Source organism: Neofelis nebulosa, chromosome 1, assembly GCF_028018385.1.
Source record: "Neofelis nebulosa isolate mNeoNeb1 chromosome 1, mNeoNeb1.pri, whole genome shotgun sequence".
In the NCBI taxonomy this organism is placed as follows: domain Eukaryota; kingdom Metazoa; phylum Chordata; class Mammalia; order Carnivora; family Felidae; genus Neofelis; species Neofelis nebulosa.
Genome location: NC_080782.1, coordinates 21,710,188 through 21,998,545, shown reverse-complemented (window position 1 = coordinate 21,998,545; position 288,358 = coordinate 21,710,188). Strand labels below are relative to the sequence as shown.

The window sequence follows — 288,358 nt, the reverse complement described above, 5'->3', positions numbered from 1 at the left end:
ATGTTTTCCTATTTTTATTTATTTTGACTCAGCATCCTCAGGAACTTCTGCATCTTTTGGAAAAAATATATTTTATCACTTCCCCTGGAAAGATAGCTTTAATGGATTATGATCTAAAAATCTATCTTTATCACTGATCTTTTCTGTCATGAGAACTCTTCTCATTAACAATTGTCATCTGTATATAATTTTCCTTGTAGTGGCTCTGAATAATATTATTTTCATCTATTGTCTCATCCCATATAAGAAGTGGTTGTTTCTTTAGGAAAGATTTCCTTTCAATTAATTTGTAAACAAGAAACAGGCAAGCCTGCCAGGGGTCTTGTATATTGACAAACAATTCAAAAATTAGTTATGATGCTGTGCAGAGGAGGCATTTAAAAAAGCCTGAGTGGGCATGGGAAAGTTGAAAACCTGGACAGGGTAGTTTAAAAGTGTTAAAGAAGAAATATTCTTAAGAGTAATCCATACCCTATGCTACCCAACCTGCAATTCCATATCATTGCTAATATCTAAATGCATTGTCTTCTTAATAATATATTTAATTGGACATTCCACAGGTTGAATTGTTAATCTTCTGAAGATGTCTATGGTGGTTAGAAGCCATAAACCTTGCAAGGTTTCATTAATAAGCCAATTGTTACAGACTTAATTGTGTCTCCCAAATGATATGATGAACTTCCAACACCAATACCTAAGAATGTGATCTGATTTGGAACTAAAGTCATTGTAGATGTAATTAGTTAAGATGAGGTCATTTTGAATTAGGTTGGGCCCTTAATCCAATATAAGTGGAGTGCTTATAAGAAAAGAGACAGAGACAAAGACACAAAGAGAATTCCATGCAATAATGGAGTCTGAGATTGGAGTTGCACATATGTAAGGCAAGGAATGCCAAATATTTCATCACATGAGAAACTAAGAGCCAATCAGATTCCTCCCCCCCACCTCCCCATCCCTCTGAGACTTCAAACAGAACACTGCCTTGTGAACAACTTGATTTGGGACTTTTAGCCTTCAGAATGGTGGGAGAAAAAAAATTTCTGTTGTTTTAGGCCACACCGTTATGCCTTGTTACTGTAGCCCTAGGAAATGGATACAATAGTGAATAATAATTTCCCATCCAGCTTGAGTCACATCTTGCTGGGAGTTTGGGGGGCTACATTCCCCCAATATATCATAAACCCATTTGTATTGCATTTTTCCTACTTGTTTTCTGCTTTTGTTTTGGGAATACCGTAACCATATGTTAGTAATATAACACATAAATTTACCTTCATAGCCATCAATCTTGAAAAACTATTTATGGATAAATAAGATGTGATGTACACACACAATGGGATATTATTCAGCCATAAAAAATGAGATCTTGCTATTTGGAACAACATAGATGGACCTAGAGAGTATAAAACTATGTGATAGAAGTCAGACAAAGACAGATACTGTATGATTTTACTCATGTGTAGAGTTACACAACAACAACAAAACTGAACCAACAACAAAAAAGACAAACAAAAAAGCAGACTCTTAAATACACAGAACAAATTGGTGGTTGCAAGAAAGGAGGTGAGTGAGGGGATGGATGAAATAGGTGATGGGGATTAAGAACACACTTATCTAGATGAGCACTGAGTAAGGTGTAGAAACTTTGAATCATATTGCACAACTGAAACTAATGTAACACTGTACGTTAACTCTACTTGAATCAAAAAAAGAAAACCTACACTAACATGTAGAAAACTCAGCCAATGTGTAGCAATATAATTAACTAGGCAATGCCTAGTATGTTATGCAGAACAATTATTCTAATTGGCCAACACTTATTTCACACCTGTGTTTAAATATTTTGACTAGTACTCTTGGAACAAATCATTCAAATCTTCATTTTTGAAAATTAAGAATAATGCTAGATAGTTAATTGATTGTAAAATACTTAAGAAAAAAATGGGCTTCACAAAACCAAAAATAAAAACAAAAAACAATAAATTACAAAACGACCTCCTGGAGTGGAGTGTCAACTGATACCAGACTAACCTGAAGCATAACATTAACTGCAATGTGACTATTAATATTGGAAATGCCATCTGGGAAGCAGCTGGGTAGCTCAGTAGGTTAAGTGTCCAACTTTGGCTTAGGTCATGATCTCGCAGTTTGTGATTTCAAGCCCCACATCGGGCTCTGTGTTGACAGCTTGGAGCCTGGAGCCTGCTTTGAATTCTGTGTCTCCCTCTCTCTCTGCCCTCCCCCGCTCACAGTCTGTGTCTCTCTCTCAAAAAATAAACATTAAAAAAATATTTTTTTAAAAAAGGAAATGCCATTTGAGTTTTTATTGACATACACTTAAATATATGTGAAATCTTATAAATGTGCATCAGCAACAAAACAAAACAAAACAAAACAAAACTTCTATTCACTACAAAACAGGTTGTAACACCCATGACTACCAACTCTCGAGGAAATGATTTTCCACCATGTCTTGCTGAAAGGTGCAAATGGACCACAACAGAATAGTCAACTGGTAGTTAAAGTACTTCCTTGATATCTGAGGAATAAATTCTTTTAACGTGGTCTCTTTTATTTTATTGAAATGGTCATCTTTAGGTCTTTAAAATTACTTGAAAATTGTTTGAGGCTACTATTGGCTTGGGTTTCCTAGAAATGTTTGGAATTATGAGTTTACTCATAACAATATAAAGAAGTTTGGATTCTTAATTTTAAATGCCAGGGAAATTCTTTTTTGAGTCTCCTCACCCCTGTTATTTTCCTCCTGATTATGGCAGTTAGCTGTGCGCTAGAATGACTATCCTGCTGTGGTGTTAATCAGATGAGAAAAGACCCTGCTGGGAGATGTGGTAATTACACTGGGATAGTTCATCTCTTTCTGAACTCTCCCTAGGTCTTCATTTTTCCTAACAGCAACAGTGATACTAATTAAAAATGGATGTTAATTATAAAAGTTTAAAATATCCTTCCTTTACAAGTTAGTATAACCTTTTCCACCAATGAAAGAGAGAAGTTTTTACATTCTTGTAGCACTTTTGTCTGATGCTTCAAAATGAGTGAAAAAGAAGCATTTTGTAAATGATAAATGTTCCTTTATACAGAGTCATAGTTTTCACCTTCCTTTAGGTGCTATTTTAGTCCCTAAGTTCTTTTCATTTATTAATAAGTAAACCTTCTATTAAACTTTATGGCTTATAAAATTGGCATCCTGCTTACAAAAAGAGTAGGATGTTTATTGAGGCTTTGAAAATCAATCTTTATTTATAGAGGGTTTCTAAACATCAACTAGCTGATGTTTGTTTGTTTTTTTCTCAAGAATGACAAATGCAAATAGAATTTGATGTTAATGTATGTATATATCCATTGAGGTGTTTCATCTAAACCTGTTTTTTCCATTGAGATTCAATTCACGTAACCTGGTATTGCAAATGAATGTGAATAATATTTATTAATAAAACTGTGTCTCTGAAAAGAATAAAATCAGTCTAAAAAATCACAAGTGTATTAGGAACGTATATTGGTCATAGATAATGGAGAAAATTGGTAGTTAGATTGTCTTAAGGGGATATAAGTAGAGATATTATTGTAAAAAATCTCAGGCATTTATATGTTTAATTTAAACATAAAACAGTAATTCATAATTTGGAATTATCAGTTAACTTCAATTTAAATTTATTTTTTTTTACTTTGCATAGAAAGTATTAAAATGCCCAGAAAACATGCTTTAAAGAATAAACGCTTCTGACTCATAAGCACCCGATAAAGTTCTAGCAATTATTCTCTGAAATCTGGGACAAAGAAGCTAATTGAGTGTATTATTATAAAACTCTAGGGGGAGAAACAACAAGTTCAGCAGAACTGTCAAAGGTTTAGAATATTTCTACTCTTTATAGGATTAATCTCTCTGGAAGCACGAGATCTGAAGCAAAGTATGAAAGAAGCAATCACATTTTAAGTGCTAATGTGACTGAAGACATTGTCATTTTACGGATAACCAGAGCATCTTTAAATATTAGATACTCAAAAAAGTTAGGGTTTTCAATTTAGTCCTCCATCAAATTCTTTCAAAACACACTTACATATTTTTAATCAAATAGGTTAAATATTAATATCTCATTTAAAAACAAACCTTATTTCACAAAATTTGCATATTTGAATACTGTAAATAAATAATGCCCAGTACAGTATATTTTTTTAGAAATTTTTGATATCCAAATTTATTTAACTTTATGATACTTTTTGTTGAATCTGACATACTTTATTTCTAAAATTCAGAATATATATAGTTCATGTTAAGGATACATAATTCAAGTTTACTGTGTAAACACTGTCCCAACAATGAACCATTTATGAAGGCTGGATCTTCCAATTTTCTAACAGACTTCCAAAAAAAGGTTTTAATAGCCATAGACTTTATGTGGAACTAAAGAATCCCAATCAGTACAATTTGAAAAGCCTAAATAAATGAGCATAGTGCTAGCGAAATGATACAACATACAGAGAGTAGAAGAACAAACTAAAAAGCTTGGTTTTCAATTATTTAGCCATATGACTTTTAGGAAGTTAATTACTATATTTGAGTTGTAATTTCCTCATTTAATTTGTTATGAGAATTTAATGTTGTAACTGTATTAGGGATGCGATGTATTTATATGATCTAAAATAACATGTAGGAATCCTATACAAGGCTTATATCATTCTGAGTTCTTAAATATTTCCATATTTGATGTACTCATGGGAAATCTGAAGGCTCTTTGGAAAAAAAATCAATAATGTGGTTGCACTGGGAAATATACGGAAGAAATTATTTGGTAACTTGTTGCCTAAATCTATATGAACAGGTTATGATGGAGCTTTCCTATAGCACCTCTTGACCAACCAAGTTTTCAAAATTCCAGTTACAAAATCACACTGCTTTATGCAAGTGAAGTTATATTTATGGATTGCACCATTACAAAGTCATTAGTGATATACCCTTGCATAACTGTTGGATGCACATATTCAAAGCAAAATAAATGAATACTCCTAATATTGATGAAGCAACTCAATCTCTCATTCTGCTCATATTAATAAGAAATAATGTAACATTCTCTCCACAGTTACCATAATGGAGAGGAAAAACTTTACTGTAGATAGGTCCACATTGGAGGTATATCATGAACAATATGTGTCATAAATCCTGGGACTTTCCCAGTAGGGACATTGGTCCTCATATTCATAGATTCTGTATTTGTGAATTTACTAACATACTAAAATGAGTTTGTAACCCAAAATCAATACCATAGCACTTTTGTGCCCATTTGCAAACATCCATAGGCAGTGAAAAACTTGAGTCATTGAATGCTCACCTTTCCAGCTGAGACCGAACAAGATGTCTCTCTGCCTTCTTGTTTCAGCCCTCATACTGTACACAAGTGTCCTTTTTGGTCTGTCTAGTACCACAGTTTAGCATTTTTGTGGTTTTTTTTAATGGTGATTTCACTGTTTATAATGGGCTCAAGCTAGTCCTGAGCTACTATCTAGAGCCTAAGCTCAAGTAGACTGCAATTTGCCTTATGGAGAAAATATGTGCATCAGGAAAGGCCTCATTTAGACATGAGTTATAATATTGTTGAATGTGAGTTCAATGTTGACGAATCAACCGTGTGTGTGTGTGTATGTAGTATCTATACACAGAAACACACATAATAAAAGGTTATATATTGATTGGTTGGCACAAGTGTTATGACCAGAAGACCTAACTCTATATTTCCCCTAAGACCATTGATTCAGTATTCACTAATTCTGTGTTCTCTTAAACTTTATAGAAAACAACTGCTATGAATAATTACACTCGCCATATTTCCCTACCTTGATATTTTTTATTTATAGAAATATATTAATTTATTGCCTGGTATAAAAATTTTTCAGTTCTATCAATCATACTTGGTATTTATTTAAATGAGTTGGAAATTTACATCTGCACGAAAACCTGCACATGGAAGCTTTAGCTGTAATTGTCAAAGCTTGAAAACAACTGAGATGTCCCTTAATACTAAATGAATAAACAAACGGTACATCCAGACAATGGAATATTATTCAACGAAATAAAGAAAGGAGCTATCAAGCCATGAAAAGACACAGAGTGACCTTAAATACATAATGCTAAATGAAAAAACTCAATCTGAAAGTGCTACATATTATATGATTCCAACTGTATCTGGAAAAGATAAGACTATGAAGACAGTAAGAAATTCAGCGGTCAATTGGTTCAAAAGAAGGGAGAGAGGAATGAATAAGCAGAGCAGAGAGGACTTTTTAGAAGGGAAACTACTCTGCATGACACTATAATGTTGGATACATGTCATACATTTGTCAAAACTCATTGAATGTACAATACAAAGACTTAAACCTTGATGTAACCTATGAACTTGAGTTAGTGACACTGTATCAATATTGGTCTCTCAATTGTAACAAATGAACCATGCTAATTTAACATGTTAATGACCAGGCTGACTCTGGTGAGGACGGTGGGGATCAGGAGGATATGAGAACTCTATACTTTCTGCTCAAATTTTCTATAAATTTACAATTGCTCAAACAGTAGTCTATTCATTTGAAATAGAAAAAAAATGGATGTTAAGTCTCTTAGATTCAAGTGAGATAAGCCCAGTTTAGCTAATTTAGCAGAAATAAAATGGGGATTTAAGAGAATTGTGAGTTCAGGAGAAATAGGCATTGAGGCACCTTAAAATACTGGAAATTATAATACAGAATTATTGCAGCATCTGCAAGTAAAAAAACTATTCATTCTGCCGCCACCATAGCCGCCATTGGACATTGACTGCTATAACAAACATCAGCCTTGGTGCAATCCCAGCAAACTTGAATGTGTTGCCATAGATACTCCCCACACATTGGTTTTTCTGCTGTGACTTCTTTTTGTGTCACTATCTCCTGACGGAAAGTCTGTCACCATTTAGGCAATGAACTGAGTCTTGGTCTAGTGTTTCTATCCTAGTCGTTAAGGGAACTCTGCCTTCATCTAAGATGTTCAAGTTAAGAATTCTCCATGCATAGGAAGAAGGCTCAGATTCTGAGAAGCCATAAGGAATATTAACTGTTCACTGTAGTAACACAATGCATTAATAGAAGAGGTAATGTAAAGATATTGTCAACACAGCACGTTTATTCATTGTAAAAATTTACTTAATGAACTAGCAAGAAAGTTATGCTATTGAAAACTCAGACATCAAATCAGAATTTGATATACATTTAATTTTTTTTTTTTTTTAGATGACAACCTAAGGTCTAACTGATGCTTTTGAAGGAATGCTTCCATTCTCTTTTTTATTTCTCTAATACCAATCTGGGTAATTTCTTGTTTTACTCTGTTTACAAGTTACTTCAAAGAACATTTTACCTATGCTAGACTCCATCCACTGCATTCAGTTTTCTCTTCCTATAACTTCACTGCAATTGCTCTTATGAAGTTACCAATGCCTTCTAAAAATTTTTCTATTTTAAATTTCATTTAAAATAAAATTATAGGGGTGACTGGGTGGCTCAGTCTGTTAAGCGTCCGACTTCGGTTCAGGTCATGATCTCAGTTTGTGAGTTTGAGCCCCACGTCAGGCTCTGTGCTGACAGCTCAGGGCCTGGAGCCTACTTTGGATTCTGTGTCTCTGTCCGTCTCAGCCCCTCTCCTGCTCACACTTTGTCTATCTCTGTCTCTCCAAAATAAATAAACATTAAAAAAATTGTAATAAAATTGTAATTACATACACTGTTGAGGACTCCCACCTTGCAACACTCTACTTCTGTTCCATGAAATCACTTCTCTGTTTCTGCCTATTTCTTTGACTGTTAGCAATTTATTTAAGAACCCGTAAAACCTAGAGGGTCATGAGGCTTCCCTATAGACTCTCCCCTGGATGAACTCACCCAAGCCTACTGCTTTAAGCATCACTTATATACTCTTAATTCTTCCATCTAATCTCTGTATTTCCATTTTTCTTTAATGTAGACCCAAATTTCCCCAGTGTATCTAGAAATGTCCTCTTATATCTCATGATCCTCTCCAAATTAACACATCTTATAAGACTAAAATCTATTCCTCCATCTCTAGTCCTTTCCTAAATTAAACATTACTGCCACATTGTATCTAGTATACCTAACTGTATCTAGTATATTTAATTAAACATTATTGCCACACAGATAGGTTAAATCTTGTACATTGTTCTAAAATTTGCATTCTGACTTAGTCATCACAGGCAACCTGTCCCATAGTCCTATACTTTCTCCCACCTAAATAGAATGACCCTTTTTCTCTTTATTTCTATTTCCAATGTGTTGGTTAAACCTTTACTTTTTTTCCCCAAAGCTATTACATTTTGTATGTTGCTAACATTTTTACATTCTCAATCTCTTCCCTCACTAGTCCCTTTCACACAATGTGTATAGTGAGATTTAACATAAATAAACTTCTTTCAAATTCTTCAATGTTGTGACACAGCCTATAAAACAACATCCGTGCCTTAACTTTGCAGTCAGCCTTCACAACGTGGCTCCTACTACCTGTTCTTAACCCTGGGCTTTGTTTGTAATGTAAGCAGTGACTCGACTGTTTACATTTGCCTCTGTATGTCATCTTTGACAATTCTGTGTCAAGTTGGGAGGTGGAATGGTGTATATAAGGAGATGTGGCTAGGATTTAGATAAATCTGAGGATGAATCCAGGCTCTTCACCGTACCTATGACTTGAGAAATATCATTTCCCTGGGCTTCAGTGTCCTGATTTGTAAAACAGAAATACATACCTGACAAAGTAGTGATGAGTTGTAGACAATTTAATATAGCTCAAGAGTATGGAACCCTGTACAGACCTTTTGTAATCCACCATTTTATCCGTTCAAAAATCAATTATTGAGTAGTTACTATATGCCAGACAATACTCTGGAATGAGAGGTGTGCATATTTTTATGAACAAAACAACCATATTTCCATTGATTTCCTTTGTCCCTTTCTCTTTTTGCTTTTGACACTTCTGATCCATATATTTTTCTGATCTTACTCGTCTGATAAACGACATTTGCAGACACTGCAAAATTTCAAATGCATTTCTCCCCTCCCAACCTTGTGAAGTTTAGTGGAGCTTGTATGCACATCCATTATGGTATTTGTTACTTGATTTCAGTTTATTATTTGTTCTTACTGTCAGACAAAAACGTTTTGTACAGCAGAACTCGTATCTTATTATTTAAGTAGCTATCCATGGTAAATAGCATACAATGAATAAAAAGTCTTATTTTCAGATGTTTTAACCTAGGTGTTTACATTTCCGCAATTATATCTTTAAAGCTATAGGTCAAGCATAGTGGTAAAAAGATTGGAGATACAAAAGTATAGGAATTATTGCTAAAAGGTAATTTGAGCAGAAAACACACATCCGTGAAAAAAAAAAAAAGTTGAATTGAAACATAGTGCTCATGGTTTTTTTTTTTTTTTTTTTTTTTTTTTTTTTTTTTTTTTGGCTAATTAGTAGTTCAGGTAATAAATTCCTTAAGAGTTCAGGGTAGAGAAACATCACTGTGGATTACTCCAGTTAAGTGAAATTTCCATGGAGAATTCAACTTTAATGAGAGGAGAGAAAAGGCAAAGACATTCCAGGTGGTAGGAATGAAGTAAGCAATGGAACAGAGCCAGGGATTTGCCGCATTTTTTATGGGGAAAATATTAAATCAATTTTCTAAAGTAAAGAATTCACTTAGGGAGGTAGTGAGTGATGAATCTGGAGACACACAGACTGGCTATGAGAGATCTGAAGACCAGAGCTTTAGTGGGACTGTATGATTTAGGTAGAGAAGAGTTACGACAGTCGATTCAGAGATGGAAGCAGAAAGCATTGTCTCAGAACATTTGGTCTGGCTGTGAGATGCTCGATGGTTGGCCTTCAGGGTGCCTTTAGATCTGGAGAGATAGTTAAAAGCCAATGCTGATTATTTTTATGTGAATTAATTACGACCACGGCTAGCATTTGTGTATACTCTTTAGTCTTCTAGTAAATTTAATTCATTCTTGATGTCAAAGTGATGGCAACACTTCTAAATTAAATATGACAAGTTCTTCTGAAATACATAGTTTCCTTAATTGTTTTCAATTTTACTTATTTCCAAAAGATACCTAAAATAGGTTGTATTAAAATCATATGGATTCTGGAGTCATATATTATTTTAATAATAATTGAGATGACTAATATGTGTATTTCCTTTTTATTCATTGAAAATTTGAGTTATTATACTGTAGAGGAGAGAAAATAAGTGGAATAATTTCTGCTTTCACAATGTTTACAATCTATTATGGAGACAGTTGAATTCATCAGCATGATATAAAAAATCAGTGGTAGATATTGTAAGGGTTTATAAAAAACAAAAAGTCTCATGGAAGACAGTTCTGGCAGGCATAATTAGAGCAAATGCCACTGAAAGGCTTGCACATAAGCTCTGTTTTAAAGTATATGTGGAATTTGAACCACAGAGATGGATGAGTAAAGGCATGACTGTAAGAGTGTCAAACAAATAGAGACAGAGAAGAACACGTGTATGACATATTTGGAAATTGACATATTGACAGGAAATCACTGTGGTGTGAACAAAGGATAAAAACAATAGTATCCTGAGAAATAAAGAAGGTATAATTAATTGTGGTCATGCCACTGGAGTGTGTGTGTGTGTACGTGTGTGTGCATGCATGTTCATGAATGTGTGTGTGTGTTGGGGAAGCAGGGCTTTAAATATCATTATATTAATTTTTGATGTTATTTTCTGATAAAGTAGAGAGCCATGGGAGAAGTAGAAGGAGGACAGAGCAAGAGACTTCAACGGATGTGCTGGGGCCATAACACAGGCATAGGAAGGAATGTGGACTCATGTTGGCCTCAGTGAATCATTGGAGATTTGTGAGCAGAATAACAACATGGTTCCTAAGGTATCTGGTTTAGGGAAGTAGCTGTGCCAGTAATATATAAGAGTTGAGAAACGAGAGCTTGTGATAAACAAAGAGAACATTTAAAAGATTTCTGCAAAAGTTCAAGTAAGATGTAAATGTGCCCTGAAATGCTGCTTTCTATCCAACACGAGCAAGTACACATAGGGAAAAATAAACTGTATTCTAACAAGTAAAATTTAGTTATACAATCCATAACCAAATACTGTAATATATATTGAGGTAAAACTAAATTTTATAATAATAATTTTTCAGGTATAGAAAAAAACTAATTATATACACAACCAACATATTAAAAAAAGAGGTTTTCTTTATTTTGCCAAAATCATAAAAACTTCTAGAAGCCGTTATAGCAAAATGTTTCTTTTCTTTTAAAGTTATTTATTTTGAGAGGGAGGGAGAGAGAGAGAACATGCACATGTGTGCAAGACAGCACATGAGTGTGGGAGGGGCAGAGAGAGAGAAAGAGAGAGAGAGAGAGCGTGAGAATCCCAAGGAGGATCCATGGAGTCTGCACAGAGCCCAACATGGGGTTCAACCCCAGGAACCGTGAGATCAGAACCGAAGTGAAAATCAAGACTAGGGCACTTAACTGACTGAGCCACCCAGGTGCCCCTATAGCAAGGTATTTCTATTAAAAAGCTATATTCACTAATAAATCAGTCCAAATGTTTGATTTTTAGTATTTATAAAACATAACCTTAGAGATATTGGATATTTCAAAACCCTGAGAAGATTAAGACTTACTATCGTCAACTACACATATGGTCATTATTCTTTATAAAGATATATTCCTCTTGTGTAAATATAATCTCTTACTGGCCATGTATTGTTTCCAGTTCAACAAGAGAATATATTATAAGGAGTATATTTTGTTTTATTATACACATATAATACTTTGGAATTCTGAGCAAATTCAAAAAGCTCGAATCATCCACAAAGAACCAGCAGTTTATATATTAAAAGTGGTGATACTTTTATAAATAATACATTCTACAAAGTGTAGGAGTGGGCTATAAAAGGCAGGGGTTACAACATACCTTACCTATCTGCTATCGTTCCTGATGACGGGATGGTCATTATCAAATACCATGCCCTTGTCACTTAACTGATGGTAGACCAGGACCAGATCCGAGGACTTAACTGTTAGTCTAGGTTACCTTTCACCTTCCATGGAGTTCTTCTGTTGGAGAGTGCCATGATGTCACCAATATTAATATATTATAACTTTGCTTTAATTTGAAGCATTATTAACCTTAAAACAATATTTTATCCAGGCTTCCTCATTAGAAATAGTGTATGTTTTATAACTGAGTACATATTTTTAATTTATTATTAGTATGATGACATTTTAATTGGAAAGCTTTATTTTACCAGCACTTAAGAGTTTAAAAGTTTACAAAAATCATATAGCTTTCAACTTATTTTATTTGTCATAAAGTCAAATGTTGTGAAATGTTCTCTATAATCTTGATATTGTCTTCATTTAGCAAGTTAGCAAGTTACCTAATTTTAACTGACTTGTAAGATATTCCAGAGATTTCACCCTTCCATGTATTTATTTTTCTTATAATTAAGAAGAGTTTTATTTCATAATATAGTTCACAAAATATTTTGCGTGTATGTATGTCTTTGCTATACTTACAATATTTATTATGTAAAAATTAACTCCCATAGATTTCATTGCTATTCAGGAAAACTCCAACAATATTTTACATATTCCCTCCCCACCCCTGTGCAGAATATATGCAGAGACCTTTAAGCCTAGAAGTTTCCATGAATACTATAAGGACAACTATCATTTTTTTAATTTAAATTTAGCTCTTTGATTATTTTCTAAAATGTACATTGTCTTAATAACATTAAGTTACTAAGTGACCATTGAATTTTCACAGAAATATATGTACAATTTGATTAATAAGATAACTGGAAGAAAACTTCTTCAATCTCCTCTCTGATTTCCAAAGACTATAAATACCTTATGAGTTTCAAGGTTCTAAAGGAATATGGTAGAGGTTAGAATCTCAAAAGTTGCATGAAAACTACTAATATCTTTTTTTTTTTTTAATTTTTTTTTCAACGTTTTTTTTAATTTATTTATTTTTGGGACAGAGAGAGACAGAGCATGAACGGGGGAGGGGCAGAGAGAGAGGGAGACACAGAATCGGAAACAGGCTCCAGGCTCCGAGCCATCAGCCCAGAGCCCGACGTGGGGCTCGAACTCACGGACCGCGAGATCGTGACCTGGCTGAAGTCGGACGTTTAACCGACTGCGCCACCCAGGCGCCCCTAAAACTACTAATATCTTTATTTGGAGTAATGGATGTTTAAAATTGTATTTTGGTTTTCATCACCTTTTTAACTGATTTTAGTGTTCTTAACTCATTTTGTGTACTTTCTCTTTTGGGAAACACAAAACTGCATTATCTCAGAGCTGACTGGAGATGGATCCAACAACTGACTTCTTTCAGAAAGGCTGTCTGTGTTATGTTTTATGTATGTATGTGTGTGTGTGTGTATGTTTGTGTGTGCGTATGTATGTATGTATGTATGTATTTAAATAAGCAGAGTCAGATGATTCCTTTCCTGACTTTATTGTTGAGTTTATTCCATTTCATCTGTGTTATCCTTCCACTTTTTCTACTAGGAGTTTTTAGTTTTTATTTTTATTTTTTTTCTTCAACGTTTTTTTTAATTTATTTTGGGGACAGAGAGAGACAGAGCATGAACGGGGGAGGGGCAGAGAGAGAGGGAGACACAGAATCGGAAACAGGCTCCAGGCTCTGAGCCATCAGCCCAGAGCCCGACGCGGGGCTCGAACTCACGGACCGCGAGATCGTGACCTGGCTGAAGTCGGACGCTTAACCGACTGCGCCACCCAGGTGCCCAAGAGTTTTTAGTTTTTAAAGAAAGTTTTGTCATAGTTGTTGTGGTTTCTCTCCCCTTCCCTTCTGTACCTGTGCGATTTCAAAATTTGTTTTCTTTTCTCTCTGCTATGACCCTGACACTGAAAATGAAAATTATCTAAATATAGTAAGGTATAATATTTAAGAATGTTTTATCTGCTTTCCAAATCAGAACATGTATTAGTTTGCTAAGGCTGCCCTAACAAAATATCAAAGACTGTAGGGCTTGAACAACAGAAATTTGCTTTCTCTTAGTTCTAGAAGTTGCAAATCCAAAATCAAGGGGTCATCAGGTTGTTTTTCACCTTCTGTGACCTCTCTCCTTGGTTTGAAGATAGACCCTTTCCACGGTGTCCTCATGTGATCTTTCCTCACTGTGTGAACATCTCCAGTGTCTGTGAGTATAAATTTATGCTTATTAGGATACCAATCATGTTGGATTAGGATCCACCCTAAAAGTGTCATTTTAACTTAATTGCCTCTTTACAGGCTATATCTGAAAACAGGGTCACATTCTGAGGTACAAGGACTGAGGGCTTCAACATACGAATTTGGTCGGGGCAAAATTCATCCCATAACTCAACCCATTCAGAAAGTAATTTAAGGGTTAAGTCAGAGAGCATTAACCTTGAAGTCAGAAAATCTGTATTAAAAAAACTTTCATGCCATTTAATAAGCAATTCAACATCTCTGAAACCCAGTTTGTCATTGTTTGAGAATAATAATGCCCATTTCGAGGTAATTGTTCTATGCTTGCACATATAGAAAGCCTGCCATATTGCCGTATTCATATTCATAATACATTTACTGAATATGTATATTATATCAATGTCACCACACATTTTTATACATCCTAAGACTAAGGAGGTAATATGATAGAAATGCTGAAATTTAAATAGTGTTTTCATTTTGCCTTTGTAAGCAACACATTTTTTGTGAAGAATAAATTTGACCATAATATATTAAATGTGTCCTAAAATTATGAGAGCATTTTTGAGAAGCCAAATTGAAAGACTTTATTTCTATTTAGTCCTTCGTAATACTCTGGTTCATGCATCATTGATTTATAGACATTTGTCACAAACAAGATAGGCCCATATGTTAAAAGCACTTGCCATTTTTTTTTTTTTTGTGTGACTGCCTTCAATCAGATTGAACAGATTAATGATTGTAATAATCAGTCATCCTGATTTTCAACTACATGGTCTTAACTATTCTACGATTTCAGGTTGTCCTTTTATCTAAATCATTAAACTCTTTAGGATCTATTAAAGCCTCTTTTTAGGCATATTGATCTGCATTCAATTTGTACCTCTTTGGAATGCCCTTTTCCAGCATGAATTTTCATAGCAAAGTATTATTGTTGATTGATGTGTTCATGTGTTGTTATATTGCTTCACCTTAAGTACCTTTTTTCCCCCACCAAATCTCCTTGAGTCTACTATTTTAAATGCTTTAACCTCTTGTATGTCTTTGTAATGTCCTTCCATGTAAGATCAGGTACAGTGGGCTGACTGTATTTTCTAGTGCAAATTAAAAACCCATTTGTTCAGCTTGACTTCTGCTTAGTGACAGCTCTGTGTATTTTTATGCTTAGTGACAGCTCTGTGTATTCACATGCGATGTGAATACATGAAGGACACAGCACAAAATCTAACTGCATTATACTCCATCTGCATTGTGAGGTAAATGTGGAATAATTACTACTGTCTAAGTTTTTATTCATTTTTTCATTAAAGCTGTTATCATGTCAGGGACAAGGATAAATAATACCCAATACCTGGCTTTTATTAGTTTCTGTCTTTGTTAAATGTGAATGACGTGAAAGGCAATAAGTAAGGCTGTAAAAAATCATAAATAAAACATTAGCACATTTTTTTAATAGTGCAGGTGTAAATGTCACTAATGAAGTAAGAATAAATATGTTATGTTAATTACACTGGTTTGCCTTAGTGTAAAATGTGAAAGGAAATGTAGTGCTTGACAAGAATGAAAACAGGAAAACCAAATTTTTTTTTACCATAGGAAATACTCATTTATTTTAATATTTGCCATACAAGAGTAGGTTATATTACAGATTTGGCCATGTGCTAGACCTGTTTTACAGAGTGATATTCCAAGTGCAATAAGTCACTTATGGCTATAATAGTTTCACCGGGTGGCCCCAAACAGATATCTACTTATACAGACTGTGTCCTACAGTGTGTTTTTCTCTGTTTCTTCAGGGTCAAATAGCACATAGTACTTGCTTCTTTAATGCTTCGTATCCTTTTCTTCTGTAAATCCTCTCTTGCTATATAACAATTACTCTTTAATATGCAAAAATACAGGAAAGTCAAGTGTATTAGAATGTCATTTAACCAAGTCTAAGTAGATTAGGAATTGACACTTTAAAAGCCAACTAATAAAAGAAGTCCATGAACTATAAACAGTAATTAAAAATTATTTGTTTTGTTTATTTTGTGTGTTCCTCTGTTTAATCTAGAAAGAGCAAAAAATGTGTTGTCAAAGTTCATGGCTCACTTTTGAAGGTCTCATTGTATCTATTAGTGTGCGTTGGGAAGATAGACTATTACTTCATCCTTAGAGTAGAGAGCCACACAAAGATCAAATTTGACTAATTCTGCTAAGGTGTCAACTCCAAATTTCATTCATTCTTTGCTTATCAAATATCATTGTATCCAGCAAATCAAAAACAAAAAACCCTAAGGGTCATTCTGCTCTATTTTATAGGCAATGATGGTAAAATTGATCAGGCTTAGCACATATATAAATAAAAGTCCCCCTTTTAGAGATGAGTTATCTTTGGATCAGAAGGGATATTAAACTCTTACAATTGCACATAGCCACCAAGTCTCAAAATCAGAATTCAAATTAGAATCAACACAACATTTGCAACCAACCTGCAATGCTCATGTGTCCCAAAGGATTATCTCTAGCCCAGACCTATGTCCTGAGGATCATGTCCACTTACAAATCATAACATGGCTTCTCAACATATTCTTTTGGATGGTGCAAACACATCTTAATCCTAAATTACTAAAAGTCTGTCTTCTTCAATTTTTACTTATTTCAATGAATGATGCCACCTTGAAACCAATTTCTTAAGCCTGGAACCTAGCTTTCACTTTTCACAACTTCTCCCCTGAGAAGTTGTCACTTCTACATCCAGTATATCACTTGGCCCTGTCATCTTTGCCTGACAGATATGTCTTACATCCGTTGACATTCACTCATCACCAGTGACATCACTGATTACTGCAGAACACTTTCTTCCTCTCTTACACACCTGCCCAGATACTGCAGTGGGCTCCAAACAACTATCCAAAGACATCATCTTGTCTCTCTTCAATCATTTCTTCACATTGCTGTTAAATGATTTAAAGCCCGCTATACCACTGTTCCTTCATGTTATAACGTTTTTATCCTTGCTGTAGTTCAACCACTCTAGATTTCTTTAAGTTTCTCAAATATACCTTACCAATGCCTGCCACAGTGCCTTTGCATATGTTGTCCTACCTGGAAAGGTGTTTGCCACCAAAAACTTACTTAGCCCTTGTCTACATCTGTTCATCTTTCTTTTTTTTAATATTTATTTATTTTGGGGGAGAGAGAGAGAGAGAGAGAGCGAGCACGTTTGAGCAGGGGAGGGACAGAGAGAGAGGGAGAGAGAATCCTAAGCAGGCTCCACACTTAACAAGGAGCCTGATGTGGGGCTTGATCCCACAACTGAGAAATCATGATCTGAGCTGAAATCAAGAGTCAGAGGCTTGATTGGCTGAGCTACCCAGGTGCCCCCATCCTTCTTATTTAAGGTCAAATACAATTTGCCCAAAATATAATTAACTGAGCTTCATATTAATATGACCTCCATTTTGCATTGTTAACAATATTTTATGGCCTTTTTGTTTATAATTGAATATTTACTTGTGTGATTATTTAATGTCTTACCTACTATGTGTACTGATACACTTTCTGAAGGAAATGTACATGTCTTATTTTTCACGTTTTTATATTCTATAGGTTTAGCACAGTGCCCAGGACAAATTATACAATAATTAGAAATATGTTGAAGTACTAAAATCATGTTTCATGCTAAAGTTAATGTTATCTAATGATGTAAAAACATCACGCTAGAAATAGCATCTATTTTTCAACAGCTTATTGTGAAAGAGATCTCCTTGAATAAATTTTGAAGGCTTACGGTGGACATCAGTATAATCTTCACTACATTTCATTATTTTTTAACATTTTGCCATCCTTGCTTCATCTAGCTTTCTGTCTTTCTCCTTCTTTTCATTTTGCTTTTCTAATCACTTGAAAGAAAATTGTACACAGCATGACATGGAAACCTATTCCTAATTACATGAACATTGTATTTCTTAAGAACAACATTCTTATCCATATTGTACAGTACACACCATTTTCACATTCAAGATATACAAAAATGGAAGATTATAATGTCTTGAAGGTTATAATAAAATAATTCACATATATGTATATTTTATTATAAACCTGTTATATAAGATATATAATAGGCCTATCATTATATGTGTTACAATATGCTCAAAAATGAATTTGATAGGTTAGCTTTCTATAATTATTTTAAGTGTCAAAAAGAGGATTTAAACTGAGGTCTACAAAACTCCAAAGCTCATTACTATTCCACCATATTATCAAAAATCATGATCATGTTATTGACATTGTTTCCAGAATTAACTAGAAATTAGACAATATTTTGAGAGCTTAAATAGAATATGTCACATAGGAAGGCATACTATGTACATTTGAATGCCAACTGAAGAATAGGAGATATTCTCAGTTTTTAAAATATTTTCTTCTCTCGGGGCGCCTGGGTGGCTCAGTAGGTTAAGCGTCCGACACTAGCTCAGGTCACGATCTCGAGGTCCGTGAGTTTGAGTCCCGCGTCCGGCTCTGTGTTGACAGCTCAGAGCCTGGAGCCTGTTTCAGATTCTGTGTCTCCCTCTCTCTCTGACCCTCTCCCATTCATGCTCTGTCTTTCTCTGTCTCAAAAATAAATAAACGTTAAAAAAATAAAAATAAAATAAAATAAAATAAAATAAAATAAAATAAAATAAAAATTTTCTTCTTTGAAACTGGCTTTATTACTGTATGTGAATATATGATATTGTTCTGAGCCCATTATGGTATAAGAATCACTGATAGGTTCTAGAGTTGTGACTGAATTATTAAAATTTGTGAGAGTAACACTTCATTCAAGAAAAGAAGAAAGAAAGAAGAGTTAAATAAAATAGACTTTTAAAAAATAGAAAAGATCAATGAAACTAAGAGCTGATACTTTGAAAATATAAACAAATTTGTAAACCTTTAGCCAGACTCATCAAGAAAAAAAGACAGGACTTTAATAAATAAAATTAGAAAATAAAGAGAAGTAACAACTGACAAAACACAAATACAAAGGATTATAAAAGACTACTATGAAAAATTAAATGTCAACAAATTGGACAACCTAGAAGAAATAGGTACATTCCTGGAAGCATACAGTCTTCCAAAACGGAATCAGGAAGAAATAGAATATCTGAACAGATGGATTACCAACAATGTTATTGAGTTGATAATCAAAAAGACACTCAACAAACAAAAGTTCAGGACCTGGTGGATTCTAGTGAATTCTACCAAACATTTAAAGAAGAGTTATTTTTCTCAAACTATTCCAAAAAAATAGAAGAGGAAGGGAAGCTTCCAAATTCATTCTATGGGCCTCGCATTACCTCTATACCAAAAGTAGACAAAGACACTACCAAAAAAGAAAACTAAAGGCCAATATCCCTGCTGAACATAGATGCAAAAATCCTGAACAAAATATTGGCAAACCAAATTCAACAATACATTAAAAAGATTAGTCACCATAATCAAGTAAGGGGGATGTATTCTAGGAATGCAAGATTGGTTCTATATCCACAATTTGAAACATCATATTAAAATTTTTTTAAAAACCACATGATCATCTCAATACATGTAGGAAAAGCATTTGATAAAAATTCAACATCTGTTCATGATTAAAAACTCTCAACAAAGTGAGTTTAGAGGGAACATACTTCAGAATAATAAGGGTCATATATAACAAACCCTCAGATAACATCAAACAGACCAGAAACAAGACAAGAATGTCCACTTGCACCACTTTTATTCAAAATACTGGAAGTCCTAGACATAGCAATCAAACAGGAAAAAAAAGACTTCCAAATTAGTAAAGATAAAGGAAAACTGTCATTATTTGCAGATGACTAGACATAGAAAACCCGACTCCACCAAGAAAAACTACTAGAACTGAGAAATGAATTCAGTAAATTTGTAAGATATAAAAAATTAATATACAGAGATCTATTGCATTTCTATACACTAATAATGAAACAGAAAGAGATATTAAGAAAAAAATCCTATTTAAACTTGCAACAAAAATAATAAAATACCCATGAATCAATTTAGGCAAAGAGTTGAAAGATCTATACTCAGAATCATAAAACATGGATGAAAGAAACTGAAGACAACACAAAAACATGGAAAGATATAACATGCCTATGAATTGGAAGAATTAATGTATTTTTAAAATTTATTTAATTATTTTTATTTTTTTTTCAACGTTTTTTATTTATTTTTGGGACAGAGAGAGACAGAGCATGAACGGGGGAGGGGCAGAGAGAGAGGGAGACACAGAATCGGAAACAGCCTCCAGGCTCCGAGCCATCAGCCCAGAGCCTGACGCGGGGCTCGAACTCACGGACCGCAAGATCGTGGCCTGGCTGAAGTCGGACGCTCAACCGACTGCGCCACCCAGGCGCCCCTAAAATTTATTTAAATTCAAGTTAATTAACATATGGGGAATATGGTATTAGGACTACAATTTAGTGATTCATCACTTACATATAACACCCAGTGCTCATTTCAACAAGTGCCCTCTTTAATGTCCAGTATCCATTTAACCCATCCCCCACCCAACACCTCTCCAGGAACCCTCAGTTTATTCTGTATTTAAGTCTCTTATGATTTGATTCCCTCTCTGTTTTTATCTTATTTTTCCTTCCCTTCCCTCTATGTTCATCTGTTTTATTTCTTAAATCACACATATGAGTGAAATCATATGATATTTATCTTTCTCTGATTGACTCATTTCACTTAGCATTTACTGTCTAGTTCCATTCACGTTGTTGCAAATGGCAAGATTTCCATATTATCTAAAGCAATCCACAAATTCAATGTAATCTCTATAAAAATACCAATAGCATGTTTTCACAGAACTAGAAGAAATAATTCTAGAATTTTTATGAAACCACAAAATACCTCAAATAGCCAATGGAATTTTGAAAAAGAAGGAAAAAACAGGAGTCATAACAATTCCAGACTTCCAGATATAATTAAAAGCTATAATAATCAAAACAGTATGGTACTAGCACAAAAAATAGACACACTGATCAGAGGAACAAGTTAGAGAGCTGAGAACATTACCCATAGTTATGTAGTTAGTTAATCTATGACAAAAGTGGCAGGAATATACAATAGAGAAAAGACAGTCATTTCAATAAATGGTATTGATGAAAGTGGACAGCTACATGCAAAAGAATGAAATTGGGCCACTTTCTTACACCACACACAATAAATAAACTAGAAATTGATTGAAGACCTAAATGTGAGATCTGAAATCATAAAATTCCTACAAGAAAACATAGGCAGTAAATTTTTTGACATTAGTCTTAGCAATAAGTTTATGGATATGTCTCCTAAGCAAGGGAAACAAAAGCAAAAAATAAACTATTGGGGCTACATTGAAATAAAAAGCTTTTGCACAGAGAAGAAATCCATGAACAAAATGAAAAAGCAGCCTACTGAATGGGAGAAGATATTTGCAAATGATACCTGATAAGGAGTTAGTATCCAAAATATATTAAGAACTTATACACTTCAACACTAAAAAACACAACTAATCTTTTTAAAAAATGGGCAGAGGACCTGAATAGACATTTTTTCCAAAGAACATATACAGATGGCCAGTAAACACATGAAAAGATGCTCAACATTACTAGCCATCAGGGAAATACAAATCAAAATTACAATGAGATATCACCTTACAACTGTCAGAATGGCTACTATCAAAAGACAAGAAATGACAAGTACTGGTGAGAATGGGGTAAAAAGGAAATGCTCATGCACAGTTGATGGAAATATAAATTGATTCAACCACTCTCAATAATTGTACTGAAGTATCACAAAAAAATTAAAATAGAAATACCACAGGATCCAGTAATTCTACTGCTGGGTATTTACCTCGAAAAAATAAAAATATTACTTCACAGTAATACGTGCATTGTTATATCTATTCAAACATTATTTACAATAGCCATGATATAGAAGCAACATAAGTGTCCTCTGATAGATAAATGGGTAAAGAAAATGTGGTATCAGAGTACAATGGAATATTAGTCATAAAAAAAACCAATGAGATCCTGTCATTTGTGACAACATGGATAGACTTAGAGGGTATTATGCTAAGTGAAAAAATTCATACAGAGAAAGACAAATACCATATGATTTCACTTGTATGTGGAATCTAAAAAACAAAACAAACAAACAAACAAACAGAGATCATAAATACAGAGAACTGATGGTTGCTGGAGGGAATGGCGGTGGGAGAGGGGCAAAATCGATGAAGAGGATTAAGAGGTACAGACTACTAGTTATAAAATAAGTAAATCATAAGGATAAAAAGTACTGCATAGGGAATACAGCCAATGATATTTTCATAATATTGTATGATGACAAATGGTGACTGTACTTATCGTGATGAGCATAGCATAATGTATAGAATTGTTCAATCACTATATTGTATGCCTGAAACAAATGGAATGTTACGTGTCTACTATACATCAATAAAAAACATGTACTTAAAACACTATTCCTTGACCACATCTGGAAGAATATTGAGCAGAGTTGACCAGAAGACTCATTCTAGCAAAAACAGAGTACTGCATTTCAAGTCATAGCACTTGAAAGAATTGTTGTTCCTGCCATGGGAAACTGTCAGTTCCTAAACACCTTCATAAAAGGTATGGATCTCCACCAGAAAAAATCTCTCTCCAAACCCACATGTCCCTCACAGTGAATCTCTGACTGAGGAAGAAGTTGAAAATGTAAGGGTAATTTTTACCACACCATTTTTAGCAACCAGAGAATGGTCTCTAGTCATGAAAACAAACAAACAAAAAGCAGATAAACTGAAAAAGCAGAATGGAAAGGCTACTATGGAGGAACATCATAGAATTAGACCAAGAACTCATAAAGATATATGAATACAGAACTAAAGGGTGTTTCTGGCCAAACATACGATTTTCCAAGTGTGCCAGAAATTTTGTTTTCATAAATTTGTATTATGCTTCTTGAAGAAGGGTCCCTAAATTATATAAACCTCAGGCCCAACAAAAGTTCGTATTTCTATATGAGACTTTAAGAATATTAAGAGAGGAATTGAAAGAGTTATCATTACTGAACTTTGAATCAGTACTTTGAGACACAGCTCATAAAACAGCACATTTTAAAAAATAATGGAAACCACAGGTAAAAAGCAAAAGAGAGATACAGAGTACATATTCAGGATAACTAATATAAAAACATTAAGTTTTATGAAATGTCAGTTAAAAAACAACAGAATTAAAAGAATTATCACACTTACAATATAAGAAAGCTTTTTAACTTGTTGAAAATTTTTTCCCTATAGACAGAAAGTAGATAATGAGCACCAGCAATATTTAATTCACTAATTGAATGAAACCATATTGGGCATCTTCAATTAGTCAAGCAGAATTCTAAGCACTGGGGATTCAGCAGTAGGGAAAAGATGCCAGTCTTTTTCCTTTCACAGAGTTTAATGTAGTCAGGGGAGGCATCCATAAATGAGTAAGACTATATCATCACAGAAGATCATGTCAGGGCAGTATACATCCTGAAATATGAGAACATGGTATGAAATGGTAGTGAGTTGTTGGGTGTACAACTAATTATAACATTGAAATATATAATCACTAAGTATACAGAAAATATCTCAATATTTTCCAGTAAAAAAATATTTTTGTATTAAGAATTTCAATACAGAAACAGTGGGACATTAAACTATGCACAGAGTCTTTCTAAGGCAGTCTTGTGCCACTGCCCCATCCATAGGCCCATGAAGCTGGCCCCACCACTGCCTCCTAATGGCAGCGAGTTGGAAGGGAGCCTTGAAAAATGCTTTCCAGGAGTTAGCTTTACCGAAACAGAGAGGAGCAAAGTGAGGAAGGCTGCTGAGTGTGTCTGTAAGCAAACAGGCCAATGGCCAGCAAAACAGTCAATGAGTAAGCAAAACTTGCGATATTGACATTGGTGTGAAATATTAAATGGGACAAAAAGTATATGAAATGTACAGTTTACTGAAAATCTGTCTTTCAAAATTAGCAGAAAAAATTGTTTTACTCACTGAGCTATACTTTAGAGAAACTTCAAATGATACATAATTTTTATTTCATTAAAATTATTTTGGATTCAATAAATTAAAAAATTAGTTTAAACACTTAACATAAATTTATTAATGACATCTTACTGAGAATAGCTCAGAGTAAAAACATAACTCATTTGTATTTATGAAGCTTTCAGTAAAAGGTTGGGTTTCTCTTCATTTCTTGAGCTATTGATGCTATTTCAAAAGATCTACCATAATATATTTCAACTATATTTCATTTGAATCATGTATTTGTATGAAGACTTAATTTTTTCTTCCTCCCTGGAATGGTTCAGAATTTCTTTTATCTCTAATTCTATATCTTGTACATAAAAGCCCTTATTCTTTCTTCAAAGGCATTCTAGGATAGTATCTTAGATCACTTTAATCTAGTTGCAATATTTACTTTTTAGAGTTTTTTGATGTGCATCTGTCACATTTTAATTAAAAACAAATCTTACTTTATAACATTATTTTTTACCATAGTTGAATTAAGAACAAATCATGTTTTAGAAAGTAAGCATTTAAGGCAATACGTGCATTTACTAAGTGTTCACTAAAGTTTTAATTCATATTTATGTTAGAGAATTTGATGAACTTCCTGAAAATAAGATATAAAATTGTTACTCCACTGGCCATAATGAGCCAAGAATGGAATTGGTTTAAAAACCCTATTTGCAATAGTAACAGAAATCCATAAAATTACTTAGGTATAAAATTCACAAAAATAGATGAGTTATATATTAATAAAACTACTAAAATACTTAAAATATAATAAAATCCAGAATATAGGGAACAATTAATATTCCTGGAGATTATAATGTTGAAAGGAAATTTACTGCAAATTGCAATTTATTAATATATATTAACAAAATATAAAATGTTAGGATATGAAAATAATATTTATTTGTTAGGCTAGAATAAATTCTCAGAACTGAAGATATTCTTTGGAAATAGTAACTGAACTTGAGAAATATTTTGAATTGTGCAGTAGAATGGATTTTTATAGCGTACAGCCCAGCAATTCCACTTTGGTATAAAATGCAAATAAATTTTCACTGAAGGAACTATGAAAGAACACTTAAAACATAAGAATATATTTCTCTATAAGCAATATGTTAGAAACAAACTATGTTCATCAGCAACAAAATGAATAAATTGTGAGTATATCCATACAGTTAAATACTATGTATTGGTAGATATATATATAAATTAGATTACATTGATGAACATCATAAACCTGGTATTGAATGATGAAAAGTTTCCAAAAGAATACAATCAGTATATTATTTCCATAAAGTTTAAAAACTTGATAATCAATGCCATAAAATATTTATGTATATATTTAACCATGTATAATATAAAATAAACAAAAATGTATAATAATAAGAAACACCAAATTCAAGATAAACAATGAGTGCACAGGTGTCTGAAGCTGACTTGGTAATATTTTATATATATATATATCTAACTGGATGGTGGGTACATATAGGTTTTTGGAAATAGTTTCACAAAGTTCTAAAAGTCTTTAATGTTTTATAACATATTTTTATTTTTATTTATTTTTATTTATTATTTAAATTTTTTTTTGTTTTTGAGAGAGAGAGACAGAGCATGAATGTGGGAGGGGCAGAGAGAGAGGGAGACACAGAATCTGAAACAGGCTCTAGGCTCTCTACTGTCAACACAGAGTCAGATGCACGGCTTGAACTCACCGACGATGAGATCATGACCTGAGCCGAAGTCAGTACCTTAACTGACTAAGCCACCCAGGTGCCCTTATAACATATTTTTAAAGAGCAGATATCTTACTATACATTATTACCTTACATATCTTAAATCAAAATTTAATTTTCAAGAGATTGGTAAAACATTAAAACATTTCATTTATATCTATGCTTATTACTATTGTTGTTACTGTTATTGATAAGCAATTTGTATCATGAGTGTTTTGGGTTTTTCTTTATGTATATCTGTTTCACATTCTATAATCACATGTGTGATCAGAACACTTAATATTAGAAAGTATCAGATATAAAAATGTGCCTTCTTGAACTAGAAATATTAGCTATTACAGAACTATGGTACCAGTAGTATTACAAAATTTAATTTGTACTATGCATATCAAATAACAAACACAAAAGAGGACTAGGGTATGAGAAAGGCATTTTCCATCAGATGATAAATCTTTCTATAAACATCCAGTAATCAAAAGAGAATGGATTTGTACATAACCAAATAGCTGAAAGAGAAAAGGTTGATTCCAAAAGATGAAAGTACATATGAAGCCTTAAGCAACACAAATAATACAATTAGTAGTGTTGGTATTAATGGTATTAGTATATATGGAAAGTTTACCATGCCCAGACATTAATTGTTGAATGCAAATTAAAACATCAGGGAGTTATTTGGTGTTCACCAGGAATGGTGATCTTTTGGGCAACAGGTAACCTCATGCATTCTACTGTTAATGATCATTGTTAAAACTCATTTGGAAAAAATATAGGAGAATCTATTAATATTCAAAATATACATTTTTAAAAAGTGAAGTACAATATTTTGGACTCTTCTTACATAGAAATAAAAAAAACCAAAAAATTTTCCTAAATGAAAAGATGCAGGTTAATTGCTACCCAGAAAAGAAGTTTGTAATTGTCAAATGTGTATAACAAATTGAATGCTCATGATAGGAGAATTAAAGAGAATAGAGAACATAAAAACATTAAAGAAAATACAGAGAGGGTATAAGATATATCTATTTTAAAAATTTATGTTGCTCACTTTTGGCAAGGATATAGGTCAAAGATAGTTAACAGAGTAAATAAGTAAACATTTAAGTATACTTCTTAAAATAAAATAAACTGTGAGTATGCACGTGACTTTATATGTGTTTATGATCACAGAGAGAAGTGTAAAGGGTACGCATAAATCTATGTTCAACGGAAATCTGAAGAGTTTGCACCATAAGGAGAAATGAATACATAAGTGTTTCTATATATTATTACTTCCTTTGTTACTATTAGCATTTGTTATTTGTAGGAAAATATTTTAAAAAGTCAAACAGTATACAATGAAGACCCATGTTGTAATATACTTTTGTAGAAATCCTAAGTCAAGTACTTTAAAGGAAATCCATATGCTTTAGAACCAGAAGGATATAAAGTCAAATTTCTGTCCTAGTGTATTAGTATGCAATTTTTATCTCTGTAGAATATGCATATATTCCCTTTCAGAGTTATTTCTATAGGGTATACATATATTCCCAGTAGATTTTACATATATTCCTTTTTCTCTCATTTTTTATTTTGATGCTATGTGATGGTGATTAATATCTGGGAGTGGAGACTACTGAACCAGTAATTGGAAAACCAAAAGAAGCTTCCATTCCTTTGTCCAAATTAAGTCTTTTGATAATGATTGCAGACATGATGTGAAATGCTTATTGTTCATGAATTATAGTTGGCCTGAGAATATTTTGCTGCAAAAACCCTTCCTGATTCTCTTTTAATAAGCAATAGCTGTAAGAGAGTTCTGCCTGGCAAATCAGAAATCTGGAGTAGAGCAATATAACACTGGCTCTCCTGAGGCTGAACCCACTTGGTAATGTATTTAGTAAAACGGAGCCTAATGCAAAAAGTGCACAGGCTTGAATAAACAAAAAAATCTCCTTCATTTTATAAGCCTTTTAACAAAGTTGTGGATGAAAAGATAAATAATACAAGGATAGGAAATTATCTAGGTCTACAAAGGAGTAGGTTCATTGTTTGAGAACTAAAAAGGCTCTCAGTGGAAAGGCTCTCACATACTTGACACTTCCATATCACCTCATCCCATCAGTTTCCTCTTCTTGTGTCCACAATTGAAGTACATTTCCATTTCCATTTTAAGCAAAATCCTTGAAAGGGTATTTGAAGTTGTTGAGAAAGAGGGCTATGGGGGAGGTGGCAGAACCATTAAAGTTTCAAGGAATGAAAAGATGAAAATAGCTTCACAAACATAACAGGAATGATTTTAAACATCAGCATGTTTAGAAAATTGAAGAACCTGAACGAGTAATCTAAAAATAAAAGCAGAGAATGAAAGCCATGAGCACTGCTTTTCTATCTCAACTAGGTGTATCTTTACATTTTCCTAGGTGATGAAATTCCTTGCTGTAGCTCAAATCTTAGGGAGAAAAATGAAAAAAAAATAAAATAAATATTAGAGTTTATAGATTCCTTCAGTTATTGAGATAGAATCATTGGAAAGGAGCTTACATATGATTTAGTCAAATCCCTCAGGGAAACTGGGGCACAGAGAAGTGATTTACGCACATTTATGAGAGAAAAGTCAGTCATGATTGGAACAGGGATTAACATGTAGGATTGTTAGCTCTTGTTTGGTGATTTTTTGGTATATTAAAAAAAAAAAGAAATAATAAAGCACTTTATTTATCCAGTTGATAAACAAGTATTTATTGGGCACATCTTACTCATCAGGTATCTTCCCAGGACTGAGTATGGAGTTGAGAATAAGATATGTTCTTTTTTGGGACATAGTTTAAATTCTAATATGAGAGACATGTAATTAAAAAATGAAAACAAAAGATTCAACATGATAAATTCAAATGATTGTAGCATAACAAACAGAGAAAATGTGTGAATATAATTCAGGATTATTGCAAGGCACTGTTAGCCTTGAAAAGAGCAGTTTAATAGTAAAGGATGGAAGAAATGTTATATGAGATTATAGATGATGCTTGTACAAATAGGAAAGAATTGAAACACCTGAAGGAAAGACATTTGAGATGGATTGTTAATAGGTTTCATCTGGTTTGTACTAACTTCATGATTTGAGAAATTTCAATGGCATTTTCAATGAGGAAAACCTAATATAATTAACCTGAAAAATTCATCTAGGCAAAAAGGTTAACACTGGCAGAAATGAAAGTTAAATCATAACTGTTCAAGTGAAATAAATAGTCCTGCTTCACTGTATAAAATAATTGCCCCCAAAAGTGATGTACAAAGTTAGTCTGCTGGTTAGAGACAACATCACATGGCTGATTACATGATATGTAAAATTACCCAGTACTGTAGAATAATAGGTAACAGTCCTGCTTGATGTCGATTTTATTCTTCAATCCATTTTAAAAAGATATTGCTTTTCAATTTATTTTATTTTTTTGAAAGCTATCACTAGATGTTGGGACAAGCACATTTCTAAGACTTAATTCACTCCAGAAATAAAATAGACTGCAGGGTAATATTTTTTAGCCATTCCAGGTTATCCTTTAAATAAGTTACTTTCCCTGCACTAGACGCTCCCATGGTCAGTTCTGTAGCTGATTGCATAGTTCTTTCCTGATTAAAGATAGCTTTATAATGGGTGCCTGGGCGACTCAGTCAGTTAAGCGTCCAACTTAGGCTCAGGTCAGGATCTCACGGTCGGTGAGTCCGAGCCCCGCATCGGGCTCTATGCTGACAGCTCAGAATCTGGAGCCTGCTTCGGATTCTGTGCCTCCCTCTCTCTCTCTCTGCCCCTCCCTCACTTGCTCTCTCTCTCTTTCTCTCTTTCAAAAATAAATAAACATTAAAAAAAAGTTAGCTTTATTTCATTTGTTTAAACCATCATCCTGATTTGAGAATACAAATTGCTTCATTGTATTCAGAGAGTCTAAAAGGTACCCTCAAATAGGAATAAATAGGAATTGAAATTTATTCTGCAACTAAATATTACTGTTGGCTGGGGTAGGTGAAATTGAACTACTACAAACAAATAGAAAGTGGCTATTCGTAATGATTCGAGCTTACCTTGTAATAGAACTCCAACTTATTGTAGGAGATAGTTTTAATGAATAATTTGAATTTTTGATGCAATAACACCCCCACCCCCCGCCCATGACAGACATTCAGTTTTTGCATGTTAAGGAAATAAGGTCTTGAAGGGATGCTTATTCACGGACAACATACATCCCACCCCAAAATCCCCAGCATTACATAGTGTGATGCAAACGATTCTTAGAGATATCAAATTAATTAATTTGAATTTCTGCTCTTTTTGTTCCTGTTGGGTCTGGGGAGACAATTGTGAGATAGCTCTCAAAAAATGGGAGTAAGTATCATTCTGATTTATACCCTTGCTTTGTGGTCTTGAGAAAGACACACAATGAATATACTCACTTTAATAACGGTAGTTTGACTTCAAAACAATTGAGGGATTTTTTTCCCCTTAAAAGAAAGGCATATTTTCTAACATCCACTTTTACTGGAAGACCCCTTTTTAAGATCTTCAAATGGGTTTGTTATCTGTAACAAATGCATGAGTTAGGGCGTATGATTTTAGAATAGAAACCCATAAAGTTAAAAGCAGAGAACTGAAATACTACCCACTGAAAGGTAGAATCCAACTGTTCATAATTGCTTGTGAATGCAGAAAGTGAGAAAAAGAAAAAAAAAAGAGCCCTAATATTTCTGATTCATTTTCATGATCCATTGGCCAGCTGCTATGAGGAGAATCACTAATGAAGCATGGGGTTTCATGCTGTTTGGCCCCACAGCATGAGCCATGCTTCACCTTATGGTCACATTCTTTACTTGTTCCTAACACCAAAAAGGTCCATGTGTTCTGAACACATTAAAATAAGATATGTACATATTATTCAGCTTTCTTTGAAAACCACTGACAGCTACCATACCATTGGTGAGAGTGACAGTGTTCAGCAGAGCATTGTTCTGTGAAATAGAGTACAGAATCACATAGTGTGAAAGGAAAAATGTAAAATCAAAAGTTTTCCAGAAGCTATTATTTAGTATGGTTTTTGTTAAGGAGTTAATACTGTCATAGCTCACCTGTAATTTTTGTTTCTTCTTCAGAGAAAAATTGGGTTTCACAACGAATGAGATTGTAGTGTTTATTACATGTTTTTGATGTTCCCATCACTTATTAGTTTTGCGTTGCATTTCCTAGCACTGTAAAAATCTATGTGGTCTTTGACATTACAGTTTACAATTGAGTGCTGACAGCATAACAATGAGATTTTCTCATTTATTCTTACAAGTATTAAAAATAAAATTCTTAAATGGACTTTAAGTTCTGGCATGTCAAAAGTAAGCACCATTGTTTTTTCTTAAGCCACCTTCTGTTTATAAGAGATTGTTCAATTGATTTGATAAGTAAGTGGATATATGGAACTCTTTTTTTTTTCCTCTCTGCATCTTGTCCTGGTTTTGAAATTGAGATTGATTTTCAAATGTAACCAATTTGTAGAAATCCATCTGTGAATACTAGCTGTCATTAGAAGATAAGCATGTATCCTACATTAATCTACTGAAATATGCCCTAACTCAAAATGTTTAATCTAAGTTAGAAAAGCCATTAAGTGTGCTTTCTTACATTATTTAGTTCATTATATCATGAATTTGTTCTATGAATAATACATTATGTACATAAGGAAATTAGAGAAATTATAGTAACACAGAAGGCCCCTCTATGGCACTAGCTGAGTTAAAATTACAGCCAAAGCATTCTCCTAGATAGATATTGTGGATAAAACAGAAATTTGCTGTAGTTACGACTGTTATATAAAGCATAATGTGGGTTTTTTTAATCCTTAGAAATGTCATATTTTTGTTTTCTCTAAGAATGCCTCCTCCTGGATTCCCCAGAAAACAGGATCTGAAGACCTGAAATCAACAGGAAGGCAACCTGTGTAGACACATTCTCAGAAAGGTCACCTGTTGACGGGAGGCAAGGATTGGACAGGGCTGGGGAACAGGATTTGGATATTGTGGCAACAGAAGACTCAACCTGGATGAAGTTCAGCTTAGGATCTAGAATGGACTTTGAGACAAAGAGGCCAGGACCCTAAACTCCCGGAGAATTAGTCACTGGATATGGGCTCTGGGGAGAACAATACGTAGCCTTGGGCAAAGTGGTTCTCTTCCCCATAAGAACAACTCCCAGGGAGGGTCTCAGCTTTCACCATACTGTCAATTTGTATCTACCAACACTATTTTGCATGAACTTAGGCATGTTCAAAACTTCACCATATTATTTAAAGTTTAGCATTGTTTTCATAATTAATAATATATAATAGTGCCTCAAGGATTGGGAAGTATCAGAAAATTTTCATCCCTTTTAAATCATGAAAATGCTATTTGTTAATTTTTCTATGCTGCTGCTGATGTTGATGGCTCATAAATATGTATGTTGTTAAATCTGTGTATATTTGCCAAAAAAGCATTACCAAAGATATGAGTATGCCCTCATAATTTCTTGAGAAAACTTCCATATAAAATCGGTGAAATCGATTTTATCCTATCCTGTAACACGTATATGATAATGTTAGAGGAACACATAAATATCTGGTGACCTGAAGCTCCCCCCGCCCCCATATGTTGAGCTGTATAGTTACTTAAGAAATTCTACAAAAATAAACACCTATTATGTACTAAGGACAGATATACTGTTGGCCCTTACACAATGCAGGGGTTAGGAGTGCTGACTCCCCTGCAGTTGAAAATCTGTGAATAACTTTTAACTCCCCAAACACTAAGCTACTAATAGCTGGAATCCTTACCAATAACATAAACAGTCGATTAACACCTGTTCTGTATGTTATAGGTATTATATACTATATTTTTACAATAAAGGAAGCTAGAGCAAAAAAGTATATAATTAATAAGATCATAAGAAAGAGAAAATACATTTATAATACTGCATTGTGAAAAGTCTGTGTATACGTGGATGCATGCAGTTCAAACCCATGTTGTTCAAGGGCCACTTGTATAAAGTATCTTGCACTCATAGGAGCCAACTTCTGGAAATTAGGGATTCCTTTCTTTAATTAGATTCTCTTTATCTTTAAAAAACGCACTGGTGTAAAATAACATGTTTTTTTTTTTTGAAAGGGAGCTTTTTTCTTTTTTAAAAATCTCATAATAATTGCTAAGTTTTTATATATGCACTGTAACTTTAGGGATATCATTCAGTAAGCTGTAAAAAGTAACTATGAGTTTATAATTTAAAACATCTATTTGTGAGTGAATGCATAGTGACATTTTGTCTTTGCCTTATTGAAATCACTTTATTTCTTGGAGTCAGCTAACAATTGGCAGTGGTTATGTAGATAGTACTGTACCTCTTTCCAAAAGATACATTGTACATTCCTAGAGTGAAGTTCTTGTCTCTTAATACAAACTTAATTCTAGTGTAACTTCCAGTAGGACTTTATACAAGGCTTTCCCTCTGGCTTCTCCAAGTTTTTGAATTGAACAAGAAAAGTTACATAAAATGTTAATGTTTAGATATAAATTTCTGAATACAAAGTCATGTGAGAAAACTAGACATGATTTCGGGAACTTAATCATTGTCAAAATAGTAGAACACAGAATAAAGTTTAAATAATTTTTCAGATGTAATTTTTAGAGGGATAGGCCTAAAGTCTGAGGAAGTAAAAAAAGAAGAAATGTGTAGAATAGTATATATGTGTACAGAGAAAATTCTGTGTTTTCTAACATTTTATTTAAAATGTTCGAACATTGTGCAAAGGAGAAACGATTTACTGTGAATACCCATCACTTACCATTAACATTTTACTATAATATTTTACATTAATCTAGCTCTCTTCCACCCATGTTTCTTTTTTTGTTTTTAATGTTAGTCATATTATGATTTTAAATTATTAATCAAGATTCTCACAATAGTTATGCAGATTACTGCAAAAATACTTTCTCATTCAATCCTGCCCTAAACTATTCTATTTAAAACTGGAATCCTCCCAACAAAAACAAACACACATGCACATATGCACGCGGGTGTATGCACACACACACACACACACACACACACACACACACGCACACACTTGGGGTCCAAATTCCCATTGCACCCATCTACATTTTTACAAAACCTTAACACTTCCCAACTTGCTATGAGAATGTAAACACCATAAAGATGCTTATTTGGTGGCAGTTTCTGTCTTTTGCTTGATAATTTATTTCAAAATTTCAGAAAAGAGCATGGTTCATAATATGAACTCAATATATATTGTTTCTCTTTCATTGTACGTATAGGTGATGAAAAAAGATGTCTCACTGCACAGTATCCTTACATTTACACAATACTACTACAAGTTTCTATATGCAATTGTATAATTCAAAGATACCCATATAATTTCAAATTGATCCAAAAGCCCCTTCCCTATAATGTCCTCTATTAATTTATCTTTTTTTTCATTTTTTCCCTAAAGCTCTGTTTTTATGTAGATCTGGAGATCTAACTTCCATGGCATCATTTTAATTAAGAATAACTGCAAATAACCCCATTTTATCTTTAGTGTGCCTTACCATCACCATTGTCATTTTCTATTTGCTTATTCTGCCATTACGTATGGTTAAGTTTCTACCACTTGCTTCTACTTCATTTAGTTGTTTCTAGTACTTCTATATTAGCACAGATATCAAAATTAATAAGGGAACTGAAAGCCAGGGACACATAAACGGTCTCTCTTTCCTTCCTTTCTCTGTGTCTCTCTCTCTCTGTGTCTCTAAAATTATGTATGGAAGACCAATAAACTTTCTTTTTTTTAATTTTTTTTTATTTTTATTTTTGGGACAGAGAGAGACAGAGCATGAACGGGGGAGGAGCAGAGAGAGAGGGAGACACAGAATCGGAAACAGCCTCCAGGCTCCGAGCCATCAGCCCAGAGCCTGACGCGGGGCTCGAACTCACGGACCGCGAGATCGTGACCTGGCTGAAGTCGGACGCCCAACCGACTGTGCCACCCAGGCGCCCCTAAACTTTCATGATCAAAAGAGTAACCTTAGAATGACAAAGCAGTAAGTTGGGCTTTTAAGTGCCCCCCCCCCCCCAACCCGTCATACCCTGAAACTGACACAAAGCCAGCCTCCTAAGCTACTGGTTCTAAGCTGTGGAGCACTTTGCTGTTTTGACAATCTGTTTATTATGATGAGGTTTCAGCTTTGACTTAATCTTGACATCAGTTGGCTTTTTAGCTGAAAATCTGCAATTGAGATGGTGAAGCTGTCACTCTTGTTGACCTTTTAACAGCCTGGTAACAGAGAGTCATCTCCTTTTACTAGACTTTAGTTAACCAGAGACTCTGTGGGCCAGTTTAAACCAGAGATTTGGAAACACAAGCTAACAAACTGACAAATAGGATTAAAACATTCAATGTGTGAAAACATGGTTGTTATTCTAGCAGATGATAGAAGAATTTGGGGTTGGCTTGCATAAGCTGCTTTTCAAAGCACATGAGCCAAATTCAGCAGATAATTTTTCATTTCTCCCTTTGACTTTGCTTGCGTAGATTCCTCCTGAAAGTAAAACTATTCAATTCTAGAGAACTGAATATTTTAGACTGAAGTCTTTCCTCATAAAATTCAAGTGCAGTGTGGAAATTGGATATCACAAGTAAAAAAGAAAACTATAAAAGAGAGTGTTTACTATCTTCAATATAAAATATTTTTTATATATTGCAATGATAAATGTTTTAAAATTGTTAAAGCATAAAAAATCCATAACAGCCAATAATATTTTCAAACATATATAATAGATTGTTTATATAGTAATTTTCTAGTTACCTTAGTATAATCTAATCTTGAAATTCTGAAAATATTAAACTATTAATTAGTATTTATTCCTTAAGTTGAGGGACACAATTTTAAGAAAGAGTGCTTATGGGGGACACCTGGGTGACTCAGTCAGTTGAACGTCCAACTCTTGATTTCAGCTCAGGTCATGATCTTGGGGTTTGTGGGATGGAGCCCCGTGTGGTCAGTGTGGAGCCTGATTGGCATTTTCTCTCCCTCTCTCCCTGCCCCTCCCTCACTTGCACTCTCTGTCTTTCTCTCAAAATGAGTAAAAAAACATTAAAAACAAACAAAAAAACTTTAAAAAAAAAAGAGTGCTTATGGTATACATTTTATTTTTGTTAAAAATCTCACTCTTAAAATTCGTATGATTATCCTATGGTATTTTTAGAAAAAGCATTTTCATGATCCATATTTGGGATATTTCCTCTTCTTTCCTTACAATTTCCCCTTGCAATCCTTTTCCATTACATGCCTAATTCATATTAATCCTTTAATAGTAATTCTACTTCATCATTATAATAAATCATTTTAATGAGCATTTTTAAAAACACTTCTGACATTCTTATCAAGCATTTAATAGCGCAAATTAAGTAAATGGCAAATTATGATTTCATTTGTGTTCACTGTAATGTTATTCATCAGACATTATTTTGGCATTTGTATGAATGCAGCCCTCTATTTCCATGGAAATTTATTTTTATTTTGTTCTTAATTGAGTCAACTTGACTCATTGTTCTAGATGGTTTAGTTAGTAGGCTCAGAGTACCTAAGAAATAATTCAGGTACAAATGGGAGAAAAGAATCTCTACCCTTTTAACAAGTGTTTGTTTGGCCTATAATAATTAAACTTTTGGAAAATTTACATAGCTTACAGAATTTCTGCCTTATCCTCATAAAAGTGGTTAGGGGGTTGCAGGGATAAATTTTGCATTTACAGTGTGTTCTACAGTTTAAGGGCCATTTAACTTTCATATTGTGCTTGTTGCGCTAATTTTTAGTAGCTTCTTATCTCTTGCAGATCAATGAGACTGCATTGTCTACAACACAGACTTTCTTGAAGAGTACTGGGGACATCTTATCACTTTGTCACCTGTTTAGACTGTTTTGCCACGCATCAAAATTGGTTCTAATCTCAGTCTAGGTACAGGACCTTACATAACCAATACTGTTATCGGTAGACAAGTGATTAGGTAAAGTACAATTCATTAGGGTTTTAGTAAGCCAAGAAGGAAATACTTGTAATTGAATCAACCATTTGCCTGGACTAAGCTCTTGGTCTCGATTACAGGAAGGATACTCTCCCACCAGATGGATGTTGCGGAAAGTGGATTAGCTACTTGTGATTCCCTGTGTTCGTGATAATTGCTAGATCTCAGAAAAATGTTTGAATTGGGAAAATGTTATGTGTCCAGTTTGGTCACAGAAAACAAAAGTACTCTGTTTAGAAATGACTGTGTATCATGATAAAAATAATATAATAATGATGGTAAAAGTAAATTACAGTTATTGAATTGGTTTTGAAGGCATAGTCAGAAGAAAAAAATTTAAATATTCCAACTATTATAGTCATTGATGGTGACTGTTTTGTTTTGTTTTTCTTCCTTTCCACATTTCCTGACATTTTAAGAATCCAATGTGATGACATCTACATTGTGAATTATGCTTCACATTAGGAGGCAAAGTGATTACTCCTTTACGTTAGCTGTCATTGTACATTCTCTTTAGTCTTTTCAGATATGAGCGTGGGAGAGCCGGAATAGAATTAGCAGCCAGTACTGAAGCTGAAAGGAGAGAGAAGAGACTCTATTCTGGGGTAAATGGGAGGTGTCTGAACAGCCTCCATTGGAAACTGAACATGTACTGTTTTTGGGTCTCTCTGAAATTCTTCGGAGAGATGGAGGACAGAATGGGCTTCCAAACTACAGATCTTGAACTGAGATTGATATGAGAGACAGTGACATAAATTTGAAGGGGCCACGTCAGAAAAGAATCCAGACATTATTGTTACTAAATCAGAGCAGAAAGGAGAACTCAAGTGATTCCTTAAAATGAAATGTAATGGATAATGGTTGTAGAGATGGATCTTTTGTTCCTTGTCTGTTTGTAGCAGGATATTTTCAGACTCATTCATAGAGAAGGCACAAGCTGTTAAGGAAACCAAGCCAGTTCAGAAAAAAGAAAGAAAAAAAGACCTGGGACAGGCCAGGGTCTAAATAGTGAACTTTTGGTCTAATTAATTATGAGGAGTCTGCTTTGGCTCTGTTGCACGAGTATAATAATATTCTTTAAATCTGTTTTCCTAGGATTTGATAAAAAGAAGTGTATTTTTAGATAATGACTCTTAAAGCAAAACTACTCTTTTTGGAAATGACTGTGTATCATGATAAAAATAACATAATAATGATAGTAAAAGTAAATTACGATTTTTAAATAACTATTACGTTCAAGGCATTGTACTAAGCAGTATATGAACATATTTTCATTTACCCTCTTAAAATTGTTCCAATCACCGTATCCTAAAAACCAAATGTAATATTGGAAGCATTATGTCGTTTGATCAAGGTCCCTGAGTACTACAGAAAGCTAGAATACAGGCTGAGCGTGTCTGTCTCTCATCTTTTGAGCATTGATGTCTTCTACCACTATCTACCTAACCTCTATGTGTCTACTTTGAAGGTAGCTTTACTCTGTGGGTAACTTTTTGCAAGCCTTCATAGAGAAACCGGTTTATTTTTCTATAAAAAATCATTTTAAGGTCTTTTCATTTTAAGTATTCTCACTAAAATACCTTCACATGTATCAACTTAATGATTACATTTTACATGCACCAACTCAAGTCAAAATCAAAGACAAATATTAATAGAAGGCTTTCGAGCATTCACAATGGAGTATTAAGAGGAATTCAATACAAGGAAAATGAGTTTTCCTTTTCATCTTAAATAATTACTTGCTGACTGCCCAACTTTTGTGGGGAGGCAGATTCAGAAATTTCAGGCTCTGGATTTGGTATTTGTTCTAACTTACATAATTTAAAGCAAAGTAAGTTTTATTGTTGAAGCTTCCTATACAACAAAGGAACATTTTTAGGTTAGATGAAAATGCATGTATTCTGCTAGTCATGAAACTAGAATTATTTTCCTTCATGCTTAGTAAAATGCTTCTTAGAATATAAAATATTCTACCTTTAAGTAATAAATACTCAAATTTTTTCTTCGTTCCTTTTTAAACCTTTTGTATTACTTCTAGGTATTTCTAAATAGGCTTCTATTTGGAAAGAGACATCAGTATTTCTGTATTGTGGAAAGAAAGGTGTTTTATTTAACTTTGATTCCTTTCTTATTCTCTAGCTTATATTTGACTTTGGATATGAAGATAAGAAGCATGAATAGTTCAGGCCAGTAACTGCTAACACAGTTTTAACCACAAAGGAACTTAGTAGTTGGTGTCAAAGTGCCCAGGTATTTGTTAATTTGACTCTGGTAATATGACTGCATATCATGTCCTTACACTTTGGAGCAGAGATTTATAAGAAATCACGTATTTGAAAAAAATTTAAAAAAGGTGATGTTTATGCAATTAAAAAAAATAGTCCTCATCCTAAAGTTGGCTCATATCATTCATTCAAATTAACCTCCTGTCAACTCAGAAAGTCCTGTGAGAATCAAATAGCCCCAGGGACACCATAGTCCAGTCAATAACATGCCAATAAAGCCAGCGGTTCTTATACACAGTAAGGGCATGACCATTAATATCTGTACTTTTTCTGGACTTCTTTTTTTTAAATTTTTTTTTAACGTTTATTTATTTTTGAGACAGAGAGAGACAGAGCATGAACAGGGGAGGGGCAGAGAGAGAGGGAGACACAGAATCTGAAACAGGCTCCAGGCTCTGAGCTGCCAGCACAGAGCCCGACGCGGGGCTCGAACTCGCGGGGCTTGAACTCACGGACCTCGAGATCTTGACCTGAGCCGAAGTCGGCCGCTTAACCGACTGAGCCACCCAGGCGCCCCACTTTTTCTGGACTTCTAATCAGGATAGACTTAGGAACATCTCGTGTTAATTCTGCAATGCCTGGGGGGAATTTACAGTTTTGTTTTCTCAATAGACCAAACTGTTAGTACTTATCCAAGCTTATACCTCAAACTCTTAACCATGAATTTATCACCACTATTTTTTTTTCCATAAGTTGAAGTTTTTTGAGACATTATTTAAGTAGACTGGGGGCAAAACTAATCTATCTGATCCTAAGAGGGTGCCTGGATAGCTCAGTTGGTACAGCATTGGGCTCTTGATTTCGCCTCAGGTCATGATCCAAGGGTCCTGGGATCGAACCCTTTGTCAGTCTCTGCCCTGAGTGTGGAGCCTGCTTAAGATTCTCTGTCTCTCTCTCTGTCCCTCTCCCTTGCTTGCGTACATGTGCACACTCTCTGTCTCTCTCTGTATCTCGTAAGCAAAATAGAACTAATCTTAATATACAGTTATTTAAATGCTAAAATAGATCTAAAAGAAAAGTCAGCCCCAATATGGGGAAAATGATCTAGGTTATTCTAAATTCTCAAATTTATGCCATCATCTCTAGCTCTGAAAAATAAATCTAGTTTTCTTATCAGAATGGTGGCTGATTAGTTTTTAGCTAAATGTGTCATTAAAATTAAAATATCAAAGTAAAGATTACTGCAAATAAAAAACACCAAAGAATCACTTATCTATTGTGTTAAATTTGTTAGATTAATTTCAATGAAAAAAACTAAATAAAGAACTTTCCACATAAGAATAGCAAGTATGTTTATAAGGATGGAGGAATAAAGCCATTCATATAGCTAAAATTCTACCTCAAATTAAAAATAAAATGGAAAGCTTTACAAAATGAGGCTACATTGTGAGGATGAAAGCCTTACAGTTAGAATGAAAATATGGATTTCCTTATTACATATAGGAAGTGTTGGATGTCTACATACTGAAAGTGCATAAAAAGTCTCCAAGTATAAATATTTTTGCTCAAATAAACCATTTTATCAAGTCCCATTTGCTAGTATTCCCTAAGCACTACTGAGCATTGTACATTATCATTACACACATTAAGACCTTTTATATGCTTCAGTTATTTATGACTCATTGGTAGATTTTGTAAGTCAGAAAACAATGGCGATTGTGAAAATTAATATTCAATAATCATATTAGTTTACACAAATTATTAAAGGCAGTATTACTAATCTCTCCTTAAATGTAATTGGATTCAAAATACTATACTAAAAAGTAATTATTGATACTTTTTCTGTAACTAAGAAAAATCGTATTTTCATTAATGTTTCTACTTATAATTTTCAAATATTTAATTTAGAACAACTGAAAACAATATTTTCTAATAGGTAATAAATTAAACTATTACACTGTATAGCCAAAACTGTATTTATGATTTAGGGATGAGTTTTAGACTTTAAGTAAATAGTGAGAGCATTTATGTAAGGAAGTAAGAAATGTTGAGTTTGTATAGCTGAATTATTAGGGGCTGACATTTTTAATACTTCCAGATTATTCTACAGGTTAAATCTTTACAAAAAATGAGAAACAGAAATCTGAACTAGAAAATTTTTTTAATTGATATTGTACTTCTATTATTTATGCACTACGAAATTGGTACTTTTCTTGGACATTTGCACATTAAATATTAAATTTAGCACTTGGTTGAGAATAAGAGGCCACACAGTTCATCTTAAATATACAACTATGAAAAAGGGCAGGGAATTTTGCATGTTTAACAGAAATAGCTTCCCTTCACATCCATTTCTACCCAAAGCACGTCTATATCTGATACTCAAATCTACAATTAAAAGGAAGCAGTCATTGTACTTGGGGAAAAAAAAAGATAATACCACATGATTTGCTGCATATAAATAAAGGTAGATTGAACATAAAATAATGAGAAAGTAAAGACATACCATACAAGTATTAATTATAAGGAACACTGTAGTAACTCTAACAATATCAGGAAGAAAAAAGTAGACTACAAGAAACAGAATATTTTCATGGATAAAGATAACACTTCATCATGATGAAAGACTTAATCAAAAGAGATTGAAGCACTCTATCTCTTCATCATTAATGAAAAAGTAAAAATCAATGAAATATATACTGGACAAGCAATATAGAAAATCAATGAAATTAAAGATGGTTGTTTGAAAACCTCAGTAAAATCAATAAATCTCTAAGAAAATATAAATGGTACAAACTACTAATACCAATAATGAAAGAAGAGAAAGAAACTCTAATTTTATAAAGCCAGAATTACTGTTACACAAATCTAACCAAACTATCATGAGAGGAAAAACTGTGATCTTTTCAAGGAATGTAGAAAATTATTTCACCAAATTCAACACCCAGAAAACTAGGAATAAAGGAAAATTTCTTCTACCCGATGAAGGACAGTATGAAAAATCAGCACCAGTCACCATGGTTAATAGTGAGCATTCAGTGTTGTACGTAAGTGATGAGCCACGGGGATCTACCCCAAAAATCAAGAGCACACTTTACACACTCTATGTTAGCCAGTTTGACAATAAATTATATTAAAAAATAAATAAAATAAAATAAAATAAAATAAAATAAAATAAAATAAAATAAAACAAAATAAAATAGAAGCAAATCATACAGTCAAAAAACCCAAAAACAAAAACAAAAAAAAATAGTGAAAACTATAATATTTTCTCCTGATGAAACAATGATTTCCACTCATGCTCTCATTTAGTTTTTCATTGCAGGTTCCACCCAGTACATTAAGGCAAGGAAAAGGAAGAAAATGCATACAGATTATAAAATGTAAAACTCTCTTGAATCATAATAATCATATGTATTTAATATAAGTGAATATCCTAAATCTATAAAAACCTATTAGAAATAAGTAAATTAGCAAGGCCATAGGACATAAAATCAATATACAACAATTAAAAAAATTTTTAACATTTATTTATTATTAAGAGACAGAGAGAGACTGAGCATGAGCATGGGAGAGGCCAAGAGATGGGGAAACACAGAATCTGAAGCAGGCTCCAGGCTCTGAGCTGTCAGCATAGAGCCCAATGCCCGTCTCGAACACCCAGACCGAGAGATCAGGACCTGAGCCGAAGTCGGACGCTTAACCCAGACGCCACTCAATATACAACAATTAAATAAAAGACAAATATTTAGGGTTAAGTCTAAGAACCTAGAATTAAAAAAAGAAAGAAAGAAAGAAAGAAAGAAAGAAAGAAAGAAAGAAAGAACAAAGGTGGAGGGCCTAACTTAACCTGATTTCAAGATACACTATAAAGCCATAGCAATCAAGAGAACGTGACATCAATATAGACATAAACATCAACTGAACAGAACAGAAGGCCCACAAAGACATTCACACACACAATCATCTGAAACTCTATAAAGGTGCCAATATAATTCAATTGGGGAAAGATTCTTTCCCAAGAAAATAAAAAGGGTGCTGAACTTTGATATACTCGTAAGATAAAAACAGGAATCTTTATAGAATTATACACATCTTTCATATCCTGAGATACTCTTAAGCCATAAAAAAGAACAGACTACTGATCCACACAAAGCATTATGTGGAAGAGGTCAGATCCAAACATGGAACATTCTGGATTATCACATCTATGTAAAGTTCTAGAACAGTGAAAAAAAACTTTACATCAAACTGTATTCATCTGCAGCAAGAAATAAGTTTTGTTTAGGTAAATATCTCACTTTGGGTCTTTGATTTCCTGATTTTAATAAATCTTTATAAATCAATTCCTAAAAGAGGAAATCTAAGAGAATTCTTTGACCTGTGGTTAAATTAATTACATTACTTTTGTTCACTTTATTTAACTACTGGAGTCTCAAAAATGTCTGTATGTTGTGGTAGGTGGCACTTCTTATAATATTCATTTGGCTAAAAATTTTAGAACAAAAATAATGAAAAAATTGGTTGTGCTTTCAATTTGGTCAAAAACAAGCACCTCCAATTAGGACTTTTTATCTCGGGTGACATTAAAAATATCAAAAGTATAAGTGTATAAATATTGCCAAAATGTTTCTTTCCATTCCTCTCTTCTTTTTTGGTATTGCTTCAGATTTCAGTCTGGTGTTGCATTGGACAGGGAGTTACAGATTTGAAGAAATTAAAAAACAAAATTAAGAAACAAAAGGGGTAGTAAGCTTTGTATAGCTAGTGCTTGGAGAGAGAAAAAGATAAAGGAAGAGAAAGAATTAGGACATAGTAAGTGACTGGGAAAGGGTTTGGGAAATTATGGAAAATGAGAAATGAATAACAGAACTAACCTGAATGGAACATCAATCAGGAGGAAGATTTTAAAGAGATTTTGCTATATTTCCAATGTTATTATTTGGCTTTTTTTTTTCATTCTCAAGAGAAACTTAATATAAAGCTACATTAATTTATACTTTAAAAATCAGATTTAAGATTGTTTTTATCATTCTTATGCAGAGCTTTTCTTCAAATGGCTCAATTTCATTTGTATCCTTCATATATTCAGTTAGGATATGACATTACAAAATTTAGACATTTTGATGTCTTTAATGTTTATTCATCAGAATTCGTCCCTGTAATTCTTAGTTGTAACATTTTTTAAGTTTTGAAAATTGGGTATAGTTTCCAGTTAAATAGTTCTGTCAAAAAACAGACTCAAAATAGTAAATAATTAGAAATGAATCTCTTACAATAGGAAAATTGTTGATGGAATAAAGTTGGTTAAAAAAAAAAGGCCTATACACTGAACGCAAAGATTATAAAAATCGATAGCTATGATAATGTGGTTTTTACTATTTTGCAAGAAGTCATTGCCCAAACCTTAAATTAAAATTCCATCAAACATGCTACAATACAAAAACTTACATTCTGTTTTATTCTTTCCCCCCTAAATTTACAATTTTTTTTAATTCGGAAAGTAGAACAAACTCATCATAAGAAAATCAGAAAATATGGATATGACAAAAGAATATACAGAACAATCATGATCCCAATCATCCTATGTTGGGTTTGGTGTTTATCCTTCTATATTCCTTTACTTGTATATTATGATTAATAGTATTATTGCATAAGATATATTGTGCCTGCTATGCATAAATTTGCCATAATTGGTTGAACAAGTTCTCTGCATTGGGGCTGTAAGGTTTTGTGTGGTTGGTGTGAGATGAGTTAGTGACTAAGACTGAAAACAGTATTCACCAACTTGCCCTACATTCCTTTGGCCAGATTTTAGTCTCATGACTGTCGCCAGAGACATGGGGCATGAAAAATGTGATCCATCAGCACTAGTGGGCTTCTAGATCTTCCCAATGGTGAGTAGAGAGCAAGATATAGAAATAATTACCTAAAATTTAACATCTGTGAGGTATATCAATCAAATTGAAACAGAATAAACTTATTTAAAATACAGATCAGTACAAATGTCTCAAACTAGTATGTTAAAAGTGAAATGAGTGAGGGTAATCATTTTGACCAATCCTAATTATAAAAGACCTATTTGGATAAAGTATAATTTAATATATTCCTTAGATTTTTATTCTATCTATATTTATCCTATGCAGTTAAAAAAAAATCAAATGTACCCACTGAATTGCTTGTCTATATAAAGAATCGGGTTTTAAGAACTTAAAAATTAAACAAAAATATCATAAAAGATTTTTTTTAACTTCCAAAGAGCTCAGAAGTGAGGGGGAAAGATCCTTCAGTTTAAGCAGTGTCATATTCTGTCTGAAAATCAGTTTCTCCTTGATATGTTTTTCCTGCAGCAAAGTATTCTGACAGAGTCAAGTGTAGTTGAACAAAAAGTGAAATTACTTCCTTTTATACAAAGGATGCCACACAATATTTGAATTTATATGTAACCTTGAATTGTCATTTCCTTTTATATTCAAGGTATGCCTATTGATTAGCTTACACATTTTGTCACAAGTGTGACCCTGTCTTCATAGATAGTTACTGTTAAAAATACTATTGTGAAAAAATAAATAAATAAAAATACCATTGTGTCACACTTTCTATCTTGTCCTGATGGCAAATAAAATTAGAATTGGAATAGTTCAATCAGGATTGTGGCTTGGGTCAACATTAAAGTTAAAGATATGTTCACAAACCTAAGATCTATGAGGAGAAGCATTGTCATGTTCAAGGCCATATCCTTGGCACTTCTATATCCTATCACATAGTAAGTATTCAACAAATATTTGATAAGTTAGATAGTAAGGTTTTTTGTCCTTCTAGCTCTGAGATGTGTAAGCTTTTATTTGGGAAATAAATGACATATCTTTTTCTCTGGTTTTGCCATGTATAGAAGGAGGCAATGCTTATACGATGGTGATTATGGTTTATTATGAAGTTAGACTACCTGTGTTCAAATCTCTGTTCTGCCATTTATCAGTTGTATGATCTTGGGAAGGATGTTAACTTCTGTACAATAATTTCTCAGCTAGAAAAAGGGGAGATAATAATAACTCATATCTAATATGGCTGATGTGATAATCTAATGTGTTTACATCAGCTCTTGAGAGACCAAGCACTAAAAGGACACTGCTTAGCTCACTTAATGAAATTTGTAGCTAAATTGTGTGCCTACTTATGTCCACATTACAGTATAACTTGTTTTGTTTGATGCCAAATATGTAATACAAAATTGTTAGTGTCTTGTAAATTAAGCAGTAGTTGATCTTTTAAAATGCTTTTTAAAAAAATGTCTTAATAATGGTTTACATTTATAAAACATTTTGAAAATAATCAGTTACTCATGTTTTCCTCTTAGTACAAGAATTCTTCTAGGTGCTTTCTTATGTCAATCAAATAACAGCCATAAAAATACAGATAGATAAATAGATTTTAATGTCTCAGAAACTAGTGATATCAGTTATAAAACTTTTGCCCAAACACAAGGGTAAGGATATAATTTTCAGGGGGCTACATAATGAAAATATGAAGGATATGGATTACTTTCAATATAGTAGTATATTTTTAAACTCCACTTTCTTTAGAAATTATGAATAGATTCTATTTGGGCTTGTGTCAAAGTAATTTTCCGTGGTAGGAATCTTTCTGCTAGTCATTTTTATTCATTTTATTTGTTTGGATTCACTTTTTCAGTGAAAAATTACACATTGGTTTCAGGATTTTCTCTGTTGAATGAACATAGTAGACCCAATCCCCAAGCTGCTGAAGTGAAAAGGTAACTTAATGTCATCAGAACTAGGAATGTGAAGCTGAAATTGGTGACATATAAACAGTGCTAGTAATCATTTTCCATATAGAAATATTATTCAAGGGTCTCTAAAGAGTTTCTTTAGAAAGTAATAAAATGGTTTTCCATTATATAAACTAGCCATTTGTTAAAAAGAAAATGTAGCTAGCTGGTCATTTAGAAAGTTGGAAAATTGAATTTACTCTATAGTTGAGTGAGGAGGGTAAACAGTAGAGTGTGGGGTTCGTAATAACCCTCTTGAGGTCACATTATTATCATTCTCATTCTGGTGCTCTTAGACAAAGTTGATACAAAGATTTGGGGACTTTCCATGGTGCTTCAAAAGACTCCAAGAAAAGAAATCTGTCATATCTAAACTAAGAAGGCTCTTTCAATGAACGCATTCTATATAAATACATTCTTGCTGAACTGTTAGCCTTTTAGATAGAGTCTTATAAAATTAGCTCTTAATCTTTGTATTCCAAGATATCAATACAAAAATCAAACAGATTTGAGGAGATCTGCAATTCACTTTATTCCTTCTAGAATATTTACATCACACTTCATTGTGTCCACTTGAAAACACACAATTATTTGAGATCTCTAATGGATATTGTAATACTCAAACAATAACCAAATAAGCACAAGATAGTAGTATATACTTAGAAATGTGTTATGTGGATTACAAAAACAATCTTAAAGCAAAGAAAAAAACTGTCCAATGATTGGATAGTTAAAATAATTTCTGATAGAAAAGACTATGAATAGTGTAGTAAAGAACACAGATTTTTGAGCTACATAGATTTGGATTCATATCTTCAGTTTTGCCTATCAACCACCAGCAAACAGGTTTTTCCAAGTAATTTAGTCCCGCTATTTGTTTCTTGATCACTAAAATTAGAATAATGATATTGGAATGATATCAAGAAGTTATGAGATTTATATGAGATAATCATCTGGATTTAATGAGATTATAACTGACTAGTCCAGAGAAATCACTTTCTAATTCATAATCATGAAGATTTATCATAGAGGTATTTGCCTTTCACCTGCTTATTCTCATTTCCTGAAGTGGAGAAGATATTCTTACTTCCAGCATTGAGTTAGCTTTTAATGATAATCTAATAATTACTGAATCATCATGAAATGGGGTGATACTAAAACTTTTGTCACTGGTAAGATATTAGGCATAATCAAATAAAAATAGATGCCAGGTATGAACTGCCAGTAAGTAAGGACTAATACAAACCAAGTGAGTATCAGCCTAACAGAAAGCTAAATACAAAGAAAAAAAAATACATCATATTTACAAAATGGAGATAAACATGTTAGTAGTTAATATTGACAATGTGTCCTGTGACACCATGGTTTTTTTTGTTTTGTTTTTGTTAGGGGTTATACTTGGGTTTTTCTGCAAACCTAATATACTTTGTGATAGGTGATCTTGCTCAAGATGATAGCAAACAGTTTGTCAAATGAATGCACAGAAAACCATAATTTATTTTCATTTTTTTACAAATATATTGGTGTTATGTTACTAATAATTCAACCAAATTTACAGAAATTTATTCTTTCCTATAGTGAAGTCATTGTTATATGGGATTTCATACAAATTCTACTACCTTTCTCCAATTAAAAAATTTTAATTATTTAAAATCCATAATTTACATTAGGGTTCACTCTGGGCATTGTACACTTTATGAGTTTTGACAAATGTGTAATGACATGTATCCTCTGTTGTAGTATCATACAGTCCTCTGTGCTCTATTTATCCCTCTCGCCCCCAGAGCCCTTGGCAACCACTGCTCTTTTCACTGTCTCCATTGTTTTTGCTTCTTCCAAACTGTCATATAGTTGGAATCATACAGTATGTATCCTTTTCAGATAGACATCTTTCACTTGGTAATAAGCATTTAAAATTCCGCCATGTCTTTTAATGTCTTGGTAACACATTTATTTTTAGCACTGAATAATATTCCACTGTCTGTACATACCAACGTTTATCCACTTTTCTATTAAAGGACATCATGTTTGCTTCCAAGTTTTGGCAATTATGGATAAGGCTGCAATAAACATACATGTGCACATTTTTTTTATGGATATAGGTTTTCAACTCCTATGGGTAAAAATACCAAGGAGCAGAATTGATGGATCATATGGTAAGAATATGTTTAGTTTAGTAATAAAATGCCAACTGGCTACCAAAGTAGCCACACAACTTTGCATTTCCACCAACAATGAAGGAGAGTTTCTGTTGCTCCTCACCCTTGCCAGCATTGCTCATTTTTTTTTGGATTTTCACTATCCTAATAGGTGTGCACTTATCTCATTGTTTTAATGCACAATTCCCTAATGACATATGATCTTGAGTATCTTTTCATATGCTTGTCTTCTTTCTATATAGCTCTTTGGTGAGGTGTTTGCTTGAGACTTCTGCACATTTTTAATTTTTTTTGCTTAATGTTTATTTATATCTGAGAGAAAGACAGAGCAAGCACAAGTCAGGGAGTGGCAGAGAGAGACCAATAGAGAATCTGAAGCAGGCTCTAAGCTCTGAGCTGTCAGCACAGAGCCTGATGCGGGGCTTGAATTCACAAGCTGTGTGATCATGACCTGAGCCGAAGTCAATGCTTAACTGACTGAGCCACCCAGGAGCGCAGGAGACCCATTTTTGCTCATTTTTAAATTGTTCATTTTCTTATTTCTGAGTTTTAAGAGTTAGTTATATATTTTGGTTAACAGTCTTTAATCAAGTATATTTTTTTCTGCGAATATTTTGTCTTGGTATGTGGCTTGTCTTCATTTTCTCTTAACATAATCTTTCACGTAGTAAAAGTTTTTTTTTATTATTTTAATAAAGTCCAGCTTATTATTTTTTTTCTTTCATGGATTATACCTTTGGTATAGTGTCTAAAAAAGTCATCACCATAACCAAGGTCACCTAGATTTTCTCCTATGGTATTTCCTAGGAGTTTGATAGTTTTCCATTTCATCTTTAGGTCTATGATCCACTTTGAGTTAATTTTTGTGAAGGGTAGTAAGGTCTGTGTCTAGATTTATGTTTGTGCTTGTGGATGACCTGTTGTTCCAATACCTTTTGTTGAAAAGACCATCTTTTCTCCATTGTATTGTACTTTCTCCTTTGTCAAAGATAAGTTGAATGTATTTATGTGAGTCTATTTCTGATCTCTATACTGCTCCATTGATCTACTTGTCTATTTTTTTTGCCAATACCACACTGTCTGGAATACTGTAGTTTTATGTAAGTCTTGAATTTGAGCAGTTTCAGGTCTTTGATTTTGTTCCTCTTCTTTGTGTTGGAAAAAATAATTTAATAAAATCTAGACTGAGGATTATCTTGCAAGTATATCTCATATTCTAAAGAAATAATTGAGAAAATATTTTATAAAAGAGGCACTGTGTGTTATACACTTGCACACAACATCGTCTCAACTATTCAACTCTGCTGTTTCAAGTAAAACAGTCTTAAATAAAATATAAATGAATTAGAGTGGCTATGTTACAATACATCTTGATTTGCAAAAACAGATGCTGGGTCACAGGTGCTAAACCTGTTTTGTCTACTACCTTATAACTGGTATCAAACAAAGTCTCGGCAAATATCATGGATTTAGTAAGTGTATGGTGAAGAGACAAATAAAGAATATTTTTCCATTGGAAATATCTATTGATATTTTATTTTTAAGGTATTTATTTAAATTCCAGTTAGTTAACATACAGTATAATATTAGTTTTAGGTGTACAATATAGTGATTCAACACCACCCCGTGCTCCTCACAAGTGCACTTCTTAATCCCATCATCTACCCATTCCCCCCTCCCACCTCTCCTCTGGTGACCATCAGTTTGTTCTCTATAGTTAAGTGTCTGTTTCTTGGTTTGCTTCCTTCTCTCTCTCTCTCTCTTTTTTTTTTTGCTCCTCTGTTTTCTTTCTTAAATTCCACATATGAGTGAAATCATATGGTATCTGTCTTTCTCTGACTGACTTATTTCACTCAGCATAATGCTCTCTAGCTCCATTCATGTCCTTGCAAATAGCAAGATTTCATTCTTTTTTTTTTTATGGCTAAGTAATATTCCGGTGTGTGTGTCTGTGTGTGTGTGTAAGTGTGTGTATGATATACATATATGACATATATGAATATATATCATATATAGATATATATATATATGATATCTGATATCATATATGTGATATATTACATATATATAAGTGGTATACCACATCTTCTTTATCCATTCATCAGTTGATGGACATTTGGGCTCTTTTCATAATTTGTCTATATGCTGCTATAAACATTGAGGTGCTATAAACATTGAGGTGCATGTATCCCTTTGAATCAGTATTTTTGTATCCTTTAAGTAAATACCTACTTGTGCAAGTGCTGTATCATAGGGTAGTTCTATTTTCAGCTTTTTAAGGAACGACCATACTGTTTTCCACAGGGGCTGAATTTGTGTACCAGTTCTAGCAATCTTTTGGTGGAGTCTTTCAGGTTTTCTATATAGAGTATCAAGCCATCTGCAAATAGTAGAAGTTTGACATCTTTCTTGCCGATTTGGATGCCTTTTATTTCTTTTTGTTGTCTGATTGCTGAGGCTATTTACTTTGTAAATAACAGTGGTGAGAGTGGACATCTCTGTCTTGTTCCTGACCATAGACGAAAAACTCTCAGTTTTTTACCTATAATTCAGAAGTGTATATCCTATTTTCAGCAAAGCTTAAACTCCATTAAAGGGATTCTGGTTATAAGAAGCTAATAGTTCATGTATATTCCTCACTGAGAGGAGTATTATTGCTTATTACTCTATGCATAATGTATACAATATAGTCATCCACATCTGATAATAGTTTGTACAAGTCAATAAGGAGTCTATAACACAAGAAGAAAAAATAAATCATATTCCCATTAGGTAAACATAATGTCTGCATTTTTAATACCGAAGGCTCTGTGTATTGTAATGGAAAAAATATATTTAGCTAAAATACATATTTATAATGCAAAAAATATATTAGCTAAAATACATATTGTAGATGCAAATTTCTCATGACTCTGAAGTAGATACTCTCATTCAAACACAAGATATAATAATAACTTTTTTTAGTAAAGTTCACTGTAGAAGTGAGACATTATTTCTGAAAACTCAGTTTATTTCATGTTTTAATTTAGCATTTCAAAATGTCTGTAAAAAGTTATTTAGAAGCATATTTATTTCTGTAAATTACAGTCTATTTTAGTAGTCAATTGTAGTATTAATATTCATATTAATTCTAGCCTGCTAATATTCCTTATTCTAATCAGAATATGCAAACCTTTGTTATTATTCACTGTTGCCATCCATTAACAAATCACATGGGAAAAATGTTCTTTAATACATTTTGCACTGAGAGTGCAATCTGATATAAGGATTTTTTTCTTGTGGGATCCAAGAGGCATATTGGTATAGGTAATCTGAAATAGGAAATGATGTAAAATTGGAGAATCTGCTTAGCCATTTGTTGGGGTTATTACTGAGGATGATGAGATTATACACAATGCTTGGCTAACTGAAGTGTAGCTCAGAGATTTCAGGTGGGCTGCAGTTAAGCCTGGGAGGGCCTTGGGTCTCTTGGGATGCCTGTCTAACCAGCCTGATTGTGGAATGCTTGGGGGCCGGCCCTCTCAGATGTTTCTGCAGTCCTTGGAGAACTCCGTTCTGTACCTTGTATACAAAGTTTAGCAAAACAATAGGACACAAAGACCCTTGCCATATATCTCTGATTTGATGAGTTTCTTTTGATTGTTCCCCTTGAAGTCAACCACCCTTTGTTTTTGTACCTGAAATGTTGTCCGCCCTCTGTACACAAGCCATCTGAGATTTGTGACCGGCCTGACACTGCAAGAAAAGAGAATAGGAGTGAGGTGAACGGGGTCTTCGTCTTTGAACGTTGACCTCCAAGCCTTCTCCTCTCCTTCTTGGCAAAGTGTAGAGTAATCTTTCATGCCTCGGGGCAGGGTTTGTTGGTCATTCCTGGCAGACATTGAATATCCAAGCAAGTATCTTAGTGGGTTTCATTAGTGTCAAAAGGGATCCACTATTTTAAGTAAATTCTTCAAGCACAGTGAACTAATTGGTCTAATAACAGCCATTATGTTTATTGAATTTGTTTCCATAGTAGCATATTTAGACCTATAATAAATAAAGGCTTTATTAAAAACTTATATTACTAATGAACAAAGGCAAGAGATGATAAAAGTAAAAACAAAGATTTAATATAGTCTATTAAACTATAATGTCCCTATGTTTTAACAAAAAGTTTCTCATGATGCACAATCACCAGTTACGATATTCACTGCAGTGGCCCCGCTGTCCAGCTCTCTGATACTGACCTTACATATGAGTCCTAATTTCATCTCTTGAGCAATTTATAGGGCGTTTCCATTTGCATGTGCTGCCCTTGCCTCAAAGTGCATGGTTTAATACTGACATCATATTTTTCTTTATGTCTCAACATTCCTATCTCTTAATAAATAGGTCTAGAAAGGTTAAGTTTTCCTTCAGGGCAAGTCCAAACAACAATTATCAATGCTTCAAAAACTTAACCTTTCCTGTGGTCTGCACTGAAATATTGTCTATGGGTCTAGACTCTAGCTCTTTGTAAAGAAGGCATCCAGTGAAAAGTAATAAGACTTTAACTATAATCCTCAAATTATCACTTGATTGATGTAAGAACTGAGGCTTAGAGAGCTTTGCCAGCTTGCTCAAAATTGCATTGCTGATGAGACTGCAAGAGGCTTTAAGAGAAAAGAAGCAGATATTTGGGGAGAAAAGGTAGAAGGGACTGTCTGTGAAAAAGACATGAGTACACAATTGAGAGAGTAAGGAAATGTGCCAATTGGACAATATTATCAAATACTGATGTGATTAGATATTAATACTATTAATGCTGAAGAATATAGGGTAATTTTCTTGTCATTTATTTTTTATTTCAAAATTGACCAGTTTGAATTCACCTGATTTTCTTTGATTTAGGTAATGTAATTACTTATCTATTACATAAGAGTTTGTATAATTTTTAGGATTTTGAGTGTTCTCCCTAATGTTCTCCCTAAATTGGTTTCTCATCCAGAATACAAAGAACCTTCTAAGCATGTTAAGTCTTTCTTGGTGAAAAAAAAAAAAATGCCAGTTGCAGAAGGTTCTTACTATTGTAGGGGAAATCTCAACCTACCCTGGTCCACTGGAAACATAAAAATGTTACTGAACTAATAGGCTTCTGATTTTGTAGGTTATGTTTCTCACTCTTTTTCATAAGTGCTTCCAAACAAGGCACATAAGGTATTCACTAATCCTTGGTTACCAGTGCTAATCAACATTCTAATCTAAACTTCACTTCACATTTAACCAAGTTTCTACTGCTAGCCTGAATGCTTTCTCTGAGAACAATTTGCTACATATTCAACAGACTGAAAACCCTTCTGGAATTGGCATCATTCCTTAGGAGCAGAGCTTAACCAAAGACTGAAGGAAGACAGAATATGCATACTTCAGCTCACTTGCCTTTTCGACATACGTGTTGTATTCTGTTTCCTGGAATTCGCATGTGTCATTAGGCTTCAAGTAAAACTAGTGGTAACTTGATGGATAACAACACATTTTCAATATAATATGATGAAAAGTAAATACCTATGGATTTCTTGGTTTTATAAGTCAAAACCTAAGAAAAAAAGATTTTCTTTTTAACTGAATTGGCTTAATATCTTGATAACGCATATCATAGGAAAATTCATTAGTTTACTAATTATAATAGCAAACCAAGGAGATAAATAAATAAATCAAAAGTTGTTTGTTTTTTTTTTTTTTAACTAAATGGCATCTACTTTTTTTCTGTTAAAATACTATGGGTAATTATAATGCATAGTCATATTTATTTCTTCCTATTAATGCTAATAAAAGCAGCCTTTTTTTAAAATATGAAATTTATTGCCAAATTGGTTTCCATACAACACCCAGTGCTCATCCCAACAGGTGCCCTCCTCAAAGCCCACCACCCACTTTCCCCTCCCTCCCACCCCCCCATCAACCCTCAGTTTATTCTCAGTTTTTAAGAGTCTCTTATGGTTTGTCTCCCTCCTTCTCTAACTTTTTTTTTCTTCCCCTCCCCCATGGTCTTCTGTTATGTTTCTCAGGATCCACACAAGAGTGAAAACATATGGTATCTGTCTTTCTCTGTATGACTTATTACACTTAGCATAACACTCTCCAGTTCCATCCACATTGCTACAAAAGGCCATATTTCATTCTTTCTCATTGCCACGTAGTATTCCATTGTGTATATAAACCACAATTTCTTTATCCATTCATCAGTTGATGGACATTTAGGCTCTTTCCATAATTTGGCTATTGTTGAGAGTGCTGCTATAAACATTGGGGTACAAGTGCCCCTATGCATCAGTACTCCTGTATCCCTTGGGTAAATTCCTAGCAGTGCTATTGCTGGGCCATAGGGTAGATCTATTTTTAATTTTTTGAGGAACCTCCACACTGTTTTCCAGAGTGGCTGCACCAATTTGCATTCCCACCAACAGTGTGGAAGGGTTCCCGTTTCTCTACATCCTCACCAGCATCTATAGTCTCCTGATTTGTTCATTTTAGCCACTCTGGCTGGTGTGAGGTGGTATCTGGGTGTGGTTTTGATTTGTATTTCCCTGATGAGGAGTGATGTTGAGCATCTTTTCACGTGCCTGTTGGCCATCTGGATGTCTTCTTTAGAGAAGTGTCTATTCATGTTTTCTGCCCATTTCTTCACTGGGTTGTTTGTCTTTCGGGTGTGGAGTTTGGTGAGCTCTTTATAGATTTTGGATACTAGCCCTTTGTCCAATATGTCATTTGCAAATATCTTTTCCCATTCCATTGGTTGCCTTTTTTGTTGATTGTTTCCTTTGCTGTGCAGAAGCTTTTTATCTTCATGAGGTCCCAATGGTTCATTTTTGCTTTTAATTCCCTTGCCTTTGGGGATGTCAAGTAAGAAATTGCTACGTCTGAGGTCAGAGAGGTCTTTCCCTGCTTTCTCCTCTAGGGTTTTGATGGTTTCCGGTCTCACATTCAGGTCCTTTATCCATTTTGAGTTTGTTTTTGTGAATGGTGTGAGAAAGTGGTCTAGTTTCATTCTTCTGCATGTTGCTGTCCAGTTCTCCCAGCGCCATTTGTTAAATAGAATGTCTTTTTTCCATTGGATGTTCTTTCCTGCTTTGTCAAAGATTAGTTGGCCATACTTTTGTGGGTCTAGTTCTGGGGTTTCTATTATATTCCATTGGTCTATGTGTCTGTTTTTGTGCCAATGTCATGCTGTCTTGATGATTACAGCTTTGTAGTAGAGGCTAAAGTCTGGGATTGTGATGCCTCCTGCTTTGGTCTTCTTCTTCAAAATTACTTTGGCTATCTGGGGTCTTTTGTGAGAAGCAGCCCTTTGAATCTAGTAACTACATCCTAAAATTATGGCAAGTGAGAAGTATCAAATTTTAAGACCTATCCTTCTAGCCTTTACATTATTTTTAAAATGCTTACTTTTGAGAGAGAGAGAGAGCTCCTGTGCACGAGTGGGGGGGGGGCAGAAGGAGAGGGGGATGCAGGATCCAAAGTAGGCTCTGTACTAACAGCAGAGAGCCTGATGCAGGACTTGAACTCACGAACTGTGAAATCATGACCTGAGTCAAAGTCAGATGTTTAAGCGACTGAGCCACCCAGGCAATCCTAGCCTTTCTACTTTAAATTGCTTATAAAGATATGCATGGAGTTTGGATCCTACTTTTAGGAAGCAGATCACAATTGCTCATAGATTTGCACACACACACACACACACACACTCAAACACACACACACATATGATAACTTCTAGTACCAGCAATAGTATTGGAAAGCAATTCAGTCATGGACAGTGTGAATATAAATTGTGACAAACTTTGGAGAAAATATGTGGCAGCACAAATTAATATCAAACATGTATATTACCTTTGACACATCAAACCAAATTTTAGAATTCTAATAGAAATGATAACACCATGCATATACCTTGTAAAACTATAGTGAGAGAGCATGAGAAAAAAATTAAATGTCCGTCAGTGGGGAATGGTTGACCTTTTCTATATCCACCCAGTGAAATTGAAATATCATATATCCATGTCAAGCCATCATAATTAAGTATGAAATCTTGTTGCAAGATTAAATATATAAGAGGGGGAAGAGAAGAAAAGAGAGGAGACAGCTGAAAAAAATATCAAAGAAAAAAAAAAAAAGATAGCTACCAAAGCTACCAAAGGGGCTGAGAGACTGACAGAGACTCTTTTAAAAAAATTAATACCATAATCATACTTAAAGCAAAATCTAAAAAAAAAAAAAAAAACAAGCAAAAAACAGGATTGTAAATAAAATACACACATGAATTTCTTAATGCAAGTATTAAGAACGTTCATTTAAATATAGAATTTCATTGGGACACCTGGGTGGCTCAGTAGGTTAAGTATCAGACTGTTGATGTCAGCTCAAGTCATGATCTCACTGTTCTTGAGTTCGAGCACCACTCAGGACTCTGTTCTGATGGCATGGAGCCTGCTTCAGATTCGCTCTCTCATCTTTCTCTGCCTCTCCCACTCTTCCTCACTTTCAGAATAAACTAAATAAATATATAATTTGATGAAGAGAAGCAAAGAAACTTCTTCCTTCCCCCCTTAACACACAATTATGTACATAGTCAACATTTAGCATGTTCAGCCTCTGAAAGTTCATCAACCATGTTTTTTGGGGGGCCTTTTTATTGTCCACAGGGATTTATTGTTCACCTTAATAAATTAATAAAGAATTTTAGTGATGTTTTCCTCCTGAATATCTTAAATAGACAACAATGACTTGTGCTCAAAAAAATAGTCTTTATGAACTCAAAACATTGTGAAACCTTTTTTATAAAATATGTCTTAGCCATGAAATACAAAATCAAAACTTTCCTTTAACACTTAAATTGTTACCAGATCATTCAATACCATTGTTTAGGAAGATCATGGGGAAATTAGTGATTTCAAGAAACACAGAAGTTTATATGCAAAAGTAACCTCACATTTAAATTTCATTTTGAAAATTTACTTGATCAAAAAACATTTCTTAGATTCTTTTATTCATTTCTAATTTACAGCATTATAAAGTCAAATTTTGACTGTTGAAAACAGTTGCCACAGATGAAAATGTTTTCCAACTGAATTTTCATAGTCATTACAAAGTTAGGTTTATAATGCAATTGCTGACAGGCTTTTAGCATCTTGATGTTCAATATTCATTTCTGCTACAAGAAAACTCAAACTAAAAACTTTTTTTTTGGTAGCTGACACTGTTCAATGCTTGACTGGAAGACTATTTTAGGACAATCAAAAGGAATAATAGCATACAAAAATTGATCTGATTTAATAGACACAATTTTGGAAAGGAATAATTTAACATAATGTGGAAGAAAAATCTTGTCTGTTTACTTAAAGACCAGAAAGCCCACAGATAAGCAGATGTTCAGTACTTCCCTTTGGTATTTTGATATTTAAGGGACTAAGCAGAGTTAATACAACCTCATCTTTTCAATTCTACTAACTTTCATTGGATTTTCATCCTTTCCCTGTACCTTTTTATTTTTATTTTTCCTATTTTTTGTAGTTTCAAGTTTTTATTTAATTTCCAGTCAGCTAAAATACAGTGTAACATTAGTTTCAGGAGTAGAATTGAGTGATTCATCACTTGCATATCGTACTCTGTGTTAATCACAAGTGCCTTCCTTTTATAAAAAAAATTTTTATTAAGTGTACTTATATTTGAGATACGGGGGCAGAGAGAGAAGGGTACAGAGGATCCAAAGTGGGCTCTGTGCTAAGAGCAGACAGTCTGATGTGGGGCTCAAACTCACGAACTGGGAGATCATGACCTGAGTTGAAGTTGGACACTTAACCAACTGAGCCCCACAAGTGCCCTCCTTAATACCCATCACCCATTTAATCCATTTCCCCACCCACCTCCCCTTCAGCATCTCTCAGTTTGCTCTCTATAGTTAAGAGTCTGTATGTTGGTTTGCCTCCTTCTCTTTTTTTTCTTTACTTCTCTGTTTTGTTTCTCAAATTCCTCATATGAGTGAAATCATATGGTATTTGTCTTTCTCTGACTTATTTCACTTATCCTAATACTCTCTAGCTCCATCCATATTGTTGCGAATGACAGGATTTCATTCTTCTTCATGGCTGAGTAATATTCCACCACATACATGCGTGTGTGTATACCACTTCCTCATTATCCATTCATCAGTCAATGGACATTTGGGCTCTTTCCATAATTTGGCTCATGTTGATAATACTGGTATAAATATCAGGTTTCATGTATCCCTTTGAATGAATATTTTTGTATCCTTTGTGTAAATACCTAGTAGTGCAATTGCTGTGTCATAGGGTAGTTCTATTTTTAACTTTTGGAGGAAACTCCATACTGTTTTCCAGAGTGGCTGCACCAGTTTACATTCTCATCAACAGTATAAGAAGATTCCCCTTTCTCCATATCCTCACAAACATCTGTTGTTTCCTGCATTGTTAATTTTAGCCATTCTGACAGGTGTGAGGTGATATCTCATTGTAGTTTTGATTTGTATTTCCCTGATGATTAGTGATGTTGAGCATCTTTTCATGTGTCTCTTAGCCACCTGCATGTCTTCTTTGAAAAATGTCTATTCATGTCTTCTGCCCATTTTTTACCTAGATTATTTGTTTTTGGGGTGCTGAGCTTGATAAGTTCTTTACACATTTTGGAAACTAACCCTTCATCAGATATGTCATTTGCAAATACCTTCTCCCACTGCTTATAGTTTTATTGTTTCTTTCACTATAGAGACGATTTTTATCTTGATGAAATCCCAATTATTTATGCTTTTGTTTCTCTTGCTTCTGGAGACATCTAAAGAGAAGTTGCTATGACCAATGTCAAAAATGTTACTGCCTGTATTCTCTGACATTTTGATGGTCTCCTGTCTCACATTTAGGTCTTTCATCCATTTGGAATTTATTTTTGTGTGTAGTGTAAGAAAGTGGTCCAGTTTCATTCTTTTGCATGTGCCTGTCAAATTTTCCCAACACCATTTGTTGAAGAGACAACAGACTCATTTGTTGAAGAATCTTTTTTCCATTGGATATTTTTTCCTCTTTGTTGAAGATTAGTTGACTATAGCTGTGGGTCCATTTCTGGATTTTCTATTCTGTTCCATTAATCTATCAGTCTGGTTTTTTTTTTTTTTATGTCAATACCATACTGTATTAATCACTATAGCTTTTTAATATAACATGGATCCCAGAATTGTGATGCCTTGAAATTGCTTTTCTTTTTCAAGGTTTCCTTGGTTATTCAGGATGTTTGGGATTCCATACAAATTTTAGGATTATTTGTTTGTTCTAGCTATCTCTGTGAAGAATGCTGGTGGTATGATAGGGATTGAATTAAACGTGTAGACTGCTTTGGGTACTACCAACATTTTCACAATACTTGTTTTCCAACCCATGGACATAGAATGTTTTTCCTTTCTTTGTGTTATCTCCAGGGCCAGATGGCTTCACAGGAGAATTCTACCAAACATTTAAGGAGTTATTACCTGTTCTTCCCAAACTATTCCAAAACATACAAAGGGAAGGAAAACTTCCAAAACTCATTCTGTGAGGCGAGCATTACCTTGATTCCAAAACCAAAGATTCCACTAAAAAAGAGAATTACAAGCCAATATCCATGATGGGCACGATGCAAAAACTCTCGACAAAATACTCGTAAAGTGAATCCAATAGTAGATTAAAAGAATCATTCACCACAATCAAGTGGGATTTATTCCTGGGATGCAAACATGGTTCAATATTCACAAATCAATCATAATGATACATCACATTAATAAAAGAAAGGATAAGAACCATATGATCCTCTCAACAGATGCAGAAAAAGCATTTGACAAAGTAAAGAATTTTTCTTGATAAAAACCCTCAACAAGTAGGGATAAAGGGAACATACCTCAGCATCATAAAGGCCATATATGAAAGACCCACAGCTAACATCATCCTCAATGGGGAAAAACAGAGTTTTTCCTCTACAGACAGGAACAAGACAGGGATGCCCACTCTGTCTACTGTTATTTAACATAGTACTGGAATTCCTAGCCTCAGCAATTAGACAACAAAAAGAGATAAAAACCACCTAAATTGGCAAGGAGAAAAAATCAAACTGTCACTATTTGGAGATGACATGATACTCTATATAGAAAGACTCCACCAAAAAATTGCTAGATCTGATACACAAATACAGTAATGTCGCAGGATATAAATTAATCTGTTACAAAAAATCTGTTACATTTCTATACACTAATAATGAAGAGCAGAAAGAGAAATCAAGTAATCAATCCCATTTACAGTTGCACCCAAAACATAAGATACATAAGAATAAAGCTAACCAAAGAGGTAAAAGATAGGTACTCTGAAAACAGTACAAACACTTATCTCTGCATCTTTTTAGAAGCTGCTTCTGTGGGATCTTATGTATACTATAGCCTCTTAGTAAGATATATAAAAAGCAAAAAAACATAAATTTTATTTATCCAGTTATACCAGCAGTTAATTATATAATCCAATTTTGTTTCATTTGTACTTTAGTATGAATATTTGTATGTCTAAAGAATTGGGAAAACCCATTTTATTTGCACATCAGAATTAAACTGTCAATATAGATGGAATGATTTCATGGTTAGTTGCTATTTGCCAATATTGTGTCCAAACTAGAAATCACTTCCAATGAAGAAGAGAGGAAAAAAAAAAAGACAAAGAAAAAAGAGACAGAGAAAGGTAATGATATTTCTGCACAAAGAAGTTTGAAACTGTGTCAATTACTTGAAAAATCAATTTAATGTAAGCCCAGTCTCAGTGTGTTTGGTAGCTTGAGTTTAGATAACTATTTATAAAGTTCATTTCTGCAACTTCGGTTTAATCAGTAACATTATGTAATGGTAGGAGACAAGTCTCAGGGTGCTGAAATCTGAAACAGTTTTGGCTTCCTATGTGATTGATAAAACCTGTTTGAAACAAAAAACTTAATTCCATTGTCAAATGCAGTATCAGTGAGGAGCCTTATTTCACTTTCATGGTAGAACAATAGGAGATATATAATTCTACCTAAATTTGTCTCACTGTTCAGCTTATAATTAAACACACTGTCACATGTGCATTTTCTACTTTTATATTAGTGATTAAGAAAAGAATGATTTCACCTAAATAGTATAAATTGCTATTTCAAATGGAATAATTCCTTTATGTGTTTATATAAATCATCCACACTTAATTTTTCTCTAAAAATTTTATTAGAATTATGTATACACATTTATAAAGATTTGTAAGACATTTGCTTGGTTATGTAGTTTATAGTTTTATAAATGTTTAGTGGTAACAGTTAAATTAGTAACACACTTATTTCTTTAAATTATACAAACATAGTTTGCATGTGTGTCTTCAAATTCTAGGAAATTCTGAATATGCCATTTACTTTTTCAGAATGACATCTTTTCCTTGAGTTTTATGATTTATATTGTAAGAAATTAATATATGGGGCAGGTGGGTGGCTCAGTCAGTTAAGCATCCAAGTTCAGCTCAGGTCATGATCTCGCAGTTCATAAGTTCAAGCCCCGCATCGGGCTCTGTGCTGACAGCACAGAGCCTGGAGCCTGCTTTGGATTCTGTCTCCCTCTCTCTCTGCTCCTCCCCTGCTCACATTCTGTCTCTGTCTCTGTCTCTGTCTCTGTCTCTCTCTCTCAAAAATAAATCAACATTAAAAAAAATTAAAAAATTAACATAGAAGTATATATTTTCTAAAAAAAAATGTATATCTATCTATCTATCTATCCCTCCAAATATGATTTTATATTCAAATTTACTCACTATGATGATTCTATGCTATTCCTCTGGATTATAACATAGAGTTAAAAGCTTTCCACTTATGTTGTATTCTTAGTACATCATCTGCATAATTTGAAATAATAATTTTGCTAAAATTTCCATCCAAATGGAGAATTATATGTCAGTTGGGGTTACTGGAAAGAATATGGATTCTGGAGTCTCAGAAAAACAGTTTCCAAGTACTGGATTCAAGACTGCCTATTACAGGAACTTTCTCTCCTTCAGTTGTTTTTTTTCTTTCTTTTTCTTTTTTTGTTTTTAATCTTGCATTGAAAGGTGGTTAGGATAATTAGAGAAATTTTATTTAAGGCACTAAATATATCATACCAATATTGCTTAAGAAATCTAATGTGTTACACTCTTTATTCACATGGTCATTTATTTATTTTTTACCTAACAAATATTAATTATTACCCTCTTCTATATACCTATTATAGTGGGAGAGAAAGGAACATAAATAATAGCAGAACAAGGAGGTTTTGCTTAAAAAGCATATAGTTTAGTGTGCCACATGTTAAACAGAAACATGCCAATGTAGAATTATGCTCAATATTTTTCGGAGCATAAAGCAGGGGTCTCCTAATTCTGCTTGTGCAGTGGAGGATAGAGAGTTAAAGAGAAAGTGATATTTGATCTATGACTTGAGGGTTGCGTATAAGTTTGTTCTTCAGGTAAATTGAGTTTATGGGTAGAATAGTCAGGGAGGGAGAGATTAAAATGAACTGGAAACTTTCTAGACAGCGGGATAAGCATATGGAGGTAAAAAATAAACCGACATATACAGCTACCTGAAAATAAGAGCACATGGCTGAGATTCAGCCATGTGTGCAAGAGATGAGATTTTATACCATAAGGAGTCACATAAGCCATCTGTAAAGCAAAGAGATAACACTAGCAGATCTGAGTCACCCCTTCCCTACTTGAGGTTAATTTAATTGAGACACCAATTTTTCTCTAGGACAATAACCAATTCAGTGCTATGATAACTTGAGATAAGGAAAGCATAAAAAGTGAACTCCACATTTATCTTAGCTTTTTTTCTGGGTGTGTTTTCCAAAGGTGCACGGGAAAATGGAATACAAGCAGAAATGCCTATATTGCTGCACGAATGAAACGGAGATTGGAAACCAAGACAGCCAGCGCAACTGAATTTTGGAGACAGGATATGAGAAAGGTAGAAATTGCATATAAGGATTCTCCGAAAGCTATATAAAAAATTTCCCTGGTGTCCTTGGCTATACATATTCAAGGCAAAACTTTGGGATGCCTAAGACAGAACAGATGCTGGGAATCTAAAGAGCCAAATGGAAATGTCAGTGTTTTCACAGTGCTGAAATATTTTGGTGGATGAACCCAGCCAGAGAGAACACTGAAGATTCTGACTATTCAGCTGAGATTGTGAAAGGCACTAGGAGAAAGATCAAATAGAAAAAAATCTGCCTTAATGGGCCTATAATCCAGTTTCAATACGATCAAGGTGATCCATGAGAATTAGACTGCACAATAGAGCAAATATCAATACTCTTCAGAACACACCATAATCCACATTCTCAGGGCATATTATCCACAATGTTCAGTATAAACGAAAAATCTCTAGACATGTTAGGAGATAAAATAGTCTAGTGATATTCAGGTGGTGACACTGTCAATATAGCATAAAGGAACGCTTGAAAATAATCCAGATATTACAGCAAGCACAGCATCAAAACAATGAGGACTAACCTGTGAAACAGGGAAAACAGTTGACAAAATCATGTCAATAAGATGAGCTAAGACCAGGCTGGTATTAGCAAACAGAAAATGGGATTAGAACAATTGGAAACCATTTATTAGAAAATATCCTATCTGAAGCATAGAGAGGAAAAAATAATGGAAAAGAGAGACAGCATAAGAGAAATGCATATGATAAACAAAAATGAACCATCATACAACCAAGGTTATAGAAGTAGAAGAGAGTGGGAGAATGGAACAGAAGTAATTTTTTTTTAAAAATATGTTTATTTATTTTTGAGAGAGACAGAGAGACAGAGCACAAGTGGGGAAGGGGCAGAGAGAGGGAGACAGAATCTGAAGCTGGCTCCAGGCTCTGATCTGTCAGCACAAAGCCTGATGCAGGGCTCGAACTCACGAACTGTGAGATTATGACCTGAGCCGAAATCAATGCTTAACCAACTGAGCCACCCAGGTGCCCCCAGAAGTCATTTTTAGAAGAAATATTGGGCATTAATTTTCTAAATACAAAAAGATACATCAAACCACACATTCAAAAATGTGAATAAATAAACCAGAAGAAGAAACACAGAGAAAACTACAACTTGGAAAGTCATAAGCAAATTTAGAGAATGAAATGTAAAGAGTAAATTATAAAATCAGGCAGAGAAAAAAATATTATCTTTCATAATCAATAAGAAATATATAGAAACTTTGTCTCAGCAGAAGACAAAGAAATGCTATCTATAAAGTGATGAAAGAAAATAGAACAGTTAACAAGTAATTCTATATCCAGCAAAAGTATCCTTCAAAATGAAGATGATATAAAAATAGTCTCAGGAGGGGTACCTGAATGGCTCAGTCGGTTGTATCTGAATTTGTCTCAGGGCATGATCTCACGGCTGGTGAGTTCAATCCCCAAGTTAGGGTCTGTGCTAACAGCTCGGAGCCTGGACCCTGCTTCAGATTCTGTACAATGTCTTAATGCTTTGTAAACATGTAAAATTAAAATACATAACTATGACTGCACAAAAAGTGGGCACAGGAAATAAAGTTATTCCACTATCATTATTTTTGTATTGTTTCATATGCTATAGAAATACTAATTTGTTGTCTCTCATAATAAAAACATGTATTGTTGTCTCCAATACATTTTCAACTTCTAAGATAACCAGCAGAGGATAGTGATAAATGACACAGCAAAAAACTAGTAGAAGACAGAAAAATGAAATAATTGACGTTTACAAAATATCTAATATAAAGAATGACAAGAAAAGAAGAATAAAGGAGAAAGTAACAGGGATGTCTGGGTGGCTATGTGGGTTTAGCGTCCGACTCTTGGTTCGGCTCAGGTGGTGATCTCACAGTTGGTGAGTTCGAGGGCCACTCAGGCCCTGCACTGACAGTGCGAAGCCTGCTTGGGATTCTCTCTCTCTCCCTCTCTCTCTGCCCCGCTTCTGCTCGCTCATGATCTATCTCTTTCAACATACATAAATAAACTTAAAAAAGGGAGAAAGTAACAAAACAAAGAGCCATATGATAGATGTAAACCCAACTATGTGAGCAATCATATTATAAGTGAATTATCTAAACATGCCATTAAAACACAAATATTATGGGGCACCTGGGTGGCTCAGTCGGTTAAGCGTCTGACTTCGGCTAAGGTCATGATCTCACAGTTCGTGAGTTCGAGCCCCACGTTGGGCTCTGTGCTGACAGCTCAGAGCCTGGAGCCTGCTTCAGATTCTGTGTCTCCCTCTCTCTCTGCCTCTCCCCTACTTGTGCGCGCGCTCTCTCTCTCTCTCTCTCAAAAATAAATAAGATGTAAAAAAGAATAAAACACAAAACACAAATATTATGAGACAGGATTTGAAAACAGATAACTCAAAATGTTTTAAAGACATACACACATTTAATGTATTTAATTATATATGAAGCTGACAGATCCGGAGTCATTCCCTACTCTAAGCATGTGTAATATACAAAGCAGGAATCTAACACTGATGACATTACTAATGCAATTGTTTTACCACGCTTTTCTCAGCCATAAGTCAGGAGATGTGCTCTCCTGTGGCACATTGCATAGGTTCAGGGCATACAATTTATATTTCCTCCTTTGTCTTTCTCTATAAACATGTTGGTAGATTCTCTTTTCTCTACATGCAAGAAAGTGATTTTTCTCCATCATCTTGTCCTTGCCACGTTTTCACATGTTAATATTCCATGACCAGGTTTTGTCAACATTAGCTGTCAGTGTTAGTCTAGTATCGCAAAGTGAAAAAAACCAAACAGACCTCTGAGACTTCAGCTGTGAGTGAACAGATACAAACCAAATGCTAATGTGGGCCTGGAAGTCAAACAGACACCATCAAATAAGATGATACCTGTAGGCCACTGGAACCAGAATTCCTAAAATGACCAGAGCCTTCTCCCCAGTGATGCACTTCCATGTGTTTTAAAAGCAAAAATTCCAAATTTGACACCAGCGACATAAACCTAGTTCTCTATAGCAATGTCATTGTCTCCTTTGATCCTCACAGAGCTCCTATGATTATTGCCTCATTTGTTGGGCGAAAACAGGCTGTAAGACATGAGTAGCTTGCTCAAATTCACACCTTTAGTACACAGAAAACTTGGAATTATTATCGAAATTATTAAAGCCATTCCTCTGAAAGATGGAAGACACAGCAAAAATCAGACAAATGTGCTCAGAACGTGTAATCTGATGTTTTCGTGTATGGCACACTAGAAATAACAAGTATCAGAAAAAAACAAATTTGGGTTCAATCACAACTGTGCCACCTGCTGGTTATGTGATTTGGCCATTTTACTTGACCATTTCTGAGCCTACATGTAAGATGAGAAAACTCAGGCATGCTTTTTTATATTACTGTGGACTTGCAATGAGGTAAATTTAAGAAGTCCCTAATGGAATAACCATCATAGTTGGTCTTCAAGCTATGGCAGTTTTACTGTTAAAAAACAAGACCAATTATACTTAAAACACAAGTACAGTCTAGTACTTCTGTGTATATTTTTCATTTTAAGACCTAAAATTAAAACATAGGTATTAAAATATTAATCTCAACAACACAGAATTGTTGACTAATGTTACATTTCCTTTTGTGGTGTGTTTATAATAGTTGTTAATCTACTTTTGCTTGTTAAATTATTTTGCTGTATAAAGTTAATCATACTTTACAGATAATGAAGTGATTGCAGAGGGCTCTTTCTTTTAGTAAAAAAAAACCAAAAAAACCCAAAAAAAACTGAGGTCTTATATATTAACTGATTGGCTAAATTAAAAATCTGACAGCACCCTTCATGAGCCAAACCATATGCCAGGCAGGTAATGATATATGTGTTGGTGATGTCACAGTGTGTAAATAAGGAAAGTTTTTAGCCTCTAAGGAACTTACAGTCTGATGGCTGAAGGTGGACCTGTCAACAGCAAATACAAAACACAGAAATAAATATATGCCCACTAGTGATATCTGAAGAGAGGTGTACAAGAAGGAGGCCTTCACTGAAGGAAGGACACTTTCACAGAGGTGAAATTGAAAAAACAAAACAAAACAAAAAAACAGAGAACAGAAAGATTTTCTCGCAGAAGGAATAATGTATGAGAAATATGAAAAACAGGCAAACACAACATGATATACTCAAGAAAGTATGGAAAATTCCATTTACCTTGAGTACTGCATATTGCGGTGGGAAGGACCGGAATCTAAAGTCTTATGAGATCTCTAGACGTCACGCACTTAAACCTCCTGAACATAACTAGGGGCTGAATTTGTAAGCCCATTCTCAAATCAGCTCCTGAGCCCGTGATTGTTATCTGACCATTCTGCTTATTGGAATCACAAGGGGAGCTACTGAAATTGCCAGGGTTTGGGCTTTACCCTAGAACAACTGAATCAGAATCTCAGGAAGAGAAGTCTACACTCACCTGATTCTCATGTGTGACCAGGTCCAGGAACCACTGAGCTAGTTACTCCAACCAGGGTAAGATGCTAATAGACAGTACGTTAGAGTCAAAAAGTCTTTCCTGTTTATTGGTTTAAGAAGAAACTGTCTCAAGGTCATTTTCAGTCTTCAGGGTTCTAAGGTATTCTTTTGGTTTCTTAAGAGAAAAAACTCAGACATTCTACTTTGGTATTTCGGTGTTTCTAGCAAAGTACTGTGTGTGTGAAGGTATTCTTTAAGTCTGCTTATTTATGAAGATGATGTTAAAGTCACTGTTTAACTCAGAGCTTTCGATCTTTTATTGGGTCTTGGCTGTGCACTTAAGATATATATGTCTTTTTTTAAATATATTAATTATAATTTTTGTGCAATTTGTTCAACTCATGTGTATTACAATCACATTATAATACAATGTGTTGATCTATTGTACATTATAAAACATACAATGTAACAATTTGCCGGATGAAATAGAGAACAATTTAACAATATTTTAAAATTAAAACCTCCAAATGAAAAATAAAAGGACTGTATAAATTAGATTTTTAGATTTTAATATAAATTAGATTTTTATCTTCAAAAGACTTGGTAAAAAACAAAAGGACTATCATTAGCTGGAAGCTTTGCAAGGCATTTACATTAAGGCATGGATGGAAGTACCTTTACAAACCACCTACCAGAGGTGCCTAGGTGGCTCAGTCGGTTAAGTGTCCAACTTTGGCTCAGGTCATGATCTCACAGCTTGTGAGTTTGGGCCCCGAAGCAGGCTCTATGTTGACAGCTCAGCGTCTGGAACCTGCTTCAGATTCTGTGTGTCCCTCTCCCCCCCCCCCGCCCACCTTAAAACACCCGTCTGCTCACATTCTTTCTCCCTCTCTCTCTCAAAAAATTAAAATAAAGAGTTAAAAAAAATTTATAAACCACTTACTAGAAATTGCTGTTTACTAAATCAAAGCATGGCACACACTGAGAAGTAACCATTAGCTTACTTATTGGGAAACATTTTTCTTTCTTTAATATTCCATAATTTCTGCTATTTGCATGTGCAGATTATTACAAAGCTCTTTGATTTAAGGGTCGATATTTCTAGGATTTAAATTGTAAATACCAGGCTTTTCAATATCCAAGTCTCTCAATTCATATTTTTCTTGTGAAATTTTGTGATGCAAATGGCATTACTTTTTGTTCTTCCATTTGTTAATACACTAAACCTAAACAGAGAACCTATATTACTCAGAAAACTGAACACAGATATGTTATTTCACTCCTTCCCAGCTACAACAACAAAAAACCAAAACAAGCAAACAAACAAACCAAAGATATTCCACGGGAGGGAATCGCAGACAAGGAGAAGATAGTAAATCAATTTCAGAAGCTTGAAAGTAGATGAAGAAGTGTTTTACCAAGAAAAACAAATCTAAAATTTTCAATTGTAAAAGCTTATATAAACTTGATAAAAAGAAAATGTCCATAAATATGAAATAGAAAAGTGTGTTTAGTAGCCTTTGAAACAATGTTTATCAATAGATTTGTAGAAATGCCCACAATATATTATTAAGTAGAAAAGCAAGATGAAGAAACGTGAATCAAATGTGCTGTTTATTTTTAATTATAACACTAAAGGTAACATATAAACAATATAGGTCATAGGGAGTGAGCGATAAATAGAGAAAAAGACATAGATACAGAGAGACGAAGATGGATACATAGGTACAGATAATAGATTTTTAAATATGATTACATAAGGTATGAAAAATTTTACAAGAATTTGTTAATGTCAGTACCTAGACTGAGAGAAGGGGTAGTCAAAGCAGAAAGCAACATGAATGGGACCAAAAAAAGAGGAAAAAAAGTATTAGAATGAAAATTTTAAGGTATCCGTAATAAAAATAATACACAAGATATGATCCCGTTAATTAAAAATTAATTGTGTGAGTGATTTCAGTTGCATGCTAAGTGATAACAATAGAAATTTTATTTGTGTGTATTCAAGAGATTTTATTCTCTGGCTTTTAAGATAAACATAGTGTTTATGTACAAGTTTATAACAAAACTATTTTAACTAAAAATAAAATAAGTGACAGTGTTTTTATTAAACTTTAATTTTGTTGGAAACTTACATAGAACACATAACATACCATTTACTGGCAAACTACTCTGTGCTTTCCCATGTGCTAAAAAGATGCAAAGATGAATAAAACCCTAGGGTTTTTAAAAATACATCTTCCTTTAATGTAGGTGTCAGTGTAATTTTTGTTATAACATGTTCTTTTTAGAATAGTTATCTGACTAACATCATCTGGAAAAGCGTTTGTAAGTATTTCCAAAGATTTACCCATGAGCCAGAAAAATAATCTTTAAAGTATGTTTAATACTTATAAATCATTTATAAATTGGAATGTTTTTCCTAACCTAGTTCCTTACTAGAACTTATGCTAAATCTAGATACGTGTTTCTTACATATTATATTAAAAAATCTCTTTGGCAAGGATAAACATCTTAGATAGAATTCTATACTGTGTAGAAACTTTGAGGATGAGGGGCGCCTGGGTGGCGCAGTCGGTTAAGCGTCCGACTTCAGCCAGGTCGCGATCTCGCGGTCCGTGAGTTCGAGCCCCGCGTCGGGCTCTGGGCTGATGGCTCGGAGCCTGGAGCCTGCTTCGGATTCTGTGTCTCCCTCTCTCTCTGCCCCTCCCCCGTTCATGCTCTGTCTCTCTCTGTCCCAAAAATTAAAAAAAATAAAAAATAAAAAAAAGCGTTGAAACTTTGAGGATGAGAAATACCTCTAGAGGATACACAATATTCCAGTTAGCTTTGCCCATTAGTGCCTGAGTTGTGATGCACTGTGTGATCAGCAGGCAACTGAAGGAGGCTGTACAATAAGTATAGTGCTTAGAAGGATGCGCATGAAACTTAAAGAGAATTGGTCTCTACTCTAGGTTCTAACAACTGCCTAGGCAAATGGATTTTGAGGAATAACTTTCCTGGCCATCAGTTTTCTTGCACTATATCAAGAAAAACCAAAATCCATCTGGTAGAGTTGTTTAAAGACATTTATAAAATGGGTGCAGTTAATGCAAGTCTACAATAAATTATAGTGTTGTTATTCCTAGAATTAGTGGTATCATTATTACTAGTGATAGCAGTAGCAGATGTGATGTTGGTCGCAATATTATTTACGTAATAAGTTTAACCATAATTGGGTTTTTGAAAAAAAATGGTGGAGGACTTGTATAAGCCACCTATGTTGTGCATGGCTTATAGATATCCAAGGACAGACTTCAAGGATACTGTGAAGTTCCTAAACTTTCATCTTCTGAGTCAGGTCTGGAATATGTCAAGATTCTCTGAACTATGAAGAAAGAACAAAGAGCAACTAAAACAGTAACTCTGACTCTCAAATTCTACTTCAGCTGCATTATTTGCTGTATATGGATCACTCCATGACCCCAGAGTCTACCCCTGGTCCATATTTTATTGCCACAGACATCATATAAATCTTTTTCTTTATCATTTTTTCAACATTCTCTAGCAAAAGTGTTACTTTCTAGAGGCAATGCATATATAGTCATCGAGTGAGAACTGAACCAGAGGGTAAGCAATGGAGTAGTTTTGATAATTGCCCTTAGGATCAAACATGAATGGGCAGAGAAGTAAGAATCTCAGAGGAGAGACAAACATTAAAAATGATGTGGGGCTGATGGATGAGAAGTCCTGAAAGGGAGGTAGAATTTTTGGCATCAAGGCAACAGAGAGAGTGACTTGGAAGTACAAGTTTGAATAGCAAAATTGGGATTTTTGAAAAAAAATATACGCATATCATTTTTGATAGTAACAAGTCTAGGTATTAAGCTTTAAGTTAGGAGCAAACACCAGGTACAAGGTAAGGTTTACCAAGGAAAAAACAATCTTACAGTGAGAAAAATCAATATAATCTTGCTATGGTCTCACTATTTGTGTTTTCCCATAATTCATATGTTGACATCCTAATGCCCAAGATAATGCTGTCAGGACGTAGGGCCTTTAGGCAGTGATTAGGTCATGAAGGTGGAGCCCTAATCAAAAAAAAGAGTGCCTTTGTAAAAAGAACAGAGATTGATCCCTCACCCCTTCCACCACATGAAGATATAGCAAAAAGATGCAAAGCAAGCTCTCTCCAGACACCAAATCTACTGACACCTTAGTCTTGAACTTCCAGCCTCCAGAACTGTAAGAAACAAATTTATGTTGTTTATAAACCACCGAGACAATAGTATTTTGTTGCAACAATCCAAAGCGGCTGAGACAAATCTTTTTATTGCCTTGGCTTTCTCCATCTCACAGAGAGGGTTGTTTGATCTGGGAACCCTAGGTAATCATTCAAAAGAGAATCCATGTCCCAGGAGGGGCCTGTGGGGCACCAGGTCCTTTGATTTTTCTGGTTGAGATAGGCCACATGGATGAAAAGATCATTCTCTCTCCTCTGACTTTGTCCTCTACTGACATCCATTTACCAATCATAAAAGGCAAATAGAAATCTAGTAGCCTTTCATCTGGATCCAGTTTTGTTTTACTGAGTCAACTCATTGCTATTCTACCCTGAGGCACAGAATGAGAAGAGCTATCAGGGTTCCACAGGTTTTTTCTCTTCTAGATAGGGTATGACGATAAGGCTACAGCTGAAAAGGAGAGGAGGAAATAATCATTGGAAATGGAAAAATCAAGAGGAGTCAAAGTGTTGTGTAAATCAGGTAAGTGGTTGCTTAATTTAAGAATGATGAGAGGGGTTCTCAGGCAGTTAAGCGTCTGACTCTTGATTTTGGCTCAGTTCATGATCCCACAGTTCTTGAGATTGCACACCACATCAGATTGTATGCTGAAAGTGCTGAACCTACTTGGGATTCTCTCTCCTTTCTCTGCTCCTCCTCCACTTGTGCTCATTCTCTTTCTCTCTCTCTCTCTCTCCCAAATAAGTAACTAAACATTAAAAAAAAAAGAATGATGAGAGTAGTGGCTAAAAATCAAAACAACAGCAACAACAACATTATAATGGAGGAGGAGGAAGCAAAGGAATGGGAGAAGAAGGAGAGGAAGAGGAAGAAGAAAAAGTGAGGCACCTGGGTGGCCCAGACAGTTAAGCATCTGACCTCGGCTCAAGTCATGATCTCACCATTCCTGAGTTCAAGCCCCGTGTCGGGCTCTGTGCTGACAGCGCAGAGCCTGGAGCCTGTTTCAGATTCTGTGTCTCCCTCTCTGTCTCTTCTCTCCCCCACCCACGCTCTCTTTCTCTCTCTCTCTCTCTCTCTCTCTCTCTCTCTCTCTCTCAAAAATAAATACACATGAAAACAATTTTAAAGAAAAAGAAGGAGAGCAGGAGAAACTAAACCAAGTACTATACTCAGCTTCAATGAATGAGTAATAATCATCTCACTTTTAACTGATTTCAACAAGGAGAGTTAGGCATGATAAAATCTATGGCATGTATGGGTAAAAAGGTGAGGAAGAATGGTCTAGCAGTGACAAGCAAGGAGACAATTCATCAATTCATTCTAACTCTAGGTCCTATGGTACATGGACTATGGGAGTAATATCTCTCATGTGAGAAATATGAAACAGAAAAGAATCTTCAGACAATAGCCATCTTTGAGTTAGAGCTGGGAATTGAAAGGAATGTCCAAAGCAAAGGCTCAGGACACAATTTTCTGATGTTAAAACAGATTCACCAGTGGATATAACTGGTCTGAGGGAATTTTGATGAGATGTGGGGAGATCTCAAAGCACATTGTGACAAGAATCATGGGGAAATGACAGGGAAACTTCAACTTAGAGAGGACATGATGTAAGGAGGAACGTGAGCAGTGACCAGACTAATATTGACAGCGTGTTAGGCTAAAAGAGGGAATAATTCATAAATTTTGCTCCATCCTGATTACAGTTTAATCTCTAGATTATAGAAGCAAATTCTTGGTTTCAAGGTCTTGTGGGGGTTAGTCTTAACAGTGGCAGGCAACAGATGTTCTACAAAGATTTGAGCTGGGAAGAGGTGAGCAGTTCTCAGCTGTTGGTTTTAAATTCCAGGGTGGTCTTAGGAATGGTGTCATAGCCCAGGACACTTCTCACAGTTGTCCCAGTTCAATACCATGCCTTCATGGTCCTCTCTGAACACTGAAGGGCCAATTGTGTGCTCAACAACTCACTTTAGCATAAAATTCATTTTATTCATTAATTCATCTTGTTATTTTCCATTTCAGTGCAAGATAAACTAGCATTATGACTACTTGACTTTTTCAATATTTCTTTCTCAACAGTCTAAAATTACTAAAATTGAAAAGGAAAATATTTGGAGTTGTCTATGTGGCAGGGTAAATAGGTTCCAGTACCAATTCTAATGTGGAGGCAGGGAGATTCACCACACCAACATGTAATTCTTGGGACACCAGTTGGTTGTCCTATAATTTAACTTAATTATGACACTATCTATCTGAAAGTTGCATCATATTCCACAGGTTAAGGGTTCAGTTCCACAAGATTGCCTCCTTCCTCCCCCATTCCTTTCAGATGCAAGTAACAAATTCAGGCTCTAACCTTTACTTCTGACCAAGCCGCTTCCTCTTGTTCAGAAATAAGGCCCCACCTTAGGTTCAAGGGCTCAGGGAACTGAGACTAACATTTTATTTTCTAGATCACCAGTTTTTTATAAAAGGATATAACTCAAGAAGAGACAGATGGAAGAGATACAGAAGGCATGGAACCCATGACCCATCCCAATGTGCCACTCTCCCAAATCTCTAGGTGTTCCCTAACCCAGAAGCTCTCTGAACCCTGCCTGTGCTTTTGGGTTTTATGGAGACTTCTTTACATAGGCAGGACTGATAAAGTCATTGCTCATTGGCGATTGATTCAACCTCTACCCCCACCCCTCTCCCAAGAAATCAAGGGTGTAGGACTAAAAGTTCTAACCTTCTAATCACATGGTTGGTTCTCCTGGCAACCAGCCCCCATCCTTTGTGGTGTTAGAAAAGTCATCTAATTAACATAACAAAAGACAACTTTATGCTCTCATCACTTTGGAAATTTCAAAGGTTTTAGGAGCTCTGCGCCAGAAATATGGATGAAGACTAAATATTTATGTTTTATAATGAATCACAATATCACAAGGATAAAGAGTTGCTTTGAACAGCATTAAATAGGTGGAGCCCTTGAGTATGGAGATGCATTACATTCAAATAAAAAGAAAATAAAAAAAAATTCAAAGACATGTTTTCTTTTTTGTTTTGTTTGTTTTGTTTTCATATGGGACATTTGTTGCTGGTTGAAATGGGGAGAACCTGGGCCCTGAGGCCTTAACCCAGCCATCCCTAGGATGTCACCAGAGACTCTTGCTCTTGTCAGGAGAAAGAATTCAAGGACAGACACAACATGGGGGAGAGTGACAAGGGCAGGAAAGTTTATTAAAGCAAAAGTACACTTTCCAGATGTGAAAGCACGTGAGCTTGAGAGACAGAGAGACAGAGAGAGAGCTGCATCCCAGGGATTCAGGTTTGTATCTTTTATCCACAGTTATTAACAAAGGGTGGAATCTGCCTTACTTGAGGCCGGGATTCCTTGGAAGGAGGTTTCCATACTTTTTCTTCCTTATTTGGTTAGGGGTTTCCTGTTTCCTGTCATGGCATCTTGGGCCTGTCTGGTTTCATCCAGCCTCTTGTGGTTCTGTTTTGGACTGATGCCAGGACAGGCCTTGGACTTTCCCTGATAGCTGGCCATGCCTTGCTCTTTGCTAGCCTCATTAATTGGCTCTTCTGACACATTTACAGTACCAAACGATTAAGAAAAGTTAGCTTATGCTAAAATAATCTTGGAAAGAATAATTCAAATAATATTTTACATTTACTGTTAATGATTTTGATGTGTGAGTATATCAGAAGGGAAAATATACTCCTACTGTAAATAATAAGAATGAATAATATTTTTGTGCAAACCTGTTGCTAAATATTCATAAACATTATTTTAAGAATTAAAATGTTTTATTTAATATAGATTTCTACTTCTACATGAAAATTTACAAGTAGCTATACATACGATACAAAATAATTTTCCAAAATTCCATGGTTTAGGCCCTCTGTTTTCAAATGCTTCATAATCATTATGAAAAAGAAGAAAAGAGCAGAAGATTCCTGATAGCACAACCATAACCATTTTTTTAATGTGGTAAAAATGCTCCCTCCCCACTTTCTCTAGAAGTAGTAAAAATAACTTCAAATCAGGTAACAATAGAATGCTTGTTGGACTGTAGTTTCAGACAAAACAGGTTTTTTCTTACAGTTGGGTTTGAAATGAAATCTATTCAACTTTAGGGATTTAAAGCTTGTATTTGTGAATATTTATGTTAAACTATGATAAAATATTTTGTTTGGTTCTTTTTCCCACTTTACATATACTACTTTATCTCAGAATTAACAAAGAGACTTCTGTAATATACACTTTTATTTAAAGTAACAAGTAGAGGGGCGCCTGGGTGGCGCAGTCGGTTAAGCGTCCGGCTTCAGCCAGGTCACGATCTCGCGGTCCGCGAGTTCGAGCCCCGCGTCGGGCTCTGGGCTGACGGCTCGGAGCCCGGAGCCTGTTTCCGATTCTGTGTCTCCCTCTCTCTCTGCCCCTCCCCCGTTCATGCTCTGTCTCTCTCTGTCCCAAAAATAAATAAAAAACGTTGAAAAAAAAAAATTAAAAAAAAAAAAAAAAGTAACAAGCAGAGCCGGAAGAAATGAGTGTAAAAGAGTGTGTGAATTTTATATTAAATATCTTTGCCTCAAGAAAACACTCTTAGCCTCCATGAAGAATTCACTAAGCTGTTCTTAACCACTTGGATCCATCTAGCCGTGGATAATATGCATAAAGCTTTATTTCTGTTTTCTGTTCTTTCATTTGTAGATGAGCAAAATGAAGTCCGTTTTTTTTTTTTTTTGCCCATTTCCTACACTTGAAATTCACAATTATTTAAAAGCCTTGTACTCCAAGTTCAATTACCATATATTAGTAGTGCCATGTTTTATTTTGGGATATGTAAAACTATTTTCTAAGTATTTGTTTTCCCTTTTAAGAAATGAACTTCCATAGTGCACATGCCACAAATAGGCGGCTCTATAATCTATACTTTATAGATAAATGTCACTGTTGGGGTGGGAGGTGGCAATTTTATTTTTATTTTCTATTGTCAGTTTTCCTTTGAAGCATCAAATAGGATATTGATATTTTTTGCCACTTAAGCTATTTACTTATTGTGACTTAACGAGCCGTTATAAAGTGAGCCATATTCCCACCGTGCATTTCATACAACTATTACTAGAACTTCTTTTCAGAAGGATTTATCTACTAATCAATATCCTTCTTATTGTGCCATTTCCAGAAGTACTAAAGAGACTTCTCTTCTGAAACAGGGTTTGACTCTCTCGTGTTTTACTCTCTCTAATGTACAGTGTATAACAGTGAATCTAACAGGTGGACCATGTAAGTTCTTGTAATGTGTCTATGGTCACAATTAATTTTGACATTCCTGGACAAGGTGAACCCCCCCCCCCCCAATTGCATTATCAAATAAAAATCAGGGTTGCAGAAATTTGAAATTGTATTTGAAATCATTCCCTTGCTTAAAAAGAACACATTAGGACGTCAGTTATTAGATGTTTTTAAATCGCTGTTTTTGAAAGGTTATTTTAGTTTATAAACTCAGTGACAGATAACAATTCATGATCAATGATAAATGCGATCTGGATTCTTTCTCTTCATTTTCGTAAACTTGAAATTGTGGTACTGAACTGAAATAGGTAGTCGTGAATTCTGCAGGGACTGTAGCCAAAATTTCTTTTGAGCAGAAGCATTCTCCATGAGATACATGTTTTCCATAGATGATTTACAGGTTACAGACACGCTGTGACCTCTCTCCCAATTGCAAACAGATTAAGCAGGGCTGATTAACCGAGACTAAAAACACTGGGTTATTTTCTCCGGTGGGGGTCTTTGACAAAGCCCTCCTCTCTGAACCCTCCGACTTCATTCGCTTGCAAATCGCTGTGCCTGAACAGGTCTTCCTCCCCCAGCCCCAACCCTTGAGCCCTGCAGCGCCATCAGCGGCAATATCTTCCTACGTGAGGGACGTCTCTTATTAATCAGAAACGTTGAATGGAAACCAATCAGACAGAGAGTTTCTTTGGCTTCAGCTTCCTGCCTGTCTGAGTTAAAAGTGATGCTCGGAGAGGGAGGCACACTGAGATGCATGAAGCTTCAGCTGTGAAGATACTATAAAAAGAGAAGAGTAGGAACGAGACAGAAGCAACACCGGAATTGTCAGTGCTGAGCAGGGCTAAACTCAGTTCCGCTACTAACCAAGGTAAATGCTATTTACTTTACCTGACTATACAATCTATTCAGTTTTTGCTTTCTTATACTGAAGTAGTACAAATACTGCTTTTCTCCTAGTTGCTTTATTTTGCACTCTCTCTCCTTCCCTCAACATTTGTTGGGAAGCAGGTAAGAATTTATTTTGTAGTATTTGAATAAGATATTAAGATGCTCAGTGAAAAAAACTAGCAATGCTTGCTTCATATTTTACTTTTACAAAACAGATACCTATCTAAGCTCTTTTCATCGTGCTAAAATTTGCACATGGAGCATTATTATAAAAATAAAACTAAACTTCACATTGCGTTTGTTGATTTGGAGGGGTGTTGAATTACTCACATTAATGTGTTTATGTATGCTATTATTATATTAATTTGAAATGGTCTCCTGGCTTTCTCATAACTTTTGGCTCCAAAATTTGAGTCAGAACTGTCAAAAATAAAGGCATCTTTATTCATCATTGAATAAATAATTTCTTTAGTTTTAATATTAAAATAAAATAATATATAAACAGTACAAATAACACATGTAGAGATGGACAGACATAGGCTGTCAGGATTAAGGTGATCACTATACGTCGCAAAGAAGATTTCTCCACATATTTATGGCTCTCACTCAAGTCAACATTCTGAATGTGCACCTCTGTTGGCTATAATTGCTCTCCATTATCACAGGCAAATGTATCTTAATAGAGTAAAGACTGGATGACAATCACAGAAGGGAGAGCATCAAAGGCAAAATTGGCATGTTTTTTTTGAAATGATATGGAAAATGCAATGATTTGATCAAGCATTGTTTTATTTTTCTTTGCATACTCAACATAACCATTCATATCAATTAAATTCTTAAGCACATTAATTTCAAAAAAAGCGTGATGAATTTCAACTACAAGGTTGTCAGCATTCTATAGTATTGACACTTAGATACTGGTAACAGTGTGTGTTCTCAGAATCTAATTTGAAAACCAAAGGTGCACTGAAAGAAAGGTGATCACCTGTAGTAAGTAGCTAAGTTCACATTTATTTGTATGATCAACTTTTGATGAGAATGTAGTGGACTATAGATCTGAGGAGAAATTGGAGGTCTTTTCTGAAGATCTGTTGTCATTTAATATTTTATGTTATAGACCTATGAGATTACTAATAATAAAGATATTTTTCCATAAGGTTTTCCAAATCTATGTAGAACAAAAAATTAATGATTTCATGACAGGAAAAAAGTGGTAACTTTTGCGTGGCAGGAAGAAATCTTCATTTGGCTCTTTATCTATGGAATAAGAAGAGTTACCCATCTTCAGCCATAGCTGACTAAAAAAGAATTTGATCATTCCGTGCTCTTAACTGGAAAAGAAATGTGTTTAAAATCTACTGCATTCAGTGGAGAATAAATCCTATTTTCATTGCCTGCTTCATTGCCTAGGCGATGCTATGTCACATGTAGACCACATTTGTGTAACCATGAATCTGGCTAATCCAGGTTTGAACAGTAGATCTTTTAAAAGATAAAGAAAATGAAATAGGACGTTGTTTCAGCACATAGTAGCAAAGAACTTAGACATAACAGGAGCAGCATGCATTTGTGGTCTTGGCATCAAACACAGGAATTCAACCGAAGTTTTCACAAAGAAAGAGTATGAAATAACTATATGCCCTTAATAGATGTATCCTGAGATGTTGAAATACTGTCAACTTTGTAGTTGCTTGTTTTGAAAAATGAGAAAATGTAAGGTAAAGTGCATGGTACGAGCAAATCTAATTCTGAGAATAATGAATAGAAAAATGCTTCAGGGGAAGCAGATAGTAGTATCAATTTGAAAGTAATTCTCTAACTTTAAGTCAGATAGATTTGGTAAGACTAACAAGACAAGTCATCTAAGATAACATTATTTTCTGGGATGAAAAAATATGCCTTTCCCTTTATTACATTAGCTGATAGCTTTTAAGATAATTTTGAAATGGTCTTGCATAATTACTCACCAATGTTGTATTCATTGCATATTTGAAGTAAAAATGTATTGTACCATTGCCTATGTGTAGCAAGATCACAATATCAAAGTTGGCTTTGAAATGATCTTTTTAAATGTTGTGTTGTTTGACTTGATACATTTCATGTTGGATCAGAAGCTCTTCTGAATGTCACCTTCCATGAAGAGATTTCATTTGGTATTTTCCTACAACCCCTGTATATACAAAGTTTAGTCTCTGAAGTGTCCCTTCTATGGTGCATTCACCAAGTGGGATTTAAAAAACAATAACCGGAGAAATTTTTTCCACTGGCTTACCTCTCTTTAGACATAGTGATTTGAAGTACATACGCCTTTTCTATAATATTTGCACAATGCATAGGTGGAGTTCATCAGAATGCTTTGGACAATGCTTCAAATTGTTTAACATAAAATATATGAGTAATATGGCAATATATTGTATGCAGGAAAGTATAAATTTAGATGAAAGTTAATATAAAGAATACATGTGAATATGTCATGAATAAACATTGGCTGTAATTTGTTCTCTGTGAAAGTGAACAGTCTAAATGAATAATTACTTAGCATTAATACAGATGTTTCAATGTAATGGATCATTAGATTGCTATGTTCTTTAAGACTAATTTTGTTCTCTCAAATGAAAATTTAAATCTAAAGTATAAATAAATCTAACATTCGAAAAAACAGTGTGATAACTTACAAAACGTCCAATGTGATATTTTAAATATTTATATATTTAAAGTATATATTTATACTTATGACTTTGATATCAATACTTTTGATATTATATTTATAAAGTTATAAATATAATTTATATTACCATATTATAAGTATCAAATCAATAGTAATATTAACTGTAGAGTAAGTTTGTTCTATTGTCAAAACTAGACAAAAGTCTAGTTAAGTTCTTTGGTATTTTACTGCTTAAATTATCTACTTAATTAAAATTAAGTTTTCTCAAGAAAGACGACAGCATGTGAAATAGAACCAAAACCACATTGGTTTTAACTAGCTTTGTCTTTACCTGATGCTAATTTGTAATAATTTTTCATTGTAGAACATCTTTCCTAAGGTAACATAATTTTGTTCATTGTATCTTGCATATTTGTTTTAAAAAATGAGTTGTGTCTTAAAATATATCCCCCCAAAGTCTCTTAATACCCTTGATATTATCCTATTTAGGTGTTTAAATAAAACTAGAACTTTAGAAAAGGGATTTTAACCACCTTCAACTCTGATATTACATGAGAAAATGGAGGTTTAAAAAGATAAGATTATGTATCCAATGTTGTCAAATTGTATATTAAAATTGGCAACATTATGTGAAAATAAATAATGTTGACTCATGAAAATCATTTGGTATACACACACACATACACACAATGTTTAGTTGACAACAGTATCTCCTGGATTGCTTTAAACATTCTGAAAAAGTTTTTTTTTCTCTTATGAGTCACTTCAAATCCTCTGTCTGGAACCACCATTATCTTTATCATTAAAATATGGTAGGAAATGCACAGTGAGGTGAGTGTCTTTATAGCACTTTTATACATTTCCATAGCAGTCCTAATATGTTAATGCTCTTATCCCTAAATTTAGCACTAGTAAGAGATGGTCTTACAGCCACATTAAGAATGCAAAGTGCCTGAATAAAAGCATGATCTCTGGAGCCTAAGCAAGACATTTTATATTAGCACTACCAAGAAACATCTCCCCAAACATAAAAGTCATGATAATGGATCTTACTGCTTAGGAAGGGAAAATGGTAACCTCATAAGGTATTGTTTTTGTTGCTGTGAGGTGTGTGTGCATGCATGCGTGTGTAGGAGAGAAAGAGACTGGGAGAGAGAGACACACAGAGAGAGAGACAGAGACAGAGAGGGAGACACACACACACACACACACACACACACACACACACAAAGAGGGAAAGAGATTTATTTTCAAGAGGAAAGGTGGGGAAAAGGAGAACACCTAAATATTTTCTGAAAGTGACAGAGTTTTTATTTTCTTTTTTTCCTTTTCTGTGCTTTTGCATTACTTTGCCAAATTATAAATCAATTGCAGGAGAAATGAGTGCTCTTGTATTATTTTTCTCTTCAAGAGCAAGGTAAGTCCTGGTCTTTCTAATTAATCAATGAAACACCAGAGTGTATGATTATTTCATAAGTATGAATTAAAAAGCTTGCCTTTCATATCACTTTTTGAGATTAGCTTTATAGTTGTGAAGAGCATGGATGACTTCATTAAATTTTTTACTCTCAACACTTATTCATCTTCTAATGGAAATAGCAGTGGCTAATAGTTTTTATTTGATTTTTGAGTTTAAAGTTGAATGTGTTCCTAAATGTATTTAAGAAATAGATATACCTGACAGAATTTATATTAGAATATGCTAAGCTTACTATACTTTATTATTAATTAAGTATCCAATGCATAAAGAACTTTTTCCCCATTTTACTGAAACCCAATTTCAGGAAAGTCATAGTAATCTAGAAATAATATTCACAGGAAGCCAGTATAACAAGGGAGATACAACACGTGTAACAATATGTAGTCTAACAAATAAACACCAATAACCACTTCCTGTGACAAAAGACATGTGAAATATTCTGCTTTTCTAAAACTGGGACATCGAACCTGGAAGTTTTCAAGGGGAGTTTTCCCCCAGATAATCAAGTAACTTTCTCACCATCTATTTTTTTTTCCACTAAAGTAGGTTACTGCAATAATTTAATGTAATTGCCGGAAATATTTTTTAAATATTCACTTCTATGTGTTATCAATGCTTTAAAATGCAAAGAATATACCATAAATTCAAGAAATTCAAATCTTTTTCACTGTAGTGGTAATTAAATCACAGATGAAACATCCGAGAAAACTCACAGGTCAAATTACAAAGTAACCTATATATCTGTACCTTTCTGTCTTAAATATACATACCTGCATCTATATCTGTGTTCCCATTCATAATTCTGTATACTTGTATCTGTAGGTATCTCTGTGTGTATGTATGTTTATGTGTGTGTAGACTCAAAAAATATATGGAAAACACAATTATATCGATGTATACATCAACTGTAGTTCTAAATTGTTAAAATGGTATAACATTCATTATACACTAAAAAGCTCTTTTGTCAGGTGATTATAGATGTGATATTATGAATAAATAATGACAGCAATACTATATATTTTTTTAATTTTGGAAAAAATAAACTCATAGTCCATGTGTTATGGCTGATCTGGATAAGTTTTTGAATAGGGGGAATTAGACTTTCACTTTTTAAAACCCTAACCAAAATAATTTTTCTCCACTGAATGTCCACAACTCTTGAAAACCTCATAAAAATATAATCTCTTTACCCATTCCTACCATGGGAGGTAAAGTATCATGTAAAGTAGGAATTATAATGCTATCTCAAATCATATTGGTAAAAATTAGATTATTATTACTATCAGAAAATAAAATCCTTATTATTTTTCATTTGCTATGTATAATACAAAGAAAGCACAGTTACATGGTGGAATTTTAAAGTTATTTACTTGGTCATTTTCCCTAGCTGAGGATTAGATCAAGGCATTTTATACTTATATTACTGGGTAAATTATTTGCTTAACTGAAAAATTGTTTTATATTAAAAATGTAATACTAAGATTAAATATCATTTCCTTATATCTAATAGGATAAACACAATACTTAATACAACAAGGATAAATATTTGTATTATTACCACTCCTTCTAGATTAATGTTATAACCTATTAGTACATTATAAATCAACTATGTGTGCATGTACTGAGCAGGAATTAGATTAACTATTAAAAGAAAGATAATATTTTTCCTTCTCCCCCAGATCTTGCCAGTTTATCTAGATGATGTGATATTTTATAGGTAGATTAATTCTGTTATATTTAACATAAAGTTTAGATTTGTATTTCTGACAGTACTTACTCTTTGAAAGATGAAACAATTGATGTACTATTACAATAATATGTATGATTATGTATGCAAATCATATTTGTCCGATTTTTATGCTTAGCTTAGAATTGAGACCTCTGGGGGCGCCTGGGTGGCTCAGTCGGTTAAGCGGCCGACTTCAGCTCAGGTCACGATCTCGCGGTCCGTGAGTTCGAGCCCCGCGTAGGGCTCTGTGCTGACAGCTCAGAGCCTGGAGCCTGTTTCAGATTCTGTGTCTCCCTCTCTCTGCCCCTCCCCCATTCATGCTCTGTCCCTCTCTGTCTCAAAAATAAATAAACGTTAAAAAAAAAAAATTAAAAAAAAAAGAATTGAGACCTCTGATACAATCATTAACAATGAAGAATGTTATTGTCATACCTGCAATAAATATATTTTTCTTTATGATAAAATTAACTTTGGTCACTTTAAAATAGGTAGTTCTATTAAAATACAGTGAATATCAATAATAAACATCCTTTTTAATATTGCCATGTTATTTTACGCATTAAAATGAAGAGTTTTTATCAGCACTGTATCTATATGTTTATCTCTCTATACCGACATAAATATGAAGATATGTATGATGTGTCTCAACTTCACTACTTTGGACTTGAAACCCATGTAAAATTTCATTTTCAATGGCTGAATATGGAATGCTACTTAAAATAAGAAATGTCCAACTTTGGAATTTTTTTGTGATTTTAGACAAATAAGACAATTGTTCTGATATTATTTAAAAAATAAGTATATATCAGGAAGCTACTTGATATAATTACTTATACCCAAAGATGAATATTGAAACTGATGGAGACCACATGATAGAAAGGAGACTAGGAAGAGGTGGGGTTTCATGCCATGCTCAGGAGAAGAGTCACACAATTTGAATTTTCTAATGAGGCCATCGCGGATGTCTGATATCTTCCCAGACCTATGCTGTTTTTAGGCTTGCTGCTAAACAAATGAAGCACTGCTTTTGGTATCACTGCAACCCTTTATTTAAACATGAGCATGGAAGGGTGCTGGGTACCTCAGCTGGTTAAACCTGCGACTTCAGCTCAGGTCACGATCTGACACTTCATGGGTTTGAGCCCCACGTCGGGCTCTGTGCTGACAGCTCAGAGCCTGGAGCCTGCTGCGGATTCTGTGTCTCCCTCTCTTTCTGCCCCTTCCCAGCTCATGCTTTCTCCCTCTCTCTCTCTCTCTCTTGAAAATAAATAAACATTTTTAAAAAAATTAAATGAAATAAATAAAATAAATAAAATAAACATGAGCATGGAGATTCTCCTCCATTATACCCAAGAGTAAATTGTGGTCATGGAAGTCTTATGTTGACATTGAGTAAATATATTCAGGGAGGAACAAAATGTTATTTCAGAATAAAACTGTCATTTGTATATGACTTGCATTCATTTCATTCAATATATTTATAAATTGTACTCTTCTAAAATTATAAGAAAATATAAGTAAACAGCCCACAGGAAAAGAATATGAGGAAATTCTACCTGGAATGAAAATTTGATCCAGATTATGGGTTTGGACAAACATATCCCTAACTATTTATAAACAATATTTTGTTCTATAAAATATGGATTTGGAAGCAGATTTTAATAAATAAGTAACTTTAAATTATAAAATTCTATATGTATTCAATACAATACAATGGCTTTCTACCAATAAGAGATTTCTTATAAGCTATCAGTGATACATATTTTATTAAAAATTCAGTTTTAGATAAGTTTTCTAGATGTAATGATGTTTTTATTGTTTCTTATTCTTGGAATTTCGCTTCTCTAACCTAGAACTTGTATGGAAACTGCTCTTCAATTATCTCCATTATGAAAAAAATATTTTAAAGCATTAATTAATCAATCTACTACAAGAATATTTTCCACTAATTTAGTATATAGGAAAGTAAGCATATGTTAAGTTTACAGAAGGGGTTTTAGTATTTAGGATGTGATTAAAAAGTTTTAAACAACATATATACTAATAAAATGTATCACCTGATATACTAATAACTATACATATGCATATATGATACACTAATACGTTACTATTTCTAATATGTTTGGTGACACGTTTTATGTTTTCTCTTTAAAATATATTTATAATATGTAGGAAAAGATATTACATCCATCTTTTATCCTTTCTCTTATGCTTTAATTTTAAATCATTTGGTGGCTAACACAGACTTCACTTAAACTGTGCCTTATCCACTGCCTTCTATCAAATTGAGTACAAATTTATAATGATTAATAGAAAGCTGATTGGTCTGTTCCATGCAATGAACTGTGATGATTTCTTTCTCTTGCTGTTTTTCATGAACACGTGCTATCTTACCTTTATTGCAACTTTAGCTTTGCTGCTACTTCCGTTTCCAAGTTTTACTGCTTTGCTTCTATCCCCTTCTCATTATTCCCCACCCACACCTCACCTCCACTTCAAAGACAGACTATTTAACTACCAGGGCCTGTCTTCCTTAACTTGGCTTGCATTGTGGGGAGATGATTCAGCAAACTGTAACACAAAAGTAGTTTTGCCAACATGAGAAATTCCTTAGATGTGGAGCTAATAAATATTGGTCCATATATTCATGGGCGATTTTAGAAACACTTCTCCATTCCACCTTTCCCCTACTTTCACTTTCTAACTGACTGCCAATGGGTCTTAAAAGGATTAAGTATTACCAAGGTCACAATTCATTAGGAAGAGAAGAGTAGAACAGGAGATTTACTGGTACTGACAAGAGTACCATAAGTCCTGGACCATAAGTCCAGGAATGCAGTCCTGCATAAGGATTTTGGAGAATTGGTAAGAAAAATTGGGGCTCGAAAACCTAAGGCTATCCTTACATTCTGAAGTTTCATAAGGTATGTTGTATGTGGAGACAAATTGGAAAACTGTTTTGATATTGACTGGTTGGCGTCAGGAGACCCAAAATCGATGCATACAAACTTTTCACATTAAGAAGCTGGTCTTTGTCCCATGTCCATGTAGTAGAAATGTCATCTGTCTTACAGTTTGCAGGTATAGGCAGAAGCAATGCTTCTCATAACATTAGTACATTAATGTAGTATCCACATGTGTACAGCCTATTCAGAATCCTGTATGTACCCTTTGTTCTTTTCTTTTAAATTCACCATCAGGAAAAAGACCTTCAGATTCTTGGCCATAATTAATTTATTCATCCACCGGATGATTATTTCAGTTTCTTATTTGTGAACTTACTCATTATTGAGTGCCTGCTCTCGGTCCCTACGCTCTGTGCTGTGGTAAAACATGTGCTAGGGAGAACTTCTCACGGTTGTTGTTTCCAAACAACTTCAGTTGTTAGAGAGTCTCTTCTTTCCATATGCGACAAAATTTATCTGCTTGTAACTACGCTTTTTATTTCGTCTTAGCCTTGCCCATATAGTTTGGAATCATTACTCCACTGCTATCTGATAGCATTAAATTCATTCAAAGAAAACTGCGTCGATCTTATACTTAGTCATCAATATAAATATCCCTCATTATTTCACTTTTAATATAAGTAACATTTTACAGACTGCCTTACCATTCTAGCTACCCTGTGTGAGGTGAACTTTTGCTTGATGCTGTCTCTAAAATTGAAATAAAAAAATCCTAATGTGAAATATGGGGCACACAATAACTGGGACTAAAAACTCCCTTTTAAAAGCTACTTTTCAAATTAAGCTAAGACCATGTTTTTATCCCTTCTCACTGCTTCCATATGACATACACAGAAAAAGAATTCTTTATACTTTATAATTATTTCTTATAAGATGTTTCCAAATTCTGACAGATATAGCCCTTGTCACATCTTACATTGGTCTCTTCCTGTCTAGTCATTGGGGTGCTTCTCCTGTAAGAATCTTAATATCTCTTTGTTGTATTATTATAATAACCTTTTAATTGCTCACCTCACCTACAATTTCTTTAACAACTGATCCATTCCACAAACCATAATTTTGTCAATTAAGAATTTGGTCAAGTAACCCTGTCTCCTGTTACCCTCAGCCCATAATCCCATTACATCTAGAAGTAAATCAATACTCCTCAGCTTTGAATCCAAGTCTTCAGCAGTTGGTTTATTTTATGTTTTAAGTTTTTGAGCTAAATTGGTACTCTTAGAAATATGGCCACACCCTTAAGGAGCTCAAAGTTTAGGCTTCAAAATGATCAAAACTATTCTGAAATCTTTACAGAAATATTGTATTTACGATTTAGTGTGAGTTCCCTGGAAAAAGGCCAAAGCTTTCATGATATTCATGGAATTTTCATATCACCCCAAAATAAAATATGGGCTGCTTAACTTGAATCCATAGAATTAAAATATCAATATTTAATACTACTACTTTATTGGAATAAGAGTAAAAATGCAGTATGCTGGCAATGTCAACAGACTTAGTTTCTTCCCAGCTCCATTTACTTGTTCTGTTTTGTTGGTAGGTTATCTTCACTTCTGGGTGCAAATTGTCTCACATATAATATGCAATAAATAAAAAACTTAGAAAGAGTCCTGGGGTCAGACGTCCAAAGTACATGAGTTGGACAAAGTCTTTAATACTTCGGAGTTCTAGGAGCTTAATGTGTTAAGATATTAGCAGTATCTATATTATAATGTATTATGAGGAAACATGATTGTCCTTGGAATAACTTCTGTTATTACTATTATATTATTAAGAATATTATTGCTCAGGCTCATTATATTCAGGTAAAAATTATTGGTACTCCATATAGAAAAGCACAAGGGACCTAGCTTAATTCGATTAATTTCTTTGTTCTTGAAATTAGGTAAGATAAATCTAGAAGCATTACGAATACACATATTTATATATATATATATAAATCATTTTATATATATATATATATATATATATATATATATATATATATATATCATATGGCTCCTTAAGTTGACCCAACATACAATGAAATATTTTGTGTTGTAAATTTATTATATTAAAATTAATTTAGAATATTTGCTATCATAAATAAATAGTATAAGTTTTATTGCTTGAATTGGAATAAGTATATTACACTTGGATCTTGGAGACAAGAATGAGTTATAAAAGCCTTTTAAATATAAGTAGCATTGGATAAATTTTCAATGGTAATAAAATTTCATAGTATCTCATATTATCACATATTTTTTTTTCATCACATATTTTAATGCCAGGTATTTAATTTTCCTTTTCTAGCATTTTATGGTTTCTCCCTTTTATTCATTGATTTATATTAGTGAGTATAAAGTGAATGACATTCTTGACCTTAAAATGAATAGAGCTTATCAAGGTGGTTTATTTGTATAAGAATTTTACTGCAGTTTGGGAGAAAAAAAAAGTTCAAACAAAATTAGTGGTAATGATTGCTTGTGAATAACATTGATTAAAATTACCATGGAAGTGGGGGGGGCCTTCATGGCTCAGTTAGTTAAGCATCTGACTGTTGATTTCAGCACAGATCATGATCCCAGAGTTATGGGATCAAGCCTTGCATCAGGCCTCGAGTCAGGCCCCATGTTGGACCCCGTGTCAGGCCCTGCATTGGGCTCTACCTCGCACTCTGTCAGGCTCTGTATTGACAGCAGGAGCCTGCTTGGGATTCTCTCTCTTCCTCCTCCTGTCTCTCTCTCTCTCTGTCTGTCCATACCCTGCTCGTGCACTCTCTCTCCCTCTCAAAATAAATAAACATAAAAAAATTAATTAATTTGAAAGTTGTATTTGTGGTCAATATTAACAATTTGATAGTTTATCCATAATATGCATAAAATGGAGTTAATGTTACTTATGAAACACAGAAACCATTTTAAGTTATATTACTTCATAAATTTGTTCTATAATCAGGTATGGATGCCAAATATTTATTCAACGTTTACTATGCATGTTGCATTTTTCTGGGTGCTGAGGTTATAGCAGTAAACATGATAGAAGAGATTCTAATCACAAGAAGGTATTCTCTAGAGGAGTGATACAAATAATAAACAAAGATAAATATGGTATTGATAAATGCTAAGAAAATAGGCAGTGTAGCGGAGAGTTACCAAAGGGGTAGATAGAACAGGTTGCATGAGGGAAGTTTTATTGAGAAGGTAATATTTGAATTGATTCTGAATGGAGAGAAGGAAATACTATGAGAAACATTATTTTAGGTGGAAGAAATGGCAGACTCAAAAGCCTGCAATGTTAACAAATTTTGCTCATTTTATAATATACTCCTAATTATAATTAATTGTAATATATAAACACTACATTGTCATATTATGCCTATTTAGATACTTATAAATTTAGTAATAAGAACATGAGCTGAACATTTTCCAGTTTTCATAGTAATGCTATATTAATAATAACCTGCATTCTTACTTTTCTTTTGCTTCATCAAATAAGTACTTCCAATATAATATATTTATTTTTCAGGTATACAAAGTTAAACTGTCATTAAATGTTACTATTCATTACAGTAGTGGGAATTTCAGCTGCTGTATAGTATTTAAATATTAACTATGAGTGTTCAAATTATTAAGTTGTCTAGTTTCTCCTTTTATAAGTAGAAGACTCAAGCTGAGGCAAGGAAGAATATCTCATTGTGACAAAAACTAATATGCCTGTGTATAGTTCTGTATATTTCTATATTATTAGCTATAATAATAGGACTGTTAGTCTTACAAGTCTTCCCTACCACAACACCCCCCAAAGGGAAATCCATAATAGGATTGATTCTCCTTTATCCTAAATGTTGAGGAAGGTTCTATCTTTTTGAAGGCACTAGAAAGAGCAGAATCTGTCCTAGAATTTTCTCAAATGCCTTGAAATGTGGATTCCTTTCTATCTATGTGATTTTACCTTGGATATGATTTTCATACTTCTAATACAGTTTCCAAAAGAATTTAATCATGTGACTGAAATTCTCTACTTCTAAGGGTGTATTTTCTGCAAGTTCTGTTTTCGTCACTCTGTTCAGTCATGCCTACCTTTATTTTCTGACACTTTCCTGGTTTCTCTTTCTTTTTTACGGATTTCCTCTGTTCAAGGATCTCTAGTTAAATTTTCGGAGATAATTATATTAAAAGAACTCTTATTTCTTTGTACCAGAACTCTAGATAATCTTTTGGTTGGCATTCAATATTTCCCTAACCTTATCTAAATTAGATGACCCCAGTCATATTCTCTTGGGTCTTGGGTAAACAATGTATTTACTGAAAAGTGACCTTTATCCTCACAAAGACTTGTTGGACACCCCTCTTTAAAAGGACCTGTGGACATAGTACTCAATGGATATTGAGAGTTCTACACCATTTGTACGAAGTAGACAATTATAATGACAACATGCTGCTCCCCAAATAACATGTAGATGATATGCTTATCACCCTACTTAATAGTGTTTACTTGGCTAAAATGTATTTAATAGTTGTAAAATAAAAATGGAAATGTGGCAATTTGGAGTTTTAAGATCATATCAAAAAGTTTATTGGTTGTTTTCAATAGGGAAATACAAAAGTAAAGGTGTTTTGGGTGAATTTTGTTTTGGATGAATTATGTTTGGTAATTTTTACATTGCTTAATAATAAAACTGGTTCATATACCACATTGGAAGGTATGGTATTTATAAGTTTTTGTCTGAGACTAATTCTGTATGTACTAATTCCCTGCTTCTCCCTTTTCTAGCCAAAATCTGCCTGCCCTTCCCTTGAGCTACAGAGCAGGAACAAATCTCTACAGAGTAGGGAGAAGTATTTACTTAAAGATTAACTGTAATGGTTAAGATGTCAGATTCTTGAACCAGAAACACCAGCTCCACCTCTTGCCTACAGTGTGGTCTCATTAATTTATTTCATCTTCCTAAATTTCAGTTTCCTCCTGTGAAAATGTTAATTGTATTCGTTAGTGTTGTTGACAATGATTACGATCATGCATACATCAAAGTGCTTATCATAGTAGCCACTTAGTATATATTAATTTTGCTTACTACTATTAGTAGTAGTAGTAATATTATATTCACAATATACTCAAACTCTCAGTTCCTAGTACTGTTTTTAGAGAATTTTACCACCGTATTTGGGAAAAATAGTTACAATATTCTGTACATGTTTGTAGGACTTTCCTTGTCTAGACTGCAAAAAGAAGTTAAAAAATAAAAAAATAATTATACCCCCAATAGTTGACGAAAAGATGCTTTTGGACCATGCTAAGACTTTACTTGATTAGACAACATATTTTCTCCAAGGAAATATACACTGGCTTTTAAAAGTACCATATGATCAATCATGAATGCAGAGAGTACCAGTAACAATAAGAACAGATTGGAAAAGTTAAAGAAATGTTGTTAAAAATTATTTAAGCACTCACACTTGTAAAAGACAAGGGCCACTAAAAACAAAACAAACAGGGGCGCCTGGGTGGCTCAGTCGGTTCAGCATCCCACCGCGGCTCAGGTCATGATCTCGCAGTCTGTGAGTTCGAGCCCCGCGTTGGGCTCTGTGCTGACAGCTCAGAGCCGGGAGCCTGCTTCGGATTCTGTGTCTCCCTCTCTCTCTGCCCCTCCCCCGCTCATGCTCTGTCTCTCTCTCTCTCTCTGTGTCAAAAATAAATAAACATTTAAAAAAATTAAACAAACAAACAAAAACCCTCCCAACTATAGGAGTATGAAAAATATGTTTGAAAATTTTTGAAAAATATGATTCTTGGAAAATATTTCTTCAATTTTCATTATAAATAAAAATAGAGCCAAGTTATCATAATGGTTTCTAATGATATTACATGCTACTTTAAAATTAAAAAAAAAACATATATTCTATAAAATGTGATCTCTCTCTTGGAAGGGAGATTTTAAATGGAAAAAGCATGATTCAATATAATTAAGGATTATTATAACAAGAAGAAACCTGACATTTTGTTTGACTGATTTTACAGATTAAGGATAACAAGCAAGACCCTGAGATGTTTGTTCAAAGTGATCCTAGAGGAGAAAAACCAAGAGTAGAATCCAAGGCTTCAGGAATAGATTATGTGATTAAGATTATTTTATCAATGTAAATCCTTATATTTTTACAAAGTTGTTTTTGATTCATAACCTTTTACATGTAAAATGTGGCATGCTGGTGAGCATGTGTAGCTAAAGGTGAAAAATAACCACAATTTGATTCACCACTGTGGTTGGGCCTGGTTGTCTCTACAAACCTTGCTGAACGGATAGATGAACCAACCAAACTCTGTATGTAGAGAAAGAAAAAGAGATTTATGCCAAATGATATGCTAAAAGAACTAAAGTGTAGTTGATTAATTATTTACCAAATTTTACATGGTGGGATTCCACTCCAAGCTGGTGTGGTAAAGAGAGCAATGAATGGGAAATAAAAAGACCAGAGAATAAGGGATGTGTATTCATTTATCAAACTGGGATTTAATTTCTTCACTCTAAAAATTATCTACTAGGAAACATCTAAGGGCGTTATTAGTTCCAAAGTCAATGGATCTTTGCTTAAAATAATCATATTAAACTTTCAATTGTTTCTCAAACCAGCTTCTATCTTGGGGTGGGGGTGGGGGGAGAGCAAACAATAGAAATAATGGAAATGCTTGGTAGTATCCAAAGGCCTGGATAACATGTTCTCATGACCGGCCCTCTTGAAGACATTTTCTTTCTTTCTTTTTAAAGCTTATTTATTAATTTTGAGAGAGAGAGAGAGACAGAGAGACAGAGAGACAGAGAGAGACAGAGAGCATGCGCACAAGCAGGGGAAGGGCAGACAAGGGAGAGAGAGGGAGAGAATCCCAAGCAGGCTCCGTGCTGTCAGGATAGAGCCCAATGCTGGGCTGGAACCCACGAACTGTGAGATCATGACCTGAGTGGAAATCAAGAGCCAGATGCTTAACCAACTGAGCCACACAGGTACCCTGAAGACATTTTCTGAGATGTGGATTCCTCTGTGTTAGGTCTAATTGCATCTGTTCAATTGACCTTCTCCATATTGCCTAAATGTCCTCCACTGATACCAGCATTTCCATGTATAAAAAGAATATGATATGTAATTTCATCATTGTCTACAAATATTCAGAAATGTATCCCTTGGTCATGTCTATAGCACCAGTCTCTTTCAAACATTCTGTCTGTTCACAACTATAATAATGAATTCAAATTATCAGCTGCCTAAAAGAAATTAAAGTTTCAGTCACATATTTCAAACCATTTTTGTGTTCAGATAATTCAAATAGTGTAATCTGCTCATTTGATTGAACTTATGTATATATTTACAGTTATAAAACTGTGCTATTTTTGCATTATTTACATATACAAATTATTTCTATATTATAGCAAAGATTGCACAATATGGAACAATTTGTTAATACAACTGTTCAGTCTTTGGGAAAAAAAGAAAGTATGTCAGTTTGCCAGTTCTAAAGACAAAATTGGATTCATTTGAAGAACAAACAATTCTAATGTCAAATGAATCCCTAAAAAACATTCAATTTGTAAAAGACCAGATTTTTTGAAAAAGAAATTAAAGGTCAGTTATTTCTTCGAGACATTATATATTGGAATATTTTAATAAATCTGTCCTTGGATACCATATCATTGATTTATGTCAACAAATAATCTGTTGATGACTTTAGGTTTTAGACCCCTCAGTAAAACTGACAAGAAATTACTATCCTTAGCCATGTTTTATCTATAGTGTTATGAGAGTAATAAGAAAAGCATGAATGTGTAAGATAACTTCTCCCAAATCACAAAAGAGCAACACCCTCTGTTTCAACGTATTGTCTTGAGAAAACATAACAATAGCAATATCTGATAGTCAATTAAACATTTTGCCTTCACAATCTATTTACATGAAAATTAATTATTTATAGGTAAATTATCTCCTCTCCTTTTAATTTCCTACTGGAGTTAGATTTCTTTCTGATGTTCTGAAGAAGGAGATTATTCTATTCATTAATTAAATTAATATCATTGTAAAATAACATTTTGTAATAAGGAAGTACAGATTCTGTTTCTCTTTGGCCCTGAACCTTTATTTATAATGTTATCTTGCCCTAGTCTATGGGGAAAATTGATAGCAGCTGTGTTAGATAAACCACACATACAATTAGCATACAGGATCTTGTTGCCAATGGTATTGCTGAGGTTATGTAAAATATTATATATTCCTGGCATAAGTTTTATAGATGCATCATATTTTGTATTACTTTTAAGTGTTTTCATGTACATGGAAACAATGTCAATATTATTAGTCCTATTTATATAAATGTAGAGGTAAATCATGTGATTCAAGTTACCTGAGGCTTATGTGATTCCTCCACTTTCTATACTCACTATTAAGAGATCTTGCTTCATGTACATCCCAACTTCTGTAATTTACTTTTGTAATTATATTATGGTTGAAAAAATAATTTTCTTCTAGGGGAATGTACAATCTTAGGACCATAAGCTAAGTATAGTACATAATAAGTCAATGTTAATAAGCCAACATCAGACTAAATTTATATGCAGACACAGTGTGCAACTCATATGTGAATTGGATTCAAAATCTCATAGTCATAAAATCAAGCTATTTAGCACAATACTTTAGCTCCCCCTTTTGGATGGCCCAGACTGCAATACAAAAAATATGAGAAAATGCCCTCGTCTGTCCTCTTTCCTACTGTCATTTTATATTTGAGGTAATATGTATTCCATTATTTGACTGCATAAAATTAATCATTTAAATCAGTTTTCTATTGAAAATAAGTCAAATATACTTCTGGTTTTTTTTTTTCTGGTTGAATGTTATGTACACTTAATTTTAAAGATGTATTTTGACACGGTGTTTTAATATATATGATTTAAAATCAATTATTGTTTACTTACTTTTACAAGGATTTTCAGTACTATTTCTCCAAATAAAATATTTGAGCTTAGTTGTGTCATAAACTGTACTAGTTATCCTTAAAACATATAATAACCAAGAAAGACTTTTCAAAGTATTGAACACCAGATAGTATAAATTTGGGGAATTCTTATTTAAAAGATTCTAACTACTTTCATTAATGACATAAACAGTAACACATCAAGATATATAAAATAAGTAATTTGTGCAAACTCTTAGTTTGCAAACATATGCAAACATATTGTGTTATGCAACTATATACACATAGGTATATACACATACACACATATGTATATACACATATGTATATACACATACACATATATATATGTGCACATATAAATATATATATGGACAGTTAATCCTTGAACACAGATTTGAACTGCATGGGTCCATTATATATGGAATTTTTTCAGTAAACACCGTATTGTACTGTAAATGTATTTTCTCTTATGAGTTTCTTAATAACATTTTTTTCTCTAGCTTACTTTAGTATAAGATTACAGTATATAATACATATAACATACAAAATATGTGTTAATCGACTGTTTATGTTATTGGTAAGGTTTCTGGTCAACAATAGTGATTAGTAGTTAAGTTTTTGAGATGTCAAAACTTATACATGGATTTTCAACTGGGTGGAGGTTTGTCGCCCTTAACCCTCACACTGCTCAAGGGTCAATTTTATATAATAAATACTTAAAATAGTTAGTATTTTAAGTATTACTCATTATTCAAGCTGACCATACAAAACTATGCGCATATATAGTACATATGTCAATTTCTCAAAATGTCAATATGAGCCTCTCCAAAGCTATATTGTCATCTATCACAGCATCTGTCACGTCAGGTGTGTACCTAATTGTTCCAATCTTCAAAGCTGTTCTTTCCTTTCATACCCAAATACCTAATTCTAGTTGCATGATAAAAGCAAACCTAATCCACCCTACCAATTATTTCTTTAAAATTTCTAGGAGTGTTGTAAAAGTTCTGGATTTCACCTGTTACCATCTGCTTAGGAATGCTCTTCAAGTTTCTCTGCTGATCTCAAGGCCTAACCCTAACTAGGCTCCTTCTTGCTTCCCTTAGCCCTACTAATACTAGCACAGAACAGTAATTAATAATAATAATATAATTTGACACCATTTACAGAAAGATAAAAGGAGTGAAGATAATGTTAGGGAACCGGAAAGCATCTGGAAAGAAAAACTGACATGTAGCACATAGCTGCTGAATCTAAATTCCATAGTCCACGTGGTTTTCCAGGACTTGACGACTGGCCATCTCCATCATTTGCTCTCAGGTTGCTGCCATGTGACTGCAGAACATTTCTCCAGCATGTATTACCTTGGTACTAACTGTTATTTGGGAGTTCAGAATCCTCTGTCCTTCTCAGACTCTGGGAAAGGATTAAAAGATGTAAAATATATGTGCCTGGGTGGCTCATTTGGCTAAGTATCAGACTCTTGATTTCAGCTCAGGTCATGATCTCATGGTTGGCGAGACTGGTCCTTACACAGGGCTCTGTGCTGACAGTGGGGATTCTATGTGGGGTTCTCTTTCTCTGCCACTTCCCTGCTCACATGCATGCACACTTTCTCTCAAATAAACATTAAAAAAAAATTGAAAATAATTGAATGATAACATTATCTCAGAGATGCCGACTTTTTTTTGTTTTAAATGTTTTTATTTTTGAGAGCAAGAGAGACAGAGCAAGTGGGAGAGGGGCAGAGAGAGAGGGAGACACAGAATCAGAAGCAGGCTCCAGGCTCTGAGCGGACAGCACACAGCCTGATGCAGGGCTTGAACTCATAAACCGGGAGATCATGACCTGGGCCAAAGTCAGATGCCCAACCAGTTGAGCCACCCAGGCGCCTCTCAGAGATGGCGAACTTTTAAACTAAATTTTACATTATTAAAGAGAAAGATTAATACCCCTGTATGACATATGAGCATTTGGATTTTTCCATCACTTAATCTATAACCTACATGATTTAAAGGACTCCCTGAGAACAGAAAGAGCTTTCACAAAGACAAATCATACCGTCTAATAGTAGAATCCAAACTAAAAAAAAGGTATTGATTTTGTCAATATTTTATCAGTAATAACTACCCATGGGTTAGATCTATTTTGTACTATTTTTCTCTCTTAATTTTAGGTATATATAAAAAATACTTAATTTTCTATATATTTAATATGTGGTTAAGGAAAGACAATATATGTCTGAGAAATATTCTATATATAATATGTAAAAAGTAAATTTCTTTAGTTCTTTTTTTATGTTTTTATTTGAATTCTAGTTAGTTAACTTATAGTGTAATTTTAGTTTTAGGAGTAGAATTTAGCAATTCATTACTTACATATAACACCCAGTTTTAGCTCTTCTTTAAATAAATGGAAGCCTATATCAGTTTGAATGGCTTTCTATTTGGCGGATGCCCCCTATTTATAAAACATATCATTTGCAACATAGAAATTGATCAGAATAATTTTCTGAGAAAGATAATGGGTCTTAAACTTTATTTTTTAAAACATGGATAAAAATTAGAATTAATGTCTCTCAGCCTTACTAGAACTAATGCCAGCTTCTATTATGAAAATTAAAGATAATATAATCCCTCTCTCAAACACACACAGCCCATCTTGGAAAAGAGCATATGTGTTAGGAAGCAGTGGGGCCTGAAGTTGAAAGGGTAGCATGGGTTCAAGAATGGATCTCTGAAAAAATGAGCAGAGGGATTGAACCTGATGTAGGCAGCAGCACCAGAGGCTCCTTTAACAATGTAGATCAGAGTTTACTATCATGTGCTCTGAAATGAGATCATCTGGTTTCCTATTCCAACACTGTCATATCCTAACTCTAATGCTAGGGAGGTAATTTGATTCTTCTGAGCCCAAATTTCTTTATTTATATAAGCAACCCGTAATAGTTTTCCCAATATGTTTTTGTAAGGCTCAATGAAATATACTTGAAAAGTATGTGTTTATGATGATAAAGGAGATACAATGTACAAAAAGTATTTTAAGAAAAGTATTTTTAGGTATATATGTCAGATACCAGAGAAAAGCCAGATTGAGGAGAAATAGAAGATATGAAAAGTTTTGGGGTGATAGGTTCCTATATTTATTAAACTTGAAGCTTGTCGTGTTGGAAAAGATAAGACAAGAAAGGAAAAGAATGATAAAAGTTGATAACAGTCTGGCACTTGGAACTCCAAGTGATCTGAATACAACTCTTTAGAAAGACTATCAGGGTTATTTTAAGTGAATAACAATATGTGTTTCCTCTCTATGGATTAAGAAATAAGGTGTTCTTTGAAACTTTCAATCTGCTTCCTTAATCTTTCTCTCAATCTCACCAAAATTTCATAAATAAAGAGTTATCATATCTTAAATTTTTGATTCTTCAAAGCACTTTTAATAGTTGGTGAAAGAAAACAGAATTTCACTTGCTGGACAATTTCCACATTGGATTTAAGCTACTCTTGAATTTAAAACTACTACTTAAGAGAAAATTATGTGGCCCATCATGCTAAATTTCATCCCAAAATGGATGTAACCAAATTCTCAGATTTTTAAATCCAGCCATTGAAAAATTCAAAGTTCACATATTACTAAACTTTAAGCATTCTTATAAGATGAATAGCATATAAGTTTTTAAGTATATTGGCCAAATGAACCTTCCTTCTGAATCAGTGGCCAACTGTAAAATTCACAGTAGTTGAAATTTTTATATATAAATCTTATAATTGTGTTCACATTGAGGCATTTTGTGATGAGTGATGTATTTTTTCATCAAATGACAGTCTCTCTCAACTTTATCCCTCTCCTCAACCTTGTACGGTCTATTGATTCCAGCACCGTGTTGCAGAATTGACTTGTGAAGGTATGGCCCAAACCCACACTTGACAGTGCATCAAAGCTCTGGGGAAAAAAACAAGATAAATTTACTAATAGTAGGTACTCATATGCTGGTACTGTCTGTTAGAGATTTATTGAGATGCTACAATATCCATTTCTGAGGATGGATGCAATTAAGGGAAAAATAAATTGCTCAAAATCTGTAAAATGTAGAAATGTTAAAGGATAGATTAGCTAATAAAAATTATATAAAATGTCAGTAGATGTTGTATCTGTCTTTATACATTTCCTCTGCCTATTTACCTACATTAGTTCTGATGATGTTGATGAAAATCATGATGATGATGGTCTCATTAGATTAGGATGACAAAATCATGAATTAAAAATGATTGTTCGCTGAGTTATTATCTATCAGGAGATTATGACATACTGAATATCCTGAGTCACAGTGTTGTTGACAAAGGTGACTCTGAGAGGCTTAGTAAACAGAATCCTATTAGAAAAGATAAGCTGTGTCAAGTATGTGGCAGAGTATATGGTCACAGTATTATGCAATAAAAACAATAATTAAATAATTCTGTGACTCACTATTAATGTCCAAGTAACCAAAGCATACATTCTAGAATTTATATTTAGTAACAGGCTCCTTCCTAAGAGGCCATATTTGAGAATCTGATTTTGGCTTTGATGAATATACTTCATATATCTGATGCTTAATGATGTTATTTAAGCAGCAAACATATGTTCCTTTGGCAAATATATGATGAAAAAAATAAAAATAAACTGGTCTTCTCGTGTGACAGATTTAAATGAGTTTCCTACAGAGAAGGATCCATAGAAGAGGTGTAAGGAACTTCAGCTAGGCCTAATTTTAGATTAACTTGGATGCATTTTTGCTTCTTAGTTTTCCTTTTATAGCAAAGAAAAGATGTCCTAATGAAGATTAGTAGTAAGAGTATGATTAAGGTGAGAATAATATTCTCCCTTGGGAATGCAGTGGGTTATAGAGATATTTCAGTCCTTTATTAACCTCTTTGTGCAGGATTTCTAACTAAATTTTAAGCATTTGTAACTTTACAGTCCCTAAAAAAATAGATTCAATTATGTGCAATGTGTGTAATATGTGTAAAGTGAAAGATAACATGTTCAAATTGTTGAAATAGTACCTACAGTTAGGTATTCCATTACATCCCATCTTATAGGCATAAAATAAGCACATTGAGTCATTTGAACTCTTGATCCATTATTCCTCCATCAAATCAGATCATAATTCTACACAAACCCCTGGGTACATGATAAGGGTAATTAATTTTTAATGCAAGATACTTTTGATTCACAGGTTCTTATTTATTGGAAACTCTCAGGAAAACTGGGGTAGCTGAGAGTAGAATATGGGAATAAAAATAAAAATAAATCAATGAAATAAGAGATCCTTGTATGAACAAACAATAATTATGGCTCATAAGATGGGAGTATAATTGATGCAAGCCTCTGCATGTGAGGTTCGGGCAGGGGGGTGGGAAGTAAGCCTATTCCTTAACAAAATTTCCTTATAAATTCACACACACACAGACACACACCAATAAATCCTATCAGTGCTGATTTCACTACAATGTTCCTTGACATATTGTTTTAATTCAAATCCCTTGAGTAGTTCAGTAAAAGAAAGGAAATAACCTATGTTAATTACTTTATTAATTATCAATATTCATACTGTTTTATTCAGATTACAGCACAGTGGTGTGTTATGGATACTAGAGCCAGACTCCCCTAGTATAAGTCTCAATTACCATTGGAAAAGTCCAATGTCCAAAAAATCATGAATAATACAGTTGTGTCAAACTTAGGTGTATTAACTTCCTGCAACGAGGCACACTTCCCATCATGGGGAAGTTGGAAGTAATTTGGTCAGAGAGAGTTAGGATAGGCTTATTACAGAATTTGGGAATATGCTAGGATATTTGGGAAGTGCTTATGAAAGCAGAGATCAGCATTTGATTAGGTCATATCAGGAAATCAGGGCAATTTTATAGATGTATATTATCTTCTATATAGAAAGCTGGAAAAACAGTTTGAGATTGTCTTTGAAAAAGTAACCAAGAAAGAAAGATATTTGGTCATTTTGGGGCTACCTAGTGTCTCTGCTTTTGCCTTATCCATTCACAGCTATTGAGTGAGTTCATCTGATGATGATATTCTGTTCAATTGGTGTTCAGCAGGGGAAACTATAGCATAGCTCTTAGTCAGCAGGCCAGGTACCAGCTGTCAGCTCTCAGACGTGATTTTTATTTTCTCCCTCACCACCTAATAGATGTTTACCTTGGGCAATTTATTTAAACATATTTTTCATGTATAAAATCTGAACAATAGCGCCTTCATCAAATAGATTTTTGCGAGTGTGATTTCAGCAATTTCTGTGATTTAAGATATATGCATCAGTTATAAAGGCCTAGGGTGTGCAAGAAGTTTCAAACAAAAATTTTCTTTTTCTCTCCCATTATATATCCATCACAGGTTGGCTTGCAGGGGTGGGGGTAAGCTCCTGTTGTTTTTATTTGGGGTCCTAGGCTGGGAAATCTTGCCATACTTGGTATGGCAGAGGAAAAAAGATCCCGCAGCAGTTCATAAACGTTCTTCCCAGATAGAGCACACATCACACCCACCCAAATTTCACTGGCTAAATAGCCCCAGGAAACTTAAAGATGGAGGTGGAAAAATTCCAGTGGACTAGGAAGAGAAAGACATGGGCTGTCTCAAAACAGAATGAATGATTACCAAAGCTGTGAGGAGTGCCCGGTCCATGACATGTACTTAATAAATGCTGGATAGAACCATAATGAATGACTGTTATATTATTATCATCTATTTTCCTTCCCTCCATGAGATTTAATAGTAACTATTTATTATATGTAACTTTATTTTCAGATAGATTTCCAGATGATATAAACCCTGGATTTTTTAATGACAGTATCTTGACAATGACTCATTAAGTAAAATTTTTTGTAACTGTGTTGTGCTTATATAGCTGATTTGCAAATGTAAACATGCTAATGGATTTAAAATACTTTTAAACTTTAGTTAGAGAATATTTGAAATTTGAAACCTAGGAATAGACCACGGTTGTTGCTTGTTTCACCTTTCTTTCTTTCTTTCTTTCTTTCTTTCTTTCTTTCTTTCTTTCTTTCTTTCTTTCTTTCTTTTTGGCTCTTATTTGACTGGTAAAATCAAATAATCTGTAGATCCATTTTGAAGTTACCAAATGATACACTAGATCCATGTTATGCTGTGACTGTGTATCACTAATTGAAAACATAACCATGGCGATTGCTATAGTAACATTTAAATTGGCATCGGTGCCAAGATCCTTACTATCGATCTGACAGAGTTCATTTCACAGTGCATTTCAAGAAAATAAATGGAATTTTGCTGGTGTTTTTATTCATATAGGCTGAGGAAAAAGAAAACAAATATGTATATGTGTTTTAAACATAAAAATATATATTTAAAAACCACACACATTTTAAAAGTAAATATATATGTTTAAAAATAGATTATTAGAGAAATGCTTAAATATAAATGGTCACGGGGTGCCTGGGTGGCTCAGTTGGTTAAGCGTCTGACTTCAGTTCTGTCATGATCTCACAGTTTGGGGGTTCGAGCCCCGTGTCGGGCCCTGTGCTGACAGCTCAGAGACTGGAGCCTGCTTCGGATTCTGTGTCTCCCTCTCTCTCTGCCCCTCCCCTGTTCACGCTCTGTTGCAAGAATAAACTAACATTAAAACAAATTAAAAAAAAAATATATATATATATGGTCATGATTTATATGTGATTTCGTACTTTAATATCAGAGTACCTCATATAATTTTCTTCCACATTACATTACTTTTTAAGAAGGAATTCCAAAAATAACATAATATATGTTGGGGCGCCTGGGTGGCTCAGTTTGTTGAGCATCCAACTTTGGCTCAGGTCATGATCTCGTGGTTCACGAGTTTGAGCCCCTCATTGAGCTCTGTGCTGACAGCTCAGAGCCTGGAGCCTGCTTCAGATTCTGTGTCTCCCTCTCTCTCTGCCCCTCCCCTGTTCACACTCAGTCTCTCTCTCTCTCTCAAAAATAAATAAAACATTAAAAAAAATAAAATATATGTAATTCAGTATACTGAACATTAAGTATTTAACTTAAATTATTTAGTTAGTAAACATATTTTTTAATCTTGTGCTCTGCATTGAGTAAGATGATTTAATATATGGATGAAAAAAACCCCTATTCCAATTTCAAATCATAGTTAAAAATCAAAAATCATAGTCAAAATAGTCATAAGTAACTTAAAAATATCTAACCTTAACTGAACATTTTTCTAACCTTTTAAGAGAATTAGTAGCAATCAATTATAACTGTTATTATTATATTTATATAATAAATTATTATTATTATTATTATTATTATTATAACTGTTTTACAAAGTAAGTAACTGAGACATAGAGAAGGTTAGTGTCTTACCAAAAGTTATATGACAGCCTTCCAAAACAATTCTAAGTTTATGGTCTTAAAAATCCTTCATGTTAACTCTCTGTCCTTAATGTTATGGATTTAATGATGTTGAAGAACAGAAAAAAGAATCTTTTAAATTTACCTGATAAATTCAAGGAAATATTACAAATTGATAATAAACATTTATATCTAATTAGCACTGTGTTAGTTTTGTAGGGCTGCTGTAACAAAATACAACCAACTGGGTAGGTTCAAACAATTGAGATGTATTATCTTATAGCAATGGAGGCCAGACATCTAAATAAAAGTATTGGCAGGTCTATACTTTGTCCACTGACTCTAGTGGAGAATAATTCCTTATTTCTTCCAGCCTCTGATAGCTTGGTTTATGGCAGCACAACTCCAGTCTCTACCTCCTCCTTCACATGGCCCTCTTCACTCTATATTTGTGTCTCTTCTTATAAGGACCCATTGGATTAAAGTCCACTCTAATTCAGGATGACTTCATCTTAACTTGATTACATCTTCAAAGACTCTGTTTCCAAATAAGTTCATATTTTTAGGTACCATATGTGAGGAGTTGACTATACCTTTTTGGCAGAAACAATTCAACCCAGAACAAGCATTTTCATAGGCTGTTGAAGCAATCATCAGAACTCTTGTCCAAATATTTCTGGATTTCTCTCTTCCAAACACATCATAAGATTATTTTACTCCCCTACCTCTGAATTTAGACATAACCATGGTTATGTTTTGCTTTGCCCACTGAAATGTGGGTGCAAATGTGTCTCTTCTGCATGGGAGGCCTAAGGGCCAACATGGGATTCTCCATGTTTCCTCTGTCTTCTCTTGGCAGTCATGGAGTACGGTGATAGAAGTTCTCCTGCCTTGGGTTCCTGGTGATAAGGTTTATTACAGTCTCCCAGGACAAGAACAGTGGTCATATACTCTGAGTATGCATTTGTTTCTAAAGCTACTGCAATTTTGTATGTTTTCAATTACTATAGCATGACAGGTACATAAATATCTACTAGAGGTGATATGTTGTCCTAAAAACAATAAGAAATCCTAAAATTTGTAGCATTAACTTAATTCCTGGCTATCCAGCCATAAAGAAAGCCTAATCAGAGGATCAAGAGGTGGAAATTCACTTCATAGAAGAGCGTAATATTTGTCGTAACTTGGAACGCAGATCCTGGGCCCAGTGAACTTGTAGCCCTAAGGGAAAATGTGGGAAATCAGAGTAATTGAAGGGCATATTTGTCACCATGCCTGTATTGTCAAAATGCTATTAGAAAACAGATAAATTCAGAGCATTATTGTCAGTTTGATGGCAAAATATTTGAAGAAATGCAAATGGCATAAATGGACCAACAAGTTGAGTGAAAGAGCCAACTTTTTCAATGCTCCTTGTTTAAAAGAAATAATAGTTTGGTTTGAAAATGGATGATTGAAACTTTTGTAGCAGAAAGCAAAGCAGAAGAATGACCATCATGGCTATTTTCAAACTTCTGAACAGATTATGTCAGCAAAATTAAGGACCCAGTTAAGTGTTTGGTTCTCAATACATCCTTATACCAGATAAATTGTCTCATGTTAAAGACATTGAAACTATGTTTCGTCCAGTAAAACCTAATAAGACTAAGAAACCTATAATGAAGTAGACACAGCAAGACCTGTGGAGCAGTGGTAAGAAAATAAATAAATATAGAAAAATCTAAGAAGTATGTTTAAATGGAACATATTTCTATGGAGTGACACTTGACACATGAAACTAACTGGAGCCAAAAAGAAAAAGAGGAGTTAGTTTTTAAGAACTGTCTTGCCAGGCCAGATCCAAAACTCTGGGTCTGAGTGAGGTTAAGATGATTCTGGGGCCATCAACTTGCATGGCCAGTAAGTTCGCTAAGAAATTTGCTCATCTTGCAAAGAGTGATACTATTCACTCTGCCTTCTTCAGCAGTGGTCCATGAGGTCAACAAATATGAAAGAATTCCAGAAAATGAAGAGGCACAAAGACTACTAGATAAGGGAGATCCTCTTAAGAGACAAAACTGGAGAATAAGATCTAATTATGGCTTAATACTCTACTGTCAGAATAGTAGGACAAGCAAACAGGATTTCAAAACAGCCATCATTTTCTGGAGAAAACTTGTTGCACTTATGCTGCCCCTGTGTCACATGCTATCTTTTAATCTCTGGTCATGAGAAGCCTCATGTAGATTTGATATAGAAACTACTTCATGCTATGTTTCTTCTACACTCCCTCGATTTGAACTTGATGACAAGTCTGGATGGAACTTGTGAGTGGTATCTTTGCACATTTTTCTCCAGGAGGAAGAATCAGCCTCATATTTGGTTAATGAGGGCTTGAATTGTCATAATCATCTATGTTATTTACCAGATATTTCTAACTTCTGAGTGTTTGCTAGGAAGGTATTTCACCAGTACCTTTGAAGTTAGACAAATTCAGCTGATTTGGTCAAAAGGGAGTGTAATTGAAGTGTGTAAACTGATGTGTGTGGAGATGTTAAATGACTGAATGTCACTTGCAAAGTTACTTTTTCTTGCCTTGGTAAAGGTGGAAGTAGGGAGAGAAGCATGTCTGTCTCCCTTAGCCTGAAATTCTGATAAAGATGAGGTGGAACCATCAGCAAAACTAAAAGACGGCCTACTGAATGGGAGAAGATATTTGCAAATGACATATTTGTAAAAGGTTAGTATCCAAAATATAAAGAGCCTTTACAACTCAACACCAACCCCCCCAAATAATCCAATTAAAGTGGGCAGAAGACCTGAATAGCCATTTCTCTCAAGAAGACATATAGATGACCAGCAGTCACATGAAAAGATGCTCAACATTACTCATCATCAGGGAAATGCAAATCAAAACCACAATGAGATACTATCTCACACCTGTCAGATGGCTAAAATTAAAAAAAAAAAAAAAAAAAAGGAAACAACAAGTGCTGGCGAGGATGTAGAGAAAAAGGAACCCTTGTGGGCTGTTTGTGGGAATGCAAACTGGCACAATCACTGTGGAAAACAGTATGGAGATTTCTGAAAGAATTAAAAATAGAACTACCATATGATCCAGTAATCACACTAATGGGTATTTATCCAAAGAGTGTGAAAACACTAATTTGAAAGTACATGTGTACCATTATGTTTACTGCAGACTTATTTACATTAGCCAAATTATGGAAGCAGCCCAAATGTCCATTGACAAATGAATGGGCATATAATAGTAATAATTATATATATGTGTACATATATATACATGTGTATATATATATACACATGTGTATATATATATATATACACATGTGTATATATATATATATATATATATATATACATGTGTATATATATATATATATATATATATATATATACATACATACATAAAATTATTATTCAGCCGTAAAAAAGAGTGAAATCTTGCCACTTGCAACAACCGGATGGATCTAGAGAGTATAATGCTAAGCAAAATAAACCAGTCAGAGAAAGACAAATACCATATGATTTCACTCCTATGTGGATTTTTAAAAAATTTTTTTTATTGTTTATTTATTGTTTAGAGAGACAGAGAGAGAGAGAGAGACAGCGTTTGAGCAGGGGAGGGGCAGAGAGAGAGGAAGACACAGAATCTGAAGAAGGTTCCAGGCTCTGAGCTGTCAGCACAGAGCCCAACATGGGGTTTGAACTCACAAGCTGGGAGATTATGACCTGAGCCGAAGTCACACACTTAACCTATTGAGCCACCCAGGCGCCCCACTCATTTGTGGAATTGAAGGAAAGAAACAAAGGGGGGGAGGGAAGAGAGAGAAACCAAAAAACAGACTCTTAACTATAGAGAACAAATATTTGGTTACCAGAGGAGAGGAGGGTGGGGGACAGGGTAAAATAGGTGAAGGGGATTAAGAGTACACGTCTCTTGATGAGCACTAATATACAGAATTGTTGAATCACTGTAACGTACACCTGAAACCAATTCAACACTGTATGTTAACTATACTGGAAATAAATTAAAAATAAAAGAACTTCTGGCCTAAGTGAATTGACAATGAGATCCTGGGCGGGGGGGAAGATAAGGTGGAACCATCTTCACTAACTGACCTATGATAAACATACTGTGTGTGTGAGAAACATTATTTTAATATACTGTTATCATTGCATTAAATAGTCCATTCGAAACAGAATATCCAGAAAATATATCATTTATTTTATGGGTATCAGCTAATTTAACTCAAAGCATCCTAAAAACCCACAATAATACAACATGCACAGCAAGGTAAGTGGAGAACTCATAGTAAAATAAGAAGTTCAAAGGCATCTGGTAGGACTAGGACAGCTGTGATTTGAAACCAGGCATCCAAGTTCCAAAGTTAATGCTTTCAAACAATAAGCTGTAATAGTATGAGTCTTAAAATTTGAACAGTTTCCCAGGCCAACTTCACAGAAAAGTGAAATCAAGATAGATAGAAGGATATTTGCAAATTTATTTGTCACTAACAAAGACTGTAGCATGTCCTAGGAATTACACGTTAGACCATTTGAATATTTAGAGGCCATTTGAATAATCCAGGTAAAAGAAAATATAAATTTATTCGAAAACCATTGCAATATATTAATTACATAGTGAAGGTTATAGTTTCAATCTAATGGTCAATTTCCAGTCCCCATAGTTTTGATCACTTGGCTTGATGCCACTACCTGTTAATATACTTTCCTTTCTGGCATAAAAAAACCTCCTACTCTCACTCTGTCCTCTCTTCCTATAATCTCCCCTTCACTTATCTTTCTCAGACACAACTAAAACAAGCCAGGCACTCCATTGCTATAGGCTTTTACTCTGGCTGAAAATATTTCCCTTGCATATCTACTTGTATAGTTCCCCTTACTTCAAAGTTTTATTCAAAGAACACCTTCCCAATGAGGCCAACCTGGAATTTCACCTCTCTTCCCTTCCCCAGACCCTATATTCAGATTCCCCTATATTGCTCTACTATTTTTCAATAGCACTGAATACTTTCTCTCTACTGTTTTCATATTTATTACATTTATTGGATAGTGTTTATCTTTTCCGGCTTGAATGTAAGTTACACAAGGGCAGAAGTCTTTGTTTGCATCTCAAGCATCTAAAGTGTGCTATGCATCTGGCAAAAGTAGGCACCAAATAAATATTTGAAAAAAAAAAAAAACTCAAAGGCTCACTTCTAACAGAGTAGAAGTTCATTCAGACTATATATGTACAATCTTACGGGCTTCCCTAGATCCAGTCTGAGACTTGGATTTGGATATAGGTGATTGATTGAAAATGTGCTTCTCAGGAGACAACTGTACTAAAAGGGAATAAAGCAGGAAAAAGAAAGATCATAGAGACATATTCTCAGATTGAGTATAGCCTTGCCTGATCCACAGAGAGAAGACTCTGGAATACATTTGACCCACCTTGAGGCAAAGGATCTATTTGCCCCTCATTGTTACTGATCATAGTGGTGAGTGGAGTAAGTCCCTAGTTTGGTGGTTCTCATCAGTCCAGAAAATTTCTCAGAAGGAGTTAGCTATAAGCAGGTAGCAGCCATACCTAACAACAGCTGGCTAGTAAGTAGACTGGCTTGGTAAACAGTATCCGTGTGGAACACAACAGTGCCTACTACAGACTCCAGATTAACACTTCGAATAAACCATGGATGTGCTTATGCCTTTAAAATGGTTACTGTAATAGTTTACAATGACCTTCTCAAGTCTCATTTATAGTTTCCCAGGCAAATGCATATTGCTTTATTGCACATTAATAGAATATAATTATTTAATGAACTAATCAATAGTTTCAGGTTGAAGGAAAGGAAGACTATAATTATATATTATTAATCTACTATATTTCAGATTCTTTTTATACACATGATTTTATTTAATCATTTTATCTCTGTATAAGATAAGCTTATGATTCCCATTCCAGATATAATGAAAATAAAACCTAGTTAATAAACTTGCCTAAGCTCATTAAGAGAGTGACAAACTCAGAATTTTAATCCATATGTCCTCCCCATAGGTTTACTGTTCATTCCAGTCTTCTGCCTAATGTTATTATAAAATTACATATTCTTCAAAATTTAAGTCTTTTTTTAAAATTTTGTAAGTAGTTCTAAGAAATCTTAACATAGAGTTTATATATTTAAACTGAAAATATATTACATCAATATTTGTACTATTCTCGAACTGAAATTTAGCATCCCTCCCAATTATGTTTTTTTTTAATTTTTTTTAAACATTTATTTATTTTGAGACAGAGAGAGTCAGAGCATGAACGGGGGAGGGTCAGAGAGAGAGGGAGACACAGAATCTGAAACAGGCTCCAGGCTCTGAGCAGTCAGCACAGAGCCCGACGCCGGGCTCGAACTCACATACCGCGAGATCGTGACCTGAGCCGAAGTCGGACGCTTAACTGACTGAGCCACCCAGGCGCCCCCCTCCCAATTATGTTTATGGGTATTACTACACAGAAGTATTAGAGGTATCTGTGATTTTATCCTCAGTAGGAATTAAGTATCATACTAAGTGCTTCGTGTGTTCTTTTTTTTTTTTTTTTGACACCATGGTACTAATAGATCTGCTGATGGGTTTTGTAATTTATTGCATTAATCAAGAAGCATATATATTATTTAACCAAAATCAGTTTTTAAAATGTTTTGGTAGCTGTATTTTAATAGGATTGATTTTCTTTTTAATACTTATGTCTCATATCTTAATTAATGATTTAAAAACATTATCCTGTAATCAGATTGACAAAAAGTTTCATGAAACAAAAAGACTGAAATTCCTTTTTAAAATCCAAAATATTCTCTCGTGCTCGCCTTGGCAGTACAGATAGTACAATTCGAACGATACAGAGAAGACTGGCTTGGTTCCTGTGCAGGGAGGACACACAAATTCATTAAGCATTCAACATTCAAAAATAATAAGAATAAATAAAATGAAATCCATAATACCCATGAATATTTGAAATATTTAAAATATTTAATTAAAAATTTTAAAACATTGAATAGTTAAAATATTAACTTATCTATGTCTCCACTGTGAAAATTATTATAAATGTCTGGACATTTATGTTATAATTTGCTCTTCCACAGCTATTTAACTTCCCTTCTTCTCCTCCAGACTACCAAGCACATCCTACCACTACACCCTCTTGTCCCCATTTTCACCCCTCCCACTCTAAGACATAGGCAGGCCAACAGTTTTGTCTGAACTACTGGTTTCTAGACCTAACTCAAGAAACAATCTCTGTCTAATCAAATACAGTGTTAAATATGGACAATTTTTAGCACTGTGCACTCTTTCTTAAATGAGAAATACTTAGTGTAGGCTGATGGCATGTGAAACACTCATTAATTTGCATTTGACAGACTCTGATGTTCATTTCTGTCACTGGAAGCTGATGTGAAACCACAGGCAGGAAATTCACTTATACCTTCTCCACTAATTAAAAATTTGAGATATAAAAATAAGTTTCTCTTTAATTTCCCTGATAGATGACATATTATTGAAGAAATTCAAGATGTGATATCACACACACACATACACACACACACACACACACACACACGTATATTCATACATAATGGAACATTACTAAGCCATAAAAAATGGAAGCTTGCCATTTGTGATGGACGCACAGGGATTTTTACTAAGTGACATAAGTCGGACAGAGAAATGAAAAATGCTGTGTGATTTCACTCATATGTGGAATCTAGGAAACAAAACAAACAACAACCAAAGCCCAGTAGAAACAGATTCATAGATACAGGGAACAAAGAAAACATTACTTCTAATGTCAGCGATCTCTTCGGGGTGTTTCATAAATAAACGTTTTTTTTTTTTTTTTTTATGTATGTAAGACTATAGTTCTGGAATGCAAACTCCTCAAGGAGTCTGTTATTCTTTTCACCTATAAAAATGCCTAGAAAAAGAGTAAGCATTTTGTATATATTTGGTAGAAGAATTAATATGTAGATTGTTCTGATGACTTCATCATGTCATTATATTGCATGTAAGTTGTATGACTTTCTTACCCTTCCCCTTTCATAGACATTTAGTTCATTTCCAAATTTCTCCAATGTTTCTGTCAGAATGTTTACAGGCAACAGATGACATACTCAGTGACTGAGACTGGTTTAATAGACAGTGAGGGCAGTGTTAAAGGCACTAACTAGGGATGGTGGCATGGCAGAATTCACAGCAGCATAAACTTGTTACCCCTCCTGGATCTACAGGAGGAAGGCGCCTGAGTAGACATTACTTCCGAGAGAGTACCAGTTATTCTAACAGAGCACCAGCTATCTGAAAGAAGCTGTGGCTCATTGTAAAGAAAAGCAACTGGCCATTAAGGGTGTGGTGTGAAGACTACCTCCATCTCCTTCTACCCATCATCTCCTGCCTATGCCTCACACCGGCTAAATGCACCCAAGGACCAGTGAGCCCACTGACACAGTTCCTACAAATTTATCTCCTGCTGCACTGAGCAAAGTAAGAACTGAGAGTGCGTCTGAAGGTGCAAACATAAAAAGGTCCAGTACATCTAATACTAAACATTGCTTTGGTAAATATGGTTATACCCAAGCCTCTCTTTCAAATGCCTAATTTCTTAAGAAACTTTCTTAGAATTTTATTCATTAAACACTGTAAACCATTCTAAGGCTTTGATCCTTATTCACAAATTACTTTCAACAAAATTTTATGCATTTTACTCTCATCATTAATAATATTCTTCTTTTTGTATACCAAGGACTATGCCCACCCTGCTATGCCTTAACAGCACTCAGTACTATCCTTGCTTTTTTCAGAATTTTGGCTTTCATTGTCAAATATTAAGCCAGGTAACCTTAAACCTTAATTATAAAATTTGCATTTTCTTACCTTCCGTTGAGACTGAAACTGTATTCTTATTTTTGTACTGCATGTGTAATTTCAACCACTCTCATGGATTTAATAACCCTGGAATGCTATGGTGAAACTCAATAGTCTCAGTCAGTCCTGACAATTCCTTAAATTCCAGACTTGAATGTCCAAATGCATGTGGATTATCTCCACTTGGATATTGAATAAAGCATGTTCTAAATCAAAACCTTGATTCCCTAATTCCTCATACAACCTGAACTTCTCCAGCGCCTCTAATGGGCAAATGGAAGCTCTAATCGGATGTTCAAGCCAAAGCCTTGGATTCATTCCTACCTACTCCACTTCTGTTAATTTCATCCCAATGAGAACATTCACTTATCAGGATTATTTGGATCACCTCACCATTTTCTCTGTCTCCTTTCTTTCCTTATAAAATCTATTTTCCCATCCGCCAGTCAGAGTTACCCATTTAACATTAAGTTATGTCAGGATCCTCCGCAGCCACAAACCCTCCTGTGATTTCAATATTATGAAGGTTAAGACTCCTTATCATGGCTTGTAAGACTCTAGAAGTCTGTTGCCTCTTGAATCTCATAGCCTAGAATTATCCCCTTGTTCACTCAGTTGTAGGTACATTTATGTCCTTTCTATGACCTGAAGGCTTCTAACATGAACATGCTTTCTTCCCCTACCCCTTCCCTGCTAAGTGTTTGCATTTTGTTAGTTCCTTTCTCTGGAACACTGTTCCCATTGAAATCCTCATAACTATCTCCCTAAGTCCCTTCAGCTTTATGCTCAAATATCACCATAATCTAGAATCCCCTTCTTTGATCATATTATCAAAAGTAACAGAACCTCCCCCAACACACATAATTTATCCCCTCTATCTGTTAAACTTACTCTATTTTTCTTAAACTTTATTTTTAGAATAGTTTCAGATTCACAGAAAAATAAAGAACGTAGAACATAATGTTCCAATACATGCTTTACCTAGTTCCATTTACTATTAACATATGATGTTAGTATAATATATAATTTTTTTATATTAAATGGATCTATTTTGATAGATTGCTATTATCGAAGTCCATACTTTATTAAGGTTTCCTTTGTATCTAATAATTTTTCTGTTTCAGAATTCCATCTAGGATATTACATTTCATTAGTAGTCATGTGTTCTTAGGCTTCTCTTGGCAAAGACAGTTTCTCAAACTTCTCTTGCTTTTGATGACCTAGATGGTTTTGGGGAGAACTGGCCAGGTATTGTGTTGGGAGCCCTTCTATTGGAATCTGTCTAATGTTCTTCTGTAATTAGCCTGAGTCTGGCTTGGAGGAGAAGGCCACAGAGGTAAAGTGCCATTTTCCTGATATTGTGTCAAGGATACTTAACATCAGCTTGATAATATATTGTTGATATTGACCTTGATACCTGGCTGAGATAGTGTTTCTCAGGTTTCTACACAAAAAAAATACATAAAAATAATAAATAATAAATAAAATAAAATAAAATAAAATAAAGTAAAATAAAATAAAATAAAATAAAATAAAATAAAATAAAAGTACTTGTTTCTTCTGGAGCACTTGGATAGCTTAGGCGGTTAAGTGTCCTACTCTTGATTTCAGCTCAGGTCATGATCTCAGGGTTCATGGGTTTGAGCCCTGTGTCAGGTTCTGTGCTGGCAGTGCAGAGCCTGCTTGGGATACTCTCTCTCCCCTTCTCTCTCTGCCCCTCCCCCCTCAAAATAAATTAATAAAGTTAAAAAGAATAATTGTTTCTTCAAATTTTCATACTATACTCTTTGGAAGGAAGTTACTATGTACATCACACACTTACGTAGTAGGAATGTAGAATCTTCCTGCTTGAGGGGAGAGTTTCTATATAAATATTTGGAACTCATATTAAGGGAGATTTGTCTTCTCTTCCTCACTCATGTATTGATTGAATCATTTATTTATATCAATCTGAGTGCATGGATACTTATTTTACCCATGTAATTATAATGTAATATTTTAGTTTCTTGCTCAAATTAATCCAGTTTTGGCCATTGAGACATTTTTTTTTTTGTTCTGTGAGCTTTTGAAATACCCCTGTCAATGGTATGTTTTTGGTGTTTGTGTGTTTGTTAAGCACCCCTTTACTTCCAGACCTTGCAAGATGCTCCCAGCTCATCTTATATGTTTCTTGGTCTAGTCCTAGAGTCAGCTATTTTCCCCAAGGAGCTCTGATTCACTTAATTGGAAAACTGTATTAGAAACCAAGATCTGGGTGCTAGGTTTATTGGTACTGGGTGGCAATGCGCTAGGCCATCTTGGCTGACAGGAAAACAAACAAATATTCTATACAAACTTGTACATATGCACACATCTATAAATATTTCAATATGTAGCCATCTGTAACTATATCAAAGTATACAACTTTTTCTTAATGCCTCCAATTCTAATCCATCACCGCATGAATTTCACTGTTCTCCTCCTTTTGCTTATCTGTAAATTCCCATAACAACAGTAAGAAGCCGGACTCCCAATATCTGTCATCTATTTACTTAATTGTTCAGTGTCAGTATACATGTGTAGCAGCATGAGACTTGTTAACCTATATCCTCAGGAGAAGCAACTTTATTAACTAGAATGCAGTTTGTTGAGAAAGCTGTCTTTTCTCCCCTGAATTGCCTTTGCCTTGTTATCAAATATTAGTTTACTGAATTTTTGTGGATCAAATTCTGTACTCTATTCAATTGTATGTGTCTATTCTTTTGCCAAAATCATGCTGCCTTGATCAGTGTAAATTTATAGTAAGTTTTGGAATTGTCTGCCACTTTATTTGTTTGTTGTTGTTCATGACTATTGGTCCTCTGCTAACATTTCTACAAGGTAAGGTACTTTAATTCATTACTGTATCATCAGTGTCTAGAACAGTGTTTGCATGATTTTTTACCAGTTTTTCTTAGACAGTGAATGAATACATGCCCACAATTCATTGGCGCTTCTTTTAAAATACTTACATAAATCCACTACTTTGTTACTAGTTCTGAAGAATATTTTCATTTCTTTAAACTTTTTTATTTTTTTAAGTTTATTTTTGAGAAGAATATTTTATTTGTCAATGATACTGCCTCATTCTCTATAAAGCTTGTTGCTGTCTTTTTCCCCCTCCTTTTCTCATGTATTTAAGAAGTTCACCAGATTGTGAGATGTGTTGAGACTTAAGTGCTCTTCTGTCTCCTACAGAAATTGAACTGCTCTTTCCCACATAAAGCCCTCGCTTCATCTGACTTGCTACATTGTTCACAGACTCTCTGTTGTGCTTGGTGAGGTGTTTTTTTGTTTTGTTTTGTTTTGTGTTTTTCCCTCACCCGAAAGTGTTATTGCATGTGCTCATGTGATAGGATGGTGTGGATTCCCATAGGCTTTCGTATAGCCCAATTTCATGCTGTATATTATGTCATTTCCTCATACCAACGTGGAAATGTTTAATCTAGTTTCTAGTGTTTTAAGAACATATTGACTGAAAATGTCATTTGTTTATGACACTATCAAATTCTACCTGCCCCCCACACCAATAATACCTCATTAGCCAACATTTTAAACAAGTCCTGAACATGGACCTCTCTCACTTAGCTGTTCCATCTCTCACACTAAGTTGCTTATAAGGCATATCTACAAATTAAAATATATACAAAATAATACCCCCTAAATTGTCTCCTTTCCCTCTCAGCCCTGTTATATATCGAATAGATGTAATAGTATCAGAACAAACTTCAAAGGGGGTATAAAAAGATTATACATAAGTTTTGATCCTTGTGATCCCCATTCAGGGGACCAACACTGGGGAAAAGTGCCTATTCTTTTAATTGAAAGTCAATGCATTTTTCATATATAACAGGGAGTTATCAACCATTATTTATTTTCCTAACCTAGTCTCACTAACCTTATAGATTGTGATTATCTTTCTAAAATTCTGGAAATACAGTCTTTACATCTCTTTATATTATATATATATATATATATATAATTATTTATTTTTATATATGTCTTTATATTCTATTATGTACAATGTTATAATTGTTATTTTTAAAATAATTTATTTAGTTAGCATATAGTGCAACAATGATTTCAGGAGTAGATTCCTTAATGCCCCTTACCCATTAGCCCATCCCCTCCTCCCACAACCCCTCCAGCAAACCTCAGTTTGTTTTCCATATTTAAGAATTTCTAATGTTTTGTCCCCCTCCCTGTTTTATATCATTTTTGCTTCCCTTCCCTTATGTTCATCTGTTTTGTATATTAAAGTCCTCAAATGAGTGAAGCCATATGGTATTTGTCTTTCTCTGACTAATTTCGCTTAGCATAATACCCTCTAGTTCCATTCACGTAGTTGCAAATGGCAAGATTTCATTCTTTTTGAGTGCTGAGTAATACTCCATTGTATATATATACACCACATCTTCTTTATCCATTCATCCATCAATGGACATTTGGACTCTTTCCATACTTTGGCTATTGTTGATAGTGCTGCTATAAACATTGGGATGCATGTGTCCCTTCGAAACAGCATACCTGTATCCTTTGGACAAATACCTAGTAGTGCAGTTGCTGGGTCATAGGGTAGCTCTATTTCTAATTTTTTGAGGAACCTCCATACTGTTTACCAGAGTGACTGCACCAGTTTGCATTGCCACCAACAGTGCAAAAGAGATCCTCTTTCTCTGCATCCTCGCCAACATCTGTTGTTGCCTGAGTTGTTAATGTTAGCCATTCTGACAGGTGTGAGGTGGCATCTCATTGTGGTTTTGATTTGTATTATCCTGATGATGAGTGATGTTGAGCATTTTTTCATGTGTTGGTTGGCCATCTGGATGTCTTGTTTGGAGAAGCGTCTATTCTTGTCTTTTGCTCATTTCTTCACTGGATTATTTGTTTTTTGGGTGTTGAGTTTGATAAGTCCTTTATAGATTTTAGATACTAACCCTTTATCTGATATGTCATTTGCAAGTATCTTCTCCCATTCCGTCAGTTGCCTTTTAGTTTTGCTGATTGTTACCTTCGCTGTGCAGAAGCTTTTTATTTTGATGAGGTCCCAGTAGTTCATTTTTGCTTTTGTTTCCCTTGCCTCCAGAGACGTGTTGAGTAAGAAGTTGCTGCAGCCAAGGTCAAAGAGGTCTGGCCTGCTTTCTCCTCTAGGATTTTGATGGCTTCCTGTCTTACATTTAGGTCTTTCATCCATTTTGAGTTTATTTTTGTGTATGGTGTAAGAAAGTGGTCCACGTTCATTCTTCTGCATGTCGCTGTCCAGTTTTCCCAGCACGACTTGCTGAAGAGACTACCTTTATTCCACTGGATATTCTTTCCTGCTTTGTCAAAGATTAGTTGGCCATACATTTGTTATCACTGTTATTTTGATAGGACACTGGCAAAACCTGATTCAAGAGCTTCTCTTTGATATCAGTCTATACTGCCAGTTTTCTAAAGACCTAAAACTAAATATTTAAAGCTGAGAGTTTACTTATGTTAACTATTCAGAAATCCTTATACAAACCTGGCAGCTTTTATTTCTTCCAACAATTTCTGTTTTTATTGAAATCATGTACAACATCATTCAGGTAAGTGTAAAATCTCAAATTGTAATGTGACAATAATTGAATATGAGGTTGTTGAAAAAAATCAATAAATGATTTTAGAGATCTTAAATATGTGTTGAATAAATATGATAACCCAATAATCAATTATATATATTCATATGTATGCCTACATACATTTAGATAATAAATGGAAGAATCATCAATTACTGTGAAAAATAGACATGTTAAAACATATAGCCCTAAATAGTTCCTTGATTATGTAAGACTAATTTTAATGTCTATTTAAATTCATAGAATTTGTTCTTTACATTTGTGTCACTTAAATGAGTTGTCAGACTTGTCTCTTCAACTGATATATACATCGATATATCTCTATCTATCTATCTATCTATGTAAAACAAAGCACAATGCTATGTTGGAAAGATCACTGGCCAAGGAATCAGATAACATGTATATGACTTTTGCCCAAACCATAAAATAATTGTGTAATCAGAAACAGCTTTCTTCATTTCTCTTATCCTCATATATCTTACTGAAAAAATTTTAAATTATATCACCAAATCCAAATTTCCTAAAAAGATAAATGGTTAATTTATGTGGAAGTACTTTGTTGATTACAAACAGTATAATAAGATATAAGTATACAATTGTGTTATAGTTACATTTCATTTGAGAAATTACCTGAAAGACATGATTGGAATTATTAAAATACTTTATCTGAGTTTACACTATAGGGATAAGAAATAATGATATAATTTAGTTTAGATGTGGATTTTATATACTGAACATCCTACTTAATTACAATAATGCACAGTTGTTGTTGTTTTTTTTTTTTTTTGGATTCACAAATAGCCAACAGCCTTTTTTCACAAATGCAATTGAAATATAATTATGGGAACAAGGGAATAATAATAAAACAATTTTCAGTTTTTAAAGTTAACAAGATTCAAGTGAATTCCCTGATTACAAAATCAAAGTTAAAGCAAATTTAAAATATTGTACTTTATAATGCATCTGATGGTATTTACTTATCAACAAAAAATATGATTAAAATGCAGAACATTTAAGGCTGATAGAGATAATTAAGCATAGAAAATTTAGTAATCAGCTTGTTGCTATTGAATGAATAAAGGATAGGAAGAATTTTTAATAAACCCCATGAGATAAGAGCTTGCTAACTTTAAAACAAAGTGCAATAAAAAACGTTTTATAATGTGTACTTTTGTCTAAAAGCAGAGGAATGTGCGGGTGTTAAATTGGCCACAGGAGGCATACACTATTATTCCTAAATGTGAAAGAATTATGCTAAGAATTATGAGGAAAAGAATCTACTTAGTGAAAGGGATTCAAGTTCAAACAAACAGTCTATAATTTATATGAATCATGTTCTAAAGTTCATATTTAATCCCACATTATGCAAATGTTTATGCATATTGCTCTTATTTTACTGAAAAAATGGACTGTAGTCCATTTGTTGGGAAGAAAACCAACAGAGTTCTTTTAAGGGCATATTTCCTCCCAGCTGAGCTCTTTCCTTATCTCTATTAGCTTGTTTAGGCAATGGAATATTAAGTCAATCTCATTTGTGATCCCAGACTCAAATTGAGGATTATCTATTTAGGCGTGAGTCAACTAATTTTATAAATACGTATTAAGCACCTACTATATATCAATAACTATTTTATGCAGAATACAGTGACTTACAGAGTATCTCACCACCATACAAGTTACATCATAACTAGAAAAAACCATCAATAAATACATAATCCACTAAAACGAAAGAGATCATTAAAATCATGGTAAATACTATATAGGAAATAAATGGATGGTATGAAAGAAATCAATAAAGACTGAAGTGGGGTAGGGTGTTTTTGAAAAAGTTGTTATAGAAGACTCCTCAAGAAAGCAGAATATGATAGAGAAACTGAAAATAATAAAACGGAGATGGCTATGGATGAACCAAGTAAGACTGTTCCAGGTCACACTGGGAGGAAAGAAAGACCGTGAATAGGGCAAAAGCAGGTGAAGGAGGCCCCAGGTGGGCGCACGTGGAGCATCATTATCTAGCAACAGTACAATTCATACCAGGAGCACTGACATCAGTCCAACAGAATTCAAATCCTGAATGCCTTCCACCTTTCCCACAGGTGTCTACCACCTTGTGATAACAGCAGGTTACTTAAACAAGCAAAGCCTCAGTTTGCCCCTTTGTCCAATGTGACATCCCTTCCTGGTAATATTTCTGTGATGGGAGTTAAAGAAACGATGCTTGAAAAAAGACTCAGAATAGTGTCTAGAACACAGAATGTACGTTAAGATAAATGTTGGTTGCCAGCCTCACAGATGTCAGGAGGCTATTTCTGGAGCAGTGCAGCCCAAGGCAAGGGGGTACCTGGATTTAATTCTCAGTTCTCCTGGGTCTGCTTATATAAACTTGGGCAAGCCAATTAACCTCTCTGTGCCTCAGTTTCCTCATCATAATATAAGGGATTATGGAAGAACTCATTTTAACGAGTTGTCATAAATATATACATTGAATTAGTAGGACAGCGAATCATTTTGCTTCCTATGGTTAATATGTTAGTAATAGTACCAGTATAAAAGTGGCCAAAAATAAGAAAAAAACTTGATTCTTCATTTTCCTAATAGATCATCTTTTATAAGAGGTGTCCCTGCTATAAGCGACACCACAAAAATGGCACAATAATTTACTCAACACACAAACTAATAATCTAAAAGCTATACTTTATGTATCTTTTTTCACCTTCAATATTTAGAACATAAGCAGGTAGCATCTACTCTTATTGACGTGTCAATACTTGGATTGTATTCATGCCTTAGGTCCATTTCTCCAGAGTTGGATCCTGAAGCAAGGATTAGTATACAATTGATTGGTTAACAAATTGCTTCCAGGTCAGAAAGTGAGAAAGAGCATGGGAAAACAGAATCCAAACAGGGTGTGATTTCAAAGTTTCAGCCTAGCATGAGTCTGTAGGGGAACTCTGGGATGTAAATAAAGTGTGAATTTCCACATTTTTGCACCTGTTAGACAATGGCTCAGGGATTTCATGGGAGATGATTGTAAACTTGTAGGAACTTTAGGCACCCTGTGTGTGTGAGCAGAGTGGTTCCAGTAGCCAAAGGAAGTCCTCCAAAGAGAGTTGCAGGTGCAGGTCATTAGAGGCAAAAGCCTGAAAAAATTTTAGTGCATGTGGTGTGTATGCATGTGTGTGTGTGTGTGTGTGTGTGTGTCCATATTAAAGAATGAAGGGAACCTGAGCACAGTGTCAGTGTCCACTGGAAACCACTTCTCCATATGCTACTGCCATCTTTTTCTTAACTTGAGAGATAGACTCTAACTGATCTCCCCCTTAACCAAATTTCTTGCTTACCCTCTAACCTACTTTCCACTCTGCAGCCAGATTGATCTTTTCTAACCATTTCATGTTAAAAATCTTCCAACTGATTTCCATTGCACTGAAAATGAATGCATTTTTTTTTACTCTAGCTTATAAAAGACCTATGGGATCCTGGCCTCTGCCTAAGTCTCTGGCTCCACCAAATACAACTTAACTTTTCTGCTTAAACGCTTATTTCCATCTAAAGTGGGCATCACAGTTAGAACAGACCACAGGAAATGAAGAATGCTCTCTAATTTCTCTTGCAAGAGTGGTCAGTAAAAATGATGGTGAAAAGAGATTTCCCACTGGGGGGAAAACAGGTGGCCAGTGTGGTCAACTAAGGAATTTGTCGTATTTTATCAAAGTGAGACACCAGCTGTTCTTGAGATCCTTCGGCTGCTCATTTCCTACTGCACCACACTGTTCAAACCATGCAGGGCATGTTCTGAGCTAGTGGCCACCAGATGGTACTTTTCCATTGCACTTTTTCTAAGCACTTTTTGACACTGTAGTGTTCTGATATTTATTTCAGAGTTTTACGCCTGTTGTGGTTAAATTTACCAATTTTCTGTAGTTTACAGGATGACGAATAGCCACATAAAGTACTAAGAAAGACAAGTACCTGAGATTTCAGAGTCAAAAAGTAATGGATTTTAATTTCTCTCATTTTGCAGTGTGAGGATTTGTGATTATATATGTGTATTTTGTTAAGTAAGAAGTTTTTTAAAATAATAGGTATGGAAATTAGAGTACATGTGTGCTGGACAGAGCCAATAGCTGTGGACCATAGCAAGCATCCGTACCATTATCTGCCAATCACCATTCCTTATCTGATATATGACTATGACTATAGTGGAAGCAACCATGGATGATGATGATGATGATGATGATGATGGCATTAACATGTTGACAATTTGTATGCTAGCACTATGCTAACTTCTTTACATATATTATCTTTTGTAAAACATTGTTTAAGGCTGTGTATCTAGTTCCAATACTTACTACTTGTGCATTTGCCAGATTACTTAAATTCTTCACATGCAGTTTTCTCATGGGTATACATTGTTGTAGAAATAAAATAAATTTTTGTGATACAAATAAGTATTACTTTGTATTCCTAAAGGTTTAAAATAAAATTAATAACAATGTTTTGTGAGTCAGGTAATAATTATTCTACCTTTCTAGGAGTAAGTAGTTGAGACCAAGTAAATATCACCAAATCTCACAGATAATAATGGAAAAGCCAAGTTAGAGGCACATGTTTGACCTTTATGCCTTGATAACAACAACTGACTCCAGAGACTTACGGTCCAGTGTTGGGCATCTGGGCTAAGCCAGGTAAATTAGAGTCCATTCCCACAATTTTTCAAACTCAAATTAGAAAACCCTGTCAGTTTCTTTCTGGATTGGAAGATGTTAAATCTGAACTTTATATATTCCTATATGCCATCAGGTCGAGGAGGCTTAGTTGAAAGCAAGAGAGGAGAGAGGAGTGATTAAGAGAGAATAGTATTAAAGTACCCACGCCCCCTGATTCCTGTTTTCATGAGCAGGAAAGGCCCAATTGCTTCTTTGCTCCTTTCATTTCTTCCTTTCCCCATTTAGTTTGATTTTATATTCCAGTGAATTCTTCCTTTGCCTACATTAGTTTGAGATGGGTTTCTATCGCTCACCAATATCATTACCATCAGCAGCAGCATTATTAGGATTTCACATCTTCTGAATGTTTCCAAATGAAACCAATTTGTTTTGCTAATAAACAAAATTAATTCTGAAATACCAAATGAACTAGTGTTTTTTTTCGCTTCAAGAAAATTCAACTTACCATATCAACAGAGAGACAGTGTTGCAAAATTCTCGATCAAGTTATCTCATAGCTAAGACCCCCATATCGAATTTTACCACATCAATTTTGTGCGCTCATTTTTCCTATTATTTTAGGAAATAAATATGTGTTGTTGTTTTTAATTATCAGGTAAAGTGTGTCCATTTAGAGCATGCTCTTTTCAGCCTCAAGTAAATTTGAGTGAGTTATTCAACTGACTGTCAGGAAAAATACAGTTATCAATTGTAAAGGATCAACATAGTATGGTGTTACGAATTGCAGGACACAATCCAAAGTGTATTTGGTACAAGTTAGTTTTCCTTGAGGAAATACCTTATCATGGTACAGAAGAACAAGGAGGAAGAAGATGAAGAGGAGGAAGAGGAGAAGGAAAAGGAAAAGGTGGAGGAGAAGAAACACTGTAAAAGTTGATAGCTTGTGCACTGAAAACAGTGTTACTAAAGGTATATAAGCTCATATATATGTATATATTAATAAATACACTAGTTTTTATTAGTCTTTAAGACTCAGGAACATTCAGTATGATCTTTGGTATATGGTAGAGCTTAATTTTTTTTCAAATACTTGGTATTTTAAATTACAAATATGTTCTCATTTATATGCTGCAATATAGTGATATTAAAGTCACCTGTTAAATTTCTGTTTAGTTTATTTGTGCTACACGTCTCCTCACCTCACTATATGATATGTGAGCTATATGATGTGATATGTTTAATGATAAGTTCACTGATGTAACATGGAAAAATAATGTATATATATATTATTTATAAAATCTTAATATTTAGAAAAGTTTTATAGCTTACAGGTTATGTGAAAATGAAACACAACCTAATAAGCCATTTTTCTCTCTCTACTCCTCAGGGGAATTGGACAGTACATTGAATTTGATATCCTACTGAAGCTGCTTATAATGAGGACATACTATTGCCTATCACTATTCATCTGGACCTATATGTTTCATACAGTTGATGCTATTCCATTAGAAGAAAAAGCTAGTAGGGATTTGCCAAGCAAAAGGGTTGTGGATCTGACAAAAGATGATAGTAAAATGTTACATCGTACCAAGCGTGGCTGGATGTGGAATCAGTTCTTCTTGTTGGAAGAGTACACAGGTACAGACACACAGTATGTTGGCAAGGTAAGAATTTTTATGTGATAAATCTAGAAGCTGAAAGTGATGGCAATTTATTTACTTTTTACAGCAACTTCCCATATTATTAATGATTATTTTACAATATTTGACTAATTATGATGTGCAGAAGGCATAATATGGCAAATGTTTTCAGTAGGGTAGTATGGGTAATGTGATTTACTCAGGTAGCTAAATGTAGGTCAGTGTCCATAGCATTATTAATCAGCAATATATGATTTATATTTATATATTTATGGATGTGCATCTAAAATGTTTTAAAAACATTCTTCGAAATTTAATTTAAAGCATCAGATAAAGAATAACTTAGTGTGCTATGTGAGGCAAAACAAAATGCAATTATAGTATACCAAAAATTACTAAAATATATTGGTGACTACTAATAAACAATTTATCATAATTAAGAATAGTCTGCTGTGTATGAGAAGTAAATAAGTATAAATACTTCTCTCTCGGTAGTCTGTTTCTTAATATCAGTCAAATTGAACGACTTCTCGCCTGTAACCCAGACCAAAGGGCTCAAGGAGAAGGAGAAAGAAAACAGAAGTAGAAAGAAGGCAGTACCTTCGGGAAGGTTAAAACCATCCTAACAGCAATAGTGGCTCATTAGCAGTCTGGAACAAACCGCGATAGAGAATACGTAACTCTCCTTCTTATATTCAACTTTGAGAAAATAGACTCGTAAACTTTCTCTTCCTCTTTTCTGTCTTCCTCAAAATAGATGACATGATCGTTCCAACATCCAGAATTTTCTATTTATCTAATATCTACCAATCTCACTCATACCATTCTACATGCAAGACAAATCCTTTGTTTATTGGATTATTCCAGATATGTGCCTAATGCTGAGATACTTTCAAATTCTAAAAATAAAACAAAATAAACAATGATGAATACTAACATTGCTCATAAATCACATACTTTTTTTTCTTGATTCTTTGCACATGATACTAGAAATGACTGTGATGGGCACAGTATTTTTTGAGTTACTAGCAACACGAGGCAGATAAGATAGAATGGGCCAAAAATAAAAACATAAAAAGCATCTGATATCACAAAAGTCATGCCTATATTGCTTTTAAACTAGAAACACATTTATTCTGTGAAATTGCCAAAATCTTGATCTAATTTTTCAGTGTGTGTGTGTGTGTGTGTGTGTGTGTGTGTGTGTGTGGCAGTGTATTTTTTCAACTGCAGCTTCTTTTATCAGAAGCCTATTATTTCCTCTTCTTTTGATACCTCCTCCCCTGGTTCCACAGGTCACACTCATTTTGCCCCATATAGTTCACTTGCTGATTCTTTTTTTTTTTCCCCTCTTATTTCTCCTCAGGTTAGTCATAGGGCATCCCCCAGCATCCCTCATTTAACATCACTTCTCACACCATAGTTAATAACTAACATCAGGATATTTCAAGTTCAACTGACAAATGTTTGTGTCTAAGGACTTGAAATTGCCTTATGATTCTTTTTCTAAGGCAGTGTATAAAGGGCACATTCAGTTCGCAAGGTCTTACATAGAGGGTTTCATCCTTGGAGATTCACAGATGCAGAAGAATAGCTACAGATAAAAAGAGCTGCTCAATCGTAAGGCAATCAAGGCTCCACTACAAGCATTTATTTTTAGCTGTAAACAAAGATGCTTCCTTCTAAAAATTATGTGTGCATTGATTAACAGACACCATTACTGCACCGACATTTTAAAATATGCACTATGGTTTAGAACTTTTTGTACCATCCTGCTTTTTTTTAATTAGTTCTGTAATCTGTCAAAAATAGTTACTAAAATGTGTGCATAGTTTTATTTAATTAGTTTTCATAAAATATTTGATCACTTGTCTTTGGACAATAACCTGTTTTTTTAAGCCATACACAAGTTAAGGTGTTCAATTTTTTACTGGCTATTTATCCTTGACAACCAGATTATGAGCCAAAGGTAGAAAACCGATTATAATAATAAGAATTTTTGTCAAATGAAGATAATCAAACCAAAAGGTTATGTCAACTATTTTTATATTATATTTGGAAAGCAATATATATACGAAAGAGAAGCTTCAACAAAATAAAACACTCATTACTTTTTCGAAAACAAAATGATTTCTCTGTTTTGAAATAGGGCCTTTTCTTAGATATGCCATGCACCATATATGGAGTTCACTATAAAAGTAGGCTTCCAACTACTGTTTACTTTCATTAACTTCTTAAGGGTCTGTGAACTCCTAACCTGTTCTCTTGGCTTTCAACATTATTATTCATTTGCATATGCAGAGCCTAGCTAGGACTCTACTTGGTCAAACTTGAGTCCTTCATTTAGGACTCAACTTGGTCAAACACATGAACACCAAACAGATGGTCTTTTTGACCACATTGCTCTGTTTGCCTAGTCTTCTGGGATCCACTACCGTGGCAACCTCCATGTGATGTAAAGGCCTACCATATTTACCGTGTACTGTGATTCAAAAAGAATAATGTAGCCTCTAATGCAAAGAAATTTTCGTATTTTTTCCTAGTTTTGCAGAGGCTTGGCATTGCAGACAATATTAAGGCCTATTGTAATTTATAGGTGACAAAAAATTGTATAAAGTTGGAAGGATATATAATCCTTGGATGAAAAATTTAGGGTTTGATCCTGAATTTAAATGAAGAAGTTTTAAAACAAGTAAGAAAATAGTAGCAGTAAAATGTAACAAAATATACTTGTACATGCACATAAACATGCAACTTACAAGGGTCAGTCCTGGTTTTGCAATTTAGTAATCACATACAATTTAGAAATTAACTAAACTTTCCAAACCTCAAATTCTTGTTAGGTTAAATTGTTATTAAGATCTCTTTAACTTTAAAATTCTGATGTTTTCTAGGATTGCGGATGGGACTGCATTTGTGTATAAGAAGGGATAGTAAAAATTTAACAAAATTTGCATGTGGATAAATCCAAGGAGGTGGGATTGCACATGGCATGATATGCATGTGAAACACTTGTGTGCACATGCACACACACACACACACACACACACAGAATAGCTTAGCAGGATGAAGTTAGACTACTACTGTCAAAGGCTCAGAATTCCATGCTGAGTTGTTTTATATACAGCATGGAAGCTGAACCCTGTTGAAAGCTTTTGTACTAGTTCATTATTGGTGGAGCACAAGTCTGGGATGCTTGGTTTGCTTTCATTGTTAGGATGGACTGGAGGAGCAAAAAAAAAAGAATCACAATGATATTTTTAAAAGGAAAAATAAGGGGATATTTCTGTATGTCATTTCGTATTTTTTGCAAGACAGGACAGAAAAGTGAGGAATGTTAAAATTAAGAGTAGTTTTTGTATGTTAACTATACTGGATTTAAAATTTTTAAAGAAATGAAAAATAAAAATAAAATTAAGAGTAATTTTCGTTTTCCACAATAATTCAGTCTGAAGTTTGGTTGCTCATTTTTGATGGATGCTATCAGATATATTAATTCTGTTTTCTGTAATGAGGGAAATTTTTGGTTCTTACTTAAGAGGATTACAAAGTTATGACAATCGCCATGTAGCTTCCCCGTAATTTGAATAGAAGCATGTGGCTGTTTACTTAAGCAAAAGAGTAATACTGCTCAAGAGAAGAATTTAAATAAATTTAACAAGAAGTATAGCAAAGGCTCCTACAACTCTGTTAGAGAAACTTCATATGCACTTGCTTTCTTACACAATAGGTCGAGATCCTGAGGAATCCCTAGTTGTCATGAATTAATAATTAATAGATCACATGCCTATTATTGAGAATTTATATTTAATATCTGATTAAAACACATTTATTACTTGGAGAGATACCAAACTTACAAGTATAGTGTTTATTCCTTCTGAAAGAAAACACTGGTATTTATAAAATAATTGAAATATCAGCTTAACCGACCATTACACTTTAATTCAAAGCATTTGCTTTGCTCACAGCAATCAATACTGTGCTATGGAAATGCCTATAACCAGTCACCATTTAAATACAACATATTTTTACCGAGTTAGCTCTATATGTTTTTATGTTTTAATTCAAAACCTTTTACTATACCATAGCCAAAATTACCATCAGTATAATCAGAATCTCAAATTGGAATGGGATTTTAACATTTATCAAGCTCTTGGTTACAACTGGATACAATTTACTTCTTACTAAAACAGTGGAAAACACAGGTACCAACTGGAAAATGGATGGGAGTGTGGTTTATATCAGATTGAGTAATGAAACTGTGGGATGACTCTCCTTTACACTTACAGATATTGACATATGCACTAAATATTGATATCCCCCCAAAGCATACATAAAATAATGTACTTGGATAGGCAATTTTCTCTTAGGCTTTCAGAAAATGGCACTTTGATGTGTACAGAAACAGAAATAAAGTCTCAAAGTTCCTGAAGGATGTTTGATAAATTTTTATAGTGTATTATAGTGTTTTTCAGCATCTAAATAAATTATCTTTGTAAAGCTTTACTATGGTGCGGTACATGTAGCAGCTGTTTCAGATTTATGGGCACATTGTATCCCAAAATTCTCTTTATAGGTTAGTTGTTTAAAACTAAAAACACATGAGAAAAATATTAAGCATTAAGGCTAGGTTCTCTGGAAAGTCTACAATGGCTTATTTCACACTGAGATCTCTAAAACTCTGCTTTTGTACTAGAATGCTAGTATTTAATTCTTACTGTCAAGCCCCTCATCGCTTGCACTGCATTATCACTTCCCCGAACCACTGCATTAGCACACCTAATGAGTTTTTACTTGACTTCATTATTTTTTTTTTAATTCCTAAAAACCCATTACACACTGTTTCTTGAATGATACCAACCTCTTGGACAAAATATCTATAGAAAAATTGACTTAAGTAGATTCAAAGTATTCGATATCATTGTACATTCCAGCCCGTATTCTATGTTCCCACAACAGTATAATATGGCTTTAGTTCTAGACAAAGTGAAACCTTTCCTCTTCCATAGGCTTCACTTCTATTTTATCATGGTCACAGGCACTTTTACAGGGAGTATCTAACCTGCTTTTTCATAATTTCATCTCTTCTCCTTGCTTTAAGTCCTATCTCAACGGCATCCTCTTATATAAAGCCCATCCCCATTCTTCTTGGCTAGAATTTCCTATCAAAATTTAACCACCTATCAAAATCTTATTCAAGGCATAATTTAAATTATTCTGGTCTAATATTTTACCATCTAGAATCTGTGGCCTTTGGGCTTTCAATCTGTGTTTGATTTCATTTTTTTCTTCCCCAAAATGTTTGACAAAATATATTTATTTACTCAAAATTAATATTCAGTTGCTATCTTTATTAAGCACTTATTACTCTGGATCCTGAGAGACTGGCACTTTGAAACATAGAAACAGCAGAGAAGGTTTAAAATAAATATGTCTCATTTTTCCTGGCACATTTTGCAAAAAGTCAATTCCTTTCCTGTATTTCCATTATCCTTGAAGCCCCTAATTGCAGCTGCAACCCTTTCATTTTGCTCTATGCCAAAACAGCACACACTTTAGAATCATTTGCATTCCAACAATTTCTTTGCCCTGAATACAGGTAATTCAAACAGGCATTAAGAATTAAAAGATAAGATGAAACAAATTCTGACTGATTAAGGAAACATAACTACTTCTAGAAAAATTTGCATTTAAAATTTAACTAAACTTTTTTTCCCCCTGGAATATAGTAACTGTTAAACCATTTAAAATATTAGAGTATGGTAGAAATGTTTATTAGTACGATTACCAAATATATGTGTGATTTTCCCTGACATCTTCCACCAACTTCAGTGCCTGTGAAATATTTCTAATATTTTAACAGTCTCTTCCTCTATTGCCAAACTTGCAAAAGATCACATCCACGCTTACATATTCATCGGTGTTTAAAAAACAAACAAACAAAACAAAGAAACTTAAGAAGTAGTAGAAACTCTAGGAAGGTCTAGAGGGAGGACTGTGAAAAAATATTTAAGCACAAGCATCATTTAATAATAAGTGTTATTATTTTAATAAAAGTTATTAGTGTTCCTTACAAAAAACTAGGTCCATAAAATTAAAAGTTAATGTAAAAGATCTCAAAGATAACTATAATCACACTATGAAGATAAGGTTAAAAGTTTACATATTTCTGCTTATTTCCAGTTACATATTTTAGCACTGTTGATTTCATATTACTTACATATATTTTAATTTGTCTTTCTCAGTTAATTCTGTGTTTCTGCACATTGTTAAAATTTCAGTATTTGCCATATAATATCATACATATAATTTTTAATTAAATTAAATTTATGTGTTTTCTGAAATTTCTATTTAGACTGGTATTACACACACACACACACACACACACACACATTTCTGTGATGAAAATTTGGTAGCTAATAACTTTGAGTGTATTTTAAATTACACTTACTAGATTACTTTATTACTGAAAGTAGAATTCCAAGAGTAATAGATATGAATGGATTTTAAAGCTCTGGGTATGCATTAGTCAGTTGCATTTCAGAAAATTTATGATGTTTATCTTCCAAAAATATGCCAATGTAAGGCATTAGTGTGTTTATTTGTAAAGTTTTTTTTACAAATTAAAAGAATAACAAAGTTATTTTACAAATGAAGATATTTATTTGCAAAGTTATGACTATGTTAATGTGGATCTTAACCCTGTGTATTATTATTCAATTAGTTTTAGAAACTGAACACCTACAATGCAGGACACCAAGACTGAATCCTAAACTAACAGTAAATAAGATGCACTGGTCTCTATCTTAGAAATAGATAGAAATAATTTGTTGTAAATAAAATAGTCTCTATCTATAATAAGCAAAATGCTATTATTGCTGGCCTGTTGGAGAAATACCTGATAGAAGTTTCAATTTAGATGAAGGAAAATACTTTTTTCCTTATCTACTAGACTGAATTCCTAATAGCTAAATTCTACCTAGCCTAATTTAGCACTAGAATCACCCTCCAAGTTAATAACGTATGCATATTTGTTTCTTTGTTAATTTAGGACTGCCATATTTCCCTATTCCCATGAACGTAGACTATTTTTTTTACCAGATTTTAACAAAATATTCAAACTTTGCTTGTGCAAACTTTTTGTAATGTGTCCACAGTAAATTCTAATGACTCATACTAATAGTCTTATAGCTATTGTGGTATTGTTCATGGAAAAGGAATTAGGACAATATCCTAAAAGATGTTCAGCCTTTTTTGCACTGACTTCATAAAGTAAATGAGGCCACTCTAGATATGCCACTGAATATACATTTAGTGGAACTCCCTCAGTAAGTATCCTGTTTCACAGCCAGAATGTTTTAGGGATGCTATTACAATAAATCATCATACTCAGAACTATACGCTAACAGACAGAAACACAAAAGTGAGTTCAAGATCAATAAATAAATGTATTGGCAAATCTAAGAGGAAAAAAGGCCTTTCTTCTTCCTACAATGGGGAGGGATATATTTGTATGTGGCCATTTTGTGAAAGTTTCAGCTCCTTTAATGGTTACTATAACAAAAGCTTTTCTTGAAAAATTAAAACATTGCCCCACATTTATGTTCTATTGATCTTACTCTACAAATACAATAGGATACATCGCTATTGCATATTAATGGTTTTAAAAAATGCAATTTAAAAACTATTTTCGTAAATGTGTCTTCTATATTTAAAAGGAATTATTGCATACCTACTGGGTACAGTATTTTGCAATCTTATATAAGCTTGATGATAGTATTATTCAGTTCTCTATGGTTAAAAGTTTTGTGTCTCCTTATTCCAATTCTTACTGTGAGAAGAATATTAAAAAGTTCAATATTTTAATTTCTCTCTTTACCTCTGTCAAATATTCTTTATTTGTTTTTATGCAATTATCAGATGCATGGCCAATTATCTCTTAGGTTTCTGATTAATTGATGCTCTATTATTATGAAATATCACCCTGCATCCTTCATAATACTACTTGCTTGAAGTTTACTTTGCCTGGTACAAACTTGCCACACCAATTCATTTATGATAATATTTGTATGGTTGATCACTTACATCATTTTGCTTTCAGCCCTTCTGTACAATTTAATATAAAAAACAGCTCTTGTAAACATCTCAGAAGTGGTTTGTGCTTTTCTATCCAATCTGACAATCCTTAACATTTAATTAGTGTTAAGTCCACTCATAAACAATGTAATCATTGACATAATTGGATCTAAGTGTATCATTTTCTTGTTTTCATTTGTTCCATTTATTCTTTCTACCTTGGTTTTTGCTTTCCTACCATATTTTGGGTCAACTGAGTGTTTTCTTAAATGTCTAAATTTGGTCTCCTTAACCTACTATAATATAAATCAAATAAATATTATATATTTTTAGCATGCAGTGCAATCATCTTACAACAGTATGATTTTATTTCCTCTGTAGGGTTTTAGTCTATATTTGTCAGATATTTTCTCTCTGTATATATTATAAATTGCACCCTGTGTTGCTAATACTTTATTATTTAAGCATTCCATTATTTATTAAAAATTTTAAAAAACACAATCTTATGTTACACTATGTTACATTATGTTGTGTTATATTTACTTATGTAGTTACCATTTCCAGTCAGTGCTTTTTATTCTTTCATATTGATCTGAATTTCTGTGTACTATCATTTTCTTTCAACCTGAAGATTTCCTTTAACATTAATTGTAGTTTGTATCTGATGGAAACAATTTTTTTGTTTTTTTTAATCTGAAAATATCATTATTTCACAAGTGATGAATGGATAAAGAAGATGTGGTAGATATATACAATGGAATATTATTCAGCCATCAAAAAGAATGAAATCTTGCCATTTGCAACAACATGGATGGATCTAGAGTATATTGTACTAAGTGAAACAAGTCAGTCAGGGAAAGACCAATACCATATGATTTCAGTCATATGTGGAATCCAAGAAAGAAAACAGATGAACATAGGGGAAGAGAAAAAAAGAGAGGGAAACAAACTATAAGAGACTTTTAACTATAGATAACAAACTGAGGGTGGCTCAAGGGGAGGTGGGCGACATGGGTGATAGCTATTAAGGAAGGCACTTGTGATCAGCACTGGGTATTATATGTGAGTGATGAGTCACTAAATTCTCCTGAAACCAATATTACACTAGATGTTAAATTAGTAGAATTAAAAAAAAAAACGTGAAACAAACAAGAAAAAGAAAAAAAAATACTTGTTTTACTTTTTATTTTTTTAAGTTTATTTATTTTGAGAGAGAGAGAAAAAGAGAGGGCAAGCAGGGGAGGGGAAGAGAGAGAGGAAGAGAGAATCCCAAGCAGGCTCCTTACTATCAGCAAGGAGTCCAACATGGGGCTTGATCCCATGAACCTTGAGATCATGACCTGAGCTGAAATCAAAGGTAGGACACTTAACCAACTGAGCTACCCAGGCACCCCTAAAAAGAAAAATATTTTAATTGAATGTAGAAATATAGATTTACCTGTTTTTTTTTCTTTTTGTACTTAAAATTTTTGCTACATTGCATTGTGGATTTCATTACTTTTGGTAGTAATGCATGTATGTCATGTGTATTTGTCTCTGGTTGCTTTTAAAGGTCTGTGTCCTCAGCTCTCTGACTGTCTGTTTCAACAGGGGTTGTACTTTGATACCTAGATGTGTTTTGTTTAACCTGTTTGGGACTCACTGGCCTTCTTAGACCAGTGTGTCCTTTTTCATCCAATTTTTAAATTGTATGCTTATTTGTATTTTTATGGCCTGCTCTCTCTTCTTTGGAGGAGGAGAACTCCAAATACAAGTATATTAGAGCATTGTACATTGTCCCATACATCACTGAGACTGTGTTCTATATTTTTATATCTGTGTCAATATATTTTTATATTGGTGCTTTAATATGGATCATTTATTTTTGGTGTCATCAAATATATTGTTTATTTTGTTTCTGTGTCCACACCACTGTTGCACATTTTTATTACAGAAGCTATAATTTCCAGTTCTACGTTTTCTTTTCTGTTTGATTTTGCATATAATTTATGAAATCCCTAATATATTATGTCCATTATTTTAGTATGCCATAAACATTCTTTAATATACTTATGATAGCTATATTTAAAGTCTTTGCCTGTTAAATTTAACACCTGAGTCTTATTTTCATCTATTTCTATTGACTATTCTGTTTTGCTGTATTTTTCTGCTTGTTAAATCTCTACAAAATTTAGATTACATACTGGGTATTAAGGGTAACATACTGTGGAGATTCTGGATTTTGTTTTCTTCCTCTGAAGAATGTTGACTTTTGTCCCAGAAGGAAGTGAAATTATGGGATTCTACTTTGATTGTATGTAGGCTTTTAGGATTTTCAAGGAAGACTATTTTGTTTATTCCCTTAGCCCTGTGGTATAACCCTAAATCCTAGCACATCTTCCTGGCTCCTAAGTTATCACTTTTCTGCTGTTTTACTGGAAATCTCAAAGTGTTCACCAAATACATTTACCTACAAGGAGCTTTAATCTTAAACTCTTCATTCCTAGTAGCTGGAATGGCTAACCTCTCTGCTTAGTTAATCTTCAGACTGTTCCTTTTCTCTGGATTCCTTGGAGTCTTAGTCTGTACATGGTCAGTTTAGAAGTCAGCTACATGTTACATGCAATGTATGTTCAAGGTTTAGGGCTCTCTCTTCTGTGGCTTCCTCTATTCCTGGATTTCTTCTCTCAATTTTTAGCCATTATGATGTCCCTGAATCCTGACCTCCGATGCCTCATCATAAAGACTGCTGATTTCTGCTTGAACCCTGTCTTCTTCATGACATATGAAATGTGGTATACTTGCAAGAAAAAAAGGGGTTAATGTGGAAATCACTTTATTCTCTATTTGCTAGTAAGCCTCTGAATTTTTGCTCCTGGTTCTTATCTACTACCTTTATAAAGTGTTTTGTATTTTTAGTTTTTTGGTTTTTTTGTTGTTTTTTAACTAATTTGTAAACAGTTAATTATTTCAAGAAGAGTGTTGTTCCCACACAAGTTATGTTCCATGACTAAAATCAATTTCTATGTATTATTCCCTTCTTAAAACTTGTGTTTCCTTTAAATAAATGTCTTATGATTGAATGTATGTATAAAATGAAGCCCTATGAGACAAAGTCAGTGATGAAAATATAATTCAGAGCATATAGATTAAAAGTTATTTTATTCTAGGGCACTTGGGTAGCTCAGTCAGTTAAGTGTACAACTTTTGATTTCGGCTTAGGTCATGATAACATGGTTTGTGAGATCGAGTATGCATTGGGTTCTGTGACGATAGCATGCAGCCTGCTTAGGATTCTCTCTCTTTCTGCCTCTGCTTCACTCTCTCACTCTCTCTCCCTCACTCAAAATAAATAAACATTTTAAAAAGGAAAAAACTATTTTATTTCATTTTCTTTTCTTGAATAATTTTTCTTTTCCACAGTAGAAGGAACTGAAGAAGGGGCTGGGCATTCTTATAAAAGGCCCTAAGAATATCACATAATAAATTTTAATTTTCTGCTGTAAATAACTATTTTAGGATTGTTAATTGGAATAGTATTGTCAATATGATAAGAATGAAGCAAATTGCTTGAAGAGAACATTAAGTCATTAGATAATATTAAGTCATTAAGTAATAGTAAGTCCTAACACTATACAGCAATAATGGCAGTGACAAGGCAGAAGTCTTTATATCCACCACTGTTCTTTATATCCACCACTTTTTCTGGGTGTGTTGTTTCTTTTCTTCTCTTTTCTTTTCTTTTCTCTTATTTTCTTTTCTTTTCTCTTATTTTCTTTTCTTTTCATTTTTCTTTTTTTTAAAAAAAACATTTAACATGTATTTATTATTGAGAAACAGAGAGAGAAGAGCATGAGCAGAGGAGGGGCAGAGAGAGGAGGAGACACAGAATCTGAAGCAGGTTCCAGGCTCTGAGCTGTCAGCACAGAGCCTGCCACTGGGCTCAAACTCAGAAACCACGAAATCATGACCTGAGCCGAAGTTGGACACTTAACTGACTGAGCCACCCGGGTGCCCCTGGGTGTGTTGTTTCTTCATCTGTCAACCACTGTTGAAATTCAGTCACTATATTTAATAAATTAAAGGATAATAAACTTTTAGGGAAAAAAAAAACAATATTTCCAGTAATTATGTTAATGTATGTTTTAAAAACACATTTTTAAGTTCTTACTTGCAACACATTTTTAAGTTCTTACTTGCTTAGAAAATCATTCTTTGTAGTTGCTGTAGTATATTTCATTTTAATAATAATAAAAATGCAACATTCAATATCTTTAAAGGCCCAAAACACTAGGTTACTGACAAAAGCTTTACATTTACGAATCTCTGAATAAAAAGTTTTATTGACTTTTCTATGCTTACCTCAATAAAGCATGTCTTAAACTGTCAAAAAAAAAATCTTCACTTCAAGTAAGTGAAGTCATTTTTTATGTGTATATGAAAAAATAAGTGTCTTGGTCAAACCACAGACAAATAAGTATTTGTTTAAACATGTTATGAAATCAGTTTTATAATATACAACAAAAATCATAAAGTATATTCCATTTTCCCAAAATTTGTCATTAAATATATTTTTTATAAGTTTAATTTCTAATTTACAATGAGCTAAATTTAGCAAGTATTTTTCACATAAATGAATATATATATTTTACTTCAAAATTAATGTGAACAAAACAATGGTGAATATTTATTATAAAATGGATATTAGGAATACAATGAAATATAAAATATCATAAATACAAAGTTATGTCACTACTATTTCCCATAAATTCTCATAATAACTCCTCTAAAGTAAGTCAGGAAACTTCAGTATCTTCAAATTATATAAACCTGAGGTACTAGAAAAATTTCATTTTTCTTCTTCCTAGTTCTATTAGGCTAATATTAGCAAAGAACTTGCTTTGTTGGTGATAAATTGGAAGATTAAATTGAAAGTTAAAATCTTTGACCAAGAGACGAAAGATAGGGACAGAGATGAGAAGGGTAGACATGCCCTTAGACATTGCCTAGCCCCTATTCCACAAAGTGCCTTGTCTGGTTAGTGCTTATGGGAGGAATACACAAAAAATGCTTTAGTCAAAAAAGTTACTTACTTACTTATGTACTTACCTATTTATTTTTTTGGTGTACTCCCAATAGTTTATTTTTGCTTTTGTTTCCCTTGCCTAAAGAGAAATATACATAAATATATTGCTAAGGCCAAAGGTCAAGTATTTACTGGCCCGTGCTGTTTATGGTTTCAGGTCTCACATTTAGGTCTTTAATCAATTCGAGTTTATTTTTGTGTATGGTGTAAGAAAGTGCCCCCTTTCATTCTTTTGCATGTAGCTTTTCAGTTTTCCCAACACCATTTATTGAAAAGACTTTTCTTTTTTTCCATTGTATTATTTTTGTCTCTTGTCATAGATTAGTTGACCATTTAAGCATGGATTTATTTCTGGGCTGTCTATCCTGTTCTACTGATCTATATGTCTGCTTTTGTGCCTGTACCATACTGTTGTGAATACTATAGCTTTTTAGTATATCTTGAAATCTGGGATTGTGATACCTCCAGCCTTGTCCTTTCTCAAGACTGCTTTGGCTATTTGAAGTCTTTGGTGGTTCCATACAAATTTTAGGATTATTTATTCTAGTTCTGTGAAAAATGATATTGGTATTTTGAGAGGGATTGCATTGAATCTGTAGATTGCTTTGGGTAGTATGGACATTTTAATGACATTCATTCTTCTAATTCATGAGCATGGTATATCGTATTTGTGCCATGTTCAATTTCTTTCATCAGTGTCTTAGTTTTCAGAATATAGGGTTTTCACTTCCTTGGTTAAATTTATTCTTAGGTATTTTATTCTTTTTGGTGCAGTTTTAAATGGGATCATTTTTTGAAATTCCTCTCTCTGACACTTTGTTATCAGTGTATTTAAATGCAACAGATTTCTGTGTGTTAATTTTGTATCCTGCAACTTTACTGAATTCATTTATTAGTTCTAAAAGTAGCCATTGATAGATGAATGGATAGAGAAGATGTAGTCTACATATATAATGGAATATTATTCAACCATAAAAAGAATGAAATCTCGCCATTTGCAGCAACATGGATAGACCTAGATGGTATTATGCGAGGTGAAATAAATCAGAGAAAGACAAATACCATATGAATTCACCTACATGTGACATGTAAAAAAACAAAACAAATGAGCAGTCTCTTAATACAGAAGGGAGATGGGAAAGAATGGGCAAAATAGTTGAAGGAGATTAAGAGGTACAGTTTTCCAGTTATAAAATGAAATAAGTGAGCCATGGAGGTGAAAGGTACAGCATAGGAATACAGTCAATAATATTATAATAATGTTGTATGTTGACTTACGGTGACTATTGAGTAGTGTACAGAGTTGCCAAATCACCATGTCATATACCTGAAACTAATATGACATTGTATGTCAACCATACTTCAATATTTTTTAATATACTGAAACTGTGACATTCAGAGTGCCAGTAAGTTCAAAACAACAGTGCTAGAGTGATTGACTATGAGAATTAATAACATTTAGAATTAATTTCATAGACATTATTTTTGACCATTTCTTAGAAGCTTTAGAGGAATTGAAAGAAAGTCAGTGAGGCATAAACACAAATTTAAAAATAACTCTTAGAGATGCCAGGAAATTGGTGTTACATATTTGCCCCTCAACTTTTGCCTGCTAATGTTACTCTCTTTGCCTTGGATCATTTAGCCGTTATCTCTGTGTCCTCTGATACTCTTTAAGTTCTAAGTCAAAGGCAGTAATAAAAAATGTGACGATTTGGGATGAGAGTGTAAAAGTGCCATTAGAAAATTGTAAATAATTTTAAAACTAGACCATTAATAAATTGGTCTCCTTTGTGAAATGATAACACTCCTCCTCTTAAAGTGTGCAAGGAGAGGATAAATGTACACTGAGAGTGGAAAATTTATAAATGATGAACAAAGCAAAGAAGAAAATATAACCCCCAAACTCACTGATAATTATGGTTGTAATGAGATAATTTTTTTTGGTATTCTTTTTTGTCATAAAATTTGTATATAGTAAATATCTGAAAATTAGAAATGGTGTTCTGCCTATGTACCTAAGATTATATATATATATATATATATATATATATATATATATATTTTTTTTTTTTTTTTTTGAGAGAGAGAGAAAGAGAGAGAGAGAGAGAGGCAGAGACAGATGAGAGAGAGAATCCCAAGCAGGATCTACGCTGTCAGCATGGAGCCCAATGTGGGACTCAATCTCACGAACTGTGAGATCATGACCTGAGCCAAAATCAAAAGTTGGAGGCTTAACCAACTGAGCCACATAGGCACCTGGGCTGTGTACCTAAGATTAAAGTGCGAACATATTTTGATGTCCCAGAATGATTTTCCAGAAATAGTTTTCAATTGCTGTGTAACATTGTGTCAAATAAAAATAGTATTATGAAAAACCCCATTACAAGTCACAAAATAGTGACTGTAAACATAAATGATTCTGAAACAACAGAAAAACATTTTAAAGAATGCCTGTGTTTGTATGGGTATGTGTTGCCAACTTGGTTTAAGATGTACATGTGCAAACTGATGTATGCACATCTTAACTGTACAGCTCAACGAGATTTTATATTTCTATTTGCCTATGTTAATATGACCAAGATCACAATATAAAAAATGTTTGGCATCCAAGAAGACACCCTCTCATTTAGCCTTTCCTAATCAATGACCTCCCATAGGTTACCGCTTTGCTGACCCCAATCCCTATTGATAAGTTTGCAAGTAGTTGAATTTTATATGCATGGGATTACACAGTATGTCTGGATTCTGTATTTCAATTTTATACAGGATAACTTCATCCATGACGTTATATGTAGAATTAATTCTTTTAATGGCTACACAGTATGCCATTGCTTAAGTATGCCACAATTTATTCTATTGATAAATGATTGATGCACTTCTAACTGGACGTTATTATATATAAAATGTGCTATGAAGAATCTTACACATTTTATTGTCACATGTGGATTTATTTCCTTTGGGTATATTTTAAGAGTAGGATTGCTGAATCATCGAGTGGGCATAGATTTATCTTTATTAGATACTCATAAAGCATTTTCAAAGAAATTGTACCAACGTTACACTCCCTCCAGGAATTTGACTGTTCCATTTACTCCATGTATTTACTAATGCTTTTAGTTCCATATATGTTACTCCATATATATTACTAATGCTATGTAACTTTACCTTGCCATGTCATAAAGGTTTTTATACATACTAGTCATTTTTTGAGAGATATTGAAATTATTTTCTCCTAATTTCAGCTCACTTCTTCATTACCATCATAGTGTATTTTAATGAAGAAAGTTTCTTACTTTTAGTTTGGTTCAGTATACCAATCTCTTCCTTTGAGGCTATTAATTTTTGTGTCCTATGATTGAATTATCATTAGGGTAATATCTTTTGCTTTTTTTCTGGATACTTCATTGTTTTCTGTACCAAGTTTAGGTTTATAAGCCAACTGAAATTCATTATGGGCCACATGTAAAGTAGAGATCAAGGAGTGAATATAGGCCTAGATTTTTTCTAGTATTAATTTTTTTTGTAAAGATCATTTCTGCATCTAATTCCAATGGCCACTTTTTGCATAATTCATGTGACTGTTTATGTGTACATGTGTTTGCTAATCTTTTTGTTTGTCCTTATGTTTATACCAAATTCTTGTTGAAGCATTATTGTCTTAGTTTTTAATATAGCCATTTAAGTCCCCCAACTGTATTCCTCTTCTTTAAAACCACTGTGGCTTCTGAGGTCTTCTGCATTTTCATAAACTTTTAAAAATTAGTTTGTCAAATTCCACTAGTCTCAGGAACTGTTTTGGATTTAAGAGACTAAAATGACATACCTATTTTAGGAAATGTGTGACTCTGGATTGAATCCTGGATTTTGTGGCATATTATCATAAATTCTTTATTAGAACAATTGCTATATTTGAAGAGGGACTTTTGTTTTAATGTTAAATATAATTATACTATTAAATTTGTTTAATTTTATAATTATTATCATGATTATATTAGACAATTTTCTTGTTCTGAAATATTCATTTTGAAGTATAAATTGGTAAGGTGTCTACAAATTGATAAAGGCAATTTTAACATTTATTTTTTTAACATTTTTTTGACATTTATTTTTGAGAAACAGAGACAGAGCATGAGTGGGGGAGGGGCAGAAGAGACAGAGAGAGGGAGACAGAATCTGATGCAGGTTTCAGGCTCTGAGCTGTCAGCACAGAGCCTGACATGGGGCTGGAACTCACATACTGCGAGATCATGACCTGAGCCAAAGTCGAATGCTTACTAACTGAACCACCCAGGTGCCCCATAAAAGCAATTTTAATTCATACAGTACATGTCATAATAGATATGACAAATATCATATACCTACAGAAGTATCGAAATGAAGAAGAAAATGATGAACAGGCAAAATGATTGAACAGTTATTTCACAAAAGATGATACCCAAGTGGCCAATAAGATACATATGATAAGGTGTTCAAGTTATTAGGAAATGCAGATTTAAACCACTTAAACAACAGAATGACTAAAAGTAAAAAGAAAATCCCAAAGGGAGGTGATGGTATGAACAAACTGAAAGTCTCACAGATTCAGGATAAACTATAAATGCTATAAATGCGAGCAACATTGAAGGGCACTTATCTGGAAAAATACAATATGCTTAGATGATAGAAGATTCAAAAATAATCTAAAGATTAAATGCCATCCTATTGATATCCCTGTGTATTTCAGATCTCGAGTACATGAAACTTAGACCTCAATTTGGAGATGTTAGCAGAGACAGGGGGGCTCTACTCTCTGTGATCCTCCCTAAGATTGTGCTGTACAATTTCTAGCCACTCTGGCAAACCCAAACTCTTACCACTGTCTTCTCAGCCAAATAACACTGCTTCTCTCTGTTTGGGCTCTACACATATCGTCACTAACTCCCTAACTGGAAAGTACCTTCAGGGGAAAAGGCTGGTAATAGCATAGGCCACAAAAGGTATAACTCAAAGGAATATACTTTGCAGCACTTCCTCTTTTGATTCGTCATCAGTTTTGTCTGTCTGCCTGCATATCTATTTGTTTTGATCATGTTTTATAATTGTTCCCAGCGGGTATATTTGTCCAGTGCAGCTAAATACCAAGATTGCTTTTGAGAAACACTTCATAATGTGAATGTAGGGTTCATGGGCCACTAAGGCTTGTGATATTGTTAAGATTTAAATATTTGTCCAATGTGCCTAATAAAAATAAGATATACTTATTATTTCTGTTTCTTGTTTTATCATATTAGGTAGAACTTTCAGAGTGTTTTTTATCATAGGTAATAGTGTGAGTCGATTCCTTACTGTGATATGTCACTCTGAAGGATAAGTTGTTGGTACTTTGGGGGTTCTCTAGCATGTTAAGAAACATGGTGCTTCACTGTTTCCTTCCTGGCAAAAAACTCAGACCTTCCAATGAACATCTGCAGTGGCCATTTGTAAACATTTGCTATTCATTTCTTGTCTGGACCAGCAAGTCTATTTTAGAGTTATACTCTGTTCTTCTCATCGCCACATCTCGAATGCCCTGTGGGATTGATGATTAATGCCCCTTCTTTCCAGGGCAATTTCCAACACCTCCACTCATTCCATCAATACCTCAGTAAGAGTGTGGGGGCAAGAAGTCAGGTGTCACTAACTAGCCTTCACCTCTTGAACTATCTAATCTTTCATACTACTTTATATATAACAGAATTATGTAAAATAAAAACCAACATCACCATTATGTTTTACCGTATTTTATAAAAATACTTCCATTATATCTTTTCAGACTTGGTTATTCTTTGAAAATATAGATTTTTTTTTTTATTCTACTTTAGTGCCTGGAACATATTAGTGCTCAAATCAATGTTGGTTTTAATCCAGTTTTTTAAGCATGGGACAGTGATATTATCATTGTTGTTATCACTGCACTCATTAAGGACAAGGCACAGTTAAACTAAGCAAGCAGATATTTTCCAAACCCACTGAACTGTTTTAGAGGAGTTTTGCAAAGGGGAAAATTATATATCATGCTTATTTACTTATTTGTCTTTAAAAGTACAAAAATCATCATTTTACTCACTACATATGGCCTTACCATGTAGACACAATTTTAACAAAATGAACCAGAAGAGAGAATAAATTAAGTTTTAAAATATATTGGGTAAGATATTTAGATAAAATTGAGTCATATTAAATACTATAAACATTAGATATTATTTTGTTGATTTTTCAATTTTAAATGATAAAAATGCAGTATTTTGGACCTTAACATCAATAACATTATGTTAAAAATGAGATCACAATATAAAAAGAAAGAAAATTAATTCAAAGAATAATTCATTAACAGACATTCCCTAAGTAGAGAGACAGACACTCAACTTGGTGAAACGTCTTGTTAGAATCACTTGAAAAACTTCAGTTATGAAGAAGTTGAAATTGATAGATAATATTCATGCTTGTGATCAATTTAAATTCAGTCTTTACTGGATATCAATAGTTAATGTGGTTTGCACTGTTAATCTTCAAGGAGCTTTTTTCAGTAAAAGAATAGTTGCCATAAAAGTGATTGCAAGGTAAAAAGAACAAAAGCAAATGACATATTTATGCAGATACTTAGCAAACATTTTATAGGTTACAGACCATGGTTGCTTAGGTTTTCCAAATTCTTAAGCCGTTAACTGAAGCCATATAGTATAGGGGTCATATATAGAACACATTCAACAATCAATTTAAAGCCCAAATCATGATCAGGTATCATTTCAAAGTTGTGTAAAAATATAAGGTTACTATTCCTTTGCTGCAGTTAGCAATCCTAAAATTAAAACTCATCATTATCACTCCTTAGTTCCTTCCTGCCCTCCACCTGCAACTAAATGCAAAACCAAAAGACATTTTAAAATGTTTGACCATATGCTGTGAGTTGTGATAAAGACGCTTTTAATATTTAGTGTGACATGGCCACAGAAAAGCATCTAATATACAAAACAGGTTCAAGAAAAACGAATGCATGAGTTTATTCCTCTTCTGTGATTGATCTGGTTCCATTAATTTACCTTCCAGACTCATAAGTGTGGTGACATACTTGTTTCTGCCACAAGTAGTTTCTCGGTGTCTCTTGTCAGCTTTCTTATATTAAATCTTTAACTGGTCCTGTTCCCTCTGATTTTTGTTTTGTCTTTCAAATTGCCTTTATATACTCTGTGAGAGTACTTTTTCTTAATTATCTTATCCTCTTTGAACATCTTTAATGGTTCTTGCCTAGGGAAAATGCTCAAATATGTTCAGACTACTGTTATTTTAAAACCTTTAAGAATAGGGCATTCGCTATTCTTCTTGGGACAATCACCCCATACTTAATTTCCATTTAATCCTGAAATCTCCATTGTTTATTTATACCTTCCATTTTATTCATTGCATATTAAATCCTGTTCAAATTTAAAAGGTCTACATTTGATATCATTCTTACGAGCTGTTTATCCACCTGCCAGCCAGTGGTTGCTATTTTCCCTGTCCTGTAACACTATGTTTTATAGTATTTTTGTATCTTCTTATCACACAGCTGTATCTGTATATGTGTATGTGTGCACACGCATGGTGAGCATGGGTGTGTGTGCCTGCATATGTTGTGAGTGATTTTTGTGCAGGCTGTGAAAAGAAAAATTACTTAATCCTTTTACATTCCAATGTCCCAGCTCAGTGCTTGCATGCACACGCACACATGCACACACACACACACACACACACACACACACACACACACACACACACATTTGTTAGAGAAATAAGAACAGCTTTCTCTGTAAAGAGACTAAATTTCTGGAGCAAATATCTTAAGGAAAATCCTGTTGTCAAGTGCTTTTCAGCCATGTAGTCGATTCTGGCAACATGTACAAATAATCACTTGCATGAAAATGATTCATTCTAAATTCTTTTCTTTTTGACTTGCAGGTCTTACATTTAATAAATTTTGTGCATTGAGGGCACAATGGATAATACCATTTAAAGTTGTTCCTACTGAACAGGTACTTCTCTAAAGTTGGAATGAAATAGTGGGAGTGATAATAGATTGCTGTAGTTAGCACTCCCCAGAGTATAATTGCCTCTTGAAAATGATGTGTTCAAGGCAATAACCTTCATTTGTATTCTATGAGATATAATATGACCAATGAGTGAATCCTAATTTTCTCTCATGTCATTTCACTCCTGGTAATAAGTGCTTCATCTTGACCATTTTCATGGTGAATAATGCTGGAATCATACAGTACACATTCTCTTTTCTGACTTTCTGGTCAAGGCTAGAAATAGAGGCTCCCATTTTAGCTTTGCATAAAGCTGAAAAGAAGCAGAGTTTGCATTTATGTCAAAAGGAACTTCATAGAATAAAAGGTAGCTAAAATGTGTGAATTGTGATAAGAATGGCCTCTTCTATGTCGGAAGCATTTCTGAGGTTTTTACTGCTAACATTCTTTTCCCCGCTATGGATCAGAAAATTTAAAGGAAATGAAAGTTTATGTTGGTATTCAATTTGAATTATATGTAAAAATCTCAGGACCATATTTATTATATTTACACTAGACATTTGAATCGCTGTAGGACCTGCAACATTTATGAGAAAAAATCATCTTACTTACATGTATACAGGTATAGAAGACAAGGTCAAATTTGCAAAATGAGGTTTTTCTCAAATAAATAAGGTCTAGTCTATGTAAATATACGGAAAGAAAATTCAGTGAAGGCAGAGAAATGAAGGTTCTGATTACTAATGCAAAAACTTCATGATGTACTCAATTATTCTATCATACTTCTTTGGAGTTGCAATGATTTAGTTATTTCTATGTTTACTTTAGATTAATAAACCTGGTAAATGTGATGTGCCTTGAAGAACAAAGGTTGATCATAAATATCAAAGCAATGAAATATTGTGAAAAACATTTACATGAATACAGACCATATATATCATGTGTATGTATATATTAATTTAATGAGGTTTATTTCTCATTACAGGTTACATGAGTTGTTAGAAAAAACATGAATAAATTGATAAGGATTATTTTTTGCTGTAAAAACAGTGAGCTTCATAACCATTTCTTCACTAAGCTATTGGAAAACGTTTAATTGATTAGTAAAACCTGTAATTTAAGGTCAATAGCTTTAATTTAAATTGTATGTGTTATCAAGAAAAAAGACAATGACTACTTAGTTTTGTGACATTTCCATAGAAACAAAAACCTGACATCTCTTGAATTATCAGAATTCAAAATTTACTACTATATTTTGTTTTGAAGAAATTTTGAAACTCATCAGACTTACTTTGAAAAAGGTGTATAAATATATATGTATATATGTAATTTATTTTCAATCTATCAGTGAAATCAGCAGACTAAGAAAAATAAAAGTCTAGGGTTCTTGCTGTCAGAAAAAAAAAACAAGGAAAAGAGAATTAATAGAAATGATAAGTGTAGATACCAAGCAAAGGAAATTTTGAATCTTTAAAGCATCAAACCATCTATTTAAACTCTACAACTATATACTGGCATCTGCTAGTTTGAGGCTCTATGCTAGGATATTTCAGATTACAGTGAATGTTTACAAGAACCACACAATCCAATGGCAACAGGAGTAAGAACATACATACAAAAGAAAAAGCTATTTTTTGAAATGATTATCATTCTGAAAACCCTTCTCTGGCCAATTAACATTAGAACAGATTCTCTAGCCACAAAAACAAAAATAATATCAAAACAATAGTGAAATGCAATTCTTCTTCAATGAGCCTAGTAAAAGTGAAAAAGCTTGATATTTGGCAAGGGATTTTTGAAGTTCCTTTTAGCTATAAGTATCCAAAACTACCAAAAAAATAAGATAATAGTTAATAGTTGACGCAGCAATTCCCCCACTAGAAATTTGTCCAGTAGATATATTCTTAGAAATATATGAAGACATATGGACAAGACTATTCATTATAGCACTTGATATAATAACCAGTGACAACAACAAAGGATCCAAACTAAATATCCATTCATTGAAGATTACTTAAATAAGAATAAACAATTCTTTCGCTGTGGAAAACAAGTACATGAAACTATATAAAATGATATGAGAAGCTCTCTAAGATAAATTAGTAAAAAAACAAAAAAGGGAGAGATTTTAGGTTTAAGGAGGATTAAAAAAACATCAGTTAATAGTTGCATACTTATATATCTGATATATATAGACTGTGTTTCTGGTCAGTGAGGGGAGGACAGATGGGATAATTCTATTTAATTTGGTTTATATACTTAACACTTCTATCTAATTCATGTGACATGAAAATCTGTCCAGACTTGGCCCCATCACTCTCTAAATTCTAGGCACTACTCCTGCCAAAAGTTAGAACCCTGACTATCCTGAAATGGTTACTGTGTTCAGACCATCCACCTCTTTGGGATATATATCTATTCATCTATCAAAAGTCATCTCTTATACCATCAATTCCAGAAAACATTCTCTCAAATATCCCCAGGTTTCTTCTCTTTCCTGAACATACTTCTATATATACTCTAATAATATCATTTTGTATTTCCATTGTTTGAATGCCTGGCATTCTACTAAAATGTAAATCCATTAAATTAATGTTATTTTTATCTCTTACAGATACTGTATTGCATAAGCTGATGGTTCACATTGGATCTATAATTTTATCTAATGAAAAGTAAAATAAAGACCATAAGAAATAAAAACCAAAGTTTTATTTTAAAAAAAATTTTAATGTCTATTCATTTTTGAGAGACAGAGATAGGGCAAGTGGGGGAGGGGCAGAGAGAGAGGGAGACAGAATCTGAAGCAGGATCCAGGCTCTGAGCTGGTGGCACAGAGTCCGATGGGGGGCGCCAATTTGGGAACGTTGAGATCATGACCTGAGCTGAAGTCTGACGCTCAACCAACTGAGCCACCCAGGTGCCACAAAACAGAGTTTTATACGTATAGATGTCACTTAAAATAGGATGTGAATACCTCTTACTATTTCCCCCTAGTAGAATGTATGCTCCAGTTAGCAGGCATTTTCACTTGTGTTTGTTGTTGTATTCACAGTGCCTAAAACCGTGCCTGGAATATATTTTGATACTAAACATATGAATATTAGAACAGATGTAGAACTGTAATTGCATTCATAAGTACTCTTTCTGAGGAAACTTATAATTAAAGTAGTTAAATAATTTTCTTAAGGATTTGAATTTATAATACATTTAAATTTGGATAGATACAGTTTTAATTTCAAACAGAACTTGGTCTCGAATCTTAAGAGCAAGGCTACTCCTTTAGAGAAACTTACAGGTAAGTATGGGGTTTGCTGATACTGACGGTAATTAAATTACTGGGGCAATACATACAGGGAAAGAAGACAAGAGAAAAGAACATAAGACAACAGAAGAGGACTCCAGGACAGAAACTAAGGAATGCATACGTTCCAGCCCAAGGGCTAGTCATTCCAGAAAGAGTCAGAAAACCACAGATAAAGACAAGCTCTGGGAGAATTAGAAAAATTCAACATTGCAAAGCTCAAACAAGGATAATTTGCAATAATTACATGGTAAATGATGTCACAGTAATGTATTTATGTAATTGGGCTAAGAGAAATACTGGGTTTGTTAACTGTAAAAGAACATTCCAATTTTGTGGGTAGAAGCCAAATTGTGAAGAACTGTCCTGGGAATGTCAGTAGAGTAAGTGGAGAAAGTTAGTAGAGGCTCTTTCGTTTATTGTACGACAAAAGAAAAGGAAAAATAAGTGGTACCTTCACAGAAATTAAATATTTTGTTTTTTGGGTGGATAATTGGGAGAAATCAGGTGATGTGTGTTTAGAAGATCATCTGAATATGGATCGCATATTAGATTGTTTCCTACCACAGCAGATCCTGAGAGCTTGGTATGAAGCTGTAGCAGGAAACACTCTGAACCAGAGCCACAAGAAGTAAAGACTCAAGACTGGAAAGAGAAGTTGAACTGGGACATGGGGCAAAAGCCAATCCTGTGAAGAGTTCTAGATCTGGAATTGCTCTCAGAGCTACCCAACACTGAGACAAGGAACCTGGGACTTTGTACTGTGCATCAAGCGTTGGATGTGGGGAGCTTCAGGGAAGGAGTTTAACTTGGGTGAGGTGGTTCCCTTTCACTGAGCTGCAGTAACAAGAGAATTTCATCAGTGACCTGGGGAAAGTGCCCTAGTTCTGAAGAGGAGATAGGTTGATCGGAACATACATAGCACTAAATTCAGTTGGCAAAAATGGTATATAATATTATAATATTATAGTATAGTACAGTATATAGGTTTAAACCCACCAAAAATATTTACATGGTTATTTAACATATTAAATGCTTATGGAAATATAAAATGTTTTGCTTTATTTTACATGGTCATAGAGTTAATTTAAAATCTGTAATTTTGGTGTTACTGTTACTGCTGTTCCAATGCTTTTGAATCAGCTCTACATAGAACATGAGAGAAAATGAACCAAATAATCTAGTCCTCTGGCTCATTCTATTACTATGAAGTCCACATTTCTTGGGACAAGCCCAGAAGTGTTCACATAATTAGGCTAAAATAGTGGGTTCAGTTTCTAGTTGTTCAATTACTGTTTCCTGTTCATAAAGCACACAAGGGTATCACCAACTGCAAAAGAGAGATATTTTATTTTAATGATGCAATAGGAAAACCATTTTAATGACGTAAAAGGAAAACTAGTTAAAAGTCAATGTATCCTGGATGTTTTAATTACAAGAGATTCCATTCTTTTTAAGATAGATTTGCAACTGTTCAGTTAAAAAGGAATATCATCGGTAAAAGATATTATAATAGTCTCTAGTCATTGATTAATCTCTTCATTGTCTGACCCAGGAAAATCACTGGGAGACCAACAAGAATTAGTTATTAGCTGGAAATTTTTAGCAAGGGAATAAGAGACTGGAATTTTGCTGGATCAGAAGATGTATCCTTGTATTTTACAAAATAATTACACAACTTAAATATAATGGTATTGAGAACATCTATTTGATTCATGAAGGCAAAATTATTTTATTCAATCAACACACCATTTTTCTGGGAAGAGAAAAAGATCAATGGAGAAAAATAATCATCATTTATAGTTGTATATATTTTATGACTTTGATTCCTGTGCATTCATTGAGAAAGGATAGGCCATAACTCAGTAGACCAAATTCCTAGGGAGTAGGAACAACAGTCTCCTTGTGATGCTCTTGGAAGTCTAGTCTAGTCTTTCTGCAGTGAAATATAAAATTAAAAAATATTTCTCAATCTCCACTTTCTAAAATAGGTGTGTGTGTGTGTGTGTGTGTGTGTGTGTGTATGAATCATCATAAAGGCTTGTTCTATATTGAACATAAGTTTTATGAAGAGAATATTTCCTTGAACAAAACAATAAAGCAGAACACAACGACAGCTCTATTATAAAGTTTATGGAAGTACTATTCACAATTTCTTGATTGCACTTAGCATGAGCACTCATACTTTTTCTTTTCCTTTTAATGGAAAACTATAATATTAGTGCTTCCATGAACCTTGAATATAATTTGGTAAAAAGCCTTCAATTTAGTGAGATGGATTCTTTTCTAAAATCATAGTAGTATTTATTCAGAAAGATTTGCAAACTTTTAATCAGTGCCATTTCTTTCTAATAATCTTTAAGTTCAAGTTAAAGGTACATTTTTCCATATTCTTATTTTGTGATTCATTTAACATTCACTGAGTTACCTAATCTCTGGGAGTAACTTCACAATGTCCATTGAAATAATGTATCATTTTATAGAGTGACAAAGACCTAATCACCAATCTGCACTAATGTTCATGGATACATGGTAAGAGTCAATTTGCATTTGCACTCATTATTCGAGAAAAATATATACAATAATTAAATAAACATTCCCAGGCTTCTCTAGTTTAGAAACTTTTGGGAGAATAGTAATGGCTATTTATTTATTATTTATTTGATCTACGTTTCCATATCTAATTTATTTATGTAGTGCTGATTTTATCTTGTAATGTTCTGGCTGAGCTCAAAATTCAGCAACGCACAGTTGTCAGCATAAACCAGGAAACATAGAATTGGCATTCAGTGTCTTTGTGCTTACCCTTATTTTTCTATATATTTTCAGAGAGTCTAAGATATAAGTGACATATCCAAAGTGACATACTTAAAAGTCCAGCAGATAGCATCTCACAGGAGATTAGAGCCAGAAGCTGTTCCACTGCTAAACTACAAAGGAATGTAAATTACTTTGGTACTATTTTATGTTCTACATTTTCTTCTGAGCAAAGCAAACACTATTCTTGAAAAAGGACAAAATCTGGGGCGCCTGGATGGCGCAGTCGGTTAAGCGTCCGACTTCAGCCAGGTCACGATCTCGCAGTCCGTGAGTTCGAGCCCCGCGTCAGGCTCTGGGCTGATGGCTCGGAGCCTGGAGCCTGTTTCCGATGCTGTGTCTCCCTCTCTCTCTGCCCCTCCCCCGTTCATGCTCTGTCTCTCTCTGTCCCAAAAATAAATAAAAAACGTTGAAAAAAAAATTTAAAAAAAAAAAAAAAGGACAAAATCTAAATGCTATAGATTAAAGATTATATCACTATCTGTAGTTCTAAAATGATCAATTTTAATGTGATTTAAAGAGTTCTGATCAATTGTCATGGAGCATTTTTGTCTATTAAAGTAATTGTTTTTGCAAATAATAGTAACACAGATGATTGCAAATAATTGTTTTTGCAAATAATAGTAACACAGATGATTGTTTACTTTGTTTTAAATTGTCATGATATCACTGTGCAGATTAATTTGTTCAAAGAGAAGAGATTTTTCGGGGGCGGGGTAGGAAAATATATTGACTTAGCTGCAGGAAGATTCCTTTTATTAAGAAAATAATTTTGGTGGGGCGCCTGGGTGGTTCAGTCGGTTAAGCGTCCAACTCTGATTTTGTCTCAGGTAATGATCTCCTGGTTTGTGAGTTCCAGCCGCACGTCAGGATCTGTGCTGGTAGTGCAGAGCTTGCTTGAGATTCTCTCTCTCTCTCTCTCTCTCTCTCTCTCTCTCTCTCTCTGCCCCTCCCTGCTCTCTCTCTCTTAAAATAAATAAACTTAAAATTTTTTTTTAAAGAAAGTAATTTTTGTTTACAAAAAATGTGATAAACTGATTATAGAGTGAGATCTTTGGGGAGAATCTAAACCAACAAAAAATAGTTAAAAGGAGAAAGCTTGGGGTTTTTGTCTGTGGATGGGTTGTCCAACAAAAGAGGACAGAGGTCAGGGAGATTATTAGCGACAGGAAGCTACCTGTTCTGTATGGTGAAGGATCAGTAAAAGTCAGAAAGAAAATCTTGGATTTGATAGTAAAAAGGCTTTAACACAGTGAACACATAGTGTTAGATTTCTGTGTAGTAGTCACAGTGACTGTGCCTGGACTGTCATATAATAGATAAAATCTATTGTCCTCTTAGCTTTAATTAGTTTTATTTTATAATACATTCTACTCTGTTATGATAAATCTGATTTTGAGCAACTATCAATGATGAAATGATTTAGTATGCTGTATAAGTTTTCTGAAATCAAGTAATAAGAGACTTTAAAAAGAAGAAAGTGGGACTGACAAGTTTCTGATATAGTGCTTGAGAATTAAAAACAACAACAACAAAAACCTGGGTCTGTTTGTTTATTTGCTTTAATAATATTGAAAGTTTTATTTTCATATGGCCCAAATAATTAAGTATATGAATCAAAAAAAATCATTATGCCAAAACCAGAAATATTCTGCATTGAGGTACCTTTATTATCTCTTTGACATATGAGATGATACTAACCCTTGTCCCATTAGGTGTGAGACGAACAGAAAGATAAACAGAAAACACTAAAAGAAGAGGGTTGTTGCTATAAATAAGGAGACATTTTCAGAAGACATGATGAGGAAGGTTCCGCTTCCTCATTAGGCTTTTGAGTCCACATCTATAATGAAAGTTACCTGAGGGGTTCTAGAGTCTTATGTTAGTTAGAATCAGTTAGAGGGTTAGTCTTCAGTGTGCCTTGGTACATTCTTGCACTCAGTTGTGCCTGCCTTTCTTGCTTTTGATTTAATAAACAAACAAACAAATAAGTACATAAAAATCTCCTCAAAATAAAAATTGCATATGGAATTGTTAGTAGGTATGTTGATTGGTTCATTGGTTAGTTTGTTTGGAAATTAAGTGAGTTAATTTTTTTCTTATTTTCTTTACTTAAACAATAGTACCTGGGATGACTTGGACAGTTTGCAAGAGAAGAGGGAAGGGAATATAGATACTCTTGATAATGGCTCAGTGAATGTAGAGAGCTTTGCATTATAATAGTATATAGTAAAAGGGGATTTGTGCAATTTCATCTAAATTTTCAAGTTCTGAATACACCAGGTGATATCAAGTTTATAATTGGAGCTATAATACACAATTTAAAATTAATGTCACTTAAATGACAAAATATCCAGAGGTTCAAAATCATATCAATTTCCTTCTCTCTCTTCATATCTACCATTATTAAAACGATGTTACATTTTAGTTTGTTTTCTAATTGAGCTGGCAGTACTTTACAGAGATGTGTGTTTGAAGTCACTGGTTGTCTTCTTTTATGTTGAGAAAATTTCTAAATACCATTCTTTTTTTTTTTTTTTTTTTTTATTATTTTTGGGACAGAGAGAGACAGAGCATGAACGGGGAGGGGCAGAGAGAGAGGGAGACACAGAATCGGAAACAGGCTCCAGGCTCCGAGCCATCAGCCCAGAGCCTGACGCGGGGCTCGAACTCACGGACCGCGAGATCGTGACCTGGCTGAAGTCGGACGCTTAACCGACTGCGCCACCCAGGCGCCCCTCTAAATACCATTCTTAACAAACAGCCTCTTGTATCGTAATTATATTACTAATTATATTATTCTTTTTTTTTTTTTTTAGATGCTCTGTAGGGTTTTATTTATTTATTTTTTTTCTTTTTTTTTCTTTTTTTTATTTATTTTTTTTTAATATACGAAATTTACTGTCAAATTGGTTCCCATACAACACCCAGTGCTCATCCCAAAAGGTGCCCTCCTCAATACCCATCACCCACCCTGCCCTCCCTCCCACCCCCCATCAACCCTCAGTTTGTTCTCAGTTTTTAACAGTCTCTTATGCTTTGGCTCTCTCCCACTCTAACCTCTTTTTTTTTTTTTTTCCCTTCCCCTCCCCCATGGGTTTCTGTTACGTTTCTCAGGATCCACATAAGAGTGAAACCATATGGTATCTGTCTTTCTCTGTATGGCTTATTTCACTTAGCATCAAACTCTCCAGTTCCATCCACGTTGCTACAAAAGGCCATATTTCATTCTTTCTCATTGCCACGTAGTATTCCATTGTGTATATAAACCACAATTTCTTTATCCATTCATCAGTTGATGGACATTTAGGCTCTTTCCATAATTTGGCGATTGTTGAGAGTGCTGCTATAAACATTGGGGTACAAGTGCCCCTATGCATCAGTACTCCTGTATCCCTTGGATAAATTCCTAGCAGTGCTATTGCTGGGTCATAGGGTAGGTCTATTTTTAATTTTCTGAGGAACCTCCACACTGCTTTCCAGAGCGGCTGCACCAATTTGCATTCCCACCAACAGTGCAAGAGGGTTCCCGTCTCTCCACATCCTCTCCAGCATCTATAGTCTCCTGATTTCTTCATTTTGGCCACTCTGACTGGCGTGAGGTGGTATCTGAGTGTGGTATTGATTTGTATTTCCCTGATGAGGAGCGACGTTGAACATCTTTTCATGTGCCTGTTGGCCATCCGGATGTCTTCTTTAGAGAAGTGTCTATTCATGTTTTCTGCCCATTTCTTCACTGGGTTATTTGTTTTTCGGGTGTGGAGTTTGATGAGCTCTTTATAGATTTTGGATACTAGCCCTTTGTCCGATGTGTCATTTGCAAATATCTTTTCCCATTCCGTTGGTTGCCTTTTCGTTTTGTTGGTTGTTTCCTTTGCTGTGCAGAAGCTTTTTATCTTCATAAGGTCCCAGTAATTCACTTTTGCTTTTAATTCCCTTGCCTTTGGGGATGTGCCGAGTAAGAGATTGCTACGGCTGAGGTCAGAGAGGTCTTTTCCTGCTTTCTCCTCTAAGGTTTTGATGGTTTCCTGTCTCACATTCAGGTCCTTTATCCATTTTGAGTTTATTTTTGTGAATGGTGTGAGAAAGTGGTCTAGTTTCAACCTTCTGCATGTTGCTGTCCAGTTCTCCCAGCACCATTTGTTAAAGAGACTGTCTTTTTTCCATTGGATGTTCTTTCCTGCTTTGTCAAAGATGAGTTGGCCATACGTTTGTGGGTCTAGTTCTGGGGTTTCTATTCGATTCCATTGGTCTATGTGTCTGTTTTTATGCCAATACCATGCTGTCTTGATGATGACAGCTTTGTAGTAGAGGCTAAAGTCTGGGATTGTGATGCCTCCTGCTTTGGTCTTCTTCTTCAAAATTACTTTGGCTATTCGGGGCCTTTTGTGGTTCCATATGAATTTTAGGATTGCTTGTTCTAGTTTCAAGAAGAATGCTGGTGCAATTTTGATTGGGATTGCATTGAATGTGTAGATAGCTTTGGGTAGTATTGACATTTTGACAATATTTATTCTTCCAATCCATGAGCAGGGAATGTCTTTCCATTTCTTTATATCTTCTTCAATTACCTGCATAAGCTTTCTATAGTTTTCAGCATACAAATCTTTTACATCTTTAGTTAGATTTATTCCTAGGTATTTTATGCTTCTTGGTGCAATTGTGAATGGGATCAGTTTCTTTATTTGTCTTTCTGTTGCTTCATTGTTCGTGTATAAGAATGCAACTGATTTCTGTACATTGATTTTGTATCCGGCAACTTTGCTGAATTCATGTATCAGTTCTAGCAGACTTTTGGTGGAGTCTATCGGATTTTCCATGTATAATATCATGTCATCTGCAAAAAGCGAAAGCTTGACTTCATCTTTGCCAATTTGGATGCCTTTGATTTCCTTTTGTTGTCTGATTGCTGATGCTAGAACTTCCAGCACTATATTAAACAGCAGCGGTGAGAGTGGGCATCCCTGTCGTGTTCCTGATCTCAGGGAAAAAGCTCTCAGTTTTTCCCCATTGAGGATGATGTTAGCTGTGGGCTTTTCATAAATGGCTTTTATGATCTTTAAGTATGTTCCTTCTATCCCGACTTTCTCAAGGGTTTTTATTAAGAAAGGGTGCTGGATTTTGTCAAAGGCCTTTTCTGCATCGATTGACAGGATCATATGGTTCTTCTCTTTTTTTTTGTTAATGTGATGTATCACGTTGATCGATTTGCGAATGTTGAACCAGCCCTGCATCCCAGGAATGAATCCCACTTGATCATGGTGAATAATTCTTTTTATATGCTGTTGAATTCGATTTGCTAGTATCTTATTGAGAATTTTTGCATCCATATTCATCAGGGATATTGGCCTGTAGTTCTCTTTTTTTACTGGGTCTCTGTCTGGTTTAGGAATCAAAGTAATACTGGCTTCATAGAATGAGTCTGGAAGTTTTCCTTCCCTTTCTATTTCTTGGAATATCTTGAGAAGGATAGGTATTATCTCTGCTTTAAACGTCTGGTAGAACTCCCCTGGGAAGCCATCTGGTCCTGGACTCTTATTTGTTGGGAGATTTTTGATAACCGATTCAATTTCTTCGCTGGTTATGGGTCTGTTCAAGCTTTCTATTTCCTCCTGATTGAGTTTTGGAAGAGTGTGGGTGTTTAGGAATTTGTCCATTTCTTCAAGGTTGTCCAATTTGTTGGCATATAATTTTTCATAGTATTCCCTGATAATTGTTTGTATCTCTGAGGGATTGGTTGTAATAATTCCATTTTCATTCATGATTTTATCTATTTGGGTCATCTCCCTTTTCTTTTTGAGAAGCCTGGCTAGAGGTTTGTCAATTTTGTTTATTTTTTCAAAAAACCAACTCTTGGTTTCGTTGATCTGCTCTACAGTTTTTTTAGATTCTATATTGTTTATTTCTGCTCTGATCTTTATGATTTCTCTTCTTCTGCTGGGTTTAGGCTGCCTTTGCTGTTCTGCTTCTATTTCCTTTAGGTGTGCTGTTAGATTTTGTATTTGGGATTTTTCTTGTTTCTTGAGATAGGCCTGGATTGCAATGTATTTTCCTCTCAGGACTGCCTTCGCTGCGTCCCAAAGCGTTTGGATTGTTGTATTTTCATTTTCGTTTGTTTCCATGTATTTTTTAATTTCTTCTCTAATTGCCTGGTTGACCCACTCATTCGTTAGTAGGGTGTTCTTTAACCTCCATGCTTTTGGAGGTTTTCCAGACTTTTTCCTGTGGTTGATTTCAAGCTTCATAGCATTGTGGTCTGAAAGTATGCATGGTATAATTTCAATTCTTGTAAACTTATGAAGGGCTGTTTTGTGACCCAGTATATGATCTATCTTGGAGAATGTTCCATGTGCACTCGAGAAGAAAGTATATTCTGTTGCTTTGGGATGCAGAGTTCTAAATATATCTGTCAAGTCCATCTGATCCAATGTATCATTCAGGGCCCTTGTTTCTTTATTGACTGTGTGTCTAGATGATCTATCCATTTCTGTAAGTGGTGTGTTAAAGTCCCCTGCAATGACCACATTCTTATCAATAAGGTTGCTTATGTTTATGAGTAACTGTTTTATATATCTGGGGGCTCCGGTATTTGGCGCATAGACATTTATAATTGTTAGCTCTTCCTGATGGATAGACCCTGTAATTATTATATAATGCCCTTCTTCATCTCTTGTTACAGCCTTTAATTTAAAGTCTAGTTTGTCTGATATAAGTATGGCTACTCCAGCTTTCTTTTGGCTTCCAGTAGCATGATAAATAGTTCTCCATCCCCTCACTCTCAATCTAAAGGTGTCCTCAGATCTAAAATGAGTCTCTTGTAGACAGCAAATAGTTGGGTCTTGTTTTTTTATCCATTCTGATACCCTATGTCTTTTGGTTGGCGCATTTAATCCATTTACATTCAGTGTTATTATAGAAAGATACGGGTTTAGAGTCATTGTGATGTCTGTATGTTTTATGCTTGTAGTGATGTCTCTGGTACTTTGTCTCACAGGATCCCCCTTAGGATCTCTTGTAGGGCTGGTTTCGTGGTGACAAATTCCTTCAGTTTTTGTTTGTTTGGGAAGACCTTTATCTCTCCTTCTATTCTAAATGACAGACTTGCTGGATAAAGGATTCTCGGCTGCATATTTTTTCTGTTTAGCACACTGAAGATATCGTGCCAAGCCTTTCTGGCCTGCCAAGTTTCAAAGGAGAGATCAGTCACGAGTCTTATAGGTCTCCCTTTATATGTGAGGGCACGTTTATCCCTTGCTGCTTTCAGAATTTTCTCTTTATCCTTGTATTTTGCCAGTTTCACTATGATATGTCGTGCAGAAGATCGATTCAAGTTACGTCTGAAGGGAGTTCTCTGTGCCTCTTGGATTTCAATGCCTTTTTCCTTCCCCAGTTCAGGGAAGTTCTCAGCTATAATTTCTTCAAGTACCCCTTCAGCACCTTTCCCTCTCTCTTCCTCCTCTGGGATACCAATTATGCGTATATTATTTCTTTTTAGTGTATCACTTAGTTCTCTAATTTTCCCCTCATACTCCTGGATTTTTTTATCTCTCTTTCTTTCAGCTTCGTCTTTCTCCATAACTTTATCTTCTAGTTCACCTATTCTCTCCTCTGCCTCTTCAATCCGAGCCGTCGTGGTTTCCATTTTGTTTTGCATTTTGTTTAAAGCGTTTTTCAGCTCCTCGTGACTGTTCCTTAGTCCCTTGATCTCTGTAGCAAGAGATTCTCTGCTGTCCTGTATGCTGTTTTCAAGCCCAGCGATTAATTTTATGACTATTATTCTAAATTCACTTTCTGTTATATTATTTAAATCCTTTTTGATCAGTTCATTAGCTGTTGTTATTTCCTGGAGATTCTTCTGAGGGGAATTCTTCCGTTTGGTCATTTTGGACAGTCCCTGGAGTGGTGAGGACCCGCAGGGCACTTCCCCCGTGCTGTGGTGTATAACTGGAGTTGGTGGGCGGGGCCGCAGTCCGACCTGATGTCTGCCCCCAGCCCACCGCTGGGGCCACAGTCAGACTGGTGTGTGCCTTCTCTTCCCCTCTCCTAGGGGAGGGATTCACTGTGGGGTGGTGTGGCCCGTCTGGTCTACTTGCACACTGCCAGGCTTGTGGTGCTGGGGAGCTGGCGTATTAGCTGGGGTGGGTAGTCAAGGTGCACGGGGGCGGGAGGGGCAGGCTTAGCTCGCTTCTCCTTAGGTGATCCACTTCAGGAGGGGCCCTGTGGCAGCGGGAGGGAGTCAGATCCGCTGCCGGAGGTTTGGCTCCGCAGAAGCACAGAGTTGGGTGTTTGCGCGGAGCGAGCAAGTTCCCTGGCAGGAACTGGTTCTCTTTGGGATTTTGGCTGGGGGATGGGCGGGGGAGATGGCGCTGGCGAGCGCCTTTGTTCCCCGCCAAGCTGAGCTCTGCCGTCCGGGGGCTCAGCAGCTCTCCCTCCCTTTGTCCTCCAGCCTTCCCGCTTTCTGAGCAGAGCTGTTAACTTCTGACCTCCCAGACGCTAAGTCGCGCTTGCTGTTGGAACACAGTCCGTCCGGCCCCTCCGCTTTTGCCGGCCAGACTCGGGGGCTCCGCTTGGCCGGCGAGCCACCCCTCCGCCCCGGCTCCCTCCCGCCAGTCCGTGGAGCGCGCACCGCCTCGCCGCCCTTCCTACCCTCTTCCGTGGGCCTCTCGTCTGCGCTCGGCTCCGGAGACTCCGTTCTGCTAATCCTCTGGCGGTTTTCTGGGTTCTTTAGGCAGGTGTAGGTGGAATCTAAGTGGTCAGCAGGACGCGCGGTGAGCCCAGCGTCCTCCTACGCCGCCATCTTCCGGAACTTCTCACTAATTATATTATTCTTTGAAAGTTTAATATGATGTCTAAACTTGTCAGTTGTTTTATGAATGGCACATGGGTGGTAAGCTCTTTGTGTCCATGCATGAGTTATATTGATTTTATCCTTACATTTAATTAACAATTTTACTGAGTATGGAATTCAGTTTCAAAATAATTTGAACATGAATATACACATTCACAACAATGGTCACTCCTTTAGCTTTCAGTGTCCAAGACTGTTGATGACAAGTCTACTGTTCACATAATGCACATTCCCAAACAACTGATCTCTTCACTGGAAGTATTTAGGATGCCTTTTCTTTAGGTAGTATTGTAAAAGTTCATGATAACACAAAAGAAAGAAAATCAAATAAAGAGTAGCCAAAGTCTCGTTTCATTACTTTTTTTTTAAGTTTATTGTTTTGTTTTGTTTTTAGAGAGAGAGAGAGAGAGAGAGAGAGAGAGAGCGTGAGCATGGGAGGGGCAGAAAGGGGGAGAAAATAGAATTTCAAGCAGGCTCCACTCAGCACGAAGCCCAGAACAGGGCTTGATCTCATGACCTTAGCCAAAATCAAGAGTCAGATGCTTAACCGACTGAGCCACTCAGGCACCCCTTTTTTAAAGTTTTTCAGAGAAGTATTACTAACATAAAATTAACCATTTTGAAGTATATAATTCAGTGTAATTTAGTACATTTTCAATGTACAACCATCAAAAACATTTTCATTACCCCAAAAATAAAACCCATTCCCATTAAGCGCTCACTCAACTTATAGTTGAGTAATATTGCATCGTATGAATATACCGCATTTTCTTTATCCCTCAATCATCAATGGGTCTTTAATTCCACATTTTTGGTATTGTGTATAGTGCTGTTATGAACATTCATGTACAGGATGTTTTTTAATGCCTAGAATCTGTGACATTGGTACATTATGTGACAACAGAGCATTGAGGTTGGTAATCAGCTGATCCTGAGATGGTTGTGGGGGAAGAGGGGAGGGTGAGAGAGAAGAGGAAAGGAGAAGAGACTGAGCTACAACCACAAAATCTCAGAGAGCTGCCATGTGAAAATCACTTGACCTGCTATTACTGGCTTTAGAGATAAAGGAGGGGCTTATGAGCCATGGAACCAGGCAGCCTCTAGAAACTTAAAAAGATGAGGAAATAGATTTTCCCTTAGAGTTTCCAGAAGGGAATGTGACCCTGGTGATATCTCGATTTTAGCCTGGTTAGACCTGTCATATTTCTGACTGTAAAAACTAAAGATAATAAATTGTGTTAGTTTAGGCCATTAAAATCATGGTAAATTGAGGCGTGTGGGTGGCTCTCAGTCAGGGAAGCATCCAACTCTTGATTTTGGCTCAGGTCATCATCCCATGGTTCATGAGTTCAAGCCTTGTGTCAGGCTCTGCACTGACAGTGCAAAACCTGCTTGGGCTCTCTCTTTCGCTGTCCCTCCCCCACTCTTCCTTTCTCTCAAAATAAATAAATAAACTTTTAAAAATAAGTAAATAAATAAATAAATAAGTAAATAAGTAAGATTGTAGTAAATTGTTGAGCAGCACTTGGAAGTTAAGGGCTTCTTAATATTGTAACATCTAACCTGAACTTTTAACAGCAATCAGAAGTTAACACTGCAAAGAAGTGAGGAGATATTTCAGATGGTGAGAGCTAATGTTTGAAAAGAGAGATAGAGCCAACAGCTAAAAAGAAAAAAGAACAGCTGACGAATGATAGATTAGCGATGTTTGGTTTTAGTTTACAGTGAGTATTTAACAGCTTGTTATGAAAATATTCTAACAGTCCCATATAAACTGCTATTTAGGTTGAATTTTATGAGGACACACATGACTTAATCAGCATTTGACTTTTATGAAGTTTCATCAGGATTATTATAATTTAAAAATTATCATTAATTTTTCTTTCTTATGTCACAGCTTTTTATCTTCATCACAGAAGGGAGTTTTTAAGATCCAAAAAGTGGAGATATAATTTTTTGATAATGGGAAAAATTGAGCAGTTACCAAAAAGACAAAAATGCTCTAAATTTTTCAGAAATCCAGTTAGAGAGAGAATTCATATTCATAATTGATAATCACAAATGAAGGAAGCTGTGGTGAGTGTTGTTTTTAATTGGAGTTTAGACATTTATAGAAAAGAATGAACAATGATAAGTCAGGAAATCTGTTTAAATATTTTTCCACAATAAAATTCTAACATGATCTTAAACAAGGTAATTAATTTGTCTTTCTAAATTGAAGAGTTTACTGAACTCATATAATTGAATCAGTTATATGGAAATCCATGGTGAAGAAAGAAAGCCAATGTAGATGTAATTCAGTGAGTGAGGAGAGAAGTAATGACTATATAAATTTGGAGAGGTAGAAAGAGGCAAGGTCAGGTAGGTTCTTGGAAGCCACGGTAATCTGTTGATTTTCTTTGTGGTTTTTGATTATTTGCCTGGTTTTGGTTTTTGATGTGTGTGTGTAACTTAGGGCAATGAAAAAACATAGATGATGTGTTTTAAGCAGGTGATTCATATAAACTGATTGTTTTTTGAAAAGATCAGTCTGGTTGTTGTGTGGAACATGGATTCTAATGGAAAATGAAATTCAAGGAGATGGAGTAAGAGGCTATTGAAGTAATTAAGGTGGTCCACAGTGCTGGCTAAGATACACTGAGTTGAACTAAGATGTTAATAAAAGAGTTTTGAGACCATGGGATTTACAGATAGACTGGATGGAGAGGTTTCAAGAAAAGAGAGAAAAGAACTTCAGTGTGGTCGATCGTACAAAGGGTAGCACTATTGACCACGGTGGAAACAGCAGGTGAAGAGATGAGTAATGGCTAGTTCAGAGAGAAATAAGAGAATCTTGTTTGGACATATAAAGTTTTAAACGGCTTATTTGACACATTGATGGGTATAAAAGGCCGGCATTTACATATTAGATTTGAAAAGACTGGAAAAATTACGGATGAAGATGTCATTGTGAGAGTCATTACATATAATTTTTATGTAAAGTCATTTGACTAAACTGCTTACAAAGAAAGTATAAATAGAAAACAGGGATAAGGACTCTTATTGTGTAAAAATGAATTCATTAAAGTGGTATCCATGGATATGTCTCAGAATGCTTTGTGCGTGTACTTGCAGTACACTAGTGTATAAGCTTTATTTTCAATAACATTTTTGAAGTATAATATAGAAAATTTAATAGAATAATAATTAAAATTTCAAATTCACTCTGTCATAACTGAACCTAAATTATATAATGTCTTTATACGTCAAGTTACTGACTTACTAGGTTTTTAAATAAGAATGTTTGACATATTACTAAGTGGGAAGTTTAATCTTTTCAAACAAAAATGAGGAAATATATTGCAAAATTATGAAAACATCTATAAACATTGAGGTTAGACAGAAGTTAATGTGGATCATCCACTACAGCCAGTATGTTCTATGCCAAGACTGCATAGAAGATCAATTCTATAGCATGCATCCTAATTACTTTCTTTACTGTTTAAAAAAAATTTTTTTTAATCTTTATTCACTTTTTTGAGACAGAGAGAGACAGAGTATGAGCGGGGGAGGGGCACAGAGAGAGGGAGACACAGAATCCGAAGCAGGCTCCAGGCTCTGAGCTGTCAGCACAGAGCCGGAGGCAGGGCTCCAACCCACGAACCGTGAGATCGTGACCTGAGCCAAAGCCAGACGCTTAACCGACTGAGCCACCCAGGAGCCCCTTTCTTTACTGTTTTTAAAATTTTTTCACCATTCAACTTTGTACTCTCCTCAAACCGTGTGTTCTTTAGGGAAAGGAGAATTTTGGTTTAATACAATGAGAATTAGTCTTAGAACAACAAAATTCCTTGGGAATTTTTTTTCTCTCTTTCTTGCTTGCTTTCTTATTTTTTTAATTGAAACTATGCATTGAAGATGAAAGTTTTGAGGGGACTTTTGAAGTCCAAGGAAAAATACATCTGTGAGAACAGCAGTAGGATGCCTATGATTAAGAAATGATAAACAATTGTTCTTTCCTTCTGAGCTAATAATAAGACAAATGATAAGGAATTGTCAAATTAGACTTGCATTGATCAGACACATTACCCAATATCAAGCCTGTGATATTTCATGTATTTGAAGGATACGTGTAATCTACAGAAATATATGAAGGAGGGGTGCCTGCATGGCTCAGTCGGTTAAGTGTGCAACTTTTGATTTTGGCTCAGGTCAGGGTCTCACAGTTGATGAGATTGAGCCCAAGCTGATAGCACAGAACCTGCTTGGGATTCTCTCTCTCCCCCTCTTTCTCTGCCCCACCCCTGCTCACACTCTCTCTCTGTCTCTCTCAAAACAAATAAATAAACTTAAAAAAAAAAAAAAATATATATATATATATACACACACACATATATAAAGGAATATATATATACATAAAGGAATATATATTTATATTTACTTATTTATAATATAATTATATTAATTTATATATATATATAATATATATATACATATAGATAGATAGATAGATAGATAGATAGATAGATAGATAGATATAAAGGAAAGAGAGGTGGAGGAGTTCAGTACAGCTCACCAGATCCCTACAGGATGCATCTCCAGCCCATATCTAAAGAATAGGCTTCTGTGTGAAATGGATAATCACCTGCTTTAGAAAACTGGGTAAATTTCAGTCACAAATCATCTCCATTTTGTACTGAAGTAGTCACATGTGACATTTTCCAGACAGCATACCTCATTAATCATGGATTTTTTAATTTAATTACCAAAGGCAAACCTAAACCAGGGATAGTCCACTAACACAACTAAAAGAGAAGAATTCTTCTCCTATAAAATGCCATTATCTTTTTTTTTTAGGACATCTATTCTTAGCATGTTTACATTGAGGTTAGGTGATGTTCACATGCCTTCTTTCAACCTAAGGAGGGTCTCTCTAATAATGCAAAGGAAACACCTTGAAGGTAAACTAACTTCCTAGTCTGATCTCTGTCCTCAGTCAATATCTTCATATTTCTAAGACACATTTTAATTATCTGTTTTATAGTTTGTGCTATATTTTCTACAAAGATTAATCTTACTAACACCATGACAATGAATGGGATTTGACTCATGCAATTTTAAATAGGTATTTCCTTGCAAAGCTTGTTAAACATGATGATATCCCTTTTGAGTTATTTTAATATTCTTTTGTCAGTGCAATTACTCTTATTCCCCCAGTGATGACAGTCATTTGAACTTTTTATACATTGATGCAAGCATTTATTGAATGTGTAATTTTTATAAGGCCAACCTTACTTCATTTTCTGGACAAACTGTTTTCAGAGTCCTTTCATTAAGTGATGGCTTCAGTTTAGATCATAAAATGTTTTCTCTGCCTGGAGAATTATTATTTATACAAGTCTGGCTCTAATTTAATTCTCTAAGTCATATGTTCCTCATATAGCTTTGGCAAAGAGATTAATGTAGAAATTTCTCTACATACCATACATTCCACTGATTGAGATGGTGACCAAAGACCATTATTCTCTGAATTCTGGGTTATATTTGATTTGTAGACATAAAAATATCCCAGCTACCATAGGAAAGGGTTTAGGACACTGGCTTCCAGGTGTTAGAACTATGCACTGTGTCGCCCAGTCCATCCATACCCAGTAGAGATGACTCAACTTTGCTCCTCTATTCAAAACCAGTGGGTTGTATCATAGCGAGGACTCCTTTCATCTGTGATATTCAGGCTATTAGAAAGCAATGATAAAAGCCATACTTCTTTGTGATGACCCACACAGTTGAACTTCCTTTGTTTGCCTTTCTACACCACAAAGCCATCGCATGATGTCTGGTAGCCTTTCCTTGTAATGAATAAGCTCTTTTCCACCATTCTTGACAGCTCTGCTAAAGTTATTATTAAATTAATCCATATAATTAGGGCTTTGTTTTCTCTCAAGACCAATTTCTGGCCATTGCCAATCTCCTGGAAAAGAACATTTTCTGACGTCCCTATTTGGATAAGCAAGATGTTTTCAGCAAGTTGGCAACCTTCTAGGAATGTTATTTCAGTCCTACTCAGAGTCTCCTGGTGGACTCCTACTGTACCTACAGAACATTTAAAACAATGGGGCCAGTGCTTACAAATCAGCACACATATTTTTACGACAGCATGATGAGCGAGAGTTCAATATTTCTTCTGTGTGAATAAGAAGTCCTCAGGTTTCTTTCTCCACTCGCCAATGGTCACATTAGATCTGAGAGGGATAACTAAAAGTATTATTCTCTTGCCCTGAGATGCTCACTTGGAAATGGCACAGTTGCATCCCTACCTGGTTTATTAATCTTTTCTTATGAATGCCTTTTCCATTTGGTATACCTCCCATTTCTGTTTATTACTTTTCCACCTAAGGTTGACTTTTAAATTTAGCAGGAATGTTATTTACCTACAGAGCTGGTAATAAAAACTGCTTTACTAACACTTTTCATCCACCCCTGCCCTCATCTCTAGGCATAATTGGGATTTGCAGGTAGAGGATATTGGACAAGACCTGCTGCTTGATAATGGAATTGCATTTGTAGGTAGCCCTAATTAGGCCACGGGGGTTGGTGTTATGACTTACTCCAAAATACCTTTAAAAATATGCACTGGTAAATTCAGTGACATTAAAATTAGGTCTTAGGCGTTCTTTACATAGACAAAAATTTTAAGTAGGTGTGACATCACTGGATAAAGAAGAATGGAAGAAAAATTTTCTTAGATGGAAAGATGAAGTGTTTTGTAATTGCATTCCCCTCCTTGTCCATTCCTTCTCTAGAGGCTATAAACAATTCTAGTGAAGACCTCTCTTTACCTCCTCTCATACTCAAGAATGTGTTCCTTTAAACTATTAAGACAACCCATAGACCCTTTCCAGTCACCTGTTTTGAATAACAAGTGTTTCAATTGCCTGTTGAGTAGAGCACTTCTCTCTGTGTAACAAGTACTGTGATATGCTTACAAAATTTGTTTCCTTGATTCTATCTATAGAGTAGTAACTGTATAAAAACTTGTACTTCAGTAGAAGAAATACACCCATGCAAGCCACATGGCTGTTCTAATCCTTTAAATGTACCCTCTGATGTTATACTTGTTATGTGATTAACAAAACTGAACTAAGAATCAGTGGCAGGCCCCCATAACACATATTTGTAACTCCTCAGGCTGCAAATAGAGGTCATGTGATATGAACTATGTCATGCCCTAGCACTTAGGAACTTTACTCACAGCCATTGTCAGGCAATTTTTTTTTCTGTTGATATTGGATGAATTTCTTGACACAATGGATATTTTGTTGGATGCCAAGGGCATTTCTGATCTCCCAGCACATCAGTGATTGACTGAGACCCAACACATGCTTTCATTTTACAAACTCAAATAGCTAGCGCCAGAAATCTGACTAAGGCCCTGCCTTGGCATTCCATTGCCTTTATGAGCTGTCATCTGCTTTTTTTTGTTTGTTTGTTTATTTAAGGAACACCCTTTTATAGTAATTTTAAGTCATAATCTATATACAATAAAGTGTAAAGCTAATCTTAAGAGCTTGATGATGTCATATGTTTATAGGTGCACACACACACACACACACACACACACACACATTAGTAACTACTTTTCAGATCAAGGTATAGAGACTGTCCAGCATTTCTGAAAGTGTCATTTTCAGTTTCCCAATCAATACACCAAGACTCTGACTTCTATTATCACAAATAAGTTTTGCTTGTTTTTGAACTTTATATCAATGAAATTGTATGGCTCTTTAAAATGATTGTAGTCACTGGAAAGTATTTGAGATTCATACATGTTGTGGAATGCATCAGTATTTTGTTATTTAAGGCTGAGCAGTACTGAATTTTATCGATATACATAATTTCACGTTTCTACTATTGGGTGTCAGACTATTACAAATAAAACCTATATCAACAAATTTATACAAGTGTTTGAAGTGGGCATTGGCATATGGATACGTAACAAGAAGTACATGCACTTGGTCTAAGGGAAAGTATATAAATGATTTTTTTTTTATTTTTAATATTTATTTATTTTTGAGAGACAGAGACAGACGAACAGAGACAGAGGGTGAGTGGGGGAGGAGCAGAGAGAGGGGAAGACACAGAATCTGAAGCAGGCTCCAGGTTCTGAGCTGTCAGCACAGAGCCTAACGTGGGACTCGAACTCAGGAACCCTGAGATCATGACCTGAGCTGAAGTTGGACACTTAACTGACTGAGCCACCCAGGTGCCCCTAAATGATTTTATTAGAAAATGCAAAAGAGTGTATCAGATCTGTGAAACAAGCTTCCTTCCAAATTGAACAGTGTTTTGCACAACGTATCTTTCTCAGTTTAATTTTTAATTTCAGGTTTTCTGGAATATGTGTAGTACTCCCCACTGAGCTTTCACAGCTGAAGCGTTTTGATGAAGAGTAATGCCATTGAGAACATTTTTATGTTTATTGACTAGTCAAGTATCAACTTTAATGAAACGCCTGTTTTCTTTTGACCCACTTTGTATTGGCTGGATTTGTCTTTTGTTTATTGACTTGTAGTATTTTCATATTTAGAGAGATAAGTCCTTTGCTACTTTATACTCTCTCTGCAGTCTGTGGCTTGATTCTCAATCTTATATGGACTTTTTTTTATAAATTTATAATTTGTGTTTTGTTTTTAATTAATAGAGTTTATTTTTTAGAGCAGTTTTGGGTTTACTGAAAAACCGACCAGAGAGTAGAGTTCCCTCTCCATTAACACCATACAGTAGTGTGGTACATTTGTTACAACTGATGTGAACCATATTGTTACATTATAACTAAAATACATAGTTTACATTAGGGCTCATTCTTTGTGTTGTACAGTTCTATGGGTTTTGACAAATGAATTGTGTCTTGTATCCACCATTATAGTGTCATACAGAGTAGTTTGCCCTAAAAATCCCTTGTGTTGTATCTATTCATCCCTCCCTCCTTCTCCTGAATGCCTGGCAACCACTAGTAATTTGATTATCTCTAAAGTTTTGCTCTTTCCTGAACATCACATAGAATTATACAGTGTGCAGTCTTTTCAGATTAGCTTCTTTCACTTACATTTAAATGTAATATGCATTTAAAGCTCCTTCATGTCTTTTTTTTTAAACTTATAATTGATTTGTGAAGGTTAGAGAGAAAATGGAATACATAAAATGCTCAAAAAAAATGGAAAAATGCAGAAAAAGATCAAATAAACAAAAAATAAATAAAGAACCAGTAATTAACAGAAAATAATTACAAATATGGAGGATATTAAATCAGTTATACCAATCAAACTCTTTAAATGTGAATCTAACACACCACTGGTAGAGAGTGGATAAAAAATATAAAAATATAAAACTCCACCATATGTTGTCTAAAATGAAACCACTTTATATTTAAAGTGGGTTAGATTAAAAGTACAGAGATGGAGAAAGATATTCTAAGGCAACAGTAATCAAAAGAAAGTTGGAGTAGTTAGATGAACTTCAGATACAGCTAATATCAGAACAAGAACATTTATCAGGGATAAATAGAAACATTACATAATGATAAAAAGGCCATTCCTCCAAAAAGACAACAATCCTTAATGTGTATGTACTTAACAGCAGAGTATCAAAAACACATTGTCTGTTGATGAGTATATTTTAATTTTCATTAAATAAAAATATTATTTGTATTTATTGTTTGGACCTATTGATTTTACAAAAGAAATATGTGCCTATTTCCATATCATGAAGTCAAGTTCATGTTTTTTCCAAGATGATCTTTTTGTTCCAGCTATCATATTTAAGTTTGTAATATATCTCAAATTAATTTTTGTGGATTATGTGAGGTATGAATGAAGTTTCTTCTGTTTTTAAATACCAATATCAATGGAGTTGCTACAGAATTTGCTGAGAATGTTTCCACAACAAAATCTCAATTGACACCTTTTTCTAAAATCAAGTGTATCCGTGAGTTTATTTCTAGATTTCCTATTTTGTTCTCATTTGTCTATTTAATACTTCACTCTCTTCATTATTGTAATTCTAGAATAAGTTTTGAACTTTAACAATATAAATTCTACTTTTTTCTTCTTCCAATTGTCCAGGCTACTCTAGGTCATTTGCATTCCCATGTTAATTTTAGTTTCGGCTTATCAATTTGTTGTAAAAAGTAACACTGAAATTTTGTTAGGGATAGTATTAACTCCATATATTACATATTATACATGATATTTTATATATGTACATATATACATATATATGTGGGCAACAACAAACATAATACAGAGCCTACATCAATAGGCCATGGGCCAGATATTTTGGTCATCTCCAATGCAATTTAATACATAGCATAATCTGATGAGTCTTACATGTGTATGTGAAAAGAATGCATATTATGAAGATGCTGGGCTGTGTGCTGTTGAAGTATTATTGGGATTGATTTGGCTAAGAGCACTGCCAAAATATTCTGTACCTTTACTATTATTTGCCTTTTTTTTCTCTAATTACTCAAATTAATATGTTAAAATATCCAAATATAGATATCAGAATGAACTTTATATTGATACAACTGGTGTCATCTAGGGAGGTATATACACAGACTAGTAGTCAGCCATAAATTTCATTGTTCTGTCAGCTGAAAGGTTCTAAAAGCAACAACACCTAGTAGCAGTAAACACATCTAGCATTCTGATCTCGATTTCTACTGTCATTCTTCAATAAAGAGAACTGAGTCTTCCTGAAAAAAAAGGATGATTCTAGGAATATAACAAGAAATACACAAGATGATTGTGGTGTATCTTGTGTTGCCAGAAATTAAGGAAATGCATATAGACAAAAACACACTACAAAGATAGGAATATGGCAAAAGGACACAAGAATTGACTGTAAGGGCTCCCAGTGGGCAAAACTGAAAAAATTGGAGCAATGAAATACACTGGTATTAGCCCCCCCCCCCCGCAAAAAAAATCCAAGAGTCCAAACTGATATAACTAAATAACAATAGATAAGTAAAGGGGAGAGAATAAACAAGGCTCCCATGTAGAGAAATTTCAAATGATATATGAAGATAGTCTCCCTTCAAAGAGGTGTAACTCCCTACTCCTTAAATTTTGGCAGAATGTAGCGATTTCCTTTTAAAGAATATGGTAAGGGGTACCTGGGTGCTCAGTCGGTTAGGCATCTGACTCTTGGTTTCAATTCAAGTCATGATCTCACCGCTCATGGGTTTGAGCCCCACATCAGGCTCTGCACTGACAGCACAGAGCCTGTTTGGGATTCTCTCTCTCCTTGTCTCCCTGCCTCTCACCTGCTCATGCATACACACACACTCTCTCTCTCAAAATAAATAAATAAACTTAAAAAAAAATACAGTAAGACAAGGGAGAAAGACCGTAACTGTGTAGCGCAGACACTGGACAAACACTAAGTCAACTAAGTTAGCGTCAATGGTGATATATCATGATTAAAGAATATACCCTTGAAACGTGATGAAAAAGGCCACGGCTGTGGTCTTTCTCCCCAAAACACATAATCCTAGAATAATCATGAGAAAGAACATGAGATAAAGTCCAAAAAAGGGATATATCACTAAACACATGACATACACTCTCAGAACTATGGAGATAATAAAAAACAGAAAGTCTGAGAACCTGTCACAGTACAAAGGAGTTTAAGGAGCATGAGGACTACATGTAATGTGGACCAGATAAAAGATATGCGGTAAAAAGCAAGGGACTCTGAATAAGATACACACTTTAATAATAATTTATCAATATTGGTCCATTATTGTAACAAATATACCACAATATGAGGTTAATAACTGAAACTAAGTGTGAGGATGTGGGAAGTGATAGAGATAGCTTTGTAATTTCTGTGTAAATAAAAATATTCTAAAAACATTATTAATATACATGTAGAGGATTAGAAGAACATACCTATTATTTGTACATTTACTGCACATTGTACATTTGTATGTCGCTGCTTGTATAGCTGCTTGGATGATATGTGGGCAGTATTACGACTCACTGTGATCATCTGTTCTGAAATCTCATTATTTCAATTATATGTATTCAATGTATTAGTTTCTTGTAAGAAACAAAACCTAATCATTTCCATAATAAAATCCAACTGTGATTTGGATTGTCTGCTACTTCTTTAGTTTTATGACAAGTGTTTCATCTAGAAATTTATTCTTAGCTCCATGAACAATAATGATTGTCATATCTTTCTGAGATAATGTCCCCTTCAGTGTTACTAAGTTTCTTCTGCATTATTTCTTAAAGTTTATTTTGTTTAATTTTAATATTGCCCTACATGCTTTCTTATAATTAGTATTTATGACATTTTTATTTTTTTACTTTAAATTTATTTATACTATCATGTTGAAGGCTTGGCTCTTGTAATCTACATATACTTAAGTACCTTTTTGTAGTGGATTCTAATAGTCTTACTTGAGGTTTTAAGCCCACTGATACTGATGTAATCACTAATATGTTTGTGTTTATATACTGCTGGCCTTCTTGTTTTACACTTGTTCTAATTATTCACCATTTACCTCTTGTTTCTTGCCTTTGTTCATAGAAAAATATTTCTGTCTCCTCAACTTTCTTTTTGTCTACTAATTAGCATTTCATTTTATTTCCACAGTTGCCATTTTAGCTTTATCTCCTTGTATTATTTAGCAGTTGCCCTGAGGATTATAAAAGGAATATAAGGATAAGGGTTATATCCATCCTTAACTTATTCAAGTCTAATGGAATATGATGTCATTACTACATAGTGTTAAAACTTGGTGAAAGCAGAATTCCATCTACTTTGCTATTATTGTTATGTATGTTATGTTTACTGTGCTATATAAATTTTATAATATGTTGATGTTTTACAAGATTTAAACAGCCATTTTTCTTTTAAAAATACTTTAAGATAATCTCTTATGCCAGCTGTTTTGCTCTCATGAAGTCTCCTCATTTCTTTCTTTATGTCAAGGATCCAATTTAGCATTATTTCCATTCAGCCTAAAGATATCTATTTAGTATTGCTTGAAGTGAAAGCCTTATTGCAGTGAATTCTCTCAGCATTTTTTTTCTCTCTCAAAATACTATTTCTCAATTTTTGAAGGTTACTTTTACTAAACAGTTCCGGCTTCCATTATTTCTAATATGAAATCAGCTGTCTTTCTTGTTATAATTTTTTAACCTAAACTTATGTTTATTCCTTGGATGCTTTTAAGATTTTTTCTACCATTATCTCTTAAAAAATATTCTCTGTCATATTCTTTTCTCCCTTTTGCAACTGTAAGTGCATGATCATTATTCCAATTACATGTATGTCCGTTAGTAGCTCACATATTGGGATTGTCTGTGTTTCTGTTTCCATTGGAGATATATATATATATATATACACACACACACACACACACACATATGTATATGTACATACATGTATATGTAAACATATATATTAAATATATATTAACATATATATATATATATTAAATATATATTTAAAAAACACATTTTCTTAGAACTTAATAATTGATATATACTACTATATTACTATATTCTGGGAATTGTAGATGATACAGTCTTCTTGTCAAACATTGTTTTAAGAACTGTTTGAATGGGTCCATTTTAGTTTGTCTATCTTTAAAGAATTTTCATTTTTTAAGTTTTATTAAATCCTGTCGATTTTTTTAAGTAAGCTCTATACCCAATGTGGGGTTTGAACTTACAACCCCAAGATCAAGAGTCACATGCTCTACTGACTGAGCCATCAAGGCACCCTCTGTATTTTTTTTTCTTAAGATGTATTCTTCACTCATAGACACAGTTGTTTCTCCCAAGGCATGGCTTTTCTCAATTCTTAACACCCACAACATTCAGTTAAGACTGAGCCATTCTGGCTGTGCCCAAACTCCTCTCTTCCCATTCTTTGTAATCAGTGAAATTCTCTATTAAAATTTTAGATCCCCAGAAATTTTCTATGCTAAGCCTCTGTGGACACGTACACTATATGATTCTACCATATTTACACAGATGTTCTGACTGGAGCACTCTGTGGCTCTCGCCCCTTTGTATCCTGTCCAGCAAATCGGTGCCACAGTAACAGCCCTGAATTCCCATCTCTGTTTTTCTCTGCCCGGCAGATTTGCCACTGTCTGTACATGCTCCACATCCCTACAGTAAAATTTTTCCCAGGCAAACTGGTAGAATGAATTTATAACTCATTTTGTTGCTTCCCTTCTGTTGTGTAATTCCTAAAAACAGCGACTTCATGTAGTTTGTCCAGATTTTTAGTTGCTTACTATGAGAGGGTATGTCCAGCTAATGCTTCTTTAGTCAAAACTGGAAATCTTTATGGCATAACTACATTGCATATCAGTGGTCTTATATTTAATTTTCATTTACCCAAAACTGCATATTAATATATTAGTTATAAACCCAATACTTAATACAAGTAAATTTAAAGATAATTCAATTATCTGAAATAAAGAAGAAAAATCTGCCTTGAAGACTGCTGCATAACACACTGTTTTTAATATATTGGACATATATTTTAACATTATTAAGACATCAGAAGTATTATTAATCATTATTGTTAGTAACTGTCAGCTATAGCTCTTATATCATTCCTCTTTAAAAACTGAACAGTTAAAAAATTCCACATATATATTTTTTAGGAATATGTGAAGATTGTTGATAATAAGAGTTGGACGATATACCATACTTTTGAAATTAAAAACATGTTAAACAGGGTCTCCTGGTGGCTCAGTTGGTTCAGCACCCTACTCTTGCTCTCTGCTCAGGTCATTATCTCCTGGTTGGGAGATCGAGCCCCGCATCAGGCTCCATGCTGGGTGTGGAGTTTCTCTCTCTCCCTCTCCCCTTCTCCTTATTCTCATTCTCTCTCTCTCTCTCTCTCTCTCTCTCTCTCTCTCTCCCCCGTCTCTCTGTCTCTCTCTCTCTCCTTCCTCTTTTTCTCTTTTGCATGTGCATGTGCAAAATAAAGAAATAAAAATAAACACTTTAAACAAAATTTAAAACAAGCAAGTAATCAAAAAACTCTTACATTCCTAAAAGAAAATGGATTAGGAATAAATTTGCTTGGATTTTGCAAATTTTGCTTTCAATTGTAGTCGTCTACAGGATATATATCTATATATACATATATATATGTATACATATATATGTATACATATGTATTTGTTTTATATAATATATATATAGATATATATTATAAGAAATTGGTTTATATGATTATGGAGGCTGGGAAGTCCCAAAATCTGCAGTTGGTAAGCCAGAGATTCAGGAGAATCAACTGGGATAGTAGTTTCACTGGGAGTCTGAAGACCTGAAAGTGTTACGTTCCGGTCTGAGTCTAAAGGCAGGAGAAGATCAACGTCCCACCTCAAACACAGTCAGGCAGAGAAAGCAAATTCTTTTTCTCAGGTTTTCAATGGATTGGATGATTCATACCTAAAATGGGGAGAGTAACCTGCTTTACCTGGCCCATCAATTCCAATATTAATCTCATCCAGAAACACCCTCAGATACACTCAGAATAATGTTTAACCAAAGATCTGGGCATCCAATGGCACAATCTGACACATAAAATTAACCATGATAAGGCCACTTCTTCTTAACTTGGCACTCACACATATCTCCTTAAGTCATGCTAATCTCAAAGAAAGACAATAACAAGGTCATAATTCTGCCTAACAGAATACAACTATTCTGCACACAACTGGGATTACATTAACCCCTTTCCAGAAGAGGTATAGTCCTTTAGTGATGTGTATTTTTCTCCTTGGTATCTTGTAACATAAATACAATAACATAAAATTAATAATATTTAAATACTGTGATAACAAGTTCATGTATCTTATGTTACATGATAAAGGAAAAAGATAGGAAAAAAACAAAGAAATTTCTTTATAAAAAACACACTGTATTCATAACAAAATAAGGAGTAAGTACTCATGACAATGAGTCATTCTATAACTAGACACATTCTGTAACTAACAAATAACTGGTATTTGTAACTGCTTTCCTCCACTACGCATTCTGTATTCCCTTTGCCTTCAGGAATCACCTAATCTGGTTATGGCTCTTTCTCTGGCGGGGTGATTCAGACCTTGATTCCTGAAGGGTCTGGAACACTAGTAGTCTTTTATGGACTGGGTTGCTGTAGTTTTTCATTGATCTTAATCACAGGGCATAGTAATACTAAGAGACACTCTAAGGGATCTCTTGTATTCCAAGTACTGCTCCTTGCCTCCATTTCCCCATTATAGTCAGAACCAATCACCTTGGCAATACAATAACTCTATTATTTGCCTATTGATTTAGAGGCATGAGGAGTCCAACAATCTTAGCTTGCAATTCAATGAAATTATTTTTTTGTCTCCTGGTGGAAAAATTTCCCCATCTCTCTAGAACTAAGAACTCTAGGCCAGCATAGCATAAGGTCTCAGGAACAGGGAATAAAAATTTTGCTGGTGGGTTACTAGGGGTAATAGTGAAAGATGCCTCTCCCATTTCCACTCCTTAATTCTTGGACCTGTGAATCCTGAAACAACACCATTTGTTGGATGCTGATTCAGAGCATATGTAGCCTTCAAGATAAACTCACCCCAGCTCTGCAAGGCATCAGCACCTAGCTGTCATAGTAACAGAGTCTTCTAAAGGTCATTCCATCATTGTGCCAAATCAGCTGCTTCAGGATGGTGTGGACGATGGACCACGGTAAGACCAGTGAATCCCAAGAGTATTTACTTATTGTTGCACTTGTTTCACTGTGAAGTGATTTGCTTGATCAGAACTAATACTGTATGGAATACCATTAAGACATGCTGTAAGTCTATGGATGGTAATTTTGGCAGAATCACTGTGTGCAGGGAAGGCAAATACATATCCAGTGTAAGTGTCTATTCCAGGAGTAATAATAGTAGTAATAATAATTAAAAAAAAAAAACATTGTCCCAACGCACCTGGGTAGCTCAGTAGGTTAAATGTCCAACTCTTGGCTTTAGCTCAGGTCATGATCTCACAGTCTTGTGAGTTCGAGCCCCATGTCAGGCTCTGTGTTGGCAGCGTAGAACCTGCTTGGGATTCTCTCTATTCTTGTCACTCTTTGCCCCTTTCCTGCTCATGCTCTCTGTATCTCTCGAAATAAATAAATAAGCTTAAAACAAAACAAAACAAAATAACAGCATCATACCTTTCAGGATGGAAGCATTCCCGTGTAATTGACTAGTTACCAGGAAGCTGGATGATCACCCAAGGAAATGGCACCATATTGGAGGCTCAATGTTGGTCTCTACTGCTTGCACATTGGGCATTCAACAGTAACTGTAGCCAGATGGTTCTTAGTCAGTGGATGTTCAAGTTGTTAAACCCATGTATAACTTCCACTCCTGCCACCATGGCCGCTTTGTTCATGAGCCCATTAGGAAATGACAAAACTGGCTGAGGAAAGAGACTGACTTGTATACACAGACCAAATCATCCTATCTTCTCAGGTGCTGGGCCACACTCAAAACTAGCAGCTTTTCAGGTGTTTCAGTAAATGGACAGAAATAACATATCCAAATGAAAAATACTCTACCTCCAAAGACCACGAAGTATTGGGCTTCTGTTTTGGTTGGAGGATGGGGAAGATACAGCAATTTATCTTTTACTACAGAATGGATTTAGGATCCCACTGGGCCCACTATTAGACAGATGTCAGGCAAAACTCCATCAATCACCTGACTTCCTCATACCTCTACTCTGGTTGGCAGATCACACTGATTTGGGTTTCCTGGAGTCAGTGAGAATTCAGAGCTTGTGTCCAGGACTCCTCAGGTGTCTGATTGCTTCCTTTTTATCCAGCACACAGTTAACTTGGTAAAAGGCATAAGCCCATTTGCGGAAGGCCAGGAGAAAGACTAATAGTATGAATGTTCAGGCATGTACTGGGGACCTTCCTCAAGAAGACTTGAGCATCCCTTTCATTCAAAGGGTCTGGGTCTGTTAACTGGCTCAAGTCTGGGGATGGACTGAGGAGTCATGACTTCCTTGTTTTTACCTTCAAGTTAGCCTTTCGTTTTTTTGATCTTGAACTCTTCTGCTTTTATAGATCAAGGGAGAACTTGGTAGACTTCTTCCTATCTATATACGCATCTATATAATTTAAATTTTTAGCTTATTTTGCATGTACATTTAAATTTTTCAAATTTCTAAAAACAACTGTAGCTGGCAAAATTATGATACTGTTGATTTTGTACAAAACATGATACTGTTGGACAATAATAGCTAGCATTTTAAAACATTATTTAGGATTTATTGTGCTATCATGGTTTTATTCAAGTTTAAAAGAGGCAAATAAGTTATTTCCAGGGAGGGAGGACTACTTGGTACATTGAGATCTGAAGAAAATAACTATATTTTGGTACTCATATTTCTTCAGGAATTTTATGTGGGCTTGGTTCTATAATAGATAAGCAATAGTCATAAGATTTCTACTTTATTTTCATTGATCCTATAAAATTGCTGAGTGTTGATTCCATATAGAAGATATTATACTTACGTTATAATAGGTTTTGCTATTGATTTCTATCAACTCTGTGTGTAATCGAAAATTAATAATGTACATGATGGAAAAATCCAGTATTTTAATATAGCATCTTTTGTTTTTTGTTAGATTACACCAAATAATAAATATTGTGTTTTCGTTCTTAAAATGAAATTGTAAATTAAAGACACTGCTTTAAAATATATGCTTGATTTTATGTGACATAATTCTTTTAAAATGGTAGTTTATTTTATTTTATTATGGCATTTTAAATTAAGAGAATAAAGAGTACACATAAAATATCATGGCAGACATTAGAACGGATAGGAATAGGATGTAAACCTAAATTATGATTTCAATATAGGGATGACTAAAATATAATTCTGTTGCAAATATTGCATTTTGTAATTAAAATTCAATATTTTCAGACCACAAACTTATTCTGAAAATTTTGTAGTTCCATTACTATTTTAATTTCTCTCTGGACACCATATTCAGTCCAAGCAGCATAATTTTAATACTGAAGTTTCCTTGAAATTTTTAAAATCAAATATAAAATCATTCACAGAAAATTGTAGTGATTATGATTACCATGTTTGTCTGAATATTTTTTCAGCCTTCAAAATACTTTAAATGAGGAGAAATGTTTGAAAAGTGAGTGGTTTCCATTGGTATTTGAATCTAAGTAAGATAAAAAAAATATAACTCCTGGGGCAGCTGGGTGGCCCAGTGGGTTAAGCATCTTACTCTTGATCTCTACTTAAGTCATAATCTCACAGTTCATGAGTTAAAGTCCCACATCAGGCTCTGCTCTGATGGTGCATAGGCTGCTTGGGATTCTGTCTCTCCTTCTCTCTGCCTCTCCCCCGTTTGTGCTCTCGCTCTCTTTCAAAATAAATAAACATGAATATGAATATGAATATATGAATATAAATATAATATAAATATAAATATAAGTATATATCCCAATGTACCACTGGTTGCAGCCTACATAACCTGCAAAAAGAAGGAAGATCTCTCCCTGCCCCAGCAACAGTACACTAATCAGCACTTGCAGCCAATGAGAAGCAGCCACAACCTCAAAATTTTGTTCTTCTCCAATGAACTTTTGTTTAAAAAACAATCTTCCTCAATTTCCTCCTAAAACCTAACAAAAGCTGACCGTCACTTTTTCTCAGATTTGCCTATAGCTTGCCACAGTTTGCTTGTCCTGATAGAGTTCTTCTTCTCTTCCTGAATAAACTCATTTTTCTAATAAAATACCTGGCTATTTTTTTTAGGTTGACATATTGGAATTATGTTAAATACATGGAAAACTAAAAAGGAATGATATACAAAAAAATAAAAAATACTTTGTATTCATGTGTATATATGTAAAATTTCCATTGACGTTGTTTTTCTCCAGTTTTGATTTAATTTCCAATTAGATAACATACAGTGTAATGTTAGCTTCAGGATTAGAATTTAGTGATTCAACTCTTACATACAACACCCTATTCTCAACACAGTGCCCTCCTTAATCCCTATCACCTATTTCATCCATCCCCCCCACCCACTTCCCCTCTGGTAACCATCACTTTGTTCCTTACAGTTAAGAGTCTGTTTTTTGGCTTTCCTTTCTTTCCCCCACACCTCACCCATGTTCTTTTGTTTTGTTTCTTAAATTCTACAAATGAGTGAAATCATATGGTATTTGTCTTTCTATAACTGACTTATTTTGCTCAGCATAATACTCTCTAGCTCTATCCACATTGTTGCAAATGGCAAGATTTTATTCTTTTTATGGCTGTGTAATATTTTATATATAACTATAACTATATAACTATGTGTGTGTGTGTGTGTGAGTACACACACACACACACACACACACACATACATATATTATATATGTCACTTCTTTATCCATTCATCAATAGACATGAACATTTGGGCTTTTTCCATAATTTGGCTATTATTGATCACGCTGCTTTAAATTTCAGAGTGCATGTATTCCCTCAAATTAGTATTTTTGTATCCTTTGGGTAAATACCTAGTAGGCAGTTGCTGGATTGTAGGATGGCTCTACTTTAGCTTTTTGAGGAAACTCCATGCTGTTTTCCAGAGTGACTGCACCAGTTTTCATTCCCACCAGCAGTGCAAGAGGGTTCTCCTTTCTCTGCATCTTCGCCAACACCTGTTGTTTCCTGTGTTGTTGATTTTAGCCATTCTGATAGGTGTGAGATGATATCTCATTGTAGTTTTGATTTGTATTTCCCTGATGATCAGTGATGTTGAGCATCTTTTCATGTGTCTGTTAGTTATCTGTATGTCTTCTTTGGGAAGATGTCTATTCGTGTCTTCTGCTGATTTTAATTGGATTATTTTGGGGGGGGTGTAGAGTTTTTTATATATATTGCATATTAACCCTTTATCGCAGATGTCATTTGCAAATATCTTTTCTCCCATTCTGTAGGCTGCTTTTTAGTTTTGTCGATTGTTTCCTTCATTGTGCAGAAGCTTTTGATCTTAATAAAGCTCCACTAGTTCATGTTTGCTTTTGTTTCCCTTGCCTCTAGTGACGTATCATAGCAACTTCTATGGCCCATGTAAAGAAGTTACTGCCTGTGTTCTCCTCTAGGATTTTTATGGTTTCAGGTCTCATATTTAGGGCCTTAATCCATTTTCAATATTTTTATGTATGGTGTAAGAAAGTTGTCTAGCTTCATTCTTTTGCATTTTGCTGTCCAGTTTTCCCAACACCATTTGTTGAAGACACTGTATTTTACCCATTGGATATTCTTTCCTGCTTTGTTAAAGATTAACTGACCATATAGCTGTGGCTTCATTTCTGGGTTTTCTATTCTGTTCCATTGATTTATATGTCTATTTTTGTGCCAGTACCATAATGTTTTACTACACCTTTATCATATAACTTGAAGTCCAGAATTGTGATGCCTCCAGATTTGCTTTTCTTATTCAAGGTTGCTTTAGTTATTCAGGGTGTTTTGTGGTTCCATACAAATTTTTAGATTGTTTTTCTAGCTCTATGAAAAATGCTATTGGTATTTTGATAGAGATTGCATTAAATGTGTAGATTGTTTTGGGTAGTATAGACATTTCAATAATATTTGTTCTTCCAATCCATGAGCATGGAATGTCTTTCCATATTTTTGTCACCTTCAATGAAATCCTAGCAATTTAAAAGAATAATATCAATCGTTCTCTTTGGAATTTTACAGTTTAGTGGGCACAATAAATAATTTCACCAAATGTGGTGAATATCACGATAGGACAATGAAATATGCTTTGTAACTACAGAGCTGGCATATGTATTCTAATCTAGAGAGTAGGAAAAGTCATCCTGATTTTAAATGAGATATGATAAATGTTTAATTAGGAGACAATGCAGAGAAGAGAAAGGGTGTTAAAGGGTAAGAGGAAAATATGCAAACATCAAGAATAAAAACTGGAACAGTATTCTCTGAGAAATGAAGAAGATAGAACAAGGCAAAACAATATAATTGGTTGATACAGAATGGTAACGAAGTGGGTACAGGTGGCAGTGATGTATCTAGAGATGAGGATAAGATTATGGAAGATGTATAAATAAGGCGATAGAGTCCAAAAAATTAGAATAATAAAAGTAAAGATTATTTTTGTAAAGAATATTATGTCTTTTTAATAGAACAGGCTTAGATTAAACACACATGCACACATACACACACACACACATTTGCCCAATAGAACACAAAAATTTGCATGAGTATAACCCAGGTTTGTAAGACTTTAGATTTATGTTTCTCTTGCACTGTACCTTGTGGAAGATTTTTAAGCTAAGAGGTAACATGACCAGATTTGTGACATTGAAATATCACCTCCCTGGGGCACCTGCATGGCTCAGTTGGTTAAGTGTCCAACTTCAGCTCACATCATGATCTCAAGGTTAGTGAGTTCGAGCTCCATATCAGGCTGTCAGTACAGAGCCCACTTTGGATCCTCTGTCTCTTTCTCTCTCTGCTCCTCCCCTGATCATGCTCTCTCTCTCTCACAAAAATAAATAAACATTTTTAAAAATTATTTTAAAAAAGAAAAGAAAATCACCTTTATAATGGAAAACTCTTTGGAGTAGACTGTGAGGGGTGGCAGACATTAATTAGGAGATTGCTACAGTGGTCCAGATAAGATACGATGCAGGACAAAACCAGGGTGATAGCCATAGGATGGAGACATATAGATGGGTCGGGAAGGGGTTTCAGAGAAGACTGCATATGATTATTTTGGCATTGAGATTAAAAGTAAAGAAGAGTAAAATATGCATCCCAAGTTTCTTATTTTGGCTACCATAAAAAAACTATTTAAAAAGTCAAATAATTCAAAGATAGAATGGGACACAGAAATAGGTGGAGCCAGGAAGTAATGGGAATTTTGGGATATATGATAGAAGACAACATAGTTGTCTTCTAGGGGACAGGCTAGTTAAGACTCAAGTTTCAGAACAGTGTTAGGTTTGAAAAAATGTCAAGATTTTTTCCAATTCTAAATTTCTGTGAATACATGATCTGTTTGTCTGTTTTAAGTACTCAGTAGACTGTCTCCTACATTAAAAAGTCTATTTTTTAGTTGGTTATGTATCAGAAGAAAAATAATTTATGAAAAAATATGTATACGGCCAGTGGAAAAGCCCTGTGTTTTTTATATCAATTGAATTTTAAAGAAGTCTATAAAACATCTCAATTTCCAAACAAACAAACAAACAAACAAACAAACAAAGGATATCCTGGTTGAAAGTGTACTCTCCCAAAATCATATAGAGAAGAATCTTTGAAATAAAATTCCATCCCTCTGGTTTCTCTGAAGACAGAGCCTCTGAATCTACAAATATTTTACTGACGAGAGGTAAAATCAGTTTGCAGTTATGGTATATATTCTAAACTTATCATGAAAAGTTCAAAACGTCTCACATCATCTCTTAGTTTAGTGATATTAAATGTAACCAGGAGTATGTCACTATTTTATACTCAAGCTCTAGGTTTATGGATGTTTTGTTTTTTCTTGTTAATGTGTCACAGTTTAAATCTTTGAATCATTCAACACTGTGTTTCAAAAGATATATTATTCATTTTTATTTCATTGTAAATTTAGTCCCCTATGATGTACAGATGTAATTATTTAAAATTTTTGAGAATGATAAAACTGGAATGTTTAGTATTCTCACCTGAAAATTAAGATAACAACTGTGATTGTTGTTTAATGACATTATGTGAAGAGTTGATATGTGCCAAAATTAATTTTTTTCTGTAATAGCAATGCATGTATTTATAGAACTTTTCTTTTCTGCCTCTCTGAAGCTTCACACTGACCAAGATAAAGGAGATGGAAATTTAAAATACATATTAACAGGAGATGGGGCTGGCAGTCTGTTCGTTATAGATGAAAATACAGGAGATATTCATGCTGCAAAGAAATTAGACAGAGAAGAAAAATCCCTATACATTCTTCGTGCCAAGGCTATAGACAGAAAGACTGGGCGGCAGGTGGAGCCGGAATCTGAATTTATTATTAAAATCCATGATATCAATGACAATGAACCAAAATTCACAAAAGACTTATACACTGCCAGTGTTCCTGAAATGTCTGGAGTCGGTAGGTATATGTTAATCCATGTAAACTAACATTTTTATTTGTTTGCTAAGGTAATAATTATGGACATACAGTTACCATATATGGTTCTTTCAAGATGAGAACTAAACTGAAAACTACTATTTAGTTTTAACTGTCTCACTTCTAATTATTTTCAATTGTATATATTTCAATGATTCCTGCTATGGTGTACCTTATACCTAAAATGATATCTAAAAATATGATCTAACAATATGATTAATGAGAGCAGTTATTCCATTGCATTTCTACCAACACCTTCACCTCTCCAAAACTGCTATTCAAATAGCAGTCAAGATGAATGTATTTCTGCTTGAAATAAAAAAGGGATATCAAATAGTGTCAGCAGTTTTGGACAGTTTTGCTTGCATTATTTTGCATAACAACTAATACTCGCATTTGACAAATTTCTTTTGATCATCTCATTTGATCATTGAAACCACTTCATGTGGAAAGCATGGGAAATAGAACTTTAAATCCCCATTCTGTTAATTAGGAGCCAGGATTCTGAATGATTAAGCAGCTGAATTAAGATCAAATAACCTGGTAGCCTAATAACAATATTCCAAGCCTTTTAATATTATTTTAGTTGTGTTCTACTACCAAATAATAGTTTATCATGCAAACTGAAAATAATTGTTTCATTTTTTAGGGCTGCCTACAATTTTAAAAAAACATTTGTTATTATGTAATTTATCTGTATGTGTATGTTTAGATGTCTTAAAATAAGAACTATTAAGTCATTACATATTTAGAAAGAAGTGATATAAACTTGCTATAGTATCCAAAATATGCACAACTGATTTTCAAAATTTGATACTATGTAGTTGGATATTATTTCAAAATCATTGTTCATTGATTAACTTTGACATTATTATAATTAGTACATGTTTCAGTCTAAAATAGTTTTTTATGATGAAAACAAAATTATAACCACCTTTGCTGAGTGAAATGATATAAAATGTTTCTTAACTATGTGTGTCATCTAGACAGAAGAACCAGGGGTTTGCAAAGAAGTTATTTCTTTTCACCTCAAATGAAATCTCATCCATCTGAGAAAAGAGGCAGTTCTCTTATCTTTTAGGTATTCATTCCAATAATATGAAAGAGAATTATCAAATTAGACAGAAGTCCTAGGAAATCATACAGCCTAGGATGAAATATGAGTTGCTGTGTTTTCTTTAATATTTTAAAATATGTTAGCTTGGTATAGATCCGTGGAAGTACTGGACTGATCCATATAGGTCGACCAGTGGGATAATGTAGATACATATGATGATGTCTTTATGGGCTTATATTTGAGATGAAGATACATCTAAAATCATACTTTCCATTTCAACTGCCTGTTGATGAGTATTCTAAAGTAGTTTGGTTTTCTGGTAACACCCTTTAACCTTTATAACACATTATTTTTTATCCTGCATATATGTTATTTTACCAGGTATTTTGACAAATAGTACAAAAACTGTCACTTATCCTTCTGGAAATAGATTTGATATACATACAGGAATAAAAAGTATAATTCGGATGACAGATATTTGAATAAGACACATTTTGATAATAACTGATTTATAGTTGAATAACTTTTAAAGTTTTCAAAGAATTAACTCAATTAACTCATTTTAAAAACCAGAATACTTATTTATCAGAGACTATTTATATTTAAACTCAGATACCTGCATTTTCTCCCATATTATTTTGTGCTATTTAATGGAATATTATCTCTTATTCTGTATATTCCAATCATTTATCTAATTCAAACATATTCTATCTCATCTAGGTTACATTAATATTTATCAAATACGTAATAATATCAGGACTAGAGTAAGCACTTGTATATTTTATTTAAAAAAATCTTTGCTCATTCCATACCATAAAATATAGAATATATAAGTTTATACATGGAAGAAGGCTTATAGATTATTTTGTGCAAAAAGCCCTTCCTGTAAGGCAATCTATATTTATATAAACTTTAAATTACGGGCAGCACAATTTCTTATTGTTGCAGCCTTAAAAATGCGTATTTGGTGGGGTACCTGGGTGGCTCAGTTGGTTAAGCAGCTATCTTTGGCTCAGGTCATGATCTCGCAGTCTGTGAGTTCAAGCCCCACGTCGGGCTCTGTGCTGACAGATCACAACCTGGAGCCTGCTTCAGATTCTATGTCTCCCTCACTCTCTACCCCTCCCCTGCTCTGTCTCTCTTTCTCTCTCAAAAATAAATAAACATTATTTTTTTTAAGTGAGAATTTGGGTAATTGTCAATTTTATTGCCTCTGTGCCTAGAATTCCAACAAAACAGAAACACAACAACAACAACAACAACAACATAGAGATGTATGGCTCTGGTTGCAGCTTTTCATATTAATAAAAGAGGATTTAAAAGTTACAGATAGATCTTGATCCTATTTATGGAGGATAGTTATTATTAGTACTAAGATTGACATCACTGTATTAATTGCTTCCTGTTTGGCCCAACAATAGACTTCGTATGTATATCTAGTTTTAAATATAAATGTACATATTATACACACACATGGAAGACACTACATTTGATTTAAGCACTTATTTTAATAAATAAGTAAAAATGAGCCCAAAAGAATTGAACTGGCTTGCCCCAAAACATAATTTATTACTATACTATTGTAAACAGAAAAACAATGTTTAATAAATGCAGGGAAAGCTGGATAATTTTAATGCCTTACTATTTGTCCCCACTGTAAAATAGTTATGCTTATTATGAAAAACATAGTTTGGAATACTTCCAATTTTATTAGATTCTTAGTAATTCCTCAAAAGCAACATTTTTTTAAGTTTTTATCTAATTCAAATGCCCCCTCATTAAAATTAAATCCAAATAAGAGGAAAGGGAGTGAGTGCATTTTGCATTAAGATTTTAGACCTGTTCACGATCTCACGGTCCGTGAGTTCGAGCCCCACGTCAGGCTCTGGGCTGATGGCTCAGAGCCTGGAGCCTGTTTCCGATTCTGTGTCTCCCTCTCTCTCTGTCCCTCCCCCGTTCATGCTCTGTCTCTCTCTGTCCCAAAAAAATAAAATAAACGTTGAAAAAAAAAATTAAAAAAAAAAAAGATTTTAGACCTGTTAATATATAAAACATGTCTAAATAAAGTCTATAAATTTTATATTTTTAAATTATATGGTTCTTTTGTCATAAGTAATCCTGTTTTAAGGGAAAATAAATATTAACTCACTATAATTTTGTAGATGTTATTTCTATGCTTTTACTGATATAAATAACCAATTGCAGAGAAAACTAAAGGATGATCTTAAACTAATAGTTAAAGCCCATGCATAATCAGACAACAAAAAGTGCTTCTATAAATGAAGTAATGCACAGTCATTTAATTCTAATATTATCTTCCTTATATTAGTGATTTTCACTTAAACCAGAGCTAAAAAAACTACTACCATTAACTTTGGGGGGGTAAATAAAGTCTTCTAAAATAAAATGAAATTTCTTTATTATTATCCTATCCTTCTCCCCAATATACCCCCTAATGGTCTCCTCGATACTGTCCCTTTCTTCCTATTTATTTTTGTCCGAATTGTGTCTCCTGTTTCTCTCACACCAACTCCTCTCCTTGCTCTATATCTCTGCCCCTACTTCCTTCTATCAAAACCATATGCTACATTCCATTGTGTTGCTCAGAATCATTTTTTAGTTAAAATTAAATGACTCTAATTAATTGTTGAAATTTTAAATGCATTGCATCTTCTGATCAGAACACATAATCTGGACAATATTTAAGGATATATAATGAAGGCAAATGGGATGCATTGATTTTAATATTTATAGCAGAGCCCAACTTTTTTCTCATTGACTGGGTAGTTCACCATACTGGTCTCTCAAAAACTTACCCAGTTCCTCTCCAACACCATCACTTCAACAAGAAATCCTTTTGCAGTTTTCACAGTTGGCACATATAACTCATCAATGAACTCTTTATGACTTAACCCAAGCCCTTTCTTAGCAGTCACTACCTGTGGATTCAATAACGTGTCTAATCACAGCCATAATGCCAGACAAGCCACTTAGTAAAGAATTTAGAGTGCTGTTTCCTTCCTCAGATTGTCTAGGATGCATCCCATCTCTGTCACCTACCAGGTGACCATGAGCCACTTCTATATGTCTCAAGGCCTATATCTTATGCTAATCATAAGAATAAAGTAATCATACAAATTAAGGGCTGGGTATTCTGCCTCGTCTACCTTACAGTCTATAAACGTACATTCTCATTATGACTTTCTGCTGGAAACCATGCTGGGCTTCAGTTAAAATCTGAATAAGACCAGACAGGCCCCTGCCTTTGGAGAGATTACATCATACAGGACAAAGCCTGCAAATAAATTTATCATGATATGACAAATGTCATGTCATATGATACATTTGTCATTTAAGCTTCACTATAATTTTTTAATCTTTGTTTAATATAAAAGTAAAATATTTAGATTATTTGAGAGCAAATGAAAATTATAAGTGTTTCAGAAAATTCAGAGGGAGATAAAAATCAAAATCTTTTAATTCATCTTTATAAACACATATTTACGAAATTGGTACAAAAAACATAAAAACCACCTTCTAATTTTATTGCTAAATAGTACTAACTGATAATAAGTCACTGCGTTTATGAAAAAAAAAAAAAAGTACAACTCTCCATTCCCTAATGTCCAACACATTAGGTACTTCTCTTTTTTCATTCTGCTATTATAAATATCATAGTATTAAGCTGTCAGTGTTTTTCAGTGTTTATCAGCATTCCTAATCATTACCATGATTCTACAAGAACAGATCGTAGTTTATATGAGTGTTTTTAACATTTTAGTTACATTACAAAATTTATTTTTATTATTTAGATTGAATTATTTTTTTCTTTTTTAGGTCAAGTATTTTTGGATATGTTCAAAGATCACATACCTACAATAAAAAGCAAACAATAGAAAACAAATTTAACAGCAAAATACATTATTAAAAGTGTCAAAAGGTATAGAGAAGTGTTTTTACCTGTTTCCACTATGAAATTATACCCACAGTAAAAGAAAAATGAAACTGGTTAGGAAAATACCGGTCATGAAATTGATGAATTCACTACTTACATTTAGAATACTGATTACACTTAATAATTCATGATTCAAATAATCCTCAAGTATGAAAATAATTATTATTCTCACTAATATATGTTCACATAAAATTATATTTAAAAATTCATATAAGTCAGAAAAACACTTTAGTTGAACTTATAAACATTATTGTATTCTATTGTATTATACATATTATATTATAATATAACTATTATTTTTGCCTTGGTCTGGCTAGGACATGAGTGAGTGTTCTTTAAATGACAAAGGAGTACCCCTGGGATGGACGAGTGAGTTGTACTGTGTCTTCTTACAGAACATATCAATTCTGTTGCAGCTGAGGAAACAGAGGCCTCAAGAGAAAGAACTCAAGTTTTCTATGCTAATTAATTTTGAAAAAAACCCATAAAAACGAATGCTGCTAGATTCCTGTGTTAGTATTCAGATACATTGATGGGAAATGAGCTGTTAGTATAATCTTAACATACAATTAATAATTTTTAAGCATATACATGCAAATTTTGAGAAACATTCATTACAACTAAATTAGACCAGTTCTGAGTGTGTAACGTATGGGGGTTTTAAAGTAAGTGATATGGCCAATATGGAATTTGCCCTGTCCTAAAGAATTTCACAATCTAGGTAGAATCAGAGTCAAACTTCGGAAAATTCTATGTAGTATACTAGAAAATGTCATACAAACTCATTTTGCCCAAGGGATACATGGTAGGCTTTAATCAATAGTAGTTTTACAACCATGCTTTGAATCTTTATAGCGATTAGTGAGATATCAGAAAAGCCCATTAATATACTGCATTATGTTTAGCCCCTTTAAAACCTTTTTATCTTTTAAATATAAAAAATTGTGATAAAGTTAAAAGTCAGTGGTTTAAGTTTCAGAAAATAAAATTAAACAGAGTAGTGTTAAATTATAGTATTGCATGTGACAAAATCTATACTTAATTTGGGGGAAATATCTACTGATTTACTTATGTGCAGCAAATAATATGTAGCCTATCAATAGATATAATCATATATGACTATGTTAACTATATTTTAAAGGGAGGCCCAGATGCTTAATAATCATTTATATCTTACACACACACACAAAATTACAGGTCAATTTTATGCCCTTTTTTCCCCATGAAAACAGGGTCCCTCTATTTTTTATTCTATGTATAATATACATTTAATTTATCAGAGTAAAAAGCAACCTGGATGTTACCAATACTGGTTTTATCTTTGAATATACATTTCCAGTAAGCAAGAAATGCATTAATTGAAAATTGCATGCACATTGTACTCAGAGAAAAATTGTTCCTCACAATATTTTTGGTCAACTAAAAGTGCAGTGCATTTGTCTCATTATATTCATTTTTGTGATAAAATAGGTTGCTGATTTTTTTCTCAGATAGCTCAAACAATAAAATTATGGGGTATTTAATTTTTAAAAAAATGAAAAAAGAGAAGTGTTTTGTTTTTTGTGGTTGTTGTTTTTTTGAGGCAGCATCATTTCAACACATTTCTCTGAACATGTACCATCATCTAACACACCACATGACCCACCAGCAATACTTTTTCGGAAAGACCGTTTCAAAGTTAGAAGTATTTAAGTATCTTTGTTTGGGTGGGTGGGATTCGTGTAGGTACGTCTGTCATACAAGTGACCGCAACAGATGCAGATGATGCCAACTATGGAAACAGTGCGAAAGTGGTCTACAGCATACTGCAAGGACAGCCATATTTTTCCGTGGACCCAGAATCAGGTAATAGCCTTTCATACTTGGTTTCTTTCTCATCTCATTATGTAATACATCCGGATGCACAATTATAGATTTTTCTGTATTTTAAGAGCTATTGATTCAGTATCATGCTTCCACTTATTCCCCATAGTTATTCCATGGAAATAAAAGCAAATTTCATATTATTTAAATAGATTATTTGAACTGTTATCCTTTTAGACTATTATCTACAGAGTTTAAATTTACGACACCAAATACAAAATTTGAGATTTAGCACTTTTTGAGTCCTAGGAAATACTCAAAACAGAAAGAATGTGAAAATCATCAAATTAAGTAAGCTTATTCATCTGAATATTTTTTAATGAAGTTAATTTTTTTAAATCAAAAAATATAATTAAATTGATTTAGCCAAGCTCATTCCCTGTACAATAGCCAGTGGAAGAATTCTGTCTGTTCTGTCCATTACATTAAATTGGTTATGGATTTCATACAGTTAGGTACACCAGCTTTTTGGCTGTTTGTTATGATGAACTTCTATAAAATAGATCTTGCATAGGTTAATCTTAGAACTCAGTGATTAAATTGTAAAATATTTGTCTACTTTTTCTAAAAGGCATAATAAAAACTGCACTACCAGACATGAGCAGAGAAAATAGAGAACAGTACCAAGTGGTTATACAAGCCAAAGACATGGGCGGCCAGATGGGAGGCCTTTCTGGAACCACCACCGTAAACATCACTCTGACAGATGTCAACAACAATCCTCCACGATTTCCCCAGAGTAAGGAAGGTTTTATTTCTCTCGTGTAGGAAGCCTTCTCCAACACACTACGAATAGGGGCTTAGATTTGTACCAGTGTTTTCACTATTCGGTTGTGAACAAAGACAAATCCACAACCTATCCCTCCGACAAAATATTATAATTTCCCATAAATTGACTTCCCAATATTGGCTGTGATCATCTCACTCTTTCTCTTATCTGTTTCACGGTTTAGAGCATGGACTCTTAGTTCTGACAGCCTGGTTTCAAATCCCATGTCTGTCACTCGTCAGACCTCAGTTATCTGAGATTATCTTATACACAGTTATCCTATCTGTATATAAGAATTATACTCCCTTATTTAATTGATTCTAAAACACAGACTTGATATTTTAAAGTCTCAGATATCAGATACGAGTATTACAATCAACACAAAATGGGTTCAAATGGCAGCATTTGTTTTTCTTTTTTTTTTTTTTTTTTAATTTTTTTTTTCAACGCTTTTTATTTATTTTTGGGACAGAGAGAGACAGAGCATGAACGGGGGAGGGGCAGAGAGAGAGGGAGACACAGAATCGGAAACAGGCTCCAGGCTCCGAGCCATCAGCCCAGAGCCTGACGCGGGGCTCGAACTCACGGACCGCGAGATCGTGACCTGGCTGAAGTCGGACGCTTAACCGACTGCGCCAACCAGGCGCCCCAGCATTTGTTTTTCTTAATGGCCTTTTGAGTTGTGGTATGCCTTCTTTCTGATGACATCTGAGACATGTTTGCTAGTATCTGTTATCTACTTGTAAAGGTCAAATCAGTCAATACCCTTTTAGTCATCACCATTTTAGGCACGTATGTTAAATCCTGAATGCTTTGCATGCCATGAATTCCCACACAAACAGATTCCAATCCTTTCCATTTTGCAGGGAATACAAATATGAAGGGCCTATTTTGAAATGTTCAGTTGAGGGGGTCTCAAATTTAAATTTATGATATTGAATCTAATACATTAGAGCATTTTTCCAAGCTAATCAAAATTAAACTATGTGATGATTCAGCTTTGGATGGTTGACATATGTATCTGATAAATGTTTTAAAAAGTTTGCTAAGAATATGAACAATAAGCCTAATTAACATAAATCTAAACTTTGCATTCAGTTTCCTTAAATATAAACTGAAACAGTATGACTTGATGAATTCTCAAACGGCTTGGCACTCTATAATTCCATGATCCATTATAATCTTAGCAAAAGGTTTAGAACAATAATAGTAGTAATAACAAAAAATGTTTAAGAACTATCCCCGGGCTAAACATATAAAAGACATAATTTCATGTAATTCTCATTAAAAAAAAAAAAACTATGAGATGATTGCTGTCATTATCACCCAATTTTATAGATGAAGAAATCAAGGGTTAGAGAATTTAACTTGCCCAGTGATGAGAATTCAAATCCAGGCAGCTGGATTTAGAAGTCCTCCTTAATCACCAAACAAATTAGAAAGAGAAGACTTTGAATCAGAGAGACTTAGTTTTGCATGCTGTTTTTCTCAATTTTATAGGATTGTTTCTTTGAGCCCTATCCCTACCTTGGTATTATGAGGACGGATATTAGAATTAAATAAATTAATATAGAGGGCCTTTGGCCTTATACAGAATGCAGCACATTTTAAATGTTTAAAAACATTTCTAACTTTCATTAACTTTTTTTTTTAACTTTTTCCTATTGATTCTTGAACAAATTGTCACAAACTAAAATCCTTTCAAGGACACCACAATGCAATATAATTGGCTGGAACTGAAGGAAACAGAAACATTCATATCCCTTAAAGGCATTAACAAGCAAAAAGGAAGGAAGGAAGGAAGGAAGGAAGGAAGGAAGGAAGGAAGGAAGGAAGGAAGGAAGGAAGGAAATTCCTGTGTATGGGTTTATTTTTCTATCTCTGACCTAGAATGTAAGAATAAGTGCATGTTTTTGAAATAATTTGAAAGTTGTGAAAAAGTATAATGACAATATTGAAAGCTCCAGATAAGCGGTAAATAATTGGTTTTCTTGCCCTCTTAAGTAAAAGTTCTGGATTCTAATATCGTGCCTACCATCTGTTATCTCAATAACCTTGGAGCATCCACTTAATCTTCCTGGAACTTATATTTCTCATTTACAAAGTGAGAGTGCTCTGCCTTTATAAATTATTTTTCCAATTTAATAAATCTATAATTTTTGACAGCTTACAATTCAATATGATGAAAAACTCTCCCAGTTTAAAATTAATTTATTGAAGTAAAAAAGGCAGAGGAAAAGAAAGGTTTTTGTTATCTGAAGATGAAATGCCAAAACAGCTCTGATTGAATTTTCAGGTACGTATCAATTTAATTCTCCCGAGTCCGTACCGCTTGGAACCCATGTTGGAAGGATAAAAGCCGATGACCCTGATGTGGGGGAGAATGCTGAAATGGAATACAGCATTGCTGAAGGAGATGGAACAGACATGTTTGATGTCATCACTGACAAGGACACACAGGAAGGGATTATAACTGTCAAACAGGTTTCTTTACGCTGTCTTCATTTTTTCATTGAGTGCTTATAGTTTATTTTTGCTTTTCAGTTAAGGGAAGAAAAGCCTAGGATTTATTTTTCCCATCTTTACAGTCTTCATAGAAGGGGGTATAGTTGTGGCTTCATCTCAAGTTACGCATCTTCACCACTGACACTTAAAAAGTGATACAAAGCCTTAATTGCTTGTGCTTTTATAGCAGACACTCAAGGTAGGACCAGACAGCCTCGAAAGTCCTTGTTTTATACTCTCCCTGGCTGAAAAAATAGGCATGCAGTCATAACTTTATTTCACACACTTTTCAAAATATTCCAATTTGTCTCTTCAAGTAGATGAAACTTGAAGATGTGTGTTTTATTTTGGATTTCTTGATTTTTAATGCAGTGTGGGAGAACATGATGAAACTTTATCTAGAATAATCCGGCTAAATATTGATCATGTTCTATTTTCCTGATTTTTCTGTTTCCATTCACATCTTGCTTTCCATAGTGTTCAGATGAATGAAATATGCTTTTTCTTTTTAAAATATCAGTTTTAGAAATGTTGGAACTAAGGGGGCAACTTACATGAGCAGTTTGCTAAATCTCTACTTCATTTTATATTTACTCTGATTTTAACTTTGTATAACTTTAATAATAATAGTAAATAATCTGTATATCCATTAGATAATACATTTGCCTGTGACCATCAAAATGTGAATTGCATTAATAAGTGGGATTCAGTCTTAATGTGCATACCATTATATTCAGTTACCCCCTATGAATAAGTGTAAGACAAAACAAAAAATTACTAGTTTATTTGATATACCTATGCAGCAATAACTGAGGAAGTTTTTTAACCATAATTCCTGGCACCGGTAACAGAGCTGGATATTCAAATTTAATATTGTCTTCCCTTGTCATATCTGCTATATTATACTAATTTTTCTTATTTAACTCCAGAATTTAGATTTTGAAAGCAAAATGCTGTACACTTTAAAAGTGGATGCAAGTAACACTCACCCTGATCCACGATTTCTACACCTGGGACCTTTCAAAGACACAGCTGTGGTCAAAATATCTGTAGAAGATATAGATGAGCCTCCTGTGTTTAGCAAACTTTATTACTTGATAGAAGTAGATGAAGATGTAAAGGAAGGCAGCATCATTGGACAAGTTACAGCATATGATCCAGATGCTATGAACAATTTAATAAAGTAAGTATTTTGTGATAATTTAAGTTTGCAGAAAAATAATCATCGTCCATTTACAAGCTGTTTGAAAAAAATAACATGGTACTATGTATGATCAAGTACAGTAATAAGACTAAATCCTTCCATAGCACGATTCTTAGTTGAACTAACTTCTAAGTGATCTCAATATATTATTGTATTTGACTCATCATTTTGCAAGGTAGATCCTATTATTATACCTGACTGCAGATGATAATATGAAGACACAGCATTTAAATAACTTGCCAAACAATTAGTCAGTGGCAAAGCTGGGTTTGAGAATCAGGCCATCTGGCTCTAAGAGTCTGTGATTTTAATCCTCCGCTGTAGTGATTCTTATCTCATTGCCTCTCTTGGAGAAGTCATAGTTCAAATAATAAATGACCTAAACAAATAAATTAGAAGAAAAATTTGTTCTAGGAATGCTATTAAGAGGTAATTTGAAAATGTGGAAACATCTTTTAAAAATAGTCACTAGGCATCAAAATTTTTGGAAAAAACGATATGTCAACCTTTTCTAATAACAGAGAATTAGTAAAGAAAGTAATGATACTCGCAAATATAAAACATATTAAAATTAGTATCATATTGTGTAGTATAGCGTAAATACTTTCCCAAAGTTTGAATATAGTATGGACCATTTCAAAGATTTCAAATATGCCAGAATCTTAAGTGATTGCTTTATATGGTTCTTAAGGGGAATGTAAATATAGTTGTGAAATTAATGAATGAATACAATGGGTGGCTGAAGATGAGTGTCTGATTGTGGCATTAAATTCATGACATGAGACTGTCAAACATGTTGCCTATCCCTTCTTCTGTAAAATAATGGTTACCGTTTATTGAGCACCTGGTATAAACTAGAGAGTCTGAAGAGATATATATTTATTAGCTCAGCTCAGCCTCATTACAACTTTATTGGGCAGATACAACTCTTATCACCCAAATTTTATAGAAGAATAAATAGAGATGCAAAGAGTTAAGGACACAGTGTAATATAGTTAGCAGACCAAGGATTCAAACTTCAGTTGATCTGAATACATAGCCAATTCTTTAGCAGTCATACTCTGCTTTCCTAATGACCTGTTTACTAATTAGAGATAATTAATATAATGTGCTGCATTTGTAGACTAATTTGACTGACTTCAGTTATACAAGGTAGATCCCTCAGGGACAAAATTCTGCAAAAGGCAAAACATGTATTTTGCCCCTCAGAATTTGGTCTAGTTTCTCTTCATTTTCCCCATTTCCCACAGTAGGGAGTTTCATCAGCTCCAGCTACAGACATGTTAGCTTAGAAAATTACAGCCTTTTTAAAAAAATTATTTGAATGTTTATTTATGAGAGAGAGAGAGATTCCCAACAGGGGAGGGGCAGAGAGAGAGGGAGACACAGAATCCAAAACAGGCTCCAGGCTCTGAGCTGTCAGCAAAGAGCCCGACACGGGGCTCGAACCCACAAGCCATGAGAACATGACCTGAGCCGGTCGGACATTTAACCAACTGAGCCACCCAGACACCCCAGAAAATTACAACCTTTTCATTCTTCTTTTTTTAACACTTGTATTAAGGTATTATTGACCAACAATAAACTGCACAACTTTGTATGATTTGAGAAACTCTTGTATATTCATACACCCATTAAAACATCATCAAATTCAAGATAATGTAGATATATCTTACCCCAAAAAGTTTCTTCATGTCTTTTTTTTTTTTTTTTCTCAACGTTTTTTATTTATTTTTGGGACAGAGAGACAGAGCATGAACGGGGGAGGGGCAGAGAGAGAGGGAGACACAGAATCGGAAACAGGCTCCAGGCTCCGAGCCATCAGCCCAGAGCCTGACGCGGGGCTCGAACTCACGGACCGCGAGATCGTGACCTGGCTGAAGTCGGACGCTTAACCGACTGCGCCACCCAGGCGCCCCTCTTCATGTCTTTTTAATGCCTCCCTCCCAAACTTCCCAAAACCCACCCCTGATCCCCAGGCAAACAACGATCGGGTTTCTGTTGATATAGGTCAGAATGGATTCTGTTTTCTTGAATTTATACCAATGCAATCATACAGTGTTTATTCTCTTTCGTCTAACTTGTTTCACTTAGCATAACCATATTGAGACTTTTCCATGTTGTTATATTCCAATGTACAGAAATACCACATTTTGTTTATCTGTTCACTGATCAGTTGATAAGTACATATGCAAATATTTGCGCATTGGTATTTGTATAGTTATATGTTTTCACTTTTCTTGAAAACATACCTAGAAGAATTATGATCAGATCATCAGGCAGATATGTATTGAACGCTTAAGAAACCAGCATATTATTTAAAGTTAAACAATGGCTATACAATTTTACATTTTAAAGTGGCTATACAGTTTAAAGTGGCTATACAATTTTACATTTTTACCAGCAATTATGATGGATTCAGTTTCTATATAGCCTCACCAATACTTGGGAGCCTCTTTAGCCATTCTACTAGGGGTATAATTGTATCTCTATGCCGATATGTTGAGCATTTTTTCATATGTTCAATATGAAATATGTTTGATTTATTTTTCATATATTGAACAAGCTCTGCATTATTGGGATAAATGCCACTTAGCCACATTATGCTATTGTTATTATATATTGTTGAATTCAATTCACTAAAGTTTAAAAATAATTTTGCACCTTTTTTTAGAAGGGGAAGGGGAGAGGGAGAGAGAATCTTAAGCACACTCCAGCACAGATCCCAAATCAGAGTCCGATGCAGGGCTCAATCTCAGGAACTGTCAGATCATGACCTGAGCCAAAATCAAGATTAATGCTTGACTGACTAAGCCACCCAGGCGCCCCAGGACTTATTTTCATTGGAACATTATTTTACAGTTTTGTTTTCATGTAACATCTGTTTGGATTTAGCGTCATGGTAAGACTGTCTCACAGAATGCAGTCATAAGTATAAGATCCTCTTTTAATTTTTTGGAAGAGTTTGCATAGAAATGACATTATTTTTCCCTAAATGTTTAGTACAATTTAAAAGCAAAGGATGATATTCTCTTTTTTCTATGAGTCACAACTACAAATCCTATTTCCTTACCAGTTGTAAGACTTCAGGTTATCTTAACTCTTACATGAGCCTGTTTGGGTTTGTTTTCCTTTTCCTTCATCTTTCAGGGCATTTGGTAGTTTCATCAAAGTTGAAAAAAAGTTGTTCATAATATTCCTATTGTCCTTTTGATACCTCTAATAATAATAGTCCTCTATGATACTGTTAATTTGTATCTACTTCTGTCTTTTTCCTGACCTGTGTGAGTAAATGATTTTTTCAATTGTTTGTTTTCTCTTTTTTTTCCTCTGATTATTCTTTCTTCAGCTTACATTGAGTTTCATTTGCTGCTCTTGCCTATTTCCTTGATTCAGAAGCTGAGATCATTGATTTGAGACTCATTCTTATTTTCATATATACATTTTAGTGCTAAATAAATTTTTTATTTATATTTATTTATTTTTATTTATTTAGGTACAGCTTTAGAGGCCAAAGATGTTTTTTTCTACCAATACAGTAAAACTTCTGCATTGCCCTTATCTTTATTGTTCTCTTTGTAACTTGTCAGTTGTTCCTTAGGATGCTTTTAAATTGTGTCACTACTTTTAAGTAATTTGATTATGATGCTCCTGTCTATAGTATGCTTCATTCATTTTGTATTTGAAGTTTATAAAGCTTCCTGAATATGTAACTTTATGCCTTTCTTCAAATTTGGAACAGTTTTCAGCTGTAATCTCTTTAATATTTTTTTGCCCTACATTCTTCTTTTTAAGGACATTTAATTATAATTATACTAGGTCTCTTGAAAACGTAACACAGTGCACTGGTGCTGTTTATTTAATCTTCTCTTTTCCCTCCTAGTCATTTTAAATAGTTCCCATCCATCTTCATCTTCAAGTTTACCAAGCTTTTTTTTCCCCCCAATATCTAACCTGCTTTAATTCCATCTAGAATATTTTTCATTTTACAGGTTATAGTTTCTCCTCTGAAAGTGTTATTTCTCAGTGTTTTCAATTGCTAGGATTTTCTTCAATCATATTTTCTTTCAGTCATATTTTCTTGTTTTTTGCATGCCTGTAATTTTTGATTGGATATCAAACATTGTGCTCTCACTGTGGTTAGTGTTAGATAGCTTTGCATTTTCATAAATATTCTTGAGCTCCATTCAGATGTGTGATTAAGTTACTTGAAACATCTTAATCTTTTTGGACCTAGCTTTTGTGCCCTTTTTCTAGACCTAATTTTACCCAATAAATCAAGCAAGACCTTTCAGGGGCACTTAGGTGGCTCAGTCGGTTAAGTGGCCTATTCTTGATCTCGGCCCAGGTCATAATCTCACAGTTCAAGGGTTTGAGCCCTGCATCCAGCTCTGCACTGATGGTGTGGAGTCTGCTTGGGATTCTCTCCCTCTCTCTCTGCCCCTCTGGCTCTCTCTCTCAAAATAAATAAATAAACTTAAAAAAAAATCAAGTAAAACCTTTCTGAGTAGTCTACCAAAGCCCCCTGAGTTTGAACTTTTTCCTTTGGCTGGTGGAAACTAGAATTCTTCCCAGTGACAGGCTAGTTCACAGTTTCATTCCTTCTTATCTTTGTGATTGAATACCTCTGTTGCTTCACTCTATCTGTTCCCACATGAGTTCTGATCAGAACTCCGCTGAAAAGTTGAGTAGCGTTCTCTTCAAATTTCAGTAGTTCCCTCTCTATGAAACTCTCTCCCCTGAATTACTCCATCTTTAAAATTCTAGGCAGTTTGGTTTCAACATGGACTATCAGCATTATCTCCTGACTGAGGGGGCTGACAGACTCCATCTGGGATCCCACTTTCTGTTTCACTGTCTGGAACCTCCCCCTGGCAGCAAACTAAGGAAGTCTTATGTATCATTTCATATCTTTCTCTTTTCTCTGAGATTATGGTCATTGTTCTCTGGTGTCTAATCCTTCAAAAATAATTGTTTCATATATTTCATTTAGTGTTAGTGGATTGTGTGTGTGTGTGTGTGTGTGTGTGTAAGGAGCTGGCAAATCCAACCCTTGTTATTCTATAGTTGTTACAAAGGGACATTCAAAATATCATTTTAAACATGTTTTTGATCAACATATTTAGTCATTCTTACACAGGAAATTTTGTGGCAAAGAAGACAGGTATAATTCTCTTCTCAATAGATACTTCAGTGGCATTTTATTCTATTTTTATCAAGTATTGAAACTTTCAATTTATCAATCACCTAATTTTAGTAAGTAGAGATCATTATAATATATAGAGGTGTATGTATTTTTATTAATTGCGAATATTTGATAATGCCATTAAACTACTCAATAAACTTCTATTGTATAAATAACACACTACCATGTAGGTGATACATGGTTGATGGAAATTTAGTTGCAAACAGTCTTTCAACCTGTATATATATGTATTAGACACAGATGTAAACAGACATAGATATAGATATATAATATGCTCAGTGTATATATAAATATATACTTTTCTATATCTGGAATTTCCTCAGGATACAATTTTGCAGTAAAATTTCTAGCTCAGAGACTGATAAACTTGCAACCTTGCTTCATAGTATATAAAAGTGGCTGGTACATTTTAAGTTTATATCTGTCCCCAAAATATTTGTTTTATAGAGTACTCAAGTATAAAGAAAGAAACAATGTACAGTGGTTTACCTATAAAATCTCAGAAATTATGACAAAGAAGAAAAGTATTGAAGAAACAAATTTATCCTCAATTGTATTTCTAAAATATTGCCAAGCCTGTTAACATATAGGCTGATTCCTGTTTGCATAAAGATATATGCAAAGAAAACATTTATGTATCAAATTACAGTGTGAAAAACTAGCAATAATTCAACAAGGAGACAACATTGTAATATGTGACTCTTTTGTTTGCTCTTATAGAATTTAGAAGGATGACTGATCCCTAGAGCAGAAAATAGGCTATGATAAGCATCATGGACAAATATTTTCCAGGGAAATCTGAGGAACTATTTCTCACTCACCAGTAAATCTGTTCATCAAACATATTTTCTGAAATACATCTGCCACTTGCAACATGAAATTATGATTACAATTAGCAGCTGTTGTCAGTTCTGTTTCACCCCATTAGTAATCATGGATTTCTCAAGTTATAGGGTTGATTATAGCTTTACAGGTTCTGAAAGAACATGTTGTCTCATTTCACACCTATTTTATACTCAACATTTAAAGTTCAACAAATTTTAGAAGAAATCTTTTTTACTGCAAAGTGAGAAGTATGTACACAACAAACCTGATGGAAAAAAAATGCTTTTTTAGTGTTGCTTCAGGAAAATGTACATGATTCCACCCTAAGCTGAAATTGGTGAATAAGTGTGTATGTGTGTGTGTGTGTGTGTGTGTGTGTGTGTGTAACAGTTTCCTTAATAGTTGCCTGATTTTATTATAGAGTAGGATAATTATTATTATTTATTTACAAATTATGATTATTTAAAAATAATGGTGGGTGCCTGGGTGGCTCAGTTGGTTGTGTCTGACTTTGGCGCAGGTCATGATCTCATGAATGGTGGGTTCAAACCCTGTGTCAGGCTCTGTGCTGACAGATCAGAGCCTGGAGCCTGCTTCAGATTCTTTGTCTCCCTCTCTCTCTGCCCTTCCCCACTTGTGCTCTGTCTCTGTCTGTCTCTCAAAACTAAAACACATTAAAAATTTTTTAAAATAAAAATAATGCCACTAATATTTGAAAAAACAACAACAAAAAGATTTGAACTATTCATTCAAGCATTATATAGCCACATTCTCATTTTGAAGGACAATGAAACCTCAATAGGTCATAGATAGAAAACACATTTCTGGAAAGCAGTGGATTGAAAGAAAAGAACAAACTTATTACCTAATTGTATTGACTTAGTCAGAGAAAGATGTACTTGGAATTCAGGAAAGGAAAGGGAATGCTATCTTTGACATATTTCTGCATAGTACTGATTTGTTCTGTTGTCTGTAATTTACTTTACATATTTTATTGTGCTAGATGAAAATGCAGGGATCTGGTACGTGTTAGATTCTTAATGGGAGAACATTAAAAATTAAAAGCAAAGTAAAACCAGAGTTCACTTCCACACCTCAGTTCTCTTGTGCTTTTTACTTATTTGCTGTTTCTGCACATCCTGTTGTTGCAGAAGGTGTTCAGTTAAAAAATTATACCAGTGGTCTTTTAAAAAAAAAACAAAACAAAACTTATTGCTCAAACTTAAATGTAAGGAGATCAATAAAATAGTGTTGTTTTAATAGGCCGTCTACTAGAACACAGAGATAGCTTTGTTCTGTGTTAAGTGTTTATCAGGTTCTTTCTGGTCATCTGTGGTAATCCACTGTATTTATTATTAATAGGCAAATAAAAATGCCCCATTCTGTGTTGAAAATAGAATACTGGCTGCTGGATAAAAGAAAAATATTTCTGGGTTTTGACAAATTGTGAGACATCATTTGCACTAGGGCAAATATAGACCTGGAAGTTGGCAGTATTCATGTTAAACTGAGCTATTTCTAAATTGTCAAAGTGGTTCTCCATCATGAAGTCTCAACCTGAAAAGTAGTGCCTTTCAAGATTGAATCTAAGCGTAGAACAGTCAGAAACCCAGACCTATTTTGGTCCCACATAAGTTCCAAGTGAGTCAAATCTGGACTTACATAAAGTTAGAATTGTTAGCTATTCCTCAATCATAGAAACACCCATGCTAATTTCTAGGGCAAGTAATAATAAACATAAAGGATTTTTTTTTTAATTTTGATCTGAAATTCAAACAGTAGGAAGAAATCCAATGTCTGTTTAGCCATAAGCAGATAATGGTTGCTATTGACTTTTCCGACAATGAAAAAATACATATATATTCAGGCAAATATTATAAATTGAATTCCATTCAATACATAGATGTGGTTGAGTTATGTTCTTTTACTGTGCTTTCTTTGTGTTCATTTTAGGTTTGTTTTATTCATGAGCAGAATTTGGTGTAACTATTTAAGTAAAATGGAACATTTTAAAAAATGTTCTAATGACTTTCCTAGTCCACGTTAGGAACTAAATTATAGGAGACTTGATGTCTAGAGTTAGGAAACACTGTATTTTTTTTTTTTTAGGCATGTATTAAGCAATAGAGATTAAAAAGAGAAAATTTAATATGACCGTTGTCCTCAATTTTAGTATATTAATAGTTATTTGCAAAATAAGAGTCAGGGGCGCCTGGGTGGCGCAGTCGGTTAAGCCGCCGACTTTAGCCAGGTCACCATCTCGCGGTCCGTGAGTTCGAGCCCCGTGTCAGGCTCTGGGCCGATGGCTCGGAGCCTGGAGCCTGTTTCCGATTCTGTGTCTCCCTCTCTCTCTGCCCCTCCCCCGTTCATGCTCTGTCTCTCTCTGTCCCAAAAATAAATTAAAAACGTTGAAAAAAAAAAAAGAAAAAAAAGAAAACTAAGAGTCATCTCAGATCCTTGTCTGACATTGAATTGTTGGTTAAAATCTGATAGAACTTTTGTTCCTAGGAGATATACGCATACGCCATTATGTATTTTATATATTGATTTTTATATCTTGGTTCTAGTGATCTGTTTAGGAGTTCCCACATCAAAAGTATCACTAGTATTAGGCAGTGACCATGTATCATATAAGGTTTTTTCAAATCTCCCAAATTATTTTCATAACACCATGTAGAAAAATTATCCTTATGATTATTGAAAAAGTGAGAAGATACTACCATTTCCATGTAGCTCTACTGCCCATTGCACAACTCTTCCAAAGGGCAAGAAGGTGACTGGACTGGTTTTATATTTTGAGACTAAGGTACAGACAAGAATCTAAAACCAACCATGCAAAGTTTTTAGCTATTCCACCTTTGAGATGAAATCCAGTACATACATATTTTTTTTCCCACATGCTCAAACACTTACTTTGAAATAGTATCTGTCAGTTGAGACAATCATTTTATAAAATTTAGCATAAAATAAATTAGGCAAGGCCCATGATGTTAAATTATTATAATTATTTTGGAAATCTGAGTTTACTAATGGATCCTTTAAGTTCAATATAGGTCTTATAGCCATAGACTAAATCACAGGCTCTTTTTTAAAACAACCAAAGCAAACAAACAAAAAAAATCATAGAAAACCTAAATGTATTTTCATCAAATATTTTTTAAATTACAAATGTTTCACAATGTTTAGAACAATAAGATAAAAGCAGTGTGGGTGGTAAACCATAAGAGGCTCTTAACTACTTAACTGTAGAGAACAAACTGGGGGTTGCTGGAGGGGAGGTAGGCAGGAGGATTTGGGCTAAATGGGCAATGAGAATTAAGGAGGGCAATTGTTGAGATGAGCACTGGATGTTGTATGTAATTGATGAATCACTAAATTCTACTCCTGAAACCAATATTACACTATATGCTAACTAATTTGAATTTAAATAAAATCTTGGAAGCAAAAAAAAAAAAAAAAAAAAAAAAAAGGAACACTGGCTGCTCAATTTCTATTACTTATGTTTATGAAAGTCAATGTTTGATAGTGAATATATTACAGATTTATAATGGGAGCTGTAATTTCCAAATTCACCAGATCAAAAAGGAGTTCATTTGTTAAGTGACTTTAATAAGATATTTAGAAAAATGAGAACTACATCAGATGTTGATTAGTTTCTTTGTTGTCTGTCATTTTCTTCCTTTTTCCATCTTTATTCTGAACAGTTTATCCCATGGTATATAGCTTTACTATATTAAGTCTTGTCTAAAGTCTTATAACATGGGATTGACCTAAGATGTTTGTTAGAAATACAAAATCCCAGCTCCAACACCTGACCCACTGAATCAGAATCCGTTTTTAAAAAGATCCCAAGGTAGGGGTGCCTGGGTGGCTCGGTCAGTTAAGCATCCGACTTTGGTTCAGGTCATGATTTCCTGGTTCATGGGTTCGAGCCCTGTGCTGGGCTCTGTGCTGACAGCTCAGAGCCTGGAGCCTGCTTCAGATCCTGTGTCTCCCTCTCTCTCTCTGCTCGTCCCCCACTCATGCTCTGTCACTCTCTGTCTCTCAAAAATGAATAAACGTTAAAAACAAATTTTTTTAAATAATTAAAAATCAATCAATCAATCAATCAATCCCAATGTAATTCACATGAACGTTAATGTTTGAGAAACACTTATTTTCCTATATGGCTTAATTAGATACTCAGCAGCAGAAACCTCAAAGAGATGTGTTAGTACAGCCTAACATAGCCTGACCTAAGGTATTTTATTATAAGCTAGCCTTTTAAAAGATCTTTCTTATGATTACATTACAGCCTTCTATTGCTGCCATAGCAAATTACCATAAACTTAGTGCGTAAAGTAACTTAAATTTATTATCTTAAAGTTTTATGGGTTCGAGATCTGGGATGAATCTCACTGGGCTAAAGATGTTACTGTGGACAGGGCCATATTCCTGTCTGGACACGGTAGGAGAGCAATCATTTCCTTCCTCATTTAGGTTATTAGTAGATTTCAGTTCCTTGCAGTTGCAGGACTGTAATTCTTATTTTCTTGCTGTCTTTCAGCTGAAGGTTCATTCTGAGTTTCTAGAGGTGGCCTGCATCCTTTGGCATGATACCCCTTCCTGCAATCCTCAAAGCCAGCAATAAGAGATCAATTCCTTTCCATACTTTAAATCTCTTTTTTTTTTCCTCCTGTCTCATTTCTCTAGAGCACATCTCTGCCTTCTTCATCCACTTTAAATGGTTTGCATGATTCATTTAGGCCTATCTAGGTAATTAAGAATAGTCTTCCTTCTCAATGACTTTAACCTTAATCACATTTGCAAAGTTACTTTTACCATGTAAAGTAACATATCCATAGGTTTCAGGGATTAAGAAGTAGGCATCTTTTGGGGGACATGAGGAGGCATTATTTTGCCAATCATAGAGTGTCCGTAATCCAACCCTGATGAGAAAGAGTCATGGAACTCTGTGTAATATGTCATTTCATTTTTATCTGGAATACGTCAGAGGAATAGATTGGAGGATGACCTTTGATTCAGCTGATATGTTCCCTAAAAGAGAGCCATTCAAGAGCAAAGTATTTTACAACAGTTTCTCTATTCACTTATAGCCATAAGGACTCTGTGGACAAGTTCTTATGTTTCTTTTTAACATAATTTCAATTTATCTATGCAAGTGACTCCACCAAATTTAATATGACTACTTAATATGTCTCAAGCACTGCAATAGGTCTATGATAGGATAAGTAAATCAAGTGACAATTAAAAACTCACTCAAAGGCTGCTGCAAGTATTCCTGAGTATAAATAATAACTCTAAAGTCACACAATCATAGAATAGTAATGATGGAAAAGGCCAAACATATCAAATCGTCTAAGTGACAGTTACATTAAATAAAAATTCAAGAAAGTTAATCAGCATTTTACTGTCATGACTTTATGAGAACATTGTTTGAATTGCCTATAACTTTTAAGAAATAGTAGATGAACTAATAATCTTAAAATAATGCCTAGATTCATGAATCTCTTTTCTGCCAGATACTCCATTGATCGGCATACTGATATGGACCGGATTTTTAGTATTCACTCCGAAAATGGCTCTATTTTCACTTTGAAACCCCTGGACCGGGAATCATCTCCTTGGCACAACATCACCATTACAGCCACAGAAATAAGTGAGTGGGAAATACATCCATCTGAACGCCAAAGTGGTAAAATAACAGCAATAAGTACACTCTATTTCTTGAGTGAAATAATTTTATCGTTAGCAGCCTGAGCGTGTGTTGGATATTATATTATTTAATGATTATCAAATATCCACTTTTTAAATTTAATTTTCTCTTATAGCTTACTGTATGATGGAAATATAATCTAACCTCATAAAAATAAGTAATCTAAGAAAATTATGTCTTACAAATAATAATACTTCATTCTCAATCATATTCTCCTCTTTTTAATCATGCTTTCCATCTGGACCATGTAAGCAAGCTGAGATATTCATCAGCAATCCAATTGAGAAAGTGAATACCACATAAATGATCTGTTGCTAAGTTACAAATGGGGAGAGTGGTGTCACCGCTTCTCTGTAAATGAGACTGAAGTCTTACACATGTTCTTGTTGCAGATAACTCAAAACAAAGTAGCCACATCCCTGTCTTCATCAGAATTCTAGATATAAACGACCATGCTCCGGAATTTGCCATGTACTATGAAACATTTGTTTGTGAAAATGCAAAGCCTGGGCAGGTAAATAAAATCATTATAAACTTAAATTTGTTTTTTCCTGTTTCCAAAGGCAGGTACCATTATATTAATTCACTTGAACAAATCTTTTTTTTTTTTTTTTCATGCAAACTATTGCCATTCCTCTTTGTCACCTGTTTATCTCCCCTTACCAGAACATTCACAGTGATCTAAAAAGGTAACTTTTGAAGTGGTTTCTATTATGGAACCCATGATATATTAGAAAAATTTGTAATATATGCTTTAATATATATACTGGTATATAATAAATATCTATACATATAGATCTATCTATCTATCTATCTATCTATAAGAAATAGTTTCTACCTGGATTCATAATTATGTTGAAACTGAGTTATATTCAAGAATAGAATGGATATTTGCAAATGACATATCAGACAAAGGGCTAGTATCCAAAATCTATAAAGAGCTCACCAAACTCCACACCCAAAAAACAAATAACCCAGTGAAGAAATGGGCAGAAAACATGAATAGACCCTTCTCTAAAGAAGACATCCACATGGCCAACAGGCACATGAAAAGATGCTCAACGTCGCTCCTTATCAGGGAAATACAAATCAAAACCACACTCAGATATCACCTCACGCCAGTCAGAGTGGCCAAAATGAACAAATCAGGAGACTATAGATGCCAGAGAGGATGTGGAGAAACGGGAACCCTCTTGCACTGTTGGTGGGAATGCAAATTGGTGCAGCCACTCTGGAAAACAGTGTGGAGGCTCCTCAGAAAATTAAAAATAGATCTACCCTATGGCCCAGCAATAGCACTGCTAGGAATTTACCCAAGGGATACAGGAGTACTGATGCATAGGGGCACTTGTACCCCAATGTTTATAGCAGCACTCTCAACAATAGCCAAATTATGGAAAGAGCCTAAATGTCCATCAACTGATGAATGGATAAAGAAATTGTGGTTTATGTACACAATGGAGTACTACGTGGTAATGAGAAAAAACGAAATATGGCCCTTTGTAGCAACGTGGATGGAACTGGAGAGTGTGATGCTAAGTGAAATAAGCCATACAGAGAAAGACAGACAGATACCATATGTTTTCACTCTTATGTGGATCCTGAGAAACTTAACAGAAGACCATGGGGGAGGGGAAGGAAAAAAAAAAAAAAAGAGGTTAGAGTGGGAGAGAGCCAAAGCATAAGAGACTGTTAAAAACTGAGAACAAACTGAGGGTTGATGGGGGGTGGGAGGGAGGGCAGGGTGGGTGATGGCTATTGAGGAGGGCACCTTTTGGGATGAGCACTGGGTGTTGTATGGAAACCAATTTGACAATAAATTTCATATATTGAAAAAAAAAAGAATAGAATGGAAATACATTACTAAATAACACATGAAGTATGAACATGAAATTGTTCTGTGTTAGTATAATGGGAATCAAAATAATTATCTTGTTGATTACATTTTCCTCTTTTAATCTCTCAGGCAAGACATTTTGGTTTGATAATTATACTTTGTGCTTTTTCAACTTTAATCTTATTGAGATAAAAAGAGACTGCTTGTACAAGAGTTACAAAGTCCTCTTGCAAAGTTCCCTCATATATAAGATATCTCTAAAGTAACTTTAAGCAACTGCAGAATATGTTCATTTTTGACACTAATATAGTATTTTACAAATGATAGTAACCGTACAAATTTCATTGAAGGAAATTTTAACAAGTTAACTTTTAAGATATTTTTTAAGGAAAAAGTGGGTGGGTGTTAAGAATCATATATAATTTCATCATGTTTTTTATTTTATTTTACTTATTTTTTTTAATATTTATTTATTTTTGAAGGAGAGAGACAGGCAGAGTGTGAGCAGGGGAGGGGCAGAGAGAGAGGGAGACAGAATCTGAGCAGGCTCCAGGCTCTGAGCTGTAAGCACAGAGCCCAACTCAGGGCTTGAACTCATGATCTATGAGATCATGACCTGAGCGGAAATCGGATGCCCAACCAACTTAGACACCAGGCACCCCTCCATCATGTTTTTTTAAACACAGAAAATAAAAGTGAAATACAGTCTTCTTTTTATTCCAATAGAGATTGCAATGGACGAAATGTTCATTTGAAACCCTAACCCCCAGTATGGAGATAGAGCTTTTAAGGAAGCAAATAAAGTTAAATGAGATCATAAGGTTAGGGCTATGATCTGAAAGGATTAGTGTCCTTTAAGGAAGAGACAACAGATAGATCACTCTCCCTCTCTCTCTTTTTGTGGGAAGAGGCATTGTAAGGACGTAGCAAGAAGGCAGCTGTCTGCAAGCCCGAAAGAAAGCTCTCACAGACCTTGATCTCAGACTTCCAGTCTCCAGAACTGTGAGAAAAATAAATTTCTGCCATTGAAGCCATCCAGGCTGCATAATTTTTACGGCAGCCCAAGCAAGTAGACTAAGACAGAGATATGTACCATATTCCACTTGCATACACAAAAGATAGAATTGGGGTATTCTTATTCTTATTCTTATTCTTACTTGCCAAAAAAGCATCATTACATAGTTATCTGGATTAAAAATTGTTTTTCTTTTTTCACTTTGCAACATGTAATGGACATACTCTCAGTTCAGCAAATGATTATTTTTAAACCGATGCTGAATTTTTACAGCATAGCTATACATTCATTAGTTTATTCAACTATCCACTTAAAATGGAAATTTGGTTTACAAACAAAATATTAACTCAGCAGACAGCACTATAATGAGCCTTATAGTACATTTATATTTACATACTACCTGGTATTCTTTTCCTTTGATACAACCTTCAAAGTAGGAATAAATTTGATATGTAAATGTTCATCAATGCCTCCAAATAGTTGCCTAAATATGTCATATATCTAGTGGATGACTGCCTATTTAGTGGGCAACACTAGATTTTAAAATGTCTACCGAAAAATAATATCTCATAATAATTTTAACACGGATCCTCCCAACATTATTTGAGCTGAACATTTTTCATAAATGTGTGGCCATTTTCACAACTGTATTAGTTTCCTAAGGCTACCATGAGAAATTACCACAAACTAGAAAGCTTAAAACAGAAATGCGCTCTCACACAGTTCTGGAGAATAAAGTCTGGAATCAACGTGTCAGCAGGCCATCCCCTCTCTATAAACTCTAGGAGTAGACTCTTTCCTGCCATTTCCTAGCCCTGTGAGTGCCAGAAACCATTGGCATCCCTTGGTTTATAAGAATTACTCCAATCTCGGGGCGCCTGGGTGGCGCAGTCGGTTAAGCGTCCGACTTCAGCCAGGTCACGATCTCGCGGTCTGTGAGTTTGAGCCCCGCGTCAGGCTCTGGGCTGATGGCTCGGAGCCTGGAGCCTGTTTCCGATTCTGTGTCTCCCTCTCTCTCTGCCCATCCCCCGTTCATGCTCTGTCTCTCTCTGTCCCAAAAATAAATAAAAAAAAAAAAAAAAAAAAAAAGAATTACTCCAATCTCTCCATACACTGTCCCGTGACATTCTATCTGTAGCCCTATTTCCCTCTTATGGGAAAAATCCAGTCATTGGATTAGGGTCCACACTAATCCACCACGGTTTCATCTTAACTTGATTGCATCTACGAGAGCCTGTTTCCAAATAAGATCACATTCACAGGTACTGAAAATTAGGATTTGAACATATGTCTTGTAGAGAAAGAAGCCAATTGACAACAGTGTATAGATATTCTTTACTCGTTTGTCTATTAATATGCTTTTCATGTGAGTAATTGATATGTATTACAAATTAATATTTGATAAAAATAACTGATCTGAACTAAAAATTATTTTAATAGATACTATTAGTATTAAAATTTCTGTCGTTGTTTCTATACTTGACACATAACAATTTGCTTGTTAAAAGTAACAAGGTTAAAAATGTATTTTAAGCTACGGATATGTATTCTCTGTTAAAATATGCTTAAACAATGGCTGATCTAATCACTTCAAGAACTCTGCCGTATAACCAGAGGACCTACATTGTTTATGATTTAAAATATTGCTAAATATCATGGGGCGCCTGGGTGGCTTAGTCCATTAAGCGCCAAGTTCGACTCAGGTCATGATCTCGCGGTTTGTGGGTTCAAGTCCCACGTCGGGCTCTGTGCTGACAGCTCAGAGCCTGGAGCATGCTTTGGATTCTGTGTTTCCTCCTCTGTTTGCCCCTCCCATGCTCTGTCTCTGTCTCTCAACAATAAATAAACGTTAAAAAATAAAATAAAATATTGCTAAATATTGGATATACCATTGCCAATATGGAACAGGAGGTTAAGCAAAAGTGCTGAAGTCTTGGGGCGCCTGGGTGGCTCAGTCGGTTAAGCGGCCGACTTCGGCTCAGGTCACGATCTCGCGGTCCGTGAGTTCGAGCCCCGCGTCGGGCTCTGTGCTGACAGCTCAGAGCCTGGAGCCTGTTTCAGATTCTGTGTCTCCCTCTCTCTCTGCCCCTCCCCTGTTCATGCTCTCTCTCTGTCTCAAAAATAAATAAACATTAAAAAAAAAAATTAAAAAAAAAAGTGCTGAAGTCTTAAAAGTATTTTTTTCTATGTCATGACCCAATCTTCTAAGGAGAAAATGTGCATTAAATTTCTCTTAATAATTGTACACATACAGAAGAATTATATAAAGAAGCGTAAGGTTACATGCCACTCTGTCAATAAAATGAATGAAATCCTACTTAGTATTAAAACAGGAAAAAACATTGACTAGTGAGTCATCAGGTTAGTATGGCTACAGAAGGTTCACAGTAACAAAAACTGTGGATATGCCAAACTACTATGAAATTCCAACAGTTGTTCATCACAGAAGTCGGACCACTATGCCTCTAAGCGAGTGGCGCAACTGTTTTTGTGGAAAAGAAATTTGAAAGTAAGAGTAATTAAGTGGCTGTGATTTCAAGCCACACAGATGGCAGACCCAGGACTAGGAAAACAGGCACCCGATGTGTAGCTTGGTGCTTTTTCCACTGTAAAATGTTCAATAGAATTTTTTGTGTGACCTGTAATTTGCAGCTTCGTCTTCACACGAGGGCACGCCTGTAACTTACAGCAAGCACAGCTAAGAGGTGTCATAATTTCTCAACGTCAACACTGATTTTATGAAACCTTAAAAGCATTTATTTGTATCTCTTTCTAAGCTTTGCAAATACCACTAAAAGAAAAATAAGTTGAATAAACTATGCAATGTGATTGTAGTTATGGTGCCCCCTGGCTTTAAAATCTTTTGCTTTCTGGTATCATGTGGCATATTACTCATTGTTTCAAAACTATATTCATAGTGTCCTTGATCTGTAAGAGTGGCTGTGCTAAGCACTTTTGTTTTTGAAAAGTGCATCTGTTATGTTCTCTGCCTTTGAGACAATCGTTATTTAGTGGAGGCAACAGATTGGTAACCAATTATTATTAAAACACACTGGGACATTCTAACAATGTTAAAAGAGGAGATGTTGGAGTGATTGAATTTTTCTTTAAGGTTGGATATTGCAGCGACTGGGAATCGGACAATAATTCATAGAGATACCTTGCATGGTAATACTTGATGGACATTTTTTTATCCTTAACTAATTGTTATATTATACAGAACCATAAAAAGCTTTGCCATAATTTCTGAAAATGGGCTCTTTTTATTTATTTAATGTCAGTGATATTTTTAAAACCCAAACACTGATTTAAAATGTCCTATAAAAACAACATGCATTGCTTTTTCTTGTGCTTTATTTCATTTATTGACTTGGTTTCAGCTGATTCAGACTGTCAGTGTCATGGACAGAGATGATCCTCCCCGAGGCCACAAATTTTTCTTTGAACCAGTGCCAGAATTTCCTCTCAATCCGAACTTCACCATTGTAGATAATAAAGGTATAGAATATTTTTAAAAGTAAAATTATAAGGCCTTATGTTCTAAAATTAAAGACTGGACTCAATTGTTTCCCCCACTTTTTTTTTCTTTTTTTTTAGATAATACAGCAGGAATCATGACTCGAAAAGACGGGTATAGCCGCAACAAAATGAGCACCTATCTACTACCGATTTTAATATTTGACAATGATTATCCAATTCAAAGCAGCACCGGCACACTCACTATCCGTGTGTGCGCTTGTGATAATCAAGGAAACATGCAGTCCTGCAATGCAGAGGCCTTGGTCCTGTCGGCCGGTCTCAGCACAGGGGCTCTGATCGCCATCCTTCTCTGCATCATCATACTCCTTGGTAAGCTCTGCCTCTGAATGTTCATTTGACTCAAATAAGTCTCTCCTGCACTGTTCAGTGAGGGGGCTACTGAAAAGCACACTTCTCTAGAGTGAAAGATTGACATTTTTAACTCTTTATTGAAATTGTTCTTTCGATTTGAAAAAAAATCTAGTTGTCTCTGAGGATAGGACTAGCTTTCTAGAGATGAAAAACAGAGCTAACAGCTCATGCCTTATGCATGTATACACACACATTTTAAAATCTATTTTGTATTATACTGTTTAGTACTAGCTAATCATGGTCACTGTTCTCAGGACATTTACTTTTACAACTGATTTACTTTTTGTATCAACTCCATAAGATGGATACTCTGGTTCTTCTCAAGGAAGACTAAGTAACTTACATAAATTCAGTCATTTAGAAAGTGTTTTAAATAGCGTTCAATATATTAGTCTATTTCAGAATTCTCCTTCTAAACCATTATTCTCAAAGTCAAAGACTACCTTTACAAACAATATATCTAACAAATACCAAGTTATGTATATTAGACACCTAGTTGGCAAATGCAATTAAATTGTCAATATAAGATGAGCATTTTATTGATACAATTTGAACATAGGTGCAAATTAAAGGTTTAAGTTCACTTTTAAAAAATCAGTATGGCATTGTGGTCTACGTAGTCCTGCAGTATTTTCTAAATAAAGTCATGCTTGCTATAGCAAATGTTTGATTTGAGCATGCCCTAACAGGACAACGATTTAATTCAATTAAACAGTTGTTCCACTGTAAAACATTCCCCCCAAAATTGTTTCCATCAAATATTCATCCAAAATGCTTATGCTTAGGGCATGAAAGCCAGCCAAATTTATGTTCCAATGCTCATATGTGCTGGCTCCTTTTCACCGCAAATCCTTTCAAGCAATCTGGATGAAATCCCTCTGGCCAGATATCCTTATGCGACTTCAGTGGGGGATTGATAAAAGTGAGGGGAAAACATTTGTCTCAGTTCAAATGATCCAACTATTTAGAAAAACATTTTTTCAGGGTGCTTTAGAACATACATACACCAACACCAGTCCACATCTCAGAACTGCTGCTAGAAAGTTCAGCTCTTCTGTAAAATATTTTTTGTATTCCCATGAAGTATCAATTTTGGCTTACCTTTCAGCTAAGTGCTACTGATATTATATTGTTTTATTTGGTCACATAGCTCTACTTTCTTAATTTAGGACAACATGGAAATATGCATATTTTAAATTTGACTTTTAAATTTCTATATTAAGATAATACACACACAAAGACACACATGCATACATGAGGAAACAAAAGCGCCCCCTAATAAGCTTACATACTATGTCTTATGACACTAAATTGTTTAACAGTTTTTTCTAAGCAGAAATCCTACAAGGCTGTTTCTTTATTTTGAGAACTCGGTCACCTTCCTGCCCTATACAATATAGAAGGCACACATTTCTTGTTTTCCACCTTCCCAACCGACTGCATAAAGATGGAGGGATTTTCTATTATTTTAGTTAAAATTGTTTCTAATTCAGAAGGTTTCATTATCAAAGTTCCTAAAACATTTTTGCTGTGATTTCATCTTTTTAAAAAGTTTTTGTTTGAATTCCATTTAGTTAATGTACAATGTAGTTTTAATTTCAGGTGTACAATATCAACACTTCCATACAACACACTGTGCTCATCACAAGTGCACTCCTTAATCCCCATCACCCATTTAACCCATCCCCCCCCCACACACAGTTCCCCTCCAGTAACCCTGAAGTTGTTCCCTATAGTTAACAGTCTGTTTTATGCCTCTCTCTTTTTTCCCATGTTGATTCCATATATGAGTGAAATCATAGGGTATTTGTCTTTCTCTGACTTATTTCACTTAGCATAATACTCTTTAGCTCTGTCCACATTGTTGCAAATGGCAAGATTTCATTCTTTTTTATGTCTGAGTAATATTCATTGTGTGTGTGTGTGTGTGTGTATATATATATATATATATATATACACACACACATACGTATGTATATATACACATACGTATGTATATATATATACGTATGTGTGTATATATATATATCTTCACACACATACATACATATGTATACACACACATACATATGTATACATATATGTATGTATATATACATACATATATGTATACATATGTATGTGTGTGTGTATATATATATATATATATATATATATATATATATATATATTTATCTTCTTTATCCATTCATCCATTCATCTGTGGATGTACACTTGGGCTATTTCCATGATTTGGCTATTGTAGGTAATGAATTAGTATATTTGTATTCTTTGGGTAAATATCTGGTAGTGCAATGGCTGAATCATAGGGTACTTTTATTTTAAACTTTTTGAGAAACCTCCATGCTGTTTTCCAGAGTGGCTGCACCAGATTGCATTACTACCAACAGTGCAAGAGAGTTCCCTTTTCTCCATCTTCACCAACACCTGTTATTTGCACACAGTTACTAAATTTCTATAGTTAGAAGAGTTGCCTCTTTGCAAGACAGTGATATAGCATGGACAATAATATCTCACACCTACCTTTACAGTTTGAAGAAATATAGTTATTAGAGTTTGTCTATGTTACAAGGCAAAGTCGAGGATTAAAACCTGATGCAGGACTTTTTAACTGTTTTAGTTCCTTAGACACCTTGGGAATCAAACTATGGGAACTATTTAGAATAATTAATAATAATAGGATATATAAAAAAAGGAAATATGTTTATCCAAATTAAATAAGAAACAAAGCAAAATGTGTTTAATTATTGTCATATGTGCCTTATTCTAGTGCAAGTCTAATGATTATTTAAGATATATCATAACTAAAATGCAATATAAAATATCTATAATTTCTGTTGGTTTAATAGTCACACATACTGTTACTATCACTACAGTACTTGTATATTCTGATATTCATAATAGAAATACTAAATTCCAGTAATAGATTAATAAAAATAATGACATACTTTTTTCTATTCATTATCTTTACCTTTCTAAATTCCATTCACATAACCTCAGTCTAGGGAAATGAAGCAGGTAATTGTGACCCAACAAAGGAGAAAAAACAGAACAGGTTCCAAGGTCCATTTGTGGGAATTAATAAATATTATATTAGCTAAGAACCCTTAATATAATTTGACTATGTTGTTCTTATTTTATAGTCAGAGTTTATAAAAATTTTGAGGAAAGTAGATAATTTATAAATTAATTCAATACTAAATTTATAAAAAAAAACACCTTTTTTCTACTTCATGATTCACTAGATTGGTGGATTTCAGATCTATGCTGAGTTAATTAACTTATGTTCATCCTTTAATAGGGGAAATAGAGATATGTCTCATTTTTATTGAATAGTTTTTTGTTTTATTGTCTCTAAGATGATTCTGAATATAGCTCAGCACCCAGAGCCTATTCTGTGGAGGTTAACTGAAGATGTTACTAATGATTTTTTTTTTTTATTCTTTCTACCAATTATTAGGAGCTAAGGAAAGTGTTTTGGCTGATATGACAATAGCATTGGGCAGACTTTAAAGGAGTTACAAGAAACTCAAGGGCCATGGTGAAGTGTGGTTTCAATGTAAATGAGTTTGCTTTGTGTGATTTCAATACAAAAATCAAGAAAAGAAATGATAGATTTTTGAGCCAACATGTTCTTGTTTTTTAATGAAACCTAAATAGTATTAGCAAAACATTTAGCTGCCTAAATTAAGGAAAAGCTGTTTTTTATTTCTCTCATGCAATGTCTAAGTGTGTTTTGGGAAAGTTTATCTTTATTTAATTTTTAACTTTTCTTATATACAAAATTAGGAACTTGTTCCATTTTCAATGAAAAACTTATATTTTGGAAATTATGTATTTTTTCTTACTTTTAAATGTATATGTAAATTGCAAAATGTATTTATTTTGCATACAGACATTCATTGTCACATATATGCATATGTTACATTTTAGTAACATAACAAAAATAAGAAAGTATATTTCATGTGGGGAGTTCACAATTAATTTGATAACACAAGTATATAAAAAATAAAACAATACAGCAAATAGAGGGATTACAAATAACAGGTCAGCCAGAAAGTTCCAATGTACTTCTATAAGTCAAGGAAATCCTCAATAACAAGATAATTAGTCTGAACTATCTTTAATCTGAACTATCTTGTAAGATGAGTACAGGTTAAAGATAAGTAAGAATTTGAATTCCATATCAGAGCTTATAGAGTGATGGCTCAGATTTTAGGTAGGCTTTCAAAACCAGGTCCAAAAAGGAATTTAAATAGATAAGAGCTATTAGAGGATTAGATCAGTAGCACATATATATTTTTGTATATATTATATACACACATATATTGCACTTTTACGTATATATGCATGTATATGAGTGATGTTTTACATATATTGAGTCATTAAGAAACTATTAAATTATTGCTCAATTTATCTTGGGCTAATAATGAGTGTAGCTTTAGAATTTTAGTATTTTTAAGCAAGTTTGCTGTTGGAAGGAATGAGATATCACATAATTAACAGCTGGCTAAATGAATTAGCCATAACTGAATAAGGATTTTTCAATGCCAGAGCTCTACAGGAGAGTGACTCTTGAAAGTAAATAAATGGACTGTAATATCTGCTCTTTTATCAATACAGGACATTTACTCATTGGCCCAAGGCACTGTGTATTTGTGTAGGATAGTCACTTTTTATCCAAACAAATCTTAGCATCTCTCATACCACACAAACTTCCCTTTCCAAAATGTGCTATATTTAATTTAAACCTGAATCATGGACTTTCACTATTTTCTCTTTGTTGTTGTTATTGTTGTTGTTATTACTAATAGTTTTAGTTGTGCTGTTTGCTGCACTGAAGAGGCAGAGAAAAAAGGAACCTCTGATAATTTCAAAAGACGATGTCCGTGACAACATTGTGACCTATAATGATGAAGGTGGTGGGGAAGAAGATACCCAAGCTTTTGACATTGGCACCTTAAGGAATCCAGAAGCAAGAGAAGACAGTAAACTTAGAAGAGATGTAATGCCTGAAACTATTTTTCAGATAAGGAGGACTGTGCCTCTGTGGGAAAATATTGATGTACAAGATTTTATCCATCGAAGATTGAAAGAAAATGACTCAGACCCAAGTGCACCACCTTATGATTCACTGGCAACATACGCCTACGAAGGCAATGATTCCATAGCCGATTCACTCAGTTCTTTGGAGTCTCTCACAGCCGATTGTAACCAAGATTATGATTACCTCAGCGACTGGGGACCTCGTTTTAAAAAGCTTGCTGATATGTATGGGGGTGATGACAGTGACCGAGATTAAGAGTATCGTATGACTTGATCCATGTTAGTGGAAGTACGCTTCTTGTTACTAGATTGAGTGGCCTGCATTCTCTTCCTTGGAGGAAATTTTTTAAAAATTGAAATTACAAACAATACGTAGGTGTTGTCTTAGTAAGGGTTTGCTTAATCAGTAAGTTTCTGTGAATGAATATGAATGATATAGATTTTAAAAAAAGTAATAATAACCAGTTCACTCTCTTTGCCTACAATCTCTGAACGAAAGTATATCACATCAATAATCAATACAAATTACATAAAAGGCTTTTTGTGCCTTTCCTTAAATATAAAGACTTTATAAATGTTTTCTTAACTGACTTATAGTCACCTTTACTATTAAACATTGTGCAACTGCTTTGTAAATTAATATGAAAATATATCCCTAAAGAAATAGGAATGACTATTACTGCCATATTTATTTAGTTGAAGAATGTCTTTGTGTTAATTCATTCATATTTTTATAAATGTATATTTATATTTTTGTATTTTTATGAAATAAACTAGTATTTATAAAAATAAATATCATTTTATTTACTTCCTAGAAGCAGTTCTGATCTCACTTATAACAGAAATTTTTTACATCTTTATAGACAAAACACAATTTACTCAGGGAAAAAACAGCTAAGTTACTGCATATGATTTGGAACTAGAATGTAGCAAGACTATAAAAGAGCTTTAGTGTAAGTTATGATTTTTTGTTTCTGCCACTTGAATATGGACAAATGCTTATTCAACCACTGATATCTACCCATCAATAGGATATGAGACCTTTGAAATATAAACTATTATAAATATACTTGTGAATGATTATGGTTTTTATATAATTTTTTCTATAGAATCAGCCAGTGAATTTTATTTGAGAGTATATGAAGTATGTGTAAGAAATGTTATATGTATCAGGGGAAAAAATGTAAATCACTCTTTCTCCTTCAACAGAAGTTTTCAGAATGAAAAGGAATATTTCTGATTTTGTTCTCCTCATCAGATAATTCATGGAATATAAGCCAGGTGACATTTAAAATGAGTATCAACAAACTAGAGGGTTTTTTTTTAATTGAAAACTTTATTGCATAGATTCAAAGTCACTGTATTTGAGGAAATCTTGAAATAACTGGTGACATGTAGGCTGAAGATTAAAAAAAAATTAGGGAATGTGTGGTTTTACTAATGATTGGGATTGTAAAAAAAATCTGTTTTGGGACAGAATTTGGACCCTTTAAGACATGAGAAAGAGGAAGAGAGTGGCAGAATTGTGCATAATAATCATTAGCAAATCTCTGAGACTGCTATGCAGAAAACCTGCCTCGGTTTAATCTGTTGAATAAAACCTAAACTAAAATATGGAAACTTCACAAGGAGATTGCATACTATTCATTTCCTGTGCCATGAATTATCTTTTGCTTTCTCTTTTATTATTCATCCTTTAAGGAGTAAATATCATACCCAGGGTCATTCTTAATGTGGAATTTATTTAGAAATTTAACACTGACTAGTCTGTTACCAAGCCTTTTTAAATAGCAAATACCAATTATAGACAAATTTGTGTATTCTGTTACTATGTTATAAAATTTTCAAAGACCATTCAAGAACTTTAGCACCAGTAGCTGACACATATTACAGATTTAATTTGATGCTGAGAAAATAAAATATACTTTGCACTTAAGAAAAATTTGAAATTTTTCTAATCATTGGAATTTTCCAGAAAACAGAAAGTTTTTAAGTTTTAGGTTTAGTTTAGAAAGTTGGGGGTTTTTTTTGTTTTTTTTTTTTGTTTTTTTTTTACTTTAGAAAGTAATTAAGTTTTCCCATTGCTAGAGCTATACCAGCATGAATCAGACAAATATTTGAGGAGGGTAACGTTGAGTGGCTTAAAGCAGTCGGCAAAAATGAATTAGATATCTATTAAACTTCTTATCACTTTATTCTATAATCACTAGAATAAGTGGCAAGAAGTAAACAAATTAAGAAGAGGCTATAATGACTGTACGTGTAACAGCTGTATAGAAATGAAAAAAAAATCATGTTGAGTCAGAAAAGGGGAATTGGTAGTTACATTGCATGCCTGGGTTTACCACACTTCAAATACTAAGCGCATTACAACAAACCAAGCTACCTGTAAGTTGTAAACCTACAACTGCAATGAGGAAATCATATTAATACCACATAGAATAAGACACATTAAATTTTTAAGCTTTATTATGAAGAAATATTCATTTGATTACCATTTTTCAGCACTTTAATAAAACTGGTTTGAGTTCTCCCTTTCCTGGATCTGAGAATGACTGATATACTGATGTCTTTGTGAGGACAGAGCTAATAGATTTCATACTTAATAAGTATATGATTGTTTTTGCTATCAATCAAGGAGTCCTATTTGGTCAAAGAAATTACCAGTTTCATGAACTATTAATGCTTTTCATAATTTTCTAATAATCTATGAAATTCCTGTAGTAGGAAAATGCATTTAGAAGAATGATCAGCTTTTTTGTAAATAAAAAAAAAAAATTTCCTAATTGAGAAGTAAAAAAAAAAAAGAAAGAAAAATATAACTTCCCCACCCATACCCACACAAAAAATAGAGATAATAATATTTACTCTATTGTATTTGGATAATTTTATTTCATTAAGATGCACACAATACATTCAATAATATTAGTTTCCATCACTTGATTCTCATGGGACTGAGACACTGGTAAAATCTGAGGAAAATTAATTCTTAAAGTGTGTTTACTTTCCAAACAAAATAAATTAGTTAGCTTTGACTGTTTAAACTTAAGATAAAATTGAAGCTAGTTGAGTAAACATTTTTTTTCCAAATATAATTAAAACAATCATTGTTTTATATATTCAATAAATTCAAAATAATATATTGTCTATATTTATATCTGAAGTTTTTTTCAGAGAGAGGAACCTATCTACATTATTTGCACTTTAAGATATGGACTGGGTGGTAGTATCTTCAATCCTGCTCTTAGACACGTGAAATAGATTCCAGTCACTTAAAAAAATCAATTTAGTAAAGAAAAGAAAACAGCATTACCAACACAAAGTAGTAGACAAATAAGGGGGAAAAATCCTACCATAGCCAGTGGTTGAACTGACCTCAGTTGATTATTCCTTCCACTTTGGCGTAACCACTATAGCTGGCTGCCAGGATCCTTTATTATATTGGGTATTCTTTTATTTTACTCAGCCTCCCTGACTGGCTTCTTCCGTCTAACTCTGTATTTTAGAGTAGACCAAGCCCTCTTTTTTCTTTTCTTTTCTTTTTTCTTTTCTTTTCTTTTCTTTTCTTTTCTTTTCTTTTCTTTTCTTTTCTTTTCTTTTCTTTTTTCTTTTCAACTTAAATTCTGGCTCTTGATGATCTATCCACTTTCCCAGTTTCTATACATTTTTACATCAATATCCATATGAACATATAGATATATCAATATAGAGATAAATTGAAAATTCTCAAACTTAGACCTCCGTCTTTGGAGGTCTACAACCCCCTATCTTTGCTTCATTCCTATAATCCAAACATATTTCCAATGAACTGTTCTAAATTTCCACATGAAAGTTTAATGAAGTGGGATATGTCCAAATTTTAACCTCTAATTTTTGCCCCAAAATCTGTTCTACTCTCAAAGTGGCCCAAGTTGATGGAAAAAAAAAAAAAAAAGACCACATCTTCCTACCTGTCCAGGTCAAAAATCTTGTAGTCATCCTTCATTTCTGTTATTCTATAATCCTTCATAGGCTATACTTTAGGAAATCCTATTGACTACACCCTCAAAATCTGTCTGGTATATAATAAATTTTCATCACATCCCCGGCTACAATCCTGGCATTTTGTGCACCTGGATTATCGCAGTATACTTCTAAGAGTTCTTTCTTACTCACCTTGGCTCCTACCATCTATTTGAAAAGACTGAAGAGAGAATACAGACTGGTGTGCATTTCTTTTTCTTCTTTGTTTTCTTTTCCTTCCTTCCTTCCTTCCTTCCTTCCTTCCTTCCTTCCTTCCTTCCTTCCTTCCTTCCTTCCTTCCTTCCTTCCTTCCTTTTCTTTCTTTTCTTCCTTCCTTCCCTCCGTTCAATTAGGTAAGCATGAACATCTCATTTCTCTATTCAAAACCTATCAATTGTTCTTTACAGTGAAAGTCAGTCCTCACGAAGTTATCAAGTACCCTTTATCTCTTTGATCTTACTCTCCTCTAATTCCTTAACTCATTTCACTTCAGTTATTCTAGGCTCCTTGTTCTTCCTTAAAAACACTAAGCATTTTCCCTTTGCACTGACTGATCACTATCCTTGAAATTAGTTTTCCCCAGATATTCATGAAGTTAACCATTAGAACTTCTTTCCAGTCCTGGGTCAAACGCCACTGAAAACTACAACCCCCAAAACCCATTTCTCCTTTCCCGATTTATTTTAAAATAAATATTTTCTACAGAAAATATCACTGTTGAACACAATGCATAACGTGTTTATCACTTAATTATTTCATTTGCCAAATTCTACTAGAATGATTGTTGGTTCACAAACTGGCCTTTCCACACACAGGGCAAGGGGAGGTGGAAGAAGGAGGAAGGCCCCTCCAGACTGGCCAGCGGCAGGTTTAATAAGCAAAGGAACTTGCATACGAGGCTTGTCTTGAGCAGCAACAGGACAAGTTACATTTCTGCACCTGCCAGCCAGAATCTTAAAAGTTTGTCAAAGGATTTAACTGGATTCAGTCACCTACTCAGCCTAGATGGTCTCCACAGCTCCTTACTCTCTCAAAGGTGCAACACTGAAACAGCTCCTAGTGTGAGAATGGTGGGCAAAATGTACATTGCAAGGACAGGGGAGGGTTGTGAGGAGCTTCTGAAAGCCCGGGGTCTAGTTTGGGGGTCAGCCTGAGGTCACATACTCTCAGTGGCCTCTTCCAACAAGAATTCTTCCCAAATCATACCTTGTTAACGTGCAGCAAATATTTGTTAAAAGTTAAGTGACATGCTCAATATTTAGATATGATACTTTTCTTAATTTGGTAAAATATTATCAACACATAGGACTTTAAATAAAACAAATGTAAACAAAAAAGAATTATATTCAAATTCATAACAAAGTATATGCCTTCAACACAGTATTGATTACAGCCTAGAGTATTGAATCTAAGTACTGTATGCTGAATTCTGGTTGATCATGATTAGGTCACTATTTAAAAAGATCTTTTCAAAATTACAGAAAGCATGACTAAATTTTTTCCAGTTTTTAAAAAAGCCTCCCTAAATTAAAATTGTATTCAATGATCCGTGCTTCTAAAAGTATACGGTAATGGGATTTTACTAGATTTCAGGCCATCAATTCTAAATGCCAGAATCAAAACACAAGCCAACACAAATAAGGAATCAAAGAAACAGCCTTCTCTGTGCAGTTTTAATTATCTTTATAATCACCTAATTATTGGATTGGTTTTAGCCCTCTTTTCTCACATTTGGATAATATTTTGTGAATAAAGGCAAGCTGAACAACCTATGAAAATGTTTTCTTACTTAAATATGTTTAATTACTTTCCAAATTTCAGTAATGATGTGTGACTATTTTTTAAAAATAAGCATTGTTTGGGGGCGCTTGGGTGGCTCAGTCGGTTAAAGCATTCAACTTTGGCCTAGGTCATGATCTCACCATTAGGAGTTCAAGCCCAGCATCGGGCTCTGTCCTAACAGCTTAGAGCTTGGAGCCTGCTTTACAGTCTGTGTCTCCCTCTGTCTCTCTCCCTCTGCCCCTCCCCCACTCTTCCTGTCTCTCTCTTTCAAAAATAAATAAACATTAAAAAAATTAAAATAAATAAACTTTGCTTAATAACAGTTCATATAAAAAAAGAAAAACACCAGCTATTTATTATGTTCAAACTAGCAATGTACAGACATTGGGCCTTATCTTACCTGCAGTTTTTGTTATTGTTGTTGTTTGATGGAATATTATTACCTAATATAGTGTTAAAAAGGACAACAAAAATCACCATAGTATTACCAGCATTTAAAGGCCAAGGTATTTCACCTATACATAATTCCCTGTGGATTTTCCTGTGGAATCTAGTAGTGAAATTAGGTAGGTTTCTGCTATATTTATGTATCACTCAGTAAATCTCACCAACTGCCAGTTCATGTCTATTATTTTCTTATTGTTTCTAAACACATAATCATGTAATTTTGATAGTAGCCATTTTTCAATAACATATAAATATCTTTCACAAATATGTGGCTTGCATTTTCACTGTAATTAATTTCAATGTAACCAAAATTATGTATACTATGAAGTTAACCATTAACTATGTCTTATGGTTTCCCTGCAATTTTTTGCTTGGTTTTCTATGTATCCTTATTACTAATTCAGCTCCAAACTCTGTCAGCTGTGTAAATTTTCTCTCTCGAGGTTCAGAAGCACAAAAAAAGTGGAGAGCTAATTTCATCTCCTTGAAGAAATATTTCCTTCAGTCACTGAACTGCTCTACTGAGTGAGATTAACTGTCTTCTAAGCCAGATGCATCCTGGTACCTCCTCCCACCACCTACCTGGGCATTCCCTGAGTCTCTCCTCCAGAACTGGAATCCAGAGTCCTATGTCCCATGTCAAACACTTTCAGTCTTTTTTTCTTGTTCCTTCTCCCCATTCATGTTTAGGATAATTTTGTCTACATATCTCTTAAATGATGTTACTACACATTTGTGTCTAATATTATACTTCCATTGTGTTTTACACAAACAGAAATGCTTTAGTAATCACTTGTCTTTTTGCTCTAACTGTATTGGTGTCGTGAAGTTTCACTAGTTTGAAGGAAGTATTTCAACTCCTTGGTCACCAGAAATTTCTCCAAGGACATTTACACAGCAGCTTCATTAGTTTATATGATCTGCCTATTCCTCATAGGCATTAGGCATTTGAGTTTGTAACAATGTTAGTATACAACCTTGACCAGAATTCTAAAAAAAAATTATGAATGCTATTATCAATAAATCTTATTTATTTGATTTTAATTATTATAAATTTAGTATACGATCATTACTTATACTAATATATAATAGCCTCACATATATGCATTATAAGGAAATACATTTTGGGTAGTCATATTCTTTTTTTTTTAATTTTTTTTTCAACGTTTTTTATTTATTTTTGAGACAGAGAGAGACAGAGCATGAACGGGGGAGGGGCAGAGAGAGAGAGGGAGACACAGAATCGGAAACAGGCTCCAGGCTCCGAGCCATCGGCCCAGAGCCTGACGCGGGGCTCGAACTCACGGACCGTGAGATCGTGACCTGGCTGAAGTCGGACGCTTAACTGACTGCGCCACCCAGGCGCCCCTGGTAATCATATTCTTGAAATGAATGTATAAACATTCAGATGTGGTTTTGTCTGTTTGGTTTTATTACACCAATTCAAGTCTACTTTTCAGTGTATATAATCCTGAAAAATGCATTTAAAACCCTTCACATACTTGGAAATTCAGTATGCACACATTGATTTAATAATCAAGTACAACATGATCTAGAATAATATGCACAAAATATCAACTAAAGCCAAATAAAGTATATACCTTTATATATTTATTTGAATCAAATGTTATATTCATCAGAGTATATCACATTTATAACCTCTCTCTCCTACCAGCTTTGTAAGAATGGTTCAGTTGTGTGGTCTGTTAGTTTCAAATTTATTTTTTTATAGGAAACATATTGGTGCCTTTTTCTATTAATTACAGGAATAGTATACTGAGAAAAGTAATGCTTTTAATGGAAAGTATTGATTCAAATTATAATTTACTTTTTTCAGGATGCTATAGCAACAAAGAAACTTCACTGATAAAATCTTATGTAAGTTAATGATTAACTTATTAATTTTATAAATCCCAATTAAATACTAGGATTATGTGAATCTAGGTGAAAAAAAAGCAAAAATAGTACAGCGCAGAACCCATTTCTTATAAGACTTCAAAATTCAATTCAATAGACAAAACATTAACATGAGTAACTAAAATATAAAGTGGTATGTGATTAAGGCTTAGAAATGGTATAAAAAAAGGGTAAAATAGTATTTCTTGGCTTCACATGTGTTTCACAATTATATCATTTAAAAACTGGTAAACAAGAATTACCATATCCAGTAAAAATCAATCAAAGTCACCTTTGAATAAAATACGGTAAGGAGCTGTTTCTACTTAATTTAACTCAGTCAATTTTGATATTAAAATTTAAGATCACAGTGTAACGAGGACACAGACACCATTTTTTGATATTTGACTACTGAGAGCTTTAAAGCCTTACCCTTCCCTCTTCTCCTTGAGCCCCAAGTCTGGACAAGCTGATAAAAGTCTGGGTGTTCCTTCTTTGGGCACAGACAGGAAATTCAATTCACATACGTCCTACCCATAGGAGCAAAGTTTCATCTAGCCCCACCCTCTAATCACAATAAAAACTTAGCCATTTTGGAATTACTTGAGAGGCTTCAGTGTTCTCCCAAGAGGTGTCAATCATATGAATAATAAAGCTTTTCATACCTTATTGGTGTGTGTGCATGGCATCTTTGGTCTCTATATTCAAGTCACACTTTGAGTGGGAGTCCATCTACCTGTGCAGAAGACCACAAGAAACAAATTACAATTAAGTTTTAGACATCTAAAAATGGTAGTTTGGCAAGGTAAAAACAGATAAAATATGATTTTATAAACATTTAAAATACTCTAAAATATTTCACAGATATTTTATAATGGTCCTCTTAATCATGAAATTACTCAAAATATCATTGTATTTATTTATTAAATGCAATAATTTAGTATAGAGCATATTTGTGGTTTTAATTATAGGGTAATGCACACTTGGTTATTGATAGACTAAGGAAGTTGGTAAATAGAAGAAGAGAATAGCTACATTAAGATGTATTTATGCTCCCATGTGCTAGGCGCTGTACTCAGCATTTTACAGGGATTACTCACGTAAGTCTCAAAAATGTTTTGAGACAAGTATTATCCTTCTCTTTATATATAACAGGGAGCTAAAATTTATTTAAGGTTAAAGGTTAGTAAAATATGAAGAAAAGCTTTAAATCTAGGCAGCCTGACTCGATATGGTAGGCTCAGCTTTTTAACCAGTATCCTAGATTAGGTCATCATTTTATGAAACGGAAAGCATGGCAGTAGCATCGAGTTAGGAACTTTTAATCATATATTTGTCTCAGAAAATATCAATCATATTCAATTTGATTAAAAATATAATGAAATGGCTGGCTCAGTCAGTAGAGCATGTGACTCTTGATCTCGGGATTATAAATTCAAGCCCCGCATTGGGTGTAGAGATTACTTAAAAATAAAATCTTTAAAAAATAATAATAAAATGTCCACTAACAATTTGGGGTTTTGAAAAACTAAAGGATATAAAATATTTTTCTTGTAAATGAAAGGATCTGATATTACACAAGCAAGTTCTAGATAAGGGTAATACCAGAATCTGAAGACATATAATATCTAATAATAAATAGCAAAAGCTAACAAAACTGCAGCACATAAAACGATGTATTAAAAATTGATACTCTGTGGGACACCTTGGTGGCTCAGTCAGTTAAGCGTCCAAATCTTGATTTGGGCTCAGTTCACGATCTCACAGTTTGTGGGACTGAGCCTGGGTAGGGCTCCTTGCTGACAGCATGGAGGCTCATTGGGATTCTCTGTCTCCCTCTCTCTGCCCCTCCCCCACTCATGTACACTGTCTCCCTCTCTCTCTCTCAAAATAAATAAACTTAAAAAAAATGCCACAATATGGACGAGATTTCTATTGATTATTTCTCCTTAGATGGGGAAATCACTCTGTGATTAGGAGAAATTCCCACAAAATCTTGTATATTAAATACATTGCATTGGATAATAAGTTATATGGAGTATATGTAGAATTAGATATGTCTACTTTCCTTAAAAATTAAATATTTTGACTTTATTTTTACTCTTCGGTTAATGCTAATAATAATAGGTAAATTTGTATTCATACTTCTTTAAATTTTGGTAAATATTTACTTTTGAGAGAGAGAGACAGAGAGCGAGTGAGGGAGGGGCAGAGAGAAAGAGAGACACAGAATCCAAAGCAGGTTCCAGGCTCTGAGCTGTCAGCACAGAGTCTGATGTAGGGCTCAAACCCACAGACTACAAGATGATGACTTGAGCGGAAATCGGACGGTTAACCAACTGAGCCACCCAGGTGCCCAAATATGTATTCACACTTTGAAGCCAGGTAATAGTGGGAAGCTTGACACATTCTCTCAGATAGGACTGGGACAGAGGAAGCAATAGAAAGCACCAGCACTAAAAACAAAGATTTGAGGTCAGAAGTGAGACCTTATATCCTGCATTTCCATATCACACTTTTAAACCTTTGAAAGACCACTTTTGAATTAATCTGCAAAGCAAGCAAATTAAAATGGTGCCTGGCAGCAATTAAGTCTAAAGTCAGGAAGGAATATTGAACATCACAGTTATCATTAGCCACATTCATTCTAAAGTGGCCAATTTGGAAATTAGGAACATCTTACTAGGATGAAAGAATAGAAGAATGGACGATGGTGACACTAGTCTGATTACTTTTTCCTCTGGCCACTGAATAAAATATATGGCTTTCTTTTCCCATGTGTATTCATTTAAAACAAATGACAGAGGTGAGCCAGGGAGTCATTTTGATGACTCCCCACTCTGCTCCACACATATATCCGCCCGTTCCCAAAGCATGACTTTTTTACTTTTAATTTTTTATATTTTGATTATTTGAATATAGTTGACACACAATATTACATTATTTTCAGTTGTACAACATTGTGATTCAACTTCTCTATGTGTTATGCTATATTCACCACAATTGTAGCTACCATCTGTCACCATACAAGAGCATTACACTACCATTGACTATATTCTCCACACTCTGCCTTTTATTCCATGAATTTTTCACTCCATAACTGGAAGCCTTTATCTTCTCAATGACGGAAAACTTCAGACATTGTCAAGGATAAAACTCAAATACATTTAATCTGGGTAGACAGATAGACAGATATAATACTTATATCTATAATATATTTAAAATGTAGCATCTATATCACAATATCTCCTGAAAGTGTAGAGGGTCATTCATATATGTCATCCGAGAGTGTTTCCATACTCAGATTTTAATTTTCGTAGAAAAAAATCATACTTTGAGTTACAACTCACCCAGTAAGAAAGAACTAATTGTGAAGTTTACAGTATTCTAAATATTCCCCTATGTTCTGGATGAATGGTGGCTTCCTGTATTGATTGCATCATGCTAACAAATTGCCTAACTTACAAAAAATGTCGCTAACAAGTGCACACTTGTTTCAGTTTTAGGATTGTTGATGTATTTACGTAGCGAAATAAGGCATCTTATCAAGAAATAATCATGTAATATGATGTAGTTCTTACTTGAGTATTTATTTATCGAATTATGTTAACCTAATGAACTGATGGAAACGTTGATCCAGTGCTACTAGATCAGAGGACAGACATGCTCCGAATAGGAGAGTTGATTAGACTGATCTAAGCGTCAGTTAATAAAATAGTGGGGAAGTTATTTCCATTTCATGGTCTGTAAAATTAATTCCTTAACCTTCCAGCTATAATGAAAGATCGTATTTTGCATTTTTTCATTATTAATCTACTCTCATACTTATTATCATGAAATTATATTAAATATTCTCCACCTTTATTCATTAAAACTTTAATGCAATAACCATCAGTTTTACTCACTGAATAACAAATAATTTAGAAACAATGTGAAAAGATATTTAAATGCAAATCTCTGTTAAATGAGTGATCTGAATTCCTAAAAAAATTATTTAAAAATCTAATCTAATTCAGTTGAAACTAATACAGCTAAACTGCTTGCCGTTAGATCATATATGACAAATTAATTAACATGATTTGTTTTTATCTTCAGCAGCTTAACAAAATATATTTTATTTATTCTCTAAATACTATATTCATCTTCCTTTTAAGAATAAATATACATGCTACCAGGCAGCAGAAACCTATAAATAAAATAACATTTCCCAAGAAAACTAATGTGTATTTAACAATTTTAGGCATATATTTTTGGTGAATTTCTACATATGCAGCAGAAACACCTTTGTGAATTGGGACCAAGAAAGTGAACTTAAGATTAAGAGGAAATTCTGCTCATCTTTGAGAGAAAAGCTCTTTTTATAGATTCCTATGAAAGGTCTAAGAGGAAAAGCATAAATGTAAGTGATCAAAAAGAAAAGCCCCAAGCTAAAAACTATGCTATAAATCTCAAAGGGTAGTTGCATTTTTAAGATTTTTTTAAGTAGAATTCTATTTTGAGGAAAAAAGAAGAAACTTCATCCTTATTCTTCTTCAATTTATGAGGAAAAGAAATTACACTTCATTAAAATTTAATTTAAAATTAAATCCCAAGTAGAACAAAATCAACCATAGAAATGACTGAAGCTCTAATCCACTGAGAACAAAGATGACAATGATTTAAGGAATTATATGCTCATATGAAAGTTCTTATGTGCTCCTACAACATTCATTATCTTTCATTATATAAATGTCCTTTATCAGTACAAAGCCTAGCAATGCATCTCGATAGGAGAAAAAAAACGTAGCCAGAGAGACAGTAAACAAGAAAGCACACACACGTTTTCCTGGTCTTACTTCTCTTATTTAAATTATAGATATATATTTTTACTATTTTCACTTTTGATATTATCAAGCATCCATAATCACTAATTTACTTAGTCCTAGTTCACTATGAAAGTATTATCTACTTGCCTTGCAGCACTGAGTCAGTTTTTGCACAGTGTCATATACTAATTTGACCAACTGCATTCATACTCACAAATCAAAGTCTTCTCTTTTTCTAGGGATCATCACTCTCTTTAATATAAGCACATTTTCTCTGCTTTCTGTGCTCATTCACATGGTATTTCAGAAGTTCTAAGATATTCTTTGCCTTCTGCAGGTCATGGAAAATGAGAGGGAAGGATGCAGAATTGAGGAACTTGGAGATAGCTTCCATCTTTTCCATGGGTACTCTGTTATTCCATACTCTGCTCTTAGCCCACTATCATGGGCTATTTTATTATCAAGGTTTTAAGCATCTAAACAGTAATGGAAAGAGCCTCCAGAATATTGCCCAACATTCAAAATTATGAGACACATGTTGCATTTTCCCAAAAAGGCATCCTGTTCTGTTCTCTCTGTTCTGCTTTGATGACAACAATAAAGCAACTTTCCTATTCAGGAACTCAGTCGGCATCTAATTAAGAAGAGAAGGGAAGCCAGATTATATTTTTGTTAATATATCTCTGATATGTTCAGGTGAATTTTGTTTGATTCTTATGGAGCAACACTTCACCTGACTCCGGGAGATAGGACTACGTATGGTACCTTAAAAAATTGGACAAAGATTGTCTACAACTTCTCCCATCAATAATTACAATTTCTTAGGGCACCTTCAGCATGCTTCATGCCTAAATTCTCACAGTTAAGCATTCAACTCTTGATTTCGGTTCTGGTCATGATCTCACAGTTCATCAAGCTCTGTGCTGAAGGCACAAAGCCTGCTTTGGATCCTCTGTCTCCCTTTCTCTCTGCCCCTCCACCGCTTACTCTCTCTCTTTCTCTCAAAATATATAAAAACAAACTTAAATAAAAAAGAATTATAATTTCTTTCCCCATGCCATGAATTTAAGCTGTTGGTATTTCTACTTGCTTTATTCTAATAGAATACAGCAGAAGTGATTTGTCCAAGTTCTGAGCTTGCAGTTCTGCCCTTGCCCTGAGAAATAGTCTGCCCTCAAATGAACAAGCCTGGCTACCCTCCTGGGGAATAAGAGAAAATATTCATATAAAGAGAGCCTCTAGCTACTCCAGCTAATCCCCCAGAACTGTGAACAAACCCAGAAAATAATATCCAGGCCAATAGGAGGACCACCAACCTGAGCCTTGACCAAATTGCCAACGCATGGAATGATGAGTTAAGTGAAATGCTTTTGTTTTATGCCCATAAGTTTTGGGGTAGCTTGGTATATAGCAACAAATAACAGAAGCATTGGGAAAGAATAATTTCATTCCCTGTACATTGAGGAAGGAAACCAAAATGCCAGTTCTCCACCAACAAGATCTTTTGTAACTTTTGGCACCTCGTGACTATCCCTCTGCTTCTCTGTAATTCTAGGTACATAAAATCAGGTGAATAGTATGTGTTTGGTAATTGGAAGGCAGAGATATTTCATGGGTCCATTTGTAAACCTCAAAGAAGTATTTAATGACACACTTTTGTCCTCGTCTTATATTTAATTAATCAAAAAAGATGTCAACGTGTTCAATGTGTTTAACTGAAGAAAAGGATTATACGCAAAAGAGTGGACAGAGTTAAGAGAACCATCAAGAGAGACCGAATGAGGATGAAGACTTTTCACGCGTAGTTCAAAATGAATAAGGAGACAAGCAGTGTGACAGGAAAAAAGTTTGGAATAGGGTCCCTGTGGGCAGAGAAATCTGTCCAATGCCACACCCATGGCAAACAGAGAGGGACATCAATATTTAGAATTACAAACTCCTATATAATTTAAAATAACATTCTGACTAATCAAACATATATTTGCTAACTTATATCTATAGACGACTATTTTTATAAAACATTCTGAAGGTCAAACTACAATTACACAATTATTCCGCATAGCAAAAAAAATAAACAAATAAACTATACTAAAAACAAAAGATCATTTTGGGTAGTATTAGACCTTATTAGCATTATGGCAATAAAATTCTAATGTTAATAAACCTGTAGATATGCAAAGGCTTCTGGATTCCTAAAGTCTGAAAGTTAATAAATTCTCATGAAATGTGATCATTTTGATGATTTAGTAGGCTTTTGTAGTTTATTAATCTTGGCACTGTTTCAGTAAAAAAATATGAGAAAGAAGGATTTTTTATGTCTAAAAGAAATGATTCCGATTTCTTGGTAACATACTGTCTTTGAAAATACAGTGACTGGAAGTAAAATAAGGACATTCAAAGTTCAAGAGTCAACCCAAATAATATGCTGGATGAATGTATACCTTTTCATTTTTCAAAATTTAATAAATTTGATCTCTTAATACACTAGCAACATACATACAGAGACTAAATCCTACTTATCCTTAACACACAGCGTATGCCAAGACTTTGGAATTAGTAATACATAAATTTGTTGGTTACCCAAATGAAAATATTTGGGATGAATATTCTTTGCCTTCAAAGAGGAGAGCAGACTAGGAAAACCTTACCTCATAAAAGTCAGAGGGTATTCAAAAGGATTCTGTAGGAAGAAAAGTAAATGGATGACAACAGTTTTTCCAAAGGGACTGTCTCCACTAAAGACTCACTGAATAATAATGATAAGGTCAAAGCTCATTTTCTTGTCCTTTGTCAGTGAGAAAAATAACAAAAGGACAATAAGTGTCAAAGAATCTGTGAAGATCTTTCTTAGCAACAGTGCCTACAGAAACAATGAACCCCTGCCTAAGAGAAGTACTACTATTGTGTGACATGATGGCAAAAAATAATTCATTTACATGAAGAGGATGTCTGGACGAAGCCACGTTTCTGAGAGGTTACTGAGTGGCAGCCCTGTTAAACAATATCTCTTTTCAGAAAGAAAGACATGAGTAATTGATCACAGAGAAAGTGGCTTGCTTGATTTTATACCTAAAGAACACTTTCCCTAAATCACTAGGATGAATCACCAGTTGGCATTCATTGCAGTCATATACCAGTGAGAGCAGATGGAATATAAAATGGTATGAAACATGTCTACTGAGAAAACAAGCATTTTAAAAGTTAATGAAAGACAAAATAACAAGGGTATAAAGTAGGCTTAGTGAATGTTAATGTAATTACAGCATAAAGAGAACCCCTACACTTTTAATGATTATCCAAATGGGAAATAATAATAGTAGTAAAAATAATACCAGTAATACATTTATCATTTTTCTAATCATCATCTTAAACACTTTAGTTATACCATATTACTTGAACCTTAAATAACATTTGAGAGGTATGCTTTTAGTAATCCTATTTTATTGAGAAGGCAAATGTAACTCAGAATTTAAACAAACCTTTAGGGGGTTGAAGATCCAGCATTCAAATTAGACAGATGCATCCCAATATGTTAGTTCACAAATGTTATGCTATATCAATTACATTAAACCATATTTTGAGTGTTAGATTCTTTGTATTAACAAATAAATAGATCTAAGAATATTTTGTGGAATGCCTCAGTATTTATTAACTCTAACATTTCAGTGCTTACTATTTACCAGGCCCTTTGGGCATTGGCGATAAAACAGTAAACAAACAAATAACAAAAACCAACAATATCTTACCTTACTTTAAATTACTTAATATTTTAGTAGACAGTACTCAGCATTCCTTATTGAGCATTTACTATGGCTTTGCTACTTCTCTAGGCTCCTTAAATCTATTAATTAATATATCATTGAGGTATGATTATTATAACATACATCTCTGTATGAGTAAACAGACACAGAGCCATTAAATAGCATGCTTCATGTATGAGTTCTCACAGTTAATAAGTAATAAAGCTGAAACTATCCCTCAGGTAGCCTGCCTCTAGATTCTACAGATGTGACTATTATAAAATAATCCAGGAGTATTTTATCAGAAGGCTCTGACAGTTTCTAAACTACTCACTTTAGTCCACCTTAAAATCTGCTTCCTTAAGGATGGATTAAATAATGAACTCTAAAGATGAAAAAAGTTTCTAAAGAAGTTAAATATAATAGTCTATAATGGGAAGATAAGCTAGCTTCAGACATCAGCCAGAATTTGTGGAGCTGGAGATCATGGAGAACAGAGCCATGCTCCTGTGGAGTAGAGTTGTTCAGCTAACCCTAATACTGTCCGTGATTTACTATGTGAAAGAAAAGAAATTCCTATCCCTTTTAAGTAGCTAAATTATTGTTGTATCTCTGTTACAGCCTAACTTTACCACAACCCCAAAAAAGATGATTATAAAATAATTTAATTCAAACTTCCCCATCATAAAAGGGTATAATTAACTACCAAAGAAACCATGTATTTGAGAAAAAAAACTGAATTTAGCTTATGTATTAGCTGTCCTCCAAATTTAGGATAGGAGCAATTTTAGATTTGTGAACACTCACCAAATGTTATCCTTAGGGGAACTGGAATCCTAATACCACTTAGATGAAACGTCCCATACTTAGTAAATTCTATCTGAAAATCCAGCCAAGGCTTTAGTGTCCTATTCAGTTTGCTATTTCCAAGTCTGTATTTTTTATTTAAATATCAGAACAGAGACCAGCATTTCTACTGAATTTTTCTTAGAACATTTTTTTCTCTTTTAATATATGCTGCATTTACGAAAATGATACATTAGTTCTGTTCTGATTTTGATCCAGACTGAGGTCATTCAGGAAATCTGCCATGCTAGAAAAGGGCTGAGTTCAAGCTGTGTACTTGCTACCCAGAGTCAGATCTTTTGTATTTTTCAGAACCATAGGTATTTTTTACCATAAATATCTCATGAACTATGTGTATGTTTTCAAAATTACATAAAATGGGACTGAAGACTCTGAAAGGCAAACATTATTGGTATTGGCTTGCCATTGCTTCTGAATTTTGAGGTCAGAAATAGAAGTAGGGGCAAAAACAGCAGATGTAGGGCACATGTATTCTAAGCTTCTCATAGCATATAGTCAAGGCTGTATTGTGGTTTTCATGAGCCACAGGAAGTTTTGCCTCTGTGGGTCCCTACTTCTATAAAAAAAAAATTAAATGATATTTTGCATCTTGAAATAAAGATATATTTCATAACCATAAAATTCACCCATTAAGACTGTATTACTCAACGTTTTTTAGTATTTTCACCAAATTGTGTATCCATTACTACATTTTGCATCTAGTACCACATGTCCAAGAAATTTTAGGACATTTTTATTATCTCCCTCAAAACCCCACTCCCCTTAGCCATTACCCTTCTATTTCCTGTCTATCATGTGTTGTTTAACCACTAAAATGGCATTCCTTTACTATTCCACTGCCTCTAATGTAGTAAAGGTGGAAATACATGTATGAGGGTAAATTACTAGGGACAATGATGCAAGAAATAGATGAACCAGAGCCAGTATACTAGCTCAGACCTTTATATGATAAAAAAAAGAAAACTCTATCTTGCACAAAGTTACATAGGTAATGTTTTCCTCCCAACACTAGGCAAACACTACCATACTTTCTGTCTCTATAAATCTGCCTATTCTGTACCTTCCATATAAATGGAATCATACAATATGTGGCCTCTTAACACTTGTTGATTTCACTTAGCACAATGTTTTCAAAGTTTATCCATGTTATAGCATGTTATCAGCACTCATTTCTTTTTATTGCCAAATATTATTTCATTGTTTGGATATATCAAAATATGTTCATCCATTTGCCAATTAATTCATTTCCACTTGTTGACTATTATGAATAATACTGCTATGTACATTTGCATACAAGTTTTTGTGTGTGAATATGCTTTATTTCTTGAGCATGCAAAGATTTTTGTTAGTTTTCGGTTTTTCTTTTTATTTTATTAAAGACTATTTTTAGAGCAGTTTTAGGGTCACAGCAAAATTGGAAACAACTACATGGACTGGATTTTCTCCCAACCTCTCCTTCGTGTACACACGCCCAGATACACAGTGACTAGCCAAAAACAAGTTCATGGCTTATATTTATTTTATCTTTATCACTAGTGACAACTATCCTCAATAGAGCTGTAACACAGAAGATTAGATGGAACATGAGGTGGAAACAAGAGATTTTTGTTTTGTTTTCATGAGTGTAATATCAGTAAAATAGTGTCAGTAGGACCATACCACTGTGAATTAAATAAGAAAAAAGATGAAGAAGGAAAAACAACACAGGTTGAAGATTCAATCAAGAAATTTGGGAAATAATTTTAGTAAAGGTCTTTTGTTGTATTTATTGAGTTGACTTTTTTTTTAAGTTGTTTCTTAGTATCTATTAGTTTATTAAAGGCAGGTGACCTACTGGACATAATAAAAATGCAATTGCTTCTTTATAATTAATTTAGTAGAATATGGACCAGACTGCTAATTTTAATCTAATATTTATTACTGCTTTCCTTCAGAGTAGTAACATCTTTGGCCTAGCCAATGGTCATACATAATAAACACCTAATCCTAAAGCCTCTTGCTGCTAGTGTGGCCATATCATTGATATCAACTATTAGAATATGAGCAAGATTCATATGTTTCACCACTAAAACGGTACTCTTTGTCTATTCCATCACCTCTAATGAAATACATAAAGATGGAAACACATGTATAAGGGTAAATTACTAGAAAAAATGATGTAATAAATAGATGAAGCACAGCCAATATACTACTCAGACTTACATAATAAAGAGTTAAATTTCTATCTTGCACATGGATGCATAGGTAAGAAGTTTTCCAAAGGTTAGCGTTAAAAACATAATCTATATTTAGTTATAGGTTTTGGAATGTTCAGTTCCTCAAAATTATCAAACTCTCAACTTTTTTTGATATCAAATACCCTCAAACACCCAAGCCAGAGTCTTGTGGATTAATCACTTGCTATGAAGCTTAGTCCATCCTATCTCTTTGAGCATTTCCTCCCTCAACCTGGTAGCTAATATTTTTGACCTTTCTAGCTTTGAATCACAGAAGAAATAAGGAAAAGAGAGATAAGACAGTTGTTATAAAATAGCTAATATCTTTCTCTGCTCTCTGCATGGTCCACATCTCCTATAAACACACTAGTACACTTGAAACTTTGGTAGCAAGTGTTTTCTTTTTGATTTGATAGGATGTTTCTCCATTACATCTCTCTCAAAGCATCTGATCAGTGTAACTCTTGTTATCTCCAAATGTCTTAGGCAAAAATTACCTTCTAGAAGTTAATATGGAAAAAAAAAAAAACAACCTTCATATCCTAATGGCTTAATTCAGTATAAACGAAGTTTATTTTATATTCATTCAATCGTTTGAAGTAGTTGTACTGAAGTCGATTTTCTGAACAGCCAGCCATTCAAGAACTCAACTGGGTCCTTCCATTTTGCAATTCCACTATTCTTTGCATTTGCACTTGCGTCTGCTGTCTTCGCTAGACAGCAGAGAGAGACACAGAGAGGGGGAGAGACAGAAGGAGAGGAAGAGATCCGGGCGCCTGAGTGGCTCAGTCAGTTAAGTGTCCGACTTTGGCTCAGGTCATGATCTCATGGTTCCTGAGTTCGAGTCTTGCATCGGGCTCTATACTGACAGTTTGGAGCCTGCAGCCTGCTTCGGATTCTATGTCTCCCTCTCTCTCTGCCCCTCCCCTGCTCGCTCGCTCGCCCTCTCTCAAAAATAAATAAACATAAGAAAGAAAGAAAGAAAGAAAGAAAGAAAGAAAGAAAGAAAGAAAGAAAGAGAAAAGGAGAGAAATTAGAGCCTTTTATGAAAGGCTTGGAAGTATTGTATCTAATTCCCTTCCACACTGCAGTGGCCAGAATGGAAAACACACAGCCACATGTATGGGAAGTTGGGAACTATGACTTAGATATAGTTTCAGGAAGAAAGAGACATGATTTGGGTGAACTGGTAGTCAGAACAATAGCATACTCCTCCCCCAGACCACTGTGGCTCCCTAACTTTAGTGATACCTATTACTCCCTTCCACTGGTCCCACTGAAGTTTTTCTCTCTAGACCTGCACTGGAAAAGAGCATTTTCCATCCCTCTTCATTTGTAAGGATGATTTTGAAAAGATCTTGAATAGAGTACTCCAAATATATCTCCAGAAAAGTCCTTGCTATAAAATCTGTGTGTTTTTTTTTCTTTTGTTTGTTTTGGCGATTTTATTACTTCAGGTTTGATTTGGAATCTCTGAGGGATTCTAGACTCATGCCAAAGATACTAGGGCAAGAATTTTGACAATCTGTACTTGAGACTGACATCATATAATCGTGCCTCTGGTAGAACTCCAGTTCTAAAATCCTAGGGGAGAGTAAATTCTTAGAAGAGAAGAATAAAAGTGAGCAAAATTGGAGACGCTGAAAACATAGAAAAGAACTGAGTTGGTGGATAATTCTGAGAAGATGGAAGTCAATGAGCTCATAGCATGGTTGGTGGTGTTTCTTTAGGTGGGAAAAGAATGAAAAAAATTGATGCATATATAAATAATTCTGCTGGATTTCTGATAGGAACTTGGGTAAGTTTCTATTTATTGGCATCTGCTTTCTACTGAATATTAGAAAGGGAGTGTTAGAAATGGGAAATTCAGAGAAAATGGAGAGGCTTTGAAATAGCTGATTGTAGACTATATCAAAGTATATTTCATGGAATATCCAACTTGCAAGGTGCACTCTAAATAAAAAATTCTGTGGTTAAATATAGAAAGCATTATTTGCATAGTCAATGAAGATTCTCACACTATGTTGGCATATGATAGGGTCCAGATTTTGGTGCTGAGAATGAACATGTCACCTAATGTTTAACCAACTGATTCATCAAAAATATTTAAAACTATAACTTTTTTGACCACAGTTGATCCTTGAACAACATGAATTTGAAAAGAACTTATTCATTTATAGGTGGATTTTTTACAGTTCAGTATGGTAAATGCATTGCCTCTTCCTTATGACTTTCTTAATAACATTTTCTTTTCTTTGGCTTACTTTATTGTAAGAATACAGTATATAAAATATATAACAAAATGTGGGTTAATTGATTGTTTATGTTATTGGTAAGGTTTCCAGTCAATAGTAGACTACTAGTAGTTAAGTTTTGGAGGAGTAATAATCTATACAGAAATTTTTAACTATGTGGGAGGTCAGCACTCCTAACCCATGTTGTTCAGTGGTCAACTATGTATCTATTTAAATACCACTGAATTTAATATAAACCACATGGGAAAGCATTTCATATAAACCACATGGGAAAGCAGCCTTAACATTTTTTCTCAAGAACTAGCAATTATGACATTCTCAAACATTAAAAAAATTAGATTGTATGTGTCCAATTTGTTCTCTCTCTAGATACATAAACATCAAACACAAAAATTATCTCAAGCTGTAAAACTATCAAGCTGAATGGAAAAGTGGATGATTATGGACTGACTCACTTTCAGTATGTGAGAACATACTGGCAAGAAGAAAAAAAATACATAGAGGTTATGTTAAGTGCAAGCTTGTTTTCCAACATCTAGGAGATATATGTTTGCTTCTGAACATTTTTTCCCTAGATCTGAAGGGAATAAATTCACAATTTTCCCATGTGTTTAGTTTATCAGAGGCCCTTGGTGAAATGATTGGCCCATTACATTTCAAAGTGAAAAAGAAAAAGGAGACCAAAAGTAGAACCCCTTGGGGCTTACATGATTTTTATGACTATTCATTGAAGTAAAGGTTCTTAACGTATTCATTCAAGAAGACAAAAAATACTTTACGACCAGCTGAAAGAAAATGTTTCCTCAAAGGATTTAAAAGTAACTGCATAGGTCTACTTAATAGCATCATTTATAGTCACATGTACATTCAATCTTTTTGCATAAGTCCACAGATTAATTTGCATAATAATCACTTAAGGCAATTATCCCCATAAAAGGGATTGTGGGGATCTGTAATATTTCTCTGGGTAATATAATCTGAAATTCTCATTTTCTTCTAAATTCTGAGAACTATGTGCTATGTCAAATGATACTGTATAATTTATTAATTCAAGTTTACAATAAAATTCCACATTTGTCTTTCTAGATGCCAACCTGACAATTATTTAGAAATAATAGCTTACATTTTACAGAATAAATAGGAGAATTGTATATCAATCTAACTAATCAACAATTCCAAGGTTGAAAAAATGCTTCAAAAACCAAACAAAGCTGTTATTCATCATGGTTTGGGCATCAGAAAAATAGGACTATTTAAGGTAATTTTCTCAGTGTAACTCAATTCCATAGACATAACATGTGTCCCCACTTTAAGCCAACCAAAATGTGTTGTATGATCTACCCAATATAAAATGAGGGGCAACGGAATTAATTTATGATAGAATTTATAATTAAATTTATAGTCATTATATTAAATATTATATATTTTGTATAAATAAAAAATAAGGGTGTGGTCAGAAAGTACAAACTTCAGTTATAAAATAAGTTATGAGGATGTAACATAGCATAGTGCCTACAGTTAATACTGTATTGCATATCTGCAAGTTGCCAATAGATCTTAAAAGCCCACATCACAAGACCAACAAACAAACAAAACAATAAAGACACACTTATCATGGCAGTATGTTAAAAGTGTAGACATTTAATTTTGTGTCAAGCTAGATAGTTGGTAAGACTTATTTAGGCATGAATTTTATAAATTTATTTCTAATTATTTGATCCATGTCCATTCTAATTGTCTTCTGTTTCTCTACTCTCTTTTGCCATTTTTTCTGATCATCTGAAAAGGCTCTCTGCAATGCCTCTCTCTGAAATGATCCAATGTGTAAAAAGGATTAATTCCATTAAACTTCCATTGTACTCAGCAAGAAAATTTATAAGCTTTCCGTATCCTTTGCTCCCCTTTTCTTTAATGCTTTCATTTTCCTCTTTGAAGATTCTGCTTGTGTCACTTATTGGGTCTCTTTTCTCTTCCTGCACCTCAATTTCACTTCTTATAATATATCAATGCAAACTAGATATTCCATTATGTACTGTGATTCCTTTAAAACTTCACATTTGAAGGATAGTTATTTTACCTCTTTTGCACACTAAGAACATTATATATTTTTTTCTTAAGGATTCCTTAATCATATTTGAATTTCAAAAAGGATTCTTGGCAAAATACCAGAAGGATGATCATACCCTCAGGAAACAAAATTACCCTCCTGTCAATGAAACTTCCGGTTATCTCACTCTGAAGTGTCCCAATTATAGCTTCTGAGCAAGATCAAAGAAACCATTAGAGTCAAGGAAAGTAGGAAATGGAATCAGAACACTTTCACTTTTAACATTTTACAGCCCATCACGTGTAGATTTAAATGGTACAACATAATCTCAGATCTGCATTGGCAGATGTCTCTACTGATCAGCATTCAGTAGTGTTCTTTCCAGTTTTTAGATAAATGTACTCATAAGCATTAGATAAAAGGCATTTGTACTGAATGTATGGTAATAAAATTAAAGATACAGGCTTATCCCTAGATAAATGTAGCTGAAGCCCTTTGTGATCGTGTCACTTTGAGAAACAAGACAATAGAGGCAATTTTAAAACTTCTGGAAGGCCTGGGCATCAAAAAACTCAATACATTCATTTTTGTAAGCGGCATCTTTGGTGGGCTGGTGCTGCTTTAAGCATGTGTTTAGTTTACGTGATAGTTAAGTCTGTAAATCCTAGAATAAAGGCCATGTGAAATGCCTCTGCTAAGCATACTTTAACACTATGCTCTCCAATCATAGCACTCACTTTTCTCTATAGAAAATGCATGATGATTGTTCTCCCTGGTCAATGATATTTAGTTTTCTTCATTCATTTTATATACCAATTACTTAATGTGATGCCAAACACATGAAAGATACTCAAAACTGTTTGTTTATATCAGGAAACCCTAAATGAAATAGAGTCCTAAGGTTTTATAGATAAACCTAGAAAAATAATAATTAATTATTTATCTGGTAAAACAATAATTAGCCAGGGGGAGGAGCCAAGATGGCAGAAGAGCATGGAAGTTTTTTGTGTGTCTTGCATCCATGAAATAGAGCCAGACCAACACGAAACCATCCTACACACCTAGAAAACTGATCGGAGGATTAACACAACAATCTGCACAACCTGAACCACAGAATTCAGCAGGTATGTGGCTCGGAGAGGTAAACTTGGGGAGAGAGAAGCCGTGGAGGGCAGGGAGGTGCTTTTGCATACAGAGAGAGGACGGAAACAGTGGGGAGATTACGAGAAAAGCACCCCTCCCCAAAAGCAGCTGGAGAGAAAGTGGAAAATTGGAAACAGCCACAGGGACTAAACTAAAAAGGGAGAAAGGAGAAAGGAGAGGGTTTAAATTCCATGAAGACTGTAAACAAGGGGAGCACAAAGGCTGCATCTCCGCAGCTCCATACCTGGCGGTGCTCTGGTGGGAAAGGTGAATCCCCAGGAACAGAGTGGGGTCCGGGAGGTTCTCGGGCCACACAGGGAAAAGCGGTTCCACTGCTGGAAGGACATTTGGTAGAGACTGTTGAAGCCACCTGGTCCCAGCAGACCTGGGAAGGCAGCCACATTCGCTGGTGCTGGGGGAAGGTTGCTGAGGGTGAAGCCTGGTGCCAGATGTGTGTTGTGATTTTCCATGGTCCCTGAAACGCTGAGGCTACACTGTCTCGTGATCTTTTTCGGGGGTGGGCCGGCACCTGGCCACAGTCTCTGGGCACCGGCAACAGCAGGGTCTAGCGGGAGTACCTGGGTGCAGCCGACATTCGGCCATTGCTCAGTGAGACCCTCCCGCAGAGAGCTGGAGCTGGTCAAAGCCACAGTCCTTCCGAAGTAAGGGGCCGGGGAAAACAGCTGCATCTGAGACAAAACATGGGAGAGAGGTACTGCCTGGGGCCTGGTCACAGAGAGTGGACGAGAGCTGAAGTTGGAGGACCAGTGTGCGATTGCTGATCTGGGACAACAGACTGGGTGGCTGGGTGGCGCCATTTTTAACCGCTCCCATGCATGCGCACCCACAAGCACTGCAACAATCCACCCCAGTAGGCTAGCAGCGCCATCTAGTGGAGAGCGGAGCTTTTACACCAAGCCCTGCCCAACCGGGCCAACTTCGCTCTTCAACAACACAAACCTCACCGCCAGCTTAATTTATGGACTATAAAGGGCTACATGGACTGACCTCTAAGGGAAAACGAAGCAATTTCAGTCCTACTTCAATCTGTTAGCGGGTTCATCTATTCAATTTTTTCCCCCTCTCTTTTTCCTTTTTCTCTTTTACAATTCTTTTCTTTTTCTTGAATACAGAAAGAGAAAAAACTCATTTGTATTTTCAATTTTTATTAAAAATATCTGTCTTTAATTTTTATTACCATATTTTTTGCTTTTGTGTAAATTTTTTCAAATTCTACTTTACTTCCATCATTTTATTTTGGTCTACTTCAGTGTACTCACCTTTTCAAATTTTCAAACAATTACTTTTTTCTTTCTTTTTTCTTTTTTTAATTTCTTTTCTTTTTCTTGAATGCAGAAAGAGAAAAACTTCATTTTTTCTTTCAATTTCTTTTTAAAAAATCTTCATTTAATTTTTATTACTATATTTTTTGCTTTTATGTAAATTTTTCAAATTCTATCTTACTCCCATCATTTTATTTCAGTCTACTACAGTGTATTCACTTTTTCAAATTTTTAAACGATTTCTTTTTTTGTCTTTTATTTTCTTTTTTCTTTTTTTATCTTTTTTCTTGTTTTTGTTTCTTTTCTTTTTTCTTAAATACAGAAAACAAAAAAATTCATATTTCTTTTTAATTTTTATTAAAAATATTTTTCTATAATTTTTTTCTATTATATTCTCTAGTTTTGTGTATTATAGTCTACTTTAGTGTATGTATTCATTTTTTCAAATTCTAAAACGATTTTCTTTTTTTTGTCTTCTCTCCCCCACTCCTTTTTGTTTTGTTTTGTTTTTGTTTCTCTAATCCGTCAAACCACTTTCTACACCCAGACCAAAACACACCTAGGATCTAGCATCCTCTATTCAATTTTTGTGTGTGTGTTTATTTTTAATTTTAATATTTTTTTAATTTTAATTTTTATACCTTATTAATTCCTCTTCTCCCTTCAAAATGACAAAATGAAGGAATTCATCCCAAAAGAATGAGCAGGAAGAAACTACAGCCAAGGATTTAACCTTGTTAAGCAAGATGTCTGAACCAGAATTTAGAATCACAATAATAAGAATACTAGCTGGAGTCGAAAATAGATTAGAATCCTTTTCTGCAGAGATAAAAGAAGTAAAAAATAGCCAGAATGAAATTAAAAATGCTATAACTGAGCTGCAAGCACGGATGGATGGAGCAGCGGCAAGGACAGATGAAGCAGAAGAGAGAACCAGCGATATAGAGGACAAACTTATAGAGAATAACGAAGCAGAAAAAAAAGAGGGAGATTAAGCAAAAGAGCACGATTTAAAAAATCAGTGACTCATTAAAAAGGAACAACATCAGAATCATAAGGGTCCCAGAGGAGGAAGAGAGAGAAATAGGGGTAGAAGGGTTATGTGAGCAAATCATAGCAGAAAACTTTCCTAACCTGGGGAAAACGCAGACATCAAAATCCAGGAAGCACAGAGGATTCCATTAGATTCAACAAAAAACCGATCATCAACAAGGCATAGCATAGTCAAATTCACAAAATACTCAGGCAACAAGAGAATCATGAAAGCAGCGAAGGAAAAAAAAAGTCCCTAACCTACAAGGGAAGACAAGACGAGGGCAGAAAAGGGGCAGAAAAGATGAAAACAAAAACAAAAACAAAAACACCAGAAACTCCAACTCTACAAGCATCATAATGGCAATAAATTCATATCGTTTGGTACTCACTCTAAACGTCAGTGGACTCAATACTCCAATCAAAAGACATAGGATAACAGAATGGATAAGAAAACAAGACCCATCTATATGCTGTTTACAAGAGACCCACTTTAGACCTAAAGACACCTACAGGTTGAAAATAAGGGGATGGAGAACCATCTATCATGCTAATGGTCAACAAAAGAGCGCCGGACTAGCCATATTATATCAGACAATCTAGACGTTAAAATAAAGACTGTATCAAGAGATGCAGAAGGGCATTATATCATAATCAAGGGGTCTATAGACCAAGAAGACCTAACAATTGTAAACATTTATGCACCAAATGTGGTAACACCCAAATATATAAATCAATTGATTACAAACATAAAGAAACTCATCGATAGTAACACCATAATAGTAGGAGACTTCAACACCCCACTCACAGCAATGGACAGATCATCTAATAGAAAAATCAACAAGGAAACAATGGCTTTGAATGACACATTGGACCAGTTGGACTTAACAGATATATCCAGAACATTTCATCCTAAAGCAGCAGAATATACATTCTTATCCAGTGAACATGGAACGTTCTCCAGAATAGACCATATACTTGGACACAAATCAGCCCTAAGTAAGTACAAAAAGATCGATATCATACTGTGCATATTTTCAGACCAGAATACCATCAAACTCAAAATCAACCACAGGAAAATATTTGGAAAGGTAACAAATACTTGGAGACTGAAGAACATCCTACTAAAGAATGAATGGGCTAACCAAGCAGTTAAGAAGAAATTGAAAAGCATATGGAAGTCAATAAAATGATAGCACCACAACCCAAAACCTCTGGTATGCAGCAAGGGCGGTCATAAGAAGAAAGTATATAGCAATCCAGGCCTTCCTAAACAAGGAAGAAAGATCTCAGATACACAACCTAACCTTACGCCTTAAGGAGCTGGAAAAAGGACAGCAAATAAAACCCAAAACCAGCAGAAGACAAGAAATAATAAAGATTAGAGCAGAAATTAATGCTATCAACGCCCCCCCACAAAAAAAAAAAAAAAACAGAAGAGATCAATGAAACCAGAAGCTGGTTTTTTGAAAGAATTAACAAAATTGATAAACCATTAGCCAGTTTGATCCAGAAGAAAAAGGAAAGGACCCAAATAAGTAAAATCAAGAATGAAAGAGGAACAATCACAACCAACATAACAGAAATAAAAACAATAATAATAGAATATTATGAGCAATTATATGCCAATAAAATGGGCAATCTGGAAGAAATGGACAAATTCCTAGAAACATATACACTACCAAAACTGAAACAGGAAGAAATAGAAAATTTGAACGGACCCATAACCGGTAAGGAAATTGAATTAGTAATAAAAAATCTGCCAAAAAACAAGAGTCCCGGGCCAGATGGCTTTCCAGGGGATTTCTACCACTTAAGGAAGAGTTAACACTTATTTTCTTGAAGCTGTTCCAAAAAAATAGAAATGGAAGGAAAACTTCCAAACTCTTTCTATGAAGCCAGCATTGCCCTGATTCCAAAACCGAGACTCCCCTAAAAAGGAGAACTATTGACCAGTTTCCCTGATGAACATGGATGCAAAAATCCTAAACAAGATATTAGCCAACCAGATCCAAGAATACATTACAAAAATTATTCACCACGACCAAGTGGGATATATACCTGGGATGCAAGGCTGGTTCAATATCTGCAAAATAATTAACGTGATTCATCACATCAATAAAAGAAAGGACAAGAACCATATGATCCTCTCAATAGATGCAGAGAAAGCATTTGACAAAATGCAGCATCCTTTCTTAATAAAAACCCTTAAGAAAGTAGTGATAGAAGGATCATAGCTCAAGATCATAAAAGCCATATATGAAAGACCCAAAGCTAATATCATTCTCAATGGGGAAAAACTGAGAGCTCCCCCCTAAGGTCAGGAACAAGACAGGGATGTCCACTCTCACCACTGTTATTCAACGTAGTATTGGAAGTCTTAGCCTCAGCTATCAGACAACAAAAAAGAAATAAAAGGCATCCAAATCGGCCAGGAGGAGGTCAGACTTTCACTCTTCCCAGATGACATGACACTCTACATGGAAAACCAAAAGGTTCCACCAAAAAACTGCTAGAACTGATTCATGAATTCAGTAAAGTGGCAGGATATAAAATCAATGCACAGAAATCAGTTGCATTCCCATACACCAACAATGAAGCAACAGAAGGAGAAATCAAGGAATCAATCCAATTACAATTGCACCAAAATCCATAAAATAGCTAGGAATAAATCTAACCAAAGAGGTGAAAAATCTATACACTGAAAACACAGAAAGCTTATGAAAGAAATTGAAGAAGACACACATACAAAATGGAAACAGATTCCATACTCTTGGATAGGAAGAACAAATATTGTTAAAATGTCAATACTACCCAAAACAATCTACATATTCAACGAATCCCTATCAAAGTAACACCAGAATTCTTCACAGAACTGGAATAAACAATCCTAAAATTTGTATGGAACCAGAAAAGACCCTGAATAGCCAAAGCAATCTTGAAAAAGAAAACCAAAGCAGGAGACATCACAATCCCAGACTTAAAGCTGTACTACAAAGCAGTAATCATCAAAAAAGTATGGTACGGCACAAGAACAGACACTCAGATCAGTGGGACAGAATAGAGAACCCAGAAATGGACCCACAAATGTATGGCCAACTAATCTTTGACAAAGTAGGAAAGAATATCCAGTGGAATAAAGACAGTCTCTTGAACAAGTGGTGCTGGGAAAACTGGACAGCGACATGTGGAAAAATGAACCTGGACCACTTTCTTACAACATACACAATAATAAACTCAAAATGGATGAAAGAACTAAATGTAAGACAGGAAGCCATCAAAATCCTCAAGGAGAAAGCAGGCAAAAACCTCTTTGATCTTGGCCACAACAACTTCTTACTCAACACATCTCTGGAAGCAAGGGAAAGGAAAGCAAAAATGAACTGCTGGGACCTCATCAAAATAAGAAGCTTCTGCACAGCGAAGGAAACAAACAATAAAACTAAAGGCAACCGATGTAATGGGAGAAGATATTTGCAAACGACATATCAGATAAAGGGTTAGTATCCAAAATCTATAAAGAATTTACTAAACTCAACACCCAAAAAACAAATAGTCCAGTGAAGAAATGGGCAAATGACATGAATAGACACTTCTCCAAACAAGACATCCAGATGGCCAACCGACACATGAAAAAATGCTCAACATCACTCAGCATCAGGGAAATACAAATCAAAACCACAATGAGATACCACCTTACACCTGTCAGAATGGCTAAGGTTAACAACTCAGGCAACAACAGATGTTGGCGAGGATGCAGAGAAAGAGGTTCTCTTTTGCGTTGGTGGGAATGCAAGCTGGTGCAGCCACTCTGGAAAACAGTATGGAGGTTCCTCAAAAAATTAAAAATAGAACTACCCTACGACCCAGTAATTGCAGTACTAGGCATTTATCCATGAGATACAGGGATGCTGTTTTGAGGGGACACATGCATCCCAATATTTAAAGCAGCACTATCAACAATAGCCAAAGTATGGAAAGAGCCCAAATGTCCATCGATGGATGAATGGATAAAGAATATGTGGTATATATATATCCAGTGGAGTATTACTCATCAATCAAAAAGAATGAAATCTTGCCATTTGCAGCTACGTGGATGGAACTACAGGGTATTATGCTAAGTAAAATTAGTCAGAGAAAGACAACTGTCATAGGACTTCACTCATATGAAGACTTTAAGACACAGAACAGATGAACATGGGGGAAGGGAAGCATAAATAATATGAAAACAGGAGGGGGACATAACATAAGAGACTCTTAAATATGGAGAACAAACTGAGGGTTACTGGAGGGGTTATGGGAGGGAGGATGGGCTAAATGGGTAAGGAGCACTAAGGAATCTATTCCTGAAATTATTGTTGCACTATATACTGACTAATTTGGTATGTAAATTCAAAAAGTAAAACTAAAAAATGAAATAAAATAAAATGATACAAATAAAAAAATAATTAGCCATGTTAATTTTTCGCATACAAAAATTATAGCTATAATTGAAGTCGTATTAAAGTTGCATGTTTTTAGGCATACTTGGGTCCCTATAATATCTAAAGCCTTTCACATTGTTCCTTTCATTTATTTATTCTGTCAGTCCATTGTTCTTTCAGCAAATTCTATTATGAGATTAATATTGTTAAACGCAGTCTTGTGCATCATTGATATAGTTGTAAGTAAAACAGAACTTGACTGTAGTCATATCTTACTGATATAATTTATATTCTAGTGGAGAAAGTAGACAAGAGAAATACATAAATATAGTGTAAAGGAGGGTTGACTAGGTGCTAGGAAGAAAATAAAGCAGGTTAAGAGAGACCAAGATTCTTAAGTGGTTATATAGTATTTTATAAAAGGGTATTAGGTAAAGATTCCTTGATATGATAATATTTGAGCAGACACTAGAAGGAAAATAAAGGACAAAAGTGCTTGAAAATTCTGGGAGAATACTTCCCAGGCAGAAAAAAACAACCCCAAAAACAAAACAAACAAAAAGGAACCTAAGTCACCAAGGCAGAAATTTGCTTGGCATGATTTTGGGGCAACAAAAAGCAAAATGAGAGAAAATATGAATGAGAATGAAGGAATGAGGTTAGAGATAGGTTATAAATATAAGTGGTTCAGATCACATACATCCTGGAAGACCATTCATATGGAATTCGGATTGTGGTCTGAGTAGGAGTGGAAAACCCTGGAGAATTTGAGCAATATGATGAGACATATTTTTACGGCATCAAATTTGGTATTGTGGACAACGATGGCTGAAGTGAGGTGGTGAGAATTGGTGAGACAAGGTATATTTCAGTGGAACAACCTATAGTATTGTTGGTGTATTGAGTGTGATATATTATGGGCAAAGCCCAAGGATGATTGCATAGATTTGGCTTGAGCAAGTAGGAGAATCGAGGTATCTCTTCATTAAAATTGGAGTAGTGCAGAAAGTGTAGGTTCGATAGGGGAATTATAGTTTCACTTAATACACATTAAATTTAAAATGCCTTGTAGAAACAAAGTGGAGTTCCTGGAGTTAGGAATAAGATCTTGGTAGGAGATATGAATCACAGCTGATCTATATAGAGAACATTTAAAAAGTTAAAAGATTGTATAAGATCACTTAGTTTTGTCAAATGCTGCTGACAGTTGAGAAAGATGAAGTTTTCTAACTGTCCATTGAACTTGGCATCCAAGGTCTATCAGTTACCCTGAGAAAAGCTGTGTCAGTGGAGTCATGAGAAATGAATCATGCCGTAAGTGTTTCCAAAGGAGAAAGAAGTAAACCAGAAGATTTAAAAATGGAAAAGTTTATGTTACTTGGAAGGGCTTCAGAGTCAAAAGAGAATTTTTAATATGGTGAGATATATAAGCCAAGATAGATGTTAATGAAATGATTTAACAGAAAAAAAAACATACTGTTAGAGGAAGTCAAAAGAGGGAACAATTTCTAAAGTGATGGTAAAGAAAGGAAGACATAAAAATCACAAGTGGGTATTTCTAAGAAACCCAAGGAGCATATCCACTGTGATGGAAAGAAAGACAAGAACATGGATTCAGATAGATTTGATAAATTTACTGGTAGATATATGTGGACATTCTCTTCTGATTGCTTCTATTTTCTCTGTGAAAAATGCTAAAGATATCTTGGATCAAGGCAGGAAAAGGAAGTCTTAAGTGATTTAGGAGAGAGGAGAAGATGTGACATAGGCATCTAAGAGAGTGCAACTTTGCCATCAACTGCACTTAAATTTAATTCTGTCTGAAGCAAGGAACACTTAGTCCTTTTCACCCCTTTAAGACTCTAACCCTCACCTATAAGTACAATGGACTACAATTTCTTTGGGTTACTACTTGACCCTGAATACTCTTCTCCTCTGATAATACACTCTAGCACTTTAGCTTTCTAGTGGTCTCACTCTGAGAGACTGTTAAGTACCACAAAGAATTCCTGGCTTATGGTTTTGGGCATTCCAAGTGATTTTTACACAATACTTTCTTACTATATATTTTGTTGAAAGAATAAATGGTAATTCATACAAGGATGAAGTCTTAGTTAAGAGATTCACTTTGAAGCCCTCATTATAAGCTTTATACACAATTACCACAGCCTCATAACTGAGGAATATTCCCAACTACACTATTTACATGGTCCCAGAAACGTAGCGTACAAGCACTAATGTCTGACAATCCACTTGAAGTAATTAAAATGTTTATCGGTGCTTCTGAAGCCTAAATCTTCACTAATAATCAGATGGCCTTGTCTTGGGTGCTGAACTTTATTTTAGCATATATTTGAATCTGTAAGCATTATAAAAAAAATTCCATTCAGATATCACTATTTGTTTTCCTTCAATTAGGTTGTAATTCTTACTTGAAATTTCAATACGATCTTAAATAGTAATTTAAAGACCAGCATTAATTTCACAATAGAGGCGGTATTTACTCATTTGCATAACAGTCATATTTGAGAGTGGATTTTTGGATGTGATATTACACAAAATTGAGTTGGGATGAACACATATAACACACATAACAGTTTTAATAACTGTTCTATATTGTCAGCCAAAAGTACTATTTTTTTAAATAAAAGTTACTTCTATCCAGATCTGCCTCCATATACAAAACACTTTATCATAAAATACTCTCAGCTCCAGGCCTACAACCTATATACCTACTTGAATCACTCCCTGGCTGACTCAAAGACAAATTAAACTCAACAAGACCAAACTGAAGTCCTGATTTTTCTACTCTCAAAAGTGATTATCTTCTAGCCTTCACTATCTTAGTAAATGAGAACCGATTCCACCCAACTATATAAGTCAGAAAACACACTATCACACTCTCCCACACTCTTCATTATCTAATCCATCAAAACATTCCAGGCCATTTTTTTTTCCTCCTAAACACTGTTCAAACACTGTGTCTACTTGTTTTCCACCTGCAAAACTCCCTTCTTACTCCAAGATATTTCCATATAACTCCTGGAGTCAGCAACAGCCTTTTAATTTGACACCAAGTGCCTTTAGCACTTTTAAACCATTTTATTTATGCTGCACTCAGGAATATTCTCACGGAGTTAAAATTTTATTTATGTTGCTCCATATCCTTAAAAATAAAAATTAGAAACAATAATCAGGGCATTTCCATTGCTCTTAAACTATTTAACGTGACATAGATCTGTCTCCTATATGCCTCTTTAGCTTTGCCTCAAATACACTCCCCATTTTCTTTAGATATTAGCCATTTTGTCCTTCTTACATTTCTGCAAATGGGACATGCTTCTGCTCAAAGTCACTGTCAGTTGTTCCTTCAATTGCTTGGGACGATATTAACTGGACTTCACACATCTTCTCACTTTGTGAAATCATAATCTTCCTTCCAATTTCAAATTAAAGATCACAGGGGTGCCTGGGTGGCTCAGTCGGTTAAGCATCTGACTTCAGCTCAAGTCATGATCTCAGGGTTTGTGAGTTCCAGCCTCATATCAGGTTCTGTACTGACAGGCCTGGAACCTGCTTCAGATTCTGTGTCTCCCTCTCTCTCTGCCCCTCCGTTGCTTGCACTCTGTTTCTGTCTCTCTCTCTCTCTCTCTCTCAAAAATAAATAAACATTAAAAAAATTTTTTAAATTAAAGATCACATCCTTGGAAAATATTTTTCTGGTCTATCGAATGATTAACTCCTCCTCTTACACCATGTCAAGGTTATTTATTTTATATTTATTCAAGGTTACATGTACTGTTTCATCAGAGCTATGGTAGTTTACATATATTTGTATATTTTTGTGAATATTTGCTTGATTACAATCTATTCCATTAGATTGAGACTCCACAAGGTTAAGAACCCTGTGTGCTTTGCTCACAATGATCCCACTAATGTCCACTTTGAACCGAACACATCCTCATTAAATACTAGTTGAGGGAAAAACTGAATAAAATACACAGACCCTCTGATATAGAACAATAGTGCTCAGGAGAATCATATAATAATTTTCCAAAGATAGAGCGATTAGGAGCTTACTGAAAGCATTCTGGTTTTAAACTAACTTAATCATGGTTGTTTGTTTGTTTGTTTGGTTTGGTTTAATTTGGTTTTCTTTTTTAGAAGTAAAGTGCCAGAGGCAATTCTGGAACCAATTATTCAGAAATGCATAAGCTTGGGGCGCCTGGGTGGCGCAGTCGGTTAAGCGTCCGACTTCAGCCAGGTCACGATCTCGCGGTCCGTGAGTTTGAGCCCCGCGTCGGGCTCTGGGCTGATGGCTCGGAGCCTGGAGCCTGTTTCCGATTCTGTGTCTCCCTCTCTCTCTGCCCCTCCCCCGTTCATGCTCTGTCTCTCTCTGTCCCAAAAATAAATAAAAAATGTTGAAAAAGAAATGCATAAGCTAAAAGAGGATTCTGGAAACATCTTTGTTTCTTGGTTTGTTCAGATGGCAGTTACTCCTATAACAAAATGCATGTTATATATTTAAAAAAAAAAGAAAAGAAAAAAGAAAAAGAAATGAACTAAAGTCAAATAACAAAAAACATATCTAGGTAGATGATATATCTACCTACAGAGAAAATGTTTATTCTTCAAATGATTGCTTATAAATTATTAGTCAAGTTTTTCATTTTCTTGGTCTAATTTGAATTGAGTTCCTTTTTCAATTGATAATAAGAAGAGGATTTTTTTCTTTAATTTTAGAAAGATAGAGGGAGACCTGGGGAGAGGGGGAGAGGGAGAAAGAGAATCCCAAGCAGGTTCCCCACTCAGCACAGAGCCCAACACAGGGCTTGATCCCACTACCCTGGGATCCTGACCTGAGCTGAAATCAGGAGTTGGATGCTTAACCAATTGAGCCACACAGGTGCCCCAAGATGAGGAATTTCTTATATGTAATTATTCTGTTTTGTTTTACAAGAAATAAAATATAAAGGTATTATTTAATAAACCCAATTTAACACATATTAAAGTTTATTCACTAGACTTTTAAAATTAAGAATCATGCTTCTAATCAACATGAATTTGAATATTAATGGAAATTTTCACAAGGGAGTTATTCTCTAGAATCAAGTATTTTTTAAAAAATAAATGCATGCTAGAGGGGAGGAGGGTTACAGGATGAGCAAATGGGTGAAGGGAAACAGGAGGCACAGGCTTCCAGTTATGGAATGAGTAAGTCATAGGAATCAAAGGCACAGAATAGGGAATAAAGTCACTGATATTGTGATAGTGTTCAATGGTGACAGATAGTTGCTACGCTTGTGGTGAGCATAACGTAATGTATACAGAAGTTGATTCACTATGTTGTACACCTGAAACTAATGGAACATTATTTGTCAACTATATTCAAATGAAAAATATCAAAATAAATACCCGCTGTGCAAAAGTATCCTTAATTCATAATTTTATGGATAACTATTTCAATTTATATTTTGTGTTTGTAACAGCTTAAGTAAAATAGTCCCTGAAAAGGAAAAGGAAGATTTGTATTTCCCTGGAGGCTCTCCTCGCACTAACTACTTGGCCTTGGGCAATGCACACTGGCATTCTGGATCTTGCTCTCTCCCTGTCTCAAATGGATGTGCTAGTCTTGATTATTTCTAAGGGAACATTCAAAGCCATGATTCTGTGGTTTGATTTTTCTAATTCAAATAGAATACAGTATTAATGTAGTCATAGATTTTTATCCCTGGAGTTTCTTTAATGGGGAAATTAAAGTAGCTTAAAGAAAATCACAAAAGTATAAGTAAAAAGGATACATAGACCTGGGGATTATTTCCCAATTTGGACAATTTTGTTGCTGAGAGATTGTTTCCATGGTACAGATTCTGTCAAAATCCCTCAGAAAAGATGTCTATATTACCATTATTTGCTCTGACAATATCAGCTGTTAATAGTCTTATACTTCCTTTTCAAAACAGAGTTTGAAGCAAGGACAAAGAATGAAATGGTGTAAACTCATTACTGTGCCAAAATTTAATTCAAACTCATTATCATTTAAAAACTATAATCTTGTGCTCTCTCAAGATGAGATACTCACTCAGGGATACTGCATCATTATCTTTCCTTAGAGACCATTAAAAGAAAATTCTCTGCAGGGAAGTGAAGGCCAACAAAAATTACCATCTCATCTATTTAGAACTGGAACATATTTCATCTTTCCATGTGTTAGATTTACTTAAAAATTAAATTTTTATTTAAAAAATTAAATTAATTTTATATTGCAAGTCAGAAATAAATTACATGTTATGTGTATACATGTAGGTACACATATGTACATATGAATACATCTACATACACATTTTACAAAGTCAGAGCATGTATCATTTAGTAAAATTGTCCTCTGACATACTCTTGCCAGGCTGTAATGAATCATGGATACCCATTAAAATTTATTACTCAACATATCACTTACTCTTTTCAATAATTATTCGTTACATAACTTTTTTTTCCCTTTAAAGTACACACTTGGAGCAAGTAAAATTAGGTAACATATTTTTGTATTCAACATATTTTTGTGTTCAACGTATTTTTGTATACTACATGTAATCAAATTGCTGAGTTCTGCTGATCCACCATTTTGTTAAAACTAACCATAATAATGGAACTTGTCATGCCTTGACTATTTATAAAGCTTTTCTGAATTTGAGTTTTTCTAATATATTGTGCCATTTTATACTTGTGGTATATACCAGAATACAGAATCTGAAGCAAGAAACAGTCTGCTTTAGTATAATATATACCTTTTATACAACAGCATATTCAAAAGGTACATTGCATTATGTTAATATTGTTAATTTTATTTTTTATGTGAGATATTGAAAAGTTATAGTTAATTTTTTAGATTTAAAGTGTTAGGTAGGTGCTAGACATGAACAGTGGAAGGAACATCTGGAGGCCAAGTTCCAAGTCCTTGAAGGGGAATGACAGAGGCATGAGCTGGAGGCAAGGATGGTGATAAATAAACTAAACATTAGAAGCCCTGGGACAAAACATCCTGACCTTGTGGCTCCCAACACTTTGGGGCTGTCAGACCAAAGAGCCATAGGTATGACTGTGGGCTCTTCTCTCCCATCTCTGCTCCACCTTAACCCCAGACTCACTTTAATGCATTTGCATTGTGGGCACAGGCCTCCCTTGGAGAAAGGCTGCCATGACATTTTTGGTGGAAACCTTGTAGGGTCAAAAACTCCCCCTCCCAACCTGTGAGAAGAGTCCCTAAATGATTCGAAAAAGCCTCATTAGAGGCCACCTCACAGCACATCACAGCTCCTCACAGACCAGAGAGACCCAATAATATCCAATCCCAAAACAACCTAGGGTCATTTGCACCTCCTGGAACCTGATGTTCTCCCACCTTGGCACTGTACTGTCGCTTTAATAAACTGTTTTGTGTTTGCTACTTTCCTTCTGGCTGTCTTGACTTGGGCGTGAGCCCGCATGTAAACCTTCTCGTGGGGAATCCAAGGACTGAGACCTCCATTCACACAATGGAGACTCTATAACTGGCAACAAAAGTATTTTTCCATAAAACTAGTATATGATTTTAATTCATTCAACTCATTCTAAAATAAAATATTTTAATGTTCTACTCCAGATTCCTTACATTTAGTCATCTACCCACATGCAACATAGCAGTTGGTGAATAATTGCTTTTTAATAAATAAATAAATAAATAAATAAATAAGCAAACAAACAAACACCTCAGACATATGCATTTCTTTTCATTTGAACTTTGACCAAAATAACCACATTTGGGAATATTTTTTGGTTTGTTCTTGACTTGCTAGTTTCTGTTCTTATTCACTGGTTTCTATATTTCAACACTGTACTTAGTACTGGTGTTTCCTCTAATTTATCAACTTTTCTGACCTTTGTTCTGAGTGTTTTCTTGTCTTACCACTGTAGTCATAGCTTTACCTAAATGCTGATTTCGAAATCTAAATCTAGATTTGAAATCTAAATATCAAGAGAGATAGCACCTGGATTCCCCTATTTCTGAGGATGGATAGGAGCCTAACTACTGTGAACACCCATTCCAAATTCCAAAATCATCACCTGTATCATAAAGACATAAGAAGTTTTTCTTCTCATAAAGCCAATTCGCTAACAGAGGTGGTCACCCCGCTTACAAGGTGGATCTGGCATGAACTATGTGTGAAAAGTGGTGCTGCCAACTGCTCTTACTTCAAAACTAATTACTGTTCATCTTGAGAATATATTTGCAATGTGTTGTAACTGCTCAACTATATAAAAGGCTGAGATTCCTTTCTATCTTTGCAACCTCTTCGTGGATTGCCTGTTAGAGCATCACATTCTGATTTCATGCTTATTCAATAAAAAAAAAATTACTTTTAATGCTTATTTATTTTTGAGAGAGAGTGCAATCAGGGGAGGGGCAGAGAGAGAGAGAGAGAGGCAGAAAACCCTAAGCAGTCTGGTGCTGTGAGCACAGAGCCCAACGTGGGGCTTGAACTCCCAAACTGCAAGATCATGACCTGAGACGAAGTCAGAAGTTTAACCACCTGAGCCACCCAGGAACCTAATAATAACATTATTTTCTTTCTCTGCTACTTTTATGGAAGGTCTCTGGGATAGCATATAATTTTGTTTTTAATTATATTTCCCAAATAACTTAATAGCCCTCAGAAGAAAGGAACACTACCAATGCTTCGATTTTGTATTTCGAGCCTCTAGAATCTTAACACAGTAAATCTCGGTTATTTAAACCAACCAGTTAGTGACACTTTGTTATGGTAGCCTTAGCAAACTAATCATATGTTTAGACTAGGGTTTGAATTTAAGGACTGGAAAAAAACTAAAAACCTTAATCCCAGGTTGTTGGACTTCTATTAAAAATCTGCCTACTTTATCCTAAATACACATTTCCCTGTAATTTTTCATGGGAGTGGGAAATGTCAATAATAGGATTCTGATATGTGTGAACTTTAGGAACATAATACTTCCCGAATACACATTTTACCATTATTCAACACATATTTGATAGCATTACATGTTTCACCTACTGTGTTAAAGATTAATATCTCAGGGGGCGGCTGGGTGGCTTGATTGGTTAAGCGTTCGACTTTGGCTCAGGTCATGATCCCACGGTCTGTGAGTTCAAGCCCCGCGTCGGGCTCGGTGCTGACAGCTCAGAGCCTGGAGCCTGTTTCTGATTCTGTGTCTCCCTCTCTCTCTGCCCCTCCCCGTTCATGCTCTGTCTCTCTCTGTCTCAAAAATAAATAAACGTAAAAAAAAAATTTTTTTAAATAAAATAAAAAAATATCTCAGAAGCATATCATTGGCCTCTGTAAAGGAATTCTCTAAGTTTTCACAAGTCCATAGTCTGCTTGAGCTTTAAACCATTCCAGAATCTATTAAAAATTGAGCCCCAGTTTTAATATCTACCCAAATAATGTCAAGATGAAAAATAATCAGTCAAAAGAGAGATTTTTAGATTTTAGATTCCATTTAGTAACCAATCAAAAATGTTGGGGTGCCTGGGTGGCTCAGTAGGTCAGGTATCAGACTTCAGCTCAGGTCATGATCTTGCAGCTTGTGACTTTGAGCCCCGTGTCGGGCTCTGTGCTGACAGCTCAGAGTTGGAGCCTGCTTTGGATTCTGTGTCTCCTTCTCTCTTTGTTCCTTCCCCACTCACCCTCTGTCTCTCTCTTTTTCAAAAATAAACATTAAAAAAGCGTCTTCAGAAGCCTGTCATAATTTAAAGTAACTTTGTTCATTTTGGCCCTGTATCTAGGAATCACACTATCAGAGTGAACCACTGAACTCTCTCCAGAGTGATGGGAATCTCTTTCCTGCCAAATTAATAAATTCAGGTTTGATACAAATTATTTTGTTGTAGTAGGTTTTTTTGTAACTCTTGGATACCTCTGTTTATGGAGATCAACAGACAGACAGAGATGGCTTATGTCCCTCTCAATCCATGATAAGGTAGACCACGGTAAAAGGACATCGCAGTTTTGGCTGAGACGTTTCTACAACTTTTCACTGTTTAATGGGTCTTCATTCTGAGTGTTAACATGTAGAGGAATCCAAGCAATCTCCCACCCACCCCAGCTCTACCGGCCCAATAATTAAAAAAAAAAAAAGTATCATGGATAAGGAACTGATAAAAGCAGAAAGAGCCACATCAGTGGAAATCTGTTTGAATTTCTTGTCAGAACAAACAACTGGCATTATTCTGCCCCTGTCTTTTCATCCTAACTCAAGCCACGGGGTGCTGTGAAACAAATACAAATCTAGACCTAGATGGGGAAATCCTTTACTCAGAACAAAGTTTACTATAAAGGGGAATGCCTCAATCTTAGAAACCTACCAAGTGTCTCAAAATCAAAAGGAAAAAGGCTTTTTTTTATGTGGTGGGGACAGGTAACAAATATCAGCAAAATCTTCTAAGAGAAAGTTGGACAACTAAGGGAAAATGATCATTACAGTCTGACAGGAGGTGTTTCTTGCTACAATCAGTGGATTCCTGGGATAAGCGGATAAGAGGGCATGTTCCACTTTTTTAGCTCTTGCTCAAACTTGGGAGCAGTTAGAAATCAGGGACCCTTAGGGAGGAGAGAAGACTGACAAACGGTTGGTCAGGACAAAGCAGAGGGTAAAAAATAGTCAATGATGTTGTAACAGCAAAATAAGGGGACAGATGGTTGCTATACTTGTGGCCAGCACAGCTTCACATATAAACTTGCTGAATCACTATGTTGTACACCTGAAACTACTGTGGCATTGTGCATCAACTACACAAAAAACCCACAACATTAAAGAGAAAGAGAGAGAGAGAGAGAGAGAGAGAGAGAGAGAGAGAGAGAGAGAAATGGGCAACTGAGAACATTTTGTCAGTGGGAATGGAAGCATTCTCTATTCCAGTAAATGTGATTTCTTTACTCAGAACTGAACCTCTGTGGACAGGGACTACTTGGTATTTTGTGAATCAAAGTCAATTTTATGAAGAGTAACCCCTCTAGCATCCCAACCCTTTCCCTACTGGGAAAACATTCCCTTTGGAACATTTCAATGCACATCTTTGGGAAGCCACTTAAAAGCCAGTCTCCAGGGAAACACTCTACCTTTTAAAACTCAGGTATTAAGAATCTTAAATCTATTTGTGTAAAAACAAAACAAAACAACAAAAAAACAAAAACAAATACAAAGATAAGCAAACATATATTTATTAATTAATTATTCAAATACACTATCCTTTAATGATGTTTTATTTTCCATACATCCTAATGTTATTTAAAAACTGAGTTCATTTTATAAACTGGAGCATCATAAGATAACAAGCTACAAAGCACTTTCAAAAACTTTTATTTATTATGGGTAAACAACAATGTGGAAATATGAAGCTTTATATGGTATGTTTTTTAATATAATGTTATGAAACTTATTTATATTGGTTTTAAAGACCCATTTTAATTATTTAATATGATTATATTTACTTATATTTGAAACATAAAAGACAACATAGTATTTATTTAGATGTCCTATATAACACATAGGACAGTAGGGTACAATCCGAAAGTTTAGTAATTCAGAACACGACAATAAACCATACGAATAGAAGTATCTATATACTCCACTTGTAGGTTTCCATTTACTATGGCACCTCACTATACATAATACATGAGTATTTGGCAAGTTGCTTAAATATGACATCTCCTCATTTTTCTCTTATTTAACTAAAATATACTTGAAAATTTACAGGTGACTCTGCAAGCAAGAAAATATCTTTGATTCTTAAGTTTTTGTGAATAATGTTAAAATCATCATGCCTGTGACTTGTATTTACCACTGATTTGAACTGATGTGACGTTACCTTTAACTTAACAGTCCGTAAACTTGTTGAAAACACTTCTGTATAGAAATCTGACTGAATAAACTAACACAAACATAAAAATATAAGGCTTTCCAGTCAACATGGTGGAGAAGTAGGGGGAAACCACATGTCCCACATCTCTCAAACAAAGAAGTGTAAAAGCCAAAGGACTTTGAACACCAGAGCCTGGGAGGAAGAGACTGAAACTACTAGGAATAAAATGGAAAAGCTGGAAAAAAAGATAGGTGGGTAATTGCGAACAGGGGGAGATAAAAAAAAAAAAAAAAAAAAGGCCGCATGGGCATGGAGGGGGGAGGGACCCCCTTCTGCGGAGAGACAAAGGGAAGAGAAAGAGTGGCTAGGGAAGTGCAGGAATGTATCTGGACAGGAGAAAGACTGAGACTTGGACTGAGACTGAGAGGGATCTGATCTCTAACTGTGGGGCTTTCTTTGGACTGGGGCCAGCTCCCTGTTCGTGTACCTGGGGAAGGGGGGATCCAGGCCTGGGTGCAGGTGTAGGTCAGGGGCTCAGTCCACAGCTGGAGAAAGTGGTTCCCTCCCTGGAGGGCTGTGCAATAGTACAGAACCTGCCTGTGTCCGCCACCCCCGGGGTGCAGTGACTGGGCCAAGGGCACAGTCTACAGGAGGATAAGGCGGCCATTTCCCTGGAGTGCTGTGGGAAAAGACAAAGCCTGCCTGTGTCTGCCACCCTGGGGGCTCGTGGTGAGGGCAGCAACTCAGTTCGCAGAAGTCGGTCCTCCCTGAAATGCCGCGACACAGACAAAGCCGGCAGGGACCACATATCAGCGCCCTGAGAGGCGCTTCCCCAGGGCCAAAGCACACAGAGCAGGACTTTGAATCCTAGCCAAGTGCAGGGTCAGGGGAGATGGCGGAGAGAGAAGGACCACCCTGTCTGTGCCCACGGTACAGTGAGGAAGACTCAAACAGAGTCCACCTGGTCTGGCTCTGTGGAGAAAAGACTGGGGGATCCCCATTCCCCCCCACCACCACCACCAAGGCAGAGTCTTAGGGATCACTCCCGGGACCCATAGTGGAGGTGGGTTCAGATTATGCCGAATCACATCCCCTTGCACTGGGTAATGGCATATGCACTGGAGCGGCACAGACCCTGCGGACGGCTACTACCTACAAGGGATGCAGCATTGCCTGGATTAACTGTAGGTCAATTCAACTCAAGAGATACATTCTCTTCCTCCCTCCCCACCTCCCCCCCCCCATTTCTCCTCCTTATCTCTTTCCTCCACTAGGCTGGTTACTCTGGATATTGGTCTGTCTAAACAGACATATTTAATCCATTGTCTTGATACACGTTCTACACCTCCTTCTTTACACTCCTTTCTCTCTCTCTGGAATAATCAAGCCATATAGCTTCTCTGTCTAGGTAACTTTATCTTCGTTTTATTTTCCCCGCCTCCTTCTTCATTTTCCTTTCTCTCTCTCTGGATTAAGCCTATTAGACTCTCTGCTTAGTCAATGTTTATTTTCTCTTCTCCCCACCCTGTCATTTCTCGCTTTGTATGTGCTCTTCCATCAGCACCACCTCCACCCTCTTCTTTATGGTGGTTTTGGGTTTTTTTATTTTTAATCTTTAGGTTTTTGTTTATTTGTTTGTGGTATTTTTGTGTTTGCGTGTTTTTGTCTCCTGTATGTCTGTTTTCATTTAAAGGCTACTCCAAGGAACAAATCAAAGCACATTTAGTGGAGGGTCCAAACTACTACTACGAGTAGGGTAATAAAATAACCAAACTCAAAACAACAGAGAGCAAGTAACAATCCCCGAAAAAACACCTCCTGAAGGGCCAGATCCTGGACAGTGTTTAATATAGCAGTGTCCACAGGTGCAGAGCACACAAGCTTTTAAAATGTATAAGGGACAGAAAACTAGCCAAAATGACAAATCAGAAGAATTTTCCTCAAAAGAAATTCCAGGAAGTAGCGACAGCTAATGAATTGATCAAAACTGATTTAAGCAATATAATGGAACAAGAATTTAGAATAATAGTCATAAAATTAATTACCGGCTTGAAAAAAGCATAGAGGACAGCAGAGAATCTATTGCTACAGAGACCAAGGGACTAAATAATAGTCGTGATAAATTTAAAAATGCTATAAATGAGGTGCAAAATAAAACGGAGGCGGCTACAGGACGGATTGAAGAGGCAGAGGAGAGAATAGGTGAATTAGAAGATAAAATTATGGAAAAAGAGGAAGCTGAGAAAAAGATAAAAAATCCAGGAGTATGAGGGAGAATTTGAGAACGAAGTGATGCAGTCAAACGGAACAATATCCATATCACAGGAATTCCAGAAGAAGAGATAGAGAAAGGGGCTGAATCTGTACTTGAACAAATCATAGCTGAGAATTTCCCTGATCTAGGGAAGGAAACATGCGTTGAAATCCAAGAGGAACAGAGAACTCCCTTCAGACGTAACTTGAATCGATCTTCTGCACGGCATATCATCGTGAAACTGCCAGAATACAAGGATAAAGAGAGAATTCTGAAAGCAGCTAGGGATAAACAGGCTCTAACATACAAAAGTAGACATATAAGGATAGTAGCACCTATCTACTGAAACTTGGCAGGCCAGAAAGGAATGGCAGGAAATGTTTAGTGTGATGAACAGAAAAATATGCAGCAATAACCCTTTATCCAGCAAGTCTGTCATTCAGAATAGAAGGAGAGATAAAGGTATTCCCAAACAAATAAAAACTGAAGGAATTCATCACCACTAAACCAGCCCCATAAGAGATCCTAAGGGGGACTCATTGAGTGAAATGTTGCAAGGACCACAAAGTACCGGACACAGCATTATAAGCATGAAACCTACGGATTTCACAATGACTCTAAACACATATCTCTCAGTAATAACACTGAATGTAAATGGACTAAACGCTCCAACCAAAAGACATAGGGTATCAGGATGGATAAAAAAACAAGACCCATCTATTTTCTGTCTACAAGAGACTTGTTTTAGACCTGAGGACACCGTCAGATTGAAAGTGAGGGGATGGAGAACTATCTATCATGCTACTGGAAGTCAAAAGAAAGCTGGAGTAAGTAGCCATATTTATATCAGACAAACTAGACTTTAAATTAAAGGCTGCAACAAGAGATGAAGAAGGGCATTATATAATAATCACAGGGTCTATCCATCAGGAAGAGCTAACAATTATAAATGTCTATGCGCCAAATACGGGAGCCCCCAAATATATAAAACAATTAATCACAAACATAACCTTATTGATAAGAATGTGGTAATTGCAGGGGACTTTAATACTCCACTTACAACAATGGATAGATCATCTAGACACAGGATCAAGAAAGAAACAAGGGCCCTGAATGATACATTGAATCAGATGGACTTGACAGATATATTTAGAACTCTGCATCCCAAAGAAACAGAATATACTTTCTTCTCCAGTGCACATGGAACATTCTCCAGGATAGATCACATACTGGGTCACAAAACAGCCCTTCATAAGTATACAAGAATTGAGATCATACCATGCATACGTTCAGACCACAATGCTATGAAGCTTGAAATCAACCACAGGAAAAAGTCTGGAAAACCTCCAAAAGCATGGAGGTTAAAGAACACCCTACTAACGAATGAGTGGGTCAACCAGGCAATTAGAGAAGAAATTAAAAAATACATGGAAACAAACGAAAATGAAAATACAACAATCCAAACGCTTTGGGACGCAGCGAAGGCAGTCCTGAGAGGAAAATACATTGCAATCCAGGCCTATCTCAAGAAACAAGAAAAATCCCAAATACAAAATCTAACAGCACACCTAAAGGAAATAGAAGCAGAACAGCAAAGACACCCCAAACCCAGCAGAAGAAGAGAAATAATAAAGATCAGAGCAGAAATAAACAATATAGAATCTAAAAAGGCTGTAGAGCAGATCAATGAAACCAAGAGTTGGTTTTGTGAAAAAATAAAAAAAATTGGCAAACCTCTAGCCAGGCTTCTCAAAAAGAAAAGGGAGATGACCCAAATAGATAAAATCATGAATGAAAATGGAATTACTACAACCAATCCCTCAGAAATACAAGCAATTATCAGGGAATACTATGAAAAACCATATGCCAACAAACTGGACAACCTGGAAGAAATGGACAAATTCCTAAGCACCCACACACTTCCAAAACTCAAACAGGAAGAAATAGAAAACTTGAACAGACCCATAACCAGCAAAGAAATTGAATCAGTTATCAAAAATCTCCCAACAAATAAGAGTCCAGGACCAGATGGCTTCCCTGGGGAATTCTACTAGACACTTAAAGCAGAGATAATACCTATCCTTCTCAAGCTGTTCCAAAAAATAGAAAGGGAAGAAAAACTTCCAGACTCATTCTATGAAGCCAGGATTACTTTGATTCCAAAATCAGACAGAGACCCAGTAAAAAAATAGAACTACAGGCCAATATCCCTGATGAATATGGATGCAAAAATTCTCAACAAGATACTAGCAAATCGAATTCAACAGCATTATTTCACAGCAATAATTCAACAGAATCATTCACCATGATCAAGTGGGATTCATTCCTGGGCTACAGGGCTGGTTCAACATTCGCAAATCAATCAATGTGATACATCACACTAATAAAAGAAAATATAAGGAGCATATGATCCTGTCAATCAATGCAGAAAAAGCACTTGACAAAATTCAGCATCCTTTCTTAATAAAAACCTTGAGAAATTTGGGATAGAAGGAACATACTTAAACATTATAAAAATCATTTATGAAAAGCCAACAGCTAATATCATCCTCAATGGGGAAAAATTGAGAGCTTTCCCTCTGAGATCAGGAACACAACAGGGATGTCCATTCTCACTGCTGTTGTTTAACATGGTGTTGGAAGTTCTAGCATCAGCAAGCAGACAACAAAAGGAAATCAAAGGAATCAAAATTGGCAAAGATAAAGTCATGCTTTCACTTTTCACAGATGACAGACTCCAGCAACAGTCTGCTAGAACTGATAACTGATTTCAACAAAGTCGCAGGATACAAAATCAATGTACATAAATCAGTTGCATTCTTATACACTCATAATGAAGTAACAGAAAGAAAAAGAAACTGATCCAATTCACAAATGCACCAAGAATTATAAAATACCTAGGAATAAACCTAACCAAAGATGTAAAAGATCTGTATGCTGAAAACTATAGAAAGTTTATGAAGGAAATTGAAGAAGATATAAAGAAATGGAAAAACATTCCGTGCTCATGGATTGGAAGAATAAATATTGTTAAAATGTGAATACTACCCAAAGCAATCTACACATTCAATGCAATCCCAATCAAAATTGCACCAGCACTCTTCTCAAAGCTAGAAGAAGCATCCTCAAATTTGTATGGAACCACAAAAGACCCCGAATAGTCAAAGTAATATTGAAGAAGAAAACCAAAGTGGGAGGCATCACAGTCCCAGACTTTAGCCCTTACTACAAAGCTGTATTCATGAAGACAGCATGGTATTGGCACAAATACAGACAAATAGACCAATGGAATAGAATAGAGACTCCAAAATTGGACCCACGATTATATGGCCAAGAAATCTTTGACAAAGCAAGAAAGAATATCCAACGGAAAAAAAAAAAGATAGTCTCTTTAACAAATGATGCTGGGAGAACTGTACAGTAACATGCAGAAGAATGAAACTAGACCACTTTCTTACACCATTCACAAAGATAAACTCAAAATTGTTGAAGGACCTGAATGTGAGACAGGAAACCATCAAAACCCTAAAGGAGAAAGCAGGAAAAGACCTCTCTGACTTCAGCCGTAGCAATTTCTTACTTGACACATCCAAAGGCAAGGGAATTAAAAGCAAAAATGAACTATTGGGACCTCATCAAGATAAAAAGCTCTGCACTGCAAAGGAAACAATCAACAAAACTAAAAGGCAACCAATGGAATGGGAAAAGATATTTGCAAATGACATATTGGACAAAGGGCTAGTATCCAAAATCTAAGAAGAACTCATCAAACTCCACACCCAAAAAACAAATAATCCAGTGAAGAAATGGGCAGAAGACATGAATAGACACTTCTCTAAAGAAGACATCCAGATGGCCAACAGGCACATGAAAAGATGCTCAACGTAACTTCTCATCAGGGAAATACAAATCAAAACCACACTGAGATACGACCTCACATTGGTCAGAGTGGGTAAAATGACCAAATCAGGAGACTATAGATGCTGGAGAGGGTGTGGAGAAATGGGAACCTTCTCGCACTGTTAGTGGGAATGCAAACTAGTGCAGCCGCTCTGGAAAACAGTGTGGAGGTTCCTCAAAAAATTAAAAATAGACCTACCCTATGACCCAGCAATAGTACTGCTAGGAATTTACCCAAGGGATACAGGAGTGCTGATGCATAGGGGCACTTGTACCCCAATGTTTATAGCAGCACTTTCAACAATAGTCAAATTATGGAAAGAGCCTAAATATCCATCAACTGATGAATGGATAAAGAAGTTGTGGTTTATATATACAATGGAATACTACTTGGCAATGAGAAAGAATGAAATCTGGCCTTTTGTAGCAATGTGGATGGAACTGGAGAGTGTTATGCTAAGTGAGATAAGTCAGGCAAAGAAAGACTGATACCATATGTTTTCACTCATATGTGGATCCTGAGAAACTCAACAGAAGACCAGCAGGGAGGGGAATGGGGAAAAAAGTTACAGAGAGGGAAGGAGGCAAACCATAAAAGACTCTTAAAAACTGAGAACAAACTCAGTTTGAGGGTTGATGGGGGTAAGGGGGAGGTGAAAGTGGGTGATGGGCATTGAGGAGGGCACCTGTTGGGATGAACACTGGGTGCTGTATGGAAACCAATTTGACAGTAAATTTCATTTTTAAAATAAGACCATTAATAACTCGTCAACTAATCAATACATACATTGTTTAATTTTTAATTTTTTTAATGTTAATTTATTTTTGAGACAGAGAGAGAGAGAGAGAGAGAGAGAGAGAGAGAGAGAGTGTGTGTGTGTGTGTGTGTGTGTGTGTGTGTGAGCAGGGTAGGAGCATAGAAAGAGGGAGACACAGAATCCAAAGTAGGCTCCAGGCTTTGAGATGCCAGCACAGAGCCTGACGTGGGGTTTGAACTGAAGAATCATGAGATCATGACCTGAGTCGAAATCAAGAGTCAGACGCTAAACCGACTGAGCCACCCAGGTGCCCCTATATATATATATAAAGCATATAAATTAATCATATATAAAGTGTAAAGAGTAGCATTGTGAAATCCTGTAGCATTGAATTGCCTAGATGCACGAATCAGATTTGGGGTTCATGCTGCTCTTCTGTAAATGCCAATAATGGAGTCACATTTTTAAAAATGTATCTCTTCCATGGGCTTTGTCATGTTGCTACATTATAGACAACTGAAAGCTGCTGATAAAATATTGATGTTTTCAGAAGCCATTGTCACCTGTAAACATCTCAGCTTGAATTCATTTCTGAGATTAAGAATCCTGTGTGTAGGCAGAATACCACAGGGATGAAAGGTGACAGAGATGAAAGCGATAAAATGATCACTGAGGAAAGTGCTGAGCTATGCTTCAGTAGTGACCTAGTGATATGACAGTAGGCAAACTGTTTCATCTTTTAATTTCTCACCTTCCATATTTGCAAAGGGTTAATACCTGCACTCACATTGCATTTTAAGATGTAGATCATTTCTTTTCAAAATAGGGTATTATTAACCTAGCTCTCACCCTGACCTCTAACTTGGAGATAATTAACCGGGAGAAATTCACAAGTCGTAATTACACTTGCAAATAAAACAAAGGAGTACTGTGAAATCTAGCTGGTTCTGGTCCACAGTGCACAATTAGAAACCCATAAGGCCAAATATGACTTATAATAAGAAATTTCAAATTTCAAAAATCTAAGTTGATGCATATACTGGATATTGATTATTATACAAACATTATTCTGCATGCTTAAACAAGAGATTTGAAGAGAAACCAATATTACTTATTTTAAATAAAATATGGGGATATTTTTCTAAATATACAGTTATGATCTGATAATCTAAAAGACAGAGCACTTAATCTTTAACCTTTAGTCACTGAAAGGTACATTCTCTTGATTTATGAAATAAAATTTGACCTTAACCCATATATCATATATATCGCATACATCACACCTTCAAGGTTCCGGGAAATTGACTGCAAGTATTCATCATTATTCAGTGTGACTAAAAGGTAATAACGCTGACATCTGTAAAGCTCACAGCCAGAATCATGTCCACCTTGTACGACTGCCCATTTTCTTATGACTCCATTTAAGAAAAACTTAACAACCCTTTGTAATCTCTCCCTTTGTCTTTGTTTATTCCTTGTGTGTTTATAATATGCTTACATTGTTTTGTTTACCATGAACGTCATTTGCTAGTTAATAACCTCATGAAAATTAACCAGTTGTCTTTCTCTAGTGGCCTCATTCTCTGTGACTCACTGTCAAGTCAATGGCAGACTCCTCCAGTTACCTAAACGTCAACAATTCCCAACTGAGTCTTCCTTGTAGCAGTGCCTAACCCATTCCTCTGCAGCTAGAGAAGGCCAGTGACTAAATTCCTCTCTTCTATTGTAATCTAGTGTCAGATATCAAGGCTGATTCTTGCTTATTGAATCTAAATGAAATATGCTGGGAGCTTCTGCAAGTTCTGATAAACTAAGAGATGAGAGAAATAAAGACACTAGGTATACTCCTCCTGCTATAGGGCATTATTTTGGGAGTACTAGAGGTTGAAAGTCACTCTCATCATCAAAAAGAAGGGTCAGAAAACAATACAGAAGGTGGCTCTGAAAGATGTCACCATTATTAAGTAATTAAGATAACCTGGAATCCATTACTTTTAGATTTCTTGGCAAATACAACTTTTTAATGAAGCATAGTATATTTCAGCCAAATGACCTTAATGGATTAAAGGCCTTAAACTAATCACTTATCATGATAATTTGGGGTTGTGCATTTATGGCCCTACCCCTGTCATTTGAGTTAAAACACAAGGGACATTTTTCACAGTTATTTAGGAGTGAGTTTTATATGAATGCTAAGAACACAGTTAATATATAGGCAAACAATCATAGTGAGTCATGGTGAAGATTTAAATATGAGAACACATTAAATCTGGTTTGGATGACACTATTTTATCCATTCTAATATCACTTCTTTTATATGTTGATCATTAATAAATCTTAAAGCAATGTTTAGGTTTGTTTAAAGCAATCTTAAATATCTCTATTTTTCTAGGACCAACTTTCTACCTGTTATAAAATGCTGTGACTCTGTTTATGTTAATATAGTTTACACGCACAGATATTTTGGTATATTTTTGTCAGCACTAAAACTAAAGCTAAAACCCCCTCTTAGTAATTCCATGAAACCAAAGAAAATTGTCTTATTCATCCTAGTGTTAATGCATTTCCTAACTGGAGTTGATTTCTTAAGTAGCTTTCCAAGATTTCCAAAAGAATGATATTCATAGCATCACAGCTTCATTTCACCATAAGCTTGAATTTAGTTTTCTTTGTCTTAATTTTTTAGAGAACCCTGCTGTGTTTAGAACAAATCACAGAATCAAATGACTCACTAACCTATGGGTAGCCAGCTGTTTCAACCATTTTGTATAAAGGAAGGAGAGGAAAAAAAACTTCTTTGATTCTTTGACTAGAATTTGAGAAAACATGAAATTATTTAAGGCTTTACCACATGATAATACACTAGTTGTCAACACATGATTTCTTTTTTTTTTTTTTTGAGGACACGTTCCACATTTTATTTACATTTTAAGACTAACTTTAATCTCAAAATCACATATCCATACACCTATTTCCTTTTTTTGTTGATTTCACTTAAATGCATGGTTTGTCAAACAAAGACTGTAAACAAATATTTACCATGTCTGTTACATGGAACACACAGGAACGGCTTTTAACAGATACTCATCGGCCTCCCCCACGACATTTTTTTATCATAAATACAGGTATCAAAACAATCCTGAACATATTTTTGATACTACTAGTAGTCAGCACCCACACCGCTTCAAAAATTAACACAATTTGTGACAAGATTTATTGTACCTGCTACTTTAGACAATTTCAACTTGAAGCTCTTTCGCTAAGCAAGATGGATAAAGCATGCCATTTCTGTTTTTCCTTCTTGAGATTTTTTTTACTTTTCAGAAACACACATGCTTCCACAGCATCTGACTCTTCTCTCCATGCTTTCATCTTGTAAACCTGAATTCTATTTTGAGTACTCCAGGTTTATGCTTAAATGACAGTGCCTAAACAAGAGAAAAAAAATGGTGCTGCATTTTTCCTCCTGTAAGCTGAAAACATAATGGTGTACATATATTAAATATATTCTTACAAATGTCCAGGTCATGTTTACCAGCTGGAATTCTTTTACTTAATGTGTGGGTATTTTGCATTGTGATATTTAATCAAGACATTAACATGAGTAGAAGGCTGTTGATTTAAGACAAGTTTGAGATCCACTAAAATTAATTGTTGTATGTTTGTCCTTCTGGTGGCTGTGGAAGCTTCATATTTTCTTTGGACATCATTAGACGTCTTAGCTCTTGAAGTACAACTTTAATGCTATAGGAGTTTTGCCATTTTGCTAACACTGGTATGCTCCGTGCATCCACCATTCCACTGGAATTATTAATTCCATTCATATTAATTTTGGTTACAAATCTAACTGATGGAGGAGCTTCTGGGTATTTAGGTCCACATTCTACTTTCAGGCTATATATTCTGTTTTCATAATTTGTCCTTGGTGGCCCAATAATCATGCCTGTCCACCTTGTAAGTGTCATATCTTCATCTTCTTCAAGGCCCCAGCTAACCGTACCATCGCCTACTCCTTTTTGTCCTTCTTCAAGCTCTTCCAACAAGCGAAAATTACGAAGAACTTTAACTCCTGTGGAGACCGCCATCTTCTCCTGCAGCCCGACGCAGCCGCCTGCACGCACAGCCAACACATGATTTCTTGATATTAGTATTGAAAGACTTCTCAGTCATTGAAGGGCATTTATCTTCAAGGTGGTTTGGAATTATTACGGTGACACAAACAAAAACCCTTCAGTTTTATATAATGAATACCTTTGGGAAAGTGCTGGAGAATGGACTTCCTAACTAACCTTACCGTCTTTTGTACTCTGGAGAGATTCCAGTCAACGTTCAAATATCACACACAAATCATCCTATACTTCGACATCTATTAGGCAACAGCTCCAAATTTCAGTGTGAAAGGGTTTTATTAATAGAATAAAGATGATTTAGAAAGAATCTCTCACTGGTGACCTATCATCATCTTATTAGATAATATCTTTAAAAATGTTAATATTAATGTGTGCACTTATATTAACTTTAATACCACTTTATTTTTTTTTCTCCAAAATCCTATAAAATTGCTATCTTCTTTTCTTTATTGATATATAGTTGATATCCAATGTTACATTAGTTTCAGGTGTACAATGTAGGGATTCATAAATTCTTTATATTACACTATGCTCACCACCATAAGTGTAGTCACTGTCTGTCACCATAAAACAGTATTACAATGCTTTGTTTTGTCTTGTTTTTGGTTTACATTTCCTTTAATTTATCCTTTTTTAATTTTTTTATTACATTTTATTTATTTTTTAAAAAAATTTAATGTTTATTTTTGAGAGAGAGAAAGAGATGGACAGAGCATGAGCAGGGGAGGAGCAGAGAGAGAGAGGATGACACAGAATCTGAAGCAGGCTCGAAGCTCTGAGCTGTCAGCACAGAGCCCAACAGGGGGCTCAAACCCACAGATTACAAGATCATGACCTGGCCAAAGTCAGATGCTTAATGAACTGAGTCACCCAGGTGCCCCTAATTTAGCATTTTTTTTTTAAATCCAAGGTCATTATCATATAGTGTACCAATGATTTCAGAAGTAGAATTTAGTGATTCATCACTTACATGTAACACCCAAGGCTCATCCCAACAAGTGCCGTCCTGAATGTTCATCATCCATTTGTCCCATTCCCCCAGCCAACAACCCCTCCAGCAACCCTCAGTTTGTTCTTTGTATTTAAGAGTCTCTTATGGTTTGCCTCCCTGTATTTATTTTAATTTTCCTTCCCTTCCCCTATGTTCATCTGTTAGTAGCACTTTAGCAGAACTATTAAAAACATGAGTACTATTATTTGTTTTCAGTTCTAATGACTCATTAGGTGTTACAGTATTATTTTTCATTATTTTGCATTCTCAAAACAGCAATTTATTGCTTAATAGACCAGTATAACTTGTAAATGATTTATTTATAAGAAACATCCCAAAAAGTATTTTATAGTATTCGAATGAAAAATATTCTTTTTAAATGTCTAATTACCTATATACAGATCTACATTTAGATATATAGGAAAAATAGTGATTAGATGCATTAAGTAAATTGTCTAAGCTATAATGTTAGAACAAGAATTTAAATACAATTCTTTTACCACAAGGTGCTATATGTTATTGTGTCTAAGCAATATTCCCTGTGTCTCTGACAGGTTAGATAAAAAGTCAGAACATTAATAGGAATTAGGAAAAAAGTTGGAAATTACATTTGAGCCAAGAAAACACCATCATGCTCTGTATCCACAAATTACTTTTTTCACCATGGTCAGAAATTCCACAGATAACTCTTATTAATCATGAAGGGATTCTGGTCGAAACCATGTGTATATCAGTGCATGACCATATTTACAGTGTTTTCTAATTAATAAATGATTAATAGATATTGAATTGATATTGTTAGTAATTTATAGAAATTAAAAAAAAAAGGAAAGAGAAAAAGAGAGGAAATGCGCATTTACACATAAGATTTCAGATTGACTGAAAGGAAGAATACTAAAATTAAGCACAGAAAAAGCTCAATTCCTGGCACAAAGTTAAGATGTTAATAATTGATAACAAATATATGTTTTTAATAAAATGGATAAAAGATGAAAACAAACACATAAAAACCATCCAAAAATAAGCATGAACCTCAGGAATTTATTTGTTTCCTATTGCAGCTGCAACAAATTACCACCCATTTAGTGGCTTAAAACAACACAAATTTGAGGCGCCTGGGTGGCTTGGTCGGTTAAGCATCCGATTTCGGCTCAGGTCATGATCTCACGGTCCGTGAGTTTGAGCCCCGCGTTGGGCTCTGTGCTGACCACTCAGAGTCTGGAGCCTGTTTCAGATTCTGTGTCTCCCTCTCTCTCTGACCCTCCCCTGTTCATGCTCTGTCTCTCTCTGTCTCAGAAATAAACAAACATTAAAAAAAATAATAAAAAAAACAACACAAATTTATTATCTCATAATTTTGGAGGTCAGAAGTCCAAAATCAGTCTCATGGGGCTAAGAGTATCGTGTCAGTGGGCCTAGTACCTTCTAGAGTCTCTACAGGACAATCTATTTTCTTTTTTTCCCAGATTCTTTGTCATTCTCCTTTCTCCACCTTCAAAACCACCAACATTGTGTCTTCAAAATCTCTCTCTGCTTCCATAGTCACATTGACTTCTCTAGCTCTGACTTTTTTGTCTCTTTTTTAGGAGTCTTGTGATTACATTGTACCCGCCTAGATAATCTCTGCATCTCAATATCATCAACTTAATCTCATCTGCAAAATCCCTTTTTCCTTTTAAAGTTATACATTCACATGTTCTGGAGATTAGAAGATTAATATCTTTGGAGAGAGCTATTATTCTAACAAACTGACGAAAAACATATATAGGCAAGTTATATCAGTGGTTAATTCATATGCCAAGACTTTTAGGAAGACCAGTTTTCCCACTTTCTCCATTTGCCTAGAACTCTTATCAGTTTTATTACCAAAGTCCCATCACATGCTGTACCATTTTGTTTTGGACAAAGAGAGATAGCTACCTTACCTGGGCCCCTAGCAACTCTAGTTTTCCTTCATCCCTCATACACCAAAAAATGACAGCTGTGTCTTGGGCAATGCTAGGTTTCATTTACACAGTACTTTCTTGGAAAAGGGATATAGTGGTAACCATGGTTAAAGGGTTAGGTTTGGAGAAGACTAAAAAGGTTGTAAGGTATGTGAAATCCACAGGGACATTGGTATATTATGCAGTCTTCATGGTATTTTTTGGCTACTGTTATGCATTTTTTATTGACAAATGTATAATTAAAGCTAACTTGATTCATCTTTAAAATGTGTCAACCTGAGACAGAGATGCAAGCATTCCCCAGGGAAGATTTAGTTAGAATCATAAAATTTGAGGGAGGAGTTTTCGGAATTTTATATATATATATAATATATATATATATATATATATATATATATATATATATATATATATTTACATGTGCTGGAAATGCTATAATTTTAGGACTGATTTTTATCATGTCAAAGTTATCATCCATGAAACCCACAGACATATATATGTATATATAAACAAATTAAGTGGGAGTTTATACCTTATTTGTTTTATTTTATTTTATTTTATTTTATTTTATTTTATTTATTTTTATTCATCATGATGAGTGTACTCTTTAATCCCCATCACCTATTTCAGCCATTTTCCCCCACCCCCCACCTCTAATAACCATCATATACTTTATTTCTATATTTTGCCCAGTTTAATTAGTATTTTATATTTATTGCTAAGAAAAAATATATTTTTTAATTTTTTTTCAACGTTTATTTATTTTTGAGACAGAGAGAGGCAGAGCATGAACAGGGGAGGGTCAGAGAGAGAGAGACACAGAATCGGAAACAGGCTCCAGGCCCCGAGCTGTCAGCACAGAGCCCGACGCGGGGCCCGAACTCACGGACCGGGAGATCATGACATGAGCCGAAGTCGGCCGCTTAGCCGACTGAGCCACCCAGGCGCCCCTAAGAAAAAATATTTTAACTAAAATTCACCGAGTAACATTTTGGATGCATGGTTTGCAATATCATTATTACTTAGGAACCACAGAATGCTTTCAACTATTGGTGATAATTCTAAGATCCATATTAATTATTCATAAATATTATTTTAGTTAAATTCAACATGTTTTCATTTCAGGAAAACACTCCTACAATTAAAATATGTGATATATTCTGGTAATATTTTTCTGTTCATTTTATCTTAATGGGAAACTTGTCCTAATTATGTGATAAATAAACTGTCAAAACTGAAATGTCAGTGCTTAGTGTAAAAGTCAAAGAAAAAAGTCAGTAGCTATATATAAAATTATATATCAGATACTGTTATTCCTATTTTAAGATAAACATTTTGAGTCTCTAAAACAAAAAATGAATCAAGTCATAGCTTAAAACAGAAAATAGAAAGAATAGCCACTAACAGAATAAAAGATAGCCTGTTCAGTTAAAGTATATTTATCCCGGGTCCAATTAGATATATACAACTATTTTTTTTTCCTATTTCTATTTTTTTTCTATTGAAACCCAATTATAATTGCAAAAGAAAAGTTACCTCATGAATAGTTTGAAATGTGGGTGTTCTACTGAGCTTATCATATTTAAATGCAAGGATTACGTGATATAAGTATTATGATCCAGATCAATGATGGTGAGAAAATATATTATCTGGGATGATTAGGATTAAAAGAAGCAAAGTAAAGACGAAAAATCAGAGAAGAAAGATAAGGAAAGAGGGTTCTTAGTTACCTGTTGCTACATAATACATCACCTCACAATTTAGTGGCTTAACACAATAATTATATTATGTGTATTATGTGTATTATTATGTGTATTATGTGTACATGTGTATTATGTAATTATGGTTTCCGTGGGTCAGAGAATCAGGTGCATCGAAGCTGGAATCTCCTGGTTCAGGGTCTTTCATGCGGTTATAGTTAAGAGGTTGGGAAGGACTGCAGTGGCAGTCATCTGAGGGCTTAGCTCTGATTGGAGGATTCATTTCCAATATGGTCCCTTACATGTCTGGTAAGTCGGTCCTGGCTAATGATACCAGGCCGCAGCTCTTGACCATGTGGACATCCCCATAAGGATACTTGAGTATCCTTGAGTGTCATCAAGACATACCAGTAGACTTTTGGAGCAAAATGCTAAAGAAAAAAATAATGTGGAACCAAAATTTGTTTTATAATTGAGCCTTTCTTGAATGCCTCATGCTGTTATTTCCACATCATATTGATTATACAGGTCATAGGAGACTGCATAAGGATATAAAATCAGGAGGTAAAGTTCATTAGGCGTCTTCTTAAAGTTCCTCGTAATCACAAGAAGAAACAAAGATATCCATTTTTGAAAAAAAAATCATATGATCATAAAAATGAATCAAACACACATAAAATTGTTTTAGTGTTAATGGTCTAACAGAATATACGCTGAAGGAGCAAAGGGATCTCGCAATATATCGGGCTAATGATTTATAGACAGTGAATTTGTCTCATTTCTTTTTTTTTTTTTTTCAACGTTTTTTTTATATTTATTTTTGGGACAGAGAGAGACAGAGCATGAACGGGGGAGGGGCAGAGAGAGAGGGAGACACAGAATCGGAAACAGGCTCCAGGCTCCGAGCCATCAGCCCAGAGCCTGACGCGGGGCTCGAACTCAGGGACCGCGAGATCGTGACCTGGCTGAAGTCGGACGCTTAACCGACTGCGCCACCCAGGCGCCCCTCTCATTTCTTGATTTCATCCAAAATAAGTATATGTGCTGGAGCCTTCTGCAGGTACACTCCTACACATAGGATTCCTCAAATCCTATGGGTTTGCTCCTAGGGAAGGTTACTCCAGCTTTTTGAAAATGCTTGAGGATTAGTGTATCTTTTTTAGCATCTAACAAAATGTTACATTTGGAGCGAGGTTAGAGTATACAAAGGCTGGATGAGTGAGCTCTTGCCATGCATGAAGAAACTCTCCCGTGATGCTGAATTCAGAGTTGGCTGTTCCAACCACAAGCAAGTTTTATGCTTTCTGGATTTTTAGGTTCTTAATATAATGAAATCCCTGAAGATTGGTTGAGAGTTTCTTCCAACACACAGACATCTTATGTTAAAGATGAAGACTTTATTTAAGTTTAACAGACAAACTTTCATCTAATTATCAGGATCAGTTTTCCTTAGAAGGGAGTAAGAATTATTATTCTTTGATTATTCATTTTCTTCAACATATATAAGTTGTTTCCGTCTTTCCTCACCTTCCTCTTCTTTGAAAGTCAGTAACTAGAATACCATTAAGAAGTGTAATAGCATTTTTTGTCCTCACAGATTAGTCTGATTACTATCATCACCATAGAATGTCTGCTATGTAGCTATAGCTCCTCCTTATGCCCAAGTTTATTGTCTCAAGCCTGTCTTTATGGATTACATTACTGTTCAACGACTTAATGACTTGTATAAATGTTAATACTGATATTATTAAATTTACTCCAGATGCTCTGAAATTACACACTCTCTGATGGGACTAGTAGAAACATTTTTTTTAATGTACTTTGAGAACATACAGTAGTTCCAAAAAGTATAAGTAAAAGAATTCAAATCAAAGCAAACAAAAGCTAACAGAGCAAGATCTCATTTCAATTCCTTTAAATCCTGGAAATCTTTCTTATTCATATATCCTTGCCCATCCTTACACACACACACTACCCACATCCACACTGAACATAACAGAAAATGCCAAACTCTGCTGGCTCAGGCAGATACGAATAGTTTATGTGGCCAATGAATAGCACTTAGCTCATCTATCCAAAGCTCATTTTTACAAACAAGTTGACTTCACCATTTTTCCAAAGAATAGTGGACAGTGAGTGTGGGTATGGTGAGTCCTAGAGCCCACCTAATCTATTTTGGATTCTGGACATCAAAACCTTTAAGATAATAAATTTGTGTTGTTTTATTATACTAAATTTGTAGTGTTTTTTTAAAGCAGCAAGAGGAAACTAATTTAAATAGCTTAAAATGTCTAATTTAGGTAAGTACTAATTTGAAAGGTGGATATAGGGGAAGATATAAAACAGCATAAGTTAGTATAAATATCAGTAAGGAAGGCAAAGATCTGTAGCATTGCCAGAGAGAGAAGATTATCAGGCATTTTGTACATTTTTTTCTTAGGATATTCTTAAAGAATCTTGGAAGAGGTTACACTTAGATTGAGGCATAAAAATCAGAAGGAGTCAGACATTTCAAGGCAAAATGGGGAGTTGGCCAGAGATTATCTGATTATCAGTGAATAGTATGAATAAAGGCACCAAGGAAGAAAACTGCTTTTCATGCTTACAAGTTAAGAGAGCACAGATGTGCAAGAACATTGGAAATTAGGTTGGGGAGTATTACATTTAATGAAGAAGACTAGAGTTCTTTAAAAGTGGGATTGATCTATTACTGAGGAATAATTTGATACACTGAATTAGCGGGATAGAGGAAAGAGTGAAACCTTAACGGGGACCAAGAATTCATCTATGATGTCTTTACTACTGAAGTGTGGTCCAAACACCAGCAGCACCAGTTAACATAGGCGAGATTGTTAGAAATATAGAATCTTGGGGCGCCTGGGTGGCTCAGTCAGTTGAGTGTATGACTTCAGCTCAGGTCATGATCTCACAGTTCGTGGGTTCAAGCCCCATGTTGGGCTCAGCTGACAGCTGAGAGCCTGGAGCCTGCTTCAGATTCTGTGTCTTCCTCTCTCTCTGCCCCTCTCCTGCTAATGCTCTGTCTCTCTCCCTCTCTCTCTCAAAAATAAAATAAAATAAAATAAAAACATAAAAAGAAAAGAAATATACAATCTTAAGGCCAGTCCTGACCTACTGAAACAGAATCTGATTCATTTTAACAAGATTCCCAGGTAATTCATAGGCACGTGAGAAAAATGCAGTAAGTGGAATTTCCTGGAAGAAAGAAAGAAAAACTAAAGACCCAATAATCATATGAGAAAAGAGCAGCCAGAAAGGGAAACAAACAAAAGAAAAAAACCCAAAACATTAGTAAGAAATGAGTACAACAGGAATTTTTGAAGTGAAACACTTTATTCAGTGGAGTAGGCAATGTGACCTTTCTTATAACCCCACATACCCTGAATAAAATTATAGAAAACAAATTATGCCAATGTTATTAGTTGTCTTCTAGAAGCCAGTTAAGGGGATGAGTTTATGGGTTGTCTCAGGCAAAAAGGACAGCCATCTATCTGGATTACCTTGCATAATTCAGTGGATTTTTTTTTCTCCTTTAGATATCAAAAGCAGAGAGGAAAATAAATTACATGCTTCACTCTATATTTTGGGTAGTGTGCATAATTTTGAATGTTTTTATTTGCTTTAAGTTGTTTTTCCTTTAAAATCTTTCTGTTAGTATTAGTGTCACTTATCAATTTAAAGAGACATGTTCTGTGCAAATGTAATGGTACCAATGATATCAATGAGAAGTATCAGATAATGTTTATTAAGGGAATCATGCACAAGATAGAACACCAAACATTCTAGAACACTGATTAAAATACACAATGTTTTGACTGTAACTAGCTAACTACCTTCATTGTACATGGATATATGCTCCCCGCAAACTGCTCTATTTTTCATGACATCAGGGATAGATGTGATAATTTTCTAAAAAGATATAAAATTTATGTGTACTCACATGCAAACATACACATATTTTAAAAAGTGTTTAGAAAAGAATTGATATTAGACAGGAAGGTGGGTGTTATCATGATCCATTTTTTGTTCATGAGGAAATCAATGTATAGTGTGATTATTGATATTGATATTGATATTGACATTTTGTACCCATCCTCTTTCCTTTGGCAAATACCCTTTTGTTCTCCGTATTCATAAATCTGTTTCAGCTAGGTTTTTCTGTTGTTGCTGTTTAGATTCCACATGTAAATGAAATCATATGGCATTTGTCTTTCTGTCTGACTTATTTTCTTAACATAATACCCTCTAGGTCCATCCATGTTGTCACAAATGGCAAGAACTCATTCTTTTTTATGGCTGAGTAATATTCTTATGTGTGTCCATGTGTTTCACACCATTTTACTTTGAAAGTTAATACACAGTGTAATTTGCTTCTTTTTCCTTTTTCCCCCTTGTTATTTATTTATTTATTCACGTTTGTTTGTTTGTTTACTTACTAATTTATTCATTAATTAAGTTTTTATTTATATTCCAGTCAGTTAACATACAGTGCAATATTGATTTCAGGTGTAGAATTTAGTGATTCATTACTTACATACAACACCCAGCACTCCTCAAAAGTGCCCTCCTTAATACCCATAACACTTCTAACCCATCCCCTGCTCCCCTCCCCTCCAGCAACCCTCAGTTTGTTCTCTATAGTTAAGAGTTGTTTTATGATTGGCCTCTGTTTTCCCCCCTTATGTTCATCTGTTTTCTTTCTAAAATTCCACTATGAGTGAAGTCATAGGATATTTGTCTTTTTCTTACTGACTCATTTTGCTTAGCATAAGACTCTCTAGTCCACCCATGTTGTTGTAAATGGTAAGATTTCACTCGTTTTCATGGTTGGGTATTATTCCATTGTGTATGTATGTATACACACATACACACACATACAACCTCTTTATCCATTCATCAGTTGATGGGACATTTGGGCCCTTTCCATAGTATCGCTATTGTTGACAATGCTGCTATAAACATTGGGGTGCATGTAGCCCTTCCTACCAGCATTTTTGTATCTTCTGGGTAAATATCTAGTAGTGCAACTGCTGGATCATAGGGTAGTTAGTTCTATCTTTAACTTTTTGAGGAACCTCCATACTGTTTTCTAGAGTGGCTGTACCAGTTTGCAATCTCTGTATCCTTGCCAACCCCTGTTGATTCCTGTGTTCTTAGTTGTAGCCATTGTGACAAGTGTGAGGTGATATCTCATTGTAGTTTTGATCTGTATTTCCATGACCATGAGTGATGATGAACATCTTTTCATTTGTCTGTTAGCCATCTGTATGTCTTGGGAAAATGTCTATTCATGTCTCCCTCCCATTTTTAAACTGGATTATTTGTGTTTTGGGTGTGGGGTTTTCTATGTTCTTTATATATTTTGGATACTAATCCTTTACCAGATATGTCATTTGCAAATATCTTCTCTCATTCTGAAGGTTGTTTTTTAATTTTATGGATTATTCCCTTCACTGTGCAGAAGTTTTTATCTTGACAAAGCCCCAATAGTTCATTTTTGTCTTTGTTTCCATTGTCTCAGAAGACATATCTAGTAAAAAGTTGCTATGGCTGATGTCAAAGAGGTCAGTACCTGTGTTCTCCTCTAGGATTCTGATGGTTTCCTATCTCACATTTAGGTCTTTCATCCATTTTGAATTTAGTTTTTGTATAGTGTAAGAAAGTGGTCCAGTTTCATTCTTTTACATGCTGCTGTCCAGCTTTCTCTTTGCTATTAGATATCTTTCCTGTGTTGTCAAAGATTAGTTGACCATATAATTGTGGGTCCATTTTTGTGTTTTCTGTTCTGTTCCATTGAACTCTGTGATCTCTGTGTATGTTTCTGTGCCAATACCATAGTGTCTTGATGCCTACAGCTTTGAGGAATATAACTTGAAATCCAGAATTGTAATGCCTCCACCTTTGCTTTTCTTTTTCAAGATTGCATTGGCTATTTGTGGTCTTTAGTGGTTTCATACAAATTTTAGGATTGTTTGTTCTAGCTCTGTGAAAAATGCTGGTGGTATTTTGATAGGAATTACATTAAAAGTATAGATGGCTTTGGGTAGCATAGACATTTTAATAATTTTTGTTCTTCAAGTCCATGAGCATGGAATGTTTTTATATTTCTTTGGGTCCTTTTCAATTTCTTTCATAAGTGTGTTGTAGTTTTCAGAGTACAGATTTTACCTCTTTGGTTAGATTTATTCCTAGGTATCTTACGGTTTTTGCTGAAATTGTAAATGGGATCAATTCCTGGATTTCTCTTCCTGATGTTTCATTATTGGTGTATAGAAATTCAACAGACTTCTGTATGTTGATTTTGTATCCTGTGGCTTTATGGAATATGTATATCAGATCTAGCGATTTTTTGGTGGAGTCTTTTGGGTTGTCTATATAGAGTATCATGTCATCTACAAATAGTGAAAATTTGACTTCTTCCTTGCTTATTTGGATGTCTTTTATTTCCTTTTGTTGTCTAATTACTTAGGCTAGGATTTCCAGTACTACGTTAAATAACCGTGGTGAGAGTGGACATCTCTGTCTTGTTCCTGAGGGTAGAGAAAAAGCGCTCAGTTGTTTCCTATTAGTTGTAAGTTTTTTATACATGGCTTTTATGATGTTGAGGTATGTTCCCTCTATCCCTACTTTTTTAAGGGCTTTTATCATGAACAGATGTTGTACTTTGTCAATCGCTTTTTCTGAATCTATTGAGAGGATCATATGGTTCTTATTCTTTCATTAATGTGGTGTATCACATTTGCAAATTTGCAAATATTGAACCACCCTAGCAACCCAAGAATGAATCCCACTTGATTGTGGTGAATAATTCTTTTAATGTACCGTTGGATTCAATTTGCTTATTCTGGATTCTAAATAAATAGATTATTGAAAAGTTAACCAATGCCATTTCCCTCTTTGTTTTCCATTATTTGTTTCAATTGATATTTACTTAGTACTTCCTCAAATCCAGGCATATTATCTACTAGTGGGCTAATATTCTGGTATAGGCACCATCATTATACAAAGGAAATTATGTATGCATGTATATATTTATGTATATTTACAGCTATACGTGTGTGTGTATACATGTTAAAGATGAATATATTTCCATAATACTCTTGTCATAGGACTTAGTTCATTTCTAGAGAGGTTTTTTAATACTCTTTTAAGAAAGCATTAAAGAGAGAATTTCAAGTTGGGTTCTCAAAATAGAAATAATGATTGAAATTTTGACCATTTTCAACAGCCTATAATTTGAGAATATTAGGAGAAAGAAATGGAATGTTTTACATACAAGGAAGATCAGCTAATATGAAAGTTCAGGGAAATTTTCTGAAATTCATGCAGAATGTTCAGTTGGAAGTTCTTGGTATCTCTGTCGTGCCTTCGCTAATTTT

The 288,358-nt window shown here is 34.5% G+C and overlaps 2 protein-coding genes and 1 non-coding gene across 4 annotated transcripts; 2 read left to right on the top strand and 1 right to left on the bottom strand.

Annotated features, from left to right (window-relative positions):
• The first annotated feature begins 78,762 nt into the window (after positions 1 to 78,762).
• Positions 78,763 to 222,261, top strand: CDH9 (cadherin 9). 2 transcript variants are annotated; one of them, XM_058716365.1, is made up of 12 exons: positions 78,763 to 79,242; positions 126,004 to 126,280; positions 186,267 to 186,561; positions 193,317 to 193,436; positions 194,026 to 194,193; positions 196,520 to 196,707; positions 197,658 to 197,911; positions 209,486 to 209,658; positions 210,072 to 210,193; positions 215,912 to 216,029; positions 216,129 to 216,380; positions 221,237 to 222,261. In XM_058716365.1, the coding sequence occupies exons 2-12, from the start codon at positions 126,053 to 126,055 to the stop codon at positions 221,722 to 221,724; spliced, it is 2,406 nt and encodes an 801-aa protein (XP_058572348.1). In that variant the 5' UTR covers positions 78,763 to 79,242; positions 126,004 to 126,052; the 3' UTR covers positions 221,725 to 222,261. The 2 variants fall into 2 exon arrangements, with proteins under 2 accessions (XP_058572348.1, XP_058572356.1); XM_058716373.1 differs by having other exon boundaries at positions 78,764 to 79,242; positions 209,486 to 209,622.
• LOC131489687 (U6 spliceosomal RNA) lies at positions 112,268 to 112,374 on the top strand. Its single transcript, XR_009250677.1, has one exon. It is a non-coding gene; the product is annotated as a U6 spliceosomal RNA (small nuclear RNA).
• A 52,836-nt stretch (positions 222,262 to 275,097) lies between the features above and the next one.
• LOC131504276 (ubiquitin-conjugating enzyme E2 variant 2-like) lies at positions 275,098 to 276,312 on the bottom strand. Its single transcript, XM_058716356.1, has one exon. It carries the CDS (start codon positions 276,277 to 276,279, stop codon positions 275,842 to 275,844), a length of 438 nt encoding a protein of 145 aa, XP_058572339.1. The 5' UTR covers positions 276,280 to 276,312; the 3' UTR covers positions 275,098 to 275,841.
• Between the last annotated feature and the right edge of the window lie 12,046 nt (positions 276,313 to 288,358).

What these genes read in the sequence shown, in the direction of transcription:
- LOC131504276 (XM_058716356.1), bottom strand. Translation starts at nt 276,279, where the DNA reads ATGGCGGTCTCCACAGGAGTTAAAGTTCTTCGTAATTTTCGCTTGTTG.
- CDH9 (XM_058716365.1), top strand. Translation starts at nt 126,053, where the DNA reads ATGAGGACATACTATTGCCTATCACTATTCATCTGGACCTATATGTTT. An exon ending in ACACACAGTATGTTGGCAAG is followed by an intron (nt 126,281 to 186,266) that starts GTAAGAATTTTT and finishes GCCTCTCTGAAG; the next exon opens with CTTCACACTGACCAAGATAA. An exon ending in CACCATTGTAGATAATAAAG is followed by an intron (nt 216,030 to 216,128) that starts GTATAGAATATT and finishes CTTTTTTTTTAG; the next exon opens with ATAATACAGCAGGAATCATG.